The sequence below is a fragment of the Hyla sarda genome, chromosome 10, assembly GCF_029499605.1.
Source record: "Hyla sarda isolate aHylSar1 chromosome 10, aHylSar1.hap1, whole genome shotgun sequence".
Classification (NCBI taxonomy): Eukaryota; Metazoa; Chordata; class Amphibia; order Anura; family Hylidae; genus Hyla; species Hyla sarda.
The window spans coordinates 40813518-41101875 of record NC_079198.1 but is presented as its reverse complement, the minus strand read 5'-3'; the positions used below and the strand labels follow the sequence as shown (position 1 = coordinate 41101875).

The 288358-nt window shown below is 42.8% G+C and overlaps 3 protein-coding genes across 7 annotated transcripts; 1 reads left to right on the top strand and 2 right to left on the bottom strand.

The window, feature by feature from the left end:
* The first annotated feature begins 32409 nt into the window (after positions 1 to 32409).
* On the top strand, positions 32410 to 34665 carry RNF26 (ring finger protein 26). Its single transcript, XM_056542372.1, has one exon. It carries the CDS (start codon positions 32863 to 32865, stop codon positions 34183 to 34185), a length of 1323 nt encoding a protein of 440 aa, XP_056398347.1. The 5' UTR covers positions 32410 to 32862; the 3' UTR covers positions 34186 to 34665.
* A 67226-nt stretch (positions 34666 to 101891) lies between these two features.
* On the bottom strand, positions 101892 to 150863 carry C1QTNF5 (C1q and TNF related 5). Its single transcript, XM_056542373.1, has 3 exons — positions 150789 to 150863; positions 125472 to 125677; positions 101892 to 103959 (listed from the first exon to the last, which is right to left on the bottom strand). The coding sequence occupies exons 2-3, from the start codon at positions 125671 to 125673 to the stop codon at positions 103421 to 103423; spliced, it is 741 nt and encodes a 246-aa protein (XP_056398348.1). The 5' UTR covers positions 125674 to 125677; positions 150789 to 150863; the 3' UTR covers positions 101892 to 103420.
* Positions 150864 to 166730: 15867 nt separating this feature from the next.
* Positions 166731 to 287942, bottom strand: MFRP (membrane frizzled-related protein). 5 transcript variants are annotated; one of them, XM_056542369.1, is made up of 13 exons: positions 287809 to 287942; positions 280784 to 280951; positions 259445 to 259547; positions 246609 to 246722; positions 241166 to 241258; positions 189529 to 189736; positions 189315 to 189445; positions 188223 to 188348; positions 186779 to 187004; positions 185967 to 186097; positions 184969 to 185103; positions 179685 to 179815; positions 166731 to 167234 (listed from the first exon to the last, which is right to left on the bottom strand). In XM_056542369.1, the coding sequence occupies exons 2-13, from the start codon at positions 280931 to 280933 to the stop codon at positions 167010 to 167012; spliced, it is 1773 nt and encodes a 590-aa protein (XP_056398344.1). In that variant the 5' UTR covers positions 280934 to 280951; positions 287809 to 287942; the 3' UTR covers positions 166731 to 167009. The 5 variants fall into 5 exon arrangements, with proteins under 5 accessions (XP_056398344.1, XP_056398343.1, XP_056398345.1 ...); XM_056542368.1 differs by lacking the exon at positions 287809 to 287942 and adding an exon at positions 287344 to 287431; XM_056542370.1 differs by lacking the exon at positions 287809 to 287942 and adding an exon at positions 286832 to 286903.
* Between the last annotated feature and the right edge of the window lie 416 nt (positions 287943 to 288358).

Sequence of the window (288358 nt, the reverse complement as noted above, 5' to 3'; positions counted from 1 at the left end):
CTGCCCCGCTCTTCCGGCTTCTTCCGCATCTTCTCCGGTGTCCGGGCCTTGCTTTCTGGTGACGTTATTACGTTGCTGCGCCAGGACGGCCTGCGCAGCGACGTAATAACGACACCGGAAATCGAGGCCCGGCCCCCGGAGAAGATGCAGAAGACGCCGGAGGATCGCGAAGTGGACCCGGAGCAGCGGGGATAGGTAAGTGAACCTGTCCGGGATGCTTAAACTGCTATCCGACAGCAGCTTAACCCCTTAAGGACCAAGGACGTACTGGTACGTCCTTGGTCCTGCTCTCCCGATATAACGCGGGGTTACACGGTAACCCCGCATCATATCACGGCGGGCCCGGCATCATAGTGAAGCCGGGACCCGCCTCTTATAGCGCGCAGCGCCGATCGCGGCGCCGCACACTATTAACCCTTTAGCCGCGCGCTCAGAGCTGAGCCGCGCGGCTAACAGCGAAAGTTGCCGGTTAACTCAGTGGGCTGTTCGGGATAGCCGCGACAAAATCGCGGCATCCCGAACAGCTTACAGGACAGCGGGAGGGGCCCTACCTGCCTCCTCGCTGTCCGATCGCCGAATGACTGCTCAGTGCCTGAGATCCAGGCATGAGCAGTCAGAATCATCGATCACTGGTTTCCTATGAGAAACCAGTGATCAATGATGAAGATCAGTGTGTGCAGTCTTATAGGTCGCTATGGGACCTATAACACTGCAAAAAAAAAAGTGGAAAAAAAAAAGTGAATAAAGATCATTTAACTCCTCCCCTATTAAAAGTTTGAATCACCCCCCTTTTCCCATAAAAAAAACACAGTGTAAATAAAAATAAAAATAAACATATATGATATCACTGCGTGTGGAAATGTCCGAATTATAAAAATATATCATTAATTAAACCACTCGGTCAATGGCGTGCGCGCAAAAAATTCCAAAGTCCAAAATAGGGCATTTTTGGTCACTTTTTATATCATTTAAAAATGATCAATAAGTCCTATCAATGCAACAATGGTACCGGTAAAAACTTCAGATCACGGCACAAAAAATGAGCCCTCATACCGCCCCATACACGGAAAAATAAAAAAGTTATAGGGGTCAGAAAATGACAATTTTAAACGTATAAATTTTCCTGCATGTAGTTATGATTTTTTCCAGAAGTCCGACAAAATCAAACCTATATAAGTAGGGTATCATTTTAATCATAGGGACCTACAGAATAAAGATAAGGTGTCATTTTTACCGAAAAATGTACTACGTAGAAACGGAAGCCCCCAAAAGTTACAAAACAGCGGTTTTTTTTTCAATTTTGTCGCACAATGTTTTTTTTTTCCATTTCACCGTAGATTTTTGGGTAAAATGACTGACATTATTACAAAGTAGAATTGGTAGCGCAAAAAATAAGCCATCATATGGATTTTTAGGCGCAAAATTGAAAGAGTTATGATTTTTTAAAAGCAAGGAGCAAAAAACGAAAATGCAAAAACGGAAAAAACCCGGTCCTTAAGGGGTTAAGCATTTTGCGCTGTCGGATAGCAGTTAATGCGATGGCCCCGACATATAAAGGCATCGTATGTCGATGCTGACATCGACATGCGATGGCCTCTGAGAGGCCATCGTATGTCGATTTGATCATATGTCGGGGCCATCGCATGTCGGGGGGTTACTGTATATCAAGGAAGGGAATGCGTATAAAAATAGATAACACTACAGCAGACATGATAGAAATGTACATAGCATTAATTGATAGGGATCTGTGTATTATTTAAAAATTAATATCAAAGAAAAATATGTGATGTGAAAAAATTGGTATATATGTGATAATGGTTGTATGAAAAAATATATTTGACGATGAAAAAATATATAATATATATATATATATATGTGCTAAGAAAAAGGAGGGGATAATAATATAACATAAATAACAAAATAATGTCCTGTGTAGATATACATACAAGGTGCCGAGCCACCTATAAAGTGCACATGTGCAAAAATTGTATGCTGCAGGTTACGGCCCACCAACAAAATTGTTGCAGGTCAAAGTGCAATAGTAGTTTTATAAAAGTTTGACTATAAAAATGTGTATGAAAAAGTTAATAAAATTTTTTTTGTAAGCAATATACACTAAAAAGACTGCATTGATGCATAGAAAAGTACAGGCAAGGTGCATTATCATATTAAAATAGTATTAATGAATATTACAGGTACATATTCTTGATTATCACGAGGTCCAAGGTCAGATGTAAACCTATACGGGGCCACCTGTATAAAGAAAAGATACAAGAGACAAACATAAATACACACAGGACCACTGTTAAAAACTTTAGTTAAAAGTGGAAGCCATATGGTACCACAAAACACTTTGGACCTCACATTAACTATTCCAATATTGGCCCCATGGACATAACACTGTGTTACAAAAATGGTACAAAACTAACAGATTCGTTGAGCCCACTTGGTTGGATAGTATTCAGTCTATAAATCCATTTGGTCTCCATCTGGGCTAACTGAGTCTTCCATTCACCCCCTAGAATGTCAATGAAAACCTGATCAATGCCCCTCACCTGTAGTCCAGAGGAGTCCGAATTGTGATGAATTTTGAAATGGAGTGGGATCGTGGTAAGATTATTTAGATCCACCGCCTGAATCCCTAAGACATGCTCTCTCGTCCTTCTCCTTAGTTCTCTTGAAGTTAGTCCCACGTAGATCAGGCCACAGGGGCATGTAGCATGATAAATTGCCCCTGTGGAATTGCAAGAGATAGTGTGGGTAATGTGAAAAGTCCGCATGCCATCACTGTTTAGAAATTTATCATCAGTACAGATGTTAGGGCAGGCCACACATTTCCCACATGGTGTGCCTCCCCAACTGGGTTTCCTGGAGTTGAATAAACCATATTGCTGTGGTCTTTTATAGTGACTCCTCACTAACTTATCCCTTAGGTTGGGGGCCCGTCTGAAAGTTATAGATGGGGTCTCTGGAAGGTATAATTTCAGAGTGGGGTCCATCAGTAAGACATTCCAGTACTTGGATAGGATGTTGCTAATCTGGGGTACCTGATTGTGGAAGGCTGTAATAAGTCTTACCTGGTTGTCACGTGTGATCTTAGTCTTAGATTGCCGCAAGTTCTCTCTTTTAGAGTGTTTGGCATGATGATAGGCCCTCCTAATCCATTGCTCCTTATACCCTCTCTCCCGGAACCGTTCATACAGTTCCACGGCTTGAGTCTCGAAGAGTTGATCTGTAGAACAGATACATCTCAATCTCAGGAATTGTCCCATTGGGATACCTTTGATGAGACTTTGTGGGTGGGATGATTTGGCATGTAGCAGAGAATTAGTTGAGGTGGGTTTCCTCTATAAATCTGATTGTACAAAACCCTCTTCGTCAACTGAAAAGGAGACATCAAGAAATTCCATTTTAGTTCTACCCACCTTGTACGTGAGCTTTATATTTAGATAATTTTGATTGAGTCCATCCATGAACTGATGAAGTTCGACTGTGATCCCTTTCCAGATAAAGATGATGTTATCGATAAAGCGTGCCCACATCTGTACTCTGTCAATTAAAGGATGCGGGTAAGTAAGGAAAATTTTTCGTTCCCATGCCCCTAGAAACAGGTTTGCATAAACGGGCACACATGCCGCGCCCATTGCAGTACCCTGTAACTGCAGGTAATATTTCTCATTGAAGAGGAAGAAGTTGTGAGTCAGGGCAAATCTGAGTAGCTCTATTAAGAACTCCCCTTTTGCTTCTTCCATCTGGGACATGAAAAGAAAGGATTGAACTGCTCGTAATCCATCATCGTGCCGTATGGATGTATATAGTGACTCCACATCACATGTGATTATGGTCATATCCGGCTCAAGTTGGAGGGATTCCATTCGCCGTAATGCGTCAGTCGTATCCTTAAGAAAAGAAGGAAGGGTCTCAACAATTGTTTGTAGGTTGTAATCAATGAACTTGCACATTGGCTTACACAGGTTGTTGCGTCCAGAGACTATAGGCCTACCTGGTGGTGTAGTGGCCTGTTTATGGATCTTAGGAAGTAGGTGAAACGTAACAACCGTTGGATTATCAATCATAAGATAAGAATGCTCATTCAGAGAGATGACCCCATTGGAGGTAGCCTGTAAAAGAATTGCAGAAAGTGCCTCCTTAAATTTAGTAAGTGGATTGAATGTAAGTCTCTTATAACATTTTTCATCTCTAAATTGTCTCATAGCTTCTTTTTCGTACATTATTGTTGGCCATATCACAATATTGCCCCCCTTATCGGAGGGCTTAATCACTACGTCTTTCAGATGGCTTAACTGTGCAATCGCCTCTTGTTCAGCTTTAGAGCAGTTGGTATAAGATGTACGTAGGGAAAGGTTTTCAATCTCACTAACAACCAATTGAACGAAAAGTTCCACATTGGGGCAAGTAGAGATAGGAGGAAACTTACGTGATTTAGATTTAAGAGATTGTGGAATCCATCCTGTAACTGTCAGCACCAGCAGGATTAACAGGTGCTGACTAGGTGTTGTTGCAAGGTTGCCAGGTTGCGCCCTGCTGTCTGAGTGGCTAGCTACTGATTGACCACATGTGCATCTCCCTATATTACCAGGCATCAGACACTGGGAAGATGCCTGTGAAAGCGGTCATTACCCGAGTAGCTAGCATTCCCTTATTTCCTTGTATACCCGGTGTAGTGAATATAGGCTGAGGATATCATTTTTAGGAAAATATGGTGGATAATCTCTGGCTCCTGGCTGTCTGGGACCCTGTTTGAAATGGATATATCCTCTGGTCCTCTGATTATTTTCCTTTGTCTGTATACCCCCTGTACTGTTTTGTATTCTGTTGGTGGTTACTTTACATATCCCTTGACACCTAGCTGTGAGGAGCCTCAAGACAGCTTTTTTGCTGATTGGGTTAATCGCGCATATCCTGCCAGTTGGTGCCAACGTGAACAAACGGTTTACATCTTACCTATAGTGAAATATGTCCCAGTTTTAGAAATATGTTTTCAGGGCTCCCCTTAGTAGCCATAGTTATATTATCCCCCAGAATCATGATCCCCGAATATTAGGCTTTACTTAGAACCCAAACATGACCCCATTGTACCCATAGATTAAACTGTATGTATCCCTCAGCTGTATGTATCCTATAATTATGTATAACCCTATTATGTCTCCTATCAAAATGTGGGTTATAATGTCACTGTATCAATAAGTGTACTGCTATCTATGTCACATATTTTGGGTAGGAGAGGAGTTATGAAGTATGGACTGTCAATCAATGTTTGAGAGGAGGTTGGGACATTTGGGAGGTGGGATGATGTGGGCTGATCTAGGAAGAAACTGGAGACCTCCCTTCTAACCCAACCCTCTGCGGCCCCCATAAAAGTGGTGCTTCAACCCCAGCTCATTGTTACAAGTTTGGGGCCCATTCTGAATGGACTTGTGCCGCTATTTTTCTTCCTTGGCCCCAAGGACAGATTAGGACTTTACTCAACGACGTTAAATATGGAAATCTTTTTATTTTTATTCCCCTTTTATTTTATAACTGTTTCGCACATTTTGTATGTCTGTTTCTTTAATTCTTTTTGTAACTAAGTACTGTACCCTTTATGTACATTAAAGCCATAACTTTAATGCGTAGCCTTGTATGCTCTAATGAACCTATGGCCTTATAGCTTATATAGTTGTATTAGTGTATAAGTGTGGCTCGCACCGTTACCATAGTTTTGGTGTCAAAGTGCAGAGTGCAAGAATCTGTGTATGAACAGAGGCGTTCTATCGGCCTACTGATAGATGGTGGCAGCATATTGGTGTGTGGGCATGTGGACTGGTTTTGGGGTGTGTGTAGCTCATTTTTAGGGCCTATTGTGGTAGGTGTGTAAGCAGAGTACCCCTATACCTTCCTGGCCGAGGTCACGTGTGCAGGAAAGACACGGGGACCTACACACAGTGTGTGTTTAAGCTGGTTCACTGGCTCATAAGGGAGCAGAGCGTGCTCCGGGGAGCCAAGAGTGAACGTACCACGGTGGCAGCTTAGAGGTAGAATATTAGAGTAGATATTCTGCTGGGTTTTGTGTTTATTTTGTCCGCTCACTCTTTCCTGAGAGGAGTGGACCTGTCCGTACGCCAGGTCGTGAGGGCTGTACGTGACACCCGGCAACTTGACTTCTGGCTTCATATCTGACTTCTCTTTGGTTATAGCGATTCGGCACCTCTTCCCACTTCTGGCTTGACTCGGTTTGACTGACATCGACTTTATGTGTGTATGTTTAGTTTGTCTTTGTTAGTTGCTTGTTTCCCTGTTGCTCCTGACAACTGACAGGATTGTATTTTATTGTGTTGACATTTGACTCCCCTCACTTATTTAGGAAGGGATTGTCGAACAGTTGCCGGCCTATCCTTTAGGATAGGAGGACAAGTAGGCAGGGACAGGGACGTAGGTGAGCTTAGCGAGCACTCCTTCCCTGCCCATACGTGACAGTAACAGTAGTAGTCTGTTCATCATACAGGTCTTCTAACGCATTGAGAGCAGCCATCTCATCTCTAGTTGTACAGAAGGAAACATTGGTCTGGTTGTGAAATATTTTTTCCTAATTTAGTTTCCTGGCAAATAGTTGAATGTCTTTTATAGTCTCAAATCTGTCAATACTAGAGGTGGGGGAAAATGACAAACCATAACTCAATATATTTAACTGTGCATCTGAGAAAGTAATATCTGAGAGATTCATTACCTTGGGTGTCTTTCTTTGATTGTCATGTTGGTGTGATCTGTCCATCCTTCTACGTGTGGAGGGGCCATTATGTGATACCTGATTCCTTCTGGGGTATCGTCCCCTAGTAGGTTGAAGATATATCAGAAGTTGATTCCTGAGACACATGGGATGAAAATGATGCACTTCTTATCCGTTCGCCAGAGTTTTGCTGATCTATGTTGAATTTACACTTATAAACATGTTGGTTTTGATAGTCCAATAGGTCACGTTGAAATTTCTTTGATTTTTGCTCTTGAATTTGTTTCTCCCACAATAAAAAGGAGTCAGTCATATCTTTTTGGAAAGACTCATTGTCCTGTGGTGACAAGTTGTCCTTCAATTGTTTGGACAAGTTATCAATTTCCACGGCCAAAATTTGTTCAGGTCCAAAATTTGTTGGATAAACATCATAGAGCTATTATAACGTACCTCTTCCCAGTTTTTTCCAAAAGTGTCATCATCCTTCCCATATGCCAGGAATGTTTGACTTTGCATTGAAGTTGGGCGTGAAAATGGAAAATTAGATTTTTAACACTAAAATGATGGTGTTACCTCAAATTTTTCTTTTTCAAAAGGGGTAATAGGAGAAAATGGACCCCAAAATGTAAAGCTCAATTTCTCCCGATTAAGAAAATGCCCCATATGTGGACGTTAAGTGCTCTGCTGTGCACTACAAGCTCAGAAGACAAGGAGCAAAATTTGGCTTTTTGAAAGAGAATTATGCTGAAATGGTTTTTGGGGGGCATGTTGCATTTAGGAAGCCCCCATGGTGCAAGAACAGCATAAAAAACCCCACATGGCATAATATTTTGGAAACTAAACCCCTCTAGGAACGTAACAAGGGGTATACTGAGCCTTAACACCTCCCAGGTGTTTGACGACTTTGCAAGAAGTTGGACGTGAAAATGGAAAATTTGATTTTTAACACTAAAATGATGGTGTTGCCCCAAATTTTTCTTTTTCACAAGGGGTAATAGGAGAAAATGGACCACAAAATTTTAAGCCCAATTTCTCCCGATTAAGAAAACATCCCATATGTGGACATTAAGTGCTCTGCTGGGGCACTACAGGTCTCAGAAGTAGTGCCATTGGACTTTTGGAGAGAGAATTTTGCTGAAATTAAAGTTGGGGGCCATGTGCATTTACAAACCTCCCATGGTGCCAGAACAGCAGAAACCCCCACATGTGACACCATTTTGGAAACTATACCCCTCCAGGAACGTAACAAGGGTTACAGTGAGTACTTACATCTCACAGGTTTTTAAACAGTGGGCCGTAAAAGTGAAAAGTGTGATTTTTCAGACTATATTGATAATGTTACCCCAAATTTTTCATTTTCACATGGGGTAATAGGGCAAAAGGCCCCCCAAAATTTGTAGTGCAATTTTGCCTGAGAAAGAAAATACCCCAAATGTGGATGTAAAGTAGTCTGCGGGCATACTGCAATGCTCAGAATAGAAGGAGCGCTATTGGGCTTTTGAAGTGAAAAGTTTGTTGGAATTGAAGTCGGGGGCCATGTGTGTTTACAAAGCCCCCATTGTGCAAGAACAGCAGTAACCCCCCACATGTGACACCATATTAGAAACTACACCCCTCAAGGAAAGTAACAAAGGTTATAGTGAGTTAAAGGTTATACCTCACATGTTTTTTGAACAGTGGGCCGTAAAAGTGAAAGAATTTATTTTTTTAACACTGAAATGCTGGTATGAACCAAAATTTTTTAGTTTCACACAAGTTGTAAGAGAAAAAAAGTTCCACAAAATTTGTAGCCCAATTTCTTCAGAATAAGGAAATACCCCATATAAGATGGTAAAGCACTATGCGGGTGCAAAACAGGGCTTAGGATTGAGACAGCACTATGAGATTTGAGGCCTTAAGTGGTGCTTCGCACTGCAATAATTGAGGTTCTGACATAAAATCTAAAAAAACAAAACCCAGCAAGTGACCACAATTTTGAAACCACGCCCCTCAAGGAAGGTAACAAGGGGTACAGTGAGTACTTACACCTCACAGGTTTTTTGAAAAGTGGGCCATGAATTGAAAAATTAAATTTTTTTTACACTAAAATGCTGGGGTTACCCAATATTTTACATTTTCACAAGGAGTATTGGGAGAAATTAGGTTACATATTTTGGAGGGCTTTTTCCCCTGACTATGGAAACACATCGACATATGGGGTAACGGGCTGGGCGGGCGCACAACAAGGCTCAGAAGTCATAGAGGTCTGTTTGCATTTGTTGCCTATGGCATATCAGTAGCTGACAGTTACATACATTCAGAGGAAAATACAAAAATGAAACACCCACATGTGACACCATTACAGAAAGTACACCACCCCCTGAGAAATCGGTATAGGGGTAAAGAGGACATTTTGAACGCACGGGTGTTTCCTAAATTTATTTTCCAGGAATGGATGAAGGGTAGATTTTGAAAATTGCAATTTTCAACCTATGCTCTGCTTCATCATTCTGGGAACAACTAATATGTGACTCCGAATTATCACCTGGAAATATGGCAGAGCTCATGAGCAAGAACTCTTCGCATTTGAGGCGGATGTTTCTTACAGACCTAACAGTTACATACATTCAGAGGAAAATACAAGAAAGGAACACCCACATGTGAGCCTATTACAAACAGTACACCCCCTAGGGACGGTGCATAGGGGTGAAGTGGAGATTTGGGACAGATGGGTGCTCCCTAAATTTATTTGCCAGGAATGGATGAAGTGTACTATGGGGGGGGGGGGGGGGGTAATGAAAATTGCTATTTTAATACTGATATGCCAATTCCCAGAATGATGACCCAGAGTATAGCCAAAAGTAAAAATGATGCTCGCCCCAAACCCTATGCTCTGAATCATTCTTGGAATGTGATGTGTGTGGCCGTCCCTATTCTGTTACCTCAAATGGGCACCGTGCTCAGGTGGGGAGAGAGTGCTGCGCATTTTAGGCAACTGCAAACTCCCAGTGCTGTTGACTCTATGTCCCATGACCCATGGCAAAAAAAATATATCAGGGGTATTGGCAAACAGTTTTTTTTTTTTTTTTTTTTAGGGGGTGGGGATGATTTGGTTTAGATTTGGAAGACAATATACTCTGGACTGGTACATTAAAGTCAAATTCTAGGGAATCAAAATCCGGTTAAAGGATTAAAAGTTTAGAACTCCATGGAAGTGTGATACACCCTGAAGCAGTTTTTAATGCAGAGGCCCGGATGATCGGGGCAAGTGTCGCACTGAGTGGTGGTGTCTTTCCGAATCTCTCTCTTGCAACACACTCTGCATTTTTTCTGGGATTGTCCCTTCTTTCCAGTGTGGGGGACCTCACCTGGAAAGTGTTGGCCGGGGACGATTCGGGGACTCACAGTTCCAGAGGTGCTCTGACGGTCGGCGGTCACCAAAGATGAGGGCCTTTAGAACTTCCTCTTGAAACTGCAGGAATGTCCCTGTGTTACCAGCGTGCTGGGACAGTACAAAAGAGTTATACATGGCAACCTGTACCATGTAGACCACAACTTTTTTTGTACCATGCCCGTGTTTTCCGCATGGCATTATATGGCTTGAGGACTTGATCAGAAAGATCAACTCCTCCCATATACCGATTGTAGTCCAGAATACAATCAGGCTTGAGGACCTTGCACATGGACAGGGGTGCTGCAGTTCCAATGAATTGTGGTGAGCACAAGGACTTCCCTCTTGCCCTTATACCTGACCAGCAACAGGTTTTCATGGGTAAGAGCACGGGACTCACCCCGGGGGATAGGAAGGAAGGCCTCTTTGACTGTCCCACAAGCGAGCGTGGATCTGGCTGCAAGGGATGTGAAGAGAGGGATACTAGTATAAAATTTATCCAGGTAAAGGTGGTAAACTTTATCTAGCAATGGGTGCAAAAGGCCCCAAACGATTTTCCCACTAACACCCAGAGTGGGGGAACATTCTGGGGGTTCAATACGGGAATCTCGTCCGTCATACACCAGACACTTGCAAGTGTACCCTGAGATAATCTCGCAAAGTTTATACATCTTCACGCCATACCGCGGTCGCTTGGTTGGGATGTATTGCCTGAAGCTGAGTCTCCCCTTAAAGCTAACGAGAGACTCATCAATAGCGACCTCCCTTCCAATGACATAGGCCACCCAAAATTTGGCGCCAAAGTGATTGATGATCAGCCTGATTTTATACAGGCGGTCATATGCGGGATCAGTTCGTGGGGGATATGCCGCATTATCGGCATAATGAAAACATTTCCGAATGGCCTCGAATCGGGAATGTGCCATGGCCATATTGTACAGCGGGGTATGGTAAAGGATGTCCCCACTCCAGTATTGCCTGACACTGTTTTTTTTGATCAGGCCAATATGCAGCACGAGGCCCCAAAATGTCCTCATTTAGGCTGCATCGACTGGGAACCAGCCATTGGGCCTAGCCAAAAGTGAGCCCGGGTTTGCGGCAACGAACTGTTGGGCGTACAGGTTTGTCTGGTCAACCATCAGATGAAGAAGAAAAAAACTGAAATAGTCAATTTCAGTGAACCCGACAATGTCAATCTTGATTCCTGAGTCGCCAACAAACTCAGGAATCACGGACTCAGTCCAGACAAGTTCTCCGGTACGGGGTACCAGTGAACTTGGCTGGAGGGCTTGACTAGTATGGGGGACTCATACTAGCATGGGGCACAGGGTCAGGAGCAGAGGAGGTTTGCGGTCCCGCATGGCAGCGTCTCCGCCGCCTTGGTGGCTGATCATCAGAACTAGATGATGAGGAGGACAAGGAAATAAGGAAGCTGGGGTCTTCCTCGTCCTCTGTGGTGCTTTCAGTGTCGGAGGCAAGTATGGCATATGCCTCCTCCGCTGAAAATGCCCTACGGGCCATTTCCCTACTCTAATGGGGGGTGAAGTTTATATATGTGGGGGAAAAAACTTTATGTGTATGTGCTGTGTGTGGTGTGGTGCGAGACTACTTTCCTAACCCGCCCTAACCTAACTAACTAAACCAGCCCTAACAGAAAAAATATAAACTGAAAAGGGGAAAAAACTTTTTTTTAAATGGACTTCTAGCGCAAAAATATCCCTGCACCCAAAAAAAAGCATGTACCTAATCATTGGTGTGCGCACTGATTAGCGCTTGGTGGCAGCAGGGAGTGCAGAAGTCAGTTGGGGGTCCAGCCACTAAGCCCAGAACAGTGGCTGGTGGCACGTACACAGACCCCCACACAAAATGCCCATAAAATAAAATAATAAAATGCTTAACCCCGAAAAAATGCACCTGCCTGAACCCCTAAAAAACGCTGATCAGTGATAAATCACTGACAGCAGAGGGGCAGGCCACACACAGAGGTACGGTCCATCCACACAGCACAGGCCTGCTACTGGTGGCATGGATCACCTATAAGTGGAAAAAATTTTAATAAAAAAGCCGCTATAACCTGAAAAAGTGCCTGCACCACAACAAAAATGCTGATCAGTACTATAGGACTGATCAGGGGTGGGTGGGCTTTAGCTAACGGTGGCAGACTGCTCTTTTATAGCTAAGAATGCCCCGCCACACGTTTAGCAAAAAAATAAAAAGGTCTGCAGCAAAAAACAAAAAACGCTGACGGCAGACTCATTAGGGCCAGGGTCATGCTGCTAAAGGTGCTACGGAGATGAGGACACCTACAGATGGTACGCTGAAAAAAAATATCTTTTTTTTTTCAACTCCTAACTGTCTCTACCTAATCTAAACTGTCCCTGATTTCTTTCTGTGCCAAGGGCACTTTTTCACACTGAGGGGCGAGATGGCAGCACGGGGCTCCATTCTGCACACCAGATCTCTCAGAAATGGTGGGCAGAAAAGAGCAACATACTCCTTCACCCACCTCCCCATACTGCCGTAATTGGTGCGGTCACTACGGCCGCCCAATCACAGTGTTACTGGGTTGTGGCAACACTGCCTCCTCCCAGTACTGGTCTCAGGAGCATCTCCGGCGATGAGCTGGGATGCCTTCTGAATGATTTCAGCAGGCATTCCGGTCCGATCCCTGCCCAGCAAGCGGTGGAGACCGGAATTGCTGAATATCGCAGGTCTGAATTGACCGTTGATTTCCGCCGAACACCGACGTGGGGGGGGGGGGGGGGGGGGGGCTCAGGACCTCCCTCAGCGATGTGACTGGATGCCTGCTGAATGATTTCAGCCGGCATCCCAGTCCCCAACTGGCTAGCGGCGGGGACCGGAATTCCCATTCGCCCTACGTCCTCAACTCCTTGCTGCATATGGACATTTATTAACGTCCATAAGTGGCTCCCAAGGTATGAAGCGCGCTCAGCACATAGGCGCGCATCATACCCGGAGGGTGCCGGTTGCTATAAGTAACCAGGACCCACGGCTAATGCCGGACATCAGCCCGACATAAACTCTTTAGATGCGGCGATCAAAGTTGATCACTGTATCTAAAATGAAAATAAAAGCTTCCTGGCAGCTCAGTCGGGCTGATTGGGACCATCGCGGTAAAATCACGATGTCCCTATCAGCCAGAACGCAACAGGAGGGTGCCTTACCTGCCTTTGCGTGTCCGATCGGCGATTGATTGCTCCAAGTCTGAAATCCAGGCTTGAGCAATCAACCGCTGATAACACTGAACCCTGCCATTGAATTGCAATGGCAGTGATTTAGTGTAATGAATCAATGTACTGCATGTTATAGTCCCTATGGGAGCTATAACATTGCAAAAGAAAGTGAAAAAAAAAGTTAATAAAGATGATTTAACCCTTTCCCTAATAAAAGTTTGAATCACCCCCCTTTTCCCATATAAAAAAAACTGTGTAAATAAAAATAAATATAAACATATGTGGTATTGCCGCATGCGTAAATGTCCAAACTATAAAAATATATTGTTAACTAAACAGCACGGTCAATGGTGTACGCACAAAAAAATTCCATAGTCCAAAATAGCATATTTTGGTCACTATAAAAAAATTACTAAAAAGCGATCAAAAAGTCCGATCAAAACAAATATAGTACCAATAAAAACTTCAGATCACGGTGCAAAAAAGGATCCATAATATTGCCCCGTACATGGAAAAATAAAAAAGTTATTGGGGTCAGAAGAGGACAATTTTAAACGTATACATTTTCCTGCATGTAGTTATGATTTTTTCGGAAGTAATACAAAATCAAACCTGTATAAGTAGGGTATCATTTTAACCGCATGGACCTATAGAATAAAGATTACATGTAATTTTTTCCGAAAAATTTACCGCATAGAAACAGAAGCCTCCAATAGCTACAAAATGGCGTTTTTTCTTCCATTTTGTCGCACAATGATTTTTTTCCCTGTTACACCGTAGATTTGTGGGTAAAATGACTGATGTCATTACAAAGCAGAATTGGTGGCGCAAACAATAACCCATAATATGGATTTTTAGGTGCAAAATTGAAAGGGTTATGATTTTTAAAAGGTAAGGAGGAAAAAAAACTAAAGAAAATGAAAAATTGCCAAAGAGGGAAGGGGTTAAGGACTCAGGATGCAGGGCGTATGCATACACCCTGCATCCTGAAGAGGTTAAGGTCAAAATGGGCTTAGGCTAAGTCTCTACTTGGTTTTTTTGTCCTGCATTTTTTTGGTTTGAAAAAAAAGCAAGAAAAAGCGCAAGAAAAGACTGCGGTGCAATTTCCTGTGTCTGCTGTTTTTTCTGCCATTTTTTCTGGCGTTTTTTCGTTTGTGTGGAAATTGCACCCTGGCATTTTTTTGGTACCCAAAATGTGTTGGGTACCACTAAAAAAAAAAAAAAATGCTGTAGTGATGGAAATGTTTTTATTTAACAAAATATATATATTTTATAATAAAATTTGTATTAATTTTTAATAAAGTGTTTCACTTTTTTCTCTCTATGTTTTACCTTTTTTAGGTAGTACTACTACTCCCAGCATGGAACAGACTGTTCCATGATGGGAGTAGTAGTACCTGTACTAATAGACATATCGCCCTGGGTGTCAGTCGTTACACTCTATGCGATCATCCATAATATAGCAGAGATGCGGAGCAGCTCTATACAACACTCACATCTCTGCACTATACTCCGGCCAGTGATGTGAATAAAACATCACTCATTCACATTTTCCGCCCAGAGTGGTCATTGGCTACATTTTTATTATTGTCGGCTACATTTTTAGGTCCCTGCCCGCCCACATAAATTGATCCCTGTTTTAAAAATTAATAAAAATGTTGTTGTAAATAAGATAAATTTAGTTAGATACAATTTTTTCCTTCACTACTGTATCTTTTTTTTTTTTTTGGGATCCATCACTTTTTTGGATCGTTAAAGTCCAAAACAGAATAAAAACCGCCAGAAAAAATGCATATCATTTTTCTTGCCATTTTTTCACTCCCATAAACTTCTATGGGAGAAAAACGCCACTATTTTGACTAAAATATTGACAGTGGCTCAACATGCTGCGATTTTGGAAAACCGCCAAGGAGCTGAAAAACGCCAAAAAGAGTGAAAAAATGCCAAAAGGATAAAAAAAAAAAATGCCAAAGTGAGAAACGCCAAGTGGAATAAGAATTTTGCGATTTCTCATTGATTTACAGCTAACATCTGGCCGCAGCATTTTTGGGCCGAAAAAACGCCATACAGCAGAATTGTCGTTTTTCTTGGCGTTTTCCCCCCAAAAAACAAGTAGAAACTTAGCCTTAGTCTTTAAGGGGCTAAGCATAAATATCCAGTAATATCTGAGATTTATTAGTTTCTGCTTCATGTTCTTTCAATACCTGTAACTCTGAAGCTGTTTGAATTCCCTCCATGGTCTCTTGAAAATGATGACTTGGAGGATACATTAAAGGCATTATTCTGGATGTCTGCTATATGGTGTGTTATACATTATACTTTAAGAACAATTTTTACAAGTGACCAAATTAATAATCTAAATACTGCAGCAGTAACTATCAATATCATACATTTTATTATTTGAATTGTTTAGATTTAATCATGTAACTGCATGTGGAAAACCTTGTATGTCCACAGAACACATTTCCTTTGTTTGCAAGCCAATTAGGTAACCTAGTTCATAACAAGAGTTATGTAATGTACAAATCTGTTTAACTTTCTGGCACCAGTTGATAAAAAATAGGGGATAAGATGTTAGATCGCCGCAGTCCCGCTGCTGGGGAGTCCCGGGATCCCCGCTGCGGCGCCCTGCCATCATTACTGCAGAGAGCGAGTTCGCTCTGTGCGTAATGATGGGCTATACAGGGGCCGGAGCAGCGTGACGTCATGGCTCCGCCCCTCATGACATCACGGCCCGTCCCCTTAATGCAAGTCTATGGCAGGGGGCGTGATGACCGCCACGCCCCCTTCCCATAGACTTGTATTGACGGGGGCGGGCCGTGACATCACGAGGGGCGGAGCCGTGACGTAACGATGCTCCGGCCCCTGTATTGCCCGTCATTACGTGCAGAGCGAACTCGCTCTGCGCAGTAATGATAGCGGGGTGCTGCAGGAGCGATCCCCGGGGTCCCCAGCAGCGGGACCCCGGCGATCTGACATCTTATCGCCTATCCTTTGTATAGGGGATAAGATGTCTAGTGGCGGAATACCCCTTTAAGGACCCAGGACGTACCGGTACGTCCTTAGTCCGCTCCCGTTCTATAACGCGGGGCCACGCACGTCATAGCGTCATTGTTTTTACTTCTGGAAGACACCAGAGGGCTTCAAAGTTCAGCAGCAATTTTCCAATTTTTCGCAACATTTTCAAAATCAGAATTTTTCAGGGACCAGTTCAGTTTTGAAGTGGATTTGAGGGGTCTTCATATTAGAAATACCCCATAAATGACCCCATTATAAAAATGACACCCCCAAAGTATTAAAAATTACATTCAGAAAGTGTTTTAACCCTTTAAGTTTCATAGAAATAGCAGCAAAATGAAGGAGAAAATTCAAAATCTTAATTTTTTACACTCTCATGTACTTGTAGACCCAGTTTTTGAAATTTTACAAGGGGTTAAAAGAGAAAAAGCCCCCCAAAATTTGTAACCCAATTTCTCTTGAGTAAGGAAATACCTCATAGGTGGATGTCAAGTGCTCTGTGGGTGCACTACAAGGCTCAGAAGGGAAGGAGCGACAATGGGATTTTGGAGAGTAAGTTTTTCTGAAATGGTTTTTGGGGGGCATGTCACATTTAGGAAGCCCCTATGGTGCCAGAACAACAAAAAAAACCAACATGGCATACTATTTTGGAAACTACACCCCTCACGGAACGTAACCAGGGGTCCAGTGAGCCGTAACACCTCACAGGTGTTTGATAAATTTCCGCTAAAGTTGGACAGGAAAATAAAAAATAATTTTTTTTTCACTAAAATGCTGATGTTACCCAAATTTTTCATTTCACCAGTGGTAATTAGAGAAAAAGCCTCCCAAAATGTGTAACCCCATTTCTTCTGAGTATAGAAATACCCCATATGTGGATGTAAAGTGCTCTTCGGGCTAACTACAATGCTCAGAAGAGAAGGAGCGCCAATGAGCATTTGGTGAGAGAATTTGGTTGGAATAGAAGTCGGGGGCCATGTGCGTTTACAAAGCCCCCTGTGGTGCCAAAACAGTGGACCCCCCCACATCTGACCCCATTTTGTAAACTACACCCCTCACAGAATTTAATTATGGGTGCAGTGAACATTTACACCCCAATGGCATTTGACAGATCTTTGGAACAGTGGGCCGTGCAAATGAAAAATAAAATTTTTCATTTTCACGGACCACTGTTCCAAAAATCTGTCAGTAAATGCTCAATGTACCCCTAATTACATTATGTGAGGGGTGTAGTTTCCAAAATGGGGTCACATATGGGGGGGGTCCACTGTTCTGGACTATGGGGGCTTTGTAAACACACATGGCCTTCAATGTCAGACACATTCTCTCTCCAAAATCCCAATAGCATTCCTTCTCTTCTGAGCATTGTAGTGCACCCGCAGAGCACTTTTCATCCACATATGGGGTTACAAATTTTGGGAGTCTTTTTTCCTATTCTCCCTTGTGAAAATGAAAAATGTAATATATATTTTTTTCATTTTCACATCCAACTTTAACCAAAATTTGTAACACCTGTGGGGTGTTAAGGCTCACTATACCCCTTGTTACATTCCGTGAAGGGTGTAGTCACAATCTGGTCACATCTGGTTATTTATTATTTTGTGTTTATGTCAGAACCGCTGTAAAATCAGCCACCCCTGTGCAAATCACCAATTCAGGCCTCAAATGTACATAGTGCGCTCTCACTCCTGAGCCTTGTTGTGCGTCCGCAGAACATTTTACGCCCACATATTGGGTATTTTCGTATTCAGAAGAAATTGCGTTACAAATTTTGAGTCTTTTTTTCCTTTTACCGCTTGTGAAAATTAAAAGTATGGGGCAACACCAGCATGTTAGTGTAAAAATATTTTTTTTTACACTAACATGCTGGTGTAGACCCCAACTCCACCTTTTCATAAACATTTATAACGCAATTTTTCCCGAGTACGGAGATACCCCATATGTGGCCCTAAACCGTTTCCTTGAAATACGATAGGGCTCCGAAGTGAGAGAGCGTCATGCGCACTTGAGGCCTAAATTGGGGATTTGAATCCGCTACAAAAATACCCCACGGCAGTGTTTCCCAAACAGGGTTTCTCCAGCTGTTGCAAAACTCCCAGCATGCCTGAACAGTCGGTGGCTGTCTGGCAATACTGGGAGTTGTTTTTTTCAACAGCTGGAGGCTCTGTTTTGGGGGACAGGGACTGTGTAGGGGTATGTGTATATGTAGTGTTTTTCGTTTCATTTTGTTTAGGTGTAGTGTAGTGTTTTTAGGGTACATTCACACGGTTGGGTTTACAGTGAGTTTCAGCTGTGGAGGAACATTTGCCGCATCTCAAACTTGCAGCAGAAAACTTGCTCTAAACCCACCCGTGTGAATGTACCCTGTACATTCACATGGTGGGACAATCCTCCAGCTGTGGCAAAACTACAACTCTCAGCATGCACTGACAGACCACACATGCTGGGAGTTGTAGTTATGCAACAGCTGGAGGCACATTGATTGCGAAACACTGAGCGTTTGTTACTTAACTCAGTGTTTCGCAACCAGTGTGCCTCCAGCTGTTGCAAAACTAAAACTCCGAGCATGTACAGTCTCTCAGTGCATGCTGGGAGTTTTATTTTTGCAACAGCTGGAGGCACACTGGTTGCGAAACACTGAGTTAGGTAACAAACTAGGTTTCGCAACCAAGTTGTCTCCAGCAAAACTTCAACAATCGGCATGCATTGACAGTCGAAGGGCATGCTGAGAGTTGTAGTTTTGCAACAGCTGGAGGCACACTGCTACAACTCCCAGCATGCCCTTTGGTAGTCTGTGCATGCTGGGAGTTGTAGTTATGCAACAATGAATGCACACTTTTTCATAGAAAAAATGTGCCTCCAGCTGTTGCAAAACTACAACTCCCAGCATGCCCTTTGGCTTTGGATGCTGCTAGCTGTTGTTAAGCAACAATAGGAGGTGAACAGGCCTCACCTCCTGCTGTAGCCTGCCGCCAGGACCAATCCCGCTGCTCCTGTCACCGCTACCGATCCTGAGGGGACCCCCACCAGACCAGGGCAAGGTAGGAGACCCCCCTGCCGGTGCCGATCTCCGCTCCGATCGCCATGCCGATCACCGCCCAGCAGGTCAGTGATTGGTCAGTCGTTCCGACCGATCAATCAAGTGATCGTGAGGTGGCACCTGTGCCACCTCACTCCCGCTGGATATGAGTGAATGGGGCTGTCTCGGACAGCCCCATTCACCCTTTTTTTCTGGGCCACCGGGTCACCAGAGACCCGATCGACCCGGAATAGCGGAAAATTGCAGGTCTGAATTGAACGGCGATATGCCGCGATCGTCGACATGGGGGGGGGGGAGGAGGGGGGGCGATATGCCAAGATAGCTGCTGATAGATATCAACAGTCATCCCGTTCCGATCACCGTGTCCGTGTGCGCTAAGTACTTCTTAGCAGTGCCGTACATATACAGCGCATGTCCTTAAGGGGTTAAAGACCCAGACTATTTTCACCATAAGGACCCGGGCATTTTTTGCACATCTGACCACTGTACTTTTCATTATGACTCCGAGACTGTTTTTTTGTGACATATTTTTGTTGATTTTTGACATGAAAAATGTGACAATTTTAAAAATTTTTTTACTTTGTAGCTTCTTATAAGGGAAATCAACATCCCCAATAAATTATATATTGATTCACATATACAATATGTCTACTTTATGTTTGCATCATAAAGTTGACATGTTTTTACTTTTGGAAGACATCAGAGGGCTTCAAAGTTCAGCAGCAATTTTCCAATTTTTCACAAAATTTTCTAAATCTGAATTTGTCAGGGACCAGTTCAGTTTTGAAGTGGATTTGAAGGGTCTTCATATTAGAAATATTTCATAAATGACCCCTTTATAAAAACTGCACCCCTGAGAGTATTCAAAATGACATTCAGTAAGTGTTTTAACCTCTTAGGTGTTTCACAGGAATAGCAGCCAAGTGAAGGAGAAAATTCAAAATCTTCATTTTTTACACTCGCATGTTCTTGTAGATCCAGTTTTTGAATTTTTACAAGGGGTAAAAGGAGAGAAATCCCCCTAAAATTTGTAACTTAATTTCTCTCAAGTAAGGAAATACCTCACATGTGTACATAAAGTGCTCTGTGGGTGCGTGGAGATTTTTGAGTGTTTTTTTTCTGAAAGGTTTTTGGGGGGCATGTCACATTTAGGAAGCCTCTTTGGTGCCAGAACAGCAAAAACAAACACATGGAATATTATTTTGGAAACTACACCGCTCAAGGAAGGTAACAAGGGGTACAGGGAGCCTTAACACCCCACAGGTTAAAGTTGGATGTGTAAATTATATTTTTTTCACTAAAATGCAGTTTTTTTGTCAAATTTACAATTTTTCAAGAGGTAATAGGAGAAAATGCCCCCCAAAATTTGTAACCCCGTTATTAACCCAGAGTATAGAAATATTCCATGAGTGGATGTAAAGTGCTCTTGGGCGAACTACAATGCTAAGAAGAGAAGGAGTGCCATTGAGCTTTTGGAGAGAGAATTTGGCTGGATTCAAGTCGGGGGCCATGTGAGTTTACAAAGCCCCCATGGTGCCAGAACAGTGGACCCCCCCACATGTGACCCTATTTTGGAAACCACACTACTCCTTGAATGTAACAATGGGTGCAGTGAGCATTTACACCCCACTGACATTTGACAGACTTTTGGAACAGTGAGCTGTGCAAATGAAAAATTTTATTTTTAATTTTCATGGACCACTGTTCCAAAAATTTGTCAGACACCAGTGGGGCATAAATGCTCACTGCACCCCTTATTACATTCCGTGAGGGGTGTAGTTTCCAAAATGGGGTTACATGTGTGTGGGGGGGGGGGGGTCACTTTTCTGGAACCATGGGGGCTTTGTACACGAGCAGGGGTTCACAGCGAGTTTTCCGCTGGGAGTTTGAGCTGCAGCGGAAAATTTGCTGCATCTCAAACTTGCAGCGAGAAACTAACTGTGAACCCCTGCCTGTGTGAATGTACCCTGTACAAAAAAGAAAAAAAAAAAAAAAAACAGTCAACTCTCCGTTTTACTGAGAAAACTCCAAAAGGGGCATGGTTACTGGGAAAGGGCCGTGGCTCCTTAAAGGAGCATGTCCCTAACATTTTCACGAAAAAACAACATATTTACTAAGGTTTCCACAGAAAATGTGGTGGATTTGAGATGAGGAAAACCCCACTGATCAGAGCATGTGTAAAAAAAAGAAAGATGTAGGGAAAAGTGCAAAATGTAGGGAAACCTTAGCAAATACCGTGGAAAAAAATTGTAGGGGATTAAAACCCACAAAGAAAGCTCTTAGTAAATTTGGGCCAATATGTCTACTATATGTTTGCATTAATTTGAAAACAGAGAGCTTCAAAGTTTAGCTGCAATTTTCACATTTAAAAAAAAAAAAAATTCAAAACCAGTTAAGTTTTGAAGTGAATTTGAAGGTCTTTATGTTCATATGTTCATAATGTACCCCATTATGAAAAATTGCACCCCTCTAAGTATTCAAAATCATTGTTAACCTTTTAGGTGTTTCACAGGAATAGCAGCAAAGTGGAGAAGAAAAATCTAAATCTTCATTTTACACTAACATCTTCTTGCAGCCCCTTATTTTGGGGTAAAAGGAGAAAAAGACCCCTAAAATTTGTAACTTATGACATATGGCTGGGAGTTGTTGTTCGGCAACATATGAAGACCCAGATGTTGCAGAACTACAACGCCCAGCATGCCTGACTGTCTGGGCATGCTGAGAGTTGTAGTTTTGCAACATCTGGATGACCACAGTTTGGAGACCACTATACAGTGGCCTCCAAACTGTGGCTCTCCAGTTGTTGCATTACTACAACTCCCAGCATGCCCAGACTATCAAGGCATGCTGGAGTTGTAGTTCGGCAACATCTGAAGGGCCAGATGTTTCAGAACTACACTACCCAGCATGCTTGACTGTCTGGACATACTGAGAGTTGTAGGTTTGCAACATCTGGAGGACCACAGTTTAGAGACCACAGTGGTCTCCAAACTGTGACCCTCCAGATGTTGCAAAACTACAACTCCCGGCATGCTGGGAAGGCTGCAGTGAAGATCACTCACCAACAATGATCTTCACTGCCGCATGCCATCTCTGCATGCCACCCTGCCACCTCACTCCTATCCTTCAGGGTGATTGGTGCTGTCTCGGACAGCACCAATCACCCTGATTTTCCAGGCCATCGGATCACCAGAGACGAATCAATTCTGACCAGTGATTGCCAATAAGGGGTCGTCTCAGGACCCCCCTTGGCGATATCCTGGGATGGCTGCTGATAAAATCATCCCGTTCCGATCACCTCCCCGATGAAGTACGAGGATGCAAGGGCGTACCTGTACATCCTTGATCCTTAACAGGTTAATACAAGGAAACCAAATGGCGTGAATTTTCATCATGATGTCATGTATGTGTTTTAACATTTTAATATTTAGGTTGATATTTTACTTGGCTGTTAGTGAGTCATTGGCAAATTTGCATGTCTTATCCACAAAGGGCATTGCAACTAAACCAATTAACTCTGACTACGTCAGAAGTCATGTGGCTTGTATGTTGGCTTTAACTTGTTGGTTGTCCATGATTAAGGTCACGCATTGACTGAAACATGCTGGATTATAGTTCTTGTGTCCATGGATTTACATGTTTGTAAAGATGTTAAATACCAAAGTTTTACTGATAGACAAGCCTGATGCTGCTACTGGACTGGTTGGTGTCCCAGTTGGTATGGACAACTCTAGTGGTGGGATGTTCCCAGTCTGTTTTCTTTATTAAATATAAAAAAAATGCAAACCACCTACTGGTTTAAAAATTTAGTTTTCGAGCACCTATTGGGATAAATAATAATGGCAATCTCTGTAAAGGGCTGTAGAATATGTTGGAGTATATAAATAATAAATTAATAAATTAATTCTTTGGAAGGGCTGAGAGTTCAGACTCCCCTTAACATATCAAACATGGTTTATTGGGTGCAGATATATAGTAAATGCAAAGATCTTATGTAAGGCTTTCTATAATTGAACCAAAATTATAGTGTCTAGTGACCAGTTCTGAGTGCTGGCCTCTGGGAAACAATCCCTGTATCTTTATAATGTCTACCGTATTTTTTGCCGTATAAGACGCACTTTTTCTTCGCCAAAACTGGGGGGGGGGGGGGGGGGGAAGTTGGTGCGTCTTATATGGCAAATACACATTAAAACATGTCCTATCGCGGCGGTCCCTGTGGCCATCAATGGACGGGACCCGAGGCTAATACAGGACATCCCCGATCGCGGTGATGCCCTGTATTAACCCTTCAGACGCGGCGATCAAAGCTGATCGCCGCGTCTGAAGTGAAAGTGACACTCACCCGGCTGCTTATTCGGGCTGTTCGGGACCGCCGCGGTGAAATCGCGGCGTCCCGAAAAGCTTACAGGACACCGGGAGGGACCTTACCTGCCTCCTCGGTGTCTGCTCTGAGCCAGGATCCCCTGCATGGCCGGCGCTCTCCTTCGTCGTCATCACGTCGTCGCACACGCCGTCCCGTCATACAATAGGAGCGGCGTGCATAGCGGCGTGTGTAGCGTCGTGATGGCGGCGACGGAGAGCGAGGATACCCGGCAGCAGAGACGTTCCGGAGCGACGGGGATACCCCGGGGACGCGGTGACAGCGATGGAGGGCGACATCCAGGGCAGCGGTGACGGGTCTGGAGCGGCGGGGACACGTGAGTATTACCTCCTTTACCAGTGTTCTTCAACCTGCGGACCTCCAGATGTTGCAAAACTACAACTCCTGGCATGCCCGGACAGCCAACGGCTGTCTGGTCTTGCTGGGAATTGTAGTTTTGCAACATCTGGAGGTCCGCAGGTTGAAGGTTCAGAATCTTTTTTTTTCTAGATTTCACCCTTTAAAATTGGGTGCGTCTTATATGCCGGAGCGTCTTATATGGTGAAAAATACAGTACTTTTTTTTTATCTAAAAATTTATAGTAATTAATGAAACCCGCATTTATTTTACACTTTTAACTAATGAATTCATACATATTTAAACTATGCTCCTGTAAAATAAAGACAAAGTAAAGACATATTTTTCAATAGCAGACACGTCATGCTCTCATGGTGGTACACATTACAAGCTGTGGGTTTCAGATGTAAAGCAGACAACTCAGCACACATTGGCCCTATAATAAGCTAGGTATGTGCAGATGATTACCATCAGCCATAAATAAGCATCAGTAACCTTGAGCTGCATTCTGCGCTATTCTTGCTGTCAAAAGTGATGGAAACCTTGATGGGAACTCCAGACAGAAAATGCCTACGCAGATGTGTACATGCCCTAATGTCTCATGCACATAGCCAATATGATGTATGGAGTGCATTGTGGGTCCACAGTATGTACCTGTATTGGGCTCTGTGAGCAATATAGTACAATATTGAAACCCTTTATTCTCCCCTAAAAGCAATTAGGGACTCCCGGAGGATATATATATATATATATATATATATATATATATATATATATATATATAATTTTATTTTTTATTTTTATTTTTTTTATAGACCCATAGTAGAATCTATTTTATATGGATCCCTAAGGAAAAATTTAATTTGTGTTCTCCAGTTCCTCCATGTTCAGATATGTTTATTTCAAAATGACATTCAGTAAGTGTATTAACCCTTTAGGTGTTTCACAGGAATGGCAGCAAAATGAAGGAGAAAATTCAAAATCTTCATTTTTTACACTCGCATGTTCTTGTAGACCCAATTTTTGAATTTTTGCAAGGGGTAAAAGGGAGAAAATTTTTACTTGTATTTGAAACCCAATTTCTCTCGAGTAAGCACATACCTCATATGTCTATGTTAATTGTTCAGCGGGCGCAGTAGAGGGCTCAGAAGGGAAGGAGCGACAAATGGTTTTTGGGGGGCATGCCGCATTTAGGAAGCCCCTATGGTGCCAGGACAGCAAAAAAAAAAACACATGGCATACCATTTTGGAAACTAGACCCCTCAGGGAACGTAACAAGGGGTAAAGTGAACCTTAATACCCTACAGGTGATTCACGACTTTTGCATATGTAAAAAATATATATATATATTTTTTACCTAAAATGCTTGGTTTCCCAAAAAATTTTTATTTTTAAAAAGGGTAATACCCCCCAAAATTTGAAGCCCAATTTCTCCCGATTCAGAAAACACCCAATATGGGGGTGAAAAGTGCTCTGCTGGCACACTACAGGTCTCAGAAGAGAAGGAGTCACATTTGGCTTTTTGAAAGCAAATTTTGCTCTGGGGGTATGCCGCATTTAGGAAGCCCCTATGGTGCCAGAACAGCAAAAAAAAAAGCACATGGCATACCATTTTGGAAACAAGACCCCTCGGGGAACGTAACAAGGGGTAACGTGAACCTTAATGCCCTACAGGTGTTTCACGACTTTTGCATATGTAAAAAAAAATTTTTTTTTTTACCTAAAATGCTTGTTTTCCCAAAATGTTTACATTTTTAAAAAGGGTAATAGCGGAAAATACCCCCCAAAATTTGAAGCCCAATTTCTCCCGATTCAGAAAACACCCCATATGGGGGTGAAAAGTGATCTGCTGGCGCACTACAGGTCTCAGAAGAGAAGGAGTCACATTTGGCTTTTTGAAAGCAAATTTTGCTCTGGGGGCATGCCGCATTTAGGAAGCCCCTATGGTGCCAGAACAGCAAAAAAAAAAAAAAAAACACATGGCATACCATTTTGGAAACTAGACCCCTCGGGGACCGTAACAAGGGGTAATGTGAACCTTAATACCCTACAGGTGTTTCACGACTTTTGCATATGTAAAAAAATATATATATTTTTTACCTAAAATGCTTGGTTTCCCAAAATTTTTACAATTTTAAAAAGGGTAATAGCAGAAAATACCCCCCAAAATTTGAAGCCCAATTTCTCCCGATTCAGAAAACACCCCATATGGGGGTGAAAAGTGCTCTGCTGGCGCACTACAGGTCTCAGAAGAGAAGGAGTCACATTTGGCTTTTTGAAAGCAAATTTTGCTCTAGGGCATGCCGCATTTAGGAAGCCCCTATGGTGCCAGGACAGCAAAAAAAAAAAAAACACATGGCATACCATTTTGGAAACTAGACCCCTCGGGGAACGTAACAAGGGGTAATTTGAACCTTAATACCCTACAGGTGTTTCACGACTTTTGCATATGTAAAAAAATGTATATATTTTTTACCTAAAATGCTTGTTTTCCCAAAAATTTTACATTTTTAAAAAGGGTAATAGCAGAAAATACCCCCCAAAATTTGTTAGGCAATTTCTCCCGAGTACGGCGATACCCCATATGTGACCCTTAACTGTTGCCTTGAAATACGACAGGGCTCCAAAGTGAGAGCGCCATGCGCATTTGAGGCCTAAATTAGGGACTTGCATAGGGGTGGACATAGGGGTATTCTACGCCAGTGATTCCCAAACAGGGTGCCTCCAGCTGTTTTAAAACTCCCAGCATGCCTAGACAGTCAACGGCTATCTGGCAATACTGGGAGTAGTTGTTTTGCAACAGCTGGAGGCTCCGTTTTGGAAACAGTGGCGTACCAGAAGTTTTTCATTTTTATTGGGGAGGGGGGGCTGTGTAGGGGTATGTGTATACATAGTGTTTTTTACTTTTTATTTTATTGTGTGTTAGTGTAGTGTTTTTAGGGTACAGTCACACGGGCGGGGGGTTCACAGTAGTTTCTCGCTGGCAGTTTGAGCTGCGGCAGAAATTTTGCCGCACCTCAAACTTGCAGCCGGATACTTACTGTAATCCTCCGCCCATGTGAGTGTACCCTGTACATTCACATTGGGGGGGGGGGGGGGGGGGAACATCCAGCTGTTGCAAAACTACAACTCCCAGCATGTACGGTCTATCAGTGCATGCTGGGAGTTGTAGTTTTGCAACAGCTGGAGGCACACTGGTTGTAAAATACCGAGTTTGGTAACAAACTCAGTGTTTTGCAACCAGTGTGCCTTCAGCTGTTTCAAAAGCTACAACCCCCAGCATGTACGGACAGTGGAAGGGCATGCTGGGTCTTGTAGTTATACAACAGCTGGAGGCATACTACTTTGGCTGGGGATTGTAGTTATGCAACAGCTGGAGACACACTGGTTTGCTACTTAACTCAGTGTGCCTTCAGCTGTTGCAAAACTACAACTCTCAGCAGTCACCGACAGCCAACGGGCATGCTGGGAGTTGTAGTTATGCAACCACCAGATGCACCACTACAACTCCCAGCATGCACTTTAGCTGATTGTGCAAGCTGGGAGTTGTAGTTATACAACAGCTGAAGGTACACTTTTCCATAGAAAGAATGTGCCTCCAGCTGTTGCAAAACTACAAGTCCCAGCATGCCCATAAGGGAATGCTGGGAGTTGTGGTGGTCTGCCTCCTGCTGTTGCATAACTACAGCTCCCAGCATGCCCTTTTTGCATGCTGGGAGCTGTTGCTAAGCAACAGCAGGAGGCTGTCACTCACCTCCAACGATCCTCGCCGCACAGGTCAGTCCCTCGTCGTCGCCGCCGCCGCTGCTCCTGGGACCCCTATCCCAACAGGGACGCCGGGGATCGGGGTCCCCAGCACCCAGGGTGCACGTCCCGCACCCGCTCACGTCCTCCGGAAGAGGGGCGGAGCGGGTGCGGGAGTGACACCCACAGCAGGCGCCCTGATTGGTCGGCCGGGAATCCGGCCGACGAATCAGGGCGATCGTGAGGTGGCACCAGTGCCACCTCAACCCTGCTGGCTCTGGCTGTTCGGGGCCGTCTCTGACGGCCCCGATCAGCCAATAATTCCAGGTCACCGGGTCACTGGAGACCCGATTGACCCGGAATCCGCCGCAGATCGCTGGGCTGAATTGTCCAGCGATCTGCGGCCATCGCCGACATGGGGGGTCATCATGACCCCCTTGGGCGATATGCCCCGATGCCTGCTGAACGATTTCAGCAGGCATCGGGCACCGGCTCCGCTCCAGATCGTTGCGGGGGTCGGTAAAACACATGACGTTCTCATACGTCATGTGTCCTTAAGGACTCTGAAATGGAGACTTATGAGAAAGTCATGTGTCCTTAAGGGGTTAAGGACCCAGGGCGTATCCATACGCCCGTGGGAATTTCGGTCCCCGCCGCGCGCCGGGCGGGGACCGGACCGAGATGCCTGCTGATATCTTTCAGCAGGCATCCCGCGCAAATGCACAGGGGGGTCATCAGACCCCCCCCCCCCCATGTCGGCGATCGCGGCAGATCGTTGGTGAATTCACACTAACGATCTTCCGCGATTCGGGTCATACGGGTCACGTGTGACCCGCTGACCCGAAGATACAAGGTGATCGGGGGTGTACAATACACCCCCTATCACCCACTGTATCTATGGGGAGGTGGCGATTTTGTCACCCCCCCCCCCCCCCAGGAGCACTGCTATTGGCTGGACGATGGTCCCGCCAATAGTAGTCGGCGGGGGAGGGGTTGACTGCATCTTCTTGCAGCTCTGCCTGTTAGCTGAGTTCAGTCAGCGGGCAAAGCTGCTTGAAGGTGCCAGGGACCCCCCCGTGAAGATAGGAGCCCCCTCAGGACCGACGATCCCCCATAGAGCAGGAACAGAAAACCCCCCAGGGAAAGGTAGGAGAAAATAGTGTAAAACGGTAAAAAAAAAAAATGTTCCCCCCCCCCCCGACCCCCTAATAGGTCCCCAAGGGTCTGCCGGAGATTTTCAGCTTGACCCGGGCCCTATTAGGGGTTCAGGGCGCTGCATTTTTTTGTTTGGCCGCAGCTTTTTATTTTTGTTCATATAACGGTGTGTGATTTCTAATCACACACCGTTATATATATAGTATACACCAAGCACACACACTACATACATCCCCACCAACCCCCCACACACACCCCCTCCCCCGCACCACCGCCCTCCCCCCTGCCACTGTAGAAAAAGGCGATGGCTCGCTGGCTTTTCTTGCCTCCGACTCCGAATCTGTCAGTGAGGACGATGAAGATCCAACATTCCTGTGTTCTTCATCGTCCTCATCATCTAGCAGTGATGATGAGCCCCCTGGAGGTTAGTTTCTGTTACCTAACTCAGTGTTTTCCAACCAGTGTGCCTCCAGCTGTTGCAAAACTACAACTCTCAGCATGCACTTATAGCCGAAGGGCATGCTGGGACTTGTAGTTATACAACAGCTGGAGGCACACTACTGCAACTCCCAGTATGCCTTTTCGTAGTTTGTGCATGCTGGGGGTTGTAGTTATGCAACAGCTGGGGGTACACTATCAAAGGGCATGCTGGGAGCTGTAGTTGTGCTTTCTACTGTTGCATAACAACAACTCCCAGCGTGCCCTTTTGTGCATGCTGGGAGTTGTTGTTAAGCAACAGCAGGAGGCCAGCCTTACCTCCTGGTGCTGCGCACGCCGGATCCTCCAGCCGCCACTGACTCCGCTCCTGGGGCACCAATTCTGCCGCCGATGCTGGGGATCAGGGGTAATGACTCCCGTCACCCGCTCTCGCCCTCCGGAAGAGGGTTGGAGCAGGTGCCGTTAGGGACTTCCCCACAGCAGAAGTCCTGATTCGGTGGCTGGTGCCACCTCACTCCTTCTGCTAAAGGATGATAGATGCCGTCTCGGAATCGTCGCAAATCACCGATCTGAATTGAATGGCGATTTGCGGCGATTGCCAACATGGGGGGGGGGGGTTGTTCGCCCTAGGGGTTTGCACAGGTACGCCTAGAGGTGTCCTTAAGTACCAGGATGTCAGGGCGTACCTGTACGCAGGCCTGTCACTACAGGACAGGCAAACCAAGCAATTGCTTGAGGCCCCAAGCTGGCCCGGGGCCACGAGCAGAGCCGGTGCTTGCCCGACCTGTAGCGATGGGGCAATTCCCCCCCCCATCCCTATTAAGGACATCCCTGTGTCCCAAAAGATGTTTTCGGGACACAGGGATGCTCCCGTTAACTCTCTGCGGGCATGCGTTAAGTTTAAAAATGCAGGGGCCGCCGGGAGATAGCGCACGCCGGGACGTCACTGACGTCCCGTGCGTGCGCCCATAGCAACAGAGGCGCAGAGGACCGGTGCATCGAGGAGGAGGAAGACGCACGCTGGCCAGCTTGGTAAGTGACCGGCGGGATGTCATCTTCGGTGTTCCGACCACCGCTTCTCCGGTCCCGGGAACTAATGCTATGGCCGGACCGGAGGAGCGGTGGTCGGAGCACTGAAGTGGGGCAGTACACAGGCATACAGCCTCCAGCCATACGCTGTATATGGCTTTAGGCTGTATGTCTGTGGGGAACACTGCCTACCTATTGTGGGGGAGCTATCTTATGGGAGCTATAGCACTGCATAAAAAGTGGAAAAAAAGTTCATTCAACCCCTTCCCTAATAAAAGTTTGAATAAAAATAAACATATGTGGTATCGCCGCGTGCAGAAATGTCCAAACAATAAAAATATATCGTTTTATTAAATCGCACGGTCAATGGCGTACGCGCAAAAAAATTCCAAAGTCCAAAATAGCGTATTTTTGGTCACTTTTTATATAATGAAAAAATGAATAAAAAGCGATCAAAAAGTCCGATCAATACAAAAATGGTACAAATAAAAACTTCAGAACACGGCGCAAAAAAAGAGCTCTCATACCGGCCCGTACGCGGAAAATTAAAAAATTTATAGGGGTTAGAAGATGAGAATTTTTTAACATATAAATTTTCCTGCATGTAGTTATGATTTTTTCCGAAGTATGACAATATCCAACCTATATAAGTAGGGTATCATTTTAACCGAATGGACCTACAGAATAAAGATAAGGTGTTATTTTTACCGAAAAATGCATTGCGTAGAAACGGAAGCCCCCAAAAGTTACAAAATGACATTTTTTTCTTCAATTTTGTCGCACAATGAATTTTTTTTTCCATTTCGCCGTGGATTTTTGGGTAAAATGACTAATGTCACTGCAAAGCAGAATTGGTGGTGCAAAAAATAAGCCATCATATGGAATTTTATGTGCAAAATTGAAAGCGTTATGATTTTTAGAAGGTGATGAGGAAAAAATGAAAATGCAAAATCGGAAAAACCCTGCGTCCTTAAAGGGGTTCTCCGGTGCTTAGATATCTTATCCCCTATCCTTTGGATAGGGGATAAGATGCCTGATTGCAGGAGTCCCGCTGCTGGGGACCCCCGGGATCTTGCACGCGGCACCCCGTTTGTAATCAGTCCCCGGAGAGTGTTTGCTCCGGGTCTGATTACCGGCGACCACAGGGCCGGCTGCGTGTGACGTCACGCCTCCGCGTGATGTCACACTCAGCCCCTCAATGCAAGCCTACAGGAGGGGGTGTGATAGCTGTCACACCCCCTCCCATAGGCTTGCATTGAGGGGCGGAGCGTGACGTCACACAGGGGCAGAGGCGTGACGTCACACGCCGCCGGCCCTGTGGTCGCCGGTAATCAGACCCGGAGCAAACACTCTACGGGGACTGATTACAAACGGGGTGCCGCGTGCAAGATCACGGGGGTCCCCAGCGGCGGGACTCCCGCGATCAGGCATCTTATCCCCTATCCTTTGGATAGGGGATAAGATGTCTAAGCACTGGAGAACCCCTTTAAGGGGTGAACAACCTAAAAATGGACCAAAAGCGAAAAAACTGTGTTGGAACACAGCTTCATATAAAACAGCTGACAAATAGTGTTTTCCAACCAAGGTGCCTCCAGCTGTTTCTAAACTATAACTCCCAGCATGTCCAGATAGCCTTTAGCTGTCTAGGCATGCTTAGACTTGTAGTTCAAACACTGAGATAGAGCTACGCTTGCATTTCAACACAGAAATAGGATAAATGAAAGCTAGGCTGTGATCGAGCGCTATTGGCAAACAAGAGGATGTACTATAACCGCCTGTGAAATCTGTAAGAACCGAAGCAATAATACTGTACACAGTACACTCAGCTGACAAGCCCCTACTAGTCTGCGGTCTTCTAGTCCGATCACTGTCGCCCCGCCCCCCGCATTATTTCCCAGCTCATACACTCAGTGCCGAGCACAAACTTTGAATAACTCAACAGAACTTCATTGGCTACTATTCCACCAATCAACAACGTCCCTGCATTAACTCTATCAACGACGGTCCTAACGGCTGCGGATGCTTTCACTATTCAGGCAGAATCGATGCAATCTTCGTTCCGTTGCTCCGGCCTGAATACTGTTCCGTTTACTTCCTCAAACAAGCTGCTGGAGGACCAAGATGGCGGCGCCCTGAACATTGTCCCTTGCACAGGACAGTCGTCGCTGTTTACAGGGACTGGTTATCTGTTCGTGGAGTCGAGGTGGTGAAAAGCCTCAAACACAACCCAGAGGCTGACTTTATATTGCGGGCTCCGACATCTAAGAGCTGGGAGAGAACGTGGCGACTGCAACAGCTATAAAGTCCAGCAAGGACTAATGATCTACTGTCCTGTGTGCTGGGTCTGGAAGACAGCCTGACCGACATGCTTTCCGATTAAGATGATGTGTCAGTAGATGAGGGGCCCTTCTGTCCTGTTCTTCCTTAGCCATGCAGGGCATTCTGCTGCTCATCAGTGGTCTGGGATGGACCCTGGATCTGCTGCTACTGGTGCTGGACCTAAATTATTGGCTTGTGTCTTCACTTCTGACGTTTCTTTTCTGTGCCATTCATTTCATCCTCAATTTGCCAGGAACCATAACCTTTGGCCTATTACGGTGCTGGGAAAATGCACTTGTGTCCATGGCCCTGCTGGGTGAAACCTGTGGTAACCTGGCACTAGCTTCCATGCATGCGGTGGGTGATGGTGTGCGAGGCCTTTTGTCAGGATTGGACAGTTTGCAACTTGTATGGAACCTGATGTGCCATGTGTTGCTGCGGAGCAAGGAGATGATGCAGCGTGGCCTTCTTAACATGGCACTGTCTGGACAGAACTTTCAGCTCCAAGTTTGGGAGGCCCTTGGGATAGCAAGCAGCTTGGTGGCCTACGTTGTGAACAGCTTGGTGAATGTGTGTCTTATCGGTGTACAGAATGTGTTCTCTGCAGTGCTGGGCCTGTGGTTCACTTTGGTTAATGTGATCTTTGTAGGGAAAGACTTGATTGCAGCGCTGCTGTCCCAGATGTCCAGTTCCGCCGTGGCTGTGGTCATTCTTTTCTGGACACCATTTCAGTTGGCGGTGGACTTACTGGTGTCCTGCAGCACGGGGATAGGTGTAATACTCTTTAGACACCTTTATGAAGTTGCCCTACTGTTGCTCTTGCTTTGGTTCTGCCGCATGATTCTTAGGCCCTCACCTGCATTACGTTCATTCCAAGAAAGACTACACAGGCTCGGCCATTTTATCCAGATACTAATACGTCATTCACTCAATGCAGAATTATGGAGAAGGGTAGCTGCCTGGTGTCTACAGCATGTCAGAATGTACCGAGCTGCATGGGATAGAGACCATAACCTCCTGAGGACTAGACAACAGAATGCACCAGTAAGGGTGGTCAGGGCACAGAGTTCTGCAGGGACCACTCGAGTGCACAATCTACCACGTGCACAGGGACAACATGCCCCAGCTCAGAATGTGCTGCCTGAACCAATTCGAGTTCCACAGAGTGTGTCTCCTGTGCCACTGCCCTATGCATCAACATCTCATGAGACTGAGACAGCAGCTGAAGACCCTTGGAAGCTATTAAAACAGCAGGAAGAGAGTAAAAAATGTGTAATCTGCCAAGATGAAAATAAAACTGTCCTCTTGTTGCCATGCCGCCACCTATGTCTGTGCTCGCAGTGCTCCGAGATTCTTCTGCAGCAGCCAATACTTCAGCGTAACTGTCCACTTTGTCGTAAAATGATACTGCAAACACTTACTGTTTACATGTAATGCCATGCTGGCACTATGGGACTCAATGACATACGGATCTATCGCTAATTAAAAGCCACCAACTTTTTTTTTTTTTTTTTTTATAGTTTTAAACGTTGGATCATCTTTTTAAAGAACAGAGCAGGGAAAATATTTTTCTATTCAATGTAAGGGTCCAAATGTTTGTGAAGCTGTGAAAGGGATTGTAAATTTTGATTTCACAATCTGTATAATTCCTATGTTGTCATGTTCCTCCACGATGAATAGATGTTTCTTGTACATTCCATGTTTTTGGACAATATCAACTGTTGACTATTCGAATGTTCATTTCACATTTAGTATTTTGCTTACATATAACGTTGCACAGTATAAATGCATCTCAGCACTGTCACTGTATGTTCTGTGCCATTCATTTAATTAGTATTAAACCTCTTGTGGCAGATAAAACCAGTAGTAAGGTGGACTATATCATTATATGTAACACTGATTATTAAATGGGCATTGTAGTTGAAAAAAAACTTTTGCTTTGTCATGGAAACATATTGGTCAGGGTGTGCCAAAACGCTAGAACAAGTCGGGAGAAGTGCAGGCTTAGAGGGGTGACGTGACTGAGAGCATCGTAATGTAAATCAGAATTTCGTAGAAAGAGTGCTCAAACACCAAAACACACTGAACACACCGACTAATCAAAACCTTTAACTTGTCACTAGAACACATCAAAGCACATTTTTTTTTTACTTGTACATTTTAAAGTAGTAGTCCAGTGCTGAAAAACATATCCCCTATCCTAAGGATAGGGGATAAGTTTCAGATTGCGGGGGTCCATACAGGGCCCTGGCTCACTGGCCAGAGAGCGCGTGTCTCCCAACACACGAATCAGCGTTCGACACGCCCCTCAATACAGCGCTATGGCAGAGCCGGAGATTGCCAAAGGCTTTGTGTGGTGGTCGACACCCCCCCCTTCCCACGGGCTGCTGGGGCAACGTACAGTAGATCGCGCTGGGGGGTCCCAGCGGTCGGACCCCCACGATCTGAAACTTATCCCCTATCCTTAGGTTAGGGGAAAAGTTTTTCAAGACTGGAGATCTCCTTTAACCTCTTAAGGAGGCAGGAAGTATATGTACACTCGCAATATGAAGCGTGCTCAGGAGCTGAGCGCTCTTCATACCTGGTGGGTCTTGGTTGCTATAAACAATCGGGACCCACGGCTAATGCCGGACTTCACCGATCTGGTCATTGTCTGGCATAAACCCCTTAGAGGCATCATTTGTTGATTGCGGCATCTAAAACTTTATATGCCCGTTAGCTCAGTGGAGCGGATCAGGATACCCACGGCAAAATCGTGGGGTCTCAATCCTCGCTGTCTGATCATCACTCCAGTGGTGCAGATAGCCATGGCAACCTGGAGCAATGAAGCTTCAATAACACTGATCAATACTGTGCGATCTTAAGATTGCATGTAATTGTCCTTTTGTTCTAACTATTAAAATAATAAACCGCACAGTCAATGGTGTAAACGTAAAAAATTACTAAAGTTCAGAAATTTGCGTTTTTTTGGTCACTTCTTACAGAGAGGTTATGGTGTAGATTTAAGTGAATGGGGTTTGTTAAAATACCATACACTTATGTTGTACTGTACTTTCAGGGTGGATTCTACAGCCAATATTCCACAACAAATACATGATGAGTACGACCACGGACGTAAATGTACATTCTGGTGTGGAGGTGCTTAGCGCACCAGGACGTACATTTACATCCTGTGTATGACCGCGAGCATCGGAGCGGTGCTCACGTCATGCAAGGCAGGTTCTAGCAGCCGGGGACCCGCCGGTAATGGCCGACATCCGTGATTGCGCGGATGTCCGCCATTAACCCCTCAGATGCCGTGATCAGTACAGATCTAGGCATCTGCGGCAGTGCGCATGTTAAAATAAATGATCGGATCGCCCGCAGCGCTGCCGCGAGGATCCGATCATCTGTAATGGCGGACGGAGGTCCCCTACACCTGCCTCCGTCCATCTCCCGGCATCTCCTGCTCTGGTACAGATGACGGCGCAAAAAATGAGCCCTCATACCGCTCTATATACGGAAAATTAAAAAGTTATAGGTGGTCAAAATAGGGCAATTTTAGATAACTGATTTTGTACAAAAAGTTTTAGATTTTTTTAAGCGGTACAAAAATATAAAAGTATCTAGCCATGGGTATCATTTTAATCGTATTGACCTACAGAATAAAGAAAACGTCATTTTTACCGTAGTTTACAATGTGAAAACGAAACCCTCCAAAATGTGCAAAATTGTGGTTTTCATAAAAATTTTGTCACAAAATTTTTTTTGGGGGGGGGTTCGCCATACATTTTATGGTAAAATGAGAGGTTTCATTACAAAGTACAATTGGTCATGCAAAAAACAAGCCCTTATATGGGTCTGTAGATGGAAATATAAAAGAGTTATTTATTTTAGAAGGCGAGGAGGAAAAAAACAAAAACTCAAAAATAAAATTGGCTTGGTCCTTAAAGGGTAGCTCCCACCATCCCTTTTTTTCCCTCTCTGTCCCTGCCTATTTCCCATCTATCCCTAACCTCCTCCCTGCCTAATTTTTTTTTTTTTTTTACTATATAAAAATTCAGTTTTGTCTGCCTGGTGTGCTCACTACCAGGCAGACTTCCTCAGCAGGCATGACGGTACTGATGCCTGCTGGGGCTGACTTCTGCCCTTAGTTCATCTACACAGGGTGCCTCCAGCTGTTTCACCACTACAACTCCCAGCTTGCCCTGACATCTATTGGCTGTCAGGGCATGCTGGGAGTTGTAGTGGGGAAAAACTGGAGGTACCCTGTGTTAAAAACAATACATGGCCGCGGCGCAACCCGAACCCCGCTACCCCCCTCCCTTGAACCCCGCTACCCGAACACCCCCCCCCCCTCAACTCCCCAGACATACCAGGACAGTGCAGCGACTGGATGCCGGGAGGCGGGGCCGGCGTGCAAGGCCAGGGAGCAGGGGAGCCAATGCGCGCTTCTTCTGTTCTCATCGCTCGATCCCGCCTGTTTGATTGACAGGCGGGAGCGAGGACCGCAGTGAGTGAATTCCGACTCATTGCCAGGCTTCAATGAGTCGAAATTCACTAGTGACGTCACTGCCGAATGCATTCGGCCACTAGGAGGGCTACCCCTAGTTGCCGAATTTAAAAGTGATTTTAAACGGTTTTAAAATCACTTTTTTTTTTAAATTAAAGTATATTAGAGATATGTTGTAGTACTTAAGTATTACAACATATCATTTTTTTTATTTCATGACAGTTCCCATTTAAAGACGCAGGGTTTTTCAGTTCTTGCATTTTAGTTTTTTCCTCCTTACCTTTTTAAAAATCATAACCCTTTAAATTTTCCACCTAAAAATCCATATTATGGCTTATTTTTTGCGTCACCAATTCTTCTTTGCAGTGATATTAGTCATTTTACCCAAAAATCCACGGCGAAACGGGAAAAAAATCATTGTGCGACAAAATCGAAGAAAAAACGCCATTTTGAATGTTTTGGGGGTTTCCATTTCTACGCAGTGTATATTTTGGTAACAATGACACCTTATCATTATTCTGTAGGTCCATACGGTTAAAATGGTACCCTACTTATATAGGTTTGATTTTGTCGTACTTCTGGAAAAAATCATAACTACATGCAGGAAAATTTATACATTTAAAAATGTCCTTCTGACCCCTATAACTTTTTATTTTTCCACGTACAGGGCAGTGTGAGGGCTCATTTTATGCACCGTGATCTGAAGTTTTTATCTGAAGTACCATATTTGTTTTAATCGGACTTTTTGATCACTTTTTATTCATTTTTTAATGGTATAAAAAGTGACTAAAAATACGCTTTTTTTGGACGTGTATGCCATTGACCATGCGGTTTAATTAACAATATATTTTTATAGTTCAGACATTTACGCACGCGGCGATACTACATATGTTTATTTTTATTTACACTGTTTTATTTTTTTATGGGAAAATGGGGGTGATTCAAACTTTTATTAGGGAAGTGGTTAACTGATCTTTATTAACACTTTTTTTTTAAACCTTTTTTTAGCAATGTTATAGCTCCCATAGGGACCTATAACACTGCACACACTGATCTTTTACACAGATCACTGGCGTGTATTAACATGCCTGTGATCAGTGTTATCGGAGCTTGACTGCTCCTGGTTGGATCTCAGGCACGGAGCAGTCATTCACCGATCGGACACCGAGGAGGCAGATAAGGGCCCTCCCGGTGTCCTGTAAGCTGTTCGGGACGCCGTGATTTCACCGACCCGAACAGCCCGACTGAGCAGCCGGGATACTTTCGCTTTAGACGCGGCGGTCAGCTTTGATCGCCGCGTCTGAAGGGTTAATACAGGGCATCACCGCGATCGGTGATGTCCTTTATTATCCGCGGGTCCAGTCCGTTGATGGCCGCCGGGACCGACCCGATATGACGCAGGGTCCCCTGCGCGACCCCGCGGCATATCGCGGGAGCCAGCGGAGGACGTAAATATACGTCCTTCGTTGTTAAAGGACAGCTGCAGTGGTAAACATTTATATATGCCCGGGCCTCAAAAATAAACAAAATAAACTCATACATACCTTCCTACAAGCACCCGTTGGTCCGGCACAGGCCTCACGGTCCGCCAGTACTGATGTCATTCCACTTCCTGGGGATGCCGCAGAGCCGTCGACGTATCACCGACCGTAGCGATGTCCTGCCCCGGTCGGTTATAGGCTGAGCCCACTGTCATGTAAGAAGCTGGCCAGAGCTCCTTACATGACAGTGGGCTCAGCCTATCACAGGCTTGGGCGGGACATAGCCACGGCCGGTGATACGCCGATGGCTCTGCGGCGTCCTCAGGAAGTGGAATGACGCCAGCACTGCCGGACCGTGAGGCCTGTGCCGGACCAACGGGGGCTCGTAGGAAGGTATGTATGAGTTTATTTTGTTTGTTTTTGAGGCCTGGGCACATATAAATGTTTTACCACTGCAGTTGTCCTTTAAGGGGTTAAGGTTAAAATGGGCTTGATCCTTAAGGGGGTAAAGAGGTTATTCAGCAAAAAAAAGATCCCTTGAAGACACAGGAAATTTTTTATTTTTGCGCTTTTTGTTTTTTCCTCCTCGCCTTCTAAAAGCCATAACTCTTTTATTTTTCCCCCTATAGACCCATATGAGGGCTTGTTTTTTGCATGACCAATTGTACTTTGTAATTTGACCATTTTTATTTGACCATAAAATGTATGACGCAACAAAAATTATTTATGATAGGAAATTGATAAGAAACCCAAAATTTTGCAACTTTTGGTTTTACACAGTGCACTTAATGTCAATAATGACATGTTCTCTTTATTCTGTGTGTTCATACAACTAAAATGATACCCATCTTTAACCCCTTAAGGACAATGGACGTACTCCTACGCCCCCGTTTCCGAGTCCTTAAGGACCGAGGACGTAGGAGTAAGTCCTGTCCTTTCCCGGCCCCCCGCCGCTAGCCGGAGTGGAGCCGGTGCCCGATGCCTGCTGAAATCGTTCAGCAGGCATCGCGGCATATCGCCCAGGGGGGTCATTATGTCCCCCCATGTCGGCGATGGCCGCAGATCGCTGGACAATTCAGTCCAGTGATCTGCGGCGATTCCGGGTCAATCGGGTCTCCGGTGACCCGGAATTACTGGCTGATCGGGGCCGTCAGAGACGGCCCCGAACAGCCAGCGCCTGCAGGGGTGAGGTGGCACTGGTGCCACCTCACGATCGTCCTGATTCGTCGGCCGGATTACCGGCCGACCAATCAGGGCGCCTGCTGCGGGTGTCACTCCCGCACCCGCTCCGCCCTTCTTCCGGAGTACGTGAGCGGGTGCGGGACGTGCACCCCTGGTGCTGGGGACCCCGATCCCCGGCGTTAATGTTGGGATCGGGGCCCCAGGAGCGACGACGGCGGCGGCTGCGGGACTGACCTTTGCGGCGATCAAGCAGCAGCAGGAGGTGAGTGACAGCCTCCTGCTGTTGCTTAGCAACAGCTCCCAGCATGCAAAAAGGGCATGCTGGGAGCTGTAGTTATGCAACAGGAGGAGGCAGACCACCACAACTCCCAGCATGCACTTATGGGCATGCTGGGACTTATGGTTTTGCAACAGCTGGAGGCACATTCTTTCTATGGAAAAGTGTACCTTCAGCTGTTGTGTAACTACAACTCCCAGCTTGCACAAACAGCTTAAGTGCATGCTGGGAGTTGTAGTGGTGCATCTGCTGGTTGCATAACTACAACTCCCAGCATGCCCGTTGGCTGTCGGTGACTGCTGAGAGTTGTAGTTTTGCAACAGCTGAAGGCACACTGAGTTAAGTAGCAAACCAGTGTGTCTCCAGCTGTTGCATAACTACAATCCCCAGCCAAAGTAGTATGCCTCCCGCTGTTGCATAACTACAACACCCAGCATGCCCTTCCGCTGTCCGTACATGCTGGGGGTTGTAACTTTTGCAACAGCTGAAGGCACACTGGTTGCAAAACACTGAGTTTGTTGCCAAACTCGGTGTTTCACAACCTGTGTGTCTCCAGCTGTTGCAAAACTACAACTCCCAGCATGCACTGATAGACCGTACATGCTGGGAGTTGTAGTTTTGCAACAGCTGGATGTCCCCCCCCCCCCAATGTGAATGTACAGGGTACACTCACATGGGCAGAGGATTACAGTAAGTATCCGGCTGCAAGTTTGAGCTGCAGCAAATTTTCTGCTGCAGCTCAAGCTGCCAGCGAGAAACTACTGTGAACCCCCCCGCCCGTGCGACTGTACCCTAAAAACACTACACTACACTAACACAAAAAAATAAAAAGCAAAAAAATACTACATATACACATACCCCTACAATAAAAATGAAAAACGTCTGGTACGCCACTGTTTCCAAAACGGAGCCTCCAGCTGTTGCAAAACTACAACTCCCAGCATGCACTTATAGACCCTACATGCTGGGAGTTGTAGTTTTGCAACAGCTGGATGTTCCCCCCCCCCCCAATGTGAACGTACAGGGTACACTCACATGGGCGGAGGATTACAGTAAGTATCCGGCTGCAAGTTTGAACTGAGGCAAATTTTCTGCCGCTGCTCAAACTGCCAGCGAGAAACTACTGTGAACCCCCGCCCGTGCGACTGTACCCTAAAAACACTACACTACACTAACACAAAATAAAATAAAAAGTAAAAAACACTACATATACACATACCCCTACACAGCCCCCCTCCCCAATAAAAATGAAAAACGTCTGGTACGCCACTGTTTCCAAAACGGAGCCTCCAGCTGTTGCAAAACAACTACTCCCAGTATTACCAGACAGCCACTGACTGTCCAGGCATGCTGGGACTTTTACAACAGCTGGAGGTACCCTGTTTGGGAATCACTGGCGTAGAATACCCCTATGTCCACCCCTATGCAAGTCCCTAATTCAGGCCTCAAATGCGCATGGCGCTCTCACTTTGCAGCCCTGTCGTATTTCAAGGCAACAGTTTAGGGTCACATATGGGGTATCGCCGTACTCGGGAGAAATTGTGTTACAAATTATGGGGGGTATTTTCTGCTATTACCCTTTTTAAAAATCTAAAATTTTTGGGAAACCAACATTTTAGGTAAAAATTTTTTTTTTTTTTTTACATATGCAAAAGTCGTGAAACACCTGTGGGGTATTAAGGTTCACATTACCCCTTGTTACGTTCCACGAGGGGTCTAGTTTCCAAAATGGTATGCCATGTGTGTTTTTTTTGCTGTTCTGGCACCATAGGGGCTTCCTAAATGCGGCATGCCCCCAGAGCAAAATTTGCTTTCAAAAAGCCAAATGTGACTCCTTCTCTTCTGAGACCTGTAGTGCGCCAGCAGAGAACTTCTCACCCCCATATGGGGTGTTTTCTGAATCGGGAGAAATTGGGCTTCAAATTTTGGGGGGTATTTTCTGCTATTACCCTTTTTAAAAATGTAAAAATTTTGGGAAACCAAGCATTTTAGGTAAAATTTTTTATTTTTTTTAACATATGCAAAAGTCGTGAAACACCTGTAGGGTATTACGGTTCACTTTACCGCTTTTTACGTTCCCCGAGGGGTCTGGTTTCCAAAATGGTATGCCATGTGTTTTTTTTTTGCGGTTCTGGCACCATAGGGGCTTCCTAAATGCGGCATGCCCCCAGAGCAAAATTTGCTTTCAAAAAGCCAAATGTGACTCCTTCTCTTCTGAGACCTGTAGTGCGCCAGCAGAGCACTTTTCACCCCCATATGGGGTGTTTTCTGAATCGGGAGAAATTGGGCTTCAAATTTTGGGGGGTATTTTCTGCTATTATCCTTTTTAAAAATGTAAAATTTTTGGGAAACCAAGCATTTTAGGTAAAACATTTTTTTTTTTTTTTACATACGCAAAAGTCGTGAATCACCTGTGGGGTATTAAGGTTCACTTTACCGCTTTTTACGTTCCCCGAGGGGTCTGGTTTCCAAAATGGTATGCCATGTGTTTTTTTTTTGCGGTTCTGGCACCATAGGTGCTTCCTAAATGCGGCATGCCCCCAGAGCAAAATTTGCTTTCAAAAAGCCAAATGTGACTCCTTCTCTTCTGAGACCTGTAGTGCGCCAGCAGAGCACTTTTCACCCCCATATGGGGTGTTTTCTGAATCGGGAGAAATTGGGCTTCAAATTTTGGGGGGTATTTTCTGCTATTATCCTTTTTAAAAATGTAAAATTTTTGGGAAACCAAGCATTTTAGGTAAAACATTTTTTTTTTTTTTACATACGCAAAAGTCGTGAATCACCTGTGGGGTATTAAGGTTCACTTTACCTCTTGTTACGTTCCCTGAGGGGTCTAGTTTCCAAAATGGTATGCCATGTGTTTTTTTTTTGCTGTCCTGGCACCATAGGGGCTTCCTAAAGGTGACATGCCCCCCAAAAACCATTTGACGCTCCTTCCCTTCTGAGCCCTCTACTGCGCCTGCCGAACAATTAACATAGACATATGAGGTATGTGCTTACTCGAGAGAAATTGGGTTTCAAATACAAGTAAAAATTTTCTCCTTTTTACCCCTTGCAAAAATTTTAAAATTGGGTCTACAAGAACATGCGAGTGTAAAAAATGAAGATTGTGAATTTTCTCCTTCACTTTTCTGCTATTCCTGTGAAACACCTAAAGGGTTAATACACTTATTGAATGTCATTTTGAATACTTTGGGGGGTGCAGTTTTTATAATGGGGTCATTTATGGGGTATTTCTAATATGAAGACCCTTCAAATCCACTTCAAATCTGAACTGGTCCATGAAAAATAGCGAGTTTGAAAATTTTGTGAAAAATTTCCAGATTGCTGCTGAACTTTGAAGCCCTCTGGTGTCTTCCAAAAGTAAAAACTCATAAATTTTATGATGCAAACATAAAGTAGACATATTGTATATGTGAACCCAAAAATGTTTTATTTTGAATATCCATTTTCCTTACAAGCAGAGAGCTTCAAAGGTAGAAAAATGCAAAATTTTCATTTTTTTCATCAAATTTTGGGATTTTTCACCAAGAAAGGATGCAAGTTACCATAAAATTTTACCACTAAGTTAAAGTAGAATATGTCACGAAAAAACATTCTCGGAACCAGAATGATAACTAAAAGCATCCCAGAGTTATTAATGTTTAAAGTGACAGTGGTCAGAATTGCAAAAAACGCTCTGGTCCTTAAGGTGTAAAATGGCCTGGTCCTTAAGGGGTTAAATGCTTTTCTATAAGGAATGGAATTTCCATGCGGAATTCTGCATGCAGATTCCGCAGCAGCAGAGTCCCAATGATTTCAATGGGATTCTGCTGCGCTGTGCACGCAAATTCAAATTCTGATGTCTAATTCAAATTTCATGTCTATTTTTTCTGCGTACTCTGCATTGCATTGCCGTCTGTGAGCACACTTTTGAGTGGTCCTATCGCCTACATGTTCTGTCGGCGCTCCGCTGTGAGGGCATTGTCAGCCCGTGTGAACATAGCCTTATTGTACTACTTTCAGCCCGTGTGAACATAGCCTTATTGTACTACTTTTTAAAAAGACTCAAACTTAGTGGAGAAGATTTATCAAAACCTTTGGAGAGGCAGAATTGCCCATAGCAACCAATCAGATCGCTTCTTTCATTTTTCATCGGCTTTATTAAGAATGTAAGAAACGATCTGATTGGTTGCTATGGACAACTGGGCAACTTTGCCTCTCCACAGGTTTTGATAAATCTCCCTCACTATGTTTAAAATTGCCCTATTCTGACCCCCTATAACTTTTTATTTTTCTGTATACTGAGCTGTGTGAGGGCTAATTTTTTGTGCTGTGATCTGTAGTTTAGGGCTGAAACAAATAAATAATCGATTACCGTATTTATCGGGGTATACCACGCACCGGCCTATAACACGCACCCTCATTTTACCAAGGATATTTGGGTAAAAAAAGTTTTTTACCCAAATATCCATGATAAAATGAGGGTGCGTGTGTGCGCGTGTACACCCCGATATACCCCCAGGAAAGGCAGGGGGAGAGAGGCCGTCGCTGCCCGCTTCTCTCCCCCTGCCTTTCCTGGGGTCTAGAGCGCTGCTGTCGGCCCTTTTCACCCCCTGGCGTTATTGCTATGCGCTGAACGGCGCGGCGCATGACGTCAGAGCGCCGCGCCGTGCATAGCAACGACGCTGGGGACGCACGACGGAGGCCTGGAGCAGCGCGGACCGGACTCAGGTAATTATGCCACCGGGGATGGGGGGAGGCAATGGGGCAGCGGCGCCGGCAATGGGTGCCGCTGCCCCTTCTCTCCCCCTGGCTGTCGGCGCCGCTTCTCTCCCCCTGGCTATCGGCGCCGACACCGATAGTCAGGGGGACAGAACGGGCAGCGGCGCCGATAACCAGGGGGTGAAAAGGGCCGACAGCAGCGCTCTAGACCCCAGGAAAGGCAGGGGGAGAGAAGCGGGCAGCGACGGCCTCTCTCCCCCTGCCTTTCCTGGGGGGGGTATCGGCGTATAACACGCACACAGACTTTAGGCTAAAAATTTTAGCCTAAAAAGTGCGTGTTATACGCCGATAAATACGGTAATCAGCAACTGATTAAATATAAAAATAGATGTCAACTTTTTTTTAATCATGGATTAATTGGTTGGTCGATTTGTTGATCAGCCAGTTTCTAAAGTTCACATACACATAGCAATTATCACTATGGGGGAGATTTATCAAAACCTGTGTAGAGCAAGAGTGGTGCAGTTACCCATAGCAACCAATCAGATTGCTTCTATAATTTTTCACAGGCCTCTTTAAAAATGAAAGAAGCTGCTAAGGGTAACTGCACCACTCTTGCTCTACACATGTTTTGACAAATCTCCCCCTATGTATATATGCAAATGTGGTCCTTGGCAGCCAAAGAGGGGGTCCAGCAGACACACGATCTTCTGCAGCTCCTTTCTGCAGCTATCATGAGTCCCTGTTACTCAGGCTCTGTGCTAAAGGCCAGACTTGCAATAGTTGCAGAGAAAAGTGGAAGATTATGTGTGCTGGCCCCTCTTCACTAAATAGGCTGCTGGGTACATGTAGGATAATCAACCAAGGAATGTGCTGCCCCTCCTAACTGGCCACAGGTAAGAAAAAGGGAGGGGATATAGCCCTTACAAGGAAAAAAATTGAAATTATATTAGAATTATAGAAAAAAAGAGTGGAAAGTGCTCACCTATCTTCAAACCACCTTGAACTGAGCAATTAGCCGTCTAAACACCTATATCCTAGGTGTAAAAAAAACTAAAATAGAAAGTGACGGTGCTCAAAGTTAAATGTAGTTTCTCTTATTGGACAGATAATACTCGGTCTATCTGTGAGCTCCTCGTGATCCATTGCTGTACGAGGACACGAAAATTATTATCTGCCACCACCATGAATTTGACCTAGACAGACCCTCAAGGAGACAGCGCTACAGCTGTCCTTCTCCATGTGCATTACCTTACATTTATTAGTGTTGAACCTCATCTGCCACTTCCCAGCCCAAACCTCCAACCTATCCAGATCCATTTGTAACAGTGCACTGTCCTCTATAGTGTTTACCGCTTTACAGAGTTTAGTATCATCTGCAAAGATTGTTACTTTACTATTCAACCCCTCTATTTTCAATAGAACGGGACTCAAGACGGACCCCTGTGGTACCCCACTAGTAACAGTCACCCAGTCAGAATAAGTACCATTAATAACCACCCTCTTTCCTATCATTTAGCCCACTTTACTTACCCATTTTCCCTCAGCCCCATCCTTCTCATTTTATGCACCAACCTTTTATGTGGCACTGTATCAAATGCTTTGGAAAAATCCAGATATATGACATCCAGCGATTACCTCTGGTCCAGGCTGGAGCTCACCTCCTCATAAAAGCTGATGAGATTAGTTTGACAGGAGTGATCCCTCATAAAACCATGCTGATATGGGGTCATGCATTTATTTTTAATAAGATACTCCAGAACTGCATCCCTTAGAAAATCCTCAGACAATTTACATACAACCGAGGTTAAACTAACAGGTCTATAATTCCCGGGGTCACCTTTTGATCCCTTTTTAAATATTGGCACCACATTTGTCATGTGCCAGTCCTGGGGAACAGTCCCTGTTACTATAGATTCCCTGAATATTAAAAATAGGGGTCTGTCTATCACATTACTTAAAGGAAATCGGTCATCAGAATCACCCGCACTAAACCTGTTACACAGGCTTGTAGTGCGGGTGATCCTGATTGAAACGCTCCTTACCTGGTTAAAAATGGTTCAGCGCTTCTTAAGATATCTATATTTTTAGTTCTCTGTTATTCCCTGGCTTGGGACTCAGTGGGAGGTGTTATCATCTCGGACTCGGCCACATGTCATTCTAGCTGGGCGGAGCTGCCACCCGGCTCATGAATATTCATGAACTTATCCTCCTGGTCTAATTCTTCTTTCTCGGTCTGGTGTGGAGGGCCGCGCATGCGCCGCGTTCCGTACACCCGGAAGCGGCGTTCTTCACTCAAGCTACGGCCCTATACAAGTAAGAAGACGGGCTGCATGAGTGAAAAGCCGGGGGTGGGAGGAAGGGAGGGACGGAGGGTGCATTTATTCCCAAACAGACCGAGAAAGAAAAATTAGACCAGGAGGATAAGTTCATGAATATTCATGAGCCGGGCGGCAGCTCCGCCCAGCTAGAATGACGTGTGGCCGAGTCCGAGATGATAACACCTCCCACTGAGTCCCAAGCCAGGGAATAACAGAAAACTAAAAATATAGATATCTTAAGAAGCGCTGAACCATTTTTAACCAGGTAAGGAGCGTTTTAATCAGGATCACCCGCACTAAAAGCCTGTGTAACAGGTTTAGTGCGGGTGATTCTGATGACAGATTTCCTTTAATTCCTTTAGAACACGTGGGGTGAATGCCATCTGGACCTGGTGATTTGTCTATTGGTACTATAGCACCATGTCCTATACTGAGACATCACACATTATTAATGCCCCCTGTGCCCCCTCATACATTTTTTATGTCCCCCTGTGCCCCCTCATACATTAATAATGCCCCCTTTGCCCGCTCATGCATTAATAATGCCTCCTGTACCCTCTCATACATTAATAATGTCTCCTGTTCCCCCTTATGTATTAATAGTGCCCCCCCTGTGCCCCTCTCATGCATTAATGATGCCCCTTTTGCCTCCTGTACCCCCTCATGCATTAATAATGCCCCAGTGCCCCTCATACATTAATAGTGCTCCCTATGCCCTCTCATGCATAAAAAATTACTCCTGTACCCCCTCGAACATTAATAATGCCCCCTGTGCCCCCTCATGCATTAATAATGCCCACTGTGCCCTCTCATACAATAATAATGCTCCTTGTGCCCCCTCATACATTAATAATGCCCCCTCATACATTAATAATGCCTCATGTACCCTCTCATACATTAGTAATGCCCCCTGTGCCCCCTTATGCATTAATAATGCCCCCAGTGCCCCCTCATGCATTAATTATGCCCCCTGTGCCCCCCTCATGCATTAATGATGCTCTCCGGTACCCCCTCATACATTACTAATGCCCCCTCATACAATAATAATGACCCTTATGCCCTCTCATACATTAATAATGCCCCCTTTGCCCCCTCATACCTTAATGCCTATTGTACCCCCTTATACATTAATGCCCCCATTGCCCCCCTTATGCATTAATAATGCCCCAGTTCCCCCTCATGCATTAATAATGCCCCCTGTGGCCCCCCCACCCTTATGCATTAATAATGCCTACTGTACCCCTTCATACATTACTAATGCCCCCTGTGGTCCCCACATGCATTAATAATGCCCCCTCATGCATTAGTAATGCCCCTCATGCATTAGTAATGCCCCCCTGTGCCCCCCTCATGCATTAATAATGCCCTCTGTGTCCCTCTCATGCAATAATAATGCCCCCTCACAGATTAATAATGCCCCCCTGTGCCCACTCAGTGTCACATTGGGGCTAATCAGAAAAAACAATAATGCTTACCTAGTAGAGGTTCCCCCGATGTACATGGAGCTCCTCTCTTCAGCTCTGCAACCTATGAGTCACATGGCTGACATAATATAATTGTGCCGGCCTGCCTGGGGTAGCTCATAGGCTGCACCGTCTGCATTGTTGCTGTGGCACTGTATCTGTGGGGTAGCATGGCCCAGAGTCTGGCAGTAGTGGAGGTGGTGGTTGCCACTTGGCGCTGTACCATTTTAAGTTAGGGATCAACTTTTGTCAAATGGCGGGAAGTGCTAAGTGGGCTTCTTCAGATTGATCAACATAATAATTCACCGGGGGGATTACTGACATAAAGTAGTGTAATAACTACTTTATGTCAGTCAGTAATCCCCCCAGTGAATCTAGAATGGTGTCACTGGTATTCTGGGGATTAAGTGACACAGCCCCACAGTGAATAGCTATGTAGAGTGGGACCCAGGTCTAAGAGAAACCAATGATGCACTGATATAAAATATCTACAGAAGCTGGAGAGGGATCATTTCCAATAGACAAAGCTAAAATAAACTACGGTGATTGGAGGCAGGGCCGGACTGGGACCAAAAATAGGCCCGGGCATTATAGAATAAGCAGACCATTTTTTTTTTGGCTGGGGTCCTACTACTGGGACCCTGACTGATCACCTCATTTCAAGTGGCTATCCAGCTGTTGCAAAACTACAACACCCATTATGCCTGAGGCTTTTCAGGCCTTATGGGAGCTGTAGTTTTGCAACAGCTGGAGAGTCACAGATTAGGGTACAGTTTCATCCATCATCCCCACAGAACTTACAAGTGACTGCAGCTGATGGGACAGTCAGACGACACATAGATATCAGTGTCCTGAATGATGTCTTCTCTGTTGGTCCAGACACCAGGACATCTTCCAGCTATATTTTCACTCTGCAGAGTCGGACATCCGAACATAATTGGCTCCTCACTTTGTCAGCAGATCCTTATCCTCTGTATGGTAAAAATAATTAATATAACGCTGTCAGATACTGTGCCCCCTGAATATCACCCTGACAAATATTGTACCTATAATAATAATACTGCCACACACTGTGCCCATAATATTATTACTGCCAAACACTGTACCTGAATATGAACACCACCACACATTGTTTCTTCTCAATTTGTCTGAATCCCACCACGGTACTGTTCTCCCCCAGACCCCTCCATCCTTCTCTATCTTCCTCCAGACCCCTCTGTCCTTCTCCATCCTCCTCCTCCAGATCCCTCTGTCCTCCTCCATACTCTTCCTCCAGATCCCTCTGTCCTTCTCAGTCCTCTTCATTTTGATCTCTCTGTCCTCCTCCGTCCTCCTCCCCCAGATGCCTCTGTCCTCCTCATCCTCCTCCTCCAGACCCCCATGTCCTCCACATCCTCCTCTTCCAAACCCCTCTGCCCTCCTCCAGCCACCTCTGTCTTCTTCCATTCTCCTCCAGACCCCTCTGCCTTCCTCCATCCTCCTTCCTTAGACCCCTCTATCTTCCTCCTCCAGACCCCTCTGTCCCCCACCATCCTCTTCCTCCAGACCCGTCTGTCCTCCTCCATACACCTCCTGCAGGCCCCCTCTGTCCTCTCCATCCTCTTCCTCCAGCACTATCTGTCCTCCTCCATCCATTTTTTCAGTACAATGGAGTCACCTATCACCAGGTGTGGGGGACCGCAATGGAGACGCGGGTAGACCCATCGTATGCCAACCTGGTGATGGGAAACTTTGTGGACCAATACATTAGAAGACAGGAAGCATTTACCAGGTACATTAAAATACAGGGTGGGCCATTTATATGGATACACCTTAATAAAATTGGAATGGTTGGTGATATTAACTTCCTGTTTGTGGCACATTAGTATATGTGAGGGGGTAAACTTTTTAAGATGGATAGTGACCATGGCGGCCATTTTGAAGTCAGACATTTTGAATCCAACTTTTGTTTTTTCAATTGGAAGAGGGTCATGTGACACATCAAACTTATTGGGAATTTCACAAGAAAACAGATAATGTGCTTGGTTTGAACGTAACTTTATTCTTTCATGAGTTATTTACAAGTTTCTGATCACTTATAAAATGTGTTCAATGTGCTGCCCATTGTGTTGGATTGTCAATGCAACCCTCTTCTCCCACTCTTCACACACTGATAGCAACACCGCAGAAGAAATGCTAGCACAAGCTTCTAGTATCCGTAGTTTCAGGTGCTGCACATCTCGTATCTTCACAGTATAGACAATTGCCTTCAGATGACCCCAAAGATAAAAGTCTAAGGGGGTCAGATTGGGAGACCTTGGGGGCCATTCAACTGGCCCATGACGACCAATCCACTTTCCAGGAAACTGTTCATCTAGGAATGCTTGGACCTGACTCCCATAATGTGGTGGTGCACCATCTTGCTGGAAAAACTCAGAGAATGTACCAGCTTCAGTGCATAAAGAGAGAAACACATCATAGTAACATAGTTCATAAGGTTGAAAAAAGACCAGAGTCCATCATGTTCAACCTATATCCCTAATGAGTCCCTACTGAGTTAATCCAAAGGAAGGCAAAAAACCCTCATACTAGAGGTAAAAATTTCCTTCCCGACTCCAAATATGGCAGTCAGAATAAATCCCTGGATCAACATTCTGTCCCTATAATTCAAATATACATAACCAGCAATGTTCTTACTCTCCAAAAATGCATCCAGACCCCATTTAAATTCTTTTATAGAGTTCCCCATGACCACCTCCTCTGGGAGAGAATTCCAGTCTCACTGCTCTTACAGTAAAGAACCCCTGTCTGTGCTGGTGTAGAAACCTTCTTTCCTCTAAACGGAGAGGATGCCCCCTTGTTATAGATACAGTCCTGGGTATAAATAGATAATGGGAAAGATCTCTGTACTGTCCCCTGATATATTTATACATAGTTATTAGGTCTCCCCTAAGCCTTCTTTTTTCTAAACTAAATAACCCTAATTCTGATAATCTTTCTGGGTACTGTAGTCCTCCCATTCCCCGTATTATCATCATGTAGCAATTGTGCATATCCAGTGGCCTTGAGGTTTCCATTGATGGAGAATGGCCCCACTATTTTTGTACCCCATATACCACACCATACCATCAATTTTTGTGTTCCAACAATCTTGGAGGGATCTATCCAATGTGGGTTAGTGTCAGACCGATAGCAGTGGTTTTGTTTGTTAACTTCACCATTCACATAAAAGTTTGCCTCATCACTGAACAAAATCTTCTGTGTAAACTGAGGGTCCTGTTCCAATTTTAGTTTTGCCCATTCTGCAGCACCTGAAACTATGGATACTGGAAGCCTGTTCTAGCATTTCTCCTGCGGTGTTGCTATCAGTGTGTGAAGAGTGGGAGAAGAGGGTTGCATTGACAATCCAACACAATGGGCAGCACATTGAACACATTTTATAAGTGGTCAGAATCTTGTAAATAACTCACAAAAGAATAAAGTTACTTTAAAACCAAGCACATCATTGTTTTTTCTTGTGAAATTCCCAATAAGTTTGATGTGTCACATGACCCTCTTCCTATTGAAAACTCAAAAATTGGATTCAAAATGGCCAACTTCAAAATGGCCGCCATGGTCATCACCCATCTTGAAAAGTTTCCCCCCTCACATATACTAATGTGCCACAAACAGGAAGTTAATATCACCAACCATTCCCATATTATTAAGGTGTATCCATATAAATGGCCCACCCTGTATATATAAACATTACAGGCAACCTGCTTATCTTGATAATTGATAATTTCATAAAAAATATTAATAACAACAACTGGGCCTGTCTCTGACTGCCAATTGGTCCAAAGAAAAAATCGAGTTTCACGACCTCGAAATAACACGACCTCGAGGCAACTAGAACTCCCAGCATGCCGAGACAACTGTTTGCTGTTTGGGCATGCTGGGATTTGCAGTTTTGCAACATCTGGAGGGCTACAGTTTAGAGACCACTGCACAGTGATCTCCAAACTGTGGCCCTCCAGATGTTGCAAAACTACAAATCTCAACATGCCCAGACAGTAAACTGCTGTGTGGGCATGCTAGGAGTTGTAGTTTTGCAAGATCTAGAGGTCCACAGTTTAGAGACCACTGCACATTGATCTCCAAACTGTAGCCCTCAAGCTGTTGCAAAACTACAAATCCAGCATGCCCACACAGCAAACAGCTGTCTGGGCATGCTGGGAGTTGTAGTTTTGCAACATCTGAAGGGCTTCTGTTTAGAGACCACTATATAGTGGTCTCAAACTGTAGCCCTCCAGATGTTGCTAGGCAACTCACCGGCTTCTGTACGAACCAGGGAGCCAAATCGCCGTCCTCTTCTGCCGCGATCCCCTCTGCCGACCGTCGCATCTTCTGCTGCCCATGGGTAAGTGGATCTTCGGCTTTGGTGTCCTTCCCTTTCCCTGTTCTGCGTGGCCTATCGTGGGTGGGCAGAACTTGAAAGCCGAAAGTTAACCCCCCGCCCCCGATCTGCTGTTGGTCGTCGCTTCTAGATGACCAATAGCAGGGATAGGAGGGGTGGCACCCCTGCCACCTCACTCCTATCCCTTCAGGGGGATCGTGGGTGTGACGGGACGTGAGGGCATATACATACGCCCTCTGTCCCCAACGGGTTAACAAGGCTGCAGGGGGAACACAGCCTGCTACAACACTGCTGTAACAGTTTTATCAAACATGTGCCTCCAGCTGTTGCAAAACTACAACTCGAAGCATGCCTGGACAGTCAAAGGATGTCTTGGCATACTGGGAGTTGTAGTTTTGCAAAAGCTGTGGCCAGAGTGAGTGAGGGGAAGGAGTCAGCACAGTGCAGGCAGGGAAGATAAACCTGCCCCCTCCATATGATGTGGAAAAGACATTGAGCAGCTGTCATATGCTATTTTTTGGTGAAGTATCAGTGATAGAGACATAACAATTAAAAGTACATGATCAGGATGAGGTACTGAGTAAGGCTGGGTCCACACTACGTTTTGTCCCATACGGGAGCGCATACGGCAGGAGGGAGCTAAAACCTCGCGCTCCCGTATGTCACCGTATGCGCTCCCGTATGTCATTCATTTCAATGAGCCGACCGGAGTGAAATGTTCGGTCCGGTCGGCTCATTTTTGCGCCGTATGCGCTTTTACAACCGGACCTAAAACCGTGGTCAACCACGGTTTTAGGTCCGGTTGTAAAAGCGCATACGGCGCAAAAATTAGCCGACCGGACCGAACGTTTCACTCCGGTCGGCTCATTGAAGTGAATGGCATACGGGAGCGCATACGGTCACATACGGGAGCGCGAGGTTTTAGCTCCCTCCTGCCGTATGCGCTCCCGTATGGGACAAAACGTAGTGTGGACCCAGCCTAACATATAACAGTTTTTTTTGTGGGATCTGACAGGTACTCTTTAATGAAGCTACGGAGCTTGTGAGGTAGAGAGGTGTTCTCTACGAGCTCAGCTCTCCAATAAACCCCTTTCCCCCCTTTTTTTTCTTTCCATCCCCCCAAAACTCCTATTCATGTTGAGGATTTTAAATTAATAAAACTTGGTTCACTCAGAGGCTAGAATTCAGTACCTCATGTCAGTAACCAATCTAGAAGGGTGCACTTACCTTCAGTACAACAGCCAACTCTTTTATCAAGTACCCAGCAGGAACTACAAATCGTATAAGTTAATAAAAAAAAATAAAAAGCAAGTTGATACAATTTTGCAAATAACAAAATTTTACAATAGGTGTTTTTAATTATTTAAAATAAGCATGCAAGAACACTGAAAATGGCATTACTATCAGTATTATCATTTCTTCTATGTATTTCCTGGTATATGTTTTAATTTGACACCAGGCAGGATGTGATACTTTGCCCCCGGTGATGTAACTTCCCCCAATTTCCTGGTCTCATTTGAAAGTTATGCATTTGTCTGTATATATATATATATATATATATATATATATATATATATATTATATATCGTACGTGGTACATGTTTTATATAGACTTGAAAAAGGAAGCACAACCTTCCAAAACGTGTTGTCCTTAAGAAATTCCCCTTTTTTTTGTTATTTGGTGTCCGCGGTTTATCTGTTCCACCTCGGTGCGTGCCCCAAAGACCCTTTTTTTCTTGATCCAGACAAGCTCAGATGACCAGAATATTTCTGAATTTGATACTTTCGCACGCAAAAGGTTAGTACATAAAATAAGGATGCTGGAACTAGGGAAGAATATATGAAAAAAACATGGCTTAACTGAGGAGGATGCAGAGGAGGGTGACAAAGATAATTAGTGATATGGGAGAATTATATCAAACTTGGGGTTATTTCGTTTTAGAGAAAAGACGTCTTAAGGTTGATTTGATCAAAATGTACAAATATATGAATGGACAGTACAGAGATCTTTATAGTAATTTTTTTTTTTTTATACCTAGACTTGTACCCATGAAAAAGGGGCAACCTCTGCATCTTGAGGAAAGTATTTTCACTATCGTCACAGACAGGGATTCTTTACTGTAAGAGCAGTGAGACTATGGAACTCTCTGCAATGTGATGTTGTGTTGCCTGACTCGATAAACAAGTTCAAGGCAGATATGGATATTCTTCTGGAAAAATATAATATTACAAGTTATGGATACTAGATTTATATGGATAGAATATTCATCCAGGGACTTATTCTGATTCCCGTATTAGAGTCGGAAAGGAATTTTTTCTCTATCATGGGGCAATTGCAATCAGCCTCATGGTTTTTGTTTTTTTTTGCTTTGATGGACTCTGGCACAGTTGAGCAAGCCAAATTTCCCGAACCAGGATTTGATCCGAACTTTAGAGGGATCGGGGCTTGAGGAAACCTTTCCTGTTTGCAGTGTTGTCACCCCCTCCTATCCCCTGCCATTGGTCGGTCAGGCTGACCAGCAATGGCAGGAGGGGGACGGGGGGGTTAGAGTTCATTTCCCCCCGCTCTGCCCACCGATCGGAAGTCGGTGCAGAGCGGGAGGAATACGGATGGCGAGGGGAGAGCATGGTCCGGCTTACCCGGACCGGTGGAGGCATCCTGGACCAGTGGCAGCGGCGACGGCATTGACGGCAGTTGGAGCGGCCGGAAAGTGCGGCGTGCAGAAGGCTGCAAGTGATCTTCTCTGTGGCCTTCTAAAAGCTGCAAATTTTGGAATTTTTCACCAAGAAATGATATAAGTATCGACAAACATTTACCACTAACATGAAGTAGAATATGTCACGAAAAAACTATCTCGGAATCAGAATGAAAAGTAAAAGCATCCCAGAGTTATTAATGCTTAAAGTGACAGTGGTCAGAATTGCAAAAAATGCTCCCGTCCCTAGGGTTATAATGGGCTCCGTCCCCAAGGAGTTAAATGTGTTTCTGTGTGATATGTACATTATGCAAGTAAGTATTTGTCCACATAGATAACTATTTTTATTGGAAGAAGTGCCTTGAAGGTATCAATTTTTGGCAATTAGCCAGGGGGGTGTCAGCTCCAGTAAGGAGGGAGGGAGGGAGGAGTGCAGGGCAGGCCAGACTGGTACTGGTAGTGGGGGACTCAATTATTAGGGGGATCTGTCACAGACTGGGCGATCTGTCACAAAGACGGGATCGCCGAACAGAGTGTTGTCTTCCTGGCGCTCGAGTTCGGCACATCGTGGATCGGGTTGACAGGTTGCTGAGTGGGGCTGGAGAAGACCCAGCAGTCATGGTACATATTGGCACCAATGACAAAGTAAGAGGTAGGTGGAGTGTCCTTAAAAATGATTTCAGGGACTTAGGCTGCAAGCTTAAGGAAAGGACCTCCAAGGTAGTATTTTCTGAAATATTACCTGTACCATGAGCCACACCAGAGAGGCAGCGGGAGATTAGGGAGTTAAACAAGTGGCTCAGAAGCTGGTGTAGGAAGGAGCGGTTTGGGTTCATGGAGAACTGGGCCGACATCGCTGTCGGTTACCGGCTCTACCGTAGGGACGGGCTGCACCTCAATGGGGAGGGTGCAGCTTTGCTTGGGGAGAAGATGGCTAGAAGGGTGGAGGAGTGTTTAAACTAGGGACTGGGGGGGAGGGAACCTACAACATAGAGGGGGAAGATAGTGTAGATAGAGGGGGGGACTTAATTATGTACCTGGGAGTGGAGTGGAGGGAGGGGTTGGAATAGTTAATAGGGATAGGCATCATAGGGAAAAAAACGTACACCATTGAAGTGCATGTTGACTAATGCCAGAAGTCTGTCCAATAAAACTGACGAACTGGAGTTGAAAATTTCTGAGGATTATGACATAGTCAGTATAACAGAGACTTGGTTGGACGATAGCTGTGACTGGGCGTTCAACATACAGGGTTATAGTCTATTCAGGAACGATGGGACAAAACGGAAAGGGGGAGGAGTCTGTCTTTATGTAAAGTCCAATTTGAAGGCCGCACTCATGGGGGATATTTGTGAGGGAAACGATAATGTGAAGTCATTATGGGTAGAAATATATGGAGATAAAAACAAAAAAATTCTGATAGGGGTTTGCTATAAGCCACTAAACATAATGGAAGAGCCAGAAGATCAATTTTTGAGGCAAATCAAAATGATGTCATAATAATGGGGGACTTTAACTATCCTGATATAAACTGGGAGACTGAGACCTGTGAATCTCATAAAGGAAACAGGTTTCTGACTATAACTAAAGACCCAAATGTCCCAAATGGTGCAGGGCCCTACCAGAGGGGGCACCCTACAAGACTTAATATTAACCAACGTACCTGAGAGAGTAATTAATGTGCAAGTGGAAGGACACCTATGAAATAGTGATCATAATATAATACATTATAACTTGTTCTTCAATAAGGGAATCTCTCGAGGGGCCACAAAAACAATGAACTTTAGGAAGGCAAAGTTCGATCAACTCAGAGAAGCCCTTAACAATTTTAAATGGGATAATGTCCTCAAAAACAAGAATACTGACACTAAATGGGAGACTTTTATAAATATCTTAAATTTTCACTGTAAGATGTATTTACCTTATGGGAATAAAAGGGTCAGAAATAAAAGAAAACCAATATGGCTGAATAAAAATGTTAAGGGGCAATAAATGACAAAAATAAAGCATTTAAATTACTAAAAAAAAGGACAGCAGTGAAGAAGCATTAAAAAGCTATAGAGAAAAATGTAAAATATGTAAAAAAAACAGATAAAAGCTGCAAAAATAAAGACAGAAAAACTCATTGCCAAAGAGAGTAAAACTAACCCCAAAATGTTCTTTAACTATATAAATAACAAAAAGGTCAAAAATGAAAGTGTTGGCCCTTTAAAAAATGATGAGGAAGAAATTATAAACGGGGATCAGGAGAAAGCAAATATATTAAACAAATTCTTCTCCACTGTATTCACTGAGGAAAATGAAATGCCAGGTGAAATACAGTGTGATAAGGTAAACTCTGCAATACAGGTCACCTGTCTAACCCAGGAAGAAGTACAGTGCCGCCTACAAAAAATCAAAATAGACAAATCACCAGGTCCAGATGGCATTCACCCCTGTGTTCTAAAGCAATTAAGTAATGTAATAGACAGACCCCTATTTTTAATATTCAGGGACTCTATAGTGACAGGGACTGTTCCCCAGGACTGGCACATGGCAAATGTGGTGCCAATATTTAAGAAGGGGTCAAAAGGTGACCCTGGGAATTATAGACCTGTTAGTTTAACCTCGGTTGTATATAAATTGTTTGAGGGTTTCCTAAGAGATGCTATTTTGGAATATCTTGATAAAAATAAATGTATGACCCCGTATCAGCATGGATTTATGAGGGATCGATCCTGTCAAACTAACCTGATCAGCATCTATGAGGAGGTGAGCTCCAGACTGGACCAGGGGCAATCGCTGGATGTCGTATATCTGGATTTTTCCAAAGCATTTGATACGGTTCAACATAAAAGGTTGGTGCATAAAATGAGAAGGTTTGGGCTTGGGGAGAATGTGTGCAAGTCGGTAAGCAACTGGCTCAATGATAGGAAACAGAGGGTGGTTATTAATGGTACTTATTCTGATTGGGTGACTGTTACTAGTGGGGTACCACGGGGGTCCGTCTTGGGTCCTGTCCTATTTAATATATTCATTAATGACCTTGTAGAGGGGTTGAATTGTAAAGTAGCAATCTTTGCAGATGACACTAAACTCTGTAAAGCGGTAAACACTATAGAGGACAGTGCGCAGTTACAAATGGATCTGGATAGGTTAGAGGTTTGGGCTGGGAAGTGGCAGATGAGGTTCAACACTGATAAATGTAAGGTAATGCACATGGGGGGGAGAGAATTCCACAGGCTCACTGCTCTTACAGTAAAGAACCCCTGTCTGTGCTTGTGTAGGAACCTTCTTTCCTCTAGACGTAGAGGATGCCCCCTTGTTATTGATACAGTCCTAGGTATAAATAGATCATGGGAGAGATCTCTGTACTATCACCTGATATATTTATACATAGTTATTAGGTCTCCCCTTAGCCTTCTTTTTTCTAAACTAAATAACCCTAATTCTGATAATCTTTCTGGGTACTGTAGTCCTCCCATTCTCCGTATTACTCTGGTTGCCCGTCTTTGAACCCTCTCCAACTCCACTATATATTTCTTGTACATTGGTGCCCAGTACTGTACACAGTATTCTATGTGTGGTCTGACTCGTGATATGTACAGCGGTAGAATTATTTCCTTGTCGTGGACATCTATGCCCCTATTGATGCACCCCATGTTTATATTAGCCTTGGCAGCAGGTGCCCGACACTGGTCACTACAGCTAAATTTACTGTTAACTAAGACTCCTAAGTCCTTTTCCATGTCAGTCGTCCCAAGTGTTCTCCCATTTAATACATAGAATAAAGAAAACTGGTCTATTTTACCGTAAAATTTACAGTATGAAAACAAAACCTTCCAAAATTAGCAAAATTGCGGTTTTCTTATCAATTTGAAAATCAACTAGGAACCAGTCCTCAGGGTATATTAGATAGACAGAAAAGAGATGGAAAAAAGAGTGATCCTGATATACAAAACATTTATTTTATGTTACTAAAACACTGATACTCTCTGTCCCTGCTGGGCCCTAGCATGGGACACTGAAGTCAGTGAAAATGGAAATCAAAAATTAATAAAATGATTAATAAAATGATAAAACTTGCAACAATAGGTGATGTATGGAATATTCAATAATGCGCTAAAAATAGCAAAGTGCTGTACTGTTCAATAACTGGAAAGTTCAACAGTCTTTGTGCTTCCAATAGTTAGATAGTAACACAGTTCAACAAAGTTCCGATGTATCAATCTCAGTAATAGTCATTGGTGATACAATGTAGCAAGTTGCCACTTCAGAACACTTAGTATACTGAGTGGATACGAGGTCTGGTGCACAGCACCACTCACCGCTCCTGACGCCGTCTATGGTAGCTGGCTGGACGGGCTGATGTGGAGTTGTCAACCTCCGGCGATGCCCGGTGTCTGTGCGGATCTCCTTCTCCTTTGGTCCTTGGCTGGCACGGATGGCACCGGCCTTTCAGATGTGCCGTGGATCGCGAGTTGGTCCGGGGAGACAGCGGTGGTGGCAGAAAATAGAAGTGGAGCAGTAGCGGTGGCGATGCGGTGGAAGCGATGAGGGTAAGTGCGGCGTGCCTCGTGTGAACTGAGCGCTGTGCGCGCGTAGTATAGCGTGGTCCCGAAACTAGGGACTTACAGCAGTTGCAAGAAAATTATTCAATAGCGCTATATTGAGATGGATTAGATATATGCAAGTTAAAATCTAGACGCGTTTCAATGCCTTGGGCATTTTCCTCAGTAGAAATATAGTTGAATGTCATATGTCTGATGCGGTTTATATATGGTGTTGGTATTTGGAAAACCTGGGGGTTTCAGGATATAAGTAAAACAGGGTACTGGATCATCTCATTAAAGAAAGAAGATAAGGAGGAAAAAGAGAAAAGTATAGAAAGTGTGTAATAGATTAGAAGCTACATGATCACCTCTATTATTATGCAGAAGGGTGGAACAACAGTGTATGGAATCAAATCTCTATTATACATAAATTGTATATGCATGGAAATATGTACAAATATATTTAGTATAAATAAGATTAATAAACATAAGAGACCATATTGGTATATAACAGGAAATAAAAATAATATAAAAATAAAAATAAAAATAAAATTGAAAATAAAAATAAATAAAAATAAAAATAAATATGGAAATTAAAATAAAAAATAAAATAAAATAAAAAATAGAAAATAAAAAATAAAATAAAATAAAAAATAAAATAAAAATAAGAATGAAAATGAATAAAAATGGATGATAAAAATAATAATAATAATAGTAATGATAATGATAATAATAAAAAAAAATTAAAAAAAAATCATATAGGATGTGTATAAAACACATACCTATATGAAATGATATATATAAAGGATTACATATGTAAATATAAATTTGATATTTTTAATTTTTTTTAAAAGGTATACCTAGGGAACAAAAGTTAGTGCAGGAAAAGACATGATCAAATGTTACAAAATGTAAAAAATTTAAAAAATGAAAAAATGACATGACAAGTATTTCGGAGCAGGGTGATAGAGCTGGAACAGAAATGACAGCTGGTGGTGTAAATCTTGGATGGGCTCCGTCCCAGGGAACGTCACCGAGTCGATATACGACCAGTCGGCGACGGGTCGTGAGACGGGGCCCAATCACAAGAATCCGAAGATCTCCAGCTCGGCATTGAGACCTTTGGGTATCAACGTGTCGAATTCAAAGATCTTGCGGGATTCAGCTTTAGACATAAGTGTAATGTAATCTCCTCCTCTCCAACAGCTCTTAACTTTTAATAAAGCCGTGAAGAATAATTGGGATGGGTCTTGGGCGTGGTGTTCTGTAAAGTGAAGGGATAATGGATGTGTCTTGTTGCCCTTTCTGATGTTATAAATATGTTCTGATATACGGATTTTTAGTTGTCTTTTAGTCCGACCAATGTATTGTTTACCGCAGGTACATTGAATTTAATATATTACCCCTTTGCTATGGCAGGTTAGGCAATCCGTTATTTTATAAGAAAAATGATTGGTTTTTGAAGAAATTTCGGTGATTGTTTTCGGTGAATTGGTAATTTTACAACCAGAACATACACCACATTTATGAAAGCCTTTTGTCTCAAGCCAAGTAGAAGAGTGTAATGTGGGGGGTTGACGGATGGTAGGTGCAACTTGGATGCCTAAATTTGGAGCTTTTGTATAGATTATAGGTGGATGAGTAGGGATAGTATGTCCGATGTTATTATCATTTTTTAAAAAGTGCCAGTTGGTCTTAATAATTTTTTCTATTTGTTTGTAATTTTTGTTGAACGGTAGTATGATTTTGGGGACATCATCTTCGATTTGGGGATCATTTGGTTTAGGGATAAAAAACGAGGATCTCTCTAGTATCTTTGTATCGTTGAATGCTTTGTCTAAAATGCCTTTGGGATAATTTTTATCCAGGAACTTGTCAGTTAAAATTTGTGCCTCTTCTTCAAATTTGGTATCAGATGTGCAATTTCTTCTTTATCTACGGTATTGTCCTTTTGGAACATTTAAAAGCCATCTAGGCAAGTGACAGCTATTAAAAAGAATAAAACTGTTTTTAGACACAGGCTTGTGATACGTACTACATAATAATTTGGTTGTATCAATAGTGATTAAAAGATCTAAAAATTCTAAGGTGCCTGTGCTAATGTGAGGTGTGAATTTCAAGTTTAAAATGTTACTATTGATTTCCTGGATAAAATTGTTTAAAAGGTTGATTGGACCCTTCCAAATAAAGACGATGTCGTCTACATAGCGTCGCCAGAGCACGAGATCCGCACCCAGCCTGGGGGCAATGGTTTCTTCCTCCCAGGCCGCCATAAATAAATTAGCGTAGCTGGGTGCGAATCTCGTGCCCATGGCAGTTCCTGTGGTTTGTAAATAATAATCTCCGTTAAAATAAAAATAATTATGAGTAAAGATATAGTTAATAGATTGTAAAATAAAATCAATTTGCTCCAATGGCATGGGACCTTTATTTAAAAAGTGTTTCACTGCATTCAATCCATCTTGATGATTGATCACGGTGTACAAAGAGCTCACATCAAGTGAGGTCAGCAGATAGTCTGGTTCCCACTTGACATTTTCAAGGATTTGGATTATCTGGGTAGTGTCTTTCAGATAGAAATTTGTCTTTTGTACATAGGGTTGAAGGTGGCGGTCTATTAGTTGGGAGAGGTTGGAGGTAATAGATTCGATCCCTGAAACTATGGGGCGGCCAGGCGGGTTAATAGGGTCTTTATGTATTTTAGGGAGATAATAGAAAACTGGTAATTTGCCTTGGGTACCAAGTACAAAATCGTGCTCTTTAGGAAGTAAGATGCCTGATTCCAAGGCATCATCGCATAAAATTTTTAATTCTTTGATATAATCTGCAGTGGGGTCTGATCTTAGTTTGGAATATGTACTGACATCAAGTAACTGTCTGATGCATTCCTGATTGTATTTATTTGTATCTAAAATCACAATCCCCCCCCCCTTTATCGGCGGCGCGGATTGTGATGTCATGGTTTTGTTGCAATTCATTTATTGCCTGTTTTTCTTTATATGTGATATTATTCCTTATATTTGGTTTTAATTTTCTAATTTCAGACTCCACTGCAGTTTTAAAAGTGAGGATGTCTGGGCCTAATTCATATCTGGGATAAAACTTAGATTTTAAGGTGCATTTGGTGTGGGTAAAATTGGTGGATTGGATAGTAGGAGTATTGATCGTCTGTTTTAAAAAAAAAATTTTTAAACAAAGTTTTCTTACGTACTTTTCAATACCAATATAAGTATCAAATTTGTTAAGTGATCGGGTGGGTGCAAATTTTAATCCTTTGTTGAGTAGTTTTCTTTGTGTGTCGGTTAAAGTAATAGAACTCAAATTAATTATACATTCATCTAATTTAGTTTCCCTTGTTTTAGTGGGGGTTGGGATTCGTTTTGTTCTTCTTCGTAACCTCTTTTTTTTAGAGGGGTGTTTTGTAGTGTGAGGTTGGGAGGGATGGGGTGAATGTCTGCTTGAATGGCATGTTGTTTGGGATGGTGTTGTACAGTGTTGTTTATCGATTGGTAACGCGGTGTGGTTGGTGTTTTGAAAAAGTGATATGTTGGAGGGGGATACTATGGACGGTGTTGGTGATTGTTCGGTTGGGAAGGGTATCTGTGATTGTAATGGTTGTGTTGATATCTTGGTCTGTATCTGTAATTCGGTGAATGGTTGGGCTTTCTCCAACTTCCTCTCTCTAAAAAAGGTTGTTGGTTATTTGATTCCATAAGGGGGGCAAATCTATTTTGAATAGGGACATTATATCTAGTGTCTTGTTGATCTGGTTTCTGTAGTTTCTGGGTTTTTTGTTGTGATTCGCCTATTTTGTTTGGTAGAGAATTTTTATTTAACTGCCAAGAAATTTTTTTAGATTTTTTTAGTGTAATTTCTTTCTCTAGTGTATCTAGTTTTCTCATTGTAAGATCTTCATATTTTTTATATTCATCATTAATAGTGTATGATTCTAGTACTGTTCGCATATCACCAATCTCCCTATCCAGCTCTATCACCATCTCCTCTCTCCTCTCAATAATTAATTTTACAATATTAATAGATTGTTCTTTCAGTAGTATTTCCCATTTTAGATTGAATTGATTTTTATTTTTTATTTTTATTTCCATATTTATTTTTATTTTATTTTTATTTTTATTTTTTTTCAATTTTATTTTTATTTTTATATTAATTTTATTTCCTGTTATATACCAATATGGTCTCTTATGTTTATTAATCTTATTTATACTAAATATATTTGTACATATTTCCACGCATATACAATTTATGTATAATAGAGATTTGATTCCATACACTGTTGTTCCACCCTTCTGCATAATAATAGAGGTGATCATATAGCTTCTAATCTATTACACACTTTCTATACTTTTCTCTTTTTCCTCCTTATCTTCTTTCTTTAATGAGATGATCCAGTACCCTGTTTTACTTATATCCTGAAACCCCCAGGTTTTCCAAATACCAACACCATATATAAACCGCATCAGACATATGACATTCAACTATATTTCTACTGAGGAAAATGCCCGAGGCATTGAAACGCGTCTAGATTTTAACTTGCATATATCTAATCCATCTCAATATAGCGCTATTGAATAATTTTCTTGCAACTGCTGTAAGTCCCTAGTTTCGGGACCACGCTATACTACGCGCGCACAGCGCTCAGTTCACACGAGGCACGCCGCACTTACCCTCACCGCTTCCACCGCATCGCCACTGCTACTGCTCCACTTCTATTTTCTGCCACCACCGCTGTCTCCCCGGACCAACTCGCGATCCACGGCACACCTGAAAGGCCGGTGCCATCCGTGCCAGCCGAGGACCAAAGGAGAAGGAGATCCGCACAGACACCGGGCATCGCCGGAGGTTGACAACTCCACATCAGCCCGTCCAGCCAGCTACCATAGACGGCGTCAGGAGCGGTGAGTGGTGCTGTGCACCAGACCTCGTATCCACTCAGTATACTAAGTGTTCTGAAGTGACAACTTGCTACATTGTATCACCAATGACTATTACTGAGATTGATACATCGGAACTTTGTTGAACTGTGTTACTATCTAACTATTGGAAGCACAAAGACTGTTGAACTTTCCAGTTATTGAACAGTACAGCACTTTGCTATTTTTAGCGCATTATTGAATATTCCATACATCACCTATTGTTGCAAGTTTTATCATTTTATTAATCATTTTATTAATTTTTGATTTCCATTTTCACTGACTTCTGTGTCCCATGCTAGGGCCCAGCAGGGACAGAGAGTATCAGTGTTTTAGTAACATAAAATAAATGTTTTGTATATCAGGATCACTCTTTTTTTCCATCTCTTTTCTGTCTATCTAATATACCCTGAGGACTGGTTCCTAGTTGATTTTCAACTTCATTATTTATCATTTGTTAGACCTTTGGGTGAAGGTAACGCCAGTTCACCTCGGGTATATGCATTAATGCTAAGTGAGCTACACAGTTTTTTAACCCTTTCTTATCAATTTCCCCGCACAAATAGTATTTTTTTGGTTGCGCCATACATTTTATGATAAAGTGAGTGATGTCATTACAAAGGACAACTGGTCGCGCAAAAAACAAGCCCTCATACTAGTCTGTGGATGAAAATATAAAAGAGTTCTGATTTGTAGAAGTCAAGGAGGAAAAAACGAAAACGTAAAAAATTAAATTGTCTTTTATTACAATTAATGGCCCAAATGGGCTGAGTCCTTAACCTGTTGGGGACGGAGGGCGTATGGATACGCCCTCGTGTCCTGGTACTTAAGGACGGAGGGCATACCTGTACGCCCTCCGTATTTCCGATCACAGCCGCTCGCCGAGCAGTGATCGGACCGGGATGACTGGATATCTATCATCAGGCATCCTGTGGCAATGCCTCACAGCTCAAACTCCCAGCGGAAAACTTACTGGGAACCCCCGCCTGTGTGAATGTACCCTAAAAACACTACACTACACTATACTACACTAACAAATAATAAAAAGTAAAACACTACATATACACCCCCTTATACGCCCCCCCCCCCCCCAATAAAAATGAAAAATGTCTCATAGGGCAGTTTTTTCTAAACGGAGCCTCCAGCTGTTGCAAAACCACATTGCCGGACAGCCATAGACTATCCTGGCAGGCTGTGAGTCTTGCAACAGCTGGAGGCACCCTGTTTGGAAAACACTGCTGTAGGGTTTTAGTGGAGACAAGCCCCATCCTTGTAACAGGGTCCGCCCCTATTGCAAATTCCTTATTTAGGCCTCAAATGCGCATGGCGCTCTCACTTCAGAGCCCTGTCGTATTTCAAGGCAACAGTTTAGGGCGACACATGGGGTATTTCCGTACTCAGGAAAGATTGTGTTACAAATTTTGGGGGGATTTTTCTCCTTTTACCCCTTGTGAAAAGGTACAGTTGGGGGCTACACCAGCATGTTAGTGTAAAAAAAGAAAACATGTTTACACTAACATACTGGTGTTGCCCCATACTTTTCATTTTCACAAGAGGTAAAAGGAGAAAAAGACCCCCAAAATTTCTAATGCAATTTCCCCGGAAATATCCCATATGTGGGCGTAAAATGCTCTGCGGACAAACTACATGGCTCAGGAGTGAGAGAGCGCCATGTACATTTGAGGCCTAAATTGGTGATTTGCACAGGGGAGGCTGATCGTTACAGTGGTTCAGACATGAACACAAAATAAAACCACCCACATGTGACCCCATTTTGGAAACTACACCCCTCACGGAACGTAACAAGGGTTATAGTGAGCCTTAACACCCCACTTGTCTTTGACTAATTTACGTTAAAGTTGGACATGAAAATAAAAAAAAAAAATTTCCCTGAAATGCTGGTTTTACCCCAAATGTTTCATTTTCACAAGGGGTAATAGGAAAAAAGCCTCCCAAAATTTGTAACACAATTTTTTCTGAGTAAGAACATACCCCATATGTGGATGTAAAGTGCTCTACAGGCGAACTACAATGCTCAGAAGAGAAGGGGCGCCATTGGGCTTTTTGAGAGAGAGTTAGGCTGGAATTGAAGGCAATGTGTGTTTACAAGGCCCCCATGGTGCCAGAACAGCGGACCTCCCTCCACATGTGACCCCATTTTGGAAACTACACCCCTCATGGAATGTAACACGGATTTTTGAACAGTCGTCCATAAAAATGAAAAATTTAATTTTTCATTTGCACAGCCCACTGTTCCAAAGATCTGTCAAATGCAAGTGGGGTATAAATGCTCACTGCACCCCTTATTAAATTCTGTGAGGGGTGTAGTTTCCAAAATGGTGGTCACATGTGGCACCATGGGGGCTTTGTAAATGCACATGGCCCCTGACTTCCATTCCAACCAAATTCTCTCTCCAAAAGCCCAATGGCATTCCTTCTCTTCTGAGCATTGTAGTTTGTCTGCACTTTACATCCACATATGGGGTATTTCCGTACTCAAAAGAAATGGGGTTAAAAATGTTGGGGGGATTTTTCTCCTATTACCCCTTGTGATAATGAAAAGTTTGGGGTAACAACAGCATTTTATTTAAAAACATTTTTATTTTATTTTTTACGTCCCAATTTTACGAAAGTTCGTCTATCATCTGTGGGGTGTTAAGGCTCACTGTACCCCTTGTTACATTCCTTAAGGGGTGTAGTTTCCAAAATAGTATGCCATGTGTTTTTTTATTTTTTTTTTACTGTTCTGGCACCATGGGGGCTTCCTAAATGCGACATGCCCCCAAAAACCATGTCAGCAAAATTCGCTCTCCAAAAGCCCAATGTCGCCCCTTCCCTTCTGAGCCCTCTAGTGCACCTGCAGATTACTTTACATCCACAAATGAGGTATTTCCTTACTTGAGAGAAAGGGGGTTACACATTTTGTGGAACATTTTCTCCTATTACTCCTTGTGGAAATGACAAATTTGGGGTAACACCAGCATTTTAGTGTTAAAAATAAAATTTTCCATTTTCACATCCCACTTTAACCCCTTAAGGACTAGGCCATTTTACACCTTAGGACCAGAGCGTTTTTTGCACATCTGACCACCGTCACTTTAAGCATTAATAATTGAATATTATGATTCTGAGATTGTTTTTTCGTGACATATTCTACTTTATTTTGGTGGTAAATTTTCGGTGTTACTTGCAAGCATCCTTTTTTTGTGAAAAATTTCAAAATTTCATGAAAATTTTTAAAATTTCGCATTTTTCTAACTTTGAAGCTCTCTGCTTGTAAGGAAAATGGATATTCCAAATACATTTTATTTTTATTCACAAATACAATATGTCCACTTTATGTTGGCATCATAAAATGGACATATTTTGACTTTTTGAAAAAATTAGAGGGCTTCAAAGTAGAGCAGCAATTTTCAAAAATTTCATAAAAATTGCAAAATCTGAAGGGACAGATGTTACAGAACTACAACTCCCAGCATGCCTGGGCAGTCTAGGCATGCTGAGAGTTGTAGTTGGCAACATCTGGAGGGCTACAGTTTGGGCACCACTGTAACAGTGGTCCCCAAACTGTGACCCTCCAGATGTTGCAAAACTACAACTCCCAGCATGCCCAGACAGCCTTTGGCTGTCTGTGCATGCTGGGAGTTGCAGTTCGGCTTTCCTAGTGGTTGCCACAGTAAAAATCACTTTACTTTCAGTTTCATCATTTCCCCCCCACCGTCGATTCCCTACCTGAGCCGGGATCTCCGGTGATTATCTGCGATGATTGCCGGGCCCCACGAGTCTCCTCCTCCAGGTACCGGCCTCCATGTTCTCCCCCCATTCTGCCTGACATCCAGGGGTGTGCAGAATGGGGGGTTTCCATGGCATTGCGACCTCACTCCTACCCTGCAGGATGCTGGGGCCTGTCACTCACAGGTCCGAGCATCCCTATTTTCCGGGTGATCGGGTCACCAGAGACCCGATCAGCCCGGAATAGGAGAAAATCGCATGTCTGAATTGACATGCGATTTTCTGCGATCGCCGACATGCGGGGGTCCCGGGACCCCCCCTAGGCATTTGCACGGCATGCCTGCTGAACGATTTCAGCAGGCATGCCGTTCCGATCTCTGCCCGGCGAGCGGCAGGGACCGGAAAACACCATGACATTGTGGGACGTCATTGGTCCTTAAAGCCCAGGGTGCCATGACGTTCCACAACGTCATTGGTCCTTAAGAGGTTAACGAACGTTTGTCAATCACCTGTGGAATGATAAGGCTCACTGTACCCCTTGCTACATTCTTTAAGGGGTGTAGTTTCCAAAATTGTATGCCATGTGTTTTTTTTTTTTTTTTTTTACTGTTCTGGCATCATGGGGGCTTCCAAAATGGGACATGCCCCCCAAAAACCATTTCAGCAAAATTCGCTCTCCAAAATGCCATTGTTGCTCCTTCCCTTCTGAGCCCTCTAGTGCACCCACAGATCACTTTACATCCACATATGAGGTATTTCCTTATTTGAGATAAAATTAATTACAAGTTTTGGGGGACTTTTTACCTTTTACCCCTTGTAAAAATGAAAAAAATGGGGCTATAACCCCTTAAGGACCAAGCCCATTTTCACCTTAAAGGGGTACTCCGCCCATTGACATCTTATCCCCTATCCTAAGGACCGCCGGGGTCCCGCTGCTGGGGACCCCCGGGATCACTGCTGCGGCACTGCGCTATCATTACTGCACAGAGCGAGTTCGCTCTGTGCGTAATGACAGGCAATACAGGTGACGACCGCCACGCCCCCTCCCATGGACTTGTATTGAGGGGGCGGGCTGTGACATCACAAGGCAGTAATGATAGCGTGGTGCCGCAGCGGCGATCCCAGGGGTCCCTTTGGATAGGGGATAAGATGTCTAGGGGCGGAGTACCCCTTTAAGGACCAGGCCAATTTTATTTTAGCATTTTCATTTTTTCCTCCTCGCCTTCTAAAATCCATAACTCTTTCATATTTGCATCTACAGACCCATATAAGGGCTAGTTTTTAGCGTGACCAATTGTACTTTGTAATGAAACCTCTGATTTTACCATAAAATGTACGGGGAACCCAAAAAAATATTTTTTTAGGGAGGAAATTTTTATGAAAACCACAATTTTGCACATTTTGGAGGGTTTCATTTTCACACTGTACAATATACGGTAAAAATGACATGTGTGCTTTATTCTGTGGGTCAATAGGATTAAAATAATACCCATGGCTAGATACTTTTATATTTCTGTACCGCTTAAAAAAAATCGAAAACTTTTTGTACAAAATCAGTAATCTAAAATCACCCTATTTTGACCACCTTTTTCATTTTTCCGTATATAGGGCGGTATGAGGGCTAATTTTTTGCACCGTCAACGGAACTTTTCATCAATACCATATTTGCATATATAAAACTTTTATTTAATTTTTAATACATTTTTTTTTTATAAAATGTGACAAAAAAGCAGCATTTTTTGACTTTATTACATTTTTTACGTTTATGCCGTTCACTGTACGGGATCATTAACATTATATTTTCATAGATCTGACATTTACACACGCGGCGATACCAAATATGTTTATTTAAAAAAAAAAATGCTTTTTGGGGGTAAAATGCGAAAAAACTGCCAATTTTTATTTTTATTGGCGGAGGGGATTTTTACATTTTTCTACTTTTTTTTACACTTTTTATGTCTCCATAGGGGACTATCTATAGCAATCATTTGATTGCTAATACTGTTCAGTGCTATGTATAGGACAAACCACTGATCAGTATTATCGGCTATCTCCTGCTCTGGTCTGCTTGATCTCAGACCAGAGCAGGAGATGCAGGGAAAGGGCCGGAGCCAGGTGAGGGGACCTCCGGCCGCCATTACAGATGATCGGATCGCCACGGCAGCGCTGCGGGCGATCCGATCGTCTATTTTATTATGTGCATTGCCGCAGATGCCGTGATCTGTACAGATCCCGGTATCTGAGGGGTTAATGGCGGACATCCGCGCGATCGCGGATGTTGGCCATTAACGGCTGCTGATAGCAGCCGGAACCTGCCGTTTATGTCGCGAGCACCGCTCCGATGCTCGCGGTCATACACAGGACATAAATGTACGTCCTGGTGCGGGAAGTACCTCCAAACCAGGATGTACATTTACGTCCGTGGTCGTTAAGGGGATAATAAGATTTTAATGTAAAAAATTTAGATTTTTATTTTCTCCTCCATTTTGCTGCTATTCCTGTGAAACACCTAAAGGGTTAACAAACTTTTTGAATGTCATTTTGAATACTTTGAGGGGTGCGGTTTTCATAATGTGGTCTATTATAGGGGAATTCAAACATAAAGACCCTCAAATTCACTTCTAAACTTAACTGGTCCCTGAAAAATTCAGATTTTGAAATTTTTGGGAACAACTGGAAAATTGCTGCTATAATTTTAAGCCCTCATATGCAAAATTATCTAATTTTTCCTGAAATTTTTGATTTTTTTACCAAGAAATGATGCAAGTAACGACGTAAATTTACCACTATTATAAAGTAGAATATGTCACAAAAAAACTATCTCGGAATCAAATTTATAAGTAAAAGCATCCCAGAGTTATTAATGCTTAAAGGGGTACTACCGTGGAAAACTTTTTTTTTTTTTTTAAACAACTAGTGCCAGAAAGTTAAACAGATTTGTACATTACTTCTATTCCTTGTCATGACCACAGTGCTCTTTGCTGACCTCTGCTGTCTGTTTTTGGTACTGTCATGAGCAGCATATGTTTGTTATGAGGATTTTCTCCTGTTCTGGACAGTTCTTAAAATGGACAGCAGAGGTCAGTAGAGAGCACTGTGGTCATGACATCAGAGAAATCTAAAAAGATAAGCATTTCCTCTGTAGTATATAGCCCCTAAAAAGTACTGGAAGGATTAAGATTTTTAAATTGTTTAACTTTCTGGCACCAGTTGATTAAAAAGAAAAAGTTTTCCACGGTAGTACCCCTTTAAAGTGATAGTGGTCAGATTTGCAAAAAATGCTCCCTTCCATAGGGTTATAATGGACTCCGTCCCCAAGAGGTTAAGGCAAAAGTTTTTTTTCATCTGATACACAGACTATGTGGTGAGATTTATTATAACTTGTGCAGAGGAAGAGTGGTGCCTCTTTAAAAGGGAAAGAAGCAATCTAATTGGTTGCTATAACCAATTAGATTGCTTCTTTCATTTTTAAGGAGGCGTGAAAAATGAAAGAAGCAATCTGATTGGTTGATATGGGCAACTCCACCACTCTTACTCTAGATAGGTTTTAATAAATCTCGCACAATGTGTGAGAACCTGATGAGGACCAAATATGTACCTCACAAGTTACACCCTCACAAGTTACACCCTAAACAAGGCTCAAAACTAAATAATACAAAAAAATATGTTGAGGGGAAACAAACCAATATATAAAACTATACTTAGAAAAGTCACTGGATACCAAAGTTTTGCAAAATAGCATACATCTTTATTGAACATACAATGTTCAAGAGCATCAGTAAAAACCCCACAAAGGGGATAGAACAAGACAGAACTGGGGTGAGAGACCTAATATAAACATGTTTATACTGTATGATGGATACAAATTTGTGGCCCCAAAGCAAAAAGTAAATCAAAATTTAGGGTGAGGAGCTCTATTTGGGCATGTGTTTTATGTGTTTCATTCCTTAAAGGGGTACTCCGGTAGAAACCTTTTTTTTTTTTTTTATGAACTGGTGCCAGAAAGTTAAATAGATTTGTAAACTACGTCTATTTAAAAATCTTAATCCTTTCAGTACTTATTAGCAGCTGTACGCTACAGAGGGAATTCTTTTCTTTTTGAATTTCTTTTTTGTTTTGTCCACAGTGCTCTCTGCTGACACCTCTGTCCGTGTCAGGAACTGTCCAGAGAAGCATAGTTTGCTATGGGGATTTTCTCCTGCTCTGGACAGTTCCTGATACGGGCGTCAGGTGTCAGCAGAGAGCACTGTGGACAAGACAATAAAGAAATTAAAAAAGAAAAGAATTTCCTCTGTAGCATACAGCTGCTAATCTGGCACCAGTTGATTTAAAAAATATTTTGTGAAGTACAGTTGGGTGGAGGTTTTATGGGTGGTGAGAGTGACAGCTTTTAAGATGATGTTACTGCCCAAACTGTTATACCTATTCCGAGCTCTGCCCATCTGTGTGCCTCTATCATTCTTCTATTCTCTCTGTAAACTTTTATCCACCTTTGTTTGTAACAATTCCAAACCAAGAGTGTCCTATTAACTAATGACAAAACCATGTGGAAAGTTGGGAGCTGGCCTTGTAGGTTAATTCAAGATATAAAGGAAAATTCATTTGGTCTCACCCATGTGGGACTTGCCCCAGAGCATGAAAATGTGTAATCAGCGTAGACTATATATAAAGTGTAAGCATATATGGTAAACCCAGACCTGACTCAGTCTTCTGGCAAATGGCCAATAACTAAAGGAAATTTCATTCCTTAAGAAAACATGAGTTTATTTGAGTCACTTTGTCAGTTTCCTATTATTGTGTACAGTTGGATTTTGACTCTAGTTCATAGAAGGATAACATGCAATAGACTACAACAGGAACTGCTGTCACAAAGACCTGGAAATGCTAATGAAACCTGTATATACAAAACTCCCAAGAACTTATTGTGATATTTAAGCATATATTGTCATCTTCTTTTCCTGTGCTTTAACCAAGACTATGTGATTTATGGCATTTAGATATATTGTTAGTATAGTATATCATGTGATCTGTCTGTTTTTTTAGTTTCATAGCACGCATAGTAATCAGCCCAAATCATTTTATTACAAAACTATGTATGAAACAGCAAAGACAAATCTTTGGACTTGATAGTTTTGAAAAAGAGAAATTATATAATGGTTTGCAGATCATTTAAAAAGCCCCAGGAAAGATGAAGGAGTTTTACCTTTTTCGGGACAGCTTCTATTTCTTATTATTCACACTTATTTAGTTACTTTTATTTGGATGTGGTTGGTCATTTTACATGGCTACACGGTTGAAAAATACAAAATGTCTTAATTTTTCCATATTTATTTAGGGGAAGCAAGGGTGAATGAACACACAGGCCCAGATTTATCAAACTAGTTATTTTCCCACCGCAACCAATCACAGCTCTGCTAACTAGCTCTGGTCAAGTGAAACCTGAGCTGTGATTGGTTGCTGTGGGAAAATCATTTCATTTTTTTTCTTACACAGTTTGATAAATCTGAGCAATAGTGTTTTTTCTAGTGGCATTTTGTCATGCTTATTTACATTTTTTTACACTTTATTATTTTTAAATAACACTTTGGCCAGATGTTATCTGAAAGCCAGTTGCAAAATATAAAACACACCTTAAGCAATCCTTTTTAGTTTATGGCACTTTTATTCACCAAGTTTAGTCCTGTGAGTAATATTATTGTAATGTGGCAGTCATCGTCGGCCCGCTGTTTACCTCGGCCAAGCCGTGTGCTAGGCTTCGGACTTCCTCCTCTATATTGTCCCAGATGGCAACAGTTTTTAGCACATCCTATCTCTTTCAGGTATTGTACACATTCCTGATTCCTGCCCTCATCCAGTCTCTGCCAGGCAACACCCCCACTCCACCAGTGCCTGAGCAACATTGTAGTTTATGACAATAAAGGTGTTTATCTGCTGTGTATCTGTGTTCCTGTTTCCAGACCTATTCCTGTTATCTTAACTTTGTCTGCCTGATCCTTCTGTACTTTGCTGCCCTCCTGTGTATGACCTGGACTGTCAAGCACGCCTTTGTATTTTGAGCCAACTAACACCATCTGGCAGCTTTTGAGCTACTCAACTCTGCTATAAACACCAACTTAGATCTGTTACATAAGACTCTGTTTGCTCCTCTATTACCATTAGAGATGAGCAAACTTTTGAAAAATTCGATTTTAAAAACGGATATTTCTGGCCTACACAGAGCCTCAATAGGGGTGTAGAACACTTTGCTTTGTTCTAACGTGCATAGGGAGGGTGCTGTGTTATTGAAATAATACTGTTATTCAGTATGACGTACAGATTACAGGCATTGCTATTAGAATCACTGCTCCAGAGCGTCGATGTGGCAGCAGGGAGACCATATGGTGTCAAAATTGAAGAGGATGAAGAGATTTTTTCATGTCATTTTTATTTAATTTAATTAGAATGTATTTACATTTTTTGAGACCTGTTCCAGCACCTGCCTGTCAGCGACCCCTGACTATGAAAGTGCGAATGTTTCATTTAATCAGTTATGGTTTATTGTTATCGCTCCAAGCTAGTTTCTTGGATTCTTGTGATAATTCCACAGGTAATATGACGTCAACGACCATAGAGTCTCAATAATGAAAAGACTACATTGATTTTTTTACATTTAAATATGATTTATATTAGATTCCAAAGTTTAATGTCCCTGTGCTTACTTTGAACTAATACTGTATGACTACAAACCCCAATCTAACAAGTAGTCACATGGCGGCACAATGACAGAGCCTAATGGTGGCAGCAGCATGAGGAGACCATAATCTGGCAGAATGACACAGTCTGGAATTGGAATTTAATATAATGTCCCAGGCCCAGCAGCATCACTCAACCATATAGTTGCTGAATGAGACAGCCTGGAGCAGGCGGCAGCATGAGTAGACACTAGGGCTTTGAAATCCCTAAGATTGAAAGATGAATTTTGAAATTGAAGAATTATTTGTAAATATAATTCTATATAATATTATTAATATTATGTTATCGTATATACTCGAGTATAAGCCAAGTTTTTCAGCACGATTTTTTGTGCTGAAAACGCCCCCCTCGGCTTATACTCGAGTGAACTCTCCTCCTGTCAGTCCCTTCTCAGTGGTCTTCAACCTGCGGACCTCCAGATGTTGCAAAACTACAACTCCCAGCATGCCCGGACAGCCGATCTGGAGGTCCGCAGGTTCAAGACCACTGCGGCCTTGGTCATCATCCAGACCCCCCCTTTAGTTTTCTACTCACCTCCCCTCGGTGGAAAGGAAGGGTGAGCTGGGTCGGGCCATCTATGCTGCATGGACCGCCCGGTGGGGAGGGTTAGTCATTGCGGGCTGTCCATTATATTGCCTGAATGACACAGCCTGGAGTTGACAGAAGCATGAGAACACCATTAAAATTTAAGATTTTTAAATTTTAATTTAAGATTTAGAAATTGAAATTTAGGATTTTTAAATTTTAATTTTAGCTAACACTCCCAAGTTTTAGTGTTAGTAGGTAGCATCAGCATGAGGAGACCATAGAGCAGCACAATTAGAGAGCCTGGAGGTGACAGCATCAGCATGAGGAGACCATAGAGCAGCACAATTAGGGAGCCTGGAGGTGGCAGCATCAGCATGAGGAGACCATATGGTGGCACAATGACAGAGCGTGGAGGCGGTAGCATCAGCATGAGGAGACCATAGAACAGCACAATGAAAGAGCCTGTAGGTAGCAGCATCAGCATTAGGAGACCATATGGCAGCACAATGACAGAGCCTGGAGGTGGTAGCATCAGTATGAGGAGACCATATGGTGGCACAAAGACAGAGCGTGGAGGTGGTAGCATTAGCAAGAGCATACCATACAGCAGAAGAATGAGAGAGCCTGGAGGTGGCAGCATCAGCATGGGGAGACCATATCGCGGCACAATGACAGAGCCTGGAGGTGGTAGTATTAGCATGAGGAGACCATAGAGCAGCACAATGACAGAGCCTGGAGGTGGTAGCAGCAGCATGAGGGCTATGCCAACTGAGGGTTTAATCTGAGGAACCCACCGACTGTTGACTGGGGGTGTCGGATGTCACTTGGGATGAAGTGGATGACCGAGTTAACCGATCAATCATGGCTGCTGGGTTGCTGCTCGCGACACGACTGCTATCTGAAACCGGGAGCTCAGACCTCTCGCTGCGACTCCGGCTGCCACACACCCCTACTCTGCTACGACCTCTGCCTGCACCTGACGAATTTAGGCCTCTGCCACTCCTCTGTGCATGTCCTGGCACTACTCTGCCTGACATACTTATTGCGTGTATGAGAGGAGTACAATACGCTTCACTACGCTTAAAACAGTATTTGTCTAGAACAGCAGCAGGTGTGTACTATTGGCTGTCTATTCTCAGTATCTGGGCCCTTGACAGATTAACAAGTACAAAATAGTACACTACTTAGATGTAGGTATGTGGTATGCACTTATGAGGGCAGAAAAATGCGCTACAGTACGCTTAAAAATACGTATTTTAGTAAAACACCGGCCGGTGATTAATTTTGCCTGGACTATCACAGTATCTAGGCCCTTCACAGATTAACAGGTAAAAAAATAGCACTCTACTTAAATGTAGGTATGTGGTATGCACTTATGAGGGCAGAAAAATGCAATACAGTATGCTTAAAAATATGTATTTTAGTAAAACACCAGCCGGTGATTACTTTTGCCTGGACTTTCACAGTATCTAGGCCAGTGGTTGTTAACCTGGGTTCGATTGAACCCCAGAGGTTCGGTGAGTCAGTCCCTGGGGTTCGGCGGGGGAGGTCGCAACAGGACAGGCAAACCAAGCAATTGCTTGGGGCTCCGAGCTGGCCCGGGGTGTCGAGCATAGCCTGTGTTTGCCTGTCCTGTAGCGATGGGGCAATTCCCCCCATCACTATTAACTCCCTGCGGCCCCCCGTTAAGTTTAAAAGCGCAGGGCCGTCGGGATATAGGGCACGCCGGGACGTTACTGACGTCCCGTGCATGTGCCCATGGAAACAAAGGTGCTGAGGACTGGAGGATAGAGAAGGAAGAAGACGCGCGCTGGCCAGCTTGGTAAGTGACCGGAGGCTGTATGTCTGTGGGGGAACACTGCCTACATCAGTGGTCTTCAACCTGTGGACCTCCAGATTTTGCAAAACTACAACTCCCAGCATGCCCGGACAGCCGTTGGCTGTCTGCGCATGCTGGGAGTTGTAGTTTTGCAACATCTGGAGGTCCGCAGGTTGAAGACCACTGGCCTACATAATGTGGGGGAACACTGCCTGCCTAATGTGGGGGAACACTGCCTGCCTAATGTGGGGGAACACTGCCTGCCTAATGTGGGGAACACTGCTTGCCTAATGTGGGGGAACTCTGTCTGCCTAATGTGGGAGAACTCTGTCTGCCTAATGTGGGGGAACACTGCCTGCCTAATGTGGGGGAACACTGCCTGCCTAATGTGGGGGAACACTGCCTGCCTAATGTGGAGGAACTCTGTCTGCCTAATGTGGGGGAACTCTGTCTGTCTAATGTGGGGGAACTGTCTGCCTAATGTGGGGGAACACTGTCTGCCTAATGTGAGGGAACACTGCCTGCCTAATGTGGGGGAACACTGTCTGCCTAAGGTGGGGGAACTCTGTCTGCCTAATGTGGGGGAACTGTCTGCCTAATGTGGGGGAACACTGCCTGCCTAATGTGGGGGAACACTGCCTGCCTAATGTGGGGGAACACTGCCTGCCTAATGTGGGGGAACACTGCCATTGTTGCGAAAATGACATGAGTGGAACTTGCCAAGGTAAAGCCGTGCATTTCTGAACTGGTCTCTGAAAGACAACAGCAGAAGTCACACTGATTTGCAGTAAATATTCATTATGTTTTTGTGTGAAAATCAAGTTTTCATGGTTTTGTTCTTTGTTCTTAATGCTTTTGTTCATTTTGTGCACATATTTTTAAATATATACTTAAATATATACCTCCTATGTTTTGAATTTGAAAAAATCATATTTTATTTTTCCAAATAAGAGGGGTTCGGTGAATGCGCATATGAAACTGGTGGGGTTCAGTACCTCCAATAAGGTTAAGAACCACTGATCTAGGCCCTTGACAGATTAACAGGTACAAAATAGTACACTACTTAGATGTGGGTATGTGGTATGGACTTATGAGGGCAGAAAAATGTGCTACAGTACGCTTAAAAATAAGTATTTTAGTAAAACAACAGCCGGTGATTACTTTTGCTTGGATTTTCACAGTATCTAGGCCGTTCACAGATTAACAGGTAAAAAATAGTACACTACTTAGATGTAGGTATGTGGTATGCACTTATGAGGGCAGAAAAATGCGCTACAGTACACTTTAAAAAGTATCTGAGTACAACACCAGCCAATGAGTGCTTTTGCCTGGACTTTCACAGTATCTAGGCCCTTGACAGATGAACAGGTACAAAATACTACACTACTTAGATGTAGGTATTTGGTATGCACTTATGAGGGCAGAAAAATGCACTACAGTATGCTTAAAACTAGGTATTTTAGTATAACACCAGCCAGTGGTTACTTTTGCCTGGACTTTCACGGTATGTAGGCCCTTGACAGATTAACAGTTACAAAATAGTTCACTACTTAGATTTAGGTATGTGGTATGCACTTATGAGTGCAGAAAAATGCACTACAGTACACTTAAAAAAGTATCAGTATTGCAGGATAGTACTTGTGCCTGGACTTTAACAGTATCTAGGCCCTTGACAGATTAACAGGTACAAAATAGTACACAACTTAAATGTAGGTATGTGGGCAAAAAAAGGCACTACTGTACACTTAATCCCTTAAGGACCCAGCCAATTTTCACTGTAGGACCCGGCCATTTTTTGCACATCTGACCACTGACACTTTAAGCATCAATAACTCTGGGATGCTTTTACTTTTCATTCTGATTCCGATATTGTTTTTTCATGACATATTGTACTTTATGTTAGTGGTAACATTTTGTCGATACTTGCATCATTTCTTGGTGAAAAATGCAAAAATTTTATGAAAAATTGAAAATGTAGCATTTTTTTTAACTTTGAAGCTCTCTGCTTATAAGGAAAATGAATATTCAAAATAAATTATATATTGATTCACATATACAATATGTCTACTTTATGTTTGCATCAGGCTAGGTTTCCACTTTTTTTTTTTTTTCTGGCAGTTTTTGGAAAACTGCCACTGCAGTTTTTGACCCAAAGCCAGAAATGTATTCAAAAGGAATAGGACATATAAAGGAAGGGCTAACACTTCTTCTCCCTTATGGATCCACTTCTGACTTTGGCTCAAAAACTGCAATGGCAGTGGAAACCTAGCCTCATAAAGGTGACATGTTTTTACTTTCGGAAGACATCAGGGGGCTTCAAAGTATAGCAGCAATTTTCAAAATCGAAAATTTTCAGGGACCAGTTCAATTTTGAAGTGGATTTGAAGGGCCTTCTTATTAGAAATACTTCATAAATGACCCCATTATAAAAACTGCCCCCTCAAAGTATTCAAAATGACATTCAAAAAGTTTTTTAACCCTTAGGTGTTTCACAGCAAATTGAAGAAGAAAATTCAAAATCTCATTTTTTACACTGGCACGTTCTTGTAGACGCAGTTTTTGAATTTTTACAAGGGGTAAAAGGAGAGAAATCTTCCTAAAATTTGTAAGCCAATTTCTTTTGAGTAAGGAAATACCTCATATGTGTATGTCAAGTGCTGTGTGGGTGCACTATAGGGCTCAGAAGGGAAGTAGTGACAGTGGGATTTTGGAGAGTGAGTTTTTCTGAAATGGTTTTTGGAGGGCATGTCACATTTAAGGTGCCTGAACAGCAATAAAAAAAAAAAACACATGGCATACTATTTTGGAAACTACACCCCTCAAGGAACATAACAAGGGGTACAGTGAGCCTTAACACCCCACAGGTGTTTGACAACTTTTCATTAAATTTGGATGTGTAAATTATTTTTTTTTTCCCTAAAATGATAGTTTTCCCCCCAAGTTTAAGTTTTTTACAAGGGGTAATAGGAGAAAATGCCCCCCCCCCCAAAAAAAAAAAATACTGTAACCCCATCTCTCCTGAGTATGGAAATACCCCATGTGTGGACGTCAAGTGCTCTGCTGGCGCACTACAGAAGAGAAGGAGTCCAAAAGCAAATTTTGCTGAAATGGCTTTTGGGGGGCATGTTGCATTTAGGAAGCCCCTATGGTGCCAGAACAGCAAAAAAAAAAAAAAAAAAAAAAACACATGGCATACTATTTTGGAAACTACACCCCTCAAGGAACATAACAAGGGGTACAGTGAGCCTTAACACCTCACAGGTGTTTGACAACTTTTGTTAAAGTTTGATGAGTAAATGAAAAAAAAATTCACTAAAATGCAGGTTTTTCCCCAAATTTTACATTTTTACAAGGGGTAATAGGAGAAAATTACCCCCAAAATTTGTAACCCCATTTCTTCTGAATATGGAAATATCCCATGTGTGGACATCAAGTCCTCTGCTGGCACACTACAATACTCAGAAGAGGAGGAGCGCCATTGAGCTTTTGGAGAGAGAATTTGTTTGGAATGGAAATTAGGGGTCATGTGTGTTTTCAAAGCCCCCCATGGTGCCAGAACAGTGGACCTCCCCCACATGTGACCCCATTTTGGAAACTACACCCCTCACAGAATTTAATAAGGGGTGCAGTGAGCATTTACACCCCACTGGTGTTTGAAAGATCTTTGGAGCAGTGGGCTGTGCAAATGAAAAATAAAATTTTTCATTTTCACGGACCACTGTTCCAAAAATCTGTCAGACACCTGTGGGGCGTAAATGCTCATTGTACCTTTTGTTACATTACATGAGGGGTGTAGTTTCCAAAATTGGGTCACATGTGGGGGGGTCCATTGTTCTGGCATTATGGGGACTTTGTAAACACACGTGGCCTTCAATTCCGGACAAATTTTCTCTTCAAAAGCCCAATGGCGCTCCTTCTCTTCTGAGCATTGTAGTTCTCCAGCAGAGCACTTTACATCCACATATGGGGTATGTTCTTACTCAATAGAAATGGGGTTACAAATTTTGGGGGGCTTTTTTTGTTCCTATTTTCCCTTGTGAAAATTAAAAATGGAGGGTAACACCAGCATTTTAGTGAAAAAAAAATTATTTTTTAATTTTCCCATCCAACTTTAACCTCTTAAAGGCTTAGGGCATACCTGCACGCCCTAAGCCCGGTCCCGGTGTGAAAAACAGGGTCACGCCCTGGGCTAACAGGTTAACCGATCGTTGTGCCACACGCTGTTAACCCTTCAGACGCAGCGGTCAAAGTTGACCGCTGCGTCTAAAAACGAAAGTAAACGATCCTGGCAGCTCAGTCGGGCTGATCGGGACATCGAGATAAAATCACGATGTTCCGATCAGCTGGGACAAAGGCGGAGGTCTCCTTACCTCTCTCCGCGGCGTCCGATCGCGGATTGATTGCTCCAAGCCTGAGCTACAGGTTTGAGCAATCGAGCCCCTATCTGACTGATCCCTGCAAAGCTATGGTTTTGCAGGGATCAGCATAGGAGATCAGTGTGTGCAGTGCTATAGCTCCCTATGGGAGCTATAACACTGCAAAAAAAAAGAGAAAAAAAAGTTCACAAAGGTCATTTAACCCCTTCCCTATTAAAAGTTTGAATCACCCCCCTTTTCCCATAAAAAAAAAACTGTGTAAATAAAAATAAACATATGTGGTATCGCCGCGTGCGAAAATGTCCGAACTATAAAAATATATTGTTAATTAAATTGCACGGTCAATGGCGTGCGCGCAAATAAATTCCAAAGTCCAAAATAGTGCATTTTTGGTCACTTTTTATATCATGAAAAAATGAATAAAAAGCGATCAAAAAGTCCGACCAATACAAAAATGGTACCAATAAAAACTTCAGAACACGGCGCAAAAAATTAGCTCTCATACTGGCCCGTACGCTATAGGTTACAGGGGTTAGAAGATGAGAATTTTTAACATATTAATTTTCCTGCATGTAGTTATGATTTTTTATTGAAGTATGACAATATCCAACCTATATAAGTAGGGTATAATTTTAACCGTATGGACCTACAGAATAAAGATAAGGTGTTATTTTTACCGAAAAATTTACTGCGTAGAAACGGAAGCCCCCAAAAGTTACAAAATGAAATTCTTTCTTCAATTTTGTCGCACAATGATTTTTTTTTTCTATTTCTCCATGGATTTTTTGGTAAAATGACTAATGTCACTGCAAAGTAGAATTGGTGGCGCAAAAAATAAGCCAGCATATGGATTTTTAGGTGCAAAATTTAAAGCGTTATGATTTTTAGAAGGTGATGAGGAAAAAATGAAAATGGAAAAACGCTGAGTCCTTAAGGGGTTAATGAAAGGGGTGTAAAGGTTTACTATACCTCTTGTTACATTCCGTGAGGGGTGTCGTTTCCAAAATGGGGTCACATGTGGGTATTTTTTTTTTTTTTTTGCGTTTATGTCAGAACCGCCTTGGTGTGTGCCCGCAGAGCATTTTACGCCCACATATTATGAGTGCAGAAAAATGCACTACAGTAAACTTAAAAAAGTATCTGAATACAACACCAGCGGGTGAGTACTTTTGACTGGACTTTCACAGTATCTAGGCCCTTGACAGATTAACAGGTACAAAATAGTACACTACTGTAACACTCACATTTCAGTAGGCTGGAACACAGATGATAGTGGATCCACTGGACCTGCATGGTAGATGACTCGAACCGTACCAGGGAGCGGAATCCAAGGTGCTGCTGGTTTTCACCACAGCCCGCCGCAAAGCGGGATGGACCTGCTGCGGCAGGTGGCACCCAGGTCGCCACCCCTGGCTTGGCTCGACCACACAGGCAGCTGAGGAGATTTCAGGCACAGATGGGATTAGGCAACGTGTGGTCTGGATAGCAGGAGGTCAGGGCAGGCAGCACAGTAGTGTAGTCAGGAACGTAGCAAATGGTCAGTAGGCAGGCGGCAAAGGAGCAAGGTCAGTTCACTGAGCAAGGGTATGATACATGGCAAGGCAATACTCAGGACTTTCTCTAAGGCTCTAGGACAACAAAAATCAGGCAGGGAAGTGTGGGAGGTGGAGGAATTTATCAATGAGTCACAGGTGTTACTTTACTAATGGTCTCACTGGCCCTTTAAATCTTAAAGCTCCGGCACGTGCCCTAGGGGACAGGGACACGCACGACTGAGCAGAAAGGCAGCGGCGGGGCAGGAGAAGCACCAGGTGAGTGACGAGCTGGGATTCGCATGCAAGCACGTCCCGCAATGTGAATCCCAGCCCTACCGGCAGCAGCAGGTAACGGGACCTTGTGCTCACAAGCGCATAACTTAACAACTACTTAGATGTAGGTATGTGGTATGCACTTATGAAGGCAGAAAAATGCGCTACAGTACGCTTAAAAATAGGTTTTTTAGAAAAAAAAAAACAGCCGGTGATTACTTTTTCCTGGACTTTCACAGTATCTAGACCCTTGACAGATTAACAGGCACAAAATAGTACACTACTTAGATGTAGGAATGTGGTATGCACTTATGAGGGCAGAAAAATGCGCTACAGTATGCTTAAAAAAAACGTATTTTAGTAAAACACCAGCAGTACACAGTTGCTGTGTACTAAACCCAAAATTGCACTCTCTCACAGACTATTAGGAATGGACTGCTGGGTATGTATTATACCGTCTACAGACTAGTATAACCAGCAGATTTGTTGTGGAACAAAGACACAGAATTGCGCTGATGGCTGCAGTAAAAATCCTTTTCGGTGAACAAAAAAGCACTGCTGTCTGTCCACCACAACGCTGATGTGACTAGGAGTTGAAATGCTACTGTACTAAGCTTTTCTGTTTAACACACGCACAGGCTGTCCGTCCTATCTCTCTGCAGTGTAATGAATGAAGTGACAAGCTTCAATATGGCTCACAAATATATAGGGCTTTGACATCACAGGGGTGTTTGGCTGCTGATAGGCTGCATCCTGCATGTGATTCAGGGTCATCCCACCTGTCTGCCTTCCCTCCTTGCCTTCCCGCCTTTACAGTGTTCCTTGCCCCATGTACTGACATGTGTATCTGCCAATTTAGAGGCCCTGGAGCCTGGATGGCACTAAATGGAGTTTAATGAAGCGATTCCCGCGATAGAATTTTGACAATATTCACATTCGTTGCTAATCAAATTTTTAATGAAATGCGTAAAGAATTTGGGTTCGTCAGCTTCGATTCACTCATCTCTAATTACCATCTACAGCGTCACATCGTTCCTCCTGCCTGTATTCTTGTGATTGACAATGGAGAATTCTGGCTTGTGTGGCCAGCTGCCACTTAACCGGGACCACTCTTGATTGATCTGATATCTCCCCTGCATCTGAAGTCCAGCTTCCGCATAAAGGGTGAAAACTAGGGGAGTACTTAGACTCCACTCCCAAGTTTGGCCAAAAGCCAACCTTATAAGTGGCACAGCGGGTCCAGACCCATTAAGGCACTACAATTATTATATCGGAGTTCATTAAAAAAATGCCATGTCATTACTAATGATGACCACAAGCGAAAAAAGCTCAGCAAAATCTAAAGTCCAATTGGAGATGCAAAAACCTGTGAGATTTCTTTAATAAAGGCCAGGATAGAGGAACCACATGTTGAATTCTGGCCACAAAGAGGCTTGCCGAAGGGCAATCATAAATGTGACAGTTGCCTTTTTGTAGCCAGTTACATGAGTACAAATACATCAGATTAGGATGTAAGGAATTTACAGTGAAGGAATTGATTACTTGTAGAATATCATTTGTTGTTTATACAGTGATATGAGCCTACAGCCATTTCTATATAGGTAAAATAATCAGACCTTTCTATAAAGATTTTGGTGAGCATGGACATTCTTTAGTCAACAGGTACAGGTTTACCGAGATTGATAAGACACATGCCTGAGACACATGAGGGGGAAGTACATGCGGCTTTTGGGACTAGCTAAAGTTTATAACTCAGTACTGGGGGGATTGACATAAGGCGATATTGAAGACAGAAACAGAGTACATGGAAACAGAGCCACTTGAACTAAGTGAAAGAAGACATGTGATGCTCATATCTGTGATGCTTTCTGCTTACATTATTTTGCTACTGAAATATTTACAGTGTCTGAATACAATATTACTTTGTTAGAGTGAATTCTGAAATGTCCCTGAACCACATAACATTGGTAAGTATATAACACTTCTTCATTGATATGTATTTCCTATATGACTAGTGGTTTGTCACATTAATGTATATTAAAAATGTAAACATAAAGAGGGACATTTATGATCGTTTTCTTTGGTAAGCGAGTAATTTTTTTTTGCTTTGGTTTTGCTTATGTGTGACATATTTATCATACGATCACAGGGGGTTGATATATTTGTATCACTTAAGCAAAAAAAAACTATAAACCACTTTTGAATACCATTTTTTTAAGCTCACATAAGCGAAAAATAAATTACTTCAGAACACCACTTTGTAACCCCACCTCAAGTCGCAGCTGTGAAAAAAATGTGCGATATATTTATAGATATATATATGTATAAATGTGTATGTGTTTATTACAGTTTTTTTTACCACTTACCTATTTTTACTAACCTTTTTTTTTTTTTCTTCTTATTTCAGATCTGTGTATGCAGAGGACTACTTCGGATTCAGTGGACTACAATCTGTATATATAAAACTCAACATGTGTATGTATGTGTGTGTGTGTATGTTCCAGCATCACGTCCAAATGGCTAAAGATATTAACATGAAACTTGGCACACATGTTACTTATGTCAACAACAAACATAGGATAGGTAATTTAACCCTTACTCACCCCCATTTGGCAGGGGCGGGGTTTTTGTTTAAATTCCTATACAAGTCTATGGGAAATATATGTTACTGCATAACTTCCAAACAGCTGGAGATATTTCGATACTTGGTCACATGTTACTGATATGTCAACTTAAAATATAGGATAGTTAATTTAACCCTTAACTACCCCCATTTGTGAGGGTCCGGGTTTTTGTTTAAAGTCCCTTGCAAATCAATAGGAAATGTATGTTCTCACATAACTTCCGTACGGCTGGAGATATTTCAATACCTGGTACACATCTTACAGTTTGGGATATGAGGACGGCATAGGAGGTCGAGATAGGAGGTCAAGATAGGAGGACGGGATGGTCAAGATGGGAGGTTGAGTTAGGAGGACGGGATATGAGGACAGGATAGGAGGTGGGGATAGGAGGTCGAGATAGGAGAACGGGATAGGAGATCGAGATAGGAGGTCGAGATAGGAGGACGGGATAGGAGGTCCGGATAGGAGGATGGGATAGGAGGACTGGATAGGAGGATGGGATTGGAGGTCGGAATAGGAGGTCGGAATAGGAGGTCATGGTATGAGGACGGGATATGGGGTTGGGATATGACAACAATATATGGGCATGGGATATGAAGTAAAAAGTTTCCTCCTTTGTTGATTTTCCTCCCCAACAAGAATTAGGAAGGAAAAAACGGGCAACGCCGGGTACTCAGCTAGTAATAATAATAAAAACCGCATAGGGTTCCCCCTATTTTTATTTTCAGCAAGATAGCAACCAACCAGCAACAGCCTGACGTTACCAGGGTGGACAAGGATGGACTCCTGGTTTAGTAATGGACTCAACCTAAAAGATGGCTTCCACTACTAACCCTGTAAAGTAAATTTAAAAAAACAAAGCATGTTTATAAAACTTTTATTTAGAAAAAAAAACACTCCCCCACAAGCCCTCGTTAACCAGTTTATTAACATTAAACAAAACAAAAAATGCTGGTCATCGTAGTAGTCCACAAAATTCGAAGTAGTCCACAGGATACACAGATCTGAAATGAGAAGAAAAAAAAACACGGAAAACAGGTTATTGTCACCCACCTGCACATCTCCTGCCCACCACTGCATGACTACAACTCCCAGCATGTCCTCACTGTAAGGGCAAGCTGGGAGTTTTAATCATGCGATGGCAGGATGGTGGGAGATGTGCAGGCGGGTGACAAGTAAGTCAGGGAAGCTTGTCACCAGCTCGCACATCTCCTGCTGCCTGCGCTGCACAACTACAACTCCTAGTATGCCTTTGCAGTAAGGACATGCTGGAAGTTGTAGTTGTGCAGCATGGGTGGGAGATGTGCAGGCGGGTGACAAGCTTGTCACCTGCCCCGCCACATGACTTCAACTCTCAGCATGCCTTTACAGTAAGGACAGCTGGGAGTTGTAGTCTTGTGACACAGGCAAGCAATAGACAAACTTGTCACCTGCCCCCGCCGCAGGACCACAATTCCCAGCATGTTCTTACTGTAAGGGCATGCTGGGAGTTGCAGTCGTGCAGCAGTGGCAGGTGACAAGCACATCTATCGCCTGCCTGTGTCACAAGACTACAACTCCCAGCATGTCCTTACTGTAAAGGCAGTAATCACCCACCCGCACATCTTCCGCCCACCCACACCACACCAATACAACTCACAGCATGTCCTTACTGTAAGCAACTGAAGCGCGGGCGCGTGTCAAGGAAGCCTGGGAAGCTGGCCGCATTGTGCTCCTCTCCCTGGCTTCCCAGCGGGGAAAATTAGGTTATGGCACTGTAACTTCATATTTCTCTCTCACAGCTGTGATTGGACCACAGGAGGTCTGGACCAATCATCACAGGTCTGCCCGGGAAGCATGAAATTACAGTGCTGCAATTTCAAATACCGGTCGGCCGGCTCCACTCCCCGTCCACCTGCTAGCATCTATCACCCGCCTGTATCTACCACCCGCCCGCAAGCTGTTGTAACTATAACTCCCAGCATGTAATCACTATAAGGGCATGCTGGGAGATGTAGTTCGTGGGGGTGATAGATGCAGGCGGGTGGCCGGGGAACGGAGCTGTGCAAAAAGTCGCACAAAAAGTCGCAGTTGCGACTTTTTGTGCAACTTTTAAAAATTGCTTTCAAAGGCAAGTTTGTAAGCCAGGTCTGACCTGGCTTACACTTGCAACTTTTTGAAGGGGGTTTGCGACTTTTTTTTTTGCTTACGTGCGACTTTCGCACTTAATACATTCCTGACCACTGCAAAGTGAAAACTGAAAATTGCTTAGGTAGGGCTGATTGGAATTTTTTGCTTACCCACAAAAGTGGCACAAAAAATTGCTTAGGCGCTTATTGTGACTTTTTGTGCGACTTTTGTAAGCAAAGAAAAAACCATCTAAATCCATTGATAAATCTCCCCCTTTATGTTTAGAAATTTTAGTTTGTAACTGTTTTGAAAACTAAGAAAGATATGCCAGCGTGGAAATATGCAGAGTCCCGTTTATTAAGAAGAAAATCAGCTTATATATAGGGAATGATCTGGAGGAGGTGGAGTACACCTGTACCAGATCATTTAACCCCTGACATACCTCAACATGGAAAGCATCAGTAAAAGTTGATAAAAATACGGAGACATATATATCATAACATCAAGGAGAAAGTGTTGGACAAAATGACATATACATCAAATATATATATATATATATATATATATATATATATATTATGAACATTATAAATAGACCATACACAACCTCAAAATGATGTAGTATGATGAAGAGAGGAAAAAGAAAATTTATGAACAACAAAACATGGGAGACGAAAATCACGGTGTAACTGTGTTAAAAGAAAAAAAAATGTTTTAAAAATTGTCTTAGGGACCATACCAAGCGAGTGGTGGTCAATGATTCGTACTCTGATTGGTCCCTGGTTATTAGTGATGTACCCCAGGGTTCAGTACTGGGCCTGTTTTTGTTTAACTTATTTAACCCCTTCAGGACCAAGCCCATTTTGGCCTTAAGGACCGGAGCGTTTTTTGCACATCTGACCACTGTCACTTTAAACATTAATAACTCTGGAATGCTTTTAGTTATCATTCTGATTCTGAGATTGTTTTTTCGTGACATATTCTACTTTAACATAGTGGTAAAATTTTGTGGTAACTTGCATCCTTTCTTGGTGAAAAATCCCAAAATTTCATGAAAAAATTGAAAATTTTGCATTTTTCAAACTTTGAAGCTCTCTGCTTGTAAGGAAAATGGATATTCCATTTTTTTTTTATTATTCACATATACAATATGTCTACTTTATGTCTGCATCATAAAATTTATGAGTTTTTACTTTTGGAAGACACCAGAGGGCTTCAAAGTTCAGCAGCAATTTTCCAATTTTTCACAAAATTTTCAAACTCGCTATTTTTCAGACACCAGTTCAGGTTTGAAGTGGATTTGAAGGGTCTTCATATTAGAAATACCCCATGAAAGACCCCATTATAAAAACTACACCCCCCAAAGTATTCAAAATGACATTCAGTCAGTGTTTTAACCCTTTAGGTGTTTCACAGGAATAGCAGCAATCTGAAGGAGAAAATTCAAAATCTTCATTTTTTACACTCGTATGTTCTTGTAGACCCAATTTTTGAATTTTTGCAAGAGGTAAAAGGAGAAAATTTTTACTTGTATTTGTAGCCCAATTTCTCTTGAGTAAGCACATACCTCATATGTCTATGTTAATTGTTCGGCGGGCGCAGTAAAGGGCTCATAAGCGAAGGAGCGACAAGGGGATTTTGGAGAGAACATTTTTCTGAAATGGTTTTTGTGGGGCATGTCACCTTTAGGAAGCCCCTAGGGTGTCAAACCAGCAAAAAAATAACACATGGCATACCATTTTGGAAACTAGACCCCTTGGGGAACATAACAAGGGGTAAAGTGAACCTTAATACCCCACAGGGGTTTCATGACTTTTGCAAATGTAAAAAAAAAGTAAAATTTTTTACCTAAAATGCTTGTTTTCCCAAAAATTTTACATTTTTGAAAAGGGTAATAGCAGAAAATGCCCCCCAAAATTTGAAGCCCAATTTCTCCCGATTCAGAAAACACCCCATATGGGGGTAAAAAGTGCTCTGCTGGCGCACTACAGGTCTCAGAAGAGAAGGAGTCACATTTGGCTTTTTGGAAGCAAATTTTGCTTTCGGGGCATGCCGCATTTAGGAAGCCCCTATGGTGCCAGGACAGCAACAAAAAAACATATGGCATACCATTTTGGAAACTAGACCCCTTGGGGAACATAACAAGGGGTAAAGTGAACCTTAATACCCCACAGGGGTTTCATGACTTTTGCAAATGTAAAAAAAAAGTAAAATTTTTTACCTAAAATGCTTGTTTTCCCAAAAATTTAACATTTTTGAAAAGGGTAATAGCAGAAGATGCCCCCCAAAATTTGAAGCCCAATTTCTCCCGATTCAGAAAACACCCCATATGGGGGTAAAAAGTGCTCTGCTGGCGCACTACAGGTCTCAGAAGAGAAGGAGTCACATTTGGCTTTTTGGAAGCAAATTTTGCTTTGGGGGCATGCCGCATTTAGGAAGCCCCTATGGTGCCAGGACAGCAAAAAAAAACATATGGCATACCATTTTGGAAACTAGACCCCTTGGGGAACATAACAAGGGGTAAAGTGAACCTTAATACCCCACAGGGGTTTCATGACTTTTGCAAATGTAAAAAAAAAAGTAAAATTTTTTACCTAAAATGCTTGTTTTCCCAAAAATTTTACATTTTTGAAAAGGGTAATAGCAGAAGATGCCCCCCAAAATTTGAAGCCCAATTTCTCCCGATTCAGAAAACACCCCATATGGGGGTAAAAAGTGCTCTGCTGGCGCACTACAGGTCTCAGAAGAGAAGGAGTCACATTTGGCTTTTTGGAAGCAAATTTTGCTTTGGGGGCATGCCGCATTTAGGAAGCCCCTATGGTGCCAGGACAGCAAAAAAAAACATATGGCATACCATTTTGGAAACTAGACCCCTTGGGGAACATAACAAGGGGTAAAGTGAACCTTAATACCCCACAGGGGTTTCATGACTTTTGCAAATGTAAAAAAAAAGTAAAATTTTTTACCTAAAATGCTTGTTTGCCCAAAAATTTTACATTTTTGAAAAGGGTAATAGCAGAAAATGCCCCCTAACATTTGAAGCCCAATTTCTCCCGATTCAGAAAACACCCCATATGGGGGTAAAAAGTGCTCTGCTGGCGCACTACAGGTCTCAGAAGAGAAGGAGTCACATTTGGCTTTTTGGAAGCAAATTTTGCTCTGGGGGCATGCCGCATTTAGGAAGCCCCTATGGTGCCAGGACAGCAAAAAAATAACACATGGCATACCATTTTGGAAACTAGACCCCTTGGGGAACATAACAAGGGGTAAAGTGAACCTTAATACCCCACAGGGGTTTCATGACTTTTGCAAATGTAAAAAAAAAGTAAAATTTTTTACCTAAAATGCTTGTTTGCCCAAAAATTTTACATTTTTGAAAAGGGTAATAGCAGAAAATGCCCCCCAACATTTGAAGCCCAATTTCTCCCGATTCAGAAAACACCCCATATGGGGGTAAGAAGTGCTCTGCTGGCGCACTACAGGTCTCAGAAGAGAAGGAGTCACATTTGGCTTTTTGGAAGCAAATTTTGCTCTGGGGGCATGCCGCATTTAGGAAGCCCCTATGGTGCCAGGACAGCAAAAAAATAACACATGGCATACCATTTTGGAAACTAGACCCCTTGGGGAACATAACAAGGGGTAAAGTGAACCTTAATACCCCACAGGGGTTTCATGACTTTTGCAAATGTAAAAAAAAAGTAAAAATTTTTACCTAAAATGCTTGTTTTCCCAAAAATTTTACATTTTTGAAAAGGGTAATAGCAGAAAATGCCCCCCAAAATTTGAAGCCCAATTTCTCCCGATTCAGAAAACACCCCATATGGGGGTAAAAAGTGCTCTGCTGGCGCACTACAGGTCTCAGAAGAGAAGGAGTCACATTTGGCTTTTTGGAAGCAAATTTTGCTCTGGGGGCATGCCGCATTTAGGAAGCCCCTATGGTGCCAGGACAGCAAAAAAAAACACATGGCATACCATTTTGGAAACTAGACCCCTTGGGGAACATAACAAGGGGTAAAGTGAACCTTAATACCCCACAGGGGTTTCATGACTTTTGCAAATGTAAAAAAAAAGTAAAATTTTTTACCTAAAATGCTTGTTTTCCCAAAAATTTTACATTTTTTAAAAGGGTAATAGCAGAAAATACCCCCCAAAATTTGAAGCCCAATTTCTCCCGATTCCGAAAACACCCCATATGGGGGTAAAAAGTGCTCTGCTGGCGCACTACAGGTCTCAGAAGAGAAGGAGTCACATTTGGCTTTTTGGAAGCAAATTTTGCTCTGGGGGCATGCCGCATTTAGGAAGCCCCTATGGTGCCAGGACAGCAAAAAAAAAAAACACATGGCATACCATTTTGGAAACTAGACCCCTTGGGGAACATAACAAGGGGTAAAGTGAACCTTAATACCCCACAGGGGTTTCATGACTTTTGCAAATGTAAAAAAAAAGTAAAATTTTTTACCTAAAATGCTTGTTTTCCCAAAAATTTTACATTTTTGAAAAGGGTAATAGCAGAAAATGCCCCCCAAAATTTGAAGTCCAATTTCTCCCGATTCAGAAAACACCCCATATGTGGGTAAAAAGTGCTCTGCTGGCGCACTACAGGTCTCAGAAGAGAAGGAGTCACATTTGGCTTTTTGGAAGCAAATTTTGCTCTGGGGGCATGCCGCATTTAGGAAGCCCCTATGGTGCCAGGACAGCAAAAAAATAACACATGGCATACCATTTTGGAAACTAGACCCCTTGGGGAACATAACAAGGGGTAAAGTGAACCTTAATACCCCACAGGGGTTTCATGACTTTTGCAAATGTAAAAAAAAAGTAAAATTTTTTACCTAAAATGCTTGTTTTCCCAAAAATTTTACATTTTTGAAAAGGGTAATAGCAGAAAATGCCCCCCAAAATTTGAAGCCCAATTTCTCCCGATTCAGAAAACACCCCATATGGGGGTAAAAAGTGCTCTGCTGGCGCACTACAGGTCTCAGAAGAGAAGGAGTCACATTTGGCTTTTTGGAAGCAAATTTTGCTCTGGGGGCATGCCGCATTTAGGAAGCCCCTATGGTGCCAGGACAGCAAAAAATAAACACATGGCATACCATTTTGGAAACTAGACCCCTTGGGGAACATAACAAGGGGTAAAGTGAACCTTAATACCCCACAGGGGTTTCATGACTTTTGCAAATGTAAAAAAAAAGTAAAATTTTTTACCTAAAATGCTTGTTTTCCCAAAAATTTTACATTTTTTAAAAGGGTAATAGCAGAAAATACCCCCCAAAATTTGAAGCCCAATTTCTCCCGATTCAGAAAACACCCCATATGGGGGTAAAAAGTGCTCTGTTGGCGCACTACATGTCTCAGAAGAGAAGGAGTCACATTTTGGCTTTTTGGAAGCAAATTTTGCTCTGGGGGCATGCCTCATTTAGGAAGCCCCTTTGGTGCCAGGACAGCAGAAAAAAAACCACATGGCATTACATTTTGGAAACTAGACCCCTCGGGGAACGTAACAGTGTTACAGTGAGTTCTTACACCTCACAGGTTTTTTGAAAAGTGGGCCTAAATTGAAAAATTTGATTTTTTTACACTAAAATGCTGGGGTTACCCAATTTTTAACATTTTCACAAGGGGTAATATGAGGAATTGGGTTACAAATTTTGGAGGGCTTTTTCCCCTGACTATAAAAATCCATCCACATATGGGGTAACGTGCTGGGCGGGCGCACAACAAGGCTCAGAAGTCATAGAGGTCACTTTGTATTTGTGGCCTATGGCATATCAGTAGCTGACGGTTACATACATTCCGAGGAAAATACAAAAATGAAACACCCACATGTGACACCATTACAGAAAGTACCCACCCTGAGGAATGGGTATAGGGGTAAAGAGGATATTTCTAACGCACAGGGGTTTCCTAAATTTATTTTCCAGGAATGGATGAAGGGTAGCTTTTGAAAATTGCAATTTTCAACCTATGCTCTGCTTCATCTTTTTGGGAACAACTAACATGTGACTCTGAATTGTCGCCTGGAAATACGACAGAGTTCAGCGAGAACTCTTCGCATTTGAGGCGGATGTTTGTTACGGACCTAACAGTTACATACATTCAGAGGAAAATACAAGAAAGGAACACCCATATGTGAGATTATTACAAACAGTACACCCCCTAGGGAAGGTGTATAGGGTGAAGTGGAGATTTGGAACAGATGGGTGTTCCCTTCATTTATTTTCCAGGAATGGATGAAGTGTACTATGGGGGGAAGAAAATTGCAATTTTAGAACTGATATGCCAATTATTTTCCCAGAATGATGACCCAGAGTACAGCCAAAAGTAAAAAGGATGCCCGCCCCAAACCCTATACTCTGAATCATCATTCTGGGAAGAGGATGTGTGGGGCCGTCCCTATTCTGTTACCTCAAATGCGCAACCCGCTCAGGTGGGGAGAGAGAGCGTTGCGCATTTGAGGCAACTGCAAACCTCCAATGCTGTTGACTCTGTGTCCCATGACCCATTTTTTAGGGGGAAGAAAAAAAAAAGATATTGGGGGTATTGAGAAAAAGGTTATTTTTTTTTTTGGGGGGGGGGGGTTTGGTATAAAATTTGGAAGACAGTGTACCCTGGACTGGTACATTGGAGTCGAATTGTGGGTAATTAAAATTAGGGCAAATGACGGAAAATTTAGTACTCCATGGAAGTGTGATACTCCCTGAAGCAGCCTATGCAGAGGCCCGGATGATCGGGGCAAGTGTCGCATTGAGTGGTGGTGTCCTTCCGAATCCCCCTCTTGCGACACACTCTGCATTTCTTCTGAGATCGTCCCTTCTTTCCAGTGTGGGGGATCACACATGGAAAGTGTTGGCCGGGGACGATCCGGGGACCTGAAGTTACAGAGGTGCTCTGACCCGCTCTTTGGCGGTCACCATAGATGAGGGCCTTTAGAACTTCCTCTTGGAACTCCAGGTATGTCCCTGTGTTGCCAGCGTTCTTGTACAGTACAAAATAGTTGTACATGGCAACCTGTACCATGTAGACCGCAACTTTTTTGTACCATATCTTTGTTTTCCGCATGGCATTATATGGCTTGAGGACTTGATCAGAAAGATCAACTCCCCCCATATACCGATTGTAGTCCAGAATACAATCGGGCTTGAGGACCGGTCCCACGGTACCTCGCACAGGGACAGGGGTGCTGCCATTCCCATGAATTGTGGTGAGCATAAGGACATCCCTCTTGTCCTTATACCGGACCAACAACAGGTTATCATGGGTGAGGGCACGGGACTCACCCCGGGGGATAGGAGTCTGCAGGGGATAGGAAGGAAGGCCTCTTTGATTCTTCCGGACTGTCCCACAAGCGAGCGTGGATCTGGCGGCGAGGGATGTGAAGAGAGGGATACTAGTATAAAAGTTATCCACGTAAAGGTGGTAACCTTTATCTAGCAATGGGTGCAAAAGGCCCCAAACGATTTTCCCGCTAACACCCAGAGTGGGGGAACAATCTGGGGGTTCAATGCAGGAATCTCGTCCCTCATACACCATAAACTTGCAAGTGTACCCGGAGGTACTCTCGCAAAGTTTATACATCTTCACGCCATACCGCGCTCGCTTGGTAGGGATGTATTGCCGGAAGCTGAGTCTCCCCTTAAAGCTGATGAGCGACTCATCAATAGCGACCTCCCTTCCAGGGACATAGGCCTCCCAAAATCTGGCCCCGAAGTGATTGATGACCGGCCTGATTTTATACAGGCGGTCATACGCGGGATCAGTTCGGGGGGGACATGCCGCATTATCAGCATAATGCAAACATCTCCGAATGGCCTCGAACCGGGAACGTGCCATGGCCATACTGTAGAGGGGTGTCTGGTAAAAGACGTCCCCACTCCAATATTGCCTGACACTGGGTTTTTTAACTAGACCCATATGCAGCGCAAGGCCCCAAAAGGTCCTCATTTCGGCTGCATCGACTGGAGTCCAGCCACCGGGTCTAGCTAAAAGTGAGCCCGGGTTAGCGGCGACGAACTGTTGGGCATACAGATTCGTCTGTGTAACCATTAGATTAACAAAGTCGTCACTGAAAAAATGACCGAAAAAGTCCTTTTCAGTGAACCCGGCGATGTTAATCTTGATTCCTGAGTCGCCAACAAACTCAGGAATCACGGGCTCGTGGTCCGCTGGCTCAGCCCAGACAAGTTCTCCGGTACGAGGTACCAGTGACCTTGGCAGGGGGGCTTCACTAGTATGAGCGCCAGGGGGATTCATACTAGCATGGGGCACAGGGTCAAGGGCAGAGGAGGTTTGCGGCACCGCACGGCGGCGTCTCCGCCGCCTTGGTGGCTCATCATCTGAACTAGATGATGAGGAGGACGATGAAATAAGGAAGGTGGGGTCTTCATCGTCCTCTGAGCCGCTCTCGGTGTCGGAGGCAATTATGGCATATGCCTCCTCCGCCGAAAATGCTCTGCGGGCCATTTCCCTACTCTAATGGGGATACGGGTATGTGTGTGTGTGGGGGGGGGGGAAACTTTATTGGTGTGTGTGCTGCGTGTGGTGTGGTGCGATACTACCTCCCTAACCCGCCCTAACCTAACCTAACTAAACTAACCCGCCCTAACAGAAAAAAATATAAAATAAAAAGGGGACTTTAAAAAAAAAAAGGGGGGACTTCTAGCGCAAAAAAAACCCTGCGCCAAAAAAATAAGCGTTTATCTAATCAGTGGTGTGCGCACTGATTAGCGCTTGTGGCGGCAAGGGGCGCAGAAGTCAGAGGGGGGTCCGGCCACTCAGCCCAGAACAGTGGCTGGTGGCTTGTACTCAGACCCCCACACAAAAAACCCGAAAAATAAAATAAAAAAACGCTTAACCCCGGAAAAAATGCACCCGCCTGAACAAAAAAACAAACGCTGATCAGTGATAAATCACCGACAGCGGTGGGACAGGCTGCACACACAGGTACGGTCCGTCCACACAGTACACGCCTGCTACTGGTGGCACGGACCGCCTATGGGTGCAAAAAAAATACGCGTTAACCGAAAAAAGTGCCTTTACCACAAAAAAAAACGCTGATCAGTGATAAATCACTGACAGCGGTGAGGCACGCCACACACACAGGTAAGGTCCGGCCACACAGTACACGCCTGCTACTGGTGGCACGGACCGCCTATGGGTGCAAAAAAAGCGCTAGAAAACGCGTAAAAAAGCGCCGGCACCACAAAAAAAAAACGCTGATCAGTACTACGGGACTGATCAGCGGCGGGTGGGCTTTAACAAACGGTGGCGGACCGCTCTTTTATAACTAAGAGGGTCCGCACACACGCTTAGGGAAAAAAGAAAAAAAAAAAGATCTGCGCCAAAAAAAAAAGGCTGGCGGCAGACCGCAGCGACCCAGCAGGGCCGGGGTCACGCAGCTAAAGGTGCTACGGACCCACGGACACCCACTGAGGTACGCCGAAAAAAGAAAAAAAAAGATAACTTTTTTTTTTTAACCCTAACCTGTCCCTACCTAAATCTAAAGCTATCCCTGGGGATTTCTGTGCCAAGGGGCCACAGAAAGGGGGCAAGGGGCACTTTTTTTTTACTGAGGGGATGGTGGGCAGCACGGGGCTCAGTCCTGCACACCAGATCTCTGTGGAATGGTGGGCAGAACGGAGCAACGTGCTCCTACCCCCCACCATCCCCTCCCATTACACTGTGATTGGTGTGGCCACTTTGGCCACCCAATCACAACTGTACTGAGGGGGGTGGCCACAATGCCAGCCCCCAGTACAGTACGGATGGTGATTGGTGGTGTATACTACACCACCAGTCACCATCTATATCCGGGTAACAGGGTCACACGTGACCCTGAGGACCCGGAACCGCTGCAGAACGCCGGTTAGTAGTTACCGGCGTCCTGCAGCGATCGCCGGTATAGGAGGTCCTCCGGACCTCCTCCGGCACACTGCCGGGATGTCTGCTGATAGAAATCAGCAGACATCCGGCTCCGATCCCCGCCCGGTGAGCGGCGGGGAACGGAATCGCAGCGCATCGCTCATCTGAATTGATGAGCGATGTGCTGCGATCGCCGACATGGGGGGACATAATGACCCCCCTGGGCGATATGCCGGGATGCCTGCTGAACGATTTCAGCAGGCATCCGGCTCCGACGCCCCTCCGGCTAGCGGTGGGGGCCGGATTTCCCACGGGCGTATGGATACGCCCTCGGTCCTTAAGGACTCGGAATGCAGGGCGTATCCATACGCCCTATGTCCAGAAGAGGTTAATAATGATATAGAGCAGTGTTTCCCCAGCGCATTCCTTTAAGTACCCCCAACAGATCAGGATTTTCACACCACAATTTTATTACCTGTAAAAGACTGGGAAATCCTTAAAACCTGACCTGTTGGGGGTACTTGAGAAGCACTGATATAGAGGATGGGATTAACAGCTCTGTTTTCATCTTTGCAGAGGACACCAAGCTTTGTAGCACAGTACAGTCTGTAAAAGATGTGCATATGCCAACTTGAACCCACTGGGCATCCACTTGGCAAATGAAGTTCAAGGGCTGGGCTGGGGTAGATTTGCTGTTTTTTTGATGGATTTGTGACCTTTTTTTGATATTCACACTTGATAAATCTGTTACCACTGCAAAGTTAAAACTAAAATTGACTTTTGCAAGATCGTTTGGAGCTTTTTGCTTACAGCTTAAAGTCACAAAATAAGTGCTTTGGTGCCAAATATAGGAAAATAAATATAGGAAAATAGCAAAAGACAATGATAAATGTACTTCTTAGTTTTTAGGGGCAACAAGCTTTCTATACTATAAGAACTGGGAATTCATGGAACAGTCTGCCTCAGTAACTGGTCATTTGGGGACTTCAAAACAGGGTTATATACATTCCTAGAACAAAATAACATTTATGCATATGCAGAAATATAGAATCACATCCCCACCCATTCGTCCACCCATACCCCTTCCCTTCACCTCCTTGGTTGAACTTAATAAATGTGTTTTTTTTAAACCGTAATAACTATGAAACCTTTTGAGTGGCATTGTCGAAAATGCCTTAGAAAAGTCCAGATACACAACATCCACAGCTTCACCCCGATCCAATCTATAACTGACCTCCTCATAGAAGCTGATTAGATTAGTTGGACAGGACTGATTATTTGTCCGAAGGTTATTTTCATTAAGATATTCCAGAAGAGCATCTCTCAGAAAACCCTCAAAAATTTACGCATAACAGATGTTAAACATACAGTTATAGTTTCCAGGGACCCTTTCTAACCCCTTTTTTAAATCTTGGTACCACATTTGCTAAGTGCCAGTCCTGTGGAACAATCCCTGTCATTATAGAATCATTAGAAATAAGGAATAAGGGTCTGTCTAACACTGTACTTAATTCTGGAAAAAATCTCTGGTATGGATGCCATCTGGACCCAGTGATTTGTGTGTTTTAATGTTAATAAGTCGTCGCTGAACTTCTTGTTGGGTTAAATAGGTAAGATTTCCTGCAGAATTTACATTATCCCTTTCCCTGACATAGATTTTTTAGTGTAAATACAGAAGAGAAGAAGACACTTTATCAATAATGGTCTTGGCTAGATCATTTTTATTGCTGGTCTAGATGTGTTTATTTTGGTGGTCCTGCTTATCATATTGCTTTTTAACCCCTTAAGGACTCAGCCCATTTTGGCCTTAAGGACTCAAACAATAACATTTTTACGTTTTCATTTTTTCCTCCTCGCCTTCTAAAAATCATAACTCTTTTATATTTTCATCCACAGACTAGTATGAGGGCTTGTTTTTTGCGCGACCAGTTGTCCTTTGTAATGACATAACTCATTATATCATAAAATGTATGGCGCAACCAAAAAACACTATTTTTGTGGGGAAATTAAATCGAAAAACGCAATTTTGCTAATTTTGGAAGGTTTCGTTTTCACGCCGTACAATTTATGGTAAAAATGACGTGTGTTCTTTATTCTGAGGGTCAATACGATTAAAATGATACCCATTATTACATACTTTTCTATTATTGTTGCGCTTAAAAAAATCACAAACTTTTTAACCAAATTAGTACTTTTATAATCCCTTTATTTTGATGACCTCTAACTTTTTTATTTTTCCGTATAAGCGGTGGTATAGGGGCACATTTTTTGCGCCATGATCTGTACTTTTTTGTGATATCACATTTGCATATAAAAAACTTTTTTATAATTTTTTTTAAATAAAATGTATTAAAAAAGTAGGAATTTTGGACTTTTTTTTTTTTTCGTTCACGCCGTTCACCATACGGGATCATTAACATTTTATTTTAATAGTTCGGACATTTACACACGCGGCGATACCAAATATGTCTGTAAAAAAAAATTGGACGCTTTTTGGGGGTAAAATAGGAAAAAACAGACGTTTTACTTTTTTATTGGGGGAGGGGATTTTTTACTTTTACATTTTTTTTTACACTTGAATAGTCCCCATAGGGGACTATTCATAGCAATACCATGATTGCTAATACTGATCTGTTCTATGTATAGGACATAGAACAGATCAGTGTTATCGGCTATCTTCTGCTCTGGTCTGCTCGATCACAGACCAGAGCAGGAGACGCCGGGAGCCGGACGGAGGCAGGAGAGGGGACCTCCGTGCGGCGTTCTGAATGATCGGATCCCCGCAGCAGCGCTGCGGGCGATCCGATCATTCAATCAAATCGCACACTGCCGCAGATGCCGGGATCTGTATCGTTCCCGGCTCCTGAGGGGTTAATGGCGGACGCCCGCGAGATCGCGGGCGTCGGCCATTGCCGGCGGGTCCCTGGCTGCGATCAGCAGCCGGGATCAGCCGCGCATGACACGGGCATCACTCCGATGCCCGCGGTTATGCACAGGACGTAAATGTACGTCCTGGTGCGTTAAGTACCACCGCACCAGGACGTACATTTACGTCCTGCGTCCTTAAGGGGTTAAGGAGCTTGATTGTCTGTGTGTTTGGCTTTATTTGTTTTAGTTTAAATTTTAAGGCAAATTAATGTCTAAGGTCTGCAAAGAGAGTCTCACATTTGCATAGTGGTTTACCTTGCCACAGGCCAGGAGAAAAAAAATATTGTTTGAGAGACAGAGGTTTTAGTTGAACAGAAATATTTTACCTTTCACTTTTTTTTATTTTGTTATCATCACTTTGTCGGATATTTTTTTTTACTTGGGCCCATGAAATTGTTAGATTTTGGCCATTGCTAAAAATCATATTGTTTCTTACGTCTTTACCATTCCTTTTTTGGACCCTAAAAAATATATCTGATTGTTTCATATGGACAACTGCTTTACTTTTCATTTGCACGTTTTTTAAATTTTTAACTTTTTATGTCTTTAAACGTTTTACTTCTCTAAGTTATTCTCTCTCTCTCACTCTCACTCTCTCTCTCTCCCTCTCTTTCACTCTGACTGATGATTTTTCATTTTTTGCAAGTAAACAGGAGTAGTAATCTTTTTTTTCTGACCTGGTCTGGAGGTGGTCTAGATTTGCGCAAAAAACAAAAACACTTAGATAATAAATTCATGACCACTGCATCCCTCACCTTAAAAAAATGGTCTAGTAACCCTAACACTAAAAGGTCAAAATGACGGATTTTAGATCTTTGGAAAAAAAAAACACAACCCCCCCTCCGCAATTAGCGCAAAAATAAAAACAATTTGCAAATGTTGACCATAATATCTAGGGAAAGTGTCATGATCAGGTGATGTATCTTAGTCTGTTGTGTTGTGAAGGTGGTGTTATTCTTGTATGGCATTCTATTAAGTATGACACTATTTTCTTTTTTTTTTGCAGCACATGGAGTAGGCACAGACATATCTAATACTAATTATTTTTACAATCATTTGCATGAGGCTTTAAAGGGGTATTCCAGGATTTTTTTTTATTTGACTATGCTACATGGGCTGTAAAGTTAGGGTAGTTAATAATATAGTGTCTGTACCTGTGTGTGATGGTTTTCTCACAATTCTTATGTGATTTTCACCCCAATATTTATTTTTAACAGCATACAAAATTATTGTTGTCTCGGATTTTCCCAGCTTGCAATGCGGTCGAGACCTGACTCACTAGTCAGCTGATGACAGGGAGCCTGTCTGCTTCAATGGGTGGAGAGAGCAATCTGCAAGTAATGCAACAGCTGGAGGCACTCTGATTGAAAACCACACGTCTGCAGCTCATTTATGTTTCAATTGGTGGGAGGACTGATGTGTGGTAAGGAGGAAAATGGAATCATGGGATTTGTAGGCAAACAAGAAAACTGAAACAGGAAATACAAGTTCACAAAAAGCTAGCCACAGTGTTATGGTAATCTCACAGCATAGCCATTCAGCCCAAGACAAGCACAGATCCTTTCTAAGCATGTCCATTACTGTCTGCCAGGAACATACTAAAATCACCTTATGCTGGATAACCCCTTTAAGTGTATTACTTCAACATATGTGTACTATTTTGTTACTTCATTTACAAGGCAATGTAATATGCTTATCCCATTACACTGTTTTATGATCGACTGAAGTCAGAGGGTGAAACACAGGATTTGGTTCCCAGTCAGAATAAATAAGAAATCCAGTAAAAACACTGTCTGTTGCACTACTGGAATAAAGACCTGAATAGTCTCCCACCTGTACCCATACTTCATCACCGGGTTCTAAATGAAATGCTGCACCCCCACACAATGCTCCTGGCTTTGCTGCATCCCCTGGCTGGAAAAAAGAGGCCTGGGAGATTCCATTCTTCATCAGCTGCACATGAAGATTTCCACGGTATACTGTGCCATGGAGAGAAAAATAGTACAGTCCAGGGACGACACATTTAAAGCGACCAGTTTCTGGGTTGTAATGCCCTTGTTCATTGCTAAGAACTTTCCCAAATGGGACTGGTTGTCCAGAGATAGGGGGGCTCCGTGACTGAGATAGCTTGGCACTGAAAGCAGAACGAGGGGAAACAGCACACTCTCCTTGCTCGCCCCGCTCACCTTGTGCACCAGGGGGCCCATTCTCACCTGGCTGGCCCTTGGTTCCAGTCACTCCTGTAAGGACAACATTTTACATATAATAGTATTCACCACTATTTGATTAATTGAAACTTGATTAATTATTTTCAGCATATATGTTTGTAAGACATTTCCTATTAGTTATCAGAAAACAATTCATACAAGCGATTGTTCCCAAAAGGGTATTTTTGAAACAAATATTATTTGACACATCTAAATAAAGCTGCTTTCATAACCCAAGGTTTGTCTTCTTATTTAATAAGATATAAAGACTAAGGTAGATGCATGGCTGGGAGTCAAATTGTTAATAAAATGTTCTCTACATGGACTGGTAATATGTGTGTGGGGTACCTATGCTGTACCAGGTAGTTATTTTTTATAAGCAAATCAAATTATCATAGTATTCTGCATACATTATATAAAAATGTGGGATGTAAATAGGGAATGTAAATATATACTGTACTCGTATGAATTTCCCAAATTTGGACATACCTCCCCCTTTCAGGCTGAATGTAAACTTGTTTGCCACACTTTGGTTCTTTCCATCCAAGGTTTTTGGAGCAGTTTGTCATATCTGTCAGGAAATCTCTTTATACTGTTCCCTTGATTTTAACAAAAAATGTCTTCATTGCCCCCTCTGAATAAAATATGCTGTACATTGTGCCGCCTAAATAAAAATATACTCTACACTGTGTCTCATGAATAAAAATATAATCCACATTGGGGGGGGGGGGGCAGAATAATTAAAAAAATTTGCATAATTTCATTGTTGTTTCTGGAAAATGATGTTGTGTTTTTGGTCTATTTTTGGTGATCTGCACCCAAAATCTAGCAAGTACATCTTCCAAGTTAAACTTGGTATACAATGTGCCAAAATATGCACCAAAAAATTAAGGGTGACAATTTGAAATTACATTGGAGATGTGCTTTTTGTCAGTGGGTGATGTTTTCAGCCCAAACTAATGGGTTATACAAAAGTTTGGCACATCATGAACAAAACGCCCAATTGAGCTCCAAAAACACACAACCTGTAGGCAGACATGGAGCTGTTTTTGGATGAGAAGAACATTTTTTAAATTTTCCACAACCCCTATAATTTATTTATTTATCTTTCTAAGATTAATGAGAGTAAATTTTTTGCTTTGTGATCTGTAGCTTTTATATGCATTATTTTAATACAGATATGACTTATCGCTGATTTTTGATGTGACCCAAAAATCAACAATTCTTGCATTTTTCTGCTAAAGTTGTTTGTGGTGCAGCCTTAGTAACAGATTTAAATACTTGTACAATACCACATGCAATGATATGAAATATGTTAAAAATATGTGTATAATTATATAAATGCTAAGATTGCTAGTCATTGTGGCATCTATATAATTAAATGGTCAGTATTGAACTGATCAACAATTCAAGTTGTAATAACACACACAACCTGAGGACAGGTGTGTTGCTGTTTTTTTCTTCTCTAAATACACTGTTTCTCTATTCCTGAATAACCTATTTAACCCCTTAAGGATGAAGCCCATTTTGACCTTAAAGGGGTACTCCGCCCCTAGACATCTTATCCCCTATCCAAAGGATAGGGGATAAGATGTCAGATCGCCATTGTCCCGCTGCTGGGGACCCCCAGGATCGCCGCTGCGGCATCCCGCTATCATTACTGCACAGAGTGAGGTTGCTCTGTGCGTAATGATGGGCGATACAGGGAACGGAGCAGCGTGACGTCATGGCTCCACCCCTCGTGACATCACGGCCCACCTCTTAATGCAAGTCTATGGCAGGGGTGTGATGACTGCCACGCCCCCTCCCATAGACTTGTATTGAGGGGGCGGGCTGTGATGTCACCAGGGGGCGGAGCCACGACGTAACGATGCTCCGGCCCCTGTATTGCCTGTCATTACGTGCAGAGCGAACTTGCTCTGTGCAGTAATGACAGCGGGGTGCCACAGCAGCAATCCTAGGGGTCCCCAGCAGCGGGACCGTGACGATCTGACATCTTATCCCCTATCTTTTGGATAGGGGATAAGATGTCTAGGGGCGGAGTACCCCTTTAAGGACCAGAGCATTTTTTGCAAATCTGACCAGTGTCACTTTATGCATTAATAACTCTGGGTGCTTTTACTTATCATATTGATTCAGAATTTTTTTTTCGTGACATAATCTACATAATGGTAAATTTTCATCGATACTTTCATCATTTCTTTGTGAAAATTCCAAAATGTTATGAAAAATTTGAAAATTTAGCATTTTTGGACTTTGAAACTCTCCGCTTGTAAGGAAAATGGACATGCCAAATAACTTTATGTTTGGATTCACATATACAATATGTCTAATTATAAAGTTGACATGTTTTTACTTTTGAAGACATTAGAGGGCTTCAAACTTTAGCAGCAATTTTTTTAATTGTTCATGAAAATGTCAAAATCTGAAATTTTCAGGGACCAGTTCAGTTTTGAAGTGAATTTGAGGGTCTTTATGTTTGAAATACCCCATAATGCACCCCATTATCAAAACTTCAGCCCTCAGAGTATTCAAAATGGCATTCAGAAAGTTTGTTAACCCTTTAGGTGTTTCACAGGAATAGCAGCAAAGTAGAGAAGAAAATTCAAAATCTTAATTTTTTACACTAACATATTCTTGTAGCCCCAGACATGTTCTTGTAGCGGTAAAAGGAGAAAAAGCCCCCTAAAATTTGTAACCCGATTTTTCTCAAAGAAGGAAATACCCCATATGTGGATGTAAAGTGCTCGGTGGGTGCACTGGAGGGCTCAGAAGGGAAGGAGCAACAATGGGCTGTTGGAGAGCGAATTTTGCTGAAATGGTTTTTGGGGGGCTTGTCGCATTTAGGAAGCCCCTATAGTGCCAGAACAGAAAAAACCTACATGGCATTCTATTTTGGAAACTAAACCCCTTAACTCCTTAACAACGAAGGATGTATATTTACGTCCTCCGCCGGCTCCAGGCGATATGCCACGGGGTAATATTTGGTGTAATCTACAGACCCCCTAACATCACTGAAGAGATAGAAGGTCGGCTGTATAAACAAATAGAGAGGGCCGCCCGGGCAGGTACAGTGGTAATAATGGGAGATTTTAACTATCCAGATATAGATTGGGGCCGGGGGTTGGCTAAAACTACAAAGGGGAGAAAATTCCTAAATTTATTGCAGGATAATTTTATGGGCCAGTTTGTGGAGGACCCAACAAGAAGTGATGCCTTGTTGGATCTGATCATTTCCAACAACGCAGAGCTGGTTGGTAATGTAACTGTGCGGGAAAACCTTGGTAATAGCGACCACAATATAGTTACTTTTGACTTAAAATGTAGAAAACAAAGACAGACGGGGAAAGCAAAAACATATAACTTTAAAAAGGCAAACTTCCCTGGGTTGAGGGCTGCACTACAGGACATAGACTGGGGGGAGGTGTTCTCAAATGCTGATACAGAAGGTAAATGGGACATCTTTAAATCAACTCTAAATAACTATACAGCTAAATATATACCAAAGGGGAACAAATATAAACGATTAAAACTAAATCCTACATGGCTGACAAATGAGGTTAAAAGAGCAATAAACAACTAAAAAATAGCCTTCAAAAAATACAAATCTGATGGGTCAGCTATAACATTTAAACAGTACAAGGAGCTTAATAAAATCAGTAAAAATGTAATAAAAACAGCAAAAATTCAAAATGAGAGACAGGTGGCCGAAGAAAGCAAAACTAATCCTAAATATTTTTTTAGATATATAAATACAAAAAAAAAACAAGGACAGAGCATGTAGGACCCCTTAATAATGATAATGGGGAGGTTGTCACGGGCGATCAAGAGAAGGCGGAGCTACTGAATGGGTTCTTTAGTTCTGTATATACTATGGAAGAAGGAGCTGACATTGGTCAGGTCAGTGCTGGTAACACATCATATAATGTATTGAACTGGCTTAATGTAGTGATGGTACAAGGTAAGTTAAGTAAAGTAAATGTAAGCAAATCTCCAGGGCCGGATGGACTACACCCAAGAGTTCTTAGAGAGGTAAGTTCAGTAATATCTGTACCCTTGTTCATGATATTTAGAGATTCTCTGGTGTCTGGTATTGTGCCAAGGGACTGGCGCAAGGCTAATGTGGTACCAATCTTCAAGAAGGGCTCTAGGTCTTCGCCAGGCAATTATAGACCGGTAAGTCTAACGTGCATTGTGGGTAAATTGTTTGAAGGACTTATAAGGGATTACATACAGGAATACATAGGGGATAATAATATTATAAGTGATAGCCAGCATGGGTTTAGTAAGGATAGAAGTTGTCAAACCAATCTAATTTGCTTTTATGAAGAGGTGAGTAGAAGCCTTGACAGAGGAATGGCTGTGGATATAGTGTTTCTGGATTTTGCCAAAGCGTTTGATACTGTCCCTCACAGACATCTGACAGGTAAGTTAAGGTCCTTGGGCTTGGAAACTTTAGTTTGTAACTGGATTGAACACTGGCTCATGGATCGTACCCAGAGAGTGGTGGTAAATGATTCGTACTCTGATTGGTCCCCGGTTATTAGTGGTGTACCCCAAGGTTCAGTACTGGGCCCGCTGCTGTTTAATTTATTTATCAATGATATAGAGGATGGTATTAACAGCTCTGTTTCTATCTTTGCAGATGACACCAAGCTTTGTAGCACAGTACAGTCTATAGAGGATGTGCATAAGTTACAAGATGACTTGGATAGACTAAGTGTCTGGGCATCCACTTGGCAAATGAGGTTCAATGTGGATAAATGTAAAGTTATGCATCTGGGTACTAATAACCTGCATGCGTCGTATGTCTTAGGGGGGATTAAACTGGCAGAGTCACTGGTAGAGAAGGATCTGGGTGTACTTGTAGATCACAGACTACAAAATAGCATGCAATGTCAGGCTGCTGCTTCCAAAGCCGGCAGGATATTGTCATGTATAAAAAGAGGCATGGACTCGAGGGGCAGGGACATAATACTCCCCCTTTATAAAGCATTGGTACGGCCTCACCTGGAATATGCTGTTCAGTTTTGGTCGCCTGTTCATAAAAGGGACACTGCGGAGTTGGAAAGGGTGCAGAGACGCGCGACTAAACTAATATGGGGCATGGAACATCTTAGCTATGAGGAGCGATTAAAGGAGTTACATTTGTTTAGTCTTGAGAAGAGACGTTTAAGGGGGGATATGATAAACGTATATAAGTATATAAATGGCCCATACAAAAAATATGGAGAAAAACTGTTCCAGGTTAAACCCCCCCAAAGGACGAGGGGGCACTCCCTCCGTCTGGAGAAGAGGAGGTTTAGTCTAAAGGGGCGGCACGCCTTCTTTACCATGAGGACTGTGAATTTATGGAACGGTCTACCTCAGGAACTGGTCACAGCAGGAACAATTAACAGCTTTAATGCAGGGTTAGATACATTCCTGGAACAAAATAACATTAATGCTTATGCAGAATTATAAAACTACATCCCTTTCCCTTATCCCCTTACATCCTTCCCTTCAATCCCCTGGTTGGACTTGATGGACGTATGTCTTTTTTCAACCATACTAACTATGTAACTATGTAACTATATCTGGTCAGTCCCGGCGGCCATCAATGGCCGGGACCCGCGGCTAATACAGGACTAGTGTTGCTCGCGAATATTCGCAATTCGAATATTATTCGCGAATATCGCATATTCATGAATTCGCGAATGTAGCGCTATATATTCGTAATTACGAATATTCATTTTTTTTTGTTTTTTGTTTTTTCACAGTACACATCACAGTGATCATCCCTCTCTGCTTCCAGCTTGTGTGGTGTAAAGAAGGCTCTAATACTACTGTGTGAGACTGGCGTGCGAAGTTTCGCATATGCGAACATTTGCATATGCTAATTTTCGCATATGCGAATTTTTGCTTATGTTAATTTTAGTATATGCTAATTTTCGCATATGTAAATTTTCGCATACGCAAATTTTTCGCATTTGCGAAAATAAAACGAGAATATTACGAATATGCGAATATTCGCGAATATATGACGAATATTCGTCCATATATTCGCGAATATTTGCGAATTCGAATATGGCCTATGCCGCTCAACACTATACAGGACATCACCGATCGCGATGATGCCCTTTATTAACCCTACGCGGCAATCAAAGCTGACCGCTGCGTCTGAAGCGAAAGTGAAACTATCCGGGCTGCTCAGTCGGGCTGTTCGGTACCGCCACGGTGAAATCGCGGCGTCCCAAACAGCTTACAGTACACCGGGAGGGACCTTACCTGCCTCCTCGGTGTCTGATCGGCAGGAGCAGTCAAGCGCTGATAACACTGATCACAGGCGTGTTAATACATGCCAGTGATCTGTGTAATCCCAGCCCCACCGGCAGGTGCGGAAAGGGAGAGCTCACGGCCAGGGTGTCATGCCGGAGCGCGGACCGTGACACATCTTATTTGAACCTAAGCGGCTCTGCGAATGCACAGCATGGCTCAGAAGAGAAGGAATGCCATTGGGCTTTTGGAGGGAGAATTTAGCTGGAATTAAAGTCGGGGGCCATGTGCGCTTACAAAACTCTCATGGTGACAGAACAGTGAAACCACACCCCCTCCTCTCCCACATGATCCATCTTTTTAGAAACTACACACCTCAAGGAACGTAACAAGGGGAACAGTGAGTATTTACACCTCACAGGTATTTGGAACAGGTGTTTCACAAAAATGCTGGTGTTACCCCAAATTACATTTGCACAAGTAGTAATAGGAGAAAATGCTTTAAAAATGTGTATGGAAATTTCCCATATGTGGAGGTAATCTGCTGTGCGAACAGATAACAGAACTCAAGGGTCATAGAGCTATGTTTGCATTTGAGGCCTATGACATATCAGTAGCTGACATACATACATTCAGAGGAAAATAAAAAAAAGAAAAACACCCACATGTGGACATTTTGAACGCACAAGTGTTTCCTGAATTAATTTTTTCAGGAATCGATGAAGTGTAGTTTGGGGAAAATAAAAATTGCACTTTTCCTACTGATATACCAATTATGTTCCCAGAATGATGACCCAGAGCATAGCCAAAAGTAAAAATTGTGCCTGCCCCAAACCCTATGCTCCGATTCATTATTCTGGAAATATTTTGCATGTGGCCGTCCTTAAACAGGTTGCCTGAGTCAACATGCAAACCCCCAATGCAAGTGACTCGGTGACCCATGAACCATTTTTGGAAAAATTAGCCCTAGAGGTCTTATCGGAGGTATTTTGTGAAGAGGTTTTTTGGGCAATTTTGTGGTTTATAGGTTTAAAATTTGGAAGACATTGTACTGTCAACAGATACATTGGGGTCAAATTATGGGAAATTTAGTACTCCATGGAAGTGTGGTACTCCCTGAAGCAAGTGGTAGTGTCCCTCCTTAACCTCCTCCTGCGACACACTCTGCATTTTTTGTGGGACCGTCCCTTCTTTCCAGAGTGGGGGACCTCACCTGGAAAGTGTTGCCCTGGGACAATCCTGTCACCTACAGTTCCAGTTTCAAGAGAACTCCGGCCTGTTGTTTCCCAGTCTCTGAAGATCAGGGCCTTGAGGACCCCCCCTGAAACTGAAGGTATGTTCCTGTGTTACGAGCATACTGGGACAGTACAAAAGAGTTGTACATGGCAACCTGGACCATATAGACTGCAGTTTTTATGTACTATGCCCAGGTTTTCCCCATAGTGTTATATGACTTGAGGACAGAGAGTTCAACTCCCCACATATACTGATTGTATGCCACGATACAATTACGCTTGAGGACACGGTACCCCGCACAGGGACAGGGCGGCTGCCGTTACTATGAATTGTGGTCAGCATGAGGACATCCCTCTTGTCCTTATATGCCTAACCATGAACAGATTTTCACTGGTAAGGGCCCTGCTCTCAGCCCTGGGTAAAGGTGTCTGGAGAGAATAGGTCGGGAGGCCTCTCTGATTCTTCCGCAAGGGCCCACAAGCAAACGTGGATCTGGCGGGGAGGGATTTGGAAAGAGGGATACTGGTATAAAAGTTATCCATGTAAAGTAGTAACCCTTAGTAATCCAGCATTGGGTGCAAAAGCTCCCACATGAGTTTCCCACTAACACCCAGAGTGGGGGGACATTCTGGGGGTTCAATATGAGAATCCCGCCCCTCGTACACTCTAAACTTGTAAGTGTACTCAGAGGTACGCTTGCAAAGTTTGTGGAGTTTCACGCCATACCTTGTCTGCTTAGGGGGAATGTATTGACAGAAAATGAGCTTCCCCTGAATACTTATGAGAGACTCATCAATAAAGACCTCCCTTTGGGATACATAGGCCTCCAAAAATTTGGCTCCAAAGTGATCAATGACTGGCCTGATTTTGTACAGGCAGTCATAGGCAGGATTACCTTGGGGGGACATGCCGTATTATCAGCATAATACATGAATTTCCGTATGGCATCAAAACTTCTACATGTCATGGCCATACTGTAGAAGGGGGTCTGCTAGATGATGTCCCACTCCAGTATTGCCCGACACTGGGTTTTTTGACAGGGCCCTTTTGCAGCACGAGGCCCCAAAACATCCTCATTTTGGCTGCACTGACGGCAGACCATCCATTGGGTCTAGTCAAAAGGTAATCTGGGTGGTGGGAGACAAACTGTTGGGTGTAAAGGTTTGTCTGCTCCACCATTAGATTGACAAAGTCGTTACTTAAATAATACCTGAACAAGTCCATTTCAGTGAATCCGACAATGTCAATCTTGATTCCTGGGTCGCCAACAAACCCAGAATTCACAGGCTGATAGTCCTCTGCGGCTCTCCAGACAGGTTCACTGGTAGGGAAGGTGTGTTTGTAGGGGGGCAGGGGTGAGTGTGGGTGTGTTCGTGCACCCAAAAAATGGTCTGCGCCCCAAATAAACATGGGGGTAGACTGCAGAGTCCTAATAGGGCTCCGGTCACACAAAAGGTGCTGCAGACCCTGAGGCAACTACCGTGGGTTCAGCTGCCCAAAAAATCTTTTTTTTTACTTTTTTTTTTGGAACACCTACCTTTACCTAACAATTTGAAGACTGTCCCTGCACCACCATGTGCCCAGACTGGTATGGATGGCACAAGGGGGGGCTCTGTCACTCTAACTCCGCTCTGTTCCCCGACTTTGGAGAAAGGGGGACATTAGCCCTCACACTGCCAGCTGTGATTGGTCAGACGCCACCTCCCACCTACAGTAGGTAGTTAAGGGTGATAGGTGGTGTAATACACACCAGCAATCACCCTCCTCTTCTGGGTCATCAGAGGCCCGAATGACCCGAAATTGCCGCGATTCGCTGGGCAGAATTGCCGACATTGGGGGTGTCAGGACCCCTTAGACATTGCAACGGGATGCTTGCTGAACGATTTCAGCTGCCATCCTGTTCCAATCACTGCCCGGTGCACGGCGGTGACTGGATAACCGGAGGGTGTACAGGTACGCCTCTTGTTCTTAACCTCTTAAGGACCAAGGACGTACAACCCTTGGCCCTTGGCCGCGCGCTATTAACCCTTTAGATGCGGCGTTCAAAGTTGAACACTGCGTCTAAAGTGAAAGTAAAACAATGCTGGTTAGCTCAGGGAGCTGTTCGGGATCGCCGCGGCGAAATCGCACCATCCCGAACAACTTACAAGACAGATGGAGGATCCCTACCTGCCTCCATGCTGTCCGATCGTGGAATGATTTCTCAGTGCCTGAGATCCAGGCATGAGCAGTCAAGCGGCAGATTCATTGATCACTGGTTTCCTTTGAGAAAAATAAAAAAGTTACAGGGGTCAGAAGATGACAATTTTAAACGTATACATTTTCCTGCATGTAGTTATGATTTTTTTCAGAACTACGACAAAATTCAACCTATATAAGTAGGGTATCATTTTAATCAGATGGACCTACAGAATAAAGAGAGTGTGTCATTTTTACTGAAAAATGTACGATGTAGAAACAGAAGCCCCCAAAACTTACAAAATGGGTTTTTTCTTAAAATTTTGTCTATTTCGCCATAGATTTTTGGCTAAAATGACTGATGTCGTTACAAAGTAGAATTGGTGGCGCAAAAAATAAGCCATCATATGGATTTTTAGGTGCAAAATTGAAAGAGTTATGATTTTTTTAAGGTAAGGAGAAAAAAATTAAAGTGCAAAAACGGAAAAAACCCTGGTCCTTAAGGGGTTAAGTACCCGGGTGCAAGGGCTTACCTGAAAGCCCTTCGTCCTGGAGGTGTTAAAAGTGGGTGTCAACTGAAAATAGCAGCCTGCACCCACCAAAAATGGAAAGAGCTCAGCTCCCAAGCTCACTCTATACTTTACCACATGACCCATGACAAAACTGTACATCATGGGTCATAAATGGTTAAATTCCCACAGTAAGCAAATGTAAACATGCTTGGGATAAGCCTATATATTTCCCAAGGTAAAAGCAAGGGAAAAAAAAGGGCAGACCAGATGGACCACGTGGTCTTTTCCTGTAATTGTCCTGCAATGTTTTAACCCCTTAAGGACACGTGCCAAAAATGTACGGCCCTGCACAGTGCTACGTCGCGCACAGCGACATACATTTATGGCACAGCCGAAGCGACCGCAGTAGCTGCGCCCGCTTCATTCACTGTGGGTCCCGGCGGCTGTCAGCAGCTGTGGACCCACCGGTAATGGCAGACATCGGCGATCACGCTGATGTCTGCCATTAACCCCTCAGATGCCATGATCAATACAGATCATGGCATCTGCTGCAGTGCGGCACTTAAACTGGCTTATCTGATCACCCGCAGCACTGCCACAGGGATCAGATCAGCCAAGAAGGCGGACAGAGGTCCCCTCACCTGCAGACGTTCATCTCCTGGGGTCTTCTGCACTGATCTGCCTTCCAGCAGACCAGAGAAGAAGATCACTGATAATACTGATCAGTGCTATTCCCTATGCATAGCACTGAACAGTATTAGCAATCTAATGATTGCTATAAATAATCCCCTATGGGGACTAAAAAAGTTTAAAATAAATGTATAAAAAGTTTAAACAAATTTGAAAAAGCCCCTCCCTCAATAAAGTTTAAAATCACCCCTTTTTCCCCATATTTATACAAAAAAGCATAAAAACACGATAAATAATAAACATATTTGGTATCGTCACATGAGTAAATGTCCAAACTATAAAAATATAATGTTAATGATCCCCTACAGCAAACAGCATAAACGTTAAAAAAAAAAGTCAAATATTTGAGCTTTTTTGTCACATCAAACTGAATTATTTTTTTTTATAAAAAGCGATCAAAAATTCAAATATATGCAAAAGTGGTGCTAAAACAAACTACAGATTGCGTCGCAAAAAATTAGCCCTCACAGATCCCTGAATACGGAAAAATAAGAAGGAGGTGGTCAAAATAGGGCAATTTTAAACGTACTGAATGTGCAAAAAAAAAAAGTGAGATTTTTTAAAAGCAGTACAATAATAGAAATGTACGTAACCATAGGTATTATTTTAATCGTATTGACCCAGAGAATAAATAATACATGTCATTTTTACCATAAAGTGTACAGCGTGAAAACAAAACCCCCACAAATTTGCTAAATTATGATTTTTGTTTAAAGCGCAACTGTCATGGAAATTATACCCCCCAGACTAATAACATGATAGTATAGATGATGATACATGTAATGCAGCTGTACTTTTGGCTGCTGTTTATCACTCTTTATCAGCAGGAAAATAGTTTTATCATGCGGTCAGCAACAGACGGATAGGCGTGGCTGGGGATCGTAATGCCCCACCTCTGCCACGTCTACCCCCTGTAAGTGAGCGCTGGACCACTGTGTGATTGACACACAGGTCCCCACTCCCCGATGTCCATGATGTGCGGGCCGGCGTGACTCCACTGAGCCTATACATATAATGTGCACCTTTATGTTATATGAAATACAGTGCCCGTACTCCTCTTCTTTCTTCTCATGGTGCCGGAGACGCGCTGCTTCTGCTTTCACTATCTGCCTCTAGCACTGCGCAGGTGTACTGACCCGGCGGCAGACAACGGGAGCGAGCTCTCTGCCTATAATGAAAGCAGAAGTAGCGCATCTCCGGCACCATGAGAAGAAAGAAGAGGAGTACGGGCAGACGTGGCAGAGGCGGGGCATTACGATCCCCAGCCACGCCTATCCGTCTGTTGCTGACCGCAGGATAAAACTATTTTCTGGCTGATAAAGAGTGATAAACAGCAGCCAAAAGTACAGCTGCATTACACGTATCATCATCTATACTATCATGTTATTAGTCTGGGGGGTATAATTTCCATGACAGTTGCGCTTTAAATTTCCTTACACAAATTTTTTTTTTTGGGGGGGGGGTTTACCATACATTTTAGGGTATAATGAGTGATGTCATTACAAAGTACAACTGGTTAAGCAAAAACCAAGCCCTCATATGGGTCTGTGGATGGAAATATAAAAGACTAATGGATTTTAGAAGGCGAGGAGGAAAAAAGGAAAACACGAAAATAAAATTGGCCTTGTCCTTAAGGTCAAAATGGGCTGTGTACTTAAGGGGTTAATGTTTTATGGCTATTTGCCCCCCAAACTGTTCCTCACTGCTGGAATTAGACATGTGCACAGTGACTCGCAGGCTCCTGTGTGGCTGCTTGGAGTGACGGATTGCTGCAGCAGGGGGTGTAAAAAGCTGGAGGCACACTATGGGTTGGCTCACCGGCTGATCCGCAGCGTAAAATATGCTGTGAATCTGTACGTGTGACCCTACCCTTAGAAGTGATTTGAATTAATTTTTCAAGGACTTAATCTGAATTAGAGTTTGGTGCTGAGCTGCAATAACTGACACATCCAATGGACAGCTTTGGCACTGTTTCTGGAAGAAAGCAGCAATGGTTTTGCAATACTGTATTTCCCCCTTCAGGAACTGAATACATTTTGGTGACTGAATTGTTGGGTCTGGTGAAGGAGTTGTGTCATTTTTTGCATTAGGTTGGGGTATTTTGGGGTATGTGGCCTATATAAGGAGACTTCCTATAATTTTTGCCATAATGTTGGGATATTATCCATAGTGATGACATGTTATGTGCCCACAGTTGCCATTTGAGGCCTGCAGAGGTAACATTAGCACTGATATAACGACTCGTGAGAAAATAACATGATCACACACTAAAAAGAAAGAGATATTGGCACTCTAAGATCAACTGGACTTTGATATCAAACTAGATATAAATTAAGTTTAAAGATTATATAATTATTTATTAATATATAAAATTCAGACAAATGTGCTTCTACGATAAATAAAATTATATAAGGTAACATAAACACTTCAATTACCAACTAAAAAAACATATTAGCACTTGATAAGAGTAGCAAGCAATTGTTTGTACCAAAAAGGATAGTATTTCCTGTAAGATATACCATATCCCTTAATGCACTATGTGTATGCCAAATGTCTGGTTACAATGAATAGATAAATAAATGTATGCTGGGCAAATAGTCACATAAAACAGGATTCATAAATGGAGTGATCACACTGGACACCTTATTATATTGCAAATATTGTTGCAGTTTGTAGCATTAGCTGAAAAGAACACTGTAGCAACAAATACATTTTCCAGATGTAAACAACATATTAGAACTAAGTTGCGACCGTATAAGTCTTTTTTGCTATAATTAGATACATAGCACAAATAACTCTTTTACCTTTACCTTATATTAGCTGCAGGAGTGCGTCCAGTGTATTATTTACATTTGGAGAATTTGTGGCCATGATTCAGCATTTCAGCGGTACACCTGATGCTACAAACTGCTAAAAATATTTCCAATATGCACTGCTCAAAAATATAAAGGGAACACTTAAACAACACAATGTAACTCCAAGTCATCACACTTCTGTGAAATCACACTGCCCACTCAGGAAGCAACACTGATTGACAATCAATTTCACATACTGTTGTGCAAATGGAACAGATAACAGGTGGAAATCATAGGCAATTAGCAAGACACCCCCAATAAAAGAGTGGTTCTGTAGGTGGGGACCACAGACCACTTCTCAATTTCTTTGCTTCCTGGCTGATGTTTTGGTCACTTTTGAATGCTGGTGGTGCTTTCACTCTAGTGGTAGCATGAGACAGAGTCTACAATCCACACAAGTGGCTCAGATAGGGCAGCTCATCCAGGATGGCACATCAATGCAAGCTGTGGCAAGGTTTGCTGTGTCTGTCAGCGTAGTGTCCAGAGCATGGAGGCACTACCAGGAGACAGGCCAGTACATCCGGAGACATGGAGGAGGCCGTAGGAGGGCAACAACCCAGCAGCAGGACTGCTAACTCTGCTTTTGTGCAAGGAGGAGCACTGCCAGAGCCCTGCAAAATGACCTCCAGAGGGCCACAAATGTGCATGTGTCCACTCAAATGATCAGAAACAGACTCCATAAGGGTGGTATGAGGGCCCGACATCCACAGGTCGGGGTAGTGTTTTTGTGTTTACAGCCCAACACCGTGCAGGACGTTTGGCATTTTCCAGAGAACACCAAGATTGGCAAATTCGCCACTGGCGCTCTGCTCTTCACAGATAAAAGCAGGTTCACACTGAGAACATGTGACAGACGGGACAGAGTCTGGAGACACCATAGAGAACGTTCTGCTGCCTGAAACATCCTCCAGCATGACCGGTTTGGTGGTGGGTCAATAATGGTGTGGGGTGGCATTTCTTTGGGGGCAGCACAGCCCTCCATGTGCTTGCCAGAGGTAGTCTGACTGCCATTAGGTTCCAAGATGAGATTCTCAGACGCCTTTTGAGACCATATGCTGGGGCAGTTGGCCCCGGGTTCCTCCTTATGCAAGTCCATGCTATACCTCATGTGGCTGGAGTGTGTCAGCAGTTCCTGCAAGAGGAAGGCATTGATGCTATGGACTGGCCCGCCTGTTCCCCAGACCTGAATCCGATTGAGCACATCTGGGACATCATGTCTCGCTCCATCCACCATGCACCACAGACTGTCCAGGAGTTGTCAGAAGAATGCCCAGGGAGGTCATACGGGCACATGGAGGCCACACACACTACAGAGCCTCATTTTGACTTATTTTAACATCTTAAGGACGCAGGGCGTACCTGTACGCCCTGCACCCGGTCCCAGTATTTAAAACGGGGTCATGCTGTGACCCTGCATTATACCGGGTCAGTCCCTGTGGCTAATGATAGCCGGCACCCTGGGCTAATAGCGTGCGGCACTGATCATTGTGACGCGTGCTATTAACCCTTTAGACACGCCGATCAAAGTTGATCACCGCATCTAAAACGAAAGTAAAAGCTTCCGGGCAGCTCAGTCGGGCTGATCGGGACTATCGCGATAAAAATTACGATATCCCGATCAGCTAGGAAGCGAGCGGAGGTCCCATTACCTTGCCCCGTCATGTCCGATTGGCGATTAATTGCTCCAAGCCTGAGCTACAGGCTTGAACAATCAACCCCCTATAACGCTGATCCATGCAAAGCTATGGCTTTGCAGGGATCAGTGTGAAAGATCAGTGTGTGCAGTGTTATAGCCCCTTATGGGAGCTATAACACTGCAAAAAAAAAAAAAGGGAAAAGAATGTTAATAAAGGTCATTTAACCCCTTCCTTAACCCCTTAAGGACTAAGGGGTTTTCAGTTTTTGCACTTTCGTTTTTTCCTCCTTACCTTTTAAAAATCATAACCCTTTCAATTTTCCACCTAAAAATCCATATTATGGCTTATTTTTTTTCATCACCAATTCTACTTTGCAGTGACAGTCATTTTACCGTAAATTCACAGCAAAATGGAAAAAAAATGATTGTGCGACAAAATCGAAGAAAAAACACCATTTTGTAAATTTTGGGGGCTTCCGTTTCTACGCAGTGCATATTTTGGTACAAATGACACCTTATTATTATTCTGTAGGTCCATACGGTTAAAATGATACCCTACTGATACAGGTTTGATTTTGTCGGACTTCTGGAAAAAATCATGACTACATGCAGGACAATTTATACGTTTAAAAATGACATCTTCTGACCCCTATAACTTTTGTCTTTTTCCACGTACAGGGTGGTATGAGGTATCATTTTTTGTGCCGTGATCTGAAGTTTTTATTGGTATGATTTTTGTTTTGATCGGACTTTTTGATCACTTTTTATTCATGTTTTAATGGTATTAAAAGTGACCAAAAAGACGCTTTTTTTGGACTTTGGAATTTTTTTTGCATGTACGCCATTGACCCTGCTGTTTAAATAATGATATATTTTTATATTTCGGACATTTACGCACGTGGAGATACCACATATGTTTATTTTTTATTTATTTACACTGTTTTATTTTTTTTATGGGAAAAGGGGGGTGATTAAAACTTTTATTAGGGAAGAGGTTAAATGACCTTTATTAACACTTTTTTTTAACTTTTTTTTTGCAGTGTTATAGGTCCCATAGGGACCTATAACACTGCACAAACTGATCTTTTACACAGATCACTGGCGTGTATTAACACACCTGTGATCAGTGTTATCGGCGCTTGACTGCTCCTGCCTGGATCTCAGGCACGGAGCAGTCATTCCAAGGAGGCAGGTAAGGGCCCTCCCGGTGTCCTGTAAGCTGTTCGGGACGCCGCGATTTCACCGCGGCGGTCCGGAACAGCCCGACTGACTAGCCGGGATACTTTCACTTTAGAAGCGGCGGTCAGCTTGATGAGATATGGTTATGCTGGGAGTTATAGTTTAGCACCAATTGGTGGCTCCCTGTTTGGGTAGACATTGCATCATGGGGGCTCTCCCCAGCAGACAGCGCCAAAAATCTCATAACCAATTTTTTGTGTTTTTTTTCTTCTCGTTTCAGATCCGTATATGCAGAGGATTACTGCGGATTCGATGGGTTATGGCGGATTATTTTTTTCCTTTTAATAAAATGGTTAACAAGGGCTGTGGGGGAGTGTTTTTTTAAATAAAATAATTTTTCCAATGTGTGGTGTTTTTTTTATTGAATTTTCAGGCTTAGTAGTGGAAGCCGGTCTTATTGACTGAATCCATTACTAAGCCAGGGCTTAGTGCTAGCCCCCAAAACAGCTAGCGCTAACCCCCAATTATTACCCCGGTACCCACCGCCACAGGGGTGCCAGGAAGAGCCAGTGCCAACAGGCCCGGAGTGTCAAAAAAGGCGCTCCTGGGCCTAGGCGGTAACAGGCTGGTGTTATTTAGGCTGGGGAGGGCCAGTAACAATGGTTCTCACCCACCCTGGTAACGTCAGGCTGTTGCTGTTTGGTTGGTATTGTGCTGAGAATGAAAATACGGGGAACCCTATGCGTTTTTTTTTTTATTTATTTTTTGGGGCTAGCACTAAGCCCTGGCCTAGTAATGGATTCAGTCAATAAGACCGGCTTCCACTATTAAGCCTGAAAATTCAATTAAAAAAAAAACACAACACATTGGAAAAAGTATTTTATTTAAAAAAACACTCCCCCACAGCCCTCGTTAACCATTTTATTAACCCCTTAACGACGCAGAACGTATATTTACGTCCTGCGCCGGCTCCCGCGATATGAAGCCGATCGCGGCGATGTGTGGTATTAACCCTTTAGAAGCGGCGGTCAAAGCTGACCGCCGCTTCTAAAGTGAAAGTGAAAGTGACCCGGCTGCTCAGTCGGGCTGTTCGGGACCGCCGCGGTGAAATCGCGGCATCCCGAACAGCTTGCAGGACACCGGGAGGGCCCTTACCTGCCTCCTCGGTGTCCGATCGGCGAATGACTGCTCTGTACCTGAGATCCAGACAGGAGCAGTCAAGCGCCGATAACACTGATCACAGGCGTGTTAATACACGCCTGTGATCTGTGTAAAAGATCAGTGTGTGCAGTGTTATAGGTCCCTATGGACCTATAACACTGCAAAAAAAAGTAAAAAAAAGTGTTAATAAAGGTCATTTAACCCCTTCCCTAATAAAAGTTTGAATCACCCACCTTTTCCCATAAAAAAAATAAAACCGTGTAAAAAAAATAAAACCGTGTAAAAAAAAATAAAAATAAACATATGTGGTATCGCCGCGTGCGTAAATTTCCGAACTATAAAAATATATCATTAATTAAACCGCACGGTCAACGGCGTACGCGCAAAAAAATTCCAGAGTCAAAAAAAGCGCATTTTTGGTCACTTTTTATACCATTAAAAAATGAATAAAAAGTGATCAAAAAGTCCGATCAAAACAAAAATCATACCGATAAAAACTTCAGATCACGGTGCAAAAAATTAGCCCTCATACCGCCCTGTATGTGGAAAAATTAAAAAGTTATAGGGGTCAGAAGATGACATTTTTAAACGTATAAATTTTCCTGCATGTAGTTATGATTTTTTCCAGAAGTACGACAATATCCAACCTATATAAGTAGGGTATCATTTTAACCGTATGGACCTACAGAATAATGATAAGGTGTAATTTTTACCGAAATATGCACTGCGTAGAAACGGAAGCCCCCAAAAGTTACAAAATGGCGTTTTTTCTTAGATTTTGTCGCACAATGATTTTATTTTCCGTTTTGCCGTGCATTTTTGGGTAAAATGACTAATGTCACTGCAAAGTAGAATTGGCGATGCAAAAAATAAGCCATAATATGGATTTATAGGTGGAAAATTGAAAGGGTTATGATTTTTAAAAGGTAAGGAGGAAAAAACGAAAGTGCAAAAACTGAAAAACCCCGAGTCCTTAAGGGGTTAAAAGGAAAAAAAAATAATCCGCCGTAATCCATTGAATCCGCAGTAATCCTCTACATACACGGATCTGAAACGAGAAGGAAAAAAACACAAAAAATTGATTATGACATTTTTGGCGCTGCCCGCTGTGGAGAGCACCCATGATGCAATGTCTACCCAAACAGAGAGCCACCAATTGGTGCAAAACTACAACTCCCAGCATGCCCATGGCTGTCTGGGCATGCTGGGAGTTGTAGTTTAGCAAGCTCTGGAGTCTCCCTGTCTGGGTAGACACTGCCAGAAGGGTCTGTTCACATTATACAAAACGGACAATGTGAACAGAGCTTCAGATTAACTAGCCTTGTTCCCTTATGTAGCTCCGCCCCCAATGACATCATCACTAGGGGGCGGAGCTACACAGACCTGCCCGGTACTCGAGGGAAGTAAGCGGACTTTGTCTTCTGTATACACTATATACACTATAGATAGCTGTATATAGTGTATACCGCCCAAAGGGTTAACCTACACTGTCCAGCAGTGTGAGTTAACTCTTTCCTTGCTGGGCTTGCGCATAGCGCCCAGCTCAGCAAGGGGTTAAGTGAGCCAACAATGTGTATACTGTATACACATTGCAGGCTCACTGTAAGTTCTTGCTGGGCAGTAGATATACGATGTATACCTACGGCTCAGCGTCAGCTGTTCTCCCGACTCTGTAGCCCTGAGAACAGCTGATCCCGACATTCACATAAGGACGATCGCAGCGGGTGTCAGAAGAAGTGACGTCCGCTGGGATCTGTCCCTTACTGCAGGTACTAATACTCCCAACATGGAGCACACTCTGTTCCATGCTGGGAGCTGTAGTACCTGCATTAATAGACATATCGCAGCGAGTGTAACTTCTGACACCCGCTGCGATCTGTCTATTAATGCAGGTACTACAGCTCCCAGCATGGAGCAGAGTGTACTCCATGTTGGGAGTAGTAGTACTTGTAGTAAAGGAAAGATCACTGCGGGTATCACTCCTGACACCCGCTGTGATACTTCTGTATAATGTATGGATGTGGCGGCCGCTCTTCCATGGTCCCTGCACGGCCGTATATATACACATATTCCTATTTCTCACAGAGAGCTGTGATTGGCTGGAAATATGAATAGGTGTATATATACGTGAGTGCAGGGGACCATAGAAGAGCTGCCGCCGCATCTATACATTATACAAGAGGATCGCTTTTTAGGATCGCTAAAGTCCATAAAAAGAATAAAAAGATTTACCGAATGTACCCGAATACCGAATGTATCCGAAAAATCAAAACCGAAACTATTACCGAACCGAAAAATTTTTCAAAAACGAAAAAACAAAACAAAACGAAACAAAATTTTTTTCTAGTGCACAAGTCTACTAAATTGTCCAATGTGATCATTTTATTTAAGAATCCTGTTTTTGGTGACTATTTGCCCAGGATGTATTTATTTTTTTTATTCATTGTAACCAGACATTTGGGATATACAGTGCATTAAGGGAAATGGTATTTCTTACAGGTAATACTAACCCAATGTTTTGGCTATAGAATCACATTTGTCTAAGTTTTGTATATTAATAAACATTTATATAACATTTATACTTTATGTATATATATATATATATATATATATATATATATATATATATATATATATATATATATACACACACACACATATAGTTTAATTTCAAATTCAGTTGACCTTGGAGTGATAGTATCTTTTGATTTTCATTAGTTTTGTTGTGACACATGGGATAGCTCAGTCTATAGGTGATCATTAAGTAGTGAGCCTTTCTTATATGTCCATATTTAGTTTGGTATTTTTAATCATACACTAGTACAATTCATAATTCTCTTCATTTCATACCCTTAAAGGGAATCTGTCATCAGTAATGCCCAGACTAACCTGTTGGTACAGGCTTGTAGTGTGGATGACACTGATAAAAATTATTCTTACCGTTTCTTGCTCTGTGCCTCAGTTCTTTGGTATAGGCAAATATGGAGCTTGATGCACACGGGAAGTTCCCAAGCCCATGGTGCATAGTAGCGTCTGGCATCTTCATTGTAACTGCGTTCTATGCAAGCCAGACATCACCTTATTCCAGGGGTTTGGGAACGCCCCAAGTCTACCAAGCTCTACATTTGCATATACCGAAAAATGGGCATTACAAAAGAATGGAGGCACAGAGCAACAAGCTGCAAGTATAATTTTCATCAGTGTCACCCACACTACACTCCTGTATGAAAGGGTTATACATATACTTATAAAGAAAAGACAAATATAAACATTAGGGTGTAAAAATAGACCACCAAATTACCAGGATAGTTATACACTATGATGGAAAAAGTCCACTCAAGGAAGAATGGGGTGGGAGGGGGGAGGGGAAGAGGATCATATCACCAACAGGCGCATTGTTAGTTCATGGTTTCAATTCACTGGGTCAGTATATTGTCCCACTGGACAGCGTTTTGGAGTTGTCATTTATGATCATCATCTACTATATGGCTAAGGGAGCTACAAAAGCATTCCTCAATTATTAGAGGGATTGTGGTTTTATCTGTAAGTAAAACTTAATAGAAAAGCATTATCAATTGTACTACTGTGCTTGTTATTTTCTCATGAGTCATTATGGGTTTAAAGTTTATGTATTAACTCACAGAAAAATTAAGCAATATTTGGTCATAGTATAGGGACTATTCAAATTATAGGGTTTGTTTTCAGACATTAGAATTGATGACATGGCCAATGCACTGAAACATCAATATTAATGATAACATTACACTGAACATTTATTTATGACATTTATATATGTTCTGTGAAGACAGTTTATTCCCCTCCCTTAAAAGCATTAATCTTTACCTGGATCTCCAGGGTCTCCTTTGGGTCCACTAAACCCTGGTGCTCCATCTCTACCATCTCGACCATCCCTTCCTGTTGATCCTGTATTGCCATGCGTTCCAGGAATACCAGGAATTCCACAGCAAGGAGATGTTATCTTATTATCTTCAACTTGTAAAGAATTTGATATGAAGGAAAATATAACAATAACACGAAGGAGCATTGTTCTGTCAAAGAATACATTTATTAAGTTAATCAAAAAGGCAAGTTACTTATTTAATCACATGAACACGGTTGATGGATGGATGGATAGATTGGATGGATGGACATTCACCATTTTCTAAAACCATTTTGTTTTGTTTCCTGTACAGAGGAGTAGCTTTGGCATGCATACTTGGATTTTATTTGACTGGTTCTATATGCTGGTAAAATGTGATTAAAGTCCTTTTGAGATCTTCCGTTACATAAATACATGCAGCAGCCCTGAGTGTACCTACTTCCTTTGCCACTCTGTTCAGGTGGATGAAGCCATGTGCATTACAGTAGCACTATGTTAAGGAGTAGTGTTGCTCGCGAATATTCGCAATTCGAATATTATTCGCGAATATCGTATATTCGCGAATTCGCGAATTTCGCGAATATAGCGCTATATATTCGTAATTACGAATATTCGTTTTTTTTTTTGTTTTTTTTTGTTTTTTTTTCTTCACAGTACACATCACAGTGATCACCCCTCTCTGCCTCCAGCTTGTGTGGTGTAAAGAAGGCTGTAATACTACTGTGTGAGACTGGCGTGCGAAAATTCGCATATGCGAAAATTAGCATATGCAAATTTTCGCATATGCGAATTTCCACATATGCTAATTTTCGCATGCGCGTATTTTCGCATACGCGAAAATAAAACGAGAATATAACGAATATGCGAATATTCGCGAATATATGACGAATATTCGTCCATATATTCGCGAATATTCGCGAATTCGAATATGGCCTATGCCGCTCAACACTATTAAGGAGAAGAAAAGTCAACAAGGGCAGAGGCATGGAGCAGTTCCCAAAGGAAAGGCCTGACAAAGGAGAGCTTATGAGGAGTCTGATGAGAGTGCTGCAGCTGCGTAGAAACGTGGTGGTGAAATGGTTTCAGCATTTTCCAAGTTAGCCCCTATTCTATTAAATGCACATGAGGAGGAAAGAGACTGTGCTGTGGGAGGACAGCCTTGAGGAAAGTGGGCTACATTTTGTGAGATAGATTTGTGGACTATTAGTTGGAGCAGAGATCTCTAGGGCTGGGCAGCTAGTATGAAGAATGCTGTGTTCATCATTATGGTCTGTGATCATTATGGTCTGTCATCAGAGGGGGAACTCTGCAATCACTCCCTACATACATGCTACTTTTCACCACTAGTCCTTTACTTAGCAGTGAATCTTCATTTGTATATGAAATAAACCTGTTTGGCAACTTCTGTAGTTATATTTCTTACCTCTGTAGCTATCTTGTTTACTTCTGTTGCTACCTTTCATACATAGAGAAACAGCAATTTGTCCAGCGCAGATCTAATGCAAAAGATTTTTCTTTATTGGAGACTAGCTGAGTACCTGGCTTTGCCCGTTTTTTCCTTCCTAATCCTTGTTGGGAAGGAAAATAAAAAAAGGAGGAAGCTTTTGACTTCATATCCCATCCTCATATATTGTTGTCATAACCCAACCCCATATCCCGTCCTCATATCCCGTCCTCCTATACCATCCTCCTATCTCGACCTCATATTCTGTCCTCAGATCCTGACCTCATATCCCGACCTCATATCCCATCCTCATATCCTGACCTCATATCCCATCCTTATATCTCAACCTCATATCCTGACCTCCTATGCCATCCTCATATCCCATCCTCATATCTTAACTTCATAACCCTTCCTCATATCCCCTCCTCATATCCCAACCTCATATAATGTCCTCATATCCCGACCTCATATTCAGTCCTCATATCTCGACCTCCTATTTCGACCCCATATCCCGTCCTCATAAGCTGTCCTCATATCCTGTCCGTATATCCCATCCTCATATCCTGTCCCCATATCCCAACCTCCTTTCTCGAACTCATATCTTGACCTCCTTTCTCGACCTCATATCCCGTCCTCATATCCCATCCTCATATCCCGACCTCCTATCCCATCCTCCTATCTCGATCGCATATCCCGTCCTCATATCCTGACCTCATATCCCGAACTCATATCCTATCCTCATGTTCTGACCTCATATCCTGTCCTCATATCCCGACCTCATATCCCGACCCCATATCCCATCCTCATATGCTGTCCTCATATCCCATCCATATGCCCCATCCTCATATCCTGTCCTCAGGTGGGACGGATTTGTGATGAAGATATTGTAAGCTGAAAATAGAAGGGGACATGGCTTTGTGGGATGGGGTGTGGCTTTCATGCCGGACTGACACATTCACCAGGAGATGCAGAGCGGAGCTTGTGGAGTAAGGTAACGGAAGTCCCATATACTCGCATGGGACTTGAAACAAAAACCCATCTTTTATATAAGGGTGTAGGTAATGGCTAATTTAATATATTTAATATATTTTTATTTGACAAATAAGTAATATGTGTACCAGGTATTATTAAAATATCTCGAGACGTACGGAAGCTATGTGGAAACATACATTTCCCATAGATTTGCATCGGACTTTAAACAAAAACCCTGACCCTCACAAATGGGGGTAGTTAAGGGTTAAATTAACTATCCTATATTTTAAGTGGACATATAAGTAACATGTGACCAAGTATTATCGAAATATCTCCAGCCGTTTGGAAGTTATGCAGTAACATATATTTCCCATAGACTTGTATGTGACTTTAAAAAAAAAAACAGACCCTGGCAAATGGGGGTGAGTAAGGGTTAAATTACCTATCCTGTTTGTTATTGACATATAAGTAACGTGTGCCAAGTTTCATGTTAATATCTTTAGCCTTTTGGACGTGATGCTGGAACATACACAGACATACACACACACACACACACACACAGAGTTATATATATATATATATAGATTAAAAGCCATATACAGGAGTACAAAGTGACACGTTTCAGGTGCGTTAGAAGCACCCTTAATCATACATAAGTATACACAAAGAACAGACATTCTTTAATAGGGAAAACCGCATGACACTCACAGGTAAAACGCACAACTTGGTGATATCACCGTGGCACATTAACCCTTAACATCACAAAATTTATCAAAGCACATAAAAACCTGTTCACACATAACATTTGTTAAAAAGAACATGAAAAATATGTAATACAACATCTCCTTGTCTCATTAGGCTGTGGGAAACTGTCAAAAATTATCAATGGAGCATATACATCGTATCTGCAACCAAAATGAGGGGGGAAAATGTGCATTAGATGGTCAGGAAGCACGTATCAATAACAAATCTGAACATGTGCATAGGAAATATATGATGTATAATATATATGGATATTCCAATATCATTAAACCTATCTACATGGCAATGAAGATTTTAATGTGATAGATACTGTATATGTGATTTGTAGTGTTTTGCCTCAAAAAGTAAACCATTGAATTAATGCAGTAAATAACAAAAACCACCACAAAAACATAAAAATGAGGATAAATCACACAGTGGAATACTGTCATTCATGAAAATATGGGAGGAAAAAAGAAAAAAGAGACTACCATTTAAAAGGGTACTCCGGTGAAAAACTTTTTTTTCTTAAATCAACTGGTGCCAGAAAGTTAAACAGATTTGTAAATTACTTCTATGAAAAAATCTTAATCCTTCCTGTACTTATTAGCTGCTGAATACTACAGTGGAAATTCTTTTCTTTTGAAACACAGAGCTGTCTGCTGACATCATGAGCACTGTGTTCTCTGCTGACATCTGTCCATTTTAGGAACTGTCCAGAGTAAAAGGAAATCCCCATAGCAAACATATGCTGTTCTGGACAGTTCCTAAAATGGACAGAGATGTCAGCAGAGAGCACTGTGTTCATGATGTCAGCAGACAGCTCTGTGTTTCGAAAACAAAATAATTTCCGCTGTAGTATTTAGAAGCTAATAAGTACAGGAAGGATTACGATTTTTTAATAGAAGTAATTTACAAATCTGTTTAACTTTCTGGCACCAGTTGATTTTTCACTGGAGTACCCCTTTAATAATGCAAAATAACTTCTTGGCGTCTGTTTAGACCTTGCGGTATTCGTGTGGCTAATTTCATGATCCAGAATACTTCACTGTTAAGCAGTTTCTGCTTGTGGTTACCACCACGATCAAGAAAGGAAACTTGCTAGGGAAAATGGGAAATAGTAAATTGCAGATTGCTTGAATTAGAATAAAAAAAATCACTGAAAGAATTCACCTCTTGTGAGTCTCCACCCCAAATAAACAGCATGCCCGCCCATGTCATCCCCCTCACGTAATAAAAAAATCTTCCAATAGGAGTAGCCATTAGGGCAAGAAGGAATTGTACTACTGTACAGGATTTTGCTAATGAAATGGATAGGCTGTCATCTCGCCTATGTCACAGAGGGTATCCTTAATGGTCTTTGGACCGTGCTATGAGGATTGCTTTGTCCAAAGATAGAAAGGATTTACTAAAAACCAACCATTCTAGAAACACTGGTACAAAGTCGAAACAACCAGTAGTTTTCTCTACTCAGTACTGTTTATAGTACTCTAAAATTTGTGACATATTGAAAAAATACATGCCTATTATTGTATCAGATCTGCAATATCATCATGCCATGTGTTCAGGCTTTAGATGTGAGGCTAAACGAGCCCCTACATTAGGCCAGACAATTTCACCTTCTTTGTTCACTTCTTAACACTCATCCCCTCCTACCTGGCTTAAACATGTTACATAGTAACATAGTTCATAAGGTTGAAAAAAGACCAGAGTCCATCAAGTTCAGCCTATAACCCTAATTAGTCCCTATGGAGTTGAGTTGATCCAGAGGAAGGCAAAAAACCCTCATACTAGAGGTAAAAATTATTTCCCGACTCCAAATATGGCAGTCAGAATAAATCCCTGGATCAACCTTCTGTCCCTATAAATCTAGTATACATAACCAGTAAATGTTATTACTCTACAAAAATGCATCCAGACCCCTTTTTGAACTCTATTACAGAATTCACCATGACCACCTCCTCCGGGAGAGAATTCCACAGTCTCACTGCTCTTACAGTAAAGAACCCCCGTCTGTGCTGGTGTAGGAATCTTCTTTCCTCTAGACGTGGAGGATGCCCCCTGTTTATAGATACAGTCCTGGGTATAAATAGATCATGGGAGAGATCTCTGTACTGTCCCCTGATATACTTATACATAGTTATTAGGTCTCCCCTAAGCCTTCTTTTTTCTAAACTAAATAACCCTAATTCTGATAATCTTTCTGGGTACTGTAGTCATCCCATTCCCCGTATAACTCTGGTTGCCTGTCTTTGAACCCTCTCCAGCTCCACTATATCTTTCTTGTACACTTGTGCCCAGTACTGTACACAGTATTCTATGTGTGGTCTGACTAGTGATTTGTACAGCGGTAGAATTATTTCCTTGTCGTGGCATCTATGCCCCTATTGATGCACCCCATGATTTTATTAGCCTTGGCAGCAGCTGGCCGACACTGGTCACTACAGCTAAATTTATTGTTAACTAAGACTCCTAAGTCCTTTTCCATGTCAGTCATCCCAAGTGTTCTCCCATTTAATACATAATCCCAGCCCGGATTTTTCTTCCCCATGTGCATTACCTTACATTTATCAGTGTTGAACGTCATCTGCCACTTCCCAGCCCAAACCTCCAACCTATCCAGATCCATTTGTAACAGTGCACTGTCCTCTATAGTGTTTACAGCTTTACAGAATTTAGTGTCATCTGCAAAGATTGTTACTTTACTATTCAACCCCTCTGCAAGGTCATTAATGAATATATTAAATAGGACAGGACCCAAGAAGGACCCCTGTGGTACCCCACTAGTAACAGTCACCCAATCAGAATAAGTACCATTAATAACCACCCTCTGTTTACTATCACTGAGCCAGTTACTTACCCACTTGCACACATCCCCCCCAGCCCAAACCTTCTCATTTTTTGCACCAACCTTTTATGTGGAACCGTATCAAATGCTTTGGAAAAATCCAGATATACGACATCCAGCGATTGCCCCTTGTCCAGTCTGGAGCTCTCCTCCTCATAAAAGCTGATCAGGTTAGTTTGACAGGATCGATACATTTATTTTTATCAAGATATTCCAAAATAGCATCTCTTAGGGGTCTGTCTATTACATTACTTAATTCCTTTAGAACACGGGGGTGAATGCCATCTGGACCTGGTGATTTGTCTATTTTGATTTTTTGTAGGCGGCACTTCTTCCTGGGTTAGACAGGTGACTTGTACTGCGGAGTTTACCTTATCACACTGTATTTCACCTGGCATTTCATTTTCCTCAGTAAATAGAGTTGAGAAGAATTAGTTTAATATATTTGCTTTTTCCTGATCCCCGTTCATAATTTCTTCCTCATCATTTTTTAAAGAGCTAAAACTACAAAGGGGAGAAAATTCCTATATTTATTACAGGATAATTTTATGGGCCAGTTTGTGAAGGACCCAACAAGAAGTGATGCCTTGTTGGATTTGATCATTTCCAACAACGCAGAGCTGGTTGGTAATGTAACTGTGAGGGAAAACCTTGGTAATAGCGACCACAATACAGTTACTTTTGACTTAAAATGTGGAAAACAAAGACAGACGGGGGAAGGCAAAAACATATAACTTTAAAAAGGCAAATTTCCCTGGGCTGAGAGCTGCACTACAGGACATAGACTGGGGGGAGGTGTTCTCAAATACTGATACAGAAAGTAAATGGGACATCTTTAAATCAACTCTAAATAACAATACAGCTGAATATATACCAAAGGTGAACAAATATAAACGATTAAAACTAAATCCTACATGGCTGACAAATGATGTTAAAAGAGCAATAAACAACAAAAAAATAGCCTTCAAAAAATTAAAATCTGATGGGTCAGCTATAACATTTAAAAAGTACAAGGAGCTTAATAAAATCTGTAAAAATGTAATAAAAACAGCAAAAATTCAAAATGAGAGACAGGTGGCCAAAGAAAGCAAAACTAATCCTAAATATTTTTTTAGATATATAAATACAAAAAAACCAAGGACAGAGCATGTAGGACCCCTTAATAATGATAAGGGGGAGGTTGTCACGGGCGATCAAGAGAAGGCGGAGCTACTGAATGGGTTCTTTAGTTCTGTATACACTATGGAAAAAGGAGCTGACATTGGCCAGGTCAGTGCTGGTAACACATCATGTAATGTACTGAACTGGCTTAATGTAGAGATGGTACAAGGTAAGTTAAGCAAATCTCCAGGGCCGGATGGACTACACCCAAGAGTTTTTAGAGAGGTAAGTTCAGTAATATCTGTACCCTTGTTCATGATATTTAGAGATTCTCTGGTGTCTGGTATTGTGCCAAGGGACTGGCGCAAGGCTAATGTGGTACCAATCTTCAAGAAGGGCTCTAGGTCTTCGCCAGGCAATTATAGACCGGTAAGTCTAGCGCGCATTGTGGGTAAATTGTTTGAAGGACTTATAAGGGATTACATACATGAATACATAGGGGATAATAGTATTATAAGTGATAGCCAGCATGGGTTTACTAAGGATAGAAGTTGTCAAACCAATCTAATTTGCTTTTATGAAGAGCTGAGTAGAAGCCTTGACAGAGGAATGGCTGTGGATATAGTGTTTTGCCAAAGCGTTTGATACTGTCCCTCACAGACGTCTGACAGGTAAGTTAAGGACTTTGGGCTTGGAAACTTTAGTTTGTAACTGAATTGAACACTGGCTCATGGATCGTACCCAGAGAGTGGTGGTCAATGATTCGTACTCTGATTGGTCCCCGGTAATTAGTGGTGTACCCCAAGGTTCAGTACTGGGCCCGCTGTTGTTTAATTTATTTATCATTGATATAGAGGATGGTATTAACAGCTCTGTTTCTATCTTTTCAGATGACACCAAGCTTTGTAGCACGGTACAGTCTATAGAGGATGTGCATAAGTTACAAGATGACTTGGATAGACTAAGTGTCTGGGCATCCACTTGGCAAATGAGGTTCAATGTGGATAAATGTAAATTTATGCATCTGGGTACTAATAACATGCATGCATCGTATGTCTTAGGGGGGATTAAACTGGCAGAGAAGGATAGAGAAGGATCTGGGTGTACTTGTAGATCACAGACTACAGAATAGCATGCAATGTCAGGCTGCTGCTTCCAAAACCGGCAGGATATTGTCATGTATCAAAAGAGGCATGGACTCGAGGGACAGGGATATAATACTCCCCCTTTATAAAGCATTGGTACGGCCTCACCTGGAATATGCTGTTCAGTTTTGGTCGCCTGTTCATAAAAGGGACACTGCGGAGTTGGAAAGGGTGCAGAGACGCGCGACTAAACTAATATGGGGCATGGAACATCTTAGCTATGAGGAGCGATTAAAGGAGTTACAATTGTTTAGTCTTGAGAAGAGACGTTTAAGGGGGGATATGATAAACGTATATAAATATATTAATGGCCCATACAAAAAATATGGAGAAAAACTGTTCCAGGTTAAACCCCCCCAAAGGACGAGGGGGCACTCCCTCCGTCTGGAGAAGAAAAGGTTTAGTCTAAAGGAGCGACACGCCTCAGGAACTGGTCACAGCAGGAACAATTAACAGCTTTAAAACAGGGTTAGATACATTCCTGGAACAAAATAACATTAATGCTGATGCAGAATTATAAAACTACATCCCTTTCCCTTATCCCCTTACACCTTTCCCTTCAATTCCCTGGTTGAACTTGATGGACGTATGTCTTTTTTCAACCATACTAACTATGTAACTATGTAGCCAACACTTTCATTTTTGACCTTTTTGTTATTTACATAGTTAAAGAGCATTTTGGGGTTAGTTTTACTCTCTATGGCAATGAGTCTTTCTGTCTCTATTTTTGCGGCTTTTATTTGTTTTTATTTGTTGGCTCCTTCAAACGTGGCTCCTTGTTACATTGCACCGAACATCATGATGGCAATTTTTTATTAAAGGCAGTATTCCACTGTGTGATTTATCCTCATTGTTATATTTTATTGTGGTGGTTTTTGTTATTTACTGCATTAATTCAATGGTTTACTCTTTTGAGGCTAATCACAAATCACGTATATCTATCACATTAAAAACTTCATTGCCATGTAGATAGGTTTAATGATATTGGAATATCCACATGTATTATACATCAACATATATTTCCTATGCAAATGTTCAGATTTGTTTTTGATACGTGCATCTTAACCCCTTAAGGACTGAGCCCTTTTTCACCTTAACGACTTAGCCATTTTTTGCAATTCTGACCACTGTCATTTTAAACATTAATAACTCTGGAATGCTTTTAGTTATCAATCTGATTCCAAGATTGTTTTTTCGTGACATATTCTACTTTAACATAGTGGTAAAATTTTGTGGTAACTTGCATCCTTTCTTGGTGAAAAATCCCAAAATTTGATGAAAAATTTGAAAATGTTGCATTTTTCTTACTTTGAAGCTCTCTGCTTGTAAGAAAAATGGATTTTCCCCCCCCAAAAAAATTATTCACATATACAATATGTCTACTTTATGATTGCATCATAAAATTGGGGTGTTTTTTCTTTTGGAAGACACCAGAGGGCTTCAAAGTTCAGCAGCAATTTTCCAATTTTTCACAAAATTTTTAAACTCGCTTTTTTTCAGGGACCAGTTCAGGTTTGAAGTGGATTTGAAGGGTCTTCATATTAGAAATACCCCATAAAAGACCCCATTATAAAAACTGCACCCCCCAAAGTATTCAAAATGACATTCAGTCAGCGTTTTAACCCTTTAGGTGTTTCACAGGAATAGCAGCAAAGTGAAGGAGAAAATTCACTATCTTCATTTTTTACACTCGCATGTTTTTGTAGACCCAATTTTTACTTGTATTTGAAACCCAATTTTTCTCGAGTAAGGACATACCTCATATGTCTATGTTAATTGTTCGGCGGGCGCAGTAGAGGGCTCAGAAGGGAAGGAGCGACAAATGGTTTTTGGGGGGCATGTCACATTTAGGAAGCCCCTATGGTGCAAGAACAGCAAAAAACCCCACATGGCATACCATTTTGGAAACTAGACCCACTTTGGCATACCATTTTGGAAACTAGACCCTTGGTTTCCCAAAAGTTTTACATTTTTAAAAAGGGTAATAGCAGAAAATACCCCCCAAAATTTGAAGCCCAATTTCTCCCGATTCAGAAAACACCCCATATGGGGGTGAAAAGTGCTCTGCTGGCGTTTGGCTTTTTTGAAGGAAATTTTGCTCTGGGGGCATGCTGCATTTAGGAAGCCCCTATGGTCGGAGACGGCCCCGAACAGCCTGTAATTCCGGGTCACTGGGTCACTGGAGACCCGATTGACCCGGAATCTGCCGCAGATCGCTGGACTGAATTGTCCAGCGATCTGCGGCCATCGCTGACATGGGGGGGCATAATGACCCCCCTGGGTGATATGCCCCGATGCCTGCTGAACGATTTCAGCAGGCATCGGGCACCGGCTCCCCTCCAGCTAGCGGTGGGGGGCCGGGATTTGACAGGACGTACTCAAACGTCCTGAGTCCTTAAGGACTCGGAAAAGGGGCCGTTTGAGTACGTCCTGCGTCCTTAAGGGGTTAAACATCTACTACACATTTCCCCCCCTTATTTTTTGTTGTAGATATGATTTATATGCTCCATTGATAATCATTTTTTACAGTTTCCTACAGCCTAATGAGATATGGAGATGTTGTATTACAGATTTTTTCATGTTCTTTTTCTCAAATCTGATGTGTGAACAGGTTTATATGTACTTTGATTCATTTTGTGATGTTAAGGGTTAACATGTGCCCCGGTGAGATCACCAATTTGTGTGTTTCACCTGTGAGTGTCATATGGTTTTACCTATTAGGTAAGGGTGCTTCTAATGCACCTGAAACGCGTCACTTTTTACTCCTGTATATGGTTTTATAATCACCAATAAAGAAAAATCTTTTGCATGAGATCTGCGCTGGACACATTAATGTTTCTCCGTTATACAAGTTGTGCTGCCTTGCACAGTCCGAGCGCTGCCAGGCCATTGGGGGGTGAGCTGAAGCTGCTATCTGTTGCTATCTTTCATGCATGCACAGTAGAGAAAATGCACCAAAATTGGCTAGTAGAAACGGGTGCAGACCAGTGTGTAAGGCTGGGTTCACATCACCTTTTCAGCCATACTTGATCGCTTACGGCCGGGGGGAGCTCCCATATCCTGCCGTATGCCGCCCGTATGTAATTAATTTCAATGAGCCAACCACAGTGAAACACTGACTCCTGTCGGCTCATTTTTGCCCCGTATGCGGTTTTCCCACCGGACCTAAAACCGTGGTCGACCTGATCAGCTTTTATGAGGAGGTGAGCTCCAGACTGGACCAGGGGTAATCGCTGGATGTCATATATCTGGATTTTTCCAAAGCATTTGATACGGTTCCACATAAAAGGTTGGTGCATAAAATGAGAAGGATTGGCTGGGGGAGAATGTGTCTTCAGGTCCGTGGTGATAGCTTCCTGTTGCTCAGTACGGTCTATAAATACTACACACCTGACATTGTGATTACAAATGACAATTAGAAAATTCATAAAACTTGTCTAAAAATACGTGTAATATAATAAACTAATACCTGTAAAAGCAACAAACATGTGAATCTCAAAGAAAGGAGCCCATTTCATTACGGTCATTAAGACCTAACGCTCCCAATGCTTCTGTTTTAATAATCCACCGTGCTTCTGCACGGGCTAGGTCACTAAATCTATCCCCTCCTCTTTTTGGACTTGGTATTCTTTCTATGCCTGCGAATTTTAGCCCTTCGATGTTTCCTCTATGCTCTGTTTGCATATGTGTGCCTACTCCTGTTTTTTACTGACCTAAGATGTTCTTTGATTCTTACATTCAATTTTCTTTTTGTGCGTCCAATGTAATAAAAATCCGCACGGGCATATTAAACTATAAAAAAGACTACAAAAGTTGTTTGACAAGTAATTAATTGTTGTACTGGGATCTTATTAGCACCTAAGTGTAGTGTTTTTCCCTCAAGTAAATGTTACATATAGAGCAGTTCCTGCATTTCTTGTTGTCCGTGGGAACGACATCTAGTAACCAATTATTTTATTTTTTCCTATTCTGTTGATGTTGTTTCTTGTTTAGAACATTACCTATGGTTCTGCTGCGCTTGAAATTGATTATTGGACTGGACATATCCAGTTTTTTATGCAATTCCAGCTCTTGCTGAATTATACCAATTTCTGCGCAGTACACCATTGATAATTTTGCTCATGGGGGTGTTGGCAAATGAGAAGATGGCTTTTCTTTCTTGTTATCTTTGGATTTTTCTTTGTTTTGTTATGTAGAAGATTAATTCTATCCATTTTGCTGACTTTATCAAAAGCTTGTTGGATTATATTATGGGGATACCCTCTTTCTAGAAGTCTGTCAGTCAATTCGTTGGCTTGTTCCAGGAATACATTGTTATCATTATTGATTCTTTTGAGGCGTATGAATTGCCCATAAGGTATACTGCGTTTTACGCAGAAAGGATGCAAACTCTCGAAATGTAACAATGCATTCCTGGAGGTACTTTTTCTGAAGTGTTCCATCTATTACATGGATTTTGACGTTGAGGAATTCCAACGATTGGTCCCCGAAACATTGTATAAACGTCATATTGACAGTATTGACGGTATTGAGAAATACCACAAAATCGTTAAATTCCTGTTTCGTGCCGTCCCATATAACGAAGATATCATCCACGAATCTGAGGAATAATTTGATGTTACCAACAAACCGATTCGTGGAAGAAAAAATATACTTCCGTTCAAATATGGAAAGAAAATGGTTGGCATACGTGCACGAGATGGGTGTACCCATCGCCGTGCCGTCCCTTTGCCGATACCAATCTTCTATGTTATATGTGAAGGTATTGTTGCGTAAGATGATTGAAAGAGCTTCAGAAACAACATCTATAAAATCCCGGGATTTTTCTGTGCTTTCTAGGACTTCCTGGACTGCCTGTATACCCGCTTCATGGGGAATGCGGGTATACAGGCTTTCCACATCAATGGAAGCAAGATGGTACTGTTCTTGCCAGCAGAAGTCCCCGAGGGCATCAATCAGATCACCCGTGTCCCTTAGGTACGTGGGCATTTCCTTGAGTAAAGGGGATAGTAACCATTCTACATAACCAGAGAGAGCTTCTGTCACTGAGCCAGTCCCCGCCACGATTGGGCGGCCAGGGGGCTGGCTCAGTGACTTATGGATTTTAGGGATAATGTACCAATGTGGAAATTTAGGATTATCTGGAAGAAGTTTAATAGCTGTTTTGTCTGAGATGATACTTAATCTAGAGATGGTACAAGGTAAGTTAAGTGATATAAATGTAAGCAAATCTCCAGGGCCAGATGGATTGCACCCAAGAGTTCTTAGAGAGGTAAGTTCAGTAATATCTATACCCCTGTTCATGATATTTAGAGATTCTCTGGTATTGTGCCCAGGGACTGTCGCAAGTCGAATGTGGTGCCAATCTTCAAGAAGGGCTCTAGGTCTTCCCCAGGAAACTATAGACCGGTAAGTTTAACGTGCATTGTGGGTAAATTGTTTGAAGGACTAATAAGGGATTACATACAGGAATACATAGGGGATAATTGTATTATAAGTGATAGCCAGCATGGGTTTACTAAGGATAGAAGTTGTCAAACCAATCTAATTTGCTTTTATGAAGAGGTGAGTAGAAGCCTTGACAGAGGAATGGCTGTGGATATAGTGTTTCTGGATTTTGCTAAAGCATTTGATACTGTCCCTCATAGACGTCTGACAGGTAAGTTAAGGTCTTTGGGTTTGGAAATTTTAGTTTGTAACTGGATTGAACACTGGCTCATGGATCGTACCCAGAGAGTGGTGGTCAATGATTCGTACTCTGATTGGTCCCCGGTTATTAGTGGTGTACCCCAAGGTTCAGTACTGGGCCCGCTGTTGTTTAATTTATTTATCAATGGTATAGAGGATGGTTTTAACAGCTCTGTTTCTATCTTTGCAGATGACACCAAGCTTTGTAGCACGGTACAGTCTATAGAGGATGTGCATAAGTTACAGGATGACTTGGATAGACTAAGTGTCTGGGCATCCACTTGGCAAATGAGGTTCAATGTGGATAAATGTAAAGTTATGCATCTGGGTACTAATAACCTGCATGCATCGTATGTCTTAGGGGGGATTAAACTGTCAGAGTCACTGGTAGAGAAGGATCTGGGTGTACTTGTAGATCACAGACTACAGAATAGCATGCAATGTCAGGCTCTGCTTCCAAAGCCGGCAGGATATTGTCATGTATCAAAAGAGGCATGGACTCGAGGGACAGGGACATAATACTCCCCTTTTATAAAGCATTGGTAAGGCCTCACCTGGAATATGCTGTTCAGTTTTGGGCACCTGTCCATAAAAGGGACACTGCGGAGTTGGAAAGGGTGCAGAGATGCGCGACTAAACTAATATGGGGCATGGATCATCTTAGCTATGAGGAGCGATTAAAGGAGTTACAATTGTTTAGTCTTGAGAAGAGACGTTTAAGGGGGGATATGATAAACGTATATAAGTATATTAATGGCCCATACAAAAAATATGGGGAAAAACTGTTCCAGGTTAAACCCCCCCAAAGGACGAGGGGGCACTCCCTCCGTCTGGAGAAGAAAAAGTTTAGTCTCAAGGGGCGACACGCCTTCTTTACCGTGAGGACTGTGAATTTATGGAACGGTCTACCTCAGGAACTGGTCACAGCAGGAACAATTAACAGCTTTAAAACAGGATTAGATACATTCCTGGAACAAAATAACATTAATGCTTATGAAGAAATATAAAATCCCATCCCTTCCCCAATATCGCGCCACACCCCTACCCCTTAATTCCCTGGTTGAACTTGATGGACATATGTCTTTTTTCGACCGTACTAACTATGTAACTATGATACCTTTATCGGAGTATTTTTTTTAGAAAGACACGTAGTTTCTCTTTAATTTTAGCTGTGGGGTTGGAAGTTAATCTTTCATAAACCATTAGATTACCCAGCTGATTTTTTACTTCTGCCTCATAGTCTTTCTTGTACCAAACTACCACTCCTCCCCCTTTGTCTGCCTTAGAAACTATAATTTCTTTGTGAGTGACTAACCAATCAAGTGCCTTCTGCTCAGCAGTGGAAATGTTTGGGGTGGGTTTGGGATATATGATGTCTTTGATGTCTTTTAACACAGCCTTGTAAAACACATCAATGGGGCTCCCTGGAGTGAAAGGAGGGTTAAACTTAGAGCTGTTCCCCCCTGTGAAGGGTCTGAACGCTGTCTCCTCTCCCTTTCTTTCAAACTCAGTGTAGTCTGTATCTTCTTCAGTACCCTCCTCTAGATGGGTGAGTAACTTTGTGAAATAGACATCTTCCGGTGTGAACTCTTTGACTATGGAAAAGCCCAAGGGACCTATCTTACAAGGGGCTTCACCTTCGGAGACCGTTTTTACCATGCTCTCTTTATTACATTTAGATACAGAAGAAAATAATTTTTTAAGATTGAGTTTCCGCACTCCTTTGAAAAAATTAATCTCGAATTGAGTAGTGTCAAAACTGTCACAAAGTCCGAAATTCAGACCTTTATTTAGGACACAGTCAGCTGGTAACTCGATGGTAGTGAGATTGACAACTAGCGATGATGATGAGACCGGTCCCATGTCACAGATTTCACCTTCTTTGCCCGTCTCCACGGATTCCTTCTTGTGTCTACTCCATCTCTTCTCCTAAAGGGGCTGGTGTCGAAATGAGGCAGAAGTCGAAAATCAGCTGGGTAATCTAATGGTTTATGAAAGATTAATTTCCAACCCCAGAGCTAAAATTAAAGAGAAACTATTTGTCTTTCTGAAAAAATACTCCGATAAAGGTATCATCTCAGACAAAACAGCCATTAAACTTCTTCCAGATAATCCTAAATTTCCGCATTGGTACATTCTCCTTAAAATCCTTAAGTAACTGAGCCAGCCCCCTGGCCGCCCAATCGTGGCGGGGACTGGCTCAGTGACAGAAGCTCTCTCTGGCTATGTAGAATGGTTACTATCCCTTTTACTCAAAGAAATACCCACGTACCTAAAGGACACGGGTGACCTGATTGATTCCCTCGAGGACTTCTGCTGGCAAGAACAGTACCATCTTGCTTCCATTGATGTGGAAAGCCTGTATACCCGCATTCCCCATGAAGCGGGTATACAGGCAGTCCAGGAAGTTCTAGAAAGCACAGAAAAATCCCGGGATTTCATAGATTTTGTTTCTGAAGCTCTTTCAATCATCTTACGCAACAATACCTTCACATATAACATAGAAGATTGGTATCGGCAAAGGGGCGGCACGGCGATGGGTACGCCCATCTCGTGCACGTATGCCAACCTTTTTCTTTCCATATTTGAACGGAAGTATATTTTTTCTTCCACGAATCGGTTTGTTGGTAACATCAAATTATTTCTCAGATTCGTGGATGATATCTCCATTATATGGGACGGCACGAAACTGAAATTTGACGATTTTGTGGTATTTCTCAATACCGTCAATACTGTCAATATGACGTTTACACAATGTTTCGGGGGCCAATCGTTGGAATTCCTCGACATCAAAATCCATGTAGTAGATGGAACACTTGTCACCACAGGTTTCAGAAAAAGTACCTCCAGGAATGCATTGTTACATTTCGAGAGTTCGCATCCTTTCTGCGTAAAATGCAGTATTCCTTATGGGCATTTCATACACCTCAAAAGAATCAATAATGATAACAATGTATTCCTGGAACAAGCCAACGAATTGACTGCCAGACTTCTAGAAAGAGGGTATCCCCGTAATATAATCCAACAAGCTTTTGATAAAGTCAGCAAAATGGATAGAATTCATCTTCTACATAACAACAAAACAAAGAAAAATCCAAACAAAGATAACAAGAAAGAAAAAGCCATCTTCTCATTTGCCAACACCCCCATGAACAAATTATCAATGGCGTACTACGCAGAAATTGGTATATAATTCAGCAAGAGCCGGAATTGAATAAAAAACTGGGTATGTCCAGTCCAATAATCAATTTCAAGCGCAGCAGAACCATAGGTAATGTTCTAAACAAGAAACAACATCAACAGAATATGAAAAAAGAAAATAATTGGTTACTAGATGTCGTTCCCACGGGCAACAAGAAATGCAGGAACTGCTCTATATGTAGCCATTTACTTGAGCGAAAAACACTACACTTAGGTGCTAATAAGATCCCAGTACAACAATTAATTATGTGTTAAACAACTTTTGTAGTCTATAGTTTAATATGCTCGTTCAGATTTTATTACATTGGACGCACAAAAAGAAAATTGAATGTAAGAATCAAAGAACATCTTAGGTCAGTAAAAACAGGAGTAGGCGCACAGCGGTTCATCACACATATGCAAACAGAGCATAGAGGAAACATCGAAGGGCTAAAATTCGCAGGCATAGAAAGAATACCAAGTCCAAAAAGAGGAGGGGATAGATTTGGTGACCTAGCCCGTGCAGAAGCACGGCGGATTTTTAAAACAGAAGCATTGGGAGCGTTAGGTCTTAATGACCGTAATGAAATGGGCTCCTTTCTTTGAGATTCACGTTTGTTGCTTTTACAGGTATTCGTTTATTATATTGCACGTATTTTTAGACAAGTTTTATGAATTTTCTAATTGTCATTTGTAATCACATGTCAGGTGTGTAGTATTTATAGACTGTACTGAGCAACAGGAAGCTATCACCACGGACCTGAAGAAACGCCCATCAGCGTGAAACTGTGCGGTCATCCAGGTGAATAGCTCCTGCCGCTCCGGCTCTGTCTGGTGTAGGGGTGTCGGGATGTTGGATTTGTACCTTCTGGAATAAAACCACTTCAAGCAAGATACACAGGTGTGAGCTCCTATTTCTTCTTCTTTTTATACACGTTTTACCACGCTATCCAGGCTTTATGTGAGCACCACTCCATACCTTGCAACCTGGTTCATCCCACCCCCCCCCCCCCCCACCGCCATCCACACACCACTGCTGCCGAGATCCTCCTACTTTCCTTGCCTGCGGTGCTCAGTCGCCCTCTTCAGTCTGTGATATTCAAATTTATGTTAGCCATAAGCTTTTGTCGATACTTGCATAATTTCTTGATGAAAAATTCCTAAATTTGATGCAAAAATTTAAAATTTTGCATTCTTATCATTTTGAAGCTCTCTGGTTGTAAGGGAAATAGACATTCCAAATAAATTATTTTGATTCACAAATACAATATGTCTACTTTCTGCTTGCATCATAAAGTTGACATGTTTTTACTTTTGGAAGTCATCAGAGGGCTTCAAAATTCCGCAGCAATTTTCCAATTTTTCACAAAATTTTAAAAATAGGAATTTTTTATGGGCTAGTTTAGGTTTAATGCAGATTTGAGGGGCTTTCTTATTATAAATACCCCATAAATGACCCCATTATAAAATCTGCACCCCTCAAAGTAAGTGTGTTAACCCTTTAGGTGTTTCACAGGAATAGCAGCAAAGTGAAGGAGAAAATTCAAAATCTTCATTTTTTTAAACCCACATGTTCTTGTTGACCCAGTTTACAAGGGGTAAAAGGAGAAAATTCCTCTCAAAATTTGTAACCCAATTTCTTTCGTGTAAGGAAACACCTCATATGTGTATTTCAAGTGTTCGGCGGGCGCAGTAGAGGGCTCAGAAGGGAAGGAGGGACAATGGGATTTTGGAGAGTGAGTTTTTTTTAAATGGTTTTTGGAGGGCATGTCACATTTAAGAAGCCCCTATGGTGCCAGAACAGCAGAAAAAACCCTAATGGCATACCATTTTGGAAACTACACCCCTCAAGGCACGTAGCAAGGGGCCCAGTGAGCTTTAACACCCCACAGGTGTTTGACAACTTTTTGTTTTTTCTCCAAATTTACCATTTTTACATAGGGTAATGGGAGAAAATGCCCCCCAAAATTTGTAACCCCATCTCTTCTGAGTATGGAAATACCCCATATGTGGACGTAAAATGCATTGCGGGCAAACTACAATGCTCAGAATAGAGTCACATTTGGCATTTGGAAAGCTCAGAGGGCTCAGAAGCGAAGGAGCGACAAGAGGATTTTAGAGAGTACGTTTTTCTGAAATGGTTTTTGCAGGGCATGTCACATTTAGGAAGCCCCTATGGTGCCAGAATAGAAAAAAAACACATGGCATACTCTGGAAAATACACCCCTCAAGGAACGTAACAAGGGGTACAGGGAACCTTAACACCTCACTGGTGTTTGACGACTTTTTGTTAAAGTTGGATGGATGAATGAAAAAAAGGGTTTATAGGAGAAAATTACCCCCAAAATTTGTAACCCCATTTCTTAGTATGGAAATACCCCATGTGTGGACTTAAAGTTCTCTGCTGGCGCACTACAATGCTCAGAAGAGGAGGAGCGCCATTGAGCTTTTGGAAAGAGAATTTGTTTGGAATGGATTTCAGGGGTCATGTGCGTTTACAAAGCCCCCCGTGGTGCCAGAACAGTGGACCCCCCCCCCCCCCACACACACACACTTTTTCTCCTTTTATCCCTTATGAAAAGGAAAAGTTGGGGTCTACACCAGCCTGTTAGTGTAAAAAAATAAAAATAATTACACTTACATGCTGGTGTTACCCCATACTTTTTATTTTCACAAGAGGCAAAAGGAAAAAAAGACCCCCAAAATTTGTAACACAATTTCTCCTGAGTACGGAAGTACCTCATATGTAAAAAAAAATTCTCAGCGGACGCACAACAAGGCTCAGGAGTGAGAGCACACTATGTACATTTGAGGTCTAAATTGGTGATTGGCACAGGGGTGGCTGATTTTACAGCGGTTCTGACATAAACGCAAAAAAATAAATACCCACATATGACCGCATTTTGCGAAACGACACCTCACGGAACGTAACAAGGGGTATACTGAGCCTTAACACCCCACAGGTGTTTGACAAATTTTCGTTAAAGTTGGATGGGAAAATGAAAAAAAAATATTTTTTTTACTATAATGCTGGTGTTTTTCATTTTCATAAGGGAAAATAGGAAAAGAGCCCCCCAAAATATGTAACCCCATTTCTTCTGAGTAAGAACATACCCCATATGTGGTTGTAAAGTGCTCTGCAGGCGAACTACAATGCTTAAAAAAGAAGGAGCGCCATTGGGCTTTTGGAGAGAAAATTTAAAGGCACCTGTGAGCATTTACACCCCACAGGTGTCTGAAAGATTTTTGGAACAGTGGGCTGTGCAAATGAAAAAATAAATTATATTTTTATACCAAAGATCACGCCAGTGGAGTGGAAATGCTCACTGCACCCCTTATTAAATTCTGTGAGGGGTGTAGTTTCCAAAATGGGGTCACATATGGAGGGGGTCCACTGTTCAGGCACCATGAGGGCTTTGTAAATGCACATGGCCCCTGACTTCCATTCCAAACAAATTCTCTCTCAAAAAGCTCAATGGTGCTCCTCCTCTTCTGAGCATTGTATTGTGCCAGCAGAGCACTTGACATCCACGCTCAAAAGAAATGGGGTTACAAATTTTGGGGGGTATTTTCCTATTACCCTTTGTAAAAATGTTAAATTTGGGGAAAAACAAGCATTTTCGTGGAAATTTTATTTTTTTTCATTTACACATCCGAGTTTAACAAAAAGTCGTCAAACACCTGTGGGATTTTAAGGCTCAGCGGTCCCCTTGTTACGTGCCGTGAGCGGTGTAGTTTTCAAAATAGTATGCCATGTGTTTTTTTTTTTTTTTGCTGTTCTGGCACAATAGGGGCTTTCTAAATGTGACATGCCCCCCAAAAACCATTTCAGCAAAATTCACTCTCCAAAATCCTATTGTCACTCCTTCCCTTCTGAGTCATCTACTGCATCCACTGAACACTTGACATACACATATGAGGTATTTCCTTACTCGAGTGAAATTGGGTTACAAATTTTGGGAGGCTTTTTCTCCTATTACCCCTTGTAATTCAAAAACTGGGTCTACAAGAACATGCGAAAAAATTTAGATTTAGAATTTTCTCCTTCTCTTTGTTGCTATTCCTGTGAAACATTTAAAGGGTTAACAAAGTTTATGAATGTCATCTTGAATACTTTGAGGGGTGCAGTTTCTATAATGGGGTCATTTATGGGGTATTTCTAATATGAAGGCCCTTCAAATCCACTTCAAAACTGAACTGGTCCCTGAAAAATTCAGATTTTCTAATTTTCGTCAAAAATGTGAAAATTGCTGCTGTACTTTGAAGCCCTCTGATGTCTTCCAAAAGTAAAAACATGTCAACTTTATTAAGCAAATATAAAGTAGACATATTGTATATGTGAATCAATATAACATTTCTTTTTAATGTCAATATTCCTTACAAGTAGAGAGCTTCAAAGTTAGAAAAATGCTAAATTTTATACTTTTTCTTGAAATTTTGGAATTTTTCACCAAAAATTTACCACTATGTTAAAGTACAATATGTCACGAAAAAACTGTCTCAGAATCAAATTCATAAGTAAAAGCATCCCAGAGTTATTAATGCTTAAAGTGACAGTGGTCAGATGTGCAAAAAATGCTCTGGTCCTTAAGGTGAAAATGGGCTTGGTCCTTACGGGGTTAAAGTCCCATACAAGTCAATGGGAAATATGTTACTGTATAACTTCCAAACGGCTGGAGATATTTTGATTATACTTGGTCACATGTTACTTATATGTCCACTTAAAATATAAGATAGTTAATTTAACCCTTAACTACCCCCATTTGTTAGGGTCTGGGTTTTTGTTTAAAGTCCCATGCAAATCTATGGGAAATGTTTGTTCCCACATAACTTCCGTTAGACTGGAGATATTTCACTAATACCTGGTCTCATGTTTACTTATATGTAAAAAAAAAAAATGCTTATATTTGATTAAAAATATATGAAAATATATGATATGATTAAGCCCCACCCCTTTTATTCTCTACCCTTTTTGTGCGTCGGCCTGGCTTGCAAATCACACCCAGTCCCACAAAGCCACGTCCCCTTCTATTTTCAGCTTACAATATCTTCATCACAAATCAGTCCCACCTGAGGACAGGATATGAGGTTGGGACATAAGGACGGCATATGAGGACAGCATATGAGATCAGGTTGTGAGGACAGGATATGAGGTCAGGATATGAGGTCGGGATATGAGGATGGGACATGAGGTCGGGACATGAGGTTGGGATATGAGGACAGGATATGAGGACGGGATAGGAGGTTGAGATAGGAGGACAGATATAAGGTCGGGATATGAGGTCGAGATATGAGGATGGGATATGAGGACGGGATATAAGGTCGGGATATGAGGACAGGATATGGAATCGGGCTATGAGGTTGGGATATGAGGACGGGATATGAAGACAGGATAGGAGCACGGGATAGCAGGACGGGATATGAGGATGGGATATGAGGTCAAGATAGGAGGACGAGATAGGAGGTAGGGATATGAGGACAGGATATGAGAACGAGATAGGAGGTTGGGATATGAGGATGGGATATGAGGTTGAGATATTAGGTCGGGATATGAGATCGGGATAGGACTTCGGGATATGAGGTTGAGATATGAGGACGAGATATGGGGTTGGGATATGGCAACAATATATGAGGATGGGATATGAAGTCAAAAAGAAGTTGTTGATTTTACTCCCCAATAAGGATTAGGAAGGAAAAACTGGACAACGCCGGTTACTCAGCTAGTATATACATCCAAACGGCTGAAGATATTAACATGAAACTTGGTACACATGTTACTTATATGTCAACAACAAACATAGGATAGGTAATTTAACCCTTACCCATCCCATTTGCGAGAGTTGGGTTTTTTGTTTAAAGTCCTATACAAGTCTATGTGAAATATATACTACTATATGCTACTGCATAACTTCCAAACAGCTGGAGATATTTCCAGAATACTAGTTCACATGTTACTTATATGTCCGCTAAAAATATAGGATAACCCTCCCTCAGGTCAGGATATGGAGATGGGATTTGAGGACTGGATATGAGGACGGGATATAGGACAGGACATAGGGACGGGACATGGGGACGGGATATGGAGACGGGATATGAGGACGTGATATGAGGTCAGGATATAAGAACAGGATATGGGGATGGGATCTGAGGACAGGATATGAGGTCGAGATATGAGGTAGGGATATGAGGAGGGGATATGGGGTCAGGAATTGAGGACGGGATATGAGGACATATGTTTTCTCCTTTGTTACTTTTCCTCCCCCACAAGGATTAGGTAGGAAAAAACAGGCAGCATCGGGTACTCAGCTAGTGTTAAATAAATTTGAGAATCTTTTTGCTAAGCTATTCATCGGTGTGCACAATGGGGGAGATTTATCAAAACCTGTCCAGAGGAAAAGTTGCCCATAGCAACCAATCAGATTGCTTCTTTCATTTTTAACAAGGCCTCTGCAAAATGAAAGAAGCGATCTGATTAGTTGCTATGGGCAACTGGTCAACTTTTCCTCTGCACAGGTTTTGATAAATCTCCCCCAATATTTCTTGCTGCCTTTTCTTCCTTAGTTGTTTCAGGTTTAATTTTGCAAGATTGTTGCAACTAGTATAAATTTTAAGTGGTGCTCATATTTTCCTTTTGTTTGCCCATGCTTGCAGTTTAACAGATGATTTCCCACCAGATGTAGTTATTGTTTTCTGTGTTGAAGTAACAATAATAAGTCAAGAAGTGTGATCAGTTTTCTAGGCTATGAGAGGACTGCCTGTGTGTTAGAAGCTGACAACTGGATTTAGTTAGCTAGCCCAGCATTGTAATGGAGAGAGCTGTTGCCGCAAAGGTTGAGTTCTGAGCTGGGTGATTACTGCCCAAGCCCTGAGAGAAAAGTGTACCACGTGATGTGAAAGAAGTAGTAAAGACACCTACCAGAGTGAAAAGAGGTAGCTGCCGCGACAGGTGAGATCAGAGGGCTCGTGGAGGAAGGAGACAAACAGAAGTGACATTGAGTACCCTTAGTGACATCAAACAAAAGATGAGTAAGTGGTGCTGAGGCAGTGCGGGGATTAGGAAACTATTGAGCCTGGATTGAGGGCTACAGTGACAAGTGAGAAAGTGTGTTAAGTAAGCCTGTGATTCTAGGGCCAAGATATGGCCAGATATATCACACCAGTGGTTCAATGGTTAAAAGGGTGTTCTGGCATGTCAAAAAATTAATTATTGCTTGGGTCATAGAATAAAAGAAATAAAAGCTGCAGATCCTGCTGCAGCCATATTTCCTCCACTTCCAGTCCTCCACTGCTCTAATCTTTTTCCTGCTTTTGAGGCGAGGGGTTCAGAGCAGGGCTTGCCTGCTTAACCAATCACTGGCATCCTATCTTGGAAGCATGGAGAACAGAAGCTGCAGTGGGACCAGTGGGAGACTGAAGGTAGGTAAGTATGGCTTTTCTTTCTTTAATGTTTAAGTTATATGTCACTGTTATCCCTGGCTCAAGGAATATAGACTGAGACAGTTATTTAGACACACACAGCACAGAAAATCTACTTTTACCATAGCAACTAATATCCAACTACATGCTATTAAGTGAGAACCACCGAGCATTTCTACAAAACGATGTCTGCCAAGTTATTGCTGTACTATAACACCAGTGAGACAGTTACCTCTGGACCCCCTGCTACATTTTGTTTGCCCCAGTAAAGCCCTTTTTATATCCAAGTCAACTGTTTTGGCATTGACTGTATAAGTCTTAGTGGGGTTGCGAGTCATTTAGTCAATGCTAAAGTATGAATTCATGTAAATATACTGTGTAACTGTTAATGGGTTTTGATCAACAAATAAAAAAAACAATGAAAATACAGTGGACAATGATTAGCATTTACATATGTTATCATTCTGATGAATATTTCTTGTAATTGCATACACTTTATAATGTAATATTAGTAAAAGAAGCAAAGCAAAAATCGGATCAGTTACAATGGGGGAACCAGTGAATTAGTGTAGAAAAAAAAGATGAGAAATCACACCCATCGGCATTACATATAGCCAGACCTCTGATATACAGTGTACCTATAATTCAGTGCATGATACTGAATATACTTGTTTCTGAAAACACAATTGACTGTATACTTGTGTTTCTTTGCATTCTGCCTTTCACACTCACACTTTGTACTCACTCTGTTCTTTGTCTTGATCTCTTGCTGTCTGATCCAGTCTTAAACTAGTTCTTTCACTCTTCCATCCGTGACGCTTTCATTCCTTCTATGTCCCCCCCACCCCTTGTGAGTCAAACTATTCTATCAGGGAGCCAAAAACCACAAGGGAAAAATATCCAGTAGAGTGGGAAGAGCAGGAATAAGGAATGAGAGACAGGAAACGAGGCTGAGTACATGATAAGGTTAATGGTGGGTGAAAATTAGGAAACACAAAATTTTTCAAACGGAAAATGCTAAACTGCTGAATTAAAGGACAGCTGATGAGTATATAACAATAGGTGCATGTTACACGTGAAATGGTAGAACTTGGCTTAAGTGTGGCAGTGAGTAATAGTAAAAGAATTACACAGTAAAATCAAACATGTTCATACACTCCAAGAAAAAACTACTACAGGTCAGAAAGTGATTCAATAACTCAAGAATTTGGTAGAAAAAGAAATGCCTGATAGCATTTCTTCTTATTTTTTATTTACATTTAGCTTTTTCCTCACTGTAACTAAAAATCTACCTAGCATCCTAAGAGCTGAACATTCTGGTTTCATGAAACTTAACTTCAATAATTGTAAGTAAATTAATTGTTCACATAAGGAACAAGAAGAAGATAAAAATAAGGAATCATCATTATAATTAAAATTAATTATAAACAATTGCAGCACAATCATGAATTAGTTGTGTGGGAACTGTTGGTTTCTTAACTGGCAGAATATACTTTATGGAGCAATTTATGACTTGGAAGTCCATCTTATCACTAGTGTGCATGCACAGTATTTTTACTGGTACAATTCCATAATTAATTCCAATGTCAAAATATGTATATGCTTCCTCTAACATGTTTTTCTTTATTAGAGTATCTAACACAGGCAAAAATTGCACAAAAAATGCACAAAAAAATTCCCAAATGAAAATGTAGTTCTCAAAAAAAAACTGCTGAAAAAAGAAGGGACATGTCACTTTTCAGAACAGCTTGAAAAACAAGCCACATAGAAAACCACAACAAAATCACCACCACACCCCACACAGCAAATTTAGGGTACGTTCTCACAGGCGGATTTTTGCAGCATATTAAGCTGCGGATCCGCTGGTGAAGGCCCCCTGTATGCTGGCTTTATATGTGCCTGCTGGTAGCGGCAATACGCCGCAACGAGCAGACACAGTGCAGCGATGTGCACAGCTTACTCGCACATCGCGGCCGCTCTCCTTGCTCTGAGCTAGGCAGAGAGCTCCCGCGATGTGCGAGTATACTGCGACTCGCACATCGCAGTGTGTCTGCTCATAGCGGCATATTGCCACTACGAGCAGGCACATGTAAAGCCAGCATACACGTAAATCCACGCGTGTGAATGTACCCTAACTGCTGATTGTGAGAAGGTTTATTTTAGTGTTTTTATGCCCCTGTATACCCTTATGGTTGGTGGTCAACACATTTTTGGTACTAAATAAAGCTGACTGCCTATTATAAACCAAAACCCATTATACAATCACAATAGTGTGTTCATGCCTTTGCTTTCTCTACTGGCCAATGCATTTCTTTCTGCAATTGGAAACTCTGGAGTGAACTTGTAGAGCATGGGGTATTGCCATAAACTGAACTCTATACTCTAACAACTTTGCTCTATGACAAGATACACTGTCATCGTCATTGCCAAATCTATTTTCTGTTGATGGAACAAAAAAAGTGTCCAAAATTTCTATGTCTACCTGTGTATTGAGTGTTGATGAACTGCCATCACCCCTGGTATTTACGCAACATGCAACCCCATATCATAAATGGTGAGAAAATGTGATTGTTTTCTTCAGGCATCATCTTTATAGGTTTTATTAAAACAGCAATAGAGCTCTAACATCACCTCCTTGGTCAATGCAGATTGGTTATTCATCCACACTTCATGATCAATTCTCTTACACACTGTAAACATGTTTTCTATTACCGTATTTATCGGCGTATAACACGCACTTTTTAGGCTAAAATTTTTAACCTAAAGTCTGTGTGCGTGTTATACGCCGATACACCCCCAGGAAAGGCAGGGGGAGAGAGGCCGTCGCTGCCCGCTTCTCTCCCCCTGCCTTTCCTGGGGTCTAGAGCGCTGCTGTTGGCCCTTTTCACCCCCTGGTTATCGGCACCGCTGCCCGTTCTGTCCCCCTGACTATCGGTGCCGGCGCCGATAGCCAGGGAGAGAGAAGCGGTGCCGACAGCCAGGGGGAGAGAAGGGACAGCGGCACCCATTGCCGGCGCCGCTGCCCCGTTGCCTCCCCCCATCCCCGGTGGCATAATTACCTGAGTCGGGTCCGCGCTGCTCCAGGCCTCCGTCGTGCGTCCCCGGCGTCATTGCTATGCGCTGAACGGCGTGGCGCATGACGTCAGAGCGCCGCGCCGTGCATAGCAACGACGCTGGGGACGCACGACGAAGGCCTGGAGCAGCGCGGACCCGACTCAGGTAATTATGCCACCGGGGATGGGGGGAGGCAACGGGGCAGCGGCGCCGGCAATGGGTGCACCTGCCCCTTCTCTCTCCCTGGCTGTCGGCGCCGCTTCTCTCCCCCTGGCTATCGACGCCGGCACCGATAGTCAGGGGGACAGAACGGGCAGCGGCGCCGATAACCAGGGGGTGAAAAGGGCCGACAGCAGCGCTCTAGACCCCAGGAAAGGCAGGGGGAGAGAAGCGGGCAGCGACGGCCTCTCTCCCCCTGCCTTTCCTGGGGGTATATCGGGGTATACACGCGCACACACGCACCCTCATTTTATCATGGATATTTGGGTAAAAAACTTTTTTTACCCAAATATCCTTGGTAAAATGAGGGTGCGTGTTATAGGCCGGTGCGTGGTATACCCCGATAAATACGGTATTTAGTTGTAAGTGCTGGGTTTTCTTTGTCTTTTCCATATGAAAATCCAATTTTTTTTTTACCTGTTTGTTACAGTTTGTTCAGTCAAAAATATTAATTCCAATTTACATCTGTTTGTTTTTAATTTGTGTTACGCCGAGCGCTCCGGGTCCCCGCTCCTCCCCGGAGCGCTCACAGCGTTCTCCTGTTCGCAGCGCCCCGGTCAGACCTTCTGACCGGGTGCGCTGCGATAATGTCCCCAGCCGGGATGCAATTCGCGATGCGGGACGCGCCCGCTCGCGATACGCATCCTGACCCGCTTACCAGACTCGTTCCCCGTCTGTGCTGTCCCGGCGCGTACGGCCCCGCTCCCTAGGGTGCGCGCGCGCCGGGTCTTTGCGATTTGAAGGGCCGGAGCGCCACTGATTGGCGCATGGGTTTTAATCAGTATCTTTACCTGTGCACTTCCCTATATTACCTCACTTCCCCTGCACTTCCTTGCCGGATCTTGTTGCCATTGTGCCAGTGAAAGCGTTTCCTTGTGTGTTCCTAGCCTGTGTTCCAGACCTCTTGCCGTTGCCCCTGACTACGATCCTTGCTGCCTGCCCTGACCTTCTGCTACGTCCGACTCTGCTCTTGTCTACTCCTTTGTACCGTGCCTATCTCAGCAGTCAGAGAGGTTGAGCCGTTGCCGGTGGACGACCTGGTTGCTACCACCGCTGCAAGTCCATCCCGCTTTGCGGCGGGCTCTGGTGAAAACCAGTAGCAACTTAGAACCGGTCCACCGACACGGTCCACGCCAATCCCTCTCTGACACAGAGGATCCACCTCCAGCCTGCCAAATCCTGACAATAGATCCGGCCATGGATCCCGCTGAGGTCCCGCTGCCAGTTGTCGCTGACCTCACCACGGTGGTCGCCCAGCAGTAGCAACAGATAGCGCAACAAGGCCACCAGCTGTCTCAACTGACCGTGATGCTACAGCAGCTTCTACCACAGCTTCAGCCACCATCTCCTCCGCCAGCTCCTGCACCTCCTCCGCAGCGAGTGGCCGCATCCAGCCTCCGTTTGTCATTGCCGGACAAATTTGATGGGGAATTTTGCCGTGGTTTTCTCTCACAATGTTCCCTGCATTTGGAGATGATGTCGGACCAATTTCCAACTGAAAGGTCAAAGGTGGCTTTCGTGGTCAGCCTTCTGTCTGGGAAAGCCCTGTCATGGGCCACACCGCTCTGGGACCGCAATGATCCTGTCACTGCCTCTGTACACTCTTTCTTCACGGAGATTCGAAGTGTCTTCGAGGAACCAGCCCGAGCCTCTTCTGCCGAGACTGCCCTGCTGAACCTGGTCCAGGGTAATTCTTCTGTTGGCGAGTACGTCATCCAATTCCGTACTCTCGCCACCGAATTGTCCTGGAATAACGAGGCCCTCTGCGCGACCTTCAAAAAAGGCCTATCCAGTAACATCAAGGATGTGCTGGCCGCACGAGAAATCCCTGCTAACCTGCATGAACTTATTCATCTGGCCACCCGCATTGACATGCGTTTTTCCGAAAGGCGTCAGGCGCTCCGCCAGGATAATGCCTTTGTTCGCACGAGGCGGTTTCTCTCCCCGGCTCCTCTCTTCTCTGGTCCGCTGCAATCCGTTCCTGTGCCTTCCGCCGTGGAGGCTATGCAAGTAGACCGGTCTCGCTTGACACCTCAAGAGAGGACACGCCGCCGCATTGAGAACCTATGCCTGTGATGTGCCAGTACCGAACATTTCTTGAAGGATTGTCCTATCCGACCTCCACGTCAGGAAAGACTCTGACTCCGCACAAAGGTGAGACAGCTCTAGGTGTGAACTCAGCTTCTCCACGTCTTACTGTGCCTGCGCGGATTTCTTCTTCTAACTTCTCCTTCTCAGCTGTGGCCTTCTTGGATTCCAGATCTGCAGGAATTTTTATTTTGGCCTCTTTCGTTAACAGGTTCAACATCCCAGTGACCAGTCTCGCCAGACCCCTCTACATCGCCTCTGTTAATGATGAAAGATTGGATTGTACTGTGCGTTACCGCACGGAACCCCTCTTAATGTGCATTGGACCCCATCATGAAAAGATTGAATTTCTGGTCCTCTCTAACTGCACTTCTGAAATTCTTCTTGGACTCCCTTGGCTTCAACGCCATTCCCCAACCCTCGATTGGACCACCGGGGAGATCAAGAACTGGGGTACTGCTTGCCAAAAAAACTGTCTTATGTCTGCTCCCAGTCCTGTCAGTCAAAACCCTATGGCTCCTCCGATACCAGGTCTCCCCAAGGCCTATCTGGACTATGCTGATGTTTTTTGCAAAAAACAAGCAGAGACTTTGCCTCCTCACAGGCCTTATGACTGTCCTATTGACCTCCTCCCTGGTACTACTCCACCCCGGGGCAGAATCTATCCTCTGTCCGCTCCGGAAACACAAGCCATGACGGAGTACATCCAAGAAAATTTAAAAAGGGGATTTATCCGCAAGTCCTCCTACCTTGCCGGAGCTGGATTTTTCTTCGTCTCCAAAAAAGACGGCTCCTTACGACCTTGCATTGATTACCGCGGTCTTAATAAAATCACTATAAAAAAAACGCTATCCCCTACCTCTTATCTTGGAACTCTTTGACCGCCTACGTGGCGCCAACATCTTTACCAAATTGGACTTAAGAGGTGCATATAATCTCATCCGCATCAGGGAAGGGGACGAGTGGAAGACCGCGTTTAACACCAGAGATGGACACTTTGAATATCTGGTTATTCCTTTTGGGCTTTGCAACGCCCCTGCCGTTTTCCAAGACTTTGTAAATGAAATTTTTCGTGATCTTTTATATACCTGTGTTGTGGTCTACCTGGACGATATTTTGATTTTTTCTTCTAATCTAGAAGAACACCGCCGGCATGTCCGCATGGTTCTTCAGAGACTTCGGGACAATCAGTTAAATGCCAAAATGGAAAAATGTCTCTTTGAATGTCAATCTCTTCCCTTCCTAGGATACTTAGTCTCTGGCCAGGGACTCCAAATGGACCCGGACAAACTATCAGCCGTATTGGATTGGCCACGCCCCTCTGGACTCCGAGCTATCCAACGTTTCTTGGGGTTTGCCAATTATTACAGACAATTTATTCCACATTTTTCCACTATTGTGGCCCCAATTGTGGCCCTAACCAAGAAAAACGCCAACCCTAAGTCCTGGCCTCCTCAAGCGGTAGAGGCGTTCAACCATCTCAAAACTGCCTTTTCTTCTGCTCCCGTACTCTCCAGACCTGATCCATCTAAACCCTTCTCACTGGAGGTAGACGCCTCCTCGGTGGGAGCTGGAGCGGTACTCCTACAGAAAAATTCTTCCGGACATGCTGTTACTTGTGGTTTCTTTTCTAGGACCTTCTCTCCGGCGGAGAAAAACTACTCCATTGGTGATCGAGAACTACTGGCCATAAAACTGGCTCTCGAGGAGTGGAGGCACCTGCTGGAGGGATCCAAATACCCAGTTATTATATACACCGATCACAAGAATCTCTCTTATCTTCAGTCCGCCCAACAGCTGAACCCTCGCCAGGCTAGGTGGTCTTTGTTCTTTGCCCGTTTTAACTTTGAAATTCATTTTCGCCCCGCTGACCACATTAGGGCTGACGCTCTCTCTCGTTCATCGGATGCCTCTGAAATGGAAAGCTCCCCGCAAAACATTATTCCTCCAGACTGTCTGATCTCCACTTCTCCAGCTTCCGTCAGACAAACTCCTCCAGGAAAGACCTTCGTCCCTCCACGCCAGCGCCTCAGGATTCTCAGGTGGGGACACTCCTCACACCTCGCAGGCCATGCTGGCATCAAAAAATCCGTCCAGCTCATCTCTCGTTTTTATTGGTGGCCTACCCTGGAAGCTGATGTTGCTGATTTTGTTCGGGCTTGTACAGTCTGTGCCCGGGACAAGACTCCTCGCCAGAAGCCTGCCGGTCTCCTCCATCCTCTGCCTGTTCCTGAGCGACCATGGTCTCAGATTGCTATGGACTTTATTACAGACTCACCTTTATCCCATGGCAACACAGTTGTTTGGGTGGTCGTTGATCGGTTCTCCAAGATGGCACATTTTATCCCTCTTCCAGGTCTTCCTTCTGCGCCTCAGTTGGCGAAACAATTTTTTGTGCACATTTTTCGCCTTCACGGGCTTCCTACGCATATCGTCTCGGATAGAGGCGTTCAATTTGTGTCGAAATTCTGGAGGGCCCTCTGTAATCCGCTTAAAATCAAATTAAACTTCTCGTCTTCTTATCATCCCCAATCCAATGGGCAAGTGGAAAGAGTTAATCAGGTTCTTGGTGACTATTTGCAACATTTTGTTTCCTCCCGCCAGGATGACTGGGCCGATCTCCTACCATGGGCCGAATTCTCGTACAATTTCAAAGTCTCTGAGTCTTCCGCTAAATCCCCATTTTTTGTGGTGTACGGCCGTCACCCTCTTCCCCCCCCTCCCCACTCCCATGCCTTCTGGTTTGCCCGCTGTTGATGAGGTGACTTTGGACTTCTCCACCATCTGGAAGGAGACTCAAAAATCTCTCCTACAGGCCTCATCCCGGATGAAGAAACATGCCGACAAAAACAGAAGAACTCCTCCTGTCTTTTCTCCTGGAGACAAAGTGTGGCTCTCCGCCAAGTATGTCCGCTTTCGTGTCCCCAGTTATAAACTGGGACCACGTTTTCTTGGTCCTTTTAAAATCAAATGCCAAATCAACCCTGTCTCCTACAAACTCCTTCTTCCTCCTTCTCTCCGTATTCCCAATGCTTTTCATGTCTCTCTCCTTAAACCACTCATCCTTAACCGCTTCTCTCCTAAGGTTGTTGCTCCTACTCCTGTTTCCGGGTCCTCTGACATCTTCTCGGTTAAAGAAATTCTGGCATCCAAGACGGTCAGAGGTAAAAAAAAAATTCTTATAGATTGGGAGAATTGCGGCCCAGAGGAGAGGTCATGGGAACCCGAGGACAACATCCTTGACAAGGACCTTATCCACAAATTCTCAGGTTCTAAAAAGAGGGGGAGACCCAAGGGGGGGGGTACTGTTACGCCGAGCGCTCCGGGTCCCCGCTCCTCCCCGGAGCGCTCACAGCGTTCTCCTGTTCGCAGTGCCCCGGTCAGACCTGCTGACCGGGTGCGCTGCGATAATGTCCCCAGCCGGGATGCGATTCGCGATGCGGGACGCGCCCGCTCGCGATGCGCATCCCGACCCACTTACCAGACTCGTTCCCCATCTGTGCTGTCCCGGCGCGCGCGGCCCCGCTCCCTAGGGCGCGCACGCGCCGGGTCTTTGCGATTTAAAGGGCCGGTGCGCCACTGATTGGCGCATGGGTTTTAATCAGTATCTTCACCTGTGCACTTCCCTATATTACCTCACTTCCCCTGCACTTCCTTGCTGGATCTTGTTGCCATTGTGCCAGTGAAAGCGTTTCCTTGTGTGTTCCTAGCCTGTGTTTCAGACCTCTTGCCGTTGCCCCTGACTACGATCCTTGCTGCCTGCCCTGACCTTCTGCTACGTCCGACTCTGCTCTTGTCTGCTCCTTTGTGCCGCGCCTATCTCAGCATTCAGAGAGGTTGAGCCGTTGCCGGTGGATACGACCTGGTTGCTACCGCCGCTGCAAGTCCATCCCGCTTTGCGGCGGGCTCTGGTGAAAACCAGTAGCAACTTAGAACCGGTCCACCGACACGGTCCACGCCAATCCCTCTCTGACACAGAGGATCCACCTCCAGCCTGCCGAATCCTGACAATTTGTTTTGGTGTACATTTGCTATTTTCAAGGCATATTGCTTTGAGTTTTCAGTCCTCCTTTGTCTACCTGTATGTTTTTCTGTTATAACCTTCCCATTGTATTTATACCTTCTGAAAATTTACACAGAGCTGGCTTGGAACAAGCAAGAACTTTTGCTGTACGACATGTTAATTTGATTGCTTTAATTGTTTCCTTCAGTAGTCCAGTCAACAGTAAGGTCTATAAGCACTTTTCCAATTACTGCAGACTCATTAGCATTTTTAAGTCTGCAATATATGTTGTTTGTTTGAGGTATATTTCATAAACCCAGTATGCTCAGCTATTAAATGAACATTGGCAGGCATATTCACAAATTTATGTATTTTTCTGTGGGTTTTTATTTACGTTAATTATTAATTTACATGGGATTTTTTTATATATTTTTTGTTAAAATTTTCGTGACACTTTTTAGATTTTTTGAGCCAAATAGTGACAATTCTGTGCCACTTTTGCTGAGCTATGCGCCAAAATTTTAAACCCGGGAAAAAATATTATATTTATATGGGTGTGTAAGTGACAAAATAAAAGCTTTAGGACTTTGAAGAGGAGTGTTGTAAAAAAAAGAATAATGTGCAATAAAAAAAATGGTCCTTAAGGGCAAAATGATATGAGTAATTAAGGGGTTAAACTGCTTTTAATAGCTATATACAGCTAAATATAGTTTGTCTGGGCTTTTCACATAAAATTTAGTACAAAATGAAAAAAAAATCATATAGGTTTTTTACCACCTCAGAGCTGGTGTGAACTTTACATGATATTTTTCTTGTAAATTGTCTACTCAGCCTTTGAAAATATATAGTAAATTCTCAAATTACGTTGACACGCCAACTTTAGCAGTTTTGACGTGAACCATGCAAACCTTGCTGCAAACCAATGTACACAGTTTTGAATATATGTCAGGAATTTTTTGTGCCAAAATTTTGGCGCAAAAATTTATATTTTTACCGCAACGAGCTTTGAATATCCCCCTCATTGTTTGGTGCCATATCTTTGATTTGTTCATTTGCTATGAAGTAAAAACCCACAGATAAGACTTTGTCAAAAGCGTTCTCCATCTGTAAGATATAAGCCTTTTTATTATTATGCAAATTAGGCTCAAACACCCAGGGGCTGTTCCCCAGGATGACAAGAACCCAAGTAATTGTGGTAACCCAGTACAGAATCACATGTTCTTCTGTACTCCTGCCCATCCTGTGTGGCAGATGCTGCTTCAATGTCTGTCATCTATAATGCACTATACAGTGGGGGGAAAAAGTAATTAGTCAGCCACCAATTGTAAAAGTTCTCCAACTTAAAAAGATGAGAGAGGCCTGTAATTTTCATCATAGGTATACCTCAACTATGAGAGACATAATGAGAAAAAAAATCCATAAAATCACAGAATCAAAGAATTTATTTGCAAATTATGGTGGAAAATAAGTATTTGGTCAATAACAAAAGTTCATCTCAATACTTTGTTATATACCCTTTGCTGGCAATGACAGAGGTCATTCGTTTTCTGTAAGTCTTCACAAGGTTTTCACACATTGTTGCTGGTATTTTGGCCCATTCCTCCATGCAGATCTCCTCTAGAGCAGTGATGTTTTGTGTCTGTCGCTGGGCAACACAGACTTTCAACTCCCTCCAAAGGTTTTCTATGGGGTTGATATCTGGAGACTGGCTAGGCTACTCCAGGACCTTGAAATGCTTCTTACGAAGCCACTCATTCAATGCCCATGTGGTGTGTTTTGGATCATTATCATGCTGAAAGACCCAGCCATGTTTCATCTTCAATGCCCTTGCTGATGGAAGGAGGTTTACACTCAAAATCTCATGACACATGGCCCCATTCATTCTTTCCTTTACACGGATCAGTCGTCCTGGTCCCTTTGCTGAAAAACAGCCCCAAATCATGATGTTTCCACTCCCATGCTTCACAGTAGGTATGCTGTTCTTTGGATGCAACTCAGCATTCTTTCTCCTCCTAACACAACGAGTTGAGTTTTTACCAAAAAGTTTTACTTTGGTTTCATCTGACGATATGACATTCTCCCAATCCTCTTCTGGATCATCCAAATGCTCTCTATCAAACTTCAGATGGGCCCTGACATGTACTGGCTTAACCCCTTAAGGACGGAGCCCATTTTCACCTCTAGGACGAAGCCCTTTTTTGCAAATCTGACCACTGTCACTTTAAACATTAATAACTCTGGAATGCTTTTACTTATCATTCTGATTCCGAGATTGTTTTTTCGTGACATATTCTACTTTAACATAGTGGTAAAATTTTGTGATAACTTGCATCCTTTCTTGGTGAAAAATCCCCAAATTTGATGAAAAAAATAAAAATTTTGCATTTTTCTAACTTTGAAGCTCTCTGCTTGTAAGGAAAATGGATATTCCAAATAATTTATTTTTGGATTCACATATACAATATGTCTACTTTATGATTGCATCATAAAATTGACAAGTTTTTACTTTTGGAAGACACCAGAAGGCTTCAAAGTTCAGCAGCAATTTTCCAATTTTTCACGGACCAGTTCAGGTTTGAAGTGGATTTGAAGGGTCTTCATATTAGAAATACCCCATAAACAACCCCATTATAAAAACTGCACCCACCAAAGTATTCAAAATGACATTCAGTAAATGTTTTAACCCTTTAGGTGTTTCACAGGAAAAGCAGCAAAGTGAAGGAGAAAATTCAAAATCTTAATTTTTTACACTCGCATGTTCTTGTAGACCCAATTTTTGAATTTTTACAAGGGGTAAAAGGAGAAAATGTATACTTGTATGTGTAACCCAATTTCTCTCGAGTAAGCACATACCTCATATGTCTATGTAAAGTGTTCGGCAGGCGCAGTAGAGGGCTCAGAAGCGAAGGAGCGACAAGGGGATTTTAGAGAGTACGTTTTTCTGAAATGGTTTTTGGGGGGCATGTCGCATTTAGGAAGCACCTATGGTGCCAGAACAGCAAAAAAAAAAAAAAACATGGCATACCATTTTGGAAACTAGACCCCTTGAGGAACATAACAAGGAATAAAGTGAGCCTTAATACCCCACAGGTGTTTCACGACTTTTGCATATGTAAAAAAACAAAAAAAAAAATTTCACTAAAATGTTGGTTTTCCCCCAAATTTCAATTTTTTAAAGGGTTAATAGCAGAAAAGACCCCCCAAAATTTGTAACCCCATCTCTTCTGAGTATGGAGGTACCCCATAAGTGGACCTGAAGTGCCCTGCAGACGAACTACAATGCTCAGAAGAGAAGGAGTCATATTTGGCTTTTTGAGAGCAAATTTTGCTCGGGGGGCATGTTGCATTTAGGAAGCCCCTATGGTGCCAGGACGGCAAATAAAAACCACATGGCATACCATTTTGAAAACTAGACCCCTTGAGGAACGTAACAAGGGATAAAGCGAGCCTTAATACCCCACAGTTGTTTCACGACTTTTGCATATGTAAAAAAAATAAAAATTTCACTAAAATGTGGGTTTCACCCCAAATTTCACATTTTTGCAAGAGTTAATAGCAGAAAAGACCCCCCAAAATTTGTAACCCCATCTCTTCTGAGTATGGAGGTACCCCAAAAGTGGACCTGAAGTGCACTGCGGGCGAACTACAATGCTCAGAAGAGAAGGCGTCATATTTGGCTTTTTGAGAGCAAATTTTGCTCTGGGGGCATGTCGCATTTAAGAAGCCTCTATGGTGCCAGGACAGCAAAAAAAAAAAACCTCATGGCATGCCATTTTGTAAACTAGACCCCTCACAGAATGTAATGAGGGGTACAGTGAGCATTTACCCCCCACTGGTGTCTGACAGATCTTTGGAACAGTGGGCTGTGCAAAATTTAAGATATTACATTCCGTGAGGGGTATAGTTTCCAAAATGGGGTCACATATGGGTGTGTTTTTTTTTTGCGTTTGTCAGAACCGCTGGAACAATCAGCCACCCCTGTGCAAATCACCTCAAATGTACATGGCGCACTCTCCCTTCTGGGCCTTGTTGTGCGCCCCCAGAGCACTTTGCGCCCACATATGGGGTATTGCATTTCAAATTTTGGGAGGCGTTTTTCCCTTTTACCTCTTGTGAAAATGAGAAGTATAGGGCAACACCAGCATGTTAGTGTAAAATTTATTTTTTTACATTAACATGCTGATGTAGACCCCAACTGTTCCTTTTCATAATGGGTAAAAGGAGAAAAAGCCCCCCAAAATTTGTTAGGCAATTTCTCCCGAGTACGGCGATACCCCATATGTGACCCTATTCTGTTGCCTTGAAATACGACAGGGCTCCAAAGTGAGAGCGCCATGCGCATTTGAGGCCTGAATTAGGGACTCTCATAGGGGTGGACATAGGGGTTTTCTATGCCAGTGATTCCCAAACCGTGTGCCTCCAGCTGTTGCAAAACTCCCAGCATGCTTGGACAGTCAATTTCTGTCCAGAAATGCTGGGAGTTTTTGTTTTGCAACAGCTGTAGGCTCCATCTTAGAAACACTGCCGTACAATACGATTTTCATTTTTATTGGGGAGGGGGGTGGTGGGGGGGCAGTGTACGTGTGTATATGTAGTGTTTTACTCTTTATTTTATGTTAGTGTAGTGTAGTATTTTTAGGTTACATTCACACTGGAGGCAGATTACACTGAGTCTCCCGCTAGGAGTTTGAGCTGCGGCGGAAAATTTGCCGCAGCTCATATTTGTAGCGGGGAACTCCCTGTAATCTGCCGCCAGTGGGAATGTAGCCTGTACATTCACATGGGAGGGGGGGGGGTCAAAACTACAACTCCCGGCATGCACTGACAGACCATGCATGCTGGGAGTTGTAGTTTTGCAACAGCTGGAGGCACACTGGATGGAAAACCTTGAGTTAGGTTCTATGACCTAACTCAGTATTTTCCAACCAGTGTGCCTCCAGCTGTTGCAAAACTACAACTCCCAGCATGTACTGATTGCGGAAGGGCATGCTGGGAGATGTAGTTATGCAATGGCTGGAGGCACGCAAGTACAACTCCCAGCATGCCAAGACAGCCTTATGCTGTTCCTGAATGCTGGGAGTTGTAGTTTTGCAAGATTTAAAGGGGTTCAGGTTGTAAATCACTGTCCAGTGGTCTCAAAACTGTGGCCCTCCAGATGTTGCAAAACTACAACTCTCAATATGCCCAGACAGCAAACTGCTGTCTGGGCATGCTGAGAGTTGTAGTTTTGCAACATCTGGAGGGCTACAGTTTGAGAGCACTTAGTGATCTACAACCTGAACCCCTCCAAATAGTGCAAAACTTCAAGTCCCAGCATGCCCACACAGCAAACAGCTATCTGGGCATGCTGGGAGTTGTAGTTTTGCAACATCTGGAGGGCCACGGTTTAGAGACCGCTGTAAACTGTGGCCCTCCGGATGTTGCTAGGCAACAACTCACCTAGCAGGACCCGGAAGTATTGCTGCCGTTGCCGCCGCCGCACGTGGAGGAGGATCGCGCTCCGGGATCCAGGTAAGGGACCTTCGGTGCCGACCTTCCCTGGACAGTTCCCCCGTTTTGCCCAGACACGATAGGTGGGCAAAGCGGGGGAACCGAGCTTTAACCCCTGCCACCAAACTCCTATCCCTTCAGAGGGATCGAGGGTGTCTCGGACACCCCCGATCCCTCTTATTTTCCGGGTCACCAGTGACCCGTATGACCCGGAATCGCGCAGATCGCAGGTCTGAATTGACCTGCGATTTGCGCGCATTGCGGTCATTGCGGTCTCAGGACCCCCCTTGGCGATGTGCCGGGATGCCTGCTGTTAGATAACAGCAGTCATCCCGGCCCGATCACCGCTACCGGTGACAGGGTGCTCCCAGAACCACGCGACGTACATGTACGTCACCGTGCGCCAAGTGACACTTCGCGGCGCTGTACATGTACGTCGCTCGTCGTGAAGTGGTTAAGCAGAGGTCATGTCTGGCACTGCATGATTTGAGTCCCTGGCGGCGTAGTGTGTTCCTGATGGTAGCCTCTGTTACTTTGGTACCAGGTCTCTGCAGGTCATTCACTAGGTGGTTCTGGGATTTTTGCTCACCGTTCTTGTGATCACTTTGACACCACGGGATGAGATCTTGCGTGGAGCCCCAGATCGAGGAAGACTATCAGTGGTCTTGTATGTCTTCCATTTTTTAATAATTGCTTCCACAGTTGATTTCTTCACACAAGCTGCTTGCCTATTGCAGATTCAGTCTTCACTGGTGTAGGTCTACACTTTTGTTTCTGGTGTGCCGGCGAGAGTTTGTGGTGCGACAGTGACAGCTCTTTGGTCTTGGCCATAGGGGAGTTTGGAGTGTGACTGTTTGAGGTTGTGGACAGGTGTCTTTTATACTGATAACAAATTCAAACAAGTGGCATTAATAAAGGTAACGAGTGGAGGACAGAGGATACTCTTAAAGTCTACCTGTCATCAACAAAAAAAATTTATATAATGTAGATAATACCATTATATGTATATTTGTAATATACATTGGTTAAAAAATATGTATATTTGTGTCCCTGCAGTTATTGCCTGTGTGTCTCTATGAGGAAACCAAATACAGGAAGTGATGGTGGACAAGCAGGGCTCTGTGCAGTGAGGCTCTGTGACTTGCTACGGGCTTACACATCAGAATGATTGACAAGCCAGCTGCCTGCACAGATCCCTGCTTGTCCTACCCTCACTTCCTGTATTTGGACTCCTCATAGAGACATAGCTGCAGGGATATCCTTTTTTTTACCCAAAAATATACACATTTTTTAACCAATGTATATTGCAAATATACTTATAATGGTATTAGCTACATTATATAAAAAGTTTTTGTTAACGACAGGTACACTTTAAAGAAGAAGTTACAGGTCTGCTTGTTTGTAGGTGACCAAATACTTATTTTACCAAGGAATTTTAGGAATTTAACACCAGCAATCTTGCTTGTCAGCAGCTTTTCAAGAAACAAATATAATTCACACATGACTGAATATATGAATGCAGGAGAGAATAACAAGAGAACAATTCAGAAATAAACTATAAAAAGAAAATCCACGTTTAGGTTACGTTCACGTGTACAGGATCTGCTGAATATTTCTGCTGTATATTTTATGCAGCTAATTTTGCTACCCTTTAACTTCAGTAGTGCAGCAGATCAAAATATGCAGCAGATCCTGTACGTGTGAACGTACCCTTAAACTGCAACTTCTGTACATGTAAACGTACCCTTTAACTACAACATTCCACAGTGAAACTTAATATTCAACAGAGGAATCAACGAATAAATTGTGCATCATGAAACAACACAAGTTAGGTAAAGTTAAATTGTGTGCAAAATTAGTAATTTATTAAATTAGATTTAAACTGGAAAATATTGCTGAAAGTGGAATAACACTATAATATAAGTAAAACCTAATTCACCTGAATATAATTCTTTAGCAACTGACCATGATGCACAGGAATACACAAGATCTCAGAATCAGCTTTTCCGTATTAGCTAACAGTAGATCTGATGCAGATTTATATCAATTATTAAATATTTGTGAAAACACGTTTTACTGAGATTTTAATGAACTTAATCCATTAGGATGTTTTTAGGGAATCACACACTCTGACTGCTGACCCTGTGATGGTAAGTGGTCACAGTTGAACGGCCATGACAGACCAAGTTGCTCTATCTGTGTCAGACATAGATTCATTGCATTTAGACAGACTGAGCGACATGGTTGCAAGGCTCCACCATCAGGGGAACAGCTGGGAAGCAGCAAGGCACACAATAATGGACGCAAGGCAGGGAAACATGGCAATTCTTGAAGTATCTGTGAGGGAAAAACAGCACTGTGTTAGATAGTATCGAAATAATATACATAAAACAGTAACAAATACAATAACAACCTATTCTATAGGGCAGTACAGAGAAAACTGAGATAGAAACTGTCTAATTGGCCCGTAGCAACCAATCACAGCTTAGGTTTCACTTTTCAAAGTTTATTAAGATAAAAAGCTGAGATTGTTGCCCCACCCCCTCGTTCCACCGAGGACAACTTGAGATGTACTCTCTCACACAAGGGCCTTACAACCTGTGAGGTGTTCACAACTGTTTCTGTAGTTTTTCCCCTCCCTTTCATTTTAACTTTCTCTCCCTCATTCTTTCTTCCCCACTCTCCTTGCTCTTGGTCCCTACCTCTCTATGTTCTACGATTATAGGAGAGAGCTCTGTTATGATGTATTTTGCATATATAATGGTTTACTGGTACCTGTACATCATTGGCGTCCTTTTCAACATATACCCTCACACTGATTTTTGCCAATATACCATGTTATGCTTTTCATATGTTTTTGATATCCCTTTATGTTTATTAACCCCTTAAGGACTCAGCCCATTTTGGCCTTAAGGACTCAGACAATTTAATTTTTACGTTTTCATTTTTTCCTCCTCGCCTTCTAAAAATCATAACTCTTTTATATTTTCATCCACAGACTAGTATGAGGGCTTGTTTTTTGCGAGACCAGTTGTCCTTTGTAATGACATCACTCATTATATCATAAAATGTATGGCGCAACCAAAAAACACTATTTTTGTGGGGAAATTAAAACGAAAAACGCAATTTTGCTAATTTTGAAAGGTTTCGTTTTCACGCCGTACCATTTATGGTAAAAATTACGTGTGTTCTTTATTCTGAGGGTCAATACAATTAAAATGATACCCATTATTACATACTTTTATATTATTGTTGCGCTTAAAAAAAATCACAAACTTTTTAACCAAATTAGTACGTTTATAATCCCTTTATTTTTAAGACCTCTAACTTTTTTATTTTTCCGTATAAGCGGCGGTATGGGGGCTAATTTTTTGCGACATGATCTGTTCTTTTTTTTTATACCACATTTGCATATAAAAAAACTTTTAATCCATTTTTTATAATTTTTTTAATAAAATGTATTAAAAAAGTAGGAATTTTGGCCTTTTTTTTTTTTTTTCGTTCACGCCGTTCACTGTACGGGATCATTAACATTTTAATAGTTCGGACATTTACACACGCGGCGCTACCAAATATGTCTATAAAAAAAATTACGCTTTTTGGGGGTAAAATAGGAAAAAACGGACGTTTTACTTTTTTATTGGGGGAGGGGATTTTTCACTTTTTTTTAACTTTTACTTTTACATTTTTTTACATTTTTTTTACACTTGAATTGTCCCCATAGGGGACTATTCATAGCAATACCATGATTGCTAATACTGATCTGTTCTATGTATAGGACATAGAACAGATCAGTGTTTTCGGTGATCTTCTGCTCTGGTCTGCTCGATCACAGACCAGAGCAGGAGACTCCGGGAGCCGGACGAAGGAAGGAGAGGAGACCTCCGTGCGGCGTTATGAATGATCGGATCCCCGCAGCAGCGCTGCGGGCGATCCGATCATTCATTCAAATCGCGCACTGCCACAGATGCCGGGATCTGTATTGATCCCGGCACCTAAGGGGTTAATGGCGGACTCCCGCGAGATCGCGGGGGTCGGCCATTGCCGGCGGGTCCCTGGCTGCGATCAGCAGCCGGGATCAGCCGCGCATGACACGGGCATCGCTCCGATGCCCGCGGTTATGCACAGGACGTAAATGTACGTCTTGGTACGTTAAGTACCACCTCACCAGGACGTACATTTACGTCCTGCATCCTTAAGGGGTTAAAACTAATAAAATTCTACTATTTAAAGAAAAAAAAAAAAGATATAAAGCTGAGCTGTGGCTGGTTGCTATATGCTATTTATTGCCTAAATGTTTACATATTCTCCCAAAAGTATTCAGTGCCTTTCCGCATTACAGCTTAAAATCACAATCAGTGGTTCTGATATGTGAAAGGAAAGCAGAGGACCAAAAAAAAAAAAAAACATAAAGAGAACTTAGACCCCTTTCACACTATAAAGTTGCTCCTTTAAAAGTCCTGTTATAATCTTCTATTAGAAAAGCCTTAAAAACGGATGTTGAATGGCCATTACAAAATCCCATTAACCCCTTAACTCCTTAAGGACACATGACGTACTGGAATGTCATATGTCCGCTCCCGAGCTATAACACGGGGCCACGGCGCACGCGGCATTGATCGCGGTGCCACGTGCTATTAACCCTTTAGACGCAGCGTTCAAAGTTGAACGCCGCGTCTAAAGTGAAAGTGTAAGTATACCGGTTAGCTCAGTGGGCTGTTCGGAATAGCCGCAGCGAAATCGCGGCATCCCGAACAGCTTACAGGATAGCAGGAGGGTCCCTACCTGCCTCCTCACTGTCCGATGGCCGAATGACTGCTCAGTGCCTGAGATCCAGGCATGAGCAGTCAAGCGGCAGAATCATCGATCACTGGTTTCCTATGAGAAACCAGTGATCAATGTAATAGATCAGTGTGTGCAGTGTTATAGGTCCCTATGGGAGCTATAACACTGCAAAAAAAAGTGAATAAAGATCATGTAACACCTTCCCTATTAAAAGTTTGAATCACCCCCCTTTTCCCATAAAAAAACACAGTGTAAATAAAAATAAACATATATGGTATCGCTGCGTGCGGAAATGTCCGAATTATAAAAATATATCGTTAATTAAACCGCATGCTCAATGGCGTACGTGCAAAAAAATTTCCAAAGTCCAAAATAGTGCATTTTTGGTCACTTTTTATATCATGAAAAAATGAATAAAAAGCGATCAATAAGTCCTATCAATGCAAAAATGGTACCACTAAAAATTTCAGATCTGGGCGCAAAAAATTAGCCCTCATACTGCCCCATATGCGCAAAAATAAAAAAGTTATAGGGGTCAGAAGATGACAATTTTAAACGTATTAATTTTCCTGCACGTAGTTATGATTTTTTCCAGAAGTACGACAAAATCAAACCTATATAAGTAGGGTATAATTTTAATCGTATGGACCTACAGAATAAAGATAAGGTGTCATTTTTATCGAAAAATGTACTAGGTAGAAACGGAAGCCCCCAAAAGTTACAAAACAGCGGGGGGTTTTTTCAATTTTGTCTCACATCGATTTTTTTTCCATTTCGCCGTAGATTTTTGGGCAAAATGACTGAAGTCATTACAAAGTACAATTGGTGGCGCAAAAAATAAGCCCTCATATGGATTTTTAGGTGAAAAATTGAAAGAGTTATGATTTTTTAAAGGCAAGGAGGAAAAAAACTAAAATGCAAAAACGGAAAAATCCTCGGTCCTTAAGGGGTTAAGGATGCAGCCCTTTTTCACCTTGAGGACTGAGCCCTTTTTCGCAATTCTGACCACCGTCGCTTTACGAATTAATAACTCGAAAATGCTTTTACCGAATATTCTGATTCTGAGATTGTTTTTTCATGACATATTCTACTTTATTTTGGTGGTAAATTTTCGACGTTACTTGCATCCTTTTTTGGTGAAAAATGCCAAAATTTCATGAAAATTTTGAAAATTTTGCATTTTTCTAACTTTGAAGCTCTCTACTTGTAAGGAAAATGGATATTCCAAATACATTTTATTTTTATTCACAAATACAATATGTCCACTTTATGTTGGCATCATAAAATTGACATATTTTTGCTTTTTGAAAAAATTAGAGGGCTTCAAAGTAGAGCAGCAATTTTCAAAAATTTCATGAAAATTGCAAAATCTGAAGGGACAGATGTTACAGAACTACAACTCCCAGCATGCCTGGGCAGTCTAGGCATGCTGAGAGTTGTAGTTTGGCAACATCTGGAGGGCTACCGTTTGGGCACCACTGTAACAGTGGTCACCAAACTGTGACCCTCCAGTTGTTACAAAACTACAACTCCCAGCACGCCCAGACAGCCTTTGGCTGTCTGGGCATGCTGGGAGTTGCAGTTTGGCCTTCTTAGTGGTTGCCACAGTAAAGATCACTTTACTTTCACTTTCATTTCCCCCCCCCCCCCCACTGTCGTTTCCCTACCTGAGCCAGGATCCAGCAGTCTCCAGCGATGATCGGGGTTCCCCAGGCATCTTCTCCTCCAGGTACGGGCCTCCATCTTCTCCCCACGTTCCCCTCAACATCCAGGGGTGGGCAGAATGGGGATTGCCATGGCAACCCACTGTCCTGCCCTGCCATTGGTCAGAATCAGTTCTGACCAATGGCAGGGGATAGGAGGAGATCGCAGACCTCGCTCCTATCCCTCAGGATGATCAGGGCTGTCGCTGACAGCTCTGATCATCCCTATTTTCTGGGTGATCGGGTCACCAGAGACCCGATCAGCCCGGAATAGCAGAAAATCGCATGTCTGAATTGACATGCGATTTTCTGCGATCGCCGACATGGGGGGGGGGGGTGTCTCAGGACCCCCCACGGCGATGTGCTGGGATGCCTGCTGAATGATTTCAGCAGGCATCCCGGTCCGGTCCCCAACCGGCTAGAGGCGGGGACCGGAATTGCCGCGGGCGTATGCATACGCCCCACGTCCTTAAGGACTCGGGTTGCAGGGCGTATGCATACGCCCAGCGTCCTTAAAAGGTTAAAGTCTATGTTTTGATTATCCGTTTTGACCCGTTATAGCCCATCATGAATAACGGATGTTATTTGTGACGGAAGAAAAAACGGCACATGCACAAATTTTTTTTCCGTCAAAAGAATTGGTTAAATCAACGGCCGTTATTTTTAACTTGGTAGTCTATGGCAAAAGGATGAGCCTTTATGTCATCCATTTGCACCTAGTTTATAATTAGTGTTGAGCGGCATAGGCCATATTCGAATTCGCGAATATTCGCGAATATATGGACGAATATTCGTCATATATTCGCGAATGTTCGCATATTCGTTATATTCTCGTTTTATTTTCGCATATGCTAACATTCGCATATGCGAAAATTAATGTGAATATTAGCATATACAAAATTAGCATACGCGAAAATTCGCATATGCTAATTTTCGCATATGCTAATTTTCGCGTGCCAGTCTTACACAGTAGTATTACAACCTTCTTTACACCACACAAGCTGGAAGCAGAGAGGGGTGATCACTGTGATGTGTACTGTGAAGAAAAAAAAAAAAATAAAAACGAATATTCTTAATTACGAATATATAGCGCTATATTCGCGAAATTCGCGAATTCGCGAATATGCGATATTCGCAAATAATATTCGAATTGCGAATATTCGCGAGCAACACTATTTATAATATCTGTTATTACTTCTGAGCATTCTCAGAAGAGATGACATCAGCAGATTGCTGCAGTGCTGAGGGACTACTACTAGTAATTCCCCGACTGCGGGAGTCTGACGGTGGCTGTGGAGGCTACATTAGTGTTTATACTACAACCCCCATCATGAAACAGACTCCTTTCCATGATGGGGGTTGTAGTACAGGGGCTGAGGGCTTGATGGCACCGGGTCTCACTTCTGAGACCTGATACGATTAGAAGTTATTAAACAGGGGAGCAGGCGGCATGCTCCACTCCCCTGCGATGTACAATGTATTTTACTTTCATTTTTAAATTCCCCGCCGGGAGCCATGAATGGCTGATACTTCAAATAGAAGATCTGCACTTCTATATATCTTGCCCCCTGCTGCGATATATAAGTCTTGCCTCCCGCAGTGCATTTATATAGGTATTGTCCCCCGCAGCGCATATATATTTTCCCCCACAGCGCATATATATATTTTTCCCCGTAGCGCATACATATATATTTCCCCCCAGCGTATATATATATTTTCCCTCACAGCGCATATGTATATATATATTTCCCCCTGTAGCACTTTCATGCGCTACTGAAAGAATACTTGTCTTTCATAGCGCTGCAGTGGCATATGTACATGGAAGCACTATGGGGGCCAGATAACGCTATATTCTGGCCCCCACAGTGCTTCTATAATCATATGCTTCCGCATCGCTATGAATAAAAAGTATTTTAAGAGCAGCTCATCTGGCTGGGAAGCCGGCCGGCCCGATGCGCTGCTGATAGAATACTTGTCATTCACAGTGCTGCGACGGCATCTGTATATAGATGTTTAAACTAGGGACTTGGGGGGAGGGAACCTACAGCAAAGAGGGGGAAGATAGTGTAGATAGCGAGGTGGGAATTATAAATGTACCTGGGGGTGGAGCGGAGGGAGGGGTTAGAATAGTTAATAGGAATAGGCTTAATAGGAAAATAAAACTTACACCCTTGAATCCCATTAACCCCAATAACATAAAGGATGGAAATGTAAAGTGTATGTTCACAAATGCCAGAAGCCTAGCAAATAAAATGGGGGAGCTTGAGGCCTTGATACTGGAGGAACATATTGATATAGTTGGGGTCACTGAGACATGGCTGGACTCCTCGCATGACTGGGCTGTCAATCTGCAGGGGTTTATATTGTTTCGCAAGGATAGAATGAACAGAAAAGGTGGTGGAGTCTGTCTGTATGTAAGAAGTGGTATGAAAGTGAGTGTGAACGATGCCATAGTGTTTGATGATCTTGAGGAGGTGGAATCACTGTGGGTAGAATTACAAATGGAGGGAAATACTGAAAAAATAAAATTTGGAGTAATCTACAGACCCCCTAATATCACTGAAGAGATAGAAGTTCGGCTTCATAAACAAATAGAGAGGGCCGCCCGGGCAGGTACAGTGGTAATAATGGGAGATTTTAACTATCCAGATATAGATTGGGGTCCGGGGTTGGCTAAAACTACAAAGGGGCGACAATTCCTAAATTTATTGCAGGATAATTTTATGGGCCAGTTTGTGGAGGACCCAACAAGAAGTGATGCTTTGTTGGATCTGATCATTTCCAACAACGCAGAGCTGGTTGGTAATGTAACTGTGCGGGAAAACCTTGGTAATAGCGACCACAATATAGTTACTTTTGACTTAAAATGTAGAAAACAAAGACAGGCGGGGAAGGCAAAAACATATAACTTTAAAAAGGCAAACTTCCCTGGGCTGAGGGCTGCACTACAGGACATAGACTGGGGGGAGGTGTTGTCAAATACTGATACAGAAGGTAAATGGGACATCTTTAAATCAACTCTAAATAACTATACATCTAAATATATACCAAAGGGGAACAAATATAAACGATTAAAACTAAATCCTACATGGCTGACACATGATGTTAAAAGAGCAATAAACAACAAAAAAATTGCCTTCAAAAAATACAAATCTGATGGGTCAGCGATAACATTTAAACAGTACAAAGAGCTTAATAAAATGTGTAAAAATTTAATAAAAACAGCAAAAATTCTAAACGAGAGACAGGTGGCCAAAGAAAGCAAAACTAATCCTAAATATTTTTTTAGATATATAAATGCAAAAAAAACAAGGACAGAGCATGTAGGACCCCTTAATAATGATAATGGGGAGGTTGTCACAGGCGATCAAGAGAAAGCGGAGCTACTGAATGGGTTCTTTAGTTCTGTATACACTATGGAAAAAGGAGCTGACATTGGCCAGGTCAGTGCTGGTAACACATCATGTAATGTACTGAACTGGCTTAATGTAGAGATGGTACAAGGTAAGTTAAGTGATATAAATGTAAGCAAATCCCCAGGGCCAGATGGACTACACCCAACAGTTCTTAGAGAGATAAGTTCAGTAATATCTGTACCCCTGTTCATGATATTTAGAGATTCTCTGGTGTCTGGTATTGTGCCTAGGGACTGGCGCAAGGCGAATGTGGTGCCAATCTTCAAAAAGGGCTCTAGGTCTTCCCCAGGAAACTATAGACCGGTAAGTTTAACGTGCATTGTGGGTAAATTGTTTGAAGGACTTATAAGGGATTACATACAGGAATACATAGGGGATAATTGTATTAAAAGTGATAGCCAGCATGGGTTTACTAAGGATAGAAGTTGTCAAACCAATCTAATTTGCTTTTATGAAGAGGTGAGTAGAAGCCTTGACAGAGGAATGGCTGTGGATATAGTGTTTCTGGATTTTGCTAAAGCGTTTGATACTGTCCCTCATAGATGTCTGACAGGTAAGTTAAGGTCTTTGGGTTTGGAAATTTTAGTTTGTAACTGGATTGAACCATGGCTCATGGATCGAACCCAGAGAGTGGTGGTCAATGATTCGTACTCTGATTGGTCCCCGGTTATTAGTGGTGTACCCCAAGGTTCAGTACTGAGCCCGCTGTTTAATTTATTTATCAATGATATAGAGGATGGTATTAACAGCTCTGTTTCTATCTTTGCAGATGACACCAAGCTTTGTAGCACGGTACAGTCTCTAGAGGATGTGCATAAGTTACAAGATGACTTGGATAGACTAAGTGTCTGGGCATCCACTTGGCAAATGAGGTTCAATGTGGATAAATGTAAAGTTATGCATCTGGGTACTAATAACCTGCATGCATCGTATGTCTTAGGGGGGATTAAACTGTCAGAGTCACTGGTAGAGAAGGATCTGGGTGTACTTGTAGATCACAGACTACAGAATAGCATGCAAAGTCAGGCTGCTGCTTCCAAAGCCGGCAGGATATTGTCATGTATCAAAAGAGGCATGGACTCAAGGGACAGGGACATAATACTCCCCCTTTATATACGGCCTCACCTGGAATATGCTGTTCAGTTTTGGGCACCTGTCCATAAAAGGGACACTGCGGAGTTGGAAAGGGTGCAGAGACGCGCGACTAAACTAATATGGGGCATGGAACATCTTAGCTATGAGGAGCGATTAAAGGAGTTACAATTGTTTAGTCTTGAGAAGAGACGTTTAAGGGGGGATATGATAAACGTATATAAGTATATTAATGGCCCATACAAAAAATATGGAGAAAAACTGTTCCAGGTTAAACCCCCCCAAAGGACGAGGGGGCACTCCCTCCGTCTGGAGAAGAAAAAGTTTAGTCTCAAGGGGCGACACGCCTTCTTTACCGTGAGGACTGTGAATTTATGGAACGGTCTACCTCAGGAACTGGTCACAGAAGGAACAATTAACAGCTTTAAAACAGGATTAGATACATTCATGGAACAAAATAACATTAATGCTTATGAAGAAATATAAAATCCCATCCCTTCCCCAATATCGCGCCACACCCCTACCCCTTAATTCCCTGGTTGAACTTGATGGACATATGTCTTTTTTCGACCTTACTAACTATGTAACTATGTATGTATGTTTTGTATTTATCTGGGGCATATTGTCTAGTTTACCCCATGTACATTACAGCATTAAATACAGGGCAGTTGTTCATAGTATCTTTCCATAATGTTCTCACCATGTTTTAGGCATCATAGAGCACACACGGCATGCCTACAATGCCTGCAGCGGAGGTACTATTTAGTTACTGTTGCTAACATGTCTGCACAAGCAATATCCTCATGACACACAGGCAGTGGTAAGCTTTCATTCCTAACATGTCTACTCAGGGGGGAGGGTGTGCTGCATAGTTATTGTCACTGACACATTTCACAGCAATTGAGTTGTGACACAGATAGTTGTGTACCCGTCAGGTCTGCCTCGGTGGCAGGGGATGCACTATGACTGACACAAAGCAATGACATACTGACATAGTTGGTTGTTTTCCTGTTATGTCTGCCACGTCTGCAGGGGGAGGCACCATGCAGGTTATTATTACTGACACGGCTTCAGAGCAATAACATTACAACACATATGTGATTGTTTACCTGTTATGCCTTCAACATCTGCAGGGAGAGGCACCACGCAGGTCATTGTTAATGACACATCTTTAGAGCAATAACATTACGACACATAGGTGGTTGTTTACCCGCCATGCCTGCCACGTCTGCAGGGGGAGGCACCACGCTGGTTATTGTTGCTGACACGCCTTCAGAGCAATAGCATTACGACACACAGGTGGTTGTTTACTCGTTATGCCTGCTACGTCTGCAGGGGGAGGAACTACGCAGGATATTGTTACTGACACGTCTTTCAGAGCAATAGCACCACGGCACATACATGGTTGTTTACGTGTTATGCCTGCCACATCTGCAGGAGATACACCATGCAGGTATTGTGACTGACACCAACAGAGAAAAAGAAAATGCTCAGCTCACCATCCACTCGTAGTAAGTTGCAGAGACTCGTGTTAGGTAGGAGCACTTGGAGCTCGGATGAATCTGGGCCACTTCCCGTAAATGAGAACCATACAAACAACAGGGATCCAGCTCACAGGGTTGAGAAAGAAGGTAAAACGTAGCTTTGTAAAAGAAAAAAGGAGGTTGGGGGGCTCACACTGTGCTGATATATACTGAGGTTTCTGTGTTACACTTAACTCTACGTGTCAGGAAGGAAGAAAGTAAGTATAATGGTATATACAGACCTCTAGGTATATTTGATCTGATGTATAGCTCTACATATACATCTATTAATATATACCCAGCTTTCTATTAATATATACCCATCTATACATCAGATCATATATACCTAGAGGTCTGTATATACCATCAAAAAACGTAGCTTTTACTAACTCATGTTAAAATTATCAGGATCAAACCCAAACCAAAAAAGGAGAGAAAAAGGGGGGGTGCAAGCCCCTAAAAACAGTACGCCAACGCATTTTGAGCTGCAGAGGAGCTCTTAGTCATTGTTACTGACACGCCTTCAAAGCAATAACATTATGACACAGGTGGTTGTTTACCCATTATGCCTGCCACGTCGGGAGAGGGACACACAACCCAGGTTATTGTTACTGACACACTTTCAGAGCAATAACATTACTACACATAGGTGGTTGTTCACCCTTTCGCAAGGGGATACACCACATAGGTTATTGTTACTGACACACCTTCAGAGTATTAACTTTACTACCAATAGGGGTTGTTTACCCGTTGTGCCTGCCACATCAGTTTGGAGGTACACAACGCAGGTTATTGTTATTGACACACCTTTCGGAGCAATAACATGCCGACGTATAGGTGGTTGTTTACCCCTTATGCCTGCCACGTTTGCAGGGGACTGCACCCATAAGTATTGTTACTGACACGTTGATTCAAAGCACAACATCTCAATATCAAGTGCTTACATATTCATAGTACCTGCCACATCTGCAGGGGGATTCACTACCTAGGTTATTACTGACACTACTTTAGGTCTCACAGCTAAGGGTATGACTAACTGTGTATAGTCAAGTCTCATCCTCAGGTAAGCTGTTACCTGAGTCTCGTTTGATCTACAGGTGAACTTGTGTCACAAGATCATCATCTTCAAAGGTCTGTCATGTTGTCAGGTTTATGATTGGTCTAACAAGATATTTTTGCTTCTTAATGGAATGGCAGGGACAACACTATGTTAATGCTTGGCGAAACATAACCCAGAATAGGGTATGGGAGGAGTCTGAGGTGTTAATATATGATAATTGTTATCATTGTTATTCATCCTACCAGATTGACTTTTTGCCCACTAAAGGCATGCCCTCGGATGTGGTTTATGGCACACCTCTGACCGCTTTGCTAAGGTTATGGTATTTCTCACAGGTAGGTATGCAACGGTTGCAGCCACAAGCACAAGTGTGAAGCCCTGAGTACAAGTATTTAGCCTGTTAAGGCTGTAGTTATGCAAGGGGTGTAAGTATTGAACACCCCTCCACCTCTAGGAGTTAGTGCAGGAGGGCGTGAGTATATAACACGTGGCATTTTGTAGAACCCGCCCATCCCTCCCTTATATTTATTTATTCCTTATAGGGTATGCCCACAAAAGGCGTGCCCTCGGATGTGGTTTATGGCACACCTCTGAGTGCTTTGCTAAGGTTATCGGATTTCTCACAAGTAGGTATGCAACGGTGTCAACCACAAGCACGAGTGTGAAGCCCTGAATACAAATAAGCAATATGACACAGATTTTAAAAGTAACTTGTTTCCAAGAAGACATTTACACTGGTGGTTTCATAAATTGATCAGTTTTACAAGTGACACATTGAATATAAATTGCCAGCAGAATAAGATTAATAGTAGAACCCTCTAATGGTGCCCTCTCTGTACGCTACACTTCCTGCAGCGCTGTACTGTCAATTTCTAACACTCGAAAGAAAGCATCTTGCATAAACGTAAATAGATCAAATAAGCAAACTGATATGTTTGAAACATTTTACTCTGGGCTACTAGACAGCACAGAAAGTTTCCCCACTGTATTTTACTGGTTTTAAATTATTTTTTTCCAGAAATAGTTCAAATATCAATAAGAAGAATGTGACATGAAATTAGCAATTGGTCTAATTCTTTCTGGGATTATAGCTGAAAGTGTTCAGTAGAAATTATTATAATTAGCACAATATTTTGAGTAAACATAACACGGTTCAAGTGCACATAATATAGAAATTGGTTACAAGGTCAGCAATATAACCACACTACCTCATATCCTTTTACTTGCTCACTGACTGCTGGTTGCTCAAGAAGCGAAATCCAGAGATTTGGAAACACAGTGAGAGAATAAGACAGGCCCTGGCACAGAGGAACTTTAAGTGGCTGGCATGAGTTCTCTACTGAAAAAAAAGAAAAGGAGTGTTTAGGTGAAAAGTGGATTATGACCACTGTATATGACACATAGTTTTCTAATTATTTTGATTAAAGGGACACTTCTAATTTTTTAAATACATTGTATTTTTAAATACATTGTGTTAATAAAGTTATATTACTTTGTTATTCAACTTAAAGAAAAAAAAATTAAATGTACAATTTTTGTGTTGCAACAGTATGAGCCAATATGGGTCTCTCTGTAGCCACCAACGTATGTGTTGGGAACTGCAGGGCTGCTCATGCCCTGATCCCAGATTGTCTGCACTGTTCAAGTGATGCTGGGTACACAAGGCTAGTGACACAGTTCAGTGTATTGTATATTTTATTGCATTAGATTAACAAAACACTAGAAGGAGGCTCTCTGTCATTACTGCTGTGTGCACTGCAGCCTTTTGCAGAGTAAGCAGTGGATACTAGCAAACACTGCTTGCTCTGCTAGAGGTTGATGTGCACACGGTGCTAGGGGCATAGCATGTATTAGATATAAACAATACTTTAGGGGAAGTTCTGGGTCATTAACATCATGAGTGGCGGAGCAGGGACCATGGCATAAGCAGCTCTGCAGACAAACTTTGGTATTGGTGAAAGACTGTGTTGGCTCTTACTGCTTCCACAAAACTGTAGAAGTAAATAATGCAAAAAAGGTAGAAAAAGTTATACGGTGGTCCCTCAAGTTACAATATTAATTGATTCCAGGTAGAGATGTCGCGAATTGTTCGCCGGCGAACGGTTCCCTGCGAACATATGCGATGTTCAATCCGCCCCCTATTCATCATCATTGCAAGAAACTTTGACCCTGTGTGTCACAGTCAGCAGACACATTACAGCCAATCAGCAGCAGACCCTCCCTTCCAGACCCTCCCACCTCTCTCACGGACTCCATTTTAGCTTCATTCTGAAGCTGCATGGTTAGAGAGAAGAGGGCCAGTGAACCAGCTCCTGGTTTAATAGGGAAAGCGATAATTTGGTGGTTTATTCAGAGTCCACTACACTCCTGAAGCACTAATCTGATCTCTGCTGTAAGGACAGCACCCAAATAAGCCCTTTTTAGGGCTCAAACATCAGTCTGCATTTTTTTGTTTTCCCCGTGTACTCTAATTGCATTTGCCTGCCTGGCAGCGTGTGGCAGGCTCGCTCACAGGGTATATTGTGCCCACTTGCCCAGTGGCACCACTCAAATCTGCTGTCACAATAGCTTACAATATAGCAGTAATATAGCAGTCAGTTTCTTTCACCCGTGTGTTTTGCAACAGCTGGAGGCACCCTGGTTGGGAACCACTGGTTAAAAGGGGTACTCCGGTGGAAAACTTTTTTTCTTTCAAGCAACTACAATATTCAGTGTCCACAAAAGTCCTGAAGGACTCATCTGATCTCTGCTGAAAGGACATAACATTACATTGAATGTGGATGAAAATGGGCGGATAAAGACCAGTAATGCTGTATGTGCAGAGCCAGAGAATAAAGGGTTAACTACTAAGGCAGGGGAATGTGTTGGGATTGTGTCTGATTCCCAGGCTGAGTGCGGTACACCTGTGATACCTGTAACACCAACACCAGAGACTGAGACAATCCCTAACAGACCCATCCCGGACTCACAGGCTGAGTTCGCTGCCCCCATGATACCTGAGTGCGCTGCCCCCATGATACCTGAATGTGCAAGAAGTCATAATCAATCACTCTGTACAGTATAAGGCCAAAACCATATACACTTCCCCTGATAGTGGACGTAACAGGGATTAACCTCCTAACGACGAAGGACGTATATTTACGTCCTCCGCCGGCGCAGTGACCCCGCGTCATATCTGGTCGGTCCCGGCAGCCATCAATGGCCGGGACCCGTGGCTAATACAGGACATCACCGATCGCGGTGATGCCCTGTATTAACCCTTCAGACGCGGCGATCAAAGCAGACCGCCGCGTCTGAAGCAAAAGTGAAAGTATCCCGGCTGCTCAGTCGGGCTGTTCGGGACAGCCGCGGTGAAATCGTGTCATCCGGAACAGCTTACAGGACACCGGGAGGGCCCTTACCTACCTGCCTCCTTGGTGTCCAATCGGCGAATGACTGCTCCGTGCCTGAGATCCAGGCAGGAGCAGTCAAGCTCCGATAACACTGATCACAGGCGTGTTAAGACACACCAGTAATCTGTGTAAAAGGTCAGTATGTGCAGTGTTATAGGTCCCCATGGGAGCTATAACATTGCAAAAAAAAAAAGTGTTATTAAAGATCATTTAACCCCTTCCCTAATAAAAGTTTGAATCACCCCCCTTTTCCCATAAAAAAATAAAACAGTGTAAATTAAAATAAACATATGTGGTATTGACGCATGCGTAAATGTCCAGACTATAAAAATATATTGTTAATTAAACTGCACGGTCAATGGCGTACACGTAAAAAAAATTCCATTGTCCAAAAAAGCGTATTTTTGGTCACTTTTTATACCATTAAAAAATGTATAAAAAGTGATCAAAAGGTCCGATCAAAACAACAATGGTACCGATAAAAACGTCAGATCACGGTGCAAAAAATGAGCCCTCACACTGCCCTGTACGTGGAAAAAAAAAAGTTATAGGGGCCAGAAGAGGACATTTTTAAACGTATACATTTTCCTGCATGTAGTTATGATTTTTTCCAGAAGTACGAAAAAATGAAACCTATATAAGTAGAGTACCATTTTAACCGTATGGACCTACAGAATAATGATAAGGTGTAATTTCTACTGAAATATGCACTGCGTAGAAACGGAAGCCCCCAAAAGTTACAAAATTGTGTTTTTTCTTCGATTTTGTCGCACAATGATTTGTTTTCCGTTTCGCCATGGATTTTTGGGTAAAATGACTAATGTCACTGCAAAGTAGAATTGGTGATGCAAAAAATAAGCCATAATATGGATTTTTAGGTGGAAAATTGAAAGGGTTATGATTTTTAAAAGGTAAGGAGGAAAAAACGAAAATGCAAAAACTGAAAAACCCTGCGTCCTTAAGGGGTTAAACTGATAAGAATAGTATTACTTAACACACCACTCCTATCTGGTGGCACATTAAATTGCACGTGCAGTGCCCCAAATTTGAAGTAGGAGGTCCGACCAAGCATCTTTTTCCATCTCCCGGTTCCTAAAATCAATGCCAAATACACGTCACCTGATAGGGGACGTAACAGGGATTAAACTGATAAGAATAGAACTACTTAACACACCACTCCTATGTAGTAGCACATTAGATTGCACGTGCAGTGCCCCAAATTTTAGGTAGGAGGACCAACCAAGCATCTTTTTCCATCTCCCGGTTCCTAAAATCAATGCCATATACACGTCCCCTGATAGGGGACGTAACAGGGATTAAACTGATAGGAATAGTACTACTTAACACACCTTACGCACGTTATGCCCTTTATGGATTAAAACCAGAGACTGCATCAACTATGTAATTTTCCATGGGAGTTTTGCCATGGATCCCCCTACGGCATGCAACAGTCCAGATGTTAGTCCCCTTGAAACAACTTTTCCATCACTATTGTGGCCAGAAAGTGTCCCTGTGGGTTTTAAAATTCGCCTGCCTATTGAAGCCTATGGCGGTTCGCCCGGTTCACACGTTCGCGAACATTTGCGGAAAATCGCGTTCGCCGTTCGTGAACGCAAAATTTTATGTTCGCGACATCACGAGTTCCAGGATGACCATTGTATGTTGAAACCATTGTATGTTGAGATCATAACTTTATGGAAACCTGGTAATTGGTTCTGAAGCCACCAAAATGTCATCTAAAAATAGGAAAAAGTGAGGATTAGTAAGTAGATAACTAATATAGATAAAGCAAGTCCTTACATATAAAAAGTAAAAGGACAGGATCTTCTTCAGGGTCCTGTACAGTACATGCAATGTCCTTAAAAAGTAAAATGGAGCCCCCTTACTTGGAGTCCAAAGGAGCAGCTAACAGGTTAAGAGCAGTACAGAACATGTAGTACCTCTCTGTACTGTAGGGGGGAGGTACCAGACAGGTTTTCAGTGCATATGCTTCTGTAATACAAGTGTTTTACCATAGAAATGCCCATTCTGATTGGTCCGTTCTTCCACCCTTTGACACGTTTCACAGATCTCGGCTGTCCATAGCATTGTATGTTGAGTCTGGTTTCAAGTTACAATGGTCCAGAACAGACCATTGTATGTTGAAACTATTGTATGTTGAGGGCATTGTAATTTGAGGAATCACTGTATTACAAAGTTATCTAACTTAATGTAAGCAATGTATTGAAAAAATTTGTCTTATCTCCTTGTTTTGCTTTTTCGTCCACCATAAACCAGCCTGTTTATGACCACTAGAGGTTGTCAGAAGAGCCAAAAGCAGCCGAAGCAGGGAAGATACACAATTTGCGCAACTCTCATTGATTTAAATGAGTATTGCACAAATATGCTATTCTTGTAGCTTTAAGAGCTTTGTAAGCATAGCTTGTGGGGCTACGTAGTTTGCACATCTCACATCTCCCATCAAAGTCAATGGGATTTACACAAATTGCATAACTGCCCTGCTTTGTTTTCTCCTAGCTTTTCAGACTATCTTTAGCAGCCGCTAACAAAGCTGAATATTAGTTCCCTATGGTCGTAATGGGTCTGAATTGCTCAATATTCAGTCACTATTTTGGTTTGTAGATGCACATACACTTTAAATGTTTGGGTTCTGGGAATGATGCATTATTTCAGTTCTCTATAGGGTTTTGAAGTTATTTATTATATTTTACATCAGGGACCCACAGTTGTTATTGTGTCATCCCACAGGGAGGCCAGCTTTTTTTCTTTGTTACATATTTCTTGGTAGTTTGTCTCCATGGGCTCACATGAATATACAAATGCAAAATAGTAGGATAGTTTTAATGAAGACTATTTTTAAAGTTGCTTATTTTTTTTTTACTTTGGAGGCATAGAAACAATAAATAAATGTTTACAAAAGAGAACATAGCATTTACATAGCAGCTATCAGATTCCATTTTAATCCACCCCCTACCCTAAAATAATCTACTTTAAAACTGCTGGGAACATAAAAATGTACTTACTGCAGTGTGTATGTGTCCTCAGATGCCTAACAACCAAGTTTTTAGAATTAACAGACATTGTTAATAATAATTATTACCTGGTTCAGGATCAGTTACCACCAGACAACCCTGTTCATCTCTTCCATCAGAACAGTCTAGCCATCCATCACAGGCCCATTGTAATGGTAGACACTTTCCATCATTACACCTTAACTCCATGGAACCACATTCATCTGTTAGGAATATGTAGAAACACATGTGTGAAGATCCACTGCCATACGAGGTACCACTGGCATTGTGTGGCTCATGTATCAAGGTCTGTGTGCCTGGTCAGTTGGTAATTTTTTGGGGGATGGGTGTCTTGCATGTGTTGCAGCAAGTAACATGCGATTTTCACTTGCACTCTAGTGGATGTGTTTTTCAGGTGCTTTTACTGGCCTACTGATTTTCAACTCGTGTATGATATGTGACTTGTGACTAAAAGTCACACAGATTTGCGCAAAGGACACTCCGCAGCAGACCACAAGCAGCTATGCTGGCTTTAAATTGCACCCCACATGTATCACTTCATGAGTTGGATTCAGCTCGCTAAGCTTAAGGAGTGTTAGTAGATAAATAGTGATGTATAGTGGATTAGATTAGTAGATTTGTACTCTAGTGATAAAAGGTTCAGATCTGAGATAAGTTCCCGAAAAAAACTTATAGTATACCTAAAATTTAAAAAATTTCTGGCGACATGTTAGGGTCGGTGGGGGTCTGAGTGCTGAGATTCCCACCATTCACTGTGTCCATTAATTTCTGCTCGGCTCTTCTCAGAAAGCCAACGCACTATGTATTGACTCAATAACACAGTAACAGACTAATAACATACTTTAGGTCTGTACAACACATGCTCGGCTTTCTCAGGAAATTAAGGGGAAGGGTGCTCGGTCATGCCTTTCTAGTGATTGGAGGGGTCTCAGCACCCAAACATCCACAAATCCAAACTTTTGAAATGTCTCACGTCAGAAGTTTGTTTAAAGTTCAAGTACACTGTAGCCTAAAGATTAGGTTCATACAACAGATACCTAGGTTTTCTATATACAATATCACTTACTTTCTGTGGCATTGAAAGCTTTATACGTAGCATAGAATCCTACATCTGATATTTCTTCATCTGCTACAAACACAATGGTCATCTGTGCCCCAGAAGAAGTAAGGGTAGGTGGGATCTCAGACCCACAGAACCTCAAAAACATTAGAAAGTAGATGTAAAAGTCATCTGTACATCCATGTCCAAGGTAGAGCAAAATTTCCCTTGAAGGAGAACTATGTGAAGCTAAACACTTCATTACTTAGGGAAAGAAGAATGCAATCATGGTATGTTCTATGTCATATATGCTTGTTTTTTTAAGTAATATTTGTTTTAACTTCTCTTTTGACCTACAATATAATAATAAGTACTGTATTGCTGCTTTGAACAATCTTTTTTGTATTCAGATCACATGGGTCACTAGCAATTAGCTATGATTTGTGGGGAACTGCCAGAAAGTATACAATTTCCCCATAGTGCCACCAATGGGAGGATGAAGCATTATATAGCTTCCATTGAAGTCAGTGAGGTGTTATGGAGGAATATGTTTGTTCCTCCAGTGTTAAAGATGCTCTTTGTAGCTGCTTTTTGCTGTAGCTTATGATCCTTACCCCCTTCTTGAAATGTATATATATATTTTAACATTGATTCAATGAATATTATTCTAATCAAGACTACTATTCACATAGCAACTTTCCCACTAAAGGAAGCTTGTGAACAAAATGACTTATTATTCCAATTGGATGGGAATAACATTATTCTTATCCTAGGCTAAATACTTAAATTAAGTTATAAAATTTACTAGAAGGTACCTATGTTGTGCATATTTTACTTACCTTCCCATTGAACTGGCAATTCCCAATCCAGCACTGTCATGGACCTCCACATAGTCAAATGTACATCCCTTTTCTGATTCTAGGCTAAAATTTTGGAACTGAATTTGAATGATAAGTCCATCGGGGACAGAGATAATCCATCGACACACTGTTTTTGCAGGATACAGATCTGGATGATTGGGTGAAAAGAGGGATCCCTGCAGACTGTTTAAGGCTCCCCCACAATCTATAGATATAAGTAGAAAGACATAAGTGTATGCCTCTGCAATCTTTGCCCTGCCTACTGTCAGGCCTGCCCCTCTACAATGTGCATACTCTAAATTCTAACCACAATCACAATTGTTTATTTCATTTGCCAGCGAGCCTACATGTAATAAAATGTTATGCTTACAAATATCATTGTTCACTTTCCCTTTTTTTGCTTCTACTTACTATTCTCTATCTCATACTTTGACAGCTGCTCCCTCATCTAAAGTAAATATTGTTATATCATGTAATCTGTCATTGAAAGCATATGATTTTGAGATTTAATAAACATTGGATTTGACTTTAAATGGGCACTCTCATTAAAACTAATTTCTGCTATTGCACTCCTTATGGTAAATAAAAAAAAATATTTCTAATGTACTTTGTTTAAAAAAAATGAAGATGTTTTCTGTTTAAAAAAGCTGCCACTAGGTATCTCCCTACTTGTCCAGAGCACATTTTCCCCGACTTTTTCACAGACTTTGGACTCCTGCTGGCCTGGCAGAAGTCCAAAATCAGAAAATGCTGAAGTGCAGCCTTATCCAATCATAGCTCACATCACACACTTTACTGCTCTGGGCTGTGTGTAGCAGAGTGAGGGAGGAAGTTCACCCCTGTATGGCTTCAGATGATGTCATGCCTGCTGGGTAACGCACCTTCCCAGTCTGTGAATCTGACTGAGCAGAAAATACAGAGCAATATCAAGGTAGAAAACTAATAAAAATAAAGGCAAGGGTTGGTTTATCAGGATGAGGACAGTGAACTGGGAGGACTATAAAATTCAACAAGATCATGAGAGGTACTCTTGACCAAATTCCAGTTGTGAATTCCAGTTATCGTTTCATCTTCTGGTTTTATTTGAAAGTTAGTGCCAAAATTCCAGGGTTTTTCTATTAAACCTTCTCTGGCAGCAATAGATGCTGATGATACTCTCCCTGATGATACAGTTCCCCTTAGATGGAAGCATTCACATCCACAATCTAACCTAAAGGCCCCACAGGCTGTTACTTCTTTTATACAACATAAAAAAGTTATCACACTTCCTGCAGGAGATATTAAACCCAAACTTGGTTTCTTGACATTCTATTCTATAAAGTACAGCCTTTTGTCCAGATATAGCTACCTCAATCATACGGTTGTTTAACAACATTTTCAACAATTGATCATCATGCACAAGCTTATATCGTTTTTTTTTTACCCCAATGCCTTTGGATGCAGTTCTCTTCATCTTTCTGGTCAGCACAATCTGAAACTCCATCACACAGGGAAGTAAGCAAGAGGCAGCGTCTTTCATCACACAAGAATTCATCCCAGGAACAGCTCCCTGCCAAAAGAGAAGATCAAAGAAGACGAAGAACCAATAAATTGTTACAAGTACTGCACAGTATTACCTAGGGGTGTGAATCACCAAGAATTTGGCGACACGATTCGAATCGTGATACCAGTGTGGCGATTCGATATATCCCGATATATCGCGATACCGTCTAGGTGACGATACATTACGATATATCCCGATTCTGTCTAAAAAACAATGTCTTTTACACTTTTATTAAAACTTTATTTTAATTTTATTTTTTTATACACTTTATTAGTCTTTTAGGAATCTTTAGATTCCTCAGACAGATGAATAGAGTTCTATTGAACTCTCTTGATCTGCGATCCATTGATAGATCAATGACAGAGCCACGGAGAGCAGGGAAGCAGAGGTAAGCCCTCCGGCTACCTCCACAGTGAATCGCTCGCCCGTGATCGCGCTGCGGGGGGGGGCGATTCACCCAACTAGCCCACCAGGGAGCATTCACAGATCCCTTTAGAATGACAGCGGCGATCTAAAGGGTTAATAGCCAGCCGCAGTGATCGCCGCATGCTGGCTATTAGCAGCGGCCCCCAGCTACTGAGAACAGCATGGGGCTGCAGAGTATGGAGCGGGCACGAGTCTGAAGCCCGATTCATACACACTGCAGAGCACCGCATGCTGGATATTAGCGGCGGTGATGCATTAGCGGTCCCCGGCTACTGAAATCAGCCAAGGGCCGCAGAGTACGGACCGGGCACGAGTCGGAGCCCGCTCCATACACCCAGAGCGACGCCGCGTCAGATCTATCTGACAAAATGTGGAACTTGTATCTCCTGATGCCCGGGACATGCTGTTCCGGGCATCAGGAGATACAAATTCCACATCACCAAAAGAATCGATTCAAAAATATTTTGAATCGATTCAGTATCGGCAAGTGAAAAATCGCGATAATCGCGCGAATCCATTTTTTCTTACATCCCTAGTATTACCTACCCTGGGTGACCTCAACCATTTGATATTTAGCAAGGAATCCCGTGCCACCAGTGTGGTCCCTAGACACAAAGTGAACCTGTAACCAATTGGAGCTGGAAATAAAAGTGGTGGGAGCTTCGGAGCCGCAGAATCTGCAATAATCACAAAACTCATCACATTTAAACTATTATAAATGATTATCTCCGGGTAGCAAATTTTACTTTCAGAATGCTACCTGCGTGATGTGTTTTCATCTCTTAGCTCCAACCAATCAAAGAAGCAAAATCCATAATGTCCCACGTCTAATACCATGACCTTTAGCTGGATAAGATGTCCTTCACCTGCCTCTAGCAACCAAGAACAGTGACAGTTTGGTGGGTATTGGAAGGGGTAATTTGGAGAACTCAACAATCCTTCTGAGTCCCTGAGAAGGCCACCACATACTACAGAGAGATATAAAAGAGAAAAACAAAACTAATTTTCTATTGATGTTTGAGCAATCATCATTTGTGCAAACATTATATTATGAACTTGACAATTATAAAAGGAGTATGCGGTCCAATTTGGCCTTAAGTACCAGACCAATTTTGTTTTTACATTTTTGTTTTTTCCTCCTCGCCTTCTAAAAATCATAACTCTCTTATATTTCCATCAACAAACCCATATGAGGGTTTGTTTTTTGCGTCACCAATTGTACTTACATTGTAATGACATCACTTATTTTACCATAAAATGTACGGCACAGCCAAACAAATATTATTTATGTGGGAAAATTTGAAAAGAAAACAGCAACTTAGCAAATTTTGGAAGGTTTTGTTTTCACGCTGTACAATTTCCAGTAAAAATTACATGTTTTCTTTATTCTGTCTGTCAATACAATTAAAATGATACCCATGTTATATGCTTTTCTATAATTGTACCGCTTAAAAAAAATCTCAAGCTATTTTAGCTAAATTAGGATGTTTGAAATTGCCCTATTTGAAATTGCTAATTTTTGCACCATAATCTGTAGTTTTTATCAGTACTACTTTTGCTTAGGTTTTACTTTTTATAAATTTTTTGTTATTTTTTTTTTTATAAAATGTGACAAAAAAGAAGCAATTTTGGAAATGTTTTATTTTTTTATGTTTACGCCGTTCACCATACAGGATAATTAACAATATATTTTAATAAGACTTTTATGCATGCGGCAATACCAAATGTGTGTATTAGGGTTTTTTTAATGCTTTTTGGGGGGTAAAATGGGAAAAACTGACGTTTTACTTTTTAATTGGGGGAGGTGATTTTTCAATTTTTTTAACTTTTTTATTTTACATATTTTTAATATATATATTTTTTTTTACACTTTTTATGTCCCCATAGAGGACTATTCAAAGCAATTAGTTAATTGCTAATACTGTTCAGTGCTATGTATAGGACATAGCACTGATCAGTATTATCGGTGATCTTCTGCTCTGGTCTGCTCGATCTCGGACCAGAGCAGAAGACCCTGGGAGACCGCCAGAGCCAGATGAGGGGAACTCCGGCCGCCATGCTGGACGATCGGATCCCCGCAGCAGCGCTGTGGGCGATCCGATCATCCATTCAAAGTACCGCACTCCCGCAGATGCCGTGATCTGTATTGATTACGGAATCTGAGGGGTTAATGGCGGACATCCGCTCCGGTGTGTGCGATCTTGGCGGCGCATAAATGTACGTCATGGTGCGTTAAGTACCACGTCAACATGATGTACATTTACATCCATTTTCATTAAGGGGTTAAAGAAGGTTCCTTTCCCTGTATCAACCATTTGTAGCAAATTGGATGTCACTTTGGAGTTCTATGACCTAAACAATGTATAGCTCAACCTGATGAAGAACTATTGTGGGATAATTATTTTCACTATCCTATTTGACTTCCTTTTCTGCAGCTTCCATTCCAAACCCAAAAATTATCTAAAATTCTCAAAGAGAAAATGGATTTAGAAAGTTACTGTCTGATAGGGCAACATGTTCAGACAATAATCGCCTTGTGTAATTAAGTCCAATAGCACACTACAGTTTCAGTGTTATCAGAGTTGTGTCTACCAAATGGCAACACAAAAATGGATACTGCTTCATTAAGTAGTATCATTAGTAAAAACAAATGTTACAATAGTGCAACAGATTTGCAATAGGTGTCTAGTGACACCAAGTCATCAGAGGCGTTCACATAATTTTTTTAAATGTAAGCAAAAAGAAAACCAAAAAGTGCTGTAGATGAGCCTATAAGAGAATACCAAATATCACCATACCATGAGCCAGCTGGGCTTTTCCAAAATAGCCCCAAAATGGCCACAAGCCCCCAGAATACCACATAAATTCAAAAAGACTATGGGGGAGATTTATCATTGCATTTAGAGCTTTTTTTTTTTTTTGCTTACTCCAGGCATACAAAATGTTTTTTTGCAACTTTTGTCGCTAACCATTAAAGGGGTACTCCGGTGAAAACCTTTTTTCTTTTAAATCAACTGGTGCCAGAAAGTTAAACAGATTTGTAAATTACTTCTATTAAAAAATCTTAATCCTTCCAGTACTTATTAGCTGCTGAATGCTACAGAGGAAACTCCCTTTCTTTTTGGAACACTGATGACATCACGAGCACAGTGCTCTCTGCTGACATCTCTGTCCATTTTAGCAACCGTGCATAGCAGATGTATGCTAAGGGCAGCATGGTGGCTAAGTGGTTAGCACTGCTGCTGCCTTGCAGTGCTGGGGCCTTGGGTTCAAATCCCACTAAGGACAACAATAAATAAAGAGTTATTATTATTATTATTATAATGACGTCAGCAAAGAGCACTGTGCTCGTGATGTCATCAGAGAGAATTCCAAAAAGAAAAGAATTTCCTCTGTAGTATTCAGCAGCTAATAAGTACAGGAAGGATTCAGATTTTTTAATAGAAGTAATTTACAAATCTGTTTAACTTTCTGGCACCAGTTGATTTAAAAGAAAAAAGGTTTTCACCGGAGTACCCCTTTATGTAGCAAACAGCCTTACCTAAGCAACTTTCAATTTTCACTTTTGCAGTGTTTGCGAGTTTATGAAGTGCGAATGGTCTTCAAGGTCAGACAAGGCTGGTAAGGTTTATAAGGCACTTTTTAAAAGTCTTAGTCGCAACTGAGACTTTTTGTGCATAAAAATTGAAGAGGAGAGGAGGAAACATACAAAATGGTGTTCTAAAGTGATTTCTGTTTTTTTGCTTATGTGTGGCAAATTATGATAAATGATGTATGGAATAGAACAGCTCTTCTGAGTGTTGCTTTGCTCTTCTGAGTGTTGCTGTGTAAGAGGGGGCGTGAAAGAGGAGTTACAAAAACAGGAGTTTGAAAGCAGGAGGTTGAGATCGCTGTGAGTGTAATTTCTGAACCCACAAGGTCTACAAAAAATGTTACATGTAATTTTGACTGTCTGTTTTTTCCTATACATTTGTGAAATCCCCATAACTAGATGGCCTCCATGTTGGAAAATGCAGTCCAATGTACATCCTTTTCAATGTATGCAATCCTTGAACAACAGTTTGAGGGTGCATATTGTTGTGCGAGATGTGTGCTAGTTGTCCGTTTGGAAGCCCAGATCCTGCATCTAGAGGGGCGACTGGCAACAATGAGAAGCATTAACAACATGGAGAGGAGTCTCCTGCTCACTGAGCAGGCACTCTCGGGAATAGAGGTGGGGGAGGACAGTGGGACGGAGTTGCAGGACAGTCAGGCAGTTAGCTGGGTTACAGGTAGAAAGAGGGGTAGGGGAAAAAGTGTCAGGGAGGCTAGTCCTGAACTGGCACACCCCAACAAGTTTGCCCGCTTGGCAGATGAGGGGGATGCCATTACAGAGCTAGCAGAACTGCAGCAGGATACCGCCTCTGACCGCCAGGGGGGTGTCTGCTCCAGTAAGGAGGGAGGGAGGAGTACAGGGCAGGCCAGACAGGTACTAGTGGTGGGGGACTCAATTATTAGAGGGACAGACAGGGCAATCTGTCACAAAGACCGGGACCGCCGAACAGTGTGTTGTCTGCCTGGCGCACGAGTTCGGCACATCGCGGATCGGGTTGACAGGTTGCTGGGCGGGGCTGGAGAGGACCCAGCAGTCATGGTACATATTGGCACCAATGACAAAGTAAGAGGTAGGTGGAGTGTCCTTAAAAATGATTTCAGGGACTTAGGCCGCAAGCTTAAGGCAAGGACCTCCAAGGTAGTATTTTCTGAAATACTACCAGTACCACGAGCCACACCAGAGAGGCAGCGGGAGATCAGGGAGGTAAACAAGTGGCTCAGAAGCTGTTGTAGGAAGGAAGGGTTTGGGTTCATGGAGAACTGGGCTGACTTCCCTGTCGGTTACCGGCTCTACCGTAGGGACGGGCTGCACCTCAATGGGGAGGGTGCAGCTTTGCTTGGGGAGAAGATGGCTAGAAGGGTGGAGGAGTGTTTAAACTAGGGACTTGGGGGGATGGAACCTACAGCAAAGAGGGGGAAGATAGTGTAGATACAGAGGTGGGAATTATAAATGTACCTGGGGGTGTAGCGGAGGGAGGGGTTAGAATAGTTAATAGGAATAGGCTTCATAGGAAAATAAAACTTACACCCTTGAATCCCATTAACCCCAATAACATAAAGGATGGAAATGTAAAGTGTATGTTCACAAATGCCAGAAGCCTAGCAAATAAAATGGGGGAGCTTGAGGCCTTGATACTGGAGGAACATATTGATATAGTTGGGGTCACTGAGACATGGCTGGACTCCTCGCATGACTGGGCTGTCAATCTTCAGGGGTTTACATTGTTTCGCAAGGATAGAATGAACAGGAAAGGTGGTGGAGTCTGTCTGTATGTAAGAAGTGGTAAAAAAGTCAGTGTGAACGATGCCATAGTGTGTGATGATTCTGAGGAGGTGGAATCACTGTGGGTAGAATTACAAAAGGAGGGAAATACTGAAAAAATAATATTGGGTGTAATCTACAGACCCCCTAATATCACTGAAGAGATAGAAGGTCGGCTGCATAAACAAATAGAGAGGGCCGCTCGAGCAGGTACAGTGGTAATAATGGGAGATTTTAACTATCAAGATATAGATTGGGGTCCAGGGTTGGCTAAAACTACAAAGGGGCTGTTACGCCGAGCGCTCCGGGTCCCCGTTCCTCCCCGGAGCGCTCGCAGCATCCTTTCATTCGCAGCGCCCCTTTCAGACCTGCTGACCGGGTGCGCTGCAATATCACTCCCAGCCGGGATGCGATTCGCGACGCAGGAGGCGCCAGCTCTCGATGCGCATCCCGGCTCCCGTACCTGACCCGTTCCCCGTCTGTCTTGTCCCGGCGCGCGGCCCCGCTCCTTAGGGCGCGTGCGCGCCGGGTCTCTGCAATTTAAAGGGCTACTGCGTCACTGATTGGCGCAGCAGGCCTAATCAGTGTGTTCACCTGTGCACTCCCTACTTATACCTCACTTCCCCTGCACTCCCTCGCCGGATCTTGTTGCCATTGTGCCAGTGAAAGCGTTCCCTTGTGTGTTCCTAGCCTGTGTTCCAGACCTCCTGCCGTTGCCCCTGACTACGATCCTTGCTGCCTGCCCTGACCTTCTGCACGTCCGACCTCACCACGGTGGTCGCCCAGCAGTCGCAACATATAGCGCAACAAGGCCACCAGCTGTCTCAACTGACCGTGATACTACAGCAGCTATTACCACAGCTCCAGCAATCTTCTCCTCCGCCAGCTCCTGCACCTCCTCCGCAGCGAGTGGCCGCTTCCAGCCTTCGATTATCCTTGCCGGATAAATTTGATGGGGACTCTAAGTTTTGCCGTGGCTTTCTTTCGCAATGTTCCCTGCACTTGGAGATGATGTTGGACCAGTTTCCTACTGAAAGGTCTAAGGTGGCTTTCGTAGTCAGCCTTCTGTCTGGGAAAGCTCTGTCATGGGCCACACCGCTCTGGGACCGCAATGACCCTGTCACTGCCTCTGTACACTCCTTCTTCACGGAGATTCGAAGTGTCTTTGAGGAACCTGCCCGAGCCTCTTCTGCTGAGACTGCCCTGCTGAACCTGGTCCAGGGGAATTCTTCTGTTGGCGAGTACGCCATCCAATTCCGTACTCTTGCCTCCGAATTATCCTGGAATAACGAGGCCCTCTGCGCGACCTTTAAAAAAGGCCTATCCAGTAACATTAAAGATATGCTGGCCGCACGAGAAATTCCTGCTAACCTGCATGAACTTATTCATCTTGCCACCCGCATTGACATGCGTTTTTCCGAAAGGCGTCAGGAGCTCCGCCAGGATATGGACTTTGTTCGCACGAGGCGGTTTCTCTCCCCGGCTCCTCTCTCCTCTGGTCCTCTGCAATCCGTTCCTGTGCCTCCCGCCGTGGAGGCTATGCAAGTTGACCGGTCTCGCTTGACACCTCAAGAGAGGACACGACGCCGCATGGAGAATCTTTGCCTGTACTGTGCCGGTACCGAACATTTCTTGAAGGATTGTCCTATCCGTCCTCCCCGCCTGGAAAGACGTACGCTGACTCCGCACAAAGGTGAGACAGCTCTTGATGTGAACTCTGCTTCTCCACGCCTTACTGTGCCTGTGCGGATATCTTCTTCTACCTTCTCCTTCTCTGCTATGGCCTTCTTGGATTCCGGATCTGCAGGAAATTTTATTTTGGCCTCTCTCATCAACAGGTTCAACATCCCGGTGACCAGTCTCGCCAGACCTCTCTACATCAATTCTGTTAACAATGAAAGATTGGACTGTACCGTGCGTTACCGCACGGAACCTCTCCTAATGTGCATCGGACCCCATCACGAAAAAATAGAATTTTTGGTCCTCTCCAACTGCACTTCAGAAATTCTTCTTGGATTACCGTGGCTTCAACGCCATTCCCCAACCCTTGATTGGTCCACAGGAGAAATCAAGAACTGGGGTACTTCTTGTAACAAGGACTGTCTTAAACCGGTTCCCAGTACTCACAGTCGTGACCCTGTGGTTCCCCCGGTATCTGGTCTTCCTAAGGCTTATCTGGACTATGCTGATGTTTTTTGCAAAAAGCAAGCAGAGACTTTACCTCCTCACAGGCCTTATGACTGTCCTATTGACCTCCTCCCGGGTACTACTCCACCCCGGGGCAGAATCTATCCTCTGTCTGCTCCAGAGACCCAAGCCATGTCGGAGTACATCCAGGAGAATTTAAAAAAGGGGTTTATCCGCAAGTCCTCCTCTCCTGCCGGAGCTGGATTTTTTTTTGTGTCCAAAAAAGATGGCTCCCTACGCCCTTGCATTGATTACCGCGGACTTAATAAAATCACGGTAAAAAAACGCTACCCCTTACCTCTTATCTCGGAACTCTTTGATCGCCTACAAGGCGCCCACATCTTTACCAAACTGGACTTAAGAGGTGCTTATAATCTCATCCGCATCAGGGAGGGGGACGAATGGAAGACTGCATTTAACACCAGAGATGGACACTTTGAGCATCTGGTCATGCCCTTTGGCCTGTGCAACGCCCCTGCCGTCTTCCAAGACTTTGTTAATGAAATTTTTCGTGATCTCCTATATACCTGTGTTGTGAATTACCTGGACGATATTCTGATTTTTTCTGCCAACTTAGAAGAACACCGCCAGCATGTCCGCATGGTTCTTCAGAGACTTCGGGACAATCAACTTTATGCCAAAATGGAGATATGTCTCTTTGAATGTCAATCTCTTCCTTTCCTAGGATACTTGGTCTCTGGCCAGGGACTACAAATGGACCCAGATAAAACTATCTGCCGTGTTAGATTGGCCACGCCCCTCCGGACTCCGTGCTATCCAATGTTTTTTGGGGTTCGACAATTATTACAGACAATTCATTCCACACTTCTCCACTATTGTGGCCCCTATCGTGGCTTTAACCAAGAAAAATGCCAATCCTAAGTCCAGGTCTCCCCAAGCAGAAGACGCATTTAAACATCTCAAGTCTGCCTTTTCTTCTGCTCCCGTGCTCTCCAGACCTGACCCATCTAAACCCTTTCTATTGGAGGTAGATGCCTCCTCTGTGGGAGCTGGAGCTGTCCTTCTACAAAAAAATTCTTCCGGGCATGCTGTTACTTGTGTTTTTTTTTTCTAGGACCTTCTCTCTGGCGGAGAAAAACTACTCCATTAGTGATCGAGAACTACTGGCCATTAAATTGGCGCTTGAGGAATGGAGGCACTTGCTGGAGGGATCAAAATATCCAGTTATTATATACACTGATCACAAGAATCTCTCCTATCTCCAGTCTGCCCAACGACTGAACACTCGCCAGTCTAGGTGGTCGTTGTTCTTTGCCCGTTTTAACTTTGAAATCCATTTTCGCCCTGCTGACAAGAACATTAGTGCCGATGCCCTCTCTCGTTCTTCTGATGCCTCTGAAGTAGAGGTCTCTCCGCAACACATCATTCCTCCGGACTGTCTGATCTCCACTTCTCCAGCTTCCATCAGGCAAACTCCTCCAGGGAAGACCTTCGTTTCTCCACGCCAGCGTCTCGGGATTCTCAAATGGGGACACTCCTCCCACCTCGCAGGCCATGCGGGCATCAAAAAATCCTTTCAACTCATCTCTCTATTTTATTGGTGGCCGACTCTGGAGACTGATGTTGTTGATTTCGTGCGGGCCTGTACTGTCTGTGCCCAGGATAAGACTCCTCGCCAGAAGCCTGCTGGTCTCCTTCATCCTCTGCCTGTTCCTGAACAGCCTTGGTCACAGATTGGTATGGACTTTATTACGGACTTGCCTTCATCCCGTGGCAACAGAGTTATTTGGGTGGTCGTTGATCGATTTTCCAAGATGGCACATTTTATTCCTCTTCCTGGTCTTCCTTCAGCGCCTCAGTTGGCTAAGCAATTTTTTGTACACATTTTTCGCCTTCACGGTTTGCCCACGCATATCGTCTCGGATAGAGGCGTCCAATTCGTGTCTAAATTCTGGAGGGCCCTCTGTAAACAGCTCAAGATCAAATTAAACTTCTCTTCTTCTTATCATCCCCAATCCAATGGGCAAGTAGAAAGAATTAATCAGGTTCTGGGTGACTATTTACGGCATTTTGTTTCCTCCCGCCAGGATGACTGGGCAGATCTTCTACCATGGGCCGAATTCTCATACAACTTCAGAGTCTCCGAATCTTCTGCTAAATCCCCATTTTTCGTGGTGTACGGCCGTCACCCTCTTCCTCCCCTCCCTACTCCCTTGCCCTCTGGTTTGCCCGCTGTGGATGAAGTGACTCGTGATCTTTCCACCATATGGAAAGAAACCCAAAATTCTCTTTTACAGGCTTCATCCCGGATGAAAAAATTTGCTGATAAAAAAAGAACTCCCCCCATTTTTGCTCCCGGAGACAAGGTATGGCTCTCCGCTAAGTATGTCCACTTTCGTGTCCCCAGTTACAAACTGGGACCACGCTATCTTGGTCCTTTCAAAATCTTGTGCCAGATTAACCCTGTCTCTTACAAACTCCTTCTTCCTCCTTCTCTCCGTATTCCCAATGCCTTCCATGTCTCTCTCCTTAAACCACTCATCCTTAACCGCTTCTCTCCCAAAGTTGTTTCTCCCACTCCTGTTTCCGGTTCGTCTGACGTCTTCTCTGTGAAGGAGATTCTGGCCTCCAAGATTGTCAGAGGCAAAAGATTTTTTTTGGTGGATTGGGAAAATTGTGGCCCAGAGGAGTAGTGTTGCTCACGAATATTCGCAATTCGAATATTATTCGCGAATATCGCATATTCGCGAATTTCGCGAATATAGCGCTATATATTCGTAATTACGAATATTCGTGTTTTTTTTTTTTTTTTTTTTTTGTTTTTTTCACAGTACACATCACAGTGATCACCCCTCTCTGCTTCCAGCTTGTGTGGTGTAAAGAAGGCTCTAATACTACTGTGTGAGACTGGCGTGTAAAAAATCGCATATGCGAAAACTATCATATGCTAATTTTCGCATATGCGAATTTCCGCGTGTGTTAATTTTGTATATGCTAATATGCACATATGATAGTTTTCGCATAGCCGAATTTTCGCATATGCGAAAATAAACCGGGAATATAACGAATATGCGAATATTCGCGAATATATGACGAATATTCGTCCATATATTCGCGAATATTCGCGAATTCGAATATGGCCTATGCCGCTCAACACTATAGAGGAGAGATCCTGGGAACCTGAGGACAACATCCTAGACAAAAGTCTTATCCTCAGGTTCTCAGGCTCCAAGAAGAGGGGGAGACTGTTACGCCGAGCGCTCCGGGTCCCCGTTTCTCCCCGGAGCGCTCGCAGCATCCTTTCATTCGCAGCGCCCCGGTCAGACCTGCTGACCGGGTGCGCTGCAATATCACTCCCAGCCGGGATGCGATTCACGACGCAGGAGGCGCCCGCTCGCGATGCGCATCCCGGCTCCCGTACCTGACCCGTTCCCCGTCTGTCTTGTCCCGGCGCGCACGGCCCCGCTCCTTAGGGCGCGCGCCGGGTCTCTGCAATTTAAAGGGCCACTGCGCCACTGATTGGCGCAGCAGGCCTAATCAGTGTGTTCACCTGTGCACTCCCTACTTATACCTCACTTCCCCTGCACTCCCTCGCCGTAACTTGTTGCCATTGTGCCAGTGAAAGCGTTCCCTTGTGTGTTCCTAGCCTGTGTTCCAGACCTCCTGCCGTTGCCCCTGACTACGATCCTTGCTGCCTGCCCTGACCTTCTGCTACGTCCGACCTTGCTCTTGTCTACTCCCTTGTACCGCGCTTATCTTCAGCAGTCAGAGAGGTTGAGCCGTTGCTGGTGGATACGACCTGGCTGCTACCGCCGCTGCAAGACCATCCCGCTTTGCGGCGGGCTCTGGTGAATACCAGTAGCAACTTAGAACCGGTCCACCAACACGGTCCACGCCAATCCCTCTCTGGCACAGAGGATCCACCTCCAGCCAGCCGAATCGTGACAGGGGCGACAATTCCTAAATTTATTGCAGGATAATTTTATGGGCCAGTTTGTGGAGGACCCAACAAGAAGTGATGCCTTGTTGGATCTGATCATTTCCAACAACGCAGAGCTGGTTGGTAATGTAACTGTGCTATAATTGTATGTTATGGAGGTACACATCCTACAAGGAGATCAAATTATTCCCAGCATCAAATATAACAAAACATATTATCATAACCAATATGGTGGGGAACTGCGTGTATAAAATATAACCTTTAATGATATCAATAAAATCACCAAAAGTAATTGTGCTAGTGAAGATAAAAGAGAATTAAATTGATATAGCCCTCCTATGCTCAACGTATAAATTACGCAGCATAGGATGTGGATTGCTCCCAACGCGTTTCAACCTAAGTTAAAGGCATCATCAGAGGAGGCTTATGCAATCTTGGCTACGAATATTATAATTGAGGTTTGGCTCAGGTCAAATCAATATTTATTATGCCATAGATGACCCCGCCATAAATTATAATCAATAAGCACTTTACTGGTGCTAGTTAGCACCACAGGGTAACACTGTATGTCCGGTCTCCTGTAAAAAAAAGGGGAAAAGGAAAATACAGTCTCAGACATAGATCCATATTGCATGATTCATGTGTACACATGCAATGCATGATAGCTACTCACGGCCTAGAACCAGATCCCGGCACCTAGAGAGAACAGTATACAATATAAATGTCACTCTATTGCCCTTTGGCATATCAGACCTGAAAAGCAAACATGGGGCCGCAAGCGGCTACTTACGATTATCCCTGTAGTTCGCGGCTTATCCGGTGCAGCGCGACACCCGCAGTGGCGGGGAGCTGTTAGTGCATAGTACAGCTACCGCGCGCTGACACCGGCAAAGCCGGCGTCTGGCGTCATATCCTGTCAGCTGGTGCATACGTCAGCCGGCCGCACCCCCTGTGACGTAGCAGGGGGAGTGGTACTGATACGCTGACAGCACTGAATGCCGAACGGATATATTAACTATTTCGTGACTTGTGCTGAATAACTTCACTGGGTAAGAACTTTGTAAAGCTTGGGAAACATTATCCAAAGATTGAACCAAGGCTCTTGTGGTGACCGCTCGGGCCGTAATAGGTCTGCCTTCACACCAGGACACGATCATCTGCAGGTAGGGCACCAAATTATACCTTAAGTAGGTACAGGGTCCCTGGATGGGAGATACCCACAGATGACCGGACACTGGCTACAAAGACAGACCCATATTTGTTGTTAGCCCTCAAGAATTCATACAGCCAATATTTAAGAAATTGAATAGGAAAGGTTATTAAGAAACCCACAAGCCAGATATTTCACATATATCCAGATGTGTTACATACACATAAAGTTGTAAGACACCACAGGAGGAGGAATTGGATAATTAACAGAATTATGTAAAAATGTACCAACAAAACAAGTACAACTAGACCACAACTACTGCGTGCTTATATGGTTATATTTTAGTTGGTTAATTATTGGCCTTAATATATCATAGATTTTGTTGTTTGAGTGGGGGTCCCCACAGGGGATTCTGATATGGAATTGTGGTAGGAGGGATAATGATATGGGCCCAGGGAGCCTGACTGTTCCTATCTTATCTAGGGTCCCTAATCCTAGGCGGCGCACCCGCCCTAAAAAGGGCGACCCCGCTCTCCAACCTCCTGGGTCCCTAAAGACCCTATCTAACGGTGAGGCTAACTCGTAGACCTACTAAGGTCTCCTCTGTCTACCTATCTTCGCACCATATGTTAACAGTGGGGGCCCCCATCATAACTATTTACAGAAAGCACGCAAAGTTTAACTGGTCATTAAGACCATGTGGGGTATGTGTATTTAGTTTGTGGATCCAACGGCATTCTTTTTGAAGCAATATCCTGTCTATATCACCACCCCGTTGCGATGGTCTAACTCTTTCGATCCCTATGAATGTTAATGCTCTAGGGTTACCACCATGCATCTGATTGACATGCATGGCCACTGATGTCTCTCTCCTGTTCCTCACATTACCTAAGTGTTCTAGCACACGGCGTTTAAATTCCCTGGACGTTTTGCCCACATAGCGTATTGAGCACTCACATTGTATCAAATATATTATATATCTAGAGCTGCAGTTAATAAAGTCCCGTATTTTTATTACCTCACCAGTGATATCGTTTGTAAAGCTTTTTGTTTTGAGTACACTGGTACAGGCCTTACAGTGACCACACTTAAAACAGCCTATCGGACCTGGGTTGCTATCCAGCCATGTGGTTGCCTGTCTATCTGGTAAGTAATGGCTGGGGCTGACTAAGTCTCCCAGGTTCCGACCTCTTCTATATGTAACCTGGGGATAATCCGCTATAATCTCCCTGATGTCTTGGTCCATACGCAAGATATCCCAATGTTTATTTAGAACCTCACATACTGCCTGTGCTCCATGGTCGTACGTAGCTATTATACGTGTACTACTCTGTGTCATGTCCCGTGGTTTAGGTGTTAACAGGTTTTCTCTTGGTGTGGCCAATGCTTGTTTGTAAGCTGAGTTTAAAAGGGGTATCCCGCTGGGGCAATATCTCCGCCTCAGGAGGAACTGTTCTGACCCTAGAGACTTTGTCAGAGAAGCGAGAGACTTACAGTCTAGATTTTTGGAGAGAGGTTACCCCCGACATGTTTTGAACTCAGCTTACAAACAAGCATTGGCCACACCAAGAGAAAACCTGTTAACACCTAAACCACGGGACATGACACAGAGTAGTACACGCATAATAGCTACGTACGACCATGGAGCACAGGTAGTACGTGAGGTTCTAAATAAACATTGGGATATCTTGCGTATGGACCAAGACATCAGGGAGATTATAGCGGATTATCCCCAGGTTACATATAGAAGAGGTCGGAACCTGGGAGACTTAGTCAGCCCCAGCCATTACTTACCAGATAGACAGGCAACCACATGGCTGGATAGCAACCCAGGTCCGATAGGCTGTTTTAAGTGTGGTCACTGTAAGGCCTGTACCAGTGTACTCAAAACAAAAAGCTTTACAAACGATATCACTGGCGAGGTAATAAAAATACGGGACTTTTTTAACTGCAGCTCTAGATATATAATATATTTGATACAATGTGAGTGCTCAATACGCTATGTGGGCAAAACGTCCAGGGAATTTAAACGCCGTGTGCTAGAACACTTAGGTGATGTGAGGAACAGGAGAGAGACATCAGTGGCCATGCATGTCAATCAGATGCATGGTGGTAACCCTAGAGCATTAACATTCATAGGGATCGAAAGAGTTAGACCATCGCAACGGGGTGGTGATATAGACAGGATATTGCTTCAAAAAGAATGCCGTTGGATCCACAAACTAAATACACATACCCCACATGGTCTTAATGACCAGTTAAACTTTGCGTGCTTTCTGTAAATAGTTATGATGGGGGCCCCCACTGTTAACATACGGTGAGAAGATAGGTAGACAGAGGAGACCTTAGTAGGTCTACGAGTTAGCCTCACCGTTAGATAGGGTCTTTAGGGACCCAGGAGGTTGGAGAGCGGGGTCGCCCTTTTTAGGGCGGGTGCACCGCCTAGGATTAGGGACCCTAGATAAGATAGGAACAGTCAGGCTCCCTAGGCCCATATCATTATCCCTCCTACCACAATTCCATATCAGAATCCCCTGTGGGGACCCCCACTCAAACAATAAAATCTATGGTATATTAAGGCCAATAATTAACCAACTAAAATATAACCATATAAGCACGCAGTAGTTGTGGTCTAGTTGTACTTGTTTTGTTGGTACATTTTTACATAATTCTGTTAATTATCCAATTCCTCCTCCTGTGGTGTCTTACAACTTTATGTGTATGTAACACATCTGGATATATGTGAAATATCTGGCTTATGGGTTTCTTAATAACCTTTCCTATTCAATTTCTTAAATATTGGCTGTATGAATTCTTGAGGGCTAACAACAAATATGGGTCTGTCTTTATAGCCAGTGTCCGGTCATCTGTGGGTATCTCCCATCCAGGGACCCTGTGCCTACTTAAGGTATAATTTGGTGCCCTACCTGCAGATGATCGTGTCCTGGTGTGAAGGCAGACCTATTACGGCCCGAGCGGTCACCACAAGAGCCTTGGTTCAATCTTTGGATAATGTTTCCCAAGCTTTACAAAGTTCTTACCCAGTGAAGTTATTCAGCACAAGTCACGAAATAGTTAATATATCCGTTCGGCATTCAGTGCTGTCAGCGTATCAGTACCACTCCCCCTGCTACGTCACAGGGGGTGCGGCCGGCTGACGTATGCACCAGCCGACAGGATATGACGCCGGCTTTGCCGGTGTCAGCGCGCGGTAGCTGTACTATGCACTAACAGCTCCCCGCCACTGCGGGTGTCGCGCTGCACCGGATAAGCCGCGAACTACAGGGATAAACGTAAGTAGCCTCTTGCGGCCCCATGTTTGCTTTTCAGGTCTGATATGCCAAAGGGCAATAGAGTGACATTTATATTGTATACTGTTCTCTCTAGGTGCCGGGATCTGGTTCTAGGCCGTGAGTAGCCATCATGCATTGCATGTGTACACATGAATCATGCAATATGGATCTATGTCTGAGACTGTATTTTCCTTTCCCCTTTTTTTACAGGAGACCGGACATACAGTGTTACCCTGTGGTGCTAACTAGCACCAGTAAAGTGCTTATTGATTATAATTTATGGCGGGGTCATCTATGGCATAATAAATATTGATTTGACCTGAGCCAAACCTCAATTATAATATTCGTAGCCAAGATTGCGTAAGCCTCCCCTGATGATGCCTTTAACTTAGGTTGAAACGCGTTGGGAGTAATCCACATCCTATGCTGCGTAATTTATACATTGAGCATAGGAGGGCTATATCAATTTAATTCTCTTTTATCTTCACTAGCACAATTACTTTTGGTGATTTTATTGATATCATTAAAGGTTAAATTTTATACACGCAGTTCCCCACCATATTGGTTATGATAATATGTTTTGTTATATGGTAATGTAACTGTGCGGGAAAACCTTGGTAATAGCGACCACAATATAGTTACTTTTGACTTAAAATGTAGAAAACAAAGACAGGCGGGGAAGGCAAAAACATATAACTTTAAAAAGGCAAACTTCCCTGGGCTGAGAGCTGCACTACAGGACATAGACTGGGGGGAGGTGTTCTCAAATACTGATACAGAAGGTAAATGGGACATCTTTAATTCAACTCTAAATAACTATACAGCTAAATATATACCAAAGGGGAACAAATATAAACGATTAAAACTAAGTCCTACATGGCTGACAAATTATGTTAAAAGAGCAATAAACAACAAAAAAAATAGCCTTCAAAAAATACAAATCTGATGGGTCAGCGATAACATTTAAACAGTACAAAGAGCTTAATAAAATCTGTAAAAATGTAATAAAAACAGCAAAAATTCAAAACGAGAGACAGGTGGCCAAAGAAAGCAAAACTAATCCTAAATATTTTTTTAGATATATAAATGCAAAAAAACCAAGGACAAAGCATGTAGGACCCCTTAATGATAATGGGGAGGTTGTCACAGGCGATCAAGAGAAAGCGGAGCTACTGAATGGGTTCTTTAGTTCTGTATACACTATGGAAAAAAGGAGGATCTGACATTGGCTAGGTCAGTGCTGGTAACACATCATGTAATGTACTGAACTGGCTTAATGTAGAGATGGTACAAGATAAGTTAAGTAATATAAATGTAAGCAAATCTCCAGGGCCAGATGGATTGCACCCAAGAGTTCTTAGAGAGGTAAGTTCAGTAATATCTGTACCCCTGTTCATGATATTTAGAGATTCTCTGGTGTCTGGTATTGTGCCAAGGGACTGGCGCAAGGCGAATGTGGTGCCAATCTTCAAAAAGGGCTCTAGGTCTTCCCCAGGAAACTATAGACCGGTAAGTTTAACGTGCATTGTGGGTAAATTGTTTGAAGTACTTATAAGGGATTACATACAGGAATACATAGGGGATAATTGTATTATAAGTGATAGCCAGCATGGGTTTACTAAGGATAGAAGTTGTCAAACCAATCTAATTTGCTTTTATGAAGAGGTGAGTAGAAGCCTTGACAGAGGAATGGCTGTGGATATAGTGTTTCTGGATTTTGCTAAAGCATTTGATACTGTCCCTCATAGACGTCTGACAGGTAAGTTAAGGTCTTTGGGTTTGGAAATTTTAGTTTGCAACTGGATTGACCACTGGCTCATGATTCGTACTCTGATTGGTCCCCGGTAATTAGTGGTGTACCCCAAGGTTCAGTACTGGGCCCGCTGCTGTTTGATTTATTTATCAATGATATAGAGGATGGTATTAACAGCTCTGTTTCTATCTTTGCAGATGACACAAAGTGTCTGGGCATCCACTTGGCAAATGAGGTTCAATGTGGATAAATGTAAAGTTATGCATCTGGGTACTAATAACCTGCATGCGTCGTATGTCTTAGGGGGGATTAAACTGGCAGAGTCATTGGTAGAGAAGGATCTGGGTGTACTTGTAGATCACAGACTACAGAATAGCATGCAATGTCAGGCTGCTGCTTCCAAAGCCTGCTGGATATTGTCATGTATCAAAAGAGGCATGGACTCAAGGGACAGGGACATAATACTCCCCCTTTATAAAGCATTGGTACGGCCTCACCTGGAATATGCTGTTCAGTTTTGGTCGCCTGTACATAAAAGGGACACTGTGGAGCTGGAAAGGGTGCAGAGATGCGCGACTAAACTAATATGGGGCATGGAACATCTTAGCTATGAGGAGCGATTAAAGGAGTTACAATTGTTTAGTCTTGAGAAGAGACGTTTAAGGGGGGATATGTTAAACGTATATAAGTATATTAATGGCCCATACAAAAAATATGGAGAAAAACTGTTCCAGGTTAAACCCCCCAAAGGACGAGGGGGCACTCCCTCCGTCTGGAGAAGAAAAAGTTTAGTCTCAAGGGGCGACACGCCTTCTTTATCATGAGAACTGTGAACTTATGGAACAGTCTACCTCAGGAACTGGTCACAGCAGGAAAAATTAACAGCTTTAAAACAGGATTAGATACATTCCTGGAACAAAATAACATTAATGCTTATGAAGAAATATAAAATCCCATCCCTTCCCCAATATAGCGCCACACCCCTACCCCTTAATTCCCTGGTTGAACTTGATGGACATATGTCTTTTTTTGACCGTACTAACTATGTAACTATGTAACAGAAGAACAAAGGGGAAAGCACTAAGTCCTATGTGACTAATGCTGGCGAGATAGTCTGACACCTGCAGGGTGCATGTAACAAAGATGAAGTAACAATAGAATTCACAAAAGGAGCCATAGCATGCACTCACCGCACTGCTGGTGTCTAAGTGTCCGGAGGTCCGGGACACCGGGAGGGTGTCAGGCTGGGAGCGAAGCACTCAGAGGCTATGCCGGTCGTTTCACGCGACTATGCGTGCTTCTTCTGGCCTCTACATCTATGTCATCGCGCTGCGTCTTTATACCATGTGACTGTGAATATTACCATAGCAGCGAGTAAACAATGACGCTCGACTTAAGCAATGGAAGGAAACAAGTGTCAGGGTGAGAATAAAAATAATTATAATATGAACTATAAAGTTAGAGGGTTAGGAGGAGAAATAATAAAACATACTTATGTCATATGCAAAAATTTAGACATATCTGTCCGGTCGTTAAAGCCTAATGGACCCTGGGCTTGCATTTGAGAATCCAACGAGTCTCCCTCTGTAGCAACAGAGAGCCTGTCACCACCTTTTTGTGATAGTGTCACACATTCAAGGCCTCCAAACTTGAGGATGTTATAATCATTAGCATGACACTTAACAAGGTGTTCAGCTAGCCTCGGGATTCCTTTCACTGCTTTTACAGCTTAAATATGCTCATGGAAACGGATAAACAGCTGATGTTTTGTTTTCCCTATGTAGAATCTGTTACATGGGCACACAATATAGTACTCTATAAAGATGCTCCTACATGTAATCAGTTGTTTAAGAACTCGATTTCAGATCCTCCAAAAACACTGCTAAATCTCATATTAATATTGTTGTCATTGAGGTATGCAACAAATTCAGAAAATATTTCTTGCGGACCATCCCAAACCATAAGAATGTCATCAACAAACCTTTTGTACATTTTAATAAATTTAGTGAAGGGATTACGGCATCTGTAATTTTTGCCAGTTCAATACATGTGCAATATTCTGCACTTTAGGTGGCGTTTCCCATAAAATTGAACAACTGATTACATGTAGGAGCACCTTTATAGCGTACTATATTGTGTGCCCATGTAACAGATTCTACATAGGGAAAACAAAACGTCAGCTGTTTATCCGTTTCCGTGAGCATATTTATGCTCTAAAAACGATGAAAGGAATCCAGAGGCTAGCTGAACACCTTGTTAAGAGTCTTGCTAATGATTATAACGTCCTCAAGTTTGGAGGCTTTGAACGTGTGACACTATCACAAAAAGGTGGTGACAGGCTCTCTGTTGCTACTGAGGGAGACTCGTTGGATTCTCAAATGCGACACCCAGGGTCCATTAGGCTTTAACGACTGGACAGATATGTCTCCATTTTTGCATATGACATAAGTATGTCTTATTTCTCCTCCTAACCCTCTAACTCCATAGTTCATATTATAATTATTTTTATTCTCACCCTGATACTGGTTTCCTTCCATTGCTTAAGGCGAGCGTCATTGTTTACACGCTGCTATGGTTACATTCAGTCACATGGTATAAGGACGCAGTGCGATGACGTTGATGGAGAGACTGGAAGAAGCGCGCATAGTCGCGTGAAAAGACCGACGTAGCCTCTGAGCGCTTCGCTTCCAGCCTGACACCCTCACAGTGCCCTGGACCTCTGAACACTTAGACACCAGCAGTGCGGTGAGTGCATGCTATCGCTCCTTTTGTGCAGTATGATAAATGAGTTGCGCAGAAGCAAAAACAAAGCAAAAAAAAATATTACTTTCCAAAGACAACAATGATAAATCTTCCCCTATATTTTTGTGCATGTAGACTTGGAATATTTTTGTAATTATGGAATATTTTTGTAATAATAATAAAAAGACGTACAAAATGGTAACAAAAATGCTGTTAATACACTACAAAACTAAATGTGTATACATGTTACGTAAGGGTACGTTCCCACCTGGCGTATTTTGCTGCTGCGTATTTTCCTACCCATTGATTTCAATGGGAAATAAAATACGCAGCAGCAAATACCCAGCAAAATACGCCAGGTGGGAACGTACCCTAAAGGCATAGCTTAACACCTTAATGGGCATTTCCAGGCTAATGCTAAACTTGCCCAAGACAGAGAGTTTTTGCTTGTTCCCAGTTCAGCTGTCACATGCACTTCAGGACAGTGATTCGCTGCAGTGTCCTGTGCCCAATTTTTGTTCTTAAAGCGGTACCTTAATGTCAATAACAAAGTCTGTAGAAGCATGTGCCTAAATTCTAAAATCACCCCCAAAAAATTGTCAGTTTGTACCTTCTTCCTGTACTGTACTTTCTAGTTAAAGAAGATGTCCAATGAAACAACTGCTGGGGCCCCCCAGCGATCCCCCGCATGGGGGGGGGGGGGGGTTGGCTCTGCTCCAGGAAATTAAATTTCACACCCAGCATGTCAGTTGGTCGACACACACCTATCCAATAAAGATTATTGGATAAGATAAGGGGGATAAGATTCCTGATCGCGGGGGTCCCGCCGCTGGAGACCCCCGTGATCTTGCACACAGCACCCCAGTTAAAATCAGTCCCTGGAGCATGTTCGCTCCGGGTCTGATTACCGGCGACCACGGGGCAGGCGGCGTGTGATGTCACGCCTCCGCCCCGTGTTACGTCATGCTCCGCCCCTCAATGCAAGCCTATGGGAGGGGCGTGACAGCTGTCTAAGCGCCGGAGTACCCCTTTAAGTAGCTGCTTAATATTAATATTCCCAGAATGCATTGCTTCACCTCAGCTCTTCATTATAGCCCTTTCAAGCTGCATATGGCCTCCCACAGCACTTCTTCCAGTATCCCTTCCAGGGCTGTAGCTTCAGTGCCCAACCCCTAGCTGCAACTGATCTGCAACAGAATTTAAATACAATTGTTTGTTTTGGTGCAAAACGGTGCACATATTTTGCAACTAATCTGCAGACAGTGAACAATCAGCAGCTGCTGTTTTCATTCCCTGGATGCTACTCCATGGTATAAACATACTTAGATGTTCCAATAAATATATATGTGTATATGACCGGCAAATGGTGATGTAGACTGTAGGGCAGTGTTTCCAAACCAGGGTTGGCTGTCCAGGCATGCTGGAAGTTTAAGTTTTGAAACAACATGAGAGATCCTGGTTGAAAAACACTGCTGTAGGGCCTGGTCAACGATAGCGATGGTCGCATAGACTAGTGAGAGTTATTGCATGGGTAGAAACTTGTGAGCTCACTAATAGTGTTGCTCGCGAATATTCGCAATTCGAATATTATTCGCGAATATCGCATATTCGCGAATTTGCGAATTTCGCGAATATAGCGCTGTATATTCGTAATTACGAATATTCATTTTTTTGTTTTTTTTTCTTCACAGTACACATCACAGTGATCACCCCTCTCTGCTTCCAGCTTGTGTGGTGTAAAGAAGGCTGTAATACTACTGTGTGAGACTGGCGTGCGAAAATTCGCATATGTTAATTTTCGCATACGCGTATTTTCGCACACGCGAAAATAAAACGAGAATATAACGAATATGCGAATATTCGCGAATATATGACGAATATTCGTCCATATATTCGCGAATATTCGCGAATTCGAATATGGCCTATGCCGCTCAACACTACTCACTAACCAATTGTATATTAGAGATTTGCATGTGAAGGATACATAGGAAATATAATAAGGTTTTTCAAGTGGACGTTGCATATCACGCGAGTCTGGTGCTTTTATAGAAGAACGGATAAGGAACACATGGCGATTTGGCACCATGTCAACTTAGAATAAGGAAGTAGGAGCACTGAGGGGAATGTATCCATTTTTTTTTGTCTAAATTTGTCGCAGGAAAAGTCGTAGGCTGGTCCCTGTGCGAATTTTCCTGCAACATTTCATTTATACTGTTTAATTTTCATGACCACAAAGTGATCTGATTTAGATTACTTTGTGCAGTGGTCACTAATTTATCATGTGCGACTTTTATGGGAAACTTGCATACAGCTCCTTGGCTTAGACAGCATAGGGGTGGGTTTAACCCCTTAAGGACCAGGGGTTTTTCCGTTTTTGCACTTTCATTTTTTCCTCTTTACCTTGAAAAAATTAATAACTTTCAATTTCGCACCTAAAAATCCACATGATGGCTTATTTTTTGCGCCACCAATTCTACTTTGTAATGACATCAGTCATTTTACCCAAACATCTACGTCAAAACGGGAAAAAAAATCATTGTGAGACAAAATTGAAAAAAAACAAAATGCCATTTTGTAGCTTTTGGGGGCTTCTGTTTCTGCACTGTTCATTTTTCATTAAAAATGACACGTTCTCTTTATTCTGTAGATCCATACGATTAAAATGATACCCTATTTATATAGGTTTGATTTTGTCGTACTTCTGACAAAAATCATAACTACATGCAGGAAAATTAATACGTTTAAAATTGTCATCTTCTGACCACTATAACTTGGACTTAATGATCCAAAAAAGGGATGCAGATCCATTTTTTTAATAAAATTTCGTAAGGTACCATTGAAAAAAAAAGTTTTTTATAACGAAATGTTTATAAATTTTCAAACAGGGATCAATTATGTGGGCAGGCAGAGAACTAAAAAATGTAGCCGGCAATATTAAAAATGTAGAAAGGGGCCATTTAACCCCTTAAGGACTGAGCCCTTTTTTGCAATTCTGACCACTGTCACTTTATGCATTAATAACTCTGGAATGCTTTTACCGATTATTCTGATTCCAAGATAATTTTTTCGTGACATATTCTACTTTAACACAGTGGTAAATTTTCGCCGTTAATTGCCTCCTTTCTTAGTGAAAAATCCCAAAATTTCATGAAAATTTCGAAAATTTAGCATTTTTCCAAATTTGTAAATTTCTGCTTGTAAGGAAAATGGATATTCCAAATAAATGATATATTGATCATAAAGTTGACATGTTTTTACTTTTGGAAGACATCAGAGGGCTTCAAAGTTCAGCAGCAATTTTCCAATTTTTCACAAAATTTTCAAAATCGAAATTTTTCAGGGACCAGTTCAGTTTCGAAGTGGATTTGAGGGGTCTTCATATTAGAAATACCCCATAAATGATTATAAAAACTGCACCCCCCCCCCAAAAGTATTCAAAATGATATTCAGTAAGTGTGTTAACCCTTTAGGTGCTTCACAGGAATAGCAGCAAGGTGAAGGAGAAAATTCAAAATCTTCATTTTTTACACTCGCATTTTCTTGTAGACCCAGTTTTTGAAATTTTACAAGGGGTAAAAGGAGAAAAAGCCTCCCAAAATTTGTAACCCAATTTCTCTCTAGTAAGGAAATACCTCATAGTTGGAGGTCAAGTGCTCTGTGGGTGCACAACAAGGAGCGACAATGGGATTTTGGAGAGAGTTTTTCTGAAATGGCTTTTGGGGGGCATGTCACATTTAGGAAGCTACTATGGTGCCAGAATAGCAAAAAAAAACAACATTCCATACTATTTTGGAAACTACACCCCTCAAGGAATGTAACAAGGGGTCCACTGAGCCTTACCACCCTACAGGTGTTTGACGACTTTTCGGATGTGTAAATGAATTTTTTTTCACTAAAATGCTGGTGTTACCCCAAATTTTTCATTTTCACAAGGGGTAATTGGAGGAAAAGCATACCAATATTTGTAACCCCATTTCTTCTGAGTATGGAAATACCCCATATGTGGATGTAAAGTGCTCTGCGGGTGAACTACAATGCTCAGAAGAGAAGAAGCGCCATTGAGCTTTTGGTGAGAGAATTTGGTTGGGATAGAAGTGGGAGGCCATGTGCGTTTACAAAGCCCCCCATGGTGCCAGAACAGTGGACCCCCCCACATGTGACCCCATTTTGGAAACTAAACCCCTCACAGAATTTAATAAGGTGTGTAGTGAACATTTACACTCCATAGGTGTATGACAGATCTTTGGAACAGTGGGCTGTGCAAATTAGAAATTTTATTTTTCATTTTCACGGCCCACTGTTCCAAAAATCTGTCAGACACCTGTGGGGTGTACATGCTCACTGTACCCCTTATTACATTACATGAGGGGTGTAGTTTCCAAAATGGGGTCACATGTGGGGGTCCACTGTTCTGGCGCTATGGGGGCTTTGTAAACACACATGGCCTTCAATTTCGGACACATTCTCTTGCCCAAAGCCCAATTGCTCTCCTTCTCTTCTGAGCATTGTGGTTCGCTCGCAGAGCACTTTACATCCACATATTGGGTATGTTCTTACTCAAAAGAAATGGTGCTACAAATTTTGCGGGGCGTTTTTCCTATGCTCCCTTGTGAAAATGAATAATGTAGGGTAACACCAGCATTTTAGTGAAATTTTTTTTTTTTTTCTCATTTTCACATCCAACTTTAACGAAAAATTTTCAAACACCTGTGGGGTGTTAAGGCTCACTATACCCCTTGTTACATTCCTTGAGGGGTGTTGTTTCCAAAATGGGATCACACATGGGTATTTATTGTTTTGCGTTTAGGTCAGAAATGCTGTAAAATCAGCCACCCCTGTGCAAATCACCAATTTAGACCTCAAAAGTGCATGACATGCTCTCACTCCTGAGCCATGTTGTGCGCCGGCAGAGCACTTTACATCCACATATGGGGTAGTTCTGTAATCAGGAGAAATTGCATTACAAATTTTGGAGGTCTTTTTTTCCTTTTACCGCTTGTGAAAATTTTAAGTATGGGGCAACACCAGCATGTTAGTGTAAAATTTCTTTTTTTTTTACACTAACATGCTGGTGTAGACCCCAACTTTACCTTTTTATAAGGGGTAAAAGGAGAAAAATCCCCCCAAAATTTGTAACAATTTCTCCCAAGTACGAAGATACCCCATATGTGGCCCTAAACTGTTGCCTTAAAATACAACAGTGCTCCAAAGTGAGAGAGCGCCATGCTCATTTGAGGCCTAAATTGGGGATTTGAATCCGCCACAAAAATACCCTACGGCAGTGTTTCCCAAACAGGATGTCTCCAGCTGTTGCAAAACTCCCAGCATGCCTTGACAGTCAGTGGCTGTCCGGCAATACTGTGAATTTTTGTTTTTCAACAGCTGGAGGCTCCGTTTTGGTAACAGTGCTGTACAATATGTTTTTTTTTCTTATGGGGGGGGGGGTAATGTGTAGGGTTATGTGTATATGTAGTGTTTTACTTTTTATTTTGTGTAGGTGTAGTGTAGTGTAGTGTTTTTAGGGTACATTCACACGGTCGGTTTAGGTAACAAACTCGGTTTCACAACCAATGTGTCTCCAGCTGTTGCAAAACTGCAACAATCAGCATGCATTGACAGTCGAAGGGCATGCTGAGAGTTGTAGTTCTGCAAGAACTGGAGGCACACTGCTTCAACTTCCAGCATGCCCTTTGGTAGTCTGTGCATGCTGGGAGTTGTAGTTATGCAACAGCTGGATGCACACTTTTTCATAGAAAAAATGTGCCTCAAGCTGTTGCATAACTACAACCCCCAGCATGCACAGACTACCAAAGGGCATGCTGGGTGTTGTAGTTGGAACTCCAGCTGTTGCAGAACTACAACTCCCAGTATGCCCTTTGGCTTTGCATGCCGAGAATTGTTGCTAAGCAACAGCAGGAGGTGAACAGGCCACACCTCCTGCTGTATCCTGCTGCTGAGACCGCCACCGCTGCTGCTACCAATCCTGCTGCACCAGAGGGGACCCCCGCCAGACCAGGGCAAGGTAGGATACCCTCGCCGGCCCCGATTGCCGCCATGATCGCTGTCCCGATCACCGCCCAGCAGGGTCGTGATTGGTCGGTCGTTCCGATCGACCAATCACGTGATCGTGAGGCGGCACCCATGCCACCTCACTCCTGCTGGGTAAGGGTGACTGGTGCTGGACAGTCCCATTCACCCTTTTTTTCCAGATCACCAGAGACCCGATTGACCCGGAATAGCCGCAAATCTCTAGTCTGAATTCTCTCAGGACCCCCCCCCCAGGGGTTTGCACGGGATGCGTGCTGATAGATAGAGCGGCGGGGACCAAAATTCCCACAGGCATACCCATATGCCCTTCTTAAGGACTTTAAAACGGGGGCGTATGGATATGCCAGGCATCCTTAAGGGGTTAAATGTAAAAATAATGTATTTTTTACAATTAGTTTTGTTAAACTTTTTATTAGTAATGTATTTTAATAATGTGTTTAATAAAGTGTGTATGTGTTTTTAACTTTTTTCATTTTTTTCTTTATTTTTTCCATTTTTTTGGAGCACTACTACTCCCAGCATAGAACAGACTGTTCCATGATGGGAGTAGTAGTACCTGTACTAATAGACAGATCGCCCGTTGCCATCCTCCTATATAATGTATAGAAGTGGGCGGGCCGGCTCCCCTGCTCCCCTGCACTGTATTCTGCGATGTGAAGTTCTTCACATCACAGATTCATATTTCGGGCAGAGAGCTGTGATTGGCCAGATGGCAGGATTGGCAAATATGAATAATAGGTATATATACAGCATATACTCATACTACAGTAGGACCAGAGAAGTGCGGCCGGCCTCCCGCATCTATACATTATACAGGAAGATTGCAGCGGGTGTCAGGAGTGACACCCGCTGTGATCTGTCCTTAACTGCAGGTACTACTGCTCCCAACATGGAGCACATTCTAATCCATGCTGGGAGCTGTAGTACCTGCATTAATAGACAGATTACAACATGTGTCACTCCTGACACCCACTGCGATCATCCTTCATCCTTCTGAGATGCGGAGCGGCTTTCTCTTTTTATGTGAACATAAATTCACATCACTGAATCATATTTCCCACTGAGAGCATTGATTGTCTGCCACCATCCAGCCAATTAATGTAGTTAAAATATCTTTATCTTTTTATTTTTATTATTTTTTTTATATTTTGAAATATCGCTATATTGTTATTAACCATGATCAATTTATGATGGGCAAGCAGGGCATTTTAATGGTTTTAAACATGAATAATACTGTATTGTGTGCATTTACATCTTTTGGGATAGTATTTTATCAGTTGGACAACTACTCCCAGCATGGAACACACTGTTCCCTGATGGTAGTAGTACTAATGGTGTAATTTTTCATTTCGCCTGTTGCGATGCTTTACTGTAATTTATAGATTTATGCGTGCGCTCTTGTAAGTTCATAGCTGGTTTCAGCCAATCAGAAAAATGTGGTAAATATGAATACATGTATATATACATCAGGGCAGGGGACAATAAAAGAACGCCATGCATCATGTTTACATTATGCAGGAGGATGACAGCAGGTGTCAGGAGTGATACTCACTGCGATCAGCCTATGAATGAAGGTACTACAGCTCCCAGCATGGAGAATAGTGAGCTCCATGTTGGGAGCAGTAGGACCTGCAGTAATGGACAGATCACTGTAAGTGTCACTCCTCCTGACATCTGCGGCGATCGTCCTGATGTGAAATTGGTAAACAGCTGATCTCTGAAATTGGTAAACAGTATACACACTGCTGGCTAACTTAACCCCTTGCTGAGCTGAGCGCTATGCGCAAGCCCAGCAAGGGAAGAGTTAACTTAGACCACTGTTTATTGTAGACTAATCCAGTGTGCGGAATACACTATATACAGCTATCTATAGATAGCTGTATATAGTGAATACTGTACACAAAGTCTCCATACTTCCCTTCAGCCTGGCAGCAGTGTAGCTCCGCCTTCTAATTACATCATCACAAGGGGGAGGGGCTACATGGATCCTGCCAGGAGAAGAGCAAGGAAGGTAAGAGGACCTGGTCTACTGTATACACTATATACAGCTATCTATAGATAGCTTTATCTACTGTATACAGGCCCAAGTGGCTTTAGGAGCATAGAGTCCTGTCAGAGTTGTGACGGGAATACCGGCTCCTGTACATTATGCACCCCTGTATACTATACGGCCGGGGGAGGTGAGTAATGATGCTGTACATCACTCCTCATCTCCTTACACTCTGGACTGGGCGCTCAGCATCCGACACACAGAGTGGTACCTGAGGCCATTGAGAAAGTGCCCCAGGTGAAAAATTGCTACCGTACACAAACCAGGAGAAATTACCTTAAGGGTACGTTCCCACACGGCGTATTTTGCTGCGTATTTGCTGCGTATTTAGTGCTGCATATTTTCCTACCCATTGACTTCAACAGAGAAAATAAAATACGCAGCAGCAAATACGCAGCAAATACGCTGTGTGGGAATGTACCCAAACACAGAAAAAAATTACTAAGAAAAAAAAAAAAGAATGCATGGACATTTTGAGAGGCATATTGAAAGAGAAAAGTAAATTATATTATAATATATATTGTCCAAAAGAAAATACACATTAAAAGATTACAGAAAACAAACATGTGACACCAAGCCAAACAGCAGACATAAAAAAAAGTTAAAAAGAAATACAAAAACATAAAACATTCAACAAAAGACCCGCATACAATTAAACTCCACACAATATTACCAATACTAAAGAAAATTTTATTAAAGGGGTATTCCAGGCAAGACCTTATATATATATATATATATATATATATATATATATATATATATATATATATCTCAACTGGCTCCAGAAAGTTAAACAGATTTGTAAATTACTTCTATTAAAAAATCTTTATCCTTCCAATAGTTATTAGCTTCTGAAGTTTTCTGTCTAACTGCTCAATGATGATGTCACGTCCCGGGAGCTGTGCATGATGGAAGAATATCCCCATAGGAACTGCACAGCTCCCGGGACGTGAGTCATCAGAGAGCAGTTAGACAGAAAACAACAACTCAACTTCTGAAGCTAATAACTATTGGAAGGATTAAGATTTTTTAATAGAAGTAATTTACAAATCTGCAAAATGGAAGATAGTCAGCTCACCCGGCCACCACACGGCAAAATAGTCCTCCAAGGATATGAAGAAAGCAGGTAGATGCCAGCGATTAAGAAACTTCACCTTTATTAAATCCACGTTAAAAACATCGACATGGAGAGACTTCAATATGACAAGCGATTAAAATCCCAGGAATCAGCGCCAAGCATGGTATTGAAGTCTCTCCATGTCGATGTTTTTAACGTGGATTTAATAAAGGTGAAGTTTCTTAATCACTGGCATCTACCTGCTTTCTTCATAAGTTACAAATCTGTTTAACTTTCCGGAGCCAGTTGATATATAAAAAAAGGTTTTGGCCTGGAATACCCCTTTAAGACGCTGCTTGGTGCTTCTCTCACGCTACACTACACGGCTCCAGACAGCTAAGAGATGAGGGAGCAACGGGCAGCACAGACACAGTTTCCTAATTGGCCAACGCAGGAAAAACAGCTAAGGTAGCAAGGTAGGCTGCACACTAAAAGAGCCAGGACCTGTTTAGACCAAAAAGGGTGGGAACTGAAAGGAAAATTAGCATGAGAGGCGAGGTTAACATATCAAATAAGGCAGGAAAAGAGGCGGTGGTAAAAAAAAAATGGGAGGAACAAACAAAGAGAGGGGAGGACAAAACTACAATTCACACGCCACAAGACATGCTGGGAAATGTAGTTTACTTCAGGCAGAAGGACAGGAAGTGCTTGGAACATGTTTGAGACAAACACCTCACCATGAGGCAGCAAAAGAGCCACAAATACTGCGCTACCCACAGCGTAGGATAAGGTAAGCAACCCAATAGAAAGAACAAAAAAGGGCAACAACAGAGTACCCCTTTAAAGACACACACCCGTATCCTGTTCGTAGGACGCCAAAAGCTATGTGATGTTGGGGTGTTGCAATGGTGATGCACGGTCTGGTGGTATTAACCCTTGTTTTGTCGTGACGCCAGGGTGAAGTTTGCTTAGTATAAGAGATCCTGCCGCGAACCGGCCCACAAACGGCAGGTATAATAAACGGAACACAGCAGATTTTATGAGATAACTGAAACTTTTACTGAACTTCTTATGCAAACAGTCTTTACAATTAAACAATTTCTCTTGAGGTAACAGGGATGCAGGTTCCTCACAGTCTTTGCTGGGACTGATAGTCTTTAGCTTTAAGCAGGCCACTGTGCTACTAATTGTTTGAGTTGAGTTGAATAGTAGTCACAAGGATTTAGCAAACAGAGCTTTATAACTCACGGTTCTGGTTCTTTAGGCTTTGGCCTAGTTAAGATGAATTGAGATATGCTGATTGTGCTTGCTTGATAGTCTGGAACTAAGAGAGAAGAGAGAATTTGGAGACTACAGCCCCTTATATTAACCCCTTAAGGACTGAGGGTTTTTCGGTTTTTGCACTTTCGTTTTTTTTTTTTGCAGTGTTATAGCTCCCATAGGGTCCTATAACACTGCACACATTGATTGCCAGCACTGTTCACTACAAAGCCATAGCGTTATCGGCGGTCGATTGCTCAAGCCTGCCTCTCAGGCAGGGACACGCCGGAGGCAGGTAAGAGGACCTCCGCTCATGTCCCAGCTGATCGGGACACCACATTTTCACTGCGGTGGTCCCGATCAGCCCCACTGAGCAGCCAGGCAGCTTTCACTTTGAACGCCGCGTCTAAAGGGTTAATAGTGCGCGGCACCGCGATCGCTGCCGCGCGCTATTAGCCCCGGGTCCCGGCTTCAGATACATGCTGGGACCGACCCGATATGACGCGTGACCCCGCGTTATTTCGTGGGAGCCGGCCAAGGACGTAAAGCCGGTAATTACGCACCGGTAATTCTGTTTCTTCGTAGTCACGACAGCACCACCAGAGAGATGGACTCCTCCCCCAGGGACAGGAAACCTAGATCATAAAAGGAAGCTCAGCCCTACCTAACCTCAGTAATTACCGAGACCCATTTAGAGCCTTCTTATTAAAATTTTATTTGAAATTGCTTCCTATTAAACCTAGAAATACTAAATAACTGACACTATCACATCAGACTAACATGCTATACCATAATAGTAGAAGAAAATAACTTATTTTCTTCTATCTAAAAAATAACAAAGTACAATCACTCACTATTAGATTATTTCTCTCACCTGTGTAAGAAGAAACCCAGTGCACAGAAATAAAGAGGTGAGAAGGCTGTGGTGCTGTCGTGACTACGAGGAAACAGAATTACCGGTGAGTAATTACCGGCTTTCCACCTCGTCACGACAGCACCACAAGAGAGAATACCAGAGTACCAGAATTAGGGTGGGACCACCGCCTGGAGGACTTTCCGTCGAAAAGAGAGAAGAAAAATCAGCTAAGTTTAGCCTGTAGTGCCGAAAAAGTGTGTGGCGACGACCAGATGGCCGCTTTACAGATTTACTCAATAGAAGCCCCTCTCCTTCCAGCCCAGGAAAAAGCTATAGCCCTAGTGGAGTGAGCTCTTAAATTATCTGCAGGAGAAAGCCCTACCGATAAATATGCAGAGGATATAGCCTTTGCAGCCTTGTTCCCCTTACTAGGCCTTGCAAACTGAACAAAAAGACTGACTTCCTAAAGTCCCTTGTTCTATCGATGTACTCTAACACATACCTCCTGACATCTAAGTTATGAAAAGATCTTTCTGTATCATTAGATGGGTTGGCACAAAAGGAGGGGAGAATAATCTCCTGAGACATATGGAAGGCCGATACCACCTTTGGTAGAAAGGCAGGATCTGGGCTAACTACTTTGTATATGGTTCTTTAAAGGATAAGGCTGCTAGCTCTCCTACCCGCCACTAAGAATACCGTCTTCTGAGTCAGGACCAAGAGAGGAATTTCTGATAAGGGCTCAAACGGCTGCCTACTCAAAGCATTTAGCACTACTGAAAGATCCCATACAGGAGTTTTAGCACTCGTTGATAACTTCAACCTGTTAACTGATCTAAAAAAATCTCCTAATCCACAGGTGATCAGTAGTGTTGAGAGGCATAGGCCATATTCGAATTCGCGATATTTCGCGAATATATGGATGAATATTCGCATATGCGCATATACGAAAATTCGCCACACCAGTCTCACACAGTAGTATTAGAGCCTTCTTTACACCACACAAGCTGGAAGCAGAGAGGGGTGATCACTGTGATGTGTACTGTGAAAAAAAAAATATTTGTAATTATGAATATATAGTGCTATATTCGCGAATTCGCGAATGTGCGATATTCGCAAATAAAATTCGCATTGCGAATATTCGCGAGCAACACTAGTGATCAGCAATCTTCTGGCTGAAGAGGGCTCCTAAGATGGACACCTAAACTTTAAGAGTGGCTGCTCTCAAACCTTTCTCAAGTCCCTTCTGAAGAAAGTCCAGGATGACTGCAATGTTAGGTCTGTCAAAGTCTAAATTAGCAAAGCCCACTACCTCCAAAAATTTTCTCCAGATCCTGAAGTAGATCCTATTTGTCACCGGCTTCCTGCTAGCCTGAAGAGTGTCAATTACAGCATCTGAAAGGTCCTTAGATCTTAGAACTAGCCTCTCAAAAACCAGGCCGTCAGGTATAAGCTTCGCACTTCTGGATGTAGTAGCAGACCCTGCATCAGAAGATCCGGTATTTCTGGAAGGACCCAGGGATCTAAAACTGACATGGTCCTGAAGTAGGAAAACCATGCCCTCCAAGGCCAGAAGGGGGCGATCGGAATCACTCTGGCCCTGTCCTCCCTGATCTTCTTGATGACCCTAGGTATGAGCACAAACGGGGGAAAAGCATAAGCCAAATCTCACACCCACTTATGGGACAAGGCATCTACCCCTGAGGGTCTGTCTGACGGGGACAAGGAGATAAAATGTTTAACTTGCCTGTTCTTTCTGGTGGCAAATAAATTCACCTGAGGGGTGCCCCACAGATCTGAGATCTTCCAAAAGACTGCTGGGTTTAACTGCCGCTCTCCCTGACAAACCTGAAGCCTGCTCAAGAAGTCTGCCCTGACGTTTAGCTCTCCCTTCAGATGGACAGCTCAGATGGAATTCACCTGATTCTCGGCCAAGATCTGAAAAGATAACATCATTAAACTATCACCTTTAGTTGTAACCTGCCTATTAATTATGGATACTGCAGTGGTGTAATCTGAAAGGATCCTAACATCCTGGTCTTTAATGGAGGATCCTAAAGCTTGTAAGGCACAAAAAATGGCTAACAACTCCTTGTAGTTAGAGGAAGTGTGCCTAACCGATCTGTCCCAGGAACCCTGAAGATCTCCTACATGGGCTCCCCACCCCCAGGGACTAGCATCTGTAGTAACTAACAAGGGTGAATGAATCTTCCAATCTAACCCCCTCTCTAGGTTAGAATCTACCAACCACCACCCTAGAGAAGAAATTACTGACAGGGGTAGAAGGATAACTTTCTCTAACCCCCTCTGGGACCCATCCCACTTGTTCAAATCTTCTAACTGCAGGGACCTGGAATGGAATTGTGCCCAGGAATGGCTGAAGTAAACAAACCTAATAAGGACATCCCCTTCCTGATAGTAATCCTTGGAGACCTACAAACCTCTGAGACTAAAGACTTGAGTTTAACAATCTACTGGGCAGCTAAAAAGGATTTTTGAAGTGTGGAATCTAATAGAATACCCAAAAACACCTTTTGTTGCATTGGGGAAGGAGACAACTTTTTCCCAGTTCACCAACCAACCAAGTTTATTGAGAACTTTACAAGTGTAGTCCAAGAAACACTGTACCTTTTCCCTTGTCTCGGCAACCAGAAGGAAGTTGTCCAGATAAGGGACAAAGACCCCCTCCCCCTCTCTGATGTGAGCTGCCATTTCTGAGATGATTTTGGTAAAGACTCTCGGGGCCACTGCAATCCCAAAGGGAAGGGCTCGAAACTGGAAATGCATAAGATAAGAGTCCATGTAAACTGCCAGTCTCAGATATTTCTGGTAGTCCTGGTGAATAGGAACATGCAGGTAAGCGTCCATCAAATCTAGTGAAGCCATGTAACAGTCCTTTGAGAGAAGGTTGATTGTTGATTTGATAGTCTCCATCTTGAACCTCTTGTGTACTAAAAACCAGTTCAGAGGCTTTAGGTTTATAATTAGCCTGTAGGATCTGTTTGGCTTTTTTTTTATTAGAAAGAGGGAGGAGTAAAACCCCTGACCTAACTCTTCCTGAGGTACTGGAACTAAAGTCCCTTTCTGAACCAGAGATCTTACTTCTGTCTCTAAAGAGGACTGGCCTGCTTGTGACTGACAGTTTGTGACGAGGAATCGAGTGGGCGGGCGGCCGGCTGGCGAACTCTAAATGCAGTCCAAACTTTATAGTGTCCCGGACCCAAGAACTTCCAGCTATCTTTTCCCACTCTGAAAAAAATTCTAGCAGCCTGCCGCCCACTCGAGAGACCCCGTCACTGGGAATTTGTTTTCTTGGACGTGGACTGAGACTGATTAAAGAGAAGTCCACCGCTTTTTTTTTGAGAATCTCCACTTGGCAGACTGGTCTCTACCTTTGTTCTGGTACCCCCTCCCCTACACCTAGAATGAAAGGGCCGGGGATTTCTTGAGGACTGGGAGAAAGGGGAACCCTTCTTTCTGTCCCCTGCCTTATCTAAAAGATCTGACAGGACTGATCCAAACAAAAGCTCCCCCTCACAAGGTATTGCACAGAGTTTGGATTTACAATTACTGTCTCCAGACCAATTTTTTTGTCCACAAAGCTCGTCTGGCTGAATTAACTAGGGCCCCAGACCTGGCTGACAGTCTTAAAGCGTCCGCAGAGGCATCCCCCAGAAAGGCAGACGCCTTTCTAATGGCTTGTAGAGAAGCTAATAGATCCTCCTTGGGGGCATCATTCTGAATGTCAGCTGACAACTGGTCTAACCATACAATAAGGGAGCGGGCTACCGAGGTCCCAGCCACATTAGGTTTTAAGGTAGCCCCCGCTGTCTCCCAAGCTCTCTTAAGGAAGCCCTCCGCCTTCCTATCCATTGGGTCCCTAAGCGAACTCAAGTCCTCAAAAGGCAAAGCCCCCTTCTTGGTCACTTTAGCAGTGGCCACATCTATTTTGGGAACCTCATCCCAGAATTTAGAATCATCTGGGTCAAAGGGATATTTTCTTTTAATCGTCCTAGGTATAAATGATTTTTTATCTGGGCACTCCCATTCTCTGGCAATTAGTTGAGAAACTGTTTTATGGACCGGAAAAACTCTGCTTTTTAATCTCCAGGCCTTCAAACATAACATCCTGGACAGACTTCTGTTCCTTAGCTTCTTCCATCCCCATAGATGACCTGACTGCTTTAATTAATTGGTCAGTGTCCTCCACCAAAAATAAAGGTTTGCCCATGGAATCATCCTCTGATGACCTAGAGTCATCCTCTGTGGGGGTACATAGAAGAAAACAAAACATCAGAATAGGTGGAGGGAGGGGGGGGGTAAACAATTCAGGAAAACTAATAATAATGATATAGTACCTGAACCAGAGTTCACTTCTACAATCTGACCTTTTTCCTCCTCTACCCCCAGATGAGCGGAGGATAAGGCCCCTGGCTGAGAGGGATTTGTGGCCGGTAACAACCCCTTTAAGGAGGCTTCAATCTGACTTCTAATTAAGTCCTGCATCTGTGTAATAATGGATGAAGTTTCTGCAGCCAACACCCTGTTAGTACAGGCTACACAATTTGGCTTCTTATAATACAAGGCTAAACTGGTTCTAAAAAAATAAAAATATACAATAAAAATTAGGGTTTTAAAATTAAACACCCCAACCTAACAAAAAAAGATAGAAAATAAGGTACCTGCACATAGCGCATTCCCTGTTCTTACTCTTTTTAGAAGCTTTCCTAGGTACATCACCCTAATAAAAAGCCAAACCAATATTTAGAACAAAATACAGCTTTAAACAAGCTTAACACTCACCCCTCAGCCAGCCAGTACCGTGGGTGGAAGTTTGGGAGAATCCATGCGATCCTGCTTGGAATGATCCCCAGAATAGCTCAGCCTTAAAGATGAACCCCCTCCTTGAAGTCTGCAGCACAGCTTGAACAGCTATCCAGCATGAACACAGGAGGCAGAGTGAAGGAAAAGGGACTCCCTTTAAACCTCCCGCTCTGAAGTCACATGACCCGGCGTCTGACGTCACCTCTGGCCCGGACTTCCTCCTCCCAGCACACAGCAAGCCCTGTGACTGTGCCGGACCCAGCCCCGCAGCCAACAACACATGAGACCGGCAGACAATACTGGAGCCTGTGACCCCGCACCAGCCACACCGGACCCCAGGTGCGAACAACGCAACTATGCGCAAACCGTTGTGCACCGCAGCCGAAATTATAATATAGTGGCCGAGGCGCACGCTAGTGCAGGGACGGAGGTGGCTGTGGACGGTGCGAGATTTGAAAAAATCTCAGCTGGGGACACGCTAGAAAGCTCCCAACCAGGAGCTATTGGAGGGCACTACTAACCCTGCAACCACAGGGACAGGATTTCTAGGCCTCCTCACCGTCACCACATCCCCATCAGGGACATGTATTCTCCAGGTTTCCCATGGGGACAGGAAACCACTGAGGCTAGGTAGGGCTGTGGTTCCTTTTATGATCTATGTTTTCTGCCCCTGGGGGAGGAGTCCATCTCTCTGGTGGTGCTGTCGTGACGGGGTGGAAATATACGTCCTTGGTCATTAAGAGGTTAAGGGGGCGGGACTAAGCTCATTGGCCAGCAAACCTGTAGGTCCTGAACCCAGTGAACTCTGGGTACATCACATGACCCAGGAAGGTCCTTAAACATACGTACATTCACAACTGTAGATCACATGACCTGGGAAGGTCCTATACATTTTTTTAACCTATACATTAAATAATATACATATAAACACAAATATATGAGGCGCCCTGCAGGAGAGCCCTGTGGAGATGGAGGAACTCTAGCTGATGGGACTTAACACAAGGGACCGGACAAGGTCCGGTACCGGGACACCACATACATACATATAGTAATGCAATACAAAGTAAAATACTAACTAAGAAAACTCATTTTATACAGTGTCTAACTGCCCACCAGACCACTGACTGCAGTGGAATTTCTATAGTGGTGCAGATTTGCTATTCAGAAGCAGGAGCTGTCTCACCCAGCTTTTCCAGGCTCCTGAATGGAAAATCTCCTTATAGCTGTGTGTGATTGACAGACCTTGTAATGATTATAGAGTCAAGAGTCATTTCAGGGTCTGACTGTCACACACAGCTTTCCCAGGCTCCTAAATAGCACATCTGCTTAGTACATTAACCACATGGCCACCATTGCAGGGACTATTGTATGATTTCTAAAGTTTACCTGTGCATAAAGTGATCCAGCTATAGGCAGATATGCCATTAAAAAGCTAGATCAGATAGAAATTCTTACAGAGCTTCTCCATACTCCTGAATGGTATATCTGCTTATAGCTGTATTTCTTTTCACAAAAATCATATCACACTCCCTGCAATGGTAACCATGTGGTTGCTGTACTAAGCAATATGCCATTCAGGAGCCTGGGAAAGCTGGAGTATAATGTTATAGGAGTTATGTAGCCAGAGTTTTTTTTTTTGGCATAAATGTTAGCAGGAGCAGGTGGGATTAGACACACATTTTGCGGGAATCGGCAGGAGTGGAACACACACCTTGTGGTGGTATTGGTCAGAAATTCACATGAGAGGGATTAAAAAATAGTCCTGTGTAGGGTTCTACTCTGTACCAGTCACATCACAAAGGTGTTGCTAGGGTCGTAGAAGATCAAACAGTTTATACAAACAGTTTATTAAACGATAGAACTATACCAAGACCAAACATTACAGGCATGATTGAATATAACCTCCATATTTTTCCTGAACAAATCAACAATACAAAACACCAATACTATCAGTGCTATCAGTATACAAAGGCAACATAATACTGCCACACCATGACAACATATGACCACACTATTAATCCATTAAGTGAAAATGCAGCCTGATGGAAAGTTTCTACTTGTTTTTTTGTCCTGTGTTTTCTTTGGTTTGAAAAAAACGCCTGAAAAAACACTTGAAAAAACGCCAGTGCAATTTCCTGCATTTGTGTGGAAATTGCATTTTTGGCCCCTTTGGTGTTTTTTTTTTTTTTTTTTTTTTTTGGTACCTAAAACTTGTTGGGTACAAAAAAAAATGATGCAGAAGTGATGGGAAATTTTTTTTTATTTAATGAAATTTATATTTTTTATAACAATTTTTATACATTTTAATAAAGTGTGTGTGTTTCACTTTTTATTCCTCTCTTTTTTGACATTTTTTTAGGTAGTACTACTACTCTCAGCATGGAACACACTGTTCCATGATGGGAGTAGTAGTACATGTACTAATAGACATATCGCGCAATGCGATCGTCCATAATATAGCAGAGATGCGGAGCGGCTTTATACAGCGCTCACATCTCTGCACTATACTCCGGCCAGCCAGTGTTGTGAATCGAACATTCATATTTTCTGCCCAGAGTGGTGATTGGCTGGATCAGTATGAGTGATGTTCTATTCATATCACTGGCCAGAGTATAGAGCATCATCTCTGCAATAGAAAGGACGATCACAAAGGATGTCAGGAGTGACACCCGCTGTGATCTTTCCTTGACTGCAAGTACTATTACTCTCATCATGGAGCACACTCTGTTCCATTTTGGGAGCCGTAGTACCTGCAATTAAGGAACAATCACAGTGGATGTCACTTCTGACACCCATTGTGATCCTCCTGTATAATGTATAGATGCGTGCGGCCGCTCTGCTATGGTCCCCTGCACTGACATATATATACACCCATTCATATTTCCCACAGAGTTGTGATTGGCTGGAACCATCTGGCCAATCACAGCTCTCTGCGGGAAATATGAATAGGTATATATATATGTCAGTGCAGGGGACCGTAGAAGAGCCGCCAGCCGCATCTATACATTATACAGAAGGATCGCCACGGACCCGGGGCGATCTGTCAATTAGTACTGGTACTACAACTCCCATCATGGAACTGTGTGTGTTCAATGCTGGGAGTGGTAGTACCACCTAAAAAATAAAGAATAAAAAGCCAAACACTAAATTTTTATTATTGTCGGCTATATTTTTAGTGCCCTGCCCGCCCACATAAATTGATCCCTGTTTAAAAATTTATAAAAATGTTGTTATAAAAAAGATATCGCTAAAGTCCAAAAGAGAATAAAAACCATCTGAAAAAACGCTAAAGTTAAAACCCACATTTCGTTTTCTTGGCTTTCTTTTACTCCCATCTGTTACAGACTAAAAAAGTTAAAGGGTTACCTGGTGGCAATATTTTGGGGACTCTGTGGATGGCACTGCTGGGGGACAGGAACTGTGGCTGGAAATGTTGTTATAGCATGGTCCAATGCAATATCATGGTGGTGCTGTCAGTAGTAGGCAAATCGTTATGTGTTTACCCCATCCCCACTTATCTTTTTAACAAAATCTTTAGTGCGCCTCTGGCTGGTGGGTTATTTCCTCTGGTACTGGTCATCTTCCTACTCTTCAGTGGTGCCCCTTCCCCTCTTTCTTACATGGGAGGGAGTTCAAGTTCAGTCACTGATCACAGTGACAGACTGTGCTGCCAGTAATAAAGATATCCAGATGAGGGCACAGAAAACAATGGGATTTCAGCAACATGTTGCTCAGCAGTGAAGTACTGCAGTTTAGGAGGGCATACAAACAAAGCTCCATACACCAATCACAGATTAGTACAAAAAGAGGATAGGGTGGACTGAACTGTTCTGTGAATGCTCGCAATGCTTGAGCAAAGTGATTTAGGAGGCCACTGTTCAAAGCATAACCTAGAGCACTCTCCCCCTTAGCAAGCACTGCCTTCCGGGATGAGCCACACACTGTAGAGCCTTCACCTTCCTGCCCTTCTCTTCTTAGTCAGACTGTGGGCCATAGATAGTACGGCACTGATGTTCTTCGTAGGGGGGGGGGGGGGGGGGAGTTGCATGAGGAAGTAGGACCTACGCAGGATTTGGAGATGGACTCGAGGAAGCTATACAAGGTGACAGTGATGATGATGCACCAACCTTAGCAGTATGAGACAGATGTTGAACAAGACAGGACCTCGGAAAAGCTAGCACGGATGGCGATCTGTATGCTTTCTTGCTTTAGCACTGACAGGCATATTGTGGGCTGGAAGCAAACAGATAAATATGTGATGCCATACTCTTAGACTCTTAGAGTAAAGCCAGAATGGAGGATTTGGATAAAGAGGATTAATTGGCTTTTTGTAGGGAGAAGCTAAGCAGCCAGCTTGCCACAACGTTTCAGCACCAAACACCTGCCAAACAGTTGTCCAATCTCTTCTCCACACAGTCAACACTCCACTCTCTCTGCCAGCATTACCCCTGCAAGAAGCAAGAGCAGCAGCATCATCTCCACATTGGAGTACACCGCCACCTGAAAAACCAGGTTGATACCCTCCCTCTGACAAACACCATTAGCTCAGACCCCATAGATTTGCGGGTCAACAGATTAGACCATTGGACAGAACTTGCTCAGTTTGCCATTGATGTTCTCTTTCAGTGTAGCATTAGAGAGAGTGTTTAGTGTGGCAGGCGGTAGCATCACCCCTAGTCCTCCCACCACAATTTGTGCCTCTAAAGCACAAATTCAGAGGCACGGAAACATCAGAAAAATTTCAAAATCACACGTCGACGGGTCCATGCTTGGATAGCTACTGGCCTTGTTCATTTCAGTGGCCCATGCGTAGTCAGTTACTGACTACATTTGCATAATTTTCAGAACGCAAATTTCAGTTTAAGAGTAAATGTACTCCACATGGGCCAACGACACAGATGCTGCGTCGCAGCATCTGTGTCGTTGGCCCATGTGGAGTACATTTACGTGTGGTATTGTATATTGGCAATAGGGCAGTATTATAGGTTACCATTGTATTCTAGTTAGATACATTCCTTATGCTACATTATTGTGGTTTTACTGTGCCCTTATTTGTCTTAAGTAGCCACATTGGGTGGACACTATCTATCATATTATATCTTCAGTAGGACGGGGTCATTTACCCGGAGCAGGGGGTCATGGCCCTGCTCTGAGGCTGTGTTGTGGCTCTTCAGGAGCCTTTTAAATGGTTTTAATATGTCTGTTAACTTGATCCGTGTTTTTGTACTAATAAAGATATTGTTGTAAAATTAGTGGAGTGCATCTTGTTTCCAGTGGCAGCTGTTTTTTGGTGACATCTTGATGACTTAGACAATAGGAATTGCAGGAATAATATAAGAATTAAGGGCCTGCCCGAATCAGTCATGCCACAGGACATAACGTCAATTTTGCAATCCCTCTTTAATGAAATTCTGCAGACGCCTCCAGACAACAAGATAGAACTGGACAGGGTGCATCTTGCGCTTAAAGCCAAGAACCCGGACCCCAAAAAGCTGCGGGATGTTATTTGCCGTGTTCATCATTTCGTCCAGAAAGATGATATTATGCGAAAAGTTTGCTCCCATAAGAGTCTCACATACATTGGGACTGCCATACAACTCTTCCCTGACCTTTCCTTACGCATGCAGAGACTGAGAGCTACATTGAAACCCCTCCTGCAAGTACTCCAAAATGCAAAAATATTGTATAGATAAGGATTCCCCTTCTCCCTAACTGCGCGACACAGATCCACTACTGCGACATTGAGGAAGCCGTGTGACCTGCATCAATTCCTGCTTGCTTTCAAATTACCGCCAATGACCTTACCAGATTGGGAGAGCCTGTTCCATGGAGATGCCGCTCAAGCACCTGGTCGGAGATCCCTACCCCCTCTCGGGACTGCTGAGTTCTCCCAGATGACTCCACTTCCGCAAAGGCAGAAGAGAAAATCCTTACTGAATTCCTGTTGACCTGCTCCCAAGTATAATTGGTCCATCTGGGATGTCCGGCCCTTGATTCCAGTGCTACTGGCCCTCCCTTGAATTCTGCTAAGTTTCTTCTATGTTACTTGAACTTTTTTTTTTTTGCCTTATTATGCTCACAACTGTGACTTCTGACTGACCACTTTACAAACAGTTATCTCCCATCACCCATCAACCTGTCTACCCTACCCTTCTCCTCTCTCACATTATGTTTACTAAGTGTTATTCTGCCTCCCACCATCAAGATATCATTGAGTTCTCATGCCCATCACTAGGTGTTATAGCCCACATGACGCATTCCCTTCCCATGATACATGGAGTAAGTGGCTACATTTGAGTTCATACGGCCATAGCCCCTTATTGTCCCTACACGAGTCAATGGTGTATTTTGGTGCACCCTCCTCCCCCACTAGGATACTGGATCAGCTGGTTCTGGTCCTATGTTTGGCCCTTATGGCCGACTACTGTAGTCCCTTCGCTAGCACATCTCTGTGCCAGCTTTTCTGTCTTCTTACTTCACCCCCTCTCCTCCTTTATTGTGTTCCTCTGCCTTCTCCTACTCTTCTCAGTACTGACACTTTTCCCCATTTCTCCTCCCCATCCAGGCTAACGGTTTTTCGCTCCAAACAGGCTCAAGGTGTGTTGGTGCATGCGGGACCCCCACGAGGTGGTGAATACATGCACTCCCTCCACTCTCCTCATGGCAGCTGACATTAATGTGACCTCCCTCAATGTCAAGGGTTTCAACACGTCTGAGAAACGCGCCCAGATACTATATACTTCCCACAAGAAAATAGCGCACATACTGGCTCTCCAAGAAACTCACTTCAGAAGTGATCACATTCCTACCTTACATAACCGTTACTTTCCGACATGAGTCCACAGTACCAACCCCGACTCAAAAATGAAAGGGGTGTCCTTATCCTTCCACCGGTCACTCCCGATCAAGGTCATAAACACCGTTGCTGACCCAAATGTACGTTTCGTATTTGCTAATTGTGAACTGTCTGGTCATAAATTAACCGTCACCTCTATTTACGCCCCTAATCAGACAGCGTTTATGTGTGACACCCTAGAGGCCCTGTCCTCATTTGCAACAGGACATATCATACTATGTGGGGACTTTAATGTCCCGCTCTCCCCTCAACAAGACACCTCCTCTGGACAATCCTAGCTATCACATCGTCAACATAGAGCCATTAGACGTAAAATACACTCCCTCCAATTGTATGACATCTGGCATACACTTCATCCACAGGGAAGGGATTTCACGTTTTTCTCTCATCCACGTCAGGTGTATAGCCGAATAGATTACACACTTTGCTCCCATCACCTCCTCCCCACTGTCTCCTCTGCTTCCATTGGCCTAATCACTCTCTCGGATCATGCACCCATCCACTTCTATGGTGCCAGGACAGTAAAAAAAAAAAACACATGGCATACATTTTGGAAACTAGACCCCTTGGGGAACGTAACAGTGTTACAGTGAGTACTTACACCTCACAGGTTTTTTGAACAGTGGGCCGTAAAAGTGAAAAATTTGATTTTTTTGCACTATATTGATAGTGTTACCCCAAATGTTTCATTTTCACATTGGGTAATAGGGCAAAAGGCCCCAAAATTTGTAGAACAATTTTGTCTGAGAAAAAAAATACCCCATATGTGGATGTAAATTGCTCTGTGGACGCACTGCATTGCTCAGAATAGAAGGAGTGAAAATTTTGTTGTAATTGAAGTCGGGGGTAATGTGCATTTATAAAGCCCCCATTGTGCAATAACAGCCAAAAAAAAAAACACATGTGACACCATTTTAGAAACTACATCCCTCAATGAACGTAACAAGGGGTACAGTGGGAAATAACACCTCACAGGTTTTTTGAAAAGTGGGCCATAAATTGAAAAATTAGATTTTTTTTACAGTAAAATGCTGGGGTTACCCAATTATTAACATTTTCACAAGGAGTAATATGAGAAATTGGGTTACAAATTTTTGAGGGCTTTTCCCCCTGACTATAAAAATACATCCACATATGGGGTAACATGCTGGACGAGCGCACAACAAGGCTCAGAAGTCATAGAGGTCACTTTGTATTTGTGACCTTTGGCATATCAGTAGCTGACGGTTACATACATTCCGAGGAAAATACAAAAATGAAACACCCACATGTGGCACCATTACAGAAAGTACCCACCCTGAGGATTGGGTATAGGGGTAAAGAGGACATTTTTAATGCACAGGTGTTTCCTAAATTTATTTTCCAGGAATGGATGAAGGGTAGCTTTTGAAAATTGCAATTTTCAACCTATACTCTGCTTCATTTTTCTGGGAACAACTAACATGTGACTCCGAATTGTCACCTGGAAATACGACAGAGCTCAGCGAGAACCCTTCGCATTTGAGGCGGATGTTTGTTACGGACCTAACAGTTACATACATTCAGAGGAAAATACAAGAAAGGAACACCCACATGTGAGAATACTACAAACAGTACACCCCCTAGGGAAGGTGTATAGGGTGAAGTGGAGATTTGGAACAGACGGGTGTTCCCTTCATTTATTTTCCAGGAATGGATGAAGAGTACTATGGGGGGGAAGAAAATTGCAATTTTAGAACTGATATGCCAATTATTTTCCCAGAATGATGACCCAGAGTACAGCCAAAAGTAAAAATGATGCCCGCCCCAAACCCTATACTCTGAATCATCATTCTGGGAAGGGGATGTGTGGGGCCGTCCCTATTCTGTTACCTCAAATGCGCAACCCGCTCAGGTGGGGAGAGAGAGCGTTGCGCATTTGAGGCAACTGCAAACCTCCAATGCTGTTGACTCTGTGTCCCATGACCCATTTTTGGGGGACAAAGATATTATGAGGGGCATTGGGAAAGAGGTTTTGGGTTTGATTTTTTGGGGGTAGGGTATTTTGGTATAAAATTTGGAAGATAATGTACCCTGGACTGGTACATTGGAGCCGAATTCTGGGGAATGAAATTTAGGGTAAAGGATGGAAAATGTAGTACTCCATGGAAGTGTGATACTCCCTGAAGCAGCCTATGCAGAGGCCCGGATGATCGGGGCAAGTGTCATACTGAGTGGTGGTGTCCCTCCGTCTCCCCTTCCTGTGACATACTCTGCATTTTTTCTGGGTTCGTCCTGACCTTCCAGTGTTGGGGATCACACCTGGAAAGTGTTGGCCGGGGACGATCCGGGGACCTAAAGTTCCAGAGGTGCTCTGACCCGCTCTTTGGCGGTCACCAAAGATGAGGGCCTTTAGAACTACCTCTTGGAACTCCAGGTATGTCTCTGTGTTGCCAGCGTTCTGGTACAGTATAAAAGAGTTGTACATGGCAACCTGTACCATGTAGACCGCAACCTTTTTATACCATACGCGTGTTTTCTGCATGGCCTTATATGGCTTGAGGACTTGATCAGAAAGATCAACTCCCCCCATATACCGATTGTAGTCCAGAATACAATCGGGCTTGAGGACCGGTTCCGCGGTACCTCGCACAGGGACAGGGGTGCTGCCATTCCCATGAATTGTGGTGAGCATAAGGACATCCCTCTTGTCCTTATACCGGACCAACAACAGGTTCTCATGGGAAAAGGCACGGGACTCACCCCGGGGGATAGGAGCATTTAGGAAATGATGGGGCGGAAGGCCTCTTTGATTCTTCCGGACTGTCCCACAAGCGACCGTGGATCTGGTGGCGAGGGATGAAAAGAGAGGGATACTAGTATAAAAGTTATCCACGTAAAGGTGGTAACCTTTATCTAGCAATGGGTGCAAAAGGCCCCAAACAATTTTCCCGCTAACACCCAGAGTGGGGGGACATTCTGGGGGTTCAAAACGGGAATCTCGTCCCTCATACACTATAAACTTGCAAGTGTACCCGGTGGTACTCTCGCAAAGTTTATACATCTTCACGCCATACCGCGCTCGCTTGGTCGGGATGTATTGCCGGAAGCTGAGTCTCCCCTTGAAGCTGATGAGCGACTCATCAATAGAGACCTCCCGCCCCGGGACATAGGCCTCCCAAAATCTGGCCCCAAAGTGATTGATGACCGGCCTGATTTTATACTGGCGGTCATACGCGGGATCAGTTCGGGGGGACATGCCGCATTATCAGCATAATGCAAACATCTCCGAATGGCCTCGAACCGGGAACGTGTCATGGCCATACTGTAGAGGGGTGTCTGGTAAAACACGTACCCACTCCAATATTGCCTGACACTGGGTTTTTTAACTATACCCATATGCAGCGCAAGGCCCCAAAAGGTCCTCATTTCGGCGGCATCGACTGGAGTCCAGCCGCCGGGTCTAGCTAAAAGTGAGCCCGGGTTAGCGGCGACGAACTGTTGGGCGTACAGATTAGTCTGTGTAACCATCAAATTAACAGAGTCGTCACTGAAAAAATGACCGAAAAATTCCTTTTCAGTGAACCTGACGATGTTAATTTTGATTCCTGAGTCGCCAACAAACTCAGGAATCACGGGCTCGTGGTCCGCTGGCTCAGCCCAGTCAAGTCCTCCGGTACGAGGTACCAGTGACCTTGGCAGGGGGGTTTCACTAGTATGAGCGCCAGGGGGACTCATACTAGCATGGGGCACAGGCTCAAGGACAGAGGAGGTTTGCGGCACCGCATGGCGGCGAGTTTGCCGCCTTGGTGGCTCATCATCTGAACTAGATGATGAGGAGGACGATGAAATAAGGAAGGTGAGGTCTTCATCGTCCTCTGAGATGCTTTCAGAGTCGGAGGCAATTAGGTCATGTGCCTCCTCCTCCGAAAACACTCTGCGGGCCACTTCCCTACTCTAATGGGGATACGGGTATGTGTGTGTGTGGGGGGGGAAACTTTATTGGTGTGTGTGCTGCGTGTGGTGTGGTGTGGTGCGATACTACCTCCCTAACCCGCCCTAGCCTAACCTAACTAAACTTACCCGCCCTAACAGAAAAAAATATAAAATAAAAAGGGGACTTTTAAAAAAAAGGGGGACTTCTAGCGCAAAAAAAAACCCTGCACCAAAAAAATAAGCATTTATCTAATCAGTGGTGTGCGCACTGATTAGCGCTTGTGGCGGCAGGGGGCGCAGAAGTCAGTGGGGGGTCCGGCCACTCAGCCCAGGACAGTGGCTGGTGGCTTGTTCACAGACCCCCACACAAAAAACCCGAAAAATTAAATTAAAAAACGCTTTACCCCGAAAAAAATGCACTCGCCTGAACCAAAAAAAAAAACGCTGATCAGTGATAAATCACTGACAGCGGTGGGACAGGCTGCACACACAGGTACGGTCCGTCCACACAGTACACGCCTGCTACTGGTGGCACGGACCGCCTATGGGTGCAAAAAAAAAAATATGCGTTAACCGAAAAAGGTGCCTTTACCACAAAAAAACGCTGATCAGTGATAAATCACTGACAGCGGTGAGGCACGCCGCACACACAGGTACGGTCTGGCCACACAGTACACGCCTGCTACTGGTGGCACGGACCGCCTATGGGTGCAAAAAAGCGCTAGAAAACGCGAAAAAAAGTGCCGGCACCACAAAAAAAAAACGCTGATCAGTGCTACGGGACTGATCAGCGGTGGGTGGGCTTTAACAAACGGTGGCGTACCGCTCTTTTATAACTAAGAGGGTCCGCACACACGCTTAGTGAAAAAAAAAAATAAAGATCTGCTCCGAAAAAAAAGGCTGAAGGCAGACCGTAGCGACCCAGCAAGGCCGGAGTCACGCAGCTTAAGGTGCTACGGACCCACGGACACCCACTGAGGTACGCCAAAAAAAAAAAATTTAAAATTTTTTTTTTTGAACCCTAACCTGTCCCTACCTAATCTAAAGCTATCCCTGGGGATTTCTGTGCCAAGGGGCCACAGAAAGGGGGCAAGGGGCACTTTTTTTTAACTGAGGGGATGGTGGGCAGCACGGGGCTCCGTCCTGCACACCAGATCTCTGTGAAATGGCGGGCAGAACGGAGCAACATGCTCCTAGCCCACCAGATCCCCTCCCATAGCCACTTTGGCCACCCAATCACAACTGTACTGAGGGGGGTGGCCACAATGCCAGCCCCCAGTACAGCATGGATGGTGATTGGTGGTGTATACTACACCACCAGTCACCATCTATATCCAGGTCACAGGGTCACACGTGACCCTGATGACCCGGAACCGCTGCAGAACGCCGGTTAGTAGTTACCGGCGTCCTGCAGCGATCGCCGGTATAGGAGGTCCTCCGGACCTCCTCCGGCACACTGCCGGGATGTCTGCTGATAGAAATCAGCAGACATCCGATCCGGCTCCGATCCCCGCCCCCCTGGGCGATATGCCCCGATGCCTGCTGATCGATTTCAGATGGTTGCGGGGGGCCGGTAAAGCACATGACGTTCTCATACGTCATGTGTCCTTAAGGACTCGGACATGGAGACGTATGAGAACGTCATGTGTCCTTAAGGGGTTAAATCACCCTTTTTCCACATAATAAATAAAAGTGTAAAAAAATGATAAATAATGAACATATTTGGTATCGTCGCGTGTGTAAATGTCCGAACTATAAAAATATTATGTTAATGATGCACTACAGAGAACGGTGTAAATGTAAAAACATTTTAAAAAATTCAAGAATTTCTGCTTTTTTGTCACATCAAACTGCAAATTTTTTTTTTATAAAAAAGTGATAAAAAAGTCACATATGCAAATCTGGTACCAAAGCAAACTTCAGATCATGGCACAAAAAATGACCCCTCACACATCCCTAAATACGGAAAAATAAGAAAATTAGAGGTGGTCAAAATAGGGCATTTTAAACATACTGATTTTGTAAAAAAAAGTTTGAGATTTTTTTAAAAGCAGTACAATAATAGAAATGTATGTAACAATGGGTATTATTTTAATCGTATTGACCCAGAGAATAAAGAAAACATGTAATTTTTTGCTTAAAGTGTACAGCGCGAAAACAAAACCCCCAAATTTGCTAAATTATGATTTTCGTTAACATTTCCTTACACAAAAAAATTTATTTTGGGTTTACCATACATTTTAGGGTATAATGAGTGATTTCATTACAAAGTACAACTGGTCACACAAAAAACAAGCTCTCATATGGGTCTGGAAATTGAAATATAAAAGAGTTATGAATTTTAGAATGCAAGGAGGAAAAAACAAAAATACAAAAATAAAATTGGATGAGTCCTTAAGGGGAAAGTAGAGACATATGGTGTATCTATAATAATGATAAGTGACATAACCAGGGTAATGTATAACAGTATACTGACAGCAACTTACATGGTATATACTGAGGGATGTATACGTGGTTTACATATAACAGTGACAAACACAGTAAGTAAATGCACTGTGTTGTATAACAGTACAATGTATAATGACAACTTATACATGGACTATAAATGGATGACATGCTGTCTGAGATAGAGCTCTGTCCTGGCCTGCAGCGTGAAAGAGCGTACAGATGCAGGGACACAGAAGAAGAGTCTCCAGCGAGGGGACAGTACAGAGAGTGGTTGTGAGCATAAAACTGGATTACACCAGGTCACATATAAAGGAAAAGTAATCTCGTAAATGTAAGAACAGTCAAAACACAGAACACTTAGCAGGAGCCCAATGCTGAGAGGGTTAAATCTGGAGATTCAGCAGCCTGTGCTGCTTTGTAGGCCCAAACACATCCTCCTGCTGCAGTCAATTATATGTATAAGCCACAGCTGTGACCTCCTGACTTTATAGAGACTTACAATGAGTGATCTCTGCAGACTAAGAGACCGAGGAAAGAGTAAAAGAGTAGGAAAGAGTTAACCTCAGGCTGAAATATGCAAGTTACCTCATGGCCAGTGTGCCAGGGCTGGAGCCTGCACAGCTACATGTGTTTACTGAACGAGGGTCCATACTGATCAGACAGCATATTGTAGGAGTGAGGGTCCATACTGATCAGACAGCATATTGATGGAGTGAGGGTCCATACTGATCAGACAGCATATTGTAGGAGCGAGATGTAGCTGCTTCACAGCCTGCAGCATGAAAGGTACCTTGACACATTACCGTATTCCCTGCATCATAGTTAGGCTAGCGAACAGTGCCTCTCTGTGATGTATGCACTCAAACCTCCCACAAAGACCACAGCATCTGGTGCAATGATGTCTTGCATGCTGCCGACAGCACCTGTGTGGATCAGGTGGGTATATAAAGACCAGACTCCTCCCACAAATCAGGTTAACTTCATTAAGCTAACCAATACATACGGTTTTAGAGTCAAAAGCCTTATACAGACATATCCTTACTTTAAACCCTAAAAACTAGGTGAAAGTCTCCTTTAATTTGACCTATAGCCGTCACACTTTATCGGTCAGTCTTGATTATCACATTTCCTTGGCTGACAAATGAAAGGGAAGTTAAATAGCCAGAATCTGAGATTTTTCTGATCCTGGCCATCAGTGCTAGAGGGTAGCTGATTACACTGGCACATCCACTTCTTTTAGAAAAAGCACTCTGATGATACCATAAATGCAGTGTTCTTTTTTTATATGATGTGTAATATTCAAACTTTGTTATACTCTACGATGTCATGTCTCCATGATTTGTGATGTTGACCTACATCCTCAGTTCTTGTGTATTGATTGTTATTCTGATGTCTTTTTCCATTTTTCTGAACTGTTGCTTTAAAGTATATGCACATTGATATTTTATTCGGGATGTGGAAAATAAAAATCAATTGTTGAATGCTCACAACTTCAAGAGACTCAACTTAACTTCCAAGCTTCCAAGATGTATAACAATAGTACGGTTCCCTACTTACAAGACTACAGTGTGGACACTGACCGGTAATTAGTAACGGATATCACCCTTGTATAAACTCTGACTTACCATAAGCCTTTTTAAACATGTAATGCAATATGAGAATGGGAAGCACTTGGCATATGCAGGATGTGTCACATTGTTTTAATAAACTTCTAAATAAAATAAATCTATATATCAAGTTGGTATTCTGCTAAAATAGACAAGGAAATCACCCAAGTGCAATTATTCCACACTGAAGTGAATGGAGATTTAAGAATAGCAATACGGCGAAAGACTCTTGCAGATGGATGGTCCTGTCTTCTGGGGTAATAATGCAGATTCATACAATATCTCACAAGTGAGTCCCCTCCTCGCTTTATCAGTTTTATTGCAGGACTAAAAACAGTGGCAGACCACGGTTTTCAGTCCGACAACAAAATTGGATATGGTCCAAAAATAAGCAGACTGGAGTCACTCTCTGACTCCGTTTGGCTCATTTAATAAATGGGATTCAGCACAGGTCCAGCAGCCATATCACACAATGGTGATGTGAAAGTAGTCTTACTGGAGATGTGGATATTCAGTTTGATGCCATATTCCCTTTAAATTAAATAAAAAAAAATGTAATTGAGTTTCCCCAATAAAAAAAACTGAAAGGGGTAGTCCAGTGGAATTTTTTTTTTTTAATTAACTGGTGCCAGAAAGTTAAACAGATTTGTAAATCCCTTCTATTAAAAAATCTTAATCCTTCCAGTACTTATCAGCTGCTGTATAATACAGAGAAAGTGGTTTTCTTTTTGAATTTCTTTTCTGACCACAGTGCTCTCTGCTTACACCTCTGTCCATGTCAGGAACTGTCCAGAGCAGGAACAATTCCCCATAGCAAACCTCTCCTGCTCTGGACAGTTCCTGACATGGAGAGAGGTGTCAGCAGAGAGAGCCGTGAACAGACAGAAAATATCTTCCTCAGTATTATACAGCAGCTGATAAGTACTGGAAGGGTTAATATTTTTTAATATAAGTAATTTACAAATCTCTATAACTTTCTGGCACCAGTAGATTTAAAAAAATAATAATAATGTTTTCCACCGGACTACCCCTTTAACACTGTGAAATAAAGAAATACTAAAAGTCTAAAAACCAAGGATTTGAGGAAAGTTCAGATGTCAAGGCCTGCAACTCACCAGAAGGTGTTTTTGTAAATTCATGATTTGCATTGGTTTCTGGCGTTGTAGCTACACTCTGATTGGACAATAAAACAACAGACTCTTTATATCCTGTGTTAAAGACAAAGTAATACATTTTACAAATCAAGATATACAGTGACAGATAAATCTTAAAACTAAAGCAAGAGGAAATGGAAGCATTTCACCTATAGCAATAAATCATGTTTCACTTTCTTTTTTGTATTAGGTTTTGTATAAGTTGTATTATTTGTCCCTGAGTTAGTGAGTGAAAACTAGCTGTTATGATGTTTCAAACACACACAAAAGATGAGATCCTTCTCTGATAAATCTCTATAGTGACCGTCAGAAGGAGGACATTATAGAGCAGTATAAGCAGTGTAAGTTGTTATCAAGCCCTGAGATGAGATATAACACTAACCTAGAGCTTTCACGCCTGTCTTTGTGTCTGGGTAGCATGCCACCTGAGTAAACTGATAATCTGTCTTCTATCAAGACATCTTTTAGTAGCATTTCAGAATACAGTAAGTGAATGGGGAAGAGGCAAAGGAGCCTAATAATTAATAAATGCATTTGTCTATAATAACATCTTAGACTCATTTTCACTGATGATTTATGCAGTGTGTGAAGGTGGACAGACCATTTAAGGGAATGCTATTTTAAAATAGAATAGTTTCATATCAAATACAGAATTGCTATTTATGTAAAACCATGACAAAACACATGTATTTACAGTAGCGTACAGTTTTGGCCATGTGAAAGTGGCCTTTCAACAAGCCTTCTTATGTCTACCCAGTGGTTTAAAAATCAAATGCATTGTCAAAGCATTAAATAGATGAGTTTATTCATGTTCCCACACATAATTGTTTGTCTTGGGAATATGATATCTCCATCTGGATTTTCTGATTGTTTACAAACAGAAAAATTCTTTTGATTTTGGATTCAAAAGCAGGAAACAGGATTTGATGTTCTTTACTAAGCCATTGCCCTGTACGAACATTCAGGAATTAAAGGGGTACTCCGCTGCCCTGCTTCCAGAGCTCCGCTCCCCAGCGTCCAGAAGTTTATTGTCCCGAACGTTACGTGCGGGCTTCCGTGTTCAGGACCACCCCTCGTGATGTCAAGCCCGCCCCCTCGTGACATCACGCCCGCCCCCTCAACGAAAGTCTACGGGAAGGAGGCGCGATGGCCGTCACTCCCCCTTCCCATAGACTTTCGTTGAGGAGGCGGGTGTGATGTCACGAGAGGCGGCCCTGAACACGAAAGCCTGCACGCAGCGTTCGGAACAATAAACTTCCAGATGCTGGGGAGCGGAGCTCCGTAAGCAGGGCAGCAGAGTACCCCTTTAATACATTTGCAGTTTAAACTAAAAAAAAACACTTCATACTTTTTTCTAAGAAGGTGGGAAAGCATTACCCAGAGACATAGTAGTATACAGTGGGGTTTATTTACTAAAGTGATCCTGACTCTTTTTTGTTGGGTTTTAAGCCCAAATTGTGTCCCTTGCAACACAATTTCTGACCCAAAAAAAAACAAAACCCTCCGTTTTTACAAGAAAAAAACAAAAAAGGGGCATGGCCATGGGATAACGTGGGCGTGGTCCCGACAAAAGGGGCATGGCCCGGACAGTTTTGAAAAATCCCAACATATTTACTATGGTTTCCACAGAAAATGTGGTGGATTTGAGCTGAGGAAAACCCGACAGATCAGAACAGTTGTAAAGAATAGCAAAATGTAGGGAAAAGTGCAAAATCTAGGGAAACCTTAGTAAATACCTTGGGAAAATACCTGTCGGAAATCAAAACCCACAAAGAAACCTACACTCCACTCTTAGTAAATAAACCCCAGTGTGTGAATATCGTTTTCTCCATATGAGATTAACAATGTAGCCCCTGTATAGACGTGCCTCTTACCAAATCTGTTGCTTTAACAGTGAGAATTTGTACCAATGGAAAGTAAAACAGTACATGCCGTTATTGCAGCTTTCTGAATGTTATTTGTCTGTTATTAAGAGAGAACCCAATATCTACCAAAATAAGGTTCAGGTTGTAAGTGCACCTGTTAGTTGCATCTCGTTTTCGGTGGGATGCTGACATATATGGCTAATAGGAGCAGCAGACCTCATTGATTTCTATAGCTGAATGGAATCACCTGGTGACTCTATTCGGGACCTATTTCAGCCTGCGTTTTTATGTCAGCTTAAAATAATGCATAAGTCCCGAATGAACTACACTGTCACTACATGGTAACATAAGGTTGAAAAAAGACAAGAGCCCATAAATTTTAACCTTTATCCCTACTATGTCCCTACTGTGTTGATCCAGAGAAAGGCAAAAAACCCTTATGAGGCTGATGACAATTGGCCCATACCAGGGGGAAAAATTATTTCCTAACCCCAAATATAGTTATATAGATCTATTATCCATAGCCTGTAATGTTAATACACTCCAGAAATGCATCCAGGTCCCTTTTGAACTCGTTTAATGAGTTAGCCATGATTACTTCCTCTGGCAGAGAGTTCCATAGTCTCACTGCTTTTACAGTAAAGACCTCCCTGTCTGCGCTGTTGTAGAAACATTCTTTCCTCTGGATATGTTATAGATACAGTCCTGGGTATAAAGAGTATAAAGAGAATAGGACCCAAAACTGATCCCTGTGGTACCACACTAGTTAGTCACCCATCAGTATGACTAATAACCACCCTATGTTTCCTATCACTGAGCCAGTTACTTTCCCATGTTTTCCTCCAGCCCAAGCATTCTCATTTTATCTACCAACCTTTTATGTGGCAAAGTATCAAATGCTTTGGAAAACATATACGACATCCAGCAATTCACCCAGGTCCACTTTTGAGCTCACCTCCTCATAAAAGCTGATCAGGTTTGACAGGACCGATCCCTCATAAACCCATGCTTAGATGGAGTCATATACTTATTTTCATCAAGATACTCCAAAATAGCATCTCTTAGAAAACCCTCAAACAATTTGCATACAATGAAGGTTATGCTAATAGACCTATAAAGCCCAGAGTAACTTTTGGGCCAAAAAGTCACTTTTTGAATATTGGCACCACATTTGCTATTCACCAGTCCTAGGGAAAAGATCCTGTCACTATAGAGTCCTTAACGGACAAGTATCATGATTAAAAATGTATCCCCTATCCGAAGAATAGGGGATAAGTTTTAGATCGCGGGGATCCGAGCGCTGGAGCCCCCCGCGATCTCCTGTTTGGAGCCAATCTCGTCTCCCATAGAGCTTTATGGAGGGGGCATGGCGGCTCCTGCTTCAGGCAGAAGTTGTGACGCACTCCTGTGCTGGAGACCCGGGGCTCCAAACAGGAGATCGGGGGGGCAGCACTCGGATAGGGGATAAGTTTTAATCACGATACTTGTCCTTTAAATATAAGAAATACAGATCTGTCTATTACATTATTTAATTCCTATAGAACTCAACAATGAATGCCATCTGGAGCTGGTGATTTGTCCATTTAGAAAAAAGATTTTGGCTGCTCAGTTGGGCCATTGAAATAATTAGGGTCTGCTTATCTCCTTAATGTTTTTGTCAGGATGTTGACGGAGATGATTAAAAGGAGCACTAATGCAGTGTGAACGTACCCTTACAAAGGCATAAAATAAATTGTTACTAATGGCTATGCCTCACAGGTGGGTTGTTCTTTGTATGTATCTATTGTGTAATAGCTCTTACAGCCACACATCAAAGGCAAATCAGTTGACACTTTGGAAGACATAGGGGGGAGATTTATCAAAATCTGTGCAGAGGAAAAGTTGAGCAGTTGCCCATAGTAATCAATCAGATTTGCCAGTTGCCTGTTTAAAAATTTAAGAAGTGATCTGATTGGTTGCCATGGGCAACTGCTCAACTCTGCACAGGTTTTGATAAAACGACCTGTTATTTGGCTGGGTTCACACCACCTTTTTCTCATACTGTTTTCAATCAGTTTTTCTAAAGAAAACCGTGTGGCAAAAAGACTGTATGGAACTGTATGGAACTGTATGGGAAAAAGTAAACCGTATGCGTTTTTAAAAGTGCATATGGTTCCGTCCATTTTTTTTTTTTTAAACATACATTTTAGAAAATTTTATTTAAAATAAGTACATTTTATAAAATTTGTACTTTAGGATGCAAATGCACATGTGCAAAGTAAAAACTGTATACGGTTTCCCGTATGGAACCGTATACATGTGCGTTTCCCATTGATGTCCATGTTAAAAAAAAAGTATGCGGTTGCACTACGGTTTTTAACCCGGAAACAAAACCGTGGTCAACCATGGTTTTGAGTAGGGAAAAAAATGTATTGCAAGAAAACCGTACACAACCGGATGCATACGGTTTTCAATTGTTTGTCTATGTATACTGTTTTCAATAAGGTTCCATACGTTTTCTATAATGAAAATGTAAATAGGATCTGTACTTGAAAAACGTGGTGTGAACCAGTTTAATAAATGTTGCTGAAAAGCCGTAGATCATTGTGCATGTTGTGGATGTGCGACCATGTCTATTTTCTCTATTTGAATTCTAAATGACTTTTAAAGCAAATAATATCATAGGCATATGCTGCTGGTCCCACTGGTATGATGAAGCATCTTGTGTAGCGGCATAATGACCAAGTCCCTCCTCCATGGTGTGGAATAAGAAATCAAGGCTATAGGTATGATTTGTTTGGCCAACTTCCCTATAAACATGCATGTTCAGCCTCACTTGTATGGATATTTATTTCAGTAGGATGAGGGGAAAAAACTCCTACCCGGCTCCATTGGCATTGGATTGTCTCCAGCAAGGAACAAAGGATCAGGCATGTTAAAGGTGTACTCTGGTGGAAAACATTTTTTTTTAAATCAACTGATGCCAGAAAGTTAAATAGATTTGTAAATTACTTCTATTTAAAAATCTTAATCCTTCCAGTACTTATCAGCTGCTATATGTTCCACAGAAGTTCTTTTCTTTTTGAATTTATTTTCTGTCTGACCACAGTGCTCTCTGCTGACACCTCTGTCAGTGTCAGGAACTTTCCAGAGTACAAGCAAATCCCCATAGCAAACCTATCCTGCTCTGGACAGTTCCTGACAAGGAAAGAGGTGTCAGCAAAGAGCACTGTGGTCAGACAGAAAAAAAAAAAAGAACTTCCTCTGTAGCATACAGCAGATGATAAGTACTGGAGGTTTCTGGCACCAGTTGATATGAAAAAAATTATTTTCCACCGGAGTGCCCTTCGAAAATCCAGAGTCAGGATGCTGATCACACCAAAATCGGATAACTTTTCATTAATTGTATGACCAGAAGATTTAGGCTTTGCTTAGCCTCTAGCCTGTTAACCTCTGCACACCCTGCAAATCTTAGGTGTTACTGATAAATAGGAAGGTCAATAAATTTCATTTTTTTCCTTATGTAAAACACACTAATCAAAGTGCGGTTCATAACTCACTGTTTAGCAGAATCCCCATTGTCAGGCTAAAAATCAACACAAAGGCCAGAATGATAGCGGTAATAATGAGTATGGGCAGACGATTTGTTGGAAGTCTTCTGCTCTGTAGAGAAGCTAAAGAGAGAAATACTTCTATTAACCATTTACTATTAAAAATTATACTACTAATACTCCTACTAAATGAATGTAGTTTTCACTTAGGTTAATTCCAGATTCTTAAAAAATCTTCACTGTAACTCATCAGTACTGCTGTCACATATTTAATAATTACCTTGAAAAGGCTTAAAGGATTTCTTCCAGTTTAAGAAAATAGTTATTTTAAGAAAACTATCAACCCCAAAATGTATAGCTTACTGTTATAGTGTTATCACAAATTGTACAATGCTTTTGCGTGATTCATCCTTGACACTGTTTCCAACTCCTGAACTTCTATCTCCCAAGTCAAGGCAGGGGAGCAGAAAGGGAATGGGTATAGCAGGCGCTGCAACCTCACTGATTTTGCAATAGTCTACTGTGAAATGGAATGTTCTGTAACAACTCTAGGTTGGGAACTGGCAAGCTTGCTGTGGGAGGGAATAGGCAGGGTGTGAGGACTGTGATAAGAATCATTTAGGGAATTGTACTACTAAAAGACTGCTCAACTAGTTAGGACAACTAGGAAGTACAGGACTAGGACACCCCAAAACAAATGGATTTTGAGTGGTTTTTCAACCGGGACAGATAAACAATGAAGCATTTTTATTTTTTTACCAGGTTTTTGCAATTATCAAAAAAGTCAACTAAAAACTATACTTTTCATACTCAGAAGTATTTTAAACTGTAGGGGAATCTGGCGGCAAGTCTTAACCCCTTAAGGACCAGAGCGTTTTTTGCAATTCTGACCACTGTCACTTTAAACATTAATAACTCTGGAATGCTTTTAGTTATCATTCTGATTCAGAGATTGTTTTTTCGTGACATATTCTAATTTAATTTAGTGGTAAAATTTTATGGTAACTTGCATCCTTTCTTGGTGAAAAATCCCAAAATTTGATGAAAAAAATGAAAATTTAGCATTTTTCTAACTTTGAAGCTCTCTGCTTGTAAGGAAAATGGATATTCAAAATAAAACATTTTTGGGTTCACATATACAATATGTCTACTTTATGTTTGCATCATAAAATTTATGAGTTTTTACTTTTGGATGACACCAGAGGGCTTCAAAGTTCAGCAGCAATTTGGAAATTTTTCACAAAATTTTCAAACTCGCTATTTTTCATGGACCAGTTCAGGTTTGAAGTGGATTTGAAGGGTCTTCATATTAGAAATACCCCATAAATGACCCCATTATAAAAACTACACCCCCAAAGTATTCAAAATGACATTCAATAAGTGTATTAACCCTTTAGGTGTTTCACAGGAATAGCAGCAAAGTGAAGGAGAAAATTCACAATCTTAATTTTTTACACTTGCATGTTCTTGTAGACCCAATGTTTGAATTTTTGCAATTGGTAGAAAGGAGAAAATTTTTACTTGTATTTGAAACCCAATTTCTCTCGAGTAAGCACATACCTCATATGTCTATGTTAATTGTTCGGCGGGCGCAGTAGAGGGCTCAGAAGGGAAGGAGCGACAAATGGTTTTTGGGGGGCATGTCACCTTTAGGAAGCCCCTATGGTGCCAGAACAGCAAAAAAAAAAAAAAACACATGGCATACCATTTTGGAAACTAGACCCCTCGGGGAACGCAACAAGGGGTAATGTGAACCTTAATACCCCACAGGTGATTCACAACTTTTGCATATGTAAAAAGGGTAATAGCAGAAAATACCCCCCAAAATTTGTAACACAATTTCTCCCGAGTATGGCGATACCCCATATGTGACCCTAAACTGTTGCCTTGAAATACGACAGGGCTCCAAAGTGAGAGCGCCAATGCGCATTTGAGGCCTAAATTAGGGACTTGCATAGGGGTGGACATAGGGGTATTCTACGCCAGTGATTCCCAAACAGGGTGCCTCCAGCTGTTGTAAAACTCCCAGCATGCCTGGAAGTCAGTGGCTGTCTGGTAATACTGGGAGTAGTTGTTTTGCAACAGCTGGAGGCTCCGTTTTGGAAACAGTGGCGTACCAGACATTTTTCATTTTTATTGGGGAAGGGGGCTGTGTAGGGGTATGTGTATATGTAGTGTTTTTTACTTTTTATTTTGTGTTAGTGTAGTGTTTTTAGGGTACAGTCGCACGGGCGGGGGGTTCACAGTAGTTTCTCGCTGGCAGTTTGAGCTGCGGCAAATTTTCTGCCGCAGCTCAAACTGCCAGCGAGAAACTACTGTGAACCCCCCCCCCGTGCGACTGTACCCTAAAAACAATACACTGACACAAACTTGCAGCCGGATACTTACTGTAATCCTCCGCCTATGTGAGTGTACCCTGTACGTTCACATTGGGGAGGGGGGAACACCCAGCTATTGCAAAACTACAACTCCCAGCATGTAGGTTCTATAAGTGCATGCTGGGAGTTGTAGCTTTGCAACAGCTGGAGGCACACTGGTTGTGAAACACCGAGTTTGGTAACAAACTCAGTGTTTTGCAACCAGTGTGCCTTCAGCTGTTGCATAAGCTACAACCCCCAGCATGTACGGACAGCGGAAGGGCATGCTGGGTGTTGTAGTTATGCAACAGCGGGAGGCATACTACTTTGGCTGGGGATTGTAGTTATGCAACAGCTGGAGACACACTGGTTTGCTACTTAACTCAGTGTGCCTTCAGCTGTTGCAAAACTACAACTCTCAGCAGTCACCGACAGCCAACGGGCATGCTTGGAGTTGTAGTTATGCAACCACCAGATGCACCACTACAACTCCCAGCATGCACTTTAGCTGATTGTGCAAGCTGGGAGTTGTAGTTATACAACAGCTGAAGGTACACTTTTCCATAGAAAGAATGTGCCTCCAGCTGTTGCAAAACCATAAGTCCCAGCATGCCCATAAGGGAATGCTGGGAGTTGTGGTGGTCTGCCTCCTGCTGTTGCATAACTACAGCTCCCAGCATGCCCTTTTTGCATGCTGGGAGCTGTTTCTAAGCAACAGCAGGAGGCTGTCACTCACCTCCTGCTGCTGCTGATCGACGCCGCGCAGGTTAGTTCCGCCGCCGCCGCCGTCGTCGCTCCTGGGGCCCCGATCCCAACATTAACGACGGGGATCGGGGTCCCCAGCTCCCGGGGTGCACGTCCCGCACCCGCTCATGTCCTCCGGAAGAGGAGCGGGTGCGGGAGTGACACCCGCAGCAGGCGCCCTGATTGGTCGGCCGGGAATCCGGCCGACGAATCAGGGTGATCGTGAGGCGACACCAGTGCCACCTCACCCCTGCTGGCTCTGGCTGATCGGGGCCATCTCTGACGGCCCCGATCAGCCAGTAATTCCGGGTCACCGGGTCACTGGAGACCCAATTGACCCGGAATAGCCGCAGATCGCTGGACTGAATTGTCAAGCGATCTGCGGCCATCGCCGACATGGGGGGGCATAATGACCCCCCTGGGCGATATGCCGCGATGCCTGCTGAACGATTTCAGCAGGCATCGGGCACCGGCTCCCCTCCGGCTAGCTAGCTACTCCTACGTCCTCGGTCCTTAAGGACTCGGAAACGGGGGCGCAGGAGTATGTCCATTGTCCTTAAGGGGTTAAAGGGGTTATTCAGGAATAGAAAAACAGAGCTAATTTCTTTCAAAAACAGCTCCACATCTGTCCCCAGGTTGTGTGTAGTATTACAACTTGTCTTCATTCATTTCACTAGAACTGAGCTGCAGAACCACACCCAACCTGGACACAGATGGGGATTTTTTTTTTTTTTTTTTTGTTTGTTTGTTAAGAAATTGGCTCTGTTTTTCTATTTTTGGATAACCCCTTTAGGTATAACTGCAGCACTACTGCAAGGAAATTGAAGTAATATGCAATTCCCATTGAAATGGTCTAGTCATGTATTGCTTGGATGTACTGGGTCCCCTCGCCCTCCAGTGAAAGGGAAACCGAATGCTGAAGAAAGATTCCTGCTCTGTGGTCTCAGCATTCTCTAATTAGACATTAAAATTTCAATATGTATTATGTTAGCTGAATAATTACAGCTTATTTTCTTTGTTTAAAAAGAATTTTGAGTCATTAATTTTTGAAAGATGAAAATCTATTTGGGCATTAATTATCGAAATATACAGAATGTAAATATTAAAACATGTAAACACCTTATATTACAGTATGGTATAATGAAACAATTTGTTTCTACAATGTAGAAACTATACTACAAAACACACAAAACAAAGTATTTCATGTGTGCTTTAAAAATAAATAAATAAAAAACACTACATACCAATTTTTGCTGGTTTTATTCAATGCAGTTTGTGACATCTGGGAAATACTGGGCATAATTAAGTACTAATAATTTTATTCTGAAAAGTTTTTTTTCTGAAAATGACAGCAATCTTAATAGTTTTAACAGAATTATGTTTTCATAGACATCAATTAAGTACAGTGATAGCAGAGAGACACTGGTACAGCTGCATTATGTCATGCAGCAACAATAACATAATTGTGCCCGATTAAGTGGTCTGTCAAATGTCATCTCAAGTACATATGTCTGATGACTACACCAGTAACACTAAATTTGCTTCTACATTGATTGTAAGCCCAACATCTCTCCCTGCCCCTTCCGCCTACAACCATTTCATATCTGGTTTTCTGTGTTTCCCCTTTCCTCCCTTTTATGGGCTACGTTATGGCTTATCCTAACCACCTAACTCATTAAAGGGGTACTTCACTGGAAAATATTTTTTTTTTAATCAACTGGTGCCAGAAAGTTAAACAGATTTGTAAATTGCTTCTATTTAAAAACCTTAACCCTTCCAGTACTTATCAGCTGCTGTATAATACAGAGGAAGTTGTTTTCTTTTTGAATTTATTTTCTGTCTGACCACAGTGCTCTCTGCTGACACATCTGTCCATTGTAGGAACTGTCCAGAGCAGGACCAAATCCCCATAGAAAACCTATCCTGCTCTGGACAGTTCCTGGCATGGACAGAGATGTCAGCAGAGAGCACTGTGGTCAGACAGAAAATAAATTAAAAATGAAAATAACTTCCTGTGGAAGATACAGCAGCTTCCAAAAGTACTGGAAGGATTAAGATTGTTAAATAGAAATAATTAACAAATCTGTTTAACTTTGTGGTACCAGTTGATTTAAAAAATAGCTTTTCACCGGACTACCCCTCTAAGAGTAATATATGATAAACATAATAATGGCGAAAGGAGTTATTCAGAAACTGATTGTTTTGTTCATTGTAGATCAGAGTTGAACTGGCCATCGGGCACACTGGCATATGCCCGATAAGCTGGGCCATCCACCTGCCATGACACCTAACTTGAAAAAATAAATAAAAAAAACATCTTTGCATCTCTATGCAGCCTATGTGCTGGAGTGAGCCTCACTCCTGGCCAGCCCCTGGCCCCAAGTCCTATCAGCTGGGGTAAATCAGGGGTGAAAGCAGATATGCATGTATGCCCTCAGCAGCTGCTGCTGCTGCTCTTAAAGTGTCAGTGGCTGCTGGGAGCAGGCCTGCTGCATGCACGTCTACTACTGCCCCTGAAGAGAGCGCCATCTAGATCCTCCCTTGTTGCCTGCCTGTCTTCAGACCTCCACACCTGTGCATTATGCCACAAGGCCCACAAGATACCAATGTGAGAAAAGCCACAATAAGGAGACTCTGGGCAAGGAAGTATAAAGGGGACTGGAGCAGGAGGTAGCATAGGAGGCAGGAGGATTTAGGAGTATGGGGCATCTGAAGGAGGAGGAGACACAGTGGTCTGGGGGGGCAGAGGTATCTGAAGAAGGAGAAGGCAGGAGGGTTTGTTAGGGACAGAGGAGTTTGGGGGGGTCAAGGGCATCTGGAGGAAGGGAAAAGAAGGATTTGGGGGGGACAGAGGCATCTGGAGAAGGAGGGGACAAATGGAATTGGGGGACAGAGGCATCTGGAGGAGGAGGGAAAAGGGGTTTTGGGGGTACAGAGAGGCTTGAGGGAGTCAGAGGTAACTGGGGGAGGGTACAAATAGATTTGGGGGGGAAGCACAGGGGTTTAAGGGGGTTTCAGTCCCAAGGCCTGAGTGTGGAATCAGATCCTTATGTATTATAATTGTTATTTTGTATCATGTCTAGTACAAAATTCGAACATAAAAAGAGGATACCACTTACACAACAGAACACGAGGTCCCGATATGTATCTACCCAATAGACCAGATATATGAGGAATGCAACAACAAAATTGAAGAACTTGTGAAACGCGAGATGTTCTGGATTTTCCAACTGTGCATGTTGACCCCTAGAGGACTGAATGAGGCCACCGAGCACAAAAGACTCTCTCCACAAAAAGCACAATCATCTATATGAACATATTTTTTAATACACTCTTTTTGAATATACTCCATTTTATTCCATTTAATTTCCTCCTCCTTCAATATATTCCATTTTACTCTCCCTCGTTCGCTTTAATATTTTTACATGATCACGTATGTGGTCCTTGTGTATTTATGCATTTAGATTTTTTATATTTATATTCATATTTCAGATTTATGTTAATATCTATGTGTATTCTTTTTATGTACCACACACACCATCATACTATCCTCTTCTGTGTCCAATCACTTTTATACCATATTTTTATCATCCCTTCTTCTGCCCATTTGTACCTGCCCATTTGTACCTTACAAAGTGGGCCCAGCCACTACAGAGCCACATATCGGGCCGTTCAAAATGTACGGCACTAAGAACCGAACAAGGAGGACCAATCAACATCCAACTTGCTAGCCAATCATCTTCCACCTATGCATTTTGCACAAAATAATTATCCCGATACCGCCATATAAATTATACAACGTACCAGCCATCATAGAAGAACCTATCGCCACTCTGCCGTACAGAACATACGGCATAGCAACTAACGTACAATATATGGCATAGTGAATATCACTGAAGAACCAATCGCCATAATGCCGTACAGAATATACAACATAGCGACTACCGCAGGAGAGCCAATCACCATCCAGCCCTGTACTCTACGTTTATAAACGCCAACCAATCCGCTGTCTCCTGCCACATGAATGAAGAAATACTATCTCCTCCACCGATCTAGTCTAAATATACGGAACAACCAATCAGCGCCCACCCCAAGGACCAAAGATCTTCCACCCACATACCAGACACAAAAAATCTCAATCAACCTGTGGTCCCTGCCATACAAACACACGAAAATGAATCCCCCCACATTTCCCAAACCAGACCAATGTACCAAGCACACGCGGGTTTATAAATAATGCAAAAAAGAACACTCCACACAAGATTTTCAATCTTTTTTTTTATGTATCGCTTTGCTTCTTTTTTTTACTGCTTAAATGTATTATCTGTCATCCATGCCGGCATACCCCTTCCGGCCTCAAAATTACATCATCATGATGTCTGCCTTTTCTCGCATTTTAAAGAAAATTGTTGCATGTATAAATACAATGAAGCTGTACCCATATATATGACCTCGCAAAACGCGTAATCTTTTAAGTCAAATAAAGAAAAGAATATCAAAATACCACACGTCTCCTACCAGTTTACTGTCTTTTGGGACACGGGAGAACTACCGCATGGCGCCTGGAGCTGCATCCACGTTTCCACATGCTGGATAGGATAGACAGGAGTGGGACTGATGGTGTTGATAAGAGATGACGGTGTGGATGGATGGTTAAATGAGCTCAGTGGCTTTGTAAAGCCCGTGTGGCTGAAGTGTGACAAGTTTGAATATCCAATACAACTCCCTTCTTGTCAGGGTTTGGGTTCTGTTGGAGATGTGATTGGGAACATGATTGAGGGGACAAATGGTGATTGGATGGAGATTATTCGAATGTTTTTCTGCACAATGTCTACAATGTCTGGAGAGACAATGTAGGAGGAATTTCAGTTTTATGTTGTTTCTATGTTGTTTCTATATTGTTCAATCTGAAGTGCAGTTCTTGAGTGGTCCTGCCAACATACTGTTTGCCACAGATGCATGAGATGACACAGATGACAAAGCTGTATTTGCATGTGAGATGATGTTTGATGGGGAATTTTTTTTTACCTGTGGTGGGGTTGATGAAGTGCTCTTTTTTGTGTGATATGGCATGACAGCATAAGCACCTTTTTGTGCCACATCTGTGCCTTTGATGGCAGTGGATGTTACTGAGATTTTTTGGAGTTTCTTGTTGTGGCATCTTAATCTGCTTGGAGCTACCATGCTTCTCAGGGTAGGGACTCTGCGGTAAGAAATTATTATTATTATTATTTTTTTTGGAAGTGTGGTTCTCAGAATGGGATCAGTCAGTAATATATGCCAGTGTTTATCCAGTATGGTGTGAATGCGGTTGTGGGCTGTATTGTATGTATTAATGAAATTGTGGCTCTTTTTCTCGTCTTTCTTGGTGTCTTCTGTCAGTTTTTTTGTTGATTTTGGGTTTTACGCAATCTTCTTGAATTAAATTCTTAGTCTTATTGTGTGCTCCTTTGTGCAATGGTTCTCAGTATCCTTTTTTTTTTTTTTAAAGCGATTGTATAGAATTTTTGCTTGGTTGTAGAAGTTATTTTGTTCGGTTCAGTTTTTTCTGATTCTTTTTTACTGGCTGTATGGTATGTTTTTCCTCCATTTTTTGTGGTGACCGCTGTTAAAGGGTAGATAGTTGTTGGAATCAACCTGTTTGAAGTGTGTGACGGTTTTTATTTTCACGTCTTTATGTTGGATTTCTCGATCCAAGAATTAATTTTTTTCTGATGAGGGATTAGAGGTGAGGCTGATTCCCTAGCTGTTGTTGTTGATATTATGAATAAGCTCGACGATGAGTTCCGGGGGTCTATCCCATAGTAGGAACAAGTCATCTATGTATCTGCAGTACACAATAGCGTGTTTTTTGAAAATATTTTGAGAGGTGATATACTGTTCTTCAAATAGCCCCATGGCCAAATTTGCATATGACGGGGACGCCCGCATGCTCATGGCGGTGCCCCGCATCATATGTGATGCTGTCATATTGGAAGAAATTGTTTGTGAGTGTCAATTCCAGACAATACATCAGAAATTGCTGGGGTCTTTTTCTAGTCTGGATCTTACTCAGTTTTGGCCGATATCATGTCGAAAGGTTACATCCATGGTGATGAAAATGTAGTTATCTTGCCATTCAATGAGTTTCAGGAGTGTAATGAGGTCGTCCGAGCTCTTGAGATAACTGGGGAGTGCTGGAGTATAGTCCTGGAGGATGAGATCCAGATATTGAGACAGTTGTGAAGTGTGACTATTAATACCGGATATTATTGGTCTTCCTGGGGGGGGTTGTATTCTTGTGAATTTTGGACAGATGGTAGTAGTATGAGGTGGATGGATTGTTGACCTGTAAGAATTTTCTTTCATTTTTGGTTATGATGTTTTGTTCCAATTCTTCGTCTAGTAGCAGTAGGATTTTATTCTGGAGTGCCGGAAAAGGATTTTCTGTTATTCTTCTGTATTATCGGTATTGTCAAGGATTTTGAGGGCTTCTTGGTGGCAGTCGGTGTAGACTTGGACAACGATTCCTCCACCTTTGTCTGCTGGACGTATCACAATGTGTTCATTATTCTTTAGTTCCTTTAGAGCATGTCGTTCCGTTATAGTGAAATAGCCTTCTTTTTTGTTGGAAGGTGCTGTGTTTTTATGGAGGTTTTTCTAGTTCCTCTGCCACGATGTCATATGATGTTTTTATATGATGTCCTTGACTGTGGATGGGGTAGAATTGCGATTTTTTTTTCACGGGGGGGGGGGGGGGGCGAGAGAGTGGGGGTGCTTTCCCTCTGGCATGGTAGGATCTGATCTGTTGTGGAGGCTGTCCTTGTTGGGTAATGAGAAGTCTTTCTGAAGGGTTCATTTTCTGGTGAACTGATATAAGTCCAGAAACAGGGTGAAATCATCAGGGTCATTCTTAGGGCAGAATGATAATCCCTTTTTGAGCAGACTCATCTCGTATTGTGAAATGATAGGTTAAAGATTCTCACAGTGGTCTCTTCGTTATTTATATCTTGTTCTTTCTTTGATTCTTTGGAATAGTTTGCTCTTTTGCTCTCCCTTCCTCCTCTTTTTCCTCTTTTTGGTTTTTCTTTTTCTGGGTGTCAGTGGGAGGAAGAAATGCTCCATTTTCTTCCTGATGTGTGGGTTTGGGCCCGCTCCTAAAAAAGATTCCTCTTTTGGGGGTTCAGTGTTGGTGTGGTTGATGGGTTTACAGGGATGTAGTAAGGGGACATAGTTGAGCCCAATATCTTTGGAGTTGTCAATAGTTATGACATGCAGATCTATTGTTGCTGGTGGAAACCGGAGAAAAATGGACTAGGGGGTCCGATTCGTCATGTATTATGGTTTTTTCATAAGGGGTTGGTTCGTCATGAAGGGTGAATAATGACATATGGGAGAGATTATTTTGGCTATGACTGGGGTGGATGCAGTGGTTGGGTTATTTGCCTATGTGTTTCTTCAGTTGAGCAATGGTGAGCATGATGTCTTGGATCTTTGCATGTCTAGGGGTTTCTGACATATCGGAGGGGAGAGTTGGGGATGATTGGGGTGGAGGGCTGGTGGTGAGTGAAGGACCACATTTTACAGGTGTGCTGGTAGATGTGGTAATTCCAGTTGCGGATGGTACAGGTGTGGGGGCACTGATGTGTTTGCATGAGGCAGTATGTTTCTTGGGGGTGCTAGTGTATGTAGGTGGTTTGGGAGATGCTCATTTGCTGGAGGTGTAAGAGTGGATGAGTGGCTTGGGTGTGAAGGATTTACAGTAAGTCTTGGTTTTGAAGGATGGTGGTTTGTGGTTTTGGTTTGAGGGAGAGGTGATGGTGGGTGCTGGGGGGATGTGGGTTTGTTGGACTGGATGTTCATGGTGGGTGTTGGTGGATTTCTTATTCCAAGTTCTATAAGTGCTATCTGATCATTCATTAAGATCACATTTTGGTTTGTAATTATTTTTTTAGGAATAATCTCCTGTTGCATCCTATTGATTCTACCAGACAATGCTCTATCTAGTCTGGTATATTCAGGGTGGGTAGTAAAATCATTCAATTCAGTGATAACCACTTGTATGTCATGGGTATATTGTTCGCACAAGGCGATTCTGGATTTCCGACTATATAAGGTAAAAGCTGGGGGCATTCTGGGTTACAAACCTGTTTCAAAATCTGGACACAAACTAGTGACATGCTGGAAACAGCTGGAGCGATCTCTTTGTACCAACTAAACAAAAGATCTCCCACAAGGACTGCTGTAAAACAATAATCATATGTAAGGACTTTCTTGCTTTTATCACAATTTGTTTTCCTGAATTGCCTTGTTGTCTTGAAACATTTGCCATTTGTTTCTGTATTTTTGTACATAGTATTGTGAAACCCCTTTGTTTTTTATTTAGATTAAATGCTTAAAATGCAACATAAAAGATATGGGGATAAGTGTCTGATCGAGAGGGGTCTGACCACTGGGACCACCCGTGATCTCCTGCCTGGCACCCGGCTCTCACTGAGCAATCTCCACTCCATGCACGGACTACTGTTGACCACCACACAGTGGTGGCTGACATGCCCCCTCCATGTAACTCTATGGGAGAGCCAGAGATACAGCACTTGTGTATCTCTGGCTCTCCCATAGAGATACATGGAGTGGCGTGTCGGCCACTGCTCTGTGCAGTGTTGGACAGTAATCCTTGCATGAAGCGGAGGTCGCTCTGTGCATGAGGAAAGCTGGGGTGCTAGTCAGGAGATCACGGAAGGTCCCAGCAGGGGGTCCCAGCGGTTGGACCCCCAAAATCAGACACTTTTCCTCTATCCTGTGGATAGGGAATAAGAACGTATGTACTGAAGTTCCCCGTTTAATTAATCAGCTTTGGTCTTTAATCCCTAAATATGAGCTCACTTTTCTGAAAGAAGCTCGGGTATACGGGTTATGAGAATTTGCTGCACAAATAGTAGGCAAACAAGGGGGATGTTGGCGCAAAAACAAAAGGGTTTATTAAAAACAAACCAGCAGGAACATAGTTCAGCAGAAGGCTTTACATTAGCCGTTAAACTCAGAAGAAACAAAAACGTGACTCCAGCTTAAAGTCCAAACATGACCATGTAGTGGTGGTTAGTCCTGGTGCAGAGATGCCGGTCTCTCTCTGTCCTGATTCCCAGCTATGTGTGCTCCAGCTTGTAGTAATGTGGAAGAAATTGTTTTTGATTTAGATTAGGATGAGGATCTGCTGACAAAGTGCAGAGGAAGAAGTAGCTGGAAAAAGTGCTGGCATTTGGACCAGATAAAGAAGAAAGGGAAAGGAACAATAACAGAGAAGACGTCACTCAGGGTCATTGATATTATTGTGTATTCTGCCTGATTGTCCCATCACAGCTGTAGTCACTTGTATGTTCTGCTGTGATAATGCGCAAAATTGTACCCCAATCTGTTTCTCTCCATCTGTTACACAACTACAACTCATCATGTATGAGGATCTACAGGCCTGAAACAAAGTTGTAGCTTTGCAACAGCCATTGAGCCATTTGAACTGAGTTTATTGGTGGGGGTCCCAGAAGTCAGACCACCATCCCAAAAAAAAGAATGGTGTGCATGGTACAAAAATGCCCGGCCCTATTTTTGGTCCCAGTCTGGGCCTGTGTAGATATACTCAATTTGGTTCTCAGCTGATACCTCTAGTATATTATTGATTTTGTATTCTTCCATATGTTCTATTTGCCCTAAAAAATGTTGTCAGATCTTTAATGCTGAGTAAGAAATAACATGATAACATTTTCTTACCAGTGCTGACCTGACAGGAATGTTGGACGAATTCTCTATCTGCAGATGATCCCAATGTTAAAAGTTCTGACACTGGGTCAAAGACAAGGTTGCAGTACTTTACCTGTCACAAATGGAAAAACTAATTTATTTCAGGTTTAATGACCAAAAGAGAAAGACATCCAAACCATGTGTTTTTTTTTTTTCCCCAGAAAACAGAATTATCATTTTGACACAATTACACTGCAAACCTTGGGAGAGGGGGGTTGTTAAAACACATTTTATGGGGCAGTTTTAATTCCTTTTTGAGCCAAAGCCAGAAGTGTTTCCAGCAGGAATGAGAAGTCGAATTAATTCCTCAATATTTCCAATTTCATTTAATTCCAATTCTGGTTCAAATATTTAATTGAAAAAACCTGTCACAGAAACTGACACAAAAATATGTGTGTGACTCCCCCTCAATGACATTATGTTTACATCATTTTGTTTAGAAAAGAACTGAGGATATTAAGGTGGGGGGGGGGGGGTAGGGTCTTGGAGCACTGTTTCCATGATGCCCCTTTTACATAGGCTTACAGATGCACAATAACCAGAACCTATGCAGTCCTGGTCACGCAAATGATCGCTGGCACTTTAATTTCATAATTGGTGGCTGCACCTCTCTCATTTACACAGTGCAGCTGATAATCATGATTTTTTAATGGCTGCACAAAGATGAGCTCGGTTGATCAATGATTGTTTTCTTGTGCAATCGGCTGATTGCTGACCCTTTTTAATGGTCCAATTATCATGTTCCTATGAACCCCTATTTAGTCGATAATCAGCCTGTGTAAAAAGGTCTTCACTTCTGATCATTGCAGAACAGACTGATAACCTCTTTTATTGTGAAAAACTATCTCCATTTTGGTGCTATAGAACAATTTATTTTTGATTATGGAGTCTTTACACGCCTTAAAATATACAGAATCACATGCACATCCAGCTCTTAAAGTATACAATGTTCACTTATTGTCCACGTTATTTGAGACACACATCTAGTAGCAATTTGGACCTTCCCTGTCATTTGTAACCACAGCAATTTGTTGTGGCATAAGTTTCACTAGCTGATGAAATCATTCTGCATATATGCTAACAAGATAACTTCTCACAGCTGATATGAATTAGAGGTACCAACATGCTCTGAACATCCGATTTTATCATGTCCTACAGATGCTCTATAACAGTGTTTCCCAAGCGCAGTCCTCAAGTACCCCTGTTGAGTCTATAATATTCTGATATAGGGATCGCTATATCTATACTCATATGTCTTTGCTAAATGCTATATACTATTGCTAAAATATTGCAGAAGAACTTTGTTTTCCTAAATTCAAAACATTTCAGCTTGCTCTTTGCCTGTAATTAAGATGAGAACCTTGGATGGAGCCTGAAGATCCAAGAAGTTAGGAGTTGAAGTCTAAACATTGGGCTTTGTGGAAGGATGGAAAAATCTCAAGATAAAGGAGATGCAACATAAGTGATAAGTGACGTATGCTACACCATGCTCAAATGACCAATCAGCATATAAAACGATGATTTGATGCGATAGTTTTACCCTCCCTTTTTTGTCAATTGTAGAAACTAATGTAATTTTTCTAATGAAGGGCAGAGCTTCTTGGGAGTCAGTGCTGAGAAGGGGATTCATACCAACGTTGTCTGGTGTGAATTTGCTTATGTTGACACTCAGCAAAATAGCACAGCGGTAGTCACTCACAGTTTAAGGCCTCACTTTAAGGCATCCTTGACACCCCCAATAGGTCAAGTTTTCAGGATTTCCTTAGTCTTTCACAGTTGATATATTTTTTGGTCAGTGCATCGTGCATCACCACAATATATCACCTGTGGAAGACGAAGCGCATTGGCGTGAAACGTGCGTTGGGGTAGGTGCAGGTAACTACATGGCTCTGTTGTGGTAATATACACTTGTCCTTTTCTCTGACTGTTGTTGCACTTGTACTCAGTTTATTTAGCTATACTGCATTGTCTGTATTCCTTCATTGAGTCCCCTGTTTATGCAACGTTTGTCAGTGTTCTTTACATTCAATACCCTTTACTTTGAGCCTGTATGTTCCTGCCTTCTCTTCCAGCTGTGTACATTGTGCTTTTTATTTGCTATGATGAATATTTTATATGATAAATAAAGTTTTGCAATGTTTCATACATTCTTGTTGCTGACGCTTTTGCTGTTGGTGTTAGATTTTCCCAGTGGGTAGCTTCGGCAACACACTCTTCATTACATTACCTTATAGGTGACACACTAAGGAAATTATAAAAACATGATCTGTTGGGGGTACTTGAAATCATGCTGGGGAAACTCTGCTCTATAAGATTAAGACCTGAGGAATGTGAAGGCCAGGGAAACAAGGACATTAATTAATGACTAAACAACTTGCGTGGCATGTATTATCCTGCTGAAAGTGTCCTTCTGCCATAGAGCAAATAGCTGTTATAAAGGAATTTACTTTGTTTGCCTTACTGACCAAATGTCCATACATAAATATCAGAGGACGATATGCTTAGAAAACATCGTCCATACCATTATTAGACCTCTACCAGCCTGAACTTTGACACCTGACAAGAAGAGTTTATTGATTAATACTGCTTGTGCGAAATTATAACCCTCCCATTAGCACTGTGAAATAGAAATCTGGATTCATATGACCAGACATTAGACCAGACCAGACTTCACAGCTTTCCTCTGTAGAGCAGTGAAAAGAATGGAGACAGTGGGGTTTATTTACTAAAAGGAAACCGCACCAATCGGAGAATTAGAGACAATCATTGCATACGTACACTGGTATCTCTCTTCTAACATGCAAGGTTAATTTTTATACATCTGTGGTCACGATATGCGATCACTAGGTTAAACAAATTGTGCCTACTCTGAGTGTACTATATTTTGTTTTTTGTTTTTTGTTACAATTGTTTTAAATGAAAATAGTTTTTCACGGGCAAGTTCAGTATAAAACCCATCATTTCCCCTGCTATCCAATCAGTGGACCTGATGTAGAGGGGTTTCCGCCCCTCGAAACGCGTTGTCCGAGTTTATCTTATGCTGAATAAATCTCTGTTATTTTATTAGTCCGTGTATTATGGTTAATATTATTTGGTCATTCTGGAAAGCACCTGAGGACATAATTTTCCAGCTGTGTTCACAGCGCCTTTGGCTTCTATTCCCTGACCGTCGGAAGGACGGGCTTTGATGCCAGCTGCACTCCAGACCTACTAAGCCATCCTGGTTTGGCTATATGCGCAGAATGGTGTTGTGCCCACAGTACAACACACTCAGGTGACCATACCCCGTTACAGCACAATATCTACCTTCCTAAAGGAAATAAAAGCACATGGTTGAGCTTTTTTTTTCAGTTTTTTGTTTTTTAAACGCATCCATTAATTATCGTATAAGGGATATGAGTATATATTAGTACTCAGTTACTGTATCCTTTGCTGTCTATTATTTTTGTTTTTGAAAAATTCTAATAAAAATGTCACGTACGGGTAGGGAAGGAGTGCTCGCTAAGCTCACCCGCGCCCCTGTCCCTGCCTACTTGTCCGCCTATCCTAAATGATAGGCCGGCAACTTATCGACAATCCCTTCCTAAATAAGTGAGGGGAGTCAAATGTCAACACAATAAAATACAATCCTGTCAGTTGTCAGGAGCAACAGGGAAACAAGCAACTAACAAAGACAAACTAAACATACACACATAAAGTCAATGTCAGTCAAACCAAGTCAAGCCAGGAGTGGGAAGAGGTGCCGAATCGCTATAACCAAAGAGAAGTCAGATAAGAAGCCAAAAGTCAAGTTGCCGGGTATACAAGGGAATAAGGAAATGCTAGCTACTCAGGTAATGACCAGTTTCACAGGCATCTTCCCAGTGACTGATGCCTGGTAATATAGGGAGATGCACATGTGGTCAATCAGTAGCTAGCCACTCAGACAGCAGGGCGTAACCCGGCAACCTTGCAACAACACCTTGTCAGCACCTGTTAACCCTGCTGGTGCTGACAAAAAATGATCTAAATCAAATTCATATTTAAAGAGGTATTCCAAGCAAAACCTTTTTTTAATATATATCAACTGGCTCCGGAAAGTTAAACAGATTTGTAAATTACTTCTTTTAAAAAATCTTAATCCTTCCAACAGTTATTTGCTTCTGAAGTTTTCTGTCTAACTGCTCAATGATCATGTCACGTCCCGGGAGCTGTGCATGATGGGAGAATATCCCCATAGGAACTGCACAGCTCCCGGGACATGAGTCATCAGAGAGAAGTTAGAAAACAACAACTCAACTTCAGAAGCTAATAACTATTGGAAGGATTAAGATTTTTTTAATAGAAGTAATTTACAAATCTGTTTAACTTTCCGGAGCCAGTTGATATATAAAAAAAAGTTTTGGCCTGAAATACCCCTTTAAGCAAAAGTGTTACCAAAAAAATAAAAAACCTACAGACAGCTCCGTAGATGGAAAAATTTGAAAGTTATAGGTGGTTAAAGTAGGCCAATTTTAACCTCTTAACAACAATGTATTGTATTGTATTGCTAGCTCCCAGTGTATGAAGCGACATTAGGAGCTAGCTCCCAGTGTATGAAGCGACCTTAGGAGCTAACTCCCAGTGAATGAAGCTCCCAGTATATGAAGCGTGCTTCATACCCGGTGGGTCCCGGTTGCTATCAGCAACTAGGACTCACAGCTAATGCCAGACAATGCTGATCGGGCTGATGTCCAGCATTAACCTTTTAGACGCTACAATCAAAGTTGATCGCAGATCTAAAACAGGAAAGATAGATCCAGATAGAACATCTGAAAGACATGGCACTTACAAAGCTGTCGTCTCCAAGTTTTATTGTTTTTGCACTGAAACAAACATCAGATCAGTCAGGCTGACACACTGTGGGAGAGAGGGGCATGTGCAGGGGAAAGGCAACATCTGTTTCGCGTCAGATGACGCTTCCTCCGGCCTAAGGCTATACTCACACTTCGCAATGTCCGCACAATCTCCGTGCAGACACTCCAGAGACTGCAGGTGCCGGCAATAGAAACCTGATGCTGGGACCGCACAGGAATACACCATCTCATAAATAGCATAGTATTCAATGCGGACAGTCTCATTCTTTCTGCGGACACGGAATTCGGAATTTCCATGCCAGAAACATCTGGCACGGAAATTCCGCCATGTGCACAGTGCAGCAGAATCCCATTGAATTCTATGGGACTTTGCTGCTCCAGAATCTCCATGCAGAATTTCAATGCAGAATGCTGCACGGAAATTCCTAGGTATGAACAAAGCCAAACTCATACCACTCAAACTGGAGGAGAATGCTGATCGGAGGTCCGTACTAAAGATTAGGAGTGGAATAATGGGTGAAGAGATATGGCAGGTGAGGCAGGTCCGCAGTGAAGTGAGAGAATTAACTAATCCAGTCAGCAACTGCGTCCTTGAGTCAGCGAGGCATGAATAATTTGACAGCAAATATTGAAGGAAAAAACTTTGTCCTTATGCAGTAGGTGACATTATGCAAATGTGGCAATAACCAAATAATGTAGCTGGATGGGTTGTTGGGTGTCATCAATTGTGACATCGGTGATGGGTGTGATGTCGGTGATGATGGGGCACTTGTGCCAGTGTTCCTATGGAGTATTTGATAGGAAAATGGTGTGAGTTGTTGGACTGATATTACTGGATCGGCAATTAATTTTATTTTCTAACTTTCAATATTTTTACTATTTTTTTTGTTTATTTTTTATGCTCTATATTTTCCTATTATAAGTTATATTTTTTTAAAACAGGTGTATCTGAGTGTGACACGAGGGCCCTGTGTCTCATCAGATATACCCATTTTTTTTATAATCAATAAATTATTATTTCTTATTATATACATAAGCATTATTTATCCTCATATCCAATTAATATTTTTATAGCTTTTCACAGGTGTCCACATTGCAAAGGTGTTTGCAATACACATATATGGAATATACATGTAGCACTTATTTAGAAGGTTTTTCCCACCTAATCCTTGTGGGGGAGGAAACTTTTGTCCTCATATCCTGTCCTTAAATGCTGACCCCATATCCTTTCCTCATATCCCGAACCCAAATCCCCTCTTCATGTTGCGACCTCATATTGTCACGATGCCGGCTGGCAGGAGGTGGATCCTCTGTGCCAGAGAGGGATTGGCGTGGACCGTGCTAGTGGACCGGTTCTAAGTCACTACTGGTTTTCACCAGAGCCCGCCGCAAAGCGGGATGGTCTTGCTGCGGCGGTAGTGACCAGGTCGTATCCACTAGCAACGGCTCAACCTCTCTGACTGCTGAAGATAGGCGCGGTACAAGGGAGTAGACAGAAGCAAGGTCGGACGTAGCAGAAGGTCGGGGGCAGGCGGCAAGGTTCGTAGTCAGGGTGGATAGCAGAAGTTCTGGTACACAGGCTTTGGACACACTAAACGCTTTCACTGGCACAAGGCAACAAGATCCGGCAAGGGAGTGCAAGGGAGGAGATCAGATATAGCCAGGGAGCAGGTGGAAGCCAATTAAGCTAATTGGGCCAGGCACCAATCATTGGTGCACTGGCCCTTTAAGTCTGAGGGAGCTGGCGCGCGCGCGCCCTAGAGAGCGGAGCCGCGCGCGCCAGCACATGACAGCAGGGGACGGGAACGGGTAAGTGACCTGGGATGCGACTCGCGAGCGGGCGCGTCCCGCTGTGCGAATCGCATCCCCGACGGCCATGACAGTGCAGCGCTCCCGGTCAGCGGGACCGACCGGGGCGCTGCGGAGAGAGAGACGCCGTACGCGCTCCGGGGAGGAGCGGGGACCCGGAGCGCTAGGCGTAACAGTACCCCCCCCCCCCCCTTAGGTCTCCCCTTCTCTTTGTCCGGTAACTGCCTCCCCTGGGATGAGGACACCGGAAAAGGATGGAGGGATTCCTCAACGGCAGGCAGAACAGCAGGAGTGGGAATGGGGAGGGAGGGCAGAGGGCGAGGCCTGGCACGGGGCAGTGTGACACCAGGACGAGGGCCATGAGGAGGCACCGAGGCTTGCCTGACTGGACTGGGAGGGGGGGAGAGGCACTTCTTAAGGCAGGCAGAGTCCATAACGACCTTAGGGAGACCGGATACAGGAGGAACCACAGGGTCACGGCAGGGAGTACTGGGAACCGGTTTAAGGCAGTCCTTGAAGCAAGAGGTACCCCAGCTCTTGATCTCCCCTGTGGACCAATCCAGGGTTGGGGAATGGTGTTGAAGCCAGGGTAGTCCAAGGAGAATTTCGGAAGTGCAATTGGAGAGGACCAAAAACTCAATTTTTTCGTGATGAGTTCCGATGCACATTATGAGGGGCTTCGTGCGGTAACGCACGGTGCAATCCAACCTGGCTCCGTTGACCGCGGAAATGTGGAGTGGCTTGACGAGACGGGTCACCGGGATGCGGAATTTATTCACCAAGGACTCCCGAATAAAATTCCCAGAGGCACCAGAGTCCAGGCAGGCCACGGCTGAGAGGGAAGGGTTGGCTGAAGGGGAAATCCGCACGGGCACCGTGAGACGTGGAGAAGCCGGCTTAGAATCAAGAGACGCCACACCCACAAGAGCTGGGTGCGAGCGTGCGTTTCCCAGACGTGGAGGACGGATAGGGCAATCCACCAAAAAATGTTCGGTACTGGCACAGTACAGACAAAGATTCTCTTCCTTACGGCGATTCCTCTCTTCCAGGGTCAGGCGAGACCGATCCACTTGCATGGCCTCCTCGGCAGGAGGCCTAGGCGCAGATTGCAATGGAGACTGTGGGAGAGGTGTCCAGAGATCTAAGTCTTTTTCCTGGCGGAGCTCTTGATGCCTCTCAGAAAAACGCATGTCAATGCGAGTGGCTAGATGAATGAGTTCATGCAGGTTAGCAGGAGTTTCTCGTGCGGCCAGAACATCTTTAATGTTGCTGGATAGGCCTTTTTTAAAGGTCGCGCAGAGGGCCTCATTATTCCAGGCTAGTTCAGAAGCAAGAGTACGGAATTGTATGGCATACTCGCCAACGGAAGAATTACCCTGGACCAGGTTCAGCAGGGCAGTCTCAGCAGAAGAGGCTCGGGCAGGTTCCTCAAAGACACTTCGAATTTCCGAGAAGAAGGAGTGTACAGAGGCAGTGACGGGGTCATCGCGGTCCCAGAGCGGTGTGGCCCATGACAGGGCTTTTCCAGACAGAAGGCTGACTACGAAAGCCACCTTAGACCTTTCAGTAGGAAACTGGTCCGACATCATCTCCAAGTGCAGGGAACATTGCGAAAGAAAGCCACGGCAAAACTTAGAGTTCCCATCAAATTTGTCCGGCAGGGACAAGCGGAGGCTGGGAGTGGCCACTCGCTGCGGAAGAGGTGCAGGAGATGGCGGAGGAGAAGGTTGTTGCTGCTGTAGCTGAGACTGAAATTGCTGTAGCTGAGACTGAAGCTGCTGTAGCTGCGACTGAAGTTGCTGAGTCATGGTGGTCAAGTACGACAGCTGGTGCTCTTGTTGGGCGATCTGTCGAGCTTGCTGGGCGACCAGCGTAGTGAGGTCAGAGGCAACTGGCAGGGGAACCTCAGCGGGATCCATGGCCGGATCTACTGTCACGATGCCGGCTGGCAGGAGGTGGATCCTCTGTGCCAGAGAGGGATTGGCGTGGACCGTGCTAGTGGACCGGTTCTAAGTCACTACTGGTTTTCACCAGAGCCCGCCGCAAAGCGGGATGGTCTTGCTGCGGCGGTAGTGACCAGGTCGTATCCACTAGCAACGGCTCAACCTCTCTGACTGCTGAAGATAGGCGCGGTACAAGGGAGTAGACAGAAGCAAGGTCGGACGTAGCAGAAGGTCGGGGGCAGGCGGCAAGGTTCGTAGTCAGGGTGGATAGCAGAAGTTCTGGTACACAGGCTTTGGACACACTAAACGCTTTCACTGGCACAAGGCAACAAGATCCGGCAAGGGAGTGCAAGGGAGGAGATCAGATATAGCCAGGGAGCAGGTGGAAGCCAATTAAGCTAATTGGGCCAGGCACCAATCATTGGTGCACTGGCCCTTTAAGTCTCAGGGAGCTGGCGCGCGCGCGCCCTAGAGAGCGGAGCCGCGCGCGCCAGCACATGACAGCAGGGGACGGGAACGGGTAAGTGACCTGGGATGCGACTCGCGAGCGGGCGCGTCCCGCTGTGCGAATCGCATCCCCGACGGCCATGACAGTGCAGCGCTCCCGGTCAGCGGGAACGACCGGGGCGCTGCGGAGAGAGAGACGCCGTACGCGCTCCGGGGAGGAGCGGGGACCCGGAGCGCTAGGCGTAACACATATCCTTTCCTCATATTTTGTCCTCATATCTCGACTTTGTATCCCGTCCTCATATCCCATCCTCATATCCCGTCCTCATATCCCGACCTCATATCCCATCCCCATATCCTGTCCCAATATCACGTCCCCATATCCTGTCCCCATATCACGTCCCCATTTCCCATCAACATATCCCGACTTCATATCCCGTCCATATATCCCATCCCCATATCACGTCCTCATATCCTGTTCCCATATCCCACCCCCCATATCTCGCCCCCATATCCTACCCCGGTATCCCGACCTCATATCCCGACCCTATATCCCGACCCCATATCCCGTTCCTATATCCCGTCCTCATATCTAATCCTCATATCCCGTTCTCAGGTGGAGATGAGTTGTGGTGAAGATATTGTAAGCTGAAAATAAAAGGGGTGTGGGTATGTCTTTGCGAGAAGGGGCATGGAATTCAGTGAGGGTGTGGCTTGCCAGCCAGACTTACACATTCACAAGGAGATGCAGAGCGGAGCTTGTGGAGTAAGGCTCCAGAAGTCCTATATACTTGCATGGTACATGAAACAAAAAAAACATTCTTCACATAAAGGGGTAGGTTTGGGTTAATTTAACTATTATATATTTTTAGTGGACATATAAGTAACATCTCCTTGTTCATGATAATTAGAGATTATCTGGTGTCTGGTATTGTGCCAAGGGACTGGCGCAAGGCGAATGTGGTACCAATCTTCAAGAAGGGCTCTAGGTTTTCGCCAGGCAATTATAGACCGGTAAGTTTAATGTGCATTGTGGGTAAATTGTTTGAAGGACTTATAAGGGATTACATACAGGAATACATAGAGGATAATTGTATTATAAGTGATAGCCAGCATGGGTTTACTAAGGAAAATGAAGATGTGAGTAGAAGCCTTGACAGTGGAATGGCTGTGGATATAGTGTTTCTGGATTTTGCTAAAGCGTTTGATACTGTCCCTCATAGACGTCTGACATGTAAGTTAAGGTCTTTGGGTTTGGAAATTTTAGTTTGTAACTGGATTGAACACTGGCTCATGGATTGTACCCAGAGAGTGGGGGTCAATGATTCGTACTCTGATTGGTCCCCGGTAATTAGTGGTGTGCCCCAAGGTTCTGTACTGGGCCTGCTGTTGTTTAATTTATTTATCAGTGATATAGAGGATGGTATTAACAGCTCTGTTTCTATCTTTGCAGATGACACCAAGTTTTGTAGCACGGTACAGTCTATAGAGGATATGTATAGGTGACAAGATGACTTGGATAGACTAAGTGTCTGGGCATCCATTTGGCAAATGAGGTTCAATGTGGATAAATGTGAAGTTATGCATCTGGGTACTAATAACATGCATGCATTGTATGTCTTAGGGGGATTAAACTGGCAGAGTCACTGGTAGAGAGGGATCTGGGTGTACTTGTAGATCACAGACTTCAGAATAGCATAAACAAAAACCCTGACTCTTGCAAATGGTAGTGGGTAAGGGTTAAATTACCTATCCTATGTTTGTTGTTGACATATAAGTAACATGTGTACCAAGTTTCATGTTAATATCTTCAGCGGTTTGGAAGTGATGCTGGAACATATACACACATACATACATACACACACACATTGGAGGACATTTATTAATGTTGGTTTAAGGTAGTAAAGATTTTACCCGTTTGTTTGGTGTATTGTTTGAACAGTTGCTCAAATTTTACCGAAAGGTGCACAGAACTTGATAAATTTTGCTCAATTATAGAAACCAGTGATCTGCAGAGATTGTTTTAAGCTTTGTGTTCTGGCATCTGACACTTTTGTATGTGTTCTATCAGGTGGTGTAGGTTTGCGCAAAAAAAAAAGTAGGCTTTGTGCAAAAAAAACAAAAAAACACTTTTAAATTTAATTTGCACAAATAATGAATACAGCTCCACTGCAAAAAGTGGGGTACTGTGCAGCAAATAGTAGACAACTTTGAATGATGTTCTACCGAAAATTGCGAAAAAAATGAAATTTCGCAAAATTTGCAGGGACATTTAGACCATTGAAGTGGTGTAAAGCCAATGATAAATGTCCCCCACATGAGTGTAATATATATATATATATATATATATATATTTATAGATAGATAGTAAACATGGAATAACCACATTATGCAAAAACAACTGTGGTGGCCCAGTACGGGAGTTGTTACCTCATACCCTTGCTGCCCTGTAAGGCAGCCTCCCTACTGTAATTGTATAATATCCCCTATGTTATGTATATAAGAATGTTGTATCTTTAACCCCTTTACTCAATAGCCTGTTTTGATCTCAAAGGGGTACTCCGGTGGAAAACTTTTTTTTTTTTAAATCAACTAGTGCCAGAAAGTTAAACAGTTAAACAGAAAGTTAAACAGAACTGTCCAGAGCAGCATATGTTTTCTATAGGGATTTTCTCCTGGTCAGTTCTTAAAAATGGACAGAGGTGTCAGATGAGAGCACTGTGGTCATGATTTTGGCAGAGAGCTCTGTGTTCCAAAAAGAAAATAATTTCCTCTGTAATATTCAGCAGCTAATAAGTACTGGAAGGATTAAGATTTTTTTATAGAAGTAATTTACAAATCTGTTTAACTTTCTGGCACCAGTTGATTAAAAAAAAAAGTTTTCCACCGGAGTACCCCTTTAACTCCTTGGGGACGGAGTCCATTATAACCCTAAGGTACTGGAGCATTTTTTGCAAATCTGACCACTGTCACTTTAAGCATTAATAACTCTGGGATGCTTTTACTTTTCATTCTGATTCCGAGATTGTTTTTTCGTGACATATTCTACTTTATGTTAGTGGTAAATTTTTGTCGATACTTGCATCATTTCTTGGTGAAAAATTCCAAAATTTTATGTAAAAATTGAAAATTTTGCATTTTTCAAACTTTGAAGCTCTCTGCTTGTAAGGAAAACAGACATTCCAAATTATATATTGATTCATAAATACAATATGTCTACTTTATATTTTCATCATAAAGTAGACATGTTTTTACTTTTGGAAAATATCAGAGGGCTTCAAAGTTCAGCAGCAAAATCGGAATTTTTGAGGGACCAGTTCAGTTTTGAAGTGGATTTAAAGGGCCTTCATATTAGAAATACCCCATAAATGACCCCATTATAAAAACTTCACCCCTCAAAGTATTCAAAATGACATTCAGTAAGTGTGTTAACCCTTTAGGTGTTTCACAGGAATAGCAGCAAAGTGAAGGAGAAAATTCAAAATCTTAATTTTTTACATCTTCATTTTTTACATTTTTACAAGGGGTAATAGGAGAAAAAGCCCCCATATGGAGGAAATACCTCATATGTGTATGTAAAGTGTTTGGCGGGCGCAGTAGAGGGCTCAGAAGGGAAGGAGCAACAATGGGATTTTGGAGAGTGAATTTTTCTGAACTGGTTTTTGAAAAAAAAGACCCACATGGCATTCTATTTTGGAAACTTCACCTCTCAAGGAACATAACAAGGGGTCCAGTGAGCCTTAACACCCCACAGGTGTTTGACGACTTTTCGTTAAAGTTTGATGTGTAAATGAAAAAACTAAATTTTCACTAAAGTGCAGTTTTTTTCCCAAATGTACCATTTCTACAAAGGGTAATGGGAGAAAATGCAAGAAAACAAGCGTTTGGGGGGCTCACACTGTGCTAAGATGTACCGATGTTTCTGTGTTACACGTAACCCTAAGTGCCAGAAAGGGTATAAAGAATATAGTGGTATACAGACCTCTAGGTATATATTAAATAAAATTGTATTAGATGAATATTAGAGATGTGAGGTAGGTGTGTATGTGCAAATAGACTACCAGTAGATGATATGAGTAAAAATTAGTTTATTAATGTAAAATATAGTAGTCCTAGCAGGGCCCTTGCTATGGATCTACTAAATATATTAACAACGAATTTGTGCAAAAACTGTTAAAAATAATATTACGTTGTGCAAAGAATGGTATAGGAAATTGTGGACAGTTATAACGTTTTGTAATCCATAGAAATGCTTTGTAATCCACAGAGATACTTTTACAAATGTCGGGTATACTTCAAGTATATTGGTAGTGTTGCAGTCCACTGAAGTTGAGCAAAGTAGAGCAAATAAAATATCAAATATATGCCGGAGCTTCTGCACCACTCACCGCTCCGCTGTGTGCAGGAAACCTGGGATGGAAGCCCCTATTTCGCTGGGCTCCGTATCGCAGACTGGCTCGGCTTGGTGGCCGCTGCCTGCTCAGTGTGGATGTCTGCGTGGCAAGTCCAAGGATTTCCCAATTCTGATGGCAACAAGGATGCTGTGCGTGGCTGGTGAGTGGATGCAGGTGCAGATTAGCAATGCTGAAGACGTCATCCTCGTGTTGGAGAGCGCACGTATGCACAGCGGTCCCGAAAGCAAGGGATTCTAGCTGTTGCAAGTGGTAGGATGGTGTTAGGCTTCCAATGGTGATCTGAATGCTGGTGGTGGATAAGCTAGACGCGTTTTGGGAGTGACCCCTTTTTATAAAAAACGAATTTATAAAAAAGTTATTAAAAATGTATAAAAATTAATAAAAAAAATTATAAAAAAATTATAAAAAAATTATTTTAAAGCATTTTAAAAAATTTATAAAAAATGTATAAACAATTTTTTGAAAATATTTATAAAATATATACATTTTTTATAATTTTTTTCTGAAATTTTTTATACATTTTTTATAATTTTTTTTATACATTTTTTTATTTTTTTATAATTTTTTTCAAAAAATAGTTTATACATTTTTTATAAATTTTGTAACTTTTTAATAATTTTTTTATAATTTTTTTCTAACATTTTTTTATAAATTGTTTATACATTTTTTATTATTTTTTATAACATTTTTTTCTACATTTTTTATAATTATTTTTTATACATTGTTTAGAATTTTTTTTATACATTTTTATAAATGTTTTTATTTTTTGATAAATTTTTTATAACTTTTTTATACAATTTAAAAAAAAAATTATAATTTTTTTTATACATTTTTTATAATTTTTAATAACTTTTTTATAAAAATTTTTATAAATTTTTTTGAATTTTTTTTATAAATTTTTAATAACTTTTTTTATGAATTTATAATTTTTTAAATACATTTTTAATAACTTTTACCTCACATCTCAATTCTAATATTCATGTAATACAATTTTATTTAATATATACCTAGAGGTCTGTATACCACTATATTCTATAATGGGAGAAAATGCCCCCCAAATTTGGAACCCCATCTCTTCTGAGTATGAAAATACCCCATGTTAACTAAAATCCTCTGCGGGCGATCTCGTCATGCGGTATAAATGACATGTTAACTTTACTCTGAAGGTTGATACAGTTATGGCAATACCAAATTTCTATACTTATTTTTATATATTAGTTCGTTTATAGCATAAAAAAGTTTGTAAGTCGCTGTATTCTGTGAGCCATAACTTTTTTATTTTTTCACTGACACAATTTTGTGTGGACTTTTTTTGCAGGACATGTTGACATTTTTGTGGGGACTATTTTTGGGTGTGTTTTGGGGTGTATTAAATATATATATATATATATATATATATATATATATATATATATATATACCCACACAAAGTTGCGGAAGCAGCACACCAAAGAAATGCAGAGTATCCTGGGGTGCAAGCAGGCGTATAGCACGGTCCCAATCGCAGACCATGAAGATAAATGGTTGGAGGCTGTGCAGAGGGACATTTCTACAGACTTCACTTCAGACCAATGCCAATTCATTATTTCTCTTTTGGAACTTGTTTTGACCAACAATTACTTTTTATTTAATGATGAGTTTTATTTACAGTTATCAGGGACCGCCATGGGCACAAACGTGGTGCCTACATATGCCAACGTGTTCATGGCTGCCCTGGAGCAGATGTTGATCTATGGCAGCCACCACTTCAGCCTTGTGGTGGCGTTACATAGATTACATCTTCCTCATTTGGATAGGCACAGAAACACAATTACATGATTTTCTGCTTTTTTTTAAATCAGGTTGACCAACACATTAAATTTACTTTGTCTTTTTCTTTCACATCCATTCAGTTCCTTGACACCTTGGTCATTATTGATGGAGATCGGCTAAGCACAGATCTCTACGTCAAGCCGACGGACAGTAATTCTGTCCTTCGGTTTGACAGCTGTCACCCTAGGCCCATGGTCAGGTCTCTTCCCTCCAGCCAGATGATGCAGGCATGCCGCATCGTGGGTGTGGAGGGAAGAATAAGACCAGTCCTGGACCAAATGATTGTGAATTTTTCTAACAAAGGTTACCCTAGTCCTTTGTTACAGCAGAGCAAAGAGAAAACTCTTAACACTTGATTGCAAGGAACTTCTCCAAACATCCAACCGAGTACAGAAACCTTAAAGAATTGCCTTTGTCAGTACATACAATTCCAGGTCTAACATGATTGCTAAAATAATATGCAAACATTGGTCTGTGGTGAAGGACTGTCATCCTCAGGTGACCAAATTTCAAACTCCCCCTCTGATGGCCTATAGAAAACCCCCTAGCCTGAGGGACAAATTGGTTAAAACCGATGTCTCTACAGGCTCAGGGTTACGCCAGAAATACATCACTGTGATGCAAAAGGGCTCTTTCCTTTGCTGTGCGTATATCAATTGTCCCCGCATGGACAAGGGTAGCTCTTTCTGCCATCCTATAACAGGGAAGGAATATGACATACGGTTTTATCTAACATGTTAGTTGGACCATGTTGTTTATGTGTTATCTTGCCCCTGCCATCTCCTCTATGTAGGAGAAACTACACTCGATTTCCATACCCGCCTCAATCAGCATCGGTATTCCATACGCAAAGCACGTATGGATTTACCGGTGTCCAAGCACTTTATTGAGGCGGGACATACGGAAAACGACTTGATCCACACATTGGATACTCTGCGACCCAGAGGGATGAACGTAGAGTTCACGGTTACCCCTGCCATTTATTGTGCGTAATATCGCTATCTCTGAGCTGACCATATTTGTCAACTCTAGTTACAAATTGCTGTATATTATTAGTTTGCTCTTTCTCTTTTCTCGGTAGATTCTGGAGCTTCTCTGGATTCCGGGGGACTGTCCGAACTATCAACTTCACACTGTACTCGTCTCTCCTAACAAATGTACTGTTGTATATAAAATTGGTACTTTACCAAGTTTTCTTTCCTTTGAAAAACACTCCTTTATTGAAGAAACAATTTTTACCATTAAATATGCTTTTTACTGTAAATTCACTGCCATATGAATTTATTCATACTACTTGATGATTGAACACGTTCTGCAATAATATTACCCCACATCACATACACATATCACTATACTTCACTTTTATTCTTTGCTTTACATTCATACACACTTTAGTTTTTTGTTGACCACCATTTACACATGCGTTTTATATTTTCTACACTTTTATTCACACGCGATTTGTTTTCATACCAGCAAGACCTGCCCTGACTCCGGACCGCAGCGCCAACTACTTAATGTTGACTGCGCTTGCGTGGATCACGTAACTGAGCCGGCATTCACAATTTTAGTTTTTTCGCCATTCATTCATATTTTCACCATCCACACACCTTATTCACTAGGTTTTTATTGCCCCACACTTTTTTTTTATCACTTAGCACATATAAGTGATTTTGTTCTGATAACTCACTGAACTGCCTTTATGACTAATGGCCGCGCTGATGCCCAGCCATGCACTGCGCATGCGTGTGCAAGGAATACGGGACGGCAGTAATGACATTTTATCTACTACACATACTACGCGTCCCACACCTGATGATGGCGCGTTTAGCCAGTGACACTCCAACATGGATGCGAGACAGCGTGGATGCCTGATGGTATGTTGCCCCGGACAACCCCCGGAATCCTTAGTTAATGATTTTATTATACACAGCTGCCCATCAAACACTGTTAAAGCTTTTTATACACTATATGCACTTTATTCTCGTTATCGAGATTTTATAATACACTGCCTATATGTGAAATTAGCATTGCTATTTTATCACATGACTTTTTATGTATTATGTATTTGCACTGTATTTTTATACTAGACTGTACTTTGATTGTTAATTGATTCTGTTCTAAATTGTTCACCTGATAAAAACCAACACTTGTCGCTTCACATCATGCTTGAGAATGGCAGTGTGATGCTGCTGAAACGTTGTATGTCCTAATGGGTGAATAAACTCTCACTTTCTTGCACTATACGGGTGTGCTGCGAGGATCAATTCGGTGTCTGTGTGTGTGTGTGTGTGTGTATATATATATATATATATATATATATATATATATATATAGTTTATTTTATATTTTTATCAAATTTTTGCATTTTTTTCCCTTTATTTATTTTTTAAAAATTTTTTCACCATTTTTTTCCACTTTATTTTCACATTTTAAATTTTTTTTTTTTTACTATTATACACATAATTCAATGGAGTACACATCTGTACTAAATTGAATTTTGCCTGTCTGTCATAGACATAGGATAGATCAGTCACTACTTTCACTTTGCAGAGCGCCGATCGGGGACAGAGGGAGCTCCCTCCCTCCGTTACCCTAATAGACGCTGTGGTCACAGTGACCGCAGCGTCTACAAGGTTAACTCAGGATTGGAGGTCCCCCTCACCACCGATCGCTTTACTGTGTGAAGCGACGGAGGAGATGGGGAAGGAGGAGACCCCTGGCAGATCCCTACTATCGGTCCGTCTGTATTGACAGACCAATAGCAGAGATCGGCTGCAGGGGATTGTTGCGATTGGTCCCTGGCTGGTTTCAGGGATGCTCAATGAACTGTCACAGCACCCGGCGCACTGTGACAGTTTATTTCCATCAGGTACATGTACCTGATGTTGTGGGAAGTCCCCGCTAATCATCAGGTACATGTACCTGATTTTGCGTAAATGGGTTAAGAAAGGTTAACATGTGATCATCAGTTGTCATGTGAGTTGTCATGTGATCATTACCCAAGAGGTATCAGTGACCAGGTGACTTAAGGGCAGGGCCGGCGTTAGGGCAGGGCAAACCAGGCAATTGCCTAGGGCCCCCATCCCCCAGGGGGCCCCCTGCAGGCTGCTCAGTAAGGGAGGGGGGGCAACTGTTTTAAAGTGGTCGCAGCGTTGGCTGCTTGTTTAAGATTCGCAGCTCTGCCGCGTGTGACCAGCTCCAGGCCCCATGCCCGCAGGGGGCCCCCATCACATTCAGGACATCCCTGTGTCCCAAAAAATCTTTTCAGGACACAAGGATGCCCCATTTACCTCATAGCGGCCCCGCATTAATTTTAAAAATGCAGGGGCCGCTGGGAGGAAGCGCACGCAGGGACGTCACTGACGTCCCGTGCGTGCACCAATAGCAACAGTACAGCGGAGCGGACCAGCGGTCATCTTCAGTGTTCCGACCACCTCTCTAGCAGTAGATCATGACTCCGGAGCGGTGGTCGGAACACTGAAGGGGGGCAGTAAACAGGCATACAGCCTCCAGCCATACACTGTATATGGCTGAAGGCTGTATGTCTGTGGGGGAACTGTACTGCACCTAATGTGGGGAACTACTGTATACTGCACCTAATGTGGGGAACTACTGTATACTGCACCTAATGTGGGGAACTACTTTATACTGCACCTAATGTGGAGGACTACTGTATACTGCACCTAATGTGGGGAACTACTTTATCCTGCACCTAATGTGGGGAACTACTTTATACTGCACCTAATGTGGGGGACTACTGTATGTATAATGCACCTAATGTGGGGGACTACTGTATACTGCACCTAATGTGGGGGACTACTGTATACTGCACCTAATGTAGGGGACTACTGTATACTGCACCTAATGTGGGGGAACTACTGTATACTGCACCTAATGTGGGGGAACTACTGTATACTGCACCTAATGTGCGGGAACTACTGTATACTGCACCTAATGTGGGGTAACTACTGTATACTGCACCTAATGTGGGGGAACTAGTGTATACTGCACCTAATGTGGGGGACTACTATATACTGCACCTAATGTGGGGGAACTACTGTATACTGCACCTAATGTGGGGGAACTACTGTATACTGCACCTAATGTGGGGGAACTACTGTATACTGCACCTAATGTGGGGGGACTACTGTATACCGCACCTAATGTGGGGGGACTACTGTATACTGCATCTAATGTAGGGGGACTACTGTATACTGCAACCTAATGTGGGGGGACAACTGTAGACTGCACCTAATGTGGGGGGACTACTGTATACTGCACCTAATGGGGGGGACTACTGTATACTGCACCTAATGGGGGGAACTACTGTATACTGCACCTAATGGGGGGGGGGACTACTGTATACTGCACCTAATGGGGGGAACTACTGTATACTGCACCTAATGTGTGTGTGGGGGGGGCTACTGTATACTGCCCCTAATGTGGGGGGACTATACTGGCCCTAATGTGGGGGAACTATACTGCCCCTAATGTGGGGGAACTATACTGCCCCTAATGTGGAGAACTATGCTGCCCCTAATGTGGGGAACTATACTGCACCTAATGTGGGGGACTACTGTATACTGCACCTAATGTGGGGGACTACTGTATACTGCACCTAATGTGGGGAACTATAATGCACCTAATGTGGGGGACTACTGTATACTGCACCTAATGTGGGGGACTACTGTATACTGCACCTAATGTGGGGGACTACTGTATACTGCACCTAATGTGGGGAACTATACTGCACCTAATGTGGGGAACTATACTGCACCTAATGTGGGGAACTATACTGCACCTAATGTGGGGGGGACTATACTTCACATAATGTGGGGAACTATACTGCACCTAATGTTGGGAGCTATACTGCACCTAATGTGGGGGAACTATACTGCCAACCTAATGTGGGGGAGTTATACTCTTTACCTAATGTGGGGGGCACTATACTGCCTACCTAATGTGGGGGATCATACTGCCTACCTAATGTGGGGGGACTATACAAAAATATAAAATTGTACTATTCTGATCACTATAACTCTTTTATCTTTCTGTATATGGGGATGTGAGGGTCATTTTTTGCGCTGTGAGTTTTTATCGGTACCATTTTTGTTTTGATGGGACTTTTCAGTTGCTTTTTAGATATTTTTTTTAATAGTATTTGAAGTGACCAAAAATTTTCAAATCTGGTTAGTGCACTATTACGACTTTTGGGGCCCCACTTTTGATTTTGCCTAGGGCCATGCTAAGCCTAAAACCAGCCTCTCTGCAGTGTCCCCTGCCCCCCCCCCTGCATCTGTTCTACTGTAATTGTATTGTATATTATCCCCTATGTTATGTATATAAGAATGTTGTATCTTTAAAAAAGGTGAACATGTGATCATCAGTTGTTATGCGAGTTGTTATGTGATTGTTACACAGGTGGTATCAGTGACCAGGTGACTAAAGGGTGACCAATGGGACCCCACCAGAGTCTCCCCCATAAAAGCCCTGGGAGGAGTCTCTTCTCTCTCTTAGATCCTGAGTCTTTGCTGAAGTGTAGTCGAGCCGAAGAGTGTGTGTAGAGTCATAGGAGGCCTCAAGTCAAGTCTGCAGCCACAAGCGACAAGTCTACAAGAAAGCTAAAGTCACAGATTAGTCTGTCTCCAGTCCAGTCAAGTCAAGGCAGTCACTGTCATCTATTGTCAAGTCAACGTGGCCTGCACTAAATTGTCCAAAACCACTGCAAGTCCCAGCAAGCCGTTAAGGTCTCTGAAGTCACTGGTCACCTCCGTGGGCCTAGCTACACTGTATAGACTGTACCATCTGTCACTCAGTAAAGCTACCATTGTCCATAACTTGATGTCGGAGTCATTATTTCCCCCATGCCTAGCCCAGGATCCAGCGGTATACCTTCGGGTGGTATTGAGAATAAACCATGCCCTGGCATCACGAATACAATGGGTTAAGGCAATCTGCCCCTAAGGTAATTCCATCTGCCCGCATCACATCCCTTACCACACAACCTTAAAAAGCTGTTTAGTGAACTAAAGAAACAAAATGAATCACCTCATCATCAGACATCCCATAGATTGAGATACAGCTGTTTTCACTCATTATTTGTTCATCGTGTATAAGTTCTGCATCTCCAGATCCTCCCGGCTCTGGGTTTGATGGATGCAGAGTTACCCAGCTCTGAATGTGTCTTGTTATGGTCATGAATAAAGTAAAATGAGTCTGTTAAGATAAAAAGATATAATTAATTCAAAGAAAAATATAGTAAAATCACTTCTATTCATATGTTTTGCAGGGCTTGGCCTCTTTGGTGTCTTAGTATACTATGTGCAGGTTTACTGTACATCTGGTAATTATTATGTTTTTTTTAATTATTTGGAGTGGGGCATTTGTACAGTACTTATCTACTGGGATATGTAACACAGCATTATGTGTCCTTATTTATCTAAATGCTCTCAAATAGACAATGTGATTCCCTAAAAAGACAGGAAAACAACAGAACTTATTTATATGACTTGAAAATGCTATTGGTTGTCTATTTTAAAAGAAATACACTAGACAGTCCAAAATTTGTCTTACATGCCATGGTCGGAATTAGCATATAATGCTCTATGGTATGTGAAAAGTATTTCAAAAAATCAAATCTGGCATTATATATCTCTGATGACAGATTCACCGCAAGGATGTACACCATGTTCATGTTGAAAAATATGCTGCACCATTGGTATAACGCTATAATCGAAAGTTAAGTCTTGGAGTGATTCGGCAGCGTTTCCCTCTGGCAGAGTAGTAAAGACCCTGAGGAAAATTGATGATTGCACTGATTCTAGAATGAGACAGTTCAGATCACCCGGTGCCTCATTGGGATGCTGGATCACTGGATACGCCTGGTAGAAGAGCATGTCTTGTAGCATTCCCCTGTCCAGTCTGTCAGACATGTTGCATCTAGGGTGGTTTTGCGACACCCAAGTGGCAACTGTCAGGTTACAGCCACCTGTGGGTCACTCAGCGGTCTACAGACAGAGGGAAATCATTGTGATCCTACCATTTTTGCTACGAAGGGCTTGGTTTCCACTTGCATTACAATTACCATGAGGCAGATACTGGAGACTTCATTTGCAACAAGATCTGCTCTTACAATGCGACAATCCTTACCCAGACCTGCACAAAATACATCTCCCCACATGGAAGATAACAGGGAGTATTCCAGAAGTTTAGGGTTTTCTGAAAACCTTATATCCACCTTAGCTGCTGCCAAAAGGCCTTTCACAGTCAAGGTATGTTCACACAGTGGAATTTCTGATGTTGCGGAACACAGAATTCCACCAAAATGCAAGCCCCATTGACTTCAATTGGATTCCCCAACAAAATTCTGTAAATTATATATTTTTGCGGAAAGCAGATTTTCCGCATCAGAATGTCCACCGTGGAAATTCTGCTGTCTGAATGGGACTGTGGAATCCCACTGAAATCAATAGGTAATACATTGGTCAGAATTTCCATCTTGAAGGCAAATTTTCCAGTCAGCCATTTGTAAGGAAACTCTCTGAAGAGATAGATGCTTGCACTGCCTGGATTACCACTCAAAGAACAAGTGAGTAATGGGGCCTCAGGCCGCAGAAAATGACTGCTCACAGGGATGCTGGTGCATGTACAGCTAAAGCAATCCAATACACAACTGAAATATCCACAGAAGAGACAGATGCTGCAGCACATGTCCAGTTGGTAACGGCTATATTAGCAGGTTTTGGAAGCAGACGACAATTGTTTAGCTATAACAATAACTTTATCACAGTCCTCATCACAGGGCTGTGATAAAGCTATTGTTATAGCGAAACAGTTGTCGCCTGCTTCCGAAACCTACTAATGAAGTCGTTACAGACTGGACGTGTGCTGCAGCATCTGTCTCTTCTTTAGACATTTGTACGAAAACTTTTCAAGACGTTGAAGAATTTTGAACCATCATTTTTCCCACCCATTCTCTTTTGGGATCTTACACTAGATCCCTAATTGCCTATAGGTATTTCCTTAAATTCTATGGTATTTACATAAGCAAAAAGGATCAGTGAATTACAACCCTTAGCTTTGCATCTATTTAGATCATTTGATACTCAGAATCATGCCAGGATTTCTTCCAAAGGTTAACTCATCTTTTAACATTAATCATGAAGTAGCCTTACCAGCCTTGTATATCACCTTTAGAATAATGAAGAGCAATTTTATCTTTTGGATATTAAACTTATGGTAACATAGCTAGCAAAAAAAAAATCCTTATCTCATTGGATTCACGCAATTAACAAAGACTGTTAATCTATACAAGATAAAGATTGCCCTCTGGTGGTAAACTCTCATTCTACAATAGCAACCTCAACCACTTGGACATAATAAAGGAGACTCATCAAGCTCAGTTTTTGGAGATCAAAGAGACAGAACAAAAGAGAGAAGAGGATAGCACCATGTGTAATCCTGAGAGATACAGGGTGCCCACCAGAGCCCTCTGTAGATTAGTCTCTCACCCTTTGAGGTCCTTGGGTTCAGGCGTAACCCCCTTAAAGGGGCAATAGTGGGGATCCTAGGTGTGCAGGCTGGCAGTAGGGATTATGGTATCCAATGGCGGGGATTAACGGTATTAATCCAAATGAACAGAGCAAAAAGATATATTGAAAAACGGGAGAGAATAAAGAAAAGAGTGCTCCGGTGTGATGCTATCCAGTGAGGATCCAAGGATTTCATCAATAAAAGTTTATTTATTGAATAAAAATAACAAATAAATCTAAGGCAAGACACGTTTTGGGTGATACACCACCCTTTTTCAATTGCAGATGGATGATTCAGAAAGGACATAGATGATATATATAGACAAAGAATTCTTCTGTTGTTGTATATATATATATATATATATATATGTGTTCAAAAGAGGTGCTAAAATTACAAACAGAAGATGTGGCATGAACATAGCATAAACACATATCTTTAAATGCATAAAATATACAGAACAGCTCTGACATACTATTTAGGTAAAAGAATTAATACACAAGTATATTGAAAAGAAGAAATATATATATTTATAAGCGTAATCCCGTTAACACTTCATCCGGAGAACGAAACAAATCCACATGCTAGACATGGCTGCTAGCACCAATTTTATAAGACATAAGTAGCATAAAGATCAGAATGAATGGTTATGTATGCCAATCGGGCCTATAAGGGTTAAGTCATTAGTATCGCAGGAAGGTAAAAATTCCCAGATCACTATATTGATCGTGGGAGTGGAGCGCAGGTATGCCTGTCTCACGAATTAAATAGTGGGTGGCCATACTGTGATGTAGGTGGTCACGTGACCCAATCTCCGCCAATCGGGGCCAATGGATGTAAATAGAAAACGTCATAGAACTTGTTCCATGAATGGAAGCGGGAGTAGTAGTTGTGACTATGAGTCCGGGACACGTCACTCTGGCTGCACCAATAGAAATGCACAATACACAGAAAGGATTATCTGTGAGTCATACTGAGATCGTAGCCACGCCTTCTGTTTGTAATTTTGGTGCCTTTTTTGAAAATATTTATGGTGTCTATGTCTTTTCTGAATCATCCATCTGCAATTGAAAAAGGGTGGTGTATCACCCGAAACGTGTCTTGCCTTTGATGTACTTGTTATTTTTTTTCAATAAATAAGCTTTTATTGATGAAATAGACAGTAGTCTTTCTCCTTGGATCCTCACTGGATAGCGCCACACCAGAGCACTCTTTTTTTCTTCATTCTCTCTGCTGATTTAAGGGTTCCACAGCATTGGTTACCAGCCTGCAATCCGATTTGAGTACTCCACGAACTGGGGTAATATGCATACCCTCAAGGGTTATACCAGGTGAGAATCCGAAACACAGACTCTCATCCCCTTGTCCACCTGTATCCACAGGTATATGAGGCGCTGCAATCGCTTTTTTGTACTCCTTTTCTCCTTATACTGCAAAAGGGGGCTTCCAAAAAGGGATGAAACTTCCAGGGAGTGTCAAGTAAATGTCTTTTTATTCACATAGAATAAAGATAATAAAAGCGGACTGTACAGATAAAAGCAAAATGCGTATCGAGAGTTATCACTCTATTTTTCTATTGCAGCTATTGAGATATCTAAACATACAGGCTCAAGACAGGTAAAAATACACAAATAATGGTGCCAAAGGGAAATCAGGGGGCGTGTGTGCGGCATAAAGGATCACTTACATTTAACAACAATTGCTAAAAAAAAAACATATTTAACAAAACATTTCAGTAATATTTGGTGAAAAATAAGTATCAAAAATAAATCTTTGTATATTTAACAAAATAAACTCATGAGTATTATAGAAATTTGAAAACGAAGCTATGAGGACAGGATGTTACTCCTATATATATCCTGGATTAATTCATAAAAATTGAAACCAATCAAAGGTTACTACTCAGGGGAACTCAAGAGCCAATCGGATCGAGAGGCATCAGCAGTTTCTAGGCAGATAAGGTCCGATGGATTGTGACCCAGGGAATGGAGTCACATGACTAGACATAGACCAATCATCACGACCTCACTAGAGTTGATTGATCCCTGTCTAGTCACATGACACCATTTACAGGTCCACAATCCTTCTGGCCTTATCTATCTAGCAACTGCTGATGGCTCATGAGGAACAGAGATGAAAAAAGAAGGTAACAGATCTCCTTCATGTCAATGGGCTTTTTAAATCTCCGCTCTACTCTCTTGTTGACCGTTGCGTTGAATTTGCTTTATTTTTGAGGCCTGAAGGATTTTTTTTCTGTCATACATTACAAAATGTGAATAACGGATGTAGTAATTTAACATTGAAGTCTATGGTGACGCAAATAACTCTGTTATGTTACATTATTTTTATTAGTTATTTCATCCCTTATTGCTAGCATGCTCAGAAGGAAATAAAATGGTTAAAAAAATTATTGACATTTACAGACATAAACGGATGTTTTAATAGAAAATAACATATGTTAACAGTCTGTTATTTTACATGCAAATTTTTCAAAATCTTTCACCATTTTACTTCTGTTAATATCAGTTTCATATCTCTTATGAAGTAACAAGAGAGAGGAAAAATAGGGTACACAGAGGCACTGCTGGATGGACAGGAAATAGATGACCCCAGACGATGCACAGAACAAAAATCGACTTCAATGACAATAGTGGCATTTTGCCACAAACCTGCGCCTTCCTCAGGTCCAACAATATAGCTGAAATTGAGTCCTGATGTGTGTCCTGTGCAGCTAGGAGAGCGTCTAGCAAGCCGTCCAGGAGGGCAAGCTTTAGGCAGGACAGCAAATCATAATGGCTTTAAACAACACTGATGTGAACAAAGCCTTAGCCTAAGGGTAAAAAAGACTGTATCTTTCCTGGAGCCTATGGCAGTTGCCAAATTTATAAAATTGCCTTTTTATGTCTCAACTAAGTGTTAAGGCAGCAGAGCTGAGTGGCTTATATGGGCACTGCCAGATCCAAAAACTCTTTATATTTTGGTACTGATAAAAATTAAATACGTTTTGTAATATGGTGGTTTACATTTTTTTTAATATTTAATGAAGATAACAGCCACCACTAGGGGTCCCCATACCTACTGGAACACTAATCAGTCTAGCAGCAGCATCACGGTTTTCCTTGAGTTATGGACAAGAGATGACTCATGGTCAAGGTTGCATGAGCGGGCACACCAATCACCTCCTACCACCACAAGGGAGGGACACTCCCCCTTCCCCTAAAAGGATTTCTAATATTGTGAGCAAATGAGAATCTTTATTTTTATAAGAAATATAGGTGTTAAAAGCATAAAAATCAAATTTACATTGTCAGGATTAGGTACTGAGCAAAATATAATTTTTTTCTTTGTTTTTTTGTGGGACGGGTACACTTTAAGTGCTACAGCCCGGCCCTCCTCCCAGCCCTTTCTTTACTAATATACAGGGTTATATGCGTTAATCAAAATGTTACTTGAAGGTGAGGGCTAGTGAGGAGGTGTGCCAGGCTGTGGCACTTGGGGAGATGTGCCCTGCCTGCTTAACACTTGGCTGAGTAATACAGATGAGATTTTAGGATATAAAGTCTGTACCTTTCCTGAAACTGATGGTGGATGTCAAACTTCTCACAGCTATCCAACAATGTCTGCAGCTCTTAGCAGTAAGTAGAGCTGACAGGTTCCCTTAAACATTCCCAAGTTTTTGCTGTCTTCACCATTGTTTCATGTAATCAGAAGAAACTATAAAAAGGTTTTACATTTTTTCACTTGCCTTGGGGTTATCCTTTACTACTCACGTTTTCATGAAAATGCAAATACATAGCACATAACTTGGCTCAACGAGACAAGAAAACCATCCTAACTTTGACAAGGATTATATTAACTGTTAGGAAACAACTCAGAATGCATGTAAGGTGCTTTATGTAGCAAAAACAATAATATATGTATCCTGATCACTAAAAGGTATATAGAAAACTAACATCATAGAAACTTTATGTGCAAGTGGACACAGGTCATAAATTACATAATACTGAAAATGTTCTCACAACTTCAGTTCCAGCATCTACTTCTCTAAATACTGGCATACCAAAGTAAATAAAACTTACCAGTTTTGGATTCCAAGCAAACTTTGCTCCAGTTGTGAAACTTCCTAAGCCTTATGCAGAGTGCCAAAGCAGAGCAGGGGTCTGTTAGAAAATGTGCCAGACAGTCTAATCCGAGTCAGGTGAAAAAACCCTCCCTTTACTGTGGAGGAAAATACCTCCAATGTTTTCAATCACGTGTTCTTGAATATTTACTACTGCGTTGTTCCTTAGATTTGTCAATACTTTACTCATTCAAAGTTTTATTAAGTTTTTTATAAGAAAAAAAGGGAAAGGGTATACAGTAAAAAGGGGAAATCCCTTCATCAGTGGTTTTCAACCTGCGGACCTCCAGATGTTGCAAAACTACAACTCCGAGCAAGGGTGCTGGGTGTTGTAGTTTTGAAACCTCTGGAAGTCCGGAGGTTGAAGACCACTGTGCCTTTGTCATCATCCAGCCCCCCCCCCCCCCTTTTGTTTTGTACTCACCTCCCCTCGGCGGGAAGTTAGGGTGAGCTGGTCCGGGCCATCTATGCTGCATGGACTGTCCGTTGGGGATGGTTAGTCTTTGCGGGCTGTCCATTTTCAATGGAGGGGGGGCCTCTTCTCTGCGCTTCGGGCCCGGACTAGTGACGTTTCCTTGACGACGACGCACAGGGACGTTGCGCATGAACGTCCCTGTGCATCGTCGTCAAGGCAACATCACTACTCCGGGGCCAGGCCCGAAGTACGGAGAAGAGGCCCCCCCCCAGTGAAAATGGACAGCCCGCAATGACTAACCATCCCCACCAGACGGTCCCTGCAGCATAGATGGCCTGGACCAGCTCACCCTAACTTCCTGCCGAGGGGAGGTGGCCGATGGCTGTCCGGGCTTGCTGGGAGTTGTAGTTTTGCAACATCTGGAGGTCCGCAGGTTGAAGACCACTGATGAAGGGATTGACAGGCGGAGAGTACAATCGAGTATAAGCCGAGGTGGCGTTTTCAGCACGAAAAATCATGCTGAAAAACTCGGCTTATACTCGAGTATATACAGTATATC

Coding starts and splice junctions, on each gene's coding strand:
- RNF26 (XM_056542372.1), top strand. CDS start 32,863: ATGCAGGGCATTCTGCTGCTCATCAGTGGTCTGGGATGGACCCTGGAT.
- C1QTNF5 (XM_056542373.1), bottom strand. CDS start 125,673: ATGCTCCTTCGTGTTATTGTTATATTTTCCTTCATATCAAATTCTTTA. Junction 103,960..125,471: donor AGGAGACCCTGGAGATCCAG/GTAAAGATTAAT, acceptor TTGTCCTTACAG/GAGTGACTGGAACCAAGGGC.
- MFRP (XM_056542367.1), bottom strand. CDS start 264,699: ATGGAGATTCTGGAGCAGCAAAGTCCCATAGAATTCAATGGGATTCTG. Junction 189,737..241,165: donor ATTTACAAAAACACCTTCTG/GTGAGTTGCAGG, acceptor ATCTCTCTGTAG/TATGTGGTGGCCTTCTCAGG. Junction 185,104..185,966: donor AGCTTTCAATGCCACAGAAA/GTAAGTGATATT, acceptor TATTCCTAACAG/ATGAATGTGGTTCCATGGAG.